This window comes from Dermochelys coriacea, chromosome 3 (genome assembly GCF_009764565.3).
Source record: "Dermochelys coriacea isolate rDerCor1 chromosome 3, rDerCor1.pri.v4, whole genome shotgun sequence".
Classification (NCBI taxonomy): domain Eukaryota; kingdom Metazoa; phylum Chordata; order Testudines; family Dermochelyidae; genus Dermochelys; species Dermochelys coriacea.
Genome location: NC_050070.1, coordinates 23,817,582 through 24,046,780, shown reverse-complemented (window position 1 = coordinate 24,046,780; position 229,199 = coordinate 23,817,582). Strand labels below are relative to the sequence as shown.

The window sequence follows — 229,199 nt, the reverse complement described above, 5'->3', positions numbered from 1 at the left end:
TGTGAACAAGAAGGATGGGTGGGAACACGTAGAGAAGACGGCCTCCCCATGGGAGGAGGAACACATCTGCAGTGGAGCCCAGGCTGAGATTCAGGAAGGAACAAAACTATTGGCACTTCCTGTCGCGTCTCATGTTGAACAGATCTATTTGGGGAAGTCCCAATGCTGGAAGATGGAGTTCATGACATCTGGGCATAGGGACCATTTGTGGCCATGAAAAAACCTGCTGAGATGATTTGCCAATTTGTTCTGAACTCCTGCGGTATGATGCTTGCAGGTGTACTGAATGAGCTACACAAAAGTGCCACAGCGTGAGGGCTTCCTAGCACAGGGGAGAGGAGCATGCAACCCCGTTTGTTGATATAGATCACCACCATTGTGTTGTCTGTCATGACTGATACACATCTCCCTGTCAAATGGGCTCGGAAAGTCTGGCATGCCAGATGCACCACTCTCAGCTCTCTGACACTGATGTGCGAGACCAGAGGCCTTGTTTCCTGAGGTCTCCCAATGTGCTCCCCAGCCCAAGACTGACGCGTCCGTCACTAGCAAGAGGGATGGCTGAGGACCAGTGAAGGGGACCCTTGCACACCCTACCTGAGGGAAGAAATTATGGAGGCCAAAGAGACCATGCGGAACATCAGTTTGCTCATGAACTTGTTGAGCTCTCACAGGTTGTCAGGATTCCCTTCCCACTCTGAACACTAGGGTACAGATACGTGGACCTGCATGAAAGACCCCCTAAGGTTATTGCTACCAACTTAGGTTAAAAAACTTCCCCAAGGCACAAATCCTTCCTTGTCCTTGGATGGGTACTGCTGCCACCACCAAGTGAGTTAGACAAAGATTCAGGAAAAGGACCATTTGGAGTTCCTGTTTCTCTAAAATATCCCCCCAAGCCCCATCACCCCCTTTCCTAAGGGAGGCGTGAGAATAATCTACCAACCAAATAGGTAAACCACATTCTTAAATAACAGAACTTTATTATAAAGAAAAAAAAGTAAAAGAAACACCTCTGTAAAATCAGGATGGAAGGTAACTTTACTGGGTAATCAGATTCAAAACACAGAGGATTCCCTTCTAGGCAAAACTTTAAAGTTACAAAAAAAAAAAAAAAAACAGGGATAAACCTCCCTCTTAGCACAGGGAAAATTCACAAGCTAAAAACAAAAGAATCTAACACGAGTTGCCTTATTTACTTACTCTTTTTGCAATATTGAGACTCATTTTAGGATGATTTTAGAAGGAGTTTTCTGACCTGATGCTTCTCTGCTTCCCCAGAGAAAACACAAACAAAGAGCACAAACAAAGTCTCCCCTCCTCCCCAGATTTGAAAGTATCTTCTTTCTCCATTGGTTCTTTTGGTCAGGTGCCAACCAGGTTATTTGAGCTTCTTCACCCTTACAGGTAAGGAGGAATTCAAGGCTACCCTTAGCTGTATGGTTATGACTCGGGTATAGGATGGGCCTGAGCCCGCCTTTGCCTTATGGTATTAGGAAATACCAGGAACAGAAACCCTTGCCTTTCAGCTCCCGAGGAACCTGTTCCACTGCTCTAAGTGATAGGAGCGAGTGTCCTGTATGAGGAGTTGCTCATGAAAAGGGTCCCTGAAGAGGGATGGGGAAAGGGGGTGGAAGGTCGGGAGTGCAGAGAACTGGACGGAGTATCCCCCCCTCTACCATACGGAGCACCCAGATGTCTGATTGATACAGGCCCACGCAGGGTAGAAAAGGGATAGTCAGGACAAAAAGGTAAGGCGAGTTGGATCCAGTCCAAGTTCTGTTGCACCATCCTTGTTCTCACCTTCAAAAGGCCTGCTTCTGGATTGGATGGGCTAGATTCCTGGCCTGAGGAGAGGTGCAACCTCTTCATGCTGCTCCTGTTTCTTCTCCATGAGCTGTCCTCCGTTGGTAACCGCAGAGGAGGTTGCAGCCTAAAATGCCTCCACTGAGTGTCATGGGCGTGGAGGCCCAGCGATTTGAAGGTGGCTTTCAAGTCTTTTAGGCTATGTAGCCTTTTATCCATATTTTTGGAAAATAGAGTCACACCCTCAAAGGGGAGATCCTGAATGGTCTGCTGGACCTCCTATGGCAGACCTGATACCTGGAGCCAGGAGTCCCTTCTCCTGGCAATCCTGGTAGACATAACCCAAGTGGCCATATCAGCCCCGTCCAGAACGGCCTGCAATGAAGCTTGGGAAATGAGCTTGCTCTTCTCCACCAGGGCTGAGAATTCAGCACAGGAGTCTTGCAGCAGCAGCTCTGTGTACTTTGCCATTGCCCCATATGTATTGTAGCAGTACCTGCTGACAATGGCCTGCTGATTAGAAATGCGGAGCTGCAAGCACCAGTGGAGTAGACCTTTCTACCAAAAAAGGTCGAGTCGTTTCACCTCCTGATTCTTTGGGGAGGGGCCTTGGTAGCCCTGGCGCTTGCGTTGGTTAGTAATGCCCACGACCAGGGAATCTGGTGGAGCCCTCTCCAGCCTCCTTTTCTTCTGCGGAACCAGTCGTTGAGACCGATGCCTGCCTGCGGCATGTGGAGCCATGACGGTGACAAGAATCCTTGTCTTTACTCGGCACTGATCCCCATGCTGACAGTGCCGGGCACTGTGTACCGAGGAGGAGATACTCAGCACCAGGTCTGCCGACTCAGGGTCAGACTAGGGCCGGAGTGCCGCTTCCATTAGTAGGATCTTCAGGCGCTGCTCTCTCTCTTTCAGTGTCCTGGGGCGAAACCCTCTGCAGTTCCTACAGTGATCCTTTTGATGCGTCTCCCCAAAACACTTCAAACATGAAGTGTGAGGATTGCTTCTGGGCATACACGTACTGCAGACCTCACAGGGCTTTGAAGCCAGGAGACCACAACATTTCTAGCGCTGGGATAGCACTGGAGGGGAAACCCCTCCAAAGGAAACTTAACTAAGTGAAGTACCTACTAACTACTAAACACTAACTACAGAACTAATGAGGATTATATACAGACTGCCAAATGCGCTTGTCACGACAAGAGCAAGGGGAAGTTCCAGCTGTCACTGGCAGTAAGAAGGAACTGAGGGGGTGGCCTGTCGGTAGGGCTCTATATTAAGCGCCATGATGGCACCATTCCAGGGAGTGCCCAAACCAACTCAACAGATACCGCTGGGGAAAATTTTTCCGGCTGCTGTGCACTCGTATGCGCACACCTGATTGGAACTGACAAGAACAAGCACTCAAAGAAGAACCTATTGTTTTGTTACACTTTCATTTATAAGTGGTTCTGTTCTTAAATATATCAAGGCAAAATACTGCAGATGATATTTCCACAGCTAAATATGTAAACACAGTTAATATACTCAAAACAAATCTCAGATACTGTCTGATAGCAAATGATCCTGTCCTGGATAGACTGAACAGCAAAATCCAGTCTTGAAAATTTAGTATATTTTACGTCACATTTTAAAACCTTCTTGAACAGTACTGAAAAATATAAACTTAGTAGAATTTAAGTGTACTTGGACACTTATTTTTAAAACGTTACTACTTATATCAGTTTTTAAAGTTTTTTTAAATGATTTTTCTCCAGCATAATTATACGAAATATATTTCAATTTTTCAGAAAAGCCAAGAGTATATTTTATGTTTTACTCTCCAGTAGTTGTCAGTTTAAAAAAAAGTTAATCGAAATGAACATTTTCATTTAATTTTTTCCAGTGAACCAAACTGAATTTTTTTTTTTAAACTAAATTCTAGTTTTACTAAAATTACACACTTCATTTACATTTTCATTATACAAACTATTTCTCTATAAAATATAAAGGAGTTGTCTCCTGTACTAGAAATATCCTTCAAATGAATTCTCTTAACCTGCAATAAGAAGCATATATGGGTTTGTCTACACAGGCTGTGGAGTGAAGTACATTAGGGAAATTTTAATGTGTACCAGCAGGTTATACACAGACCAATTAGAGTGCAACACGTTGGTATACTTTAGAAATCCTACCCCCATAGTGCACACTGCTGCACCATGTGTGTAAACATGCCCTTAGTAATCTTTCAGACATATAAATTATATACATTTATACTATAAAAACCTGAACATTAGGGATAGCATATTAATGTGTCAAAGGTATTTATTAATTTTAGTCTTCTTCCTCTTCTTGATGTCTACGTTGAAAATTCAGCGTTGTTTGTCCTCTTTCAGGGTCTTGCATTCGGAGGATCCGAATAAGGCCACTAGTAGGTAGGGAACTAGAAACAAAACAATTTAAATTATGACCCTTGCGAATGAGTTAATGTTTCTGCCAATCTGACTCTCCATTACCTGTTTGCCTTATATGACAGCAATTTTTCTTTGATCATATAAAACAGTAAAATGGAGTAAAATTCTGGCGCTACTGAAGCGAATAGCAAAGTTTCTACTGACTTCAATATGTTCAGGATGTTAACCTGGCCTTAATCTCGAGCTGTGAACTCTATATATTTTATGCAACAATACCATTTTTATTCCAACTGCAAAATTTTAAACTCTAGACTGTATAAATTATACAAATTGAGTTTTAAACTGAAAGCACCAACTCCAAGAGAAATAAATTAGTGCTCAAACACCCCTTAAAGTTTACATTTACCTTAGATCCTGATGCGACAAACATATACTCAACCCAAGTGTAGTTATGCACATATGTGTATGCAGGATCCAGGCTTTAAATTGTGGGCTAAAGGCTGTCCCAACAAAATAGCTTAATTGTACTTTCTTTGTACTTTTGTTTCCATTATATTAGTGTTCCTGCATATTAATAGTGCAACTAAATGCATATACTTTAACAAACTGTAAAATTAGACTTCATAATACTTCACTTAAATGTATGAAACCATATAGCTAGAATACAATCAAATTGTGAATTCCAACATTCCTAACTAAATATAGCTTCATAAATTATTCAGAAAGGTATTAGGTTTTTTAAAATATTATGATAGAATATAATTTTATTCTGCTCCTAAATTAGTAAAACATTTATAAAAAAATAAATTTCAACATAAAGGCTTTAATTCCATCCGTATCTTCTGGTGACTTCTTGATGGTTCACATTCCATAGTCAAAAAAAGTTATTAGCCTTAATGCCTTTATTAATACTAACTGACTTTTTATGATGTGATTTTACTTATTCTAAATATTGATTACCCATGGAAAAAGTCCCCTATATTTAAGGAAAAAACCCACAAAACCACAAACCTTCCCTGTTATGTCAACATTTTTCTTATAGCTACCTAGTTTGATTAGATTAAGTTTGTGATCTCCTTAGATATACACTACCATATTTCCTTTTCCTGGGTTATAATATTACCATGTTGACTTACACTAAATTATCTTGAGCTGGGTTTGTGGGGACTTTAATTGTGCTCTTAAGTCCTAAATGCCTTTAAAAAAAAACCCAAATGCTTGATAGAATAGCTATGATACATCTATAGCAAACTTGCTCTGTGTTCCACCTCAGGCACATTCTTGTGATAAAAACATTCCCTGTTTCTTTTAAGTTACGTAACAGTTAATTCTGCTCACATTATTCAGAGCGACAGACACTAAGACTAGCATCAATTGTATTTCATATCATATCCTACTCTCCATTTCCCAAAGTAGAAATTTTTTTTTAATAACCATGCCCAGTATATATTTAATCATTAGTTTTCCAGTAACTTAAGTATGCTACCCTCATCTTCAGTGACAGACTGAGCCTCACCTCTCATAGCTGCATAGATTAAGGGGAGATGGTGCAAGCAGTATTCCACACCTGTCTCTTGGGTCCTTGTAAAAGGGCCAGGCACAAAACCAGATCCTCATGGTTCATGAGCATAAGGAGCAGACATCTTTATTGGCACCAGTGTGGCTAGTAAATACCAAATGAGGAGGGGCTTGTAATCAATCTACCCTCCTGATTGATCTTATTGAAGCCAGGAGGGTACTCTAATAGAAAGCTCAAAAGGAACTTCTAGATGTTTAACGATCATCAAGCTCAAACCTAGAGACTCTCAGAGGTGGAGATACAACAGCCATTCTTTCCTAAACGATTTTACATAAGGATGCATGAAAACAGATCACTGAAAAGCAAACCTGTCGACTCACTTAGACATAACAGCATTTCTGAGACACCGTGGCACAAAAATAATCAGTAATTCCTGGCCATCAAACTATATAGTACTCTTGGGGGAATTCTGCACCAAAATATTTTAAAAGTCTGCATATTTTATTTGTCAAAACAACACTATATAATTACACCAGTTTCAATTATGTTGATAATTTATTCCAAAATACCTGGCAGCAAGTATGTCTGTAACAATACAGACACACAAAATTCCCCCAGGAGTAGAGAGTTAATGAAACCCCTATGATAACCCAGTTCCTGTTTCTCTAGTCCCTTCCCCCCCTCTCCCCCCCCCAGAGTTCAGCAGGGGAGCCAGACATCCTCAACCCTTCCCTGCCAGAACCCAGCCACGGGGGCCTCCCTAACTAATACATCCAAACCACCTGTTCCCCTCCACGCCTGAGCCTCTCCATGGCCCAGATACCCACACCCCCTTACCCTCCCAGAGCCAGCTGCAGACCCACACCCCGCCCCAGATATCCAAACCGCCTTCCCCGCCAAAGCCCAGCCACAGAGGCACCCCCCCCCCCGGCCCAGACACCCACACACCCTCCGCCCCAGAGCCGAGCTGCAGGGCCCCCTGTTGCCCACACACCCTCTCTCCCCCTGAGAGTCCAGCCCTGGGGACCCCCCTGCCCAGATGCCCCTCTCCCTCCCACACAGTCTAGGGATTCAGAGGGAGAAACAGCCTGATGCTCAGTGCCAGGCTTGCACAATTTCCTGTATGATGCCCTGTCCTTCCCTCAGGGCATGCTGGGAACTGCAGCTGCCAGGAACCCTCTAGCTCCCTCCCCCGAGCTGTGTCTTCTGCGAGCTGGGCTCTGCTGGGTCCAGCAGCCCCCTAGTGGCAGCTAGCAGCACTGCAGCCCATTTCTGTGGGGGAAAGGAAATTGTGCGTGCACAATATTAATTTCTTCAAAATTCTGCATTGCGCATTGGCGCAGAATTTCCCCAGGAGTAAATATAGGGAAGAAACCTGGTCACCAAGATGGAGGAATACTACAATTGCACTGGCTGTCAAATGAAAATTTCTAAGGACAGAATATGTGTAGCTACAAAATCTAGTCCATAATATTAACAATAGTAGGGGTGTATTAACAGCTTCTGAATGAGTGAACAAGTCAGAATGTTGCAGGAGATGAGAAAAGCAACAAAATCTACTAAAATAATGAGAGAGAACAATAGAGAACAATTACTCCAGATAAAATGGTTTACTGTAACAGTAAAACAGTTTGGAGAAAGTTTGATATCTTAAGCAAATTACTTCTTGGAATAGTTTGTTCTGGAGCATACTGAGGAGAGGTTACTTTGAATTAATTTTAATTAACACAGGAAATGGAGAGCTAGTGTAGTGAAGACACTAAGGTGACATCTACACTATAAGCTTGAGGCGTGATTACCAGCTTGTGTAGACATACTAGTGCTAGATCTCATCTGAGCTTGAATGCTAAAGTAGTAGTGTAGCTGCAGTAGCACAGGTTTCAGAGTAGCAGCCGTGTTAGTCTGTATTCGCAAAAAGAAAAGGAGTACCCGTGGCACCTTAGAGACTAACAAATTTATTAGAGCATAAGCTTTCGTGAGCTACAGCTCACTTCATCGGATGCAGTAGCACAGGCAGCACCAGCCCAGACTGGCAGCTCCAGCTATGTACCCGCAGGGTTTGCACTCGGGGCAGCTAGCACAGTGCCACTGCTGCCGCTACCCATGCTACCACAGCTACACGGCTATTTTTAGTGTACTGGCTCAGATGAGAGTTAATGTATGTCTATGTGACCTGGGAATCACACCCTATCTCATAGTGAAGACGTACCTTAAATACGAGTGACCATAGTATCTTGAAGTTTGAAAACACTGAAGGAGAATGGAGTAGGGAAGTGAACAAATACTACTTAAAATCCCCAAATCATCATGGTGGCCATTTCAGAATGCTTTTGATGCTGATATCCTAGGTGTATATACTGTGAAAAAAGTCTATTGCCTTCTTTCTTACGTATCTATTTAACATTTCTAGTGCACTTTTTGAGCTAGGAAGTTTAAGGAAAAATGATTACCTCATGCTCTGTGGGGTGAGCAAAATGAATTGTCGATGACGTTGAGAATCTGCCATCTTGAGCATCATGTCCATTGCAATTCTTCTATTAACCATGTCCTAAGAACAGAGGATTGACCAGTCACTGATATTTATAATATATTTTTATTGTCTTGCATTACTGTACAGACAAACTATTAATATAAACACCTACAAAAACTTAAGTTTGGAGATATTTTGCTAATACAATTATCTAATTAACTAAACACGTACATTGAAATTCCATCAAAAAAAATCTACATCAAGAGAACATGAAGGTTACAGTCAAGCACTGAAATTCAAGAAGTGAATAGAGGCTGTGCGCCTGTCATTACCACTGTCCCTTTGCATATGTGTATTATGATACAGCCTTCAATTACACACTCACATACTATATCTTAATACATCATACCTTTTCTACTACTTTGGATACATGCAGCACCTTATGCTACCATACACCACTCAGCATATGCTTAAGAGTGCTTGGTAGTCATTTATATACAACATGCACAATGAACAAAGCACGTACTCCTACAAAGACCTGCCTCCCCTTTGCTGTCAATTACACAAATGGACCATACAAAGTTGTAGAAAAATATGCATGTATATTGTATTTGAAAATCAGAATATGACCATGAAATTAAAGACTGTATTGTAATGCACACGCGCAGTAGTTTTGTTACCTATGCTGTCCTGATCACTTCACCGTGCAACCTTAAAAGTTCTCTCAACAAAGTTTCTCACTGGAATTTTCTAGATTTGTTTATTTTTAGGACAGCGTTCAAAGAACAACTGAACTATATCACAAAAACCCCAAATCGGGTAGGAAGTTGGCATTTATGTTTGAGGTACATACACTGCAGAGTGTTTGTATCCTCCCTGTCCAGATTCAGGATATTTTGTATAACCAACGCATACAATGCATCTATCATGCAAGGTCTTGAAGCCATAAATGCCCATCCTCAACATAATCCATGATCATGTTCTGGTCAAAGAGGTAATCAGCTATAACAGAGGAAAGATGAATGGCAACCACTTGGATCTCCACTGACAAGTTGAACACACACTACAAAGCGGACTGCCTGATCTCCACAGAGGCATCCTTTGATAGGAAGGTGTCCAGGGTTTTCCTATATACATTCTTTATAAATCAAGTTAGAAAATATGAGTGTGTATTGCTATTTTGATACTAATTCATCCGTGTTTCAATAGCTTTGGTAGAACTCTGGTGTACAAGCGTGGAGAGGGATGTAAACCTACCTCACGTTTCCAAGAAGCAACACTGAGCTAAACTGCTATACTTGTTCTACCAGTGAAGGCAAAACTGTACACTGATGAAGTGAGGGCATGAGCTAGGACCAGAGTTTTCTTAGCAGATCTCTGAGGAAACTCAGCGATGTTATGTGGACAGGAAAATGTTAAGATCCAGAAAAGCAAGTTATGTGGAAGTTATGTTTCTGAGTTATCTCATGAACTCTACTTGTATTTTAAAGTAGTAAGACTTATTTACACAGACAAGCACCTTATTTCTGGTTACCAACTTAGAAAACCAGAGAATAAAGTTAATGTATTCTCTAATTAGCATTATGGAGGGAAAATATTAGTAGGTTCACAACCAAAATTAACTACCATAGTCTTTCAACTTTCCAGTGATCTCCACTTAATTACTTTGGTAGTTTATCCAGCAAAACTGGAAGATGTAGTTTAAATTTATACTTACCATGAAGACATCAAATTCATCCAAGCATCTGAAAGGAGATTCAGCAATGGACCATAGAGAAAGAATGAAACAAACTGTTGAAAAAGAACGTTCACCTCCTGATAGAGATCTCATGTCATTTAGAGCAGCCTTGTTTATATCTCCAGGCTGAACCTTGAATTAAGTTAAGACATTCATTTAATTAGTAGATCATGATTGATACTTGCATAAGAAGCACAACTAATCTTTTCATACAAGATTTAAGTTTACAAATATTAAACATGAAAATCTATCTATAAAATGTAGCAACACAGTAAGTTTGTATATTTCAGTGTGTATGTATCTCAATGAAACTAAAATAGTTCAATCACACACAATTTTGTAAGGGGTAGTTGCAAGTCAACTGTCCCACTACTTTGCCCAAATAAAAATGGAACAGATTTAATTTAAACCAATAACTCAGCCTGTGACTTGTTTAATTCTCCATTTTTATAACTGTTAAACTCATCACCCAGTGTAGTTATGTTTCTGTCAAACACCAATGATATTAGAACTGCAGCTAATTATATCACTACTGGTGTTTTAACAAGGAATAGCCCCTTTGTATGAATACATGAACAGAGTAAACAGTTCTGTGTTCCTTGGATTACAGTGACACCTTGTGGTATCTATCGATTTTTTTTACTGGTATTCTGAAGTGCTTGAAAAAATAAAAAGTTGTTTTAATTAAAGATATTGTAACAAAATATACTGGTAAACATAAAATCTGTTTGCTGGTCAAAATTTTAAACAAAGCGTATTGTATAATTTGTTTCTTCCTTTTTTACCTTTCAGGACTAATTTAGGTGTTGAATCACTCTCCACAATATGTCAACAGGACAGAAATCAAACCAAGAGGGAGGGACCCAAAAGAGGGACTTGATGCATCTGAGCCGCAGAAATAATGAATTGCCTTGTTTGTTTGTTTTGTTTAAAGATAGTGTTTGTATGTTGCAAGAATTTAAAATGCTATGCAAGTTTTGTACCTTATCCCATATTTCTCCCATCTAGAGAAAAACATTTTGATCACAAGCAATTTATATGATTTTTTTTTAAAAAATTATAATTGGTCTTTAACTGTTCAAGAGTCTGAAAAATTGTCAGAGAAACTAACCACACTAAGGTGGGAGGACATCAAACGATTTACTAATTGTAAATATCAGGTGGAATTTACGGCACACTGCTGTAATATACCATGACTTCTATTGTTTTCATTTTCCTAATCATTATTTGGAAACTTAGAATGCAAGTCTGAAACAATGCTGACCAATTATACATTTACTACATCTTCACATTTAGGTATCTATTCCTGTAACAGCTCATCTGTTCATCTTGTTTTTTTCTGCATCTCCATCCTCTGACGGGATAATCAATTCACACCAACTGTAATGTCAGATGGAGAACAGAAAATAGTAAAGTAAGTTGACAGAAACCAGATATTTTATTTTCATGCAAAAAATCTGCATTAGCAAATGCCAAGTTACTGAAATACAAAAAGGACCGGAACAGATTTTTTTTTAAGGGTTAAAATTCTACCAAAGTTTAACATCAAACGTAACTTTTGGTAAGGTATTAAATAAAGAAAATACACAGTGACTTACTGTTATTGAAAGTGTTTCATTCTTGTGGTCAAAACTCATTTTTCCAGAGTAAGATCGCTGACATAATAAGAAGTCAAAATACAACTTGCATCGTAAAGTAAGGCACCTTTTTGGATAAATTAAGCAAATAAACATCAGATCAGTGATCTTTAAAAATAATATACATAAAAAGTTGAACAGATTTAGAGTCGAAGATCCCACATCAAAAATGAAAGAGTGGAATCTTAATCAACATTTAATTACTGCTTCATTTTAATAATAGAATATATACACACAACAATACCTTTGTTCTATGTGTTAAGGTTGCAGCTATAACATACCTAATAGAACCACAAAAGCAAGGAAATAAATCAAAATATCTAAAAGTACATACTCCTTCTACTCCTCTACCCAGACACACATACACCCCATTACTAAAACACTCGACAATTTAGTTTTACTTTAGTATGGATGGGAGCCATCTAGCACCAATTTCCCAGACTTACTCCCACTACTTTCCATTCTTCACAGTTCTGGGGGAAAAACACATTCACTCAATGTTTGGAGAAGGGTTTGCTGGAATGTTGGCATTTCTATTGGGGCAAAGTTGAAGTTGAGATGCTTTGTGTGGTACAGTGATTATTTTAGTTCTGAAGTATGGATACAGGAGTAGAAAGTACAAACTGCTAGAGGCCTTAACTTTTCATTGCTTGCTTTAGTGGTTTTGCATTGGATGTAAAATCTACAACTTTAACTCACACACACCATAGTGCTTTTGTGTATTAATTTCCCACTTTAACATTTTAGATTAAAAAAGGCTCTCCAATGAAGCAATGGCTACATTTATGAACAACAATATCTCCTCCTGATCCAGAAAGGATGAAGAGCCTAGTATTTGTCAAAGTTCCTGTTGCTTTGTTGTAGATCCTATTTGCTGTTGGTTCAGGAGAGGAACTCTTAAGCTAGCTGAACAGTTTGACAAAGAACAGGATCTTTGAGACCGACAGTGGTTGCTTTCATGAGTCCTGGAGCTCCTGTGCTGGCTGCATGATTTCACAAAGAACGAAATCCTTGACGCAGTATTAACTGCTTTATCAAAGAGGCTGCTGCAGTTTTATGGAGCTCCTAGTTTTCAATAAACCAGCAGCTATTGCACAGAGGATCCTGGTCATCGTGAAAGCTATTCAGCCATAAGAGTGTCATAAGAGGGCTTTTCTTTGAGAAACCAGCAGCTATATGACAATTATAAATCTTGATCTCCCCCTGGCTAACTGTTGCGCAAAAGACCACTCATCGGGGGATTGGGGGGTTTACAAAATATTTTAACTCCAGAGAACCCAACAAACCAGCACTATGTACATTTTTTTGGACTTTCTATAATTTGTCATTTTGAAGCCAAAATATGAGATTGAGAATGTGAATTTATTTGGGGGACAAAATTAACTGATTTTCTTGAAAAATCCTCAGAAAATGCAAGCTTTAATCAGAAATTATATACTAAAATTTGGGACAGATGCACTGTCTTTAAGGTTGAACTCCCATTTTAAGAGCACAACAGAATGCAGCCTTAGCTGTGGTGTCTCAATGGCTCCACCACAACATATATTAGAAAAAAGTTAAATCCACTTCTGGAGATCCCCACAAAACATACCGAGTAGGTATTTACTGCACAGCATCTTAAGCTAGTTTTTTAAAAGCAATAATTTAAACTTTAGTTATATACTGCAATTAACTTATTACTCTACAGCCAATACCCAAAAGCCACTGGAGAGGTAGAACAGGGAAGGATCTAAAGCTTTTTTGTTAAATATATTATCTCCCCATTCTACAAAAGCTCCACTTCACAATTCCTTCAAGAAAAAACAGTTATTTACCTTACAGTAAGTATGATTCTTTGAGATGTGTTGTTCACATGAATTCCACTCTTGGTGTGCATGAACCCCATGTGCAGAAGATCAGATTATTTTGCCCAGCAGTGTCTGCTGGGGCTGCACCTCCATACTAAATGCTCTCACCCCAGGGAATAAAAGACAGAGCAGACCCATCTGTCCCTCAGTTCCCTCAGAATACAGAATTCCAGAGAAGTAGGACTTCATAGAAGCAGGGAAGGAGGGCAGGTTGTAGAATCCATCTGGACAACACATCTTGAAGAAACACAGGAAGTGTACAGTAGTAAGTGTAAGTGATTTTCCACATGGATTCCACTCTCTTTGACTAACAAGAAGTTATCTATTTGCTTGTAGGTGGGTAGTTGAAACCTACTTAAACAATGAGTGCAGGGAAGCCCTACCAAAACTGGGCATCCGATCTGGAAGCCTTTACCAAAGAATAGGTTCCTGTGAACGTGAAGACTGAGCTTTACAGAGCTAGTCTATATATTTCCTGAATAGGGACATTCTTCACAGGCAGAAGAAGCTGCTGGAATGAGCTCTAATGTGACTAAGGTGGATTAACCTGGGTAACTCATAACATGTCCTTATGCAAACAGAGATCCACTTGAATTATCTTGGAGAGGATACTGCCTGACCCCTTAGCCCTCTTTGGAAAGGCCATAGTCAGTCTAGTGCATTCTTGAATGGTTTTGTCCTGGCAGTGTAAAAAGACAACAGATAACAAGAAGCGTATGAAGTTTAGTTTCCCCCAAGGTTGAAGGATTCTTGGGGAAGAAAACAGACAAATATGAATTGGTTGATGGGGATTTCTGAAACAACTTTGGGTATAAGGAGGGCTGAGAGTATCAAACACAGTGGAAACTGCCATGAGGGCCTGACTATCACCTACCCTTGGAGCTAAGGAAGCACAGAAAGCTTCATTGAGAGGTGGCAAAGGAAGGCCCCAATAATGCCATAAATACTACACTGAGGTCCCAAGAGGGAGGGGGCTCCCAGACTGGAGGAACAACCCAAATAAAATGTTTAGGGAATTTTACCACAGTGTCACAGACAGGTCATGGGCAGCCACACCTAGTAGTTCAAACCAAAGTCCAAAAAGTCATGAGACAGGAGTCAAGAGTTGGCTGGGTCAGAAGTAGAAGACAAACTAGAAATCAGAACCAAAAGTCTGGAACCAGAATCAGGTTGGGATACCGGTGGGTCAGAGGCAGGAGACAAACTGGAGGTCAAAACCCACATCTTAGATGCCAGGAAATCAAGACAGAGAAGCAGGAACAGGAATAAGTAGTGGGCAGCAGAAAGTACAAGGCACACAGTCCAGAACAGGATGGAACCCCATTGTTTGACAGTTTCCAGTTCCTGCTGCTGTGTCTTACGTAGTGCCAGCACGCCAATCAGACCTCAGGGACAGAGTCTCATACCAGTTTCAGAGCTACTAAATAGTCCAACATTACTGAAATGGGTATTGTCAAGGGAGACCGCTGTTGCTGAGAAGCTCAAATAGAAAACTTCTTCCACTTTGCTTTATAAATCAGTCTGGTTGAGGCTCTCTTACTTAGGAGCAGAATGTACTGAACATCAGCTGAAAGTCTTCTTTCAGTGGGCATCATCCAGCCAGTATTCAGGCTATCAGATGAAGCAATGCTGGGTTCAGGTGCAGGATTTGACCATTTTTCTGTCAGGCTCAGCAGGTAAAGTAATTGGTGGTTATTGAAACATTCCTTGGATCTGAATACCAGAACAGTCTGGGCCCATGCTGAGGCTATCATCACCACCATCACTGAACCTTGCTTCAGTTTTCTCAGAACCTCTGGATCATGGGGATCAGTGGAATGGCATCCATGAGTCCCGGGATGAGAAAGGCATCCATCAGGGAACCTGGGCTGGAACCCTTTGTGGAAAAAAAAGTTTGACACTTGTTTTGGTTTGTGGCAAACAGATCTTTAACTGGGAACTCCGCACCTGCAAAAGATGTTCTGCAAGACTGCATATTTTAACCAACCTCTTGTGATTATCTGAGAGCCGTCTGCTGAGTTGATCTGCCAAGATGTTCTGAAGGCTGGGAAGTTGCAGGGCTCCCGATGTAATTGTACTGAGTTGGTCATCTGTTACGGTGATCTCCCCAAATCAGCAAGTCGTTGAGTTATGGATAGACCTGATGTCTCTGCCACCTTAGATAAGCTGCCACATATAACAAATACTTTGTGAATATATGTGGTACTGTGGAAAGTCCAAAGAGCAGAATGCCTTATTGATAGTGAGAAGTTCCCACCAGGAATCGGAGTTATTGCCTGTGAGCTGGATAAATAGACATGTAGAAATATGCACCTTACAGGTTGAGAGCCATGAACCAGTCTTGAGACTCTAACAAAGGAATTACGAAGGTTAGAGTTGTCATTCTGAACTTGAAACAGCTGATGAATGTATTGATATAGGAAAGGTCCATGGTGGGTCACCAAACCCCTACTTTCTTTGGGGGATGAGAAAACAATGGGAATAAAATCCCTTGTCCCTGAACTCTAAGGGCACCTCCTCCACTGCTCCAAGTTGTAGAAATGAATCTTCTTGTTTTAGTAGTGTCTCACAAGAAGGGTCGAGAAAAAGAGAAAGAAAAAGAAAAAAGGATGGAATTGGATAGAATACCCCTTCTTTATAGTTTCCGGAACCCACTGGTCTCAGGTGATCCAAGTCCAGGCTTCCTGAAAATAAGAGGCAGGTGCCAAAGGGAGGGCAGAAAGAGAAAGGTTCTCATACAATTCTGTCATGCTCTCAATTGCATCAAACCTACTGTCCGGTGGAAGATTAATTAGGGATATCTTTGGTGCAACCTCTGACAGAATCCTCACTGAAGTTCATTCCTGACTCCCATTGTGCTACCCACCCAAGGAGGGGAAGGTGGGTTGGACGATGGCTCTCTGCTGTGTTTAGATGAGGATGAGGAAAAGGAGTAAATTCCTCCAAGAGAGGAGTCATTTAATTCAGAGTCTTCTATGGGGATATCAGAGATACACCAAATTAAGGGAGTACAAATAATTCAGTAATTAGTGGCTTAGATATTACTACTCAGCCTCTCTAGGAGAGGCGGCTCCAGTATTGGACCCACAGTAAAGTTTATACGCTTTTTGTACTGAGATAGCTGCTACCAAGGAACATAGTTCCAAGGTTACAAATACAGAGATGGTAGGTACTGGGTCTCTGGGTAATGAAACACTCAGTACAGAGATTGGTGCTGAAGGGACAGTACCAAAAGAGAGAAAGTCCACAGATTCAGTGAGTACCACAGGCACTTTCTAACTAATCAGTATCAGGGCTCCCCGAAGAGGTCTGGTCAGGCTTTTGTCCTAGATAAGTCGCAAGTCTGACGACTTGTGTCTTGGCTCGCTAGGCATTAGACAATGTGATCTGCATTTGCTCCACTTCTCCATATTGGAAGAGAAGGTTCAAGGTCTGGAGAAACAAGTATCAACCCTGCGTTGCATAAGAGAAACTGAAGATTTCCTGGCAGACATCAGGACATGCTTCTACGGACACAACATACTGAAGATTCAGAGCAGGCTGCGCAGTGGGGACAGAAGGACGGTGAAGAAATTTGGCAGCATGTGACCTCCAGAAGAAGAAAGGGGAGCATCCATGTACAGCAACGCAGATACAGGTAAGCAACCGTTTTCATGTTCTCTCCACAGGTACTAATGCAGAGAATGGACTAGATGATACATCTGAGGGAAAGGAACAGAAGGAGACTCCACCAATTGGAAGGCATAGGATGCACTGTCCTAGGGATGGGGGTTCCACAACCACCGCTCCCAAGAGAAGGAGGTGGGTGGTGGTGGTCGGGGACTCTCTCCTCAAGGGGACAGTCATCTATCTACTGTCCCAACCGGGAAAACCGAGAAGTCTGCTGCTTGCCAGGAGCTAGGATTCACAATGTGACGGAGAGACTGCCGAGACTCATCAAACCCTCAAATTGCTACCCGTTCCTGCTTCTCCATGTGGGCACCAATGATACTGCCAAGAACGACCTTGAGCAGATCACTACAGACTACGTGGCTCTGAGAAAAAGGATAAAGGAGCTTGAGGCGCAAGTGGAGTTCTCATCCATCCTCCCCGTCGAAGGAAAAGGCCTGGGTAGAGACCGTTGAATCGTGGAAGTCAACGAATGGCTATGCAGGTGGCATCAGAGAGAAGGCTTTGGATTCTTTGACCATGGGATGGTGTTTCAAGAAAGAGGCATGCTAGGCAGAGATGGGATCCACCTAACGAAGACTGGAAAGAGCATCTTCGCAAGCAAGCCGGCTAACCTAATGAGGAGGGCTTTAAACTAGGTTCACTGGGGGAAGGAGACCAAAGCCCTGAGGTAAGTGGGGACATGGGATACTGGGAGGAAGCACGAGCAGGAGAGGGGAGGGCTCCTGCCTCATACTGAGAAAGAGGGATGATCAGCAAGTTATCTCAAATGCCTATACACAAATGCAAGAAGCCTGGGAAACAAGTAGGGAGAACTGGAAGTCCTGGCACAGTCAATTATGATGTGATTGGAACAACAGAGACCTGGTGGGATAACTCACATGACTGGAGTACTGTCATAGATGGATATAAAACTGTTCATGAAGGACAGGCAGGGCAGAAAAGGTGGGGGAGTTCCATTTTATGTAAGAGAGCAATATGACTGCTCAGAGCTCCAGTATGAAACTGCAGAAAAACCTGAGAGTCTCTGGATTAAGTTTAGAAGTGTGAGCAACAAGGGTGATGTCGTGGTGGGAGTCTGCTATAGACAACCGGACCAGGGCGATGAGATGGATGAGGCTGTCTTTCGGCATCTAATGGAAGTTACTAGATCGCAGGTCCTGGTTCTCATGGGAGAGACTTCAATCACCCTGGTATCTGCTGGGAGAGCAATACAGCGGTGCACAGACAATCCAGGAAGTTTTTGGAAAGTGTAGGGGACAATTTCCTGGTGCAAGTACTGGAGGAACCAACTAGGGACAGAGCTCTTCTTGACCTGCTGCTCACAAACTGGGAAGAATTAGTAGGGGAAGCAAAAGTGGATGGGAACCTGGGAGGCAGGGACCATGAGATGGTCAAGTTAAGGATCCTGAAACAAGAAAGAAAGGAAAGCAGCAGAATATGGACCTCGGACTTCAGAAAAGCAGACTTTGACAACCTCAGGAAACTGATGGGCAGGATCCCCTGGGAGAACATCATAAGGGGGAAAAGGAGTCCAGGAGAGCTGGCTGTATTTTAAAGAACCTTTATTGAGGTTACAAGGACAAATCATCCCAATGTGTAGAAAGAATAGTAAATATGGCAGGCGACCAGCATGGCTTAACAGTGAAATCCTTGCTGATCTTAAAACACAAAAAAGAAGCTTACAAGAAGTGGAAGACCGGACAAATGACCAGGGAGGAGTATAAAAATATTGCTCAGGCATACAGGAGTGAAATCAGAAAGGCCAAATCAGTTGCAGCTATCAAAAGATGTTAAGAGTAACAAGAAGGGTTTCTTCAAGTATGTTAGCAACAAGAAGAAAGGCAAGGAAAATGTGAGCCCCTTACTGAATGAGGGAGGCAACCTAGCGACAGAGGATGTGGAAAAAGCTAATGTACTCAATGATTTTTTTTGCCTCTGTCTTCACAAACAAGGTCACATCCTAGACTACTGCACTGGGCAGCACAGCTTGGGGAGGAGGTGACCAGCCCTCAGTGGAGAAAGAAGTGGTTCGGGACTATTTAGAAAAGCTGGACGAGCACAAGTCCATGGGGCCGGGTGCGCTGCATCCGAGAGTGCTAAAGGAGTTGGTGGATGTGATTGCAGAGCCATTGGCCATTATCTTTCAAAACTCATGGTGATCGGGGGAGGTCCCGGATGACTGGAAAAAGGCTAATGTAGTGCCCATCTTTAAAAAAGGGAAGAAGGAGGATCCTGGGAACTACAGACCAGTCAGCCTCACCTCAGTTCCTGGAAAAATCATGGAGCAGGTCTTCAAGGAATCAATTCTGAAGCACTTGGAGGAGAGGAAAAGTGATCAGGCAAAGTCAGCATGGATTCACCAAGGGCAAGTCATGCCTGACTAACCTAATTGCCTTCTATGACGAGATAACTGGCTCTGTGGATGAGGGGAAAGCAGTGGACATGTTATTCCTTGACTTTAGCAAAGCTTTTGACACTGTCTCCCACAGTATTCTTGCCAGCAAGTTAAAGTAGTATGGGCTGGATGAATGGACTATAAGGCGGATAGAAAGTTGGCTAGATTGTCGGGCTCAACGGGTAGTGATCAATGGCTCCATGTCTAGTTGGCAGCTAGTATCAAGCGGAGTGCCCCAAGGTCGGTCTTGGGGCCGGTTTATTCAATATCTTCATTAATGATCTGAAGGATGGCGTGGATTGCATCCTCAGCAAGTTTGCAGATGACACTAAACTGGGAGAAGAGGTAGATTTGCTGGAGGGTAGGAAGAGGATACAGAGGGACCTAGACAAATTAGAGGATTGGGCTAAAAGAAATCTGATGAGGTTCAACAAGGACAAGTGCAGAGTCCTGCACTTAGGACGGAAGAATCCCATGCATGCTACAGACTAGGGACCGAGTGGCTAGGCAGCAGTTCTACAAAAAAGGACCTAGGGGTTACAGTGGACGAGAAGCTGGATATGAGTCAACAGTGTGCTGTTGTTGCCAAGAAGGCCAATGGCATTTTGGGATGTATAAGTAGGGGCACTGCCAGCAGATTGAGGGACGTGATCGTTCCCCTCTATTCGACATTGGTGAGGCCTCATCTGGAGTACTGTGTCCAGTTTTGGGCCCCACACTACAAGAAGGATGTGAAAAAATTGGAAAACATCCAGCGGAGGGCAACAAAAGTGATTAGGGGACTGGAACACATGATTTATGAGGAGAGGCTGAGGGAACTGGGATTGTTTAGTCTGTGAAAGAGAAGAATGAGGGAGGATTTGATAGCGCTTTCAACTACCTGAAAGGGGGTTCCAAAGAGGATGGATCTAGACTGTTCTCAGTGGTAGCAGATGACAGAACGAGGAGTAATGGTCTCAAGTTGCAGTGGAGAAGGTTTAGGTTGGATATTAGGAAAAACTTTTTCACTAGGAGGGTGGTGATGCATTGGAATGTGTTACCTAGGGAAGAGTGGAATCTCCTTCCTCTGAAGTTAAGGTCAGGCTTGACAAAGCCCTGGCTGGGATGATTTAGTTGGGGATTGGTCCTGCTTTGAGCAGGGGGCTGGACTAGATGTCCTCCTCAGGTCCCTTCCAACCCCGATATTCTATGATTCTCTCTGGAGCAATGTTCCTTTTGGCCCATCAGTGAACAGTGACCCTGGAATGGCTGTGTATGATTAGGGCCTCTTGGAATTGGTCCAGAATCTTGGGGTGAAATACTGGCTCATCAGGACACTAATGGAGAGAGACTGAATAGATGAGTGTAGTCCAGCAATGGTTTTCTTCTGTGTCTGTGGCGTGCATTGAGCTTTTTTGTAGAAACAACTTCAGGCACGCTTCTCTAGCTTTCTGAATTCATTTAAAGAAGGAGCGACATATGGAACTTCACTTGGTGATAACTCCCTCTCACCTATGTAGAGCAGGCATGGGGAGTGACAGTCATTAATTAGCAAAACTTCACATGAGGAGCACATCCTGGAGCTTTAGTTTCTCCCATGCTGTTACCATCTCTGTACAGGAGAGCAAGTTTAGTCTAGCTGAAAATTTATCTCAGAAAAATAATCTAAATACAGATGTGACTAATTAGAGACCTGGGAAGTACAAGGAGTTCAAATGATTATATTAAAATGTGCCATTCAGGCCTGGATTTTGAGACAATAAGAGTTAAGTGGGTTTCCTGAGGAATCCCTACAAAGTGATTAATGTAAATTGCATAATCATGGTTATGCAAAAAAAAATTTGAGGTACTTACTTGTAACTCTAAGTTCTTTGAGATGAGTGGTCCCTATCTGTATTCCACATGTGGGAACGCATACCATGAGCCTGAAACTGGAATATCTTGCAAGTAGAGTCCATTAGTTTGTACCTCTGCCCTGGAATTCCTAATGCTCAGCACTGAGGATATAATGTGGGGTGTGGACTGAATGCCTCTCCAGTTCCTACTCTACCATGAATCCAGTCATGATCTGAAACAGAGGGGAAGATGACTGCTCTAAGTAAAAATAATGAAGTAAGTACCAAGAAAGAAAAAAGATTAAGCTAGAGAGGTAGCAAGCTGCATAGATAGCCAATGACACACCAATGCTCCGTCTCAAGCTGCAGGTGTCTAAGAAGGAACTGGTATGTCCCCTCCCTATATACTCATACCAGAGCACAAGGGTGTCTATGGCGCAGGCATGGATCTGCAGACACTACTGACAAAAATCTCAGTTGAGCAGTGAGCACCCCCTAGCACATTGGAAAGTTAGAGCCTGTAGCTCCACCCTGGAGTCGGTGCCTATACAAGGAGCCACATAGTAACTTCTGAAGCCACAGATTGGCCACACCTGTACTAGCACATGTCACAGAAAAGAAGATGGACACTGCAGAGGTTCTATCTTGCTGCCATGGGTGGTAAGAAGGAACTGAGGGATGATTGGGCCCGTTCTGCCCTTTATGCCCTAAAGCATTTATGGCACAGGCACATCCCCAAACGACACTGCAGACCAAAAGAATCCAATCTCACGTGCATGGGGCATATGCACACAAAAAGTGGAATCCACGTGGACAATCACTAAGAAGAATGAGTCAATACCACAATATCCCACCCAGAAGAGAGGGCTGTTAGAAAACAGTAGCTTCTAATTTTAAAGCCATATTCTAACCCCTGGTGTGCATTCAATAGCACATTTTTATTTCTGAACTCTCAGCAATAAAGAACCCATTTGCAAGTTGAACAACATATAAGCAAAGCCTTCTGGTAACATCCAGTACATAGAACTCTCTCCTGGAATTAAGCGATGCAAAGATTAGATATTTTTAGCTGCAATTAGCTGCAACTCTTAAAATATTTTATGTTATACCTTTCCCAATTTCAATTTTGGTTGAGTATTTTTAAAAGAGGGGCAAGAAGAGGATAATGGTCAGTCAGAATTATTGAAAAAAGCCCATATGGTATGGAGACCTAACATAGGAATTTTAAATGTGTTGAATATAGAAATTTCTTCCGAGTGGCCCTGGGAAATACCTAAATTTCCCCAGTCAATAGAATTTTATGACAAATATTTTTAATCTGCACCATCACAGGTATTTGAACCACTAACACTACAATGAAGATCACACTCACCTTCTGAACTGTTGATACATTTTGTATCTCTGTGTCATTATTTGATCCAACAATTTAATAAACTTCTTCAAATTCTTCACTTTACCTTCTGCATCCTGATATTTGTCCTTTGCTTCAAGAAGCTGCCTGTTTTATCAGCAAAAAGATTCTCATAAATATCTAGTTAAACTCAAAAGATGCTGTTAGAACCCAAGCAAACTCTTGATGTTTAATTTAAAACCATGCTGACAACCAACATTCTCTTTTCAGAAAACAAAAACAAACATATGCTTACAATCTATTAAACCATCACTCTAAAACTAACATCATACGGGCACATAAACTGAATTTTCTCAGGGAAAGGAAAATCATTGTTAATAAAAAAGATTATTGTTGTTTGTTGGGGGAGAAAAGGAATGGTAAATTTCTTAGCTGATACAGTAAAAGCTTTTTTTTAACTGGCAAGCTGGGAGAATGGGGATGCTGGTAAATTAAAAATGCCGGTTAACTCAGAAGGAGGGATTTGGAGGGGAGCGGAGGCAGGGGCATGCTGCGAGGCACACTCTGGGAGGAAGTTTGGGTCCAGAAGGGGGCTTTGGGGTGCCATGGGGGGTGGCACGCACTCACCTCCAGCAGCTCTCCATCCCTGCTGCTCCAGGTGGAGATGTGGCCAGGTGCCCCTGCAAGCAGGCACGCTGCCTCCATCTGCAGGCGCTACCCCCCTTCTACCCCCCCGCAGCTCCCATTGGTCACAGTTCCTAGCCAATAGGCTGGGACGGGAGCCATGGAGCCAGTGCTCGGGGAGTGGGGGACAGAGGCAGCGTGCCTGGCTGTGCCTCTGCCAGCAACAGCAGGGGCGGGGAGATACCTGAGGTAAGCGCCCCCACCATCTGGCACCCCGAACCCCTCCCATTCCCCAGCCCCCTGCCAGCCTCTCAACAACCATACTATAAGCCAGACTTTCAGTGCAGATCAGAAATGTCGGTTTATAGAGCTTGTTGGCTGGTGAAGTGCCAAATAAAAGAGCTTTTTCTGTACTCTTTTCTGCTAGCAGTGTCTCACACAATTCTGATACGTATGGGCTATTTCCCTCTCTTCTACTTCCCTTCCATTCTGATATATATGGACTATTTCCCTCCTGTCTTCAGTTTCCAGTACAAAAACTGTAGCACATCTTATGATAGACAGGACCCCTTCTCTGGTTTGCTGCCAGATTCGACATTTCAAAGTAAAAACTCACAGAACATGATTAGTAATAGTAACTTCAGTGACAGCCAGTTAATTGCGTATGGCAGGCTATAGACTACAAAGGTAACTATCAAAATAAAATTTTGTCTCTTGGCTATTAAGACATCCAAGAAGGGTAGAATTGTGAGAGATACTGCTAGTAGAAAGAAATGATCAAGTAAGAAATTTATCATTCTGCAGCCCCGTGTCTCCCATAATTCTGATATACAGAGGAAGTAGCCAGCAGTGACCAGAAGTAGGGATGGATAGAGAAAAACAAAATTGGGCAGGGAACAGCGTTACTGATTGCTTAAAACGGCAATACTATTAGTGGAACACCGTCTGCAGCACCTTTTCACCACAGGAGGCCTCTGCGGAGGACAGAAAGTCCACTTTATAGTGCCTAAAAGGTGTTAGCCTGAGACCATGTTGCTGTCCTGCAGATCTCTATGGTGGAAGTAGAACTTTTGGCCCATAAGGTTGCCACAGATCTTGTAGAAAGTACCTTGATTCCATCTGGAATAGGAGCCCCTCTCATGCCATGTATACCTAAGACACAGAGCTTGATCCATCTAACCAGGGGTAGTTTGGAAACTGTGAGCCCTTGGCACTTCAGATGAATGGAGACAAATAAGGATCCCAAGCTTCTTGTTCATTCTGTGCACTTGACATAGATCTTTAGTGCTCTTCGACCATCTATGGCACACCACAGCTTTACACTCTCGTGCTGTGGCTTTGGACCGAATGAAGTAAGGATGATCTCTTGTGAGGCATGGAAAGATGAATTCACCTTAGGCAAGAACAATTCTGGAGTTCTTACCACCACCTGGTCATCTTGGAACCCACAGTGCGGTTCCTGCATGGATAGGCTGCCAGTTCAGAAACTTGTCTAGCAGACATCGTGGCCACCACAAAACAGGCTTTGATGGACAGATAAAAGGCAGATATTTATGTCAGTGGTTCAAAAGGGTGAATGGTACGGCTTTCAATACCAGGGGTAAATCCCTCCGAATACTGGTTTTGCTTGGAGGAATCTGGATACCTGAGGATTATCCACTAAGGAAACAGAGGATCCTACAAATAGTATGCTACTTATGGCTGACATCTGAAGTGCTATGGTGCTGGGCTGAAGTCCCTTCTCTTCAAGAAAGTCCTGAACAACAGGAGTACTAGGATCCTTCGCATTCTTGACACCATGAAACCTGCTCCAGATGGAGAAGTAAACCTTTAATGTGGAAGCTCTTCTGGAGGACAGCAGAGTTCTGATCACTTTGAGGATAGACCAACACTTCCTTCTCAATAGCCAGGCTATCAGTTGTATAGATGGTCTGGTTGGAGGAATGGGCTTTGGCGAAGGATGTCTGTGTTCTCATTAGTAGCTGCAATGGTGGTCCCAATTTCAATTGTACCAGATCAGAGAAATACAGTGTCCTTTGCTGTTGTGAAGTTGGCACTATCACCTTTGTGCCTTCTCACTTTATCTCCTGGATCACCTTTCCTAGATGTGTAATGGGCATGAATGAATATAGCAGGCCTTGTGGCCACATCTATGTAAAAGAGCATCTGCCCCCATGGACACTGGATCTGTTTCCCTGGTGAAGTATTTCTCCGGCGAAGAACCCTGCTTTGGGTTCTTGCAATTGGCAAACAGGTTGACTGAAGTGAGGCCAAATGTCTACAAGATCAGAGTGAAGACTCTGATTTAGGCACCATTCTAAGTTGATGACCGTCTGCTGAGCCAGTCTGTCTTTTGGTTCAGTTCTCCTTTTATGTGCATCTCTCTAACAGAAGGAAGGGTCCTCTCTGCCCATTCCAATACTGATATTTTTTCTGCATGTAAAGTTGAACTCCTTTCTCTTCCTGGTTGTTGAGACATGCCACAGAAGTTTATACTGTCCAATTGGATCAGAACATGGTCATCCTCTAAATAGCTCTGGAACCTTGGCAGAGTTAGTTTGACTCTCTGGTTCCTTTCCCAGGAGTCTGAGGCATCTCGTGTTGTTCTGTGGCTCAGATGCATGCTCCCCACCCCATCAGGCTGGCATTGGTTGAGAGCTCCTGTGGGTCTAGAGAGCATATGAGAAGACCCCGTGGATGTTCTCTGGGATTGTCCATCATCTTAGAGAATCCAGTACCTGGTTCAGGACTTGATCCTGCATATGTTCCAGAGAATGGTTCCATACTTTCAGTACAAAGGCCTAGAGACCCCTGATAAAGAGACCTTGTCCATGGTGTGATCTCTATACATGATATCAAGACCCTCAATATTTGGAGACAATGTGTTATGGTTGGCCTTATACACTTGACCAGCACAGATATCACATACTGGAACTCCTGGAATCTATCCAGTGATAGGTAGACCTTTGCTGCAGAAGTGTCCATTTCCACTTCGAGCTGAATTATTTTTGGGGGGGAGGGAGGGGAAAATCAACATTTTTCTTGGTGTTTATCACAAAGCCATGCATTTGGAGAAGTTTGCCCGCCCCTGTTCTAGGTCCACAAAAGTGAGAAAGTCCCACTGGGACAGGGATGCCACTGTTGAAGCCAGGGTGTCCATCTGGAAACTCATTTTCTTCATCTATTTGTTGAGCCATCTATTTATCCTCCCACAGTGCATTCTGGACAATGAAGAAAATAGAATAGAAACCTGAGAACCTTGCTCCTGAGGGAACTTCTACTACTTCTACATCCAGGAGATGCAAAATTTCATTCAACTCTAGTTCATATTAGATGGGGCTGCTGGGGATTGAGTGAAGGGATGGGGTGAGGCCTTTAGTACAAAGGACTTATCTGTAACTCACTACCCCTCTTACCACTTGCCTGTGGTTGATATGTACCATTCTTCTGAGAAATAGGATCTGGGCAGACACACATTTGTTCCTTGTCATAGTGGGTTCTTACAGGCAGTGGGACTTCCTCCGGATTTTCCACCCAAGCCCTGGTTCAAGGGTTTTCCCCTGATAGGTCTGTTGTCTTTCCTCTGGTACTTTTGTGAGGATGGATTAAAGGAGCATTTCTGTCTCTTGCTGGGTTTCTAGTCACTCTTTAGAGCATTGCATAAAGAAGGAAGGGAGTTTCCACTTGACATCACTTTCTGCCACTATCTTATCCAATTTTTCCCCAAATAGGAGAGACAGACTTAATTTAGATGAACATGAGATTTGGTTGTTTTGTTCCACAGAAGCAGCCATACACTGGATCTGACTGGGGGGGGGGATTCAGCTGTTGTGACCTGCACTGGATGTGCCATGTTTGTCTTTCTTCCACAGGACAGAAGCGACTTTGTCTGTACAAAGTGCAAGCTGGTCTCCATATTGGAAGAGAAGATTGAAGGTCTGGAGCAACAGGTAACGACCCTGCGTTGTATACGAGAGACTGAGGATTTTCTGGACCAAACTCAGGATAGCCTTCTAGGGGCACAAAACTCTAAAGATATAGAGCAGGTTGCACAGAGGAGCCAAGAGGCCAGTGAAGAAGCTTGGCAACATGTGACCTCCAGAAGAGGTAAGCGGAATGTCCGGGTTCCAGTAACACAGACACAGGTAACTAACCGCTTTCATGTTCTCTCCACAGGTACCAATGCGGAGAGTGGACCAGATGATATGTCTGGGGGGAGAAAGCGGAAGGAGACTCCGCTGGTTGGGAGGCATGAGATGCGATGTCCTGAGGTTGGGGGTTCCACGACCACCACTCCCAAGAGGAGAAGGCGGGTGGTGGTGGTCGGGGACTCTCTCCTCCGGGGGACTGAGTCATCTATCTGCCGCCCTGACCGGGAAAACCAAGAAGTCTGCTGCTTGCCAGGGGCTAAGATTCGTGATGTGACGGAGAGACTGCCGAGACTCATCAAGCCCTCGGATCGCTACCCCTTCCTGCTTCTCCACGTGGGCACCAATGATACTGCCAAGAATGACCTTGAGCGGATCACTGCGGACTACGTGGCTCTGGGAAGAAGGATAAAGGAGTTGGAGGCGCAAGTGGTGTTCTCGTCCATCCTCCCCGTGGAAGGAAAAGGCCTGGGTAGGGACCGTCGAATCGTGGAGGTCAACGAATGGCTACGCAGGTGGTGTCGGAGAGAAGGCTTTGGATTCTTTGACCATGGGATGGTGTTCCATGAAGGAGGAGTGCTGGGCAGAGACGGGCTCCATCTTACGAAGAGAGGGAAGAACATCTTTGCCAGCAGGCTGGCTAACCTAGTGAGGAGGGCTTTAAACTAGGTTCACCGGGGGAAGGAGACCAAAGCCCTGAGGTAAGTGGGAAAGCGGGATACCGGGAGGAAGCACAGGCAGGAAGGTCTGTGAGGGGAGGGCTCCTGCCTCATACTGGGAATGAGGGGCGATCAACAGGTTATCTCAAGTGCTTATATACAAATGCACAAAGCCTTGGAAACAAGCAGGGAGAACTGGAGGTCCTGGTGATGTCAAGGAATTATGACGTGATTGGAATAACAGAGACTTGGTGGGATAACTCACATGACTGGAGTACAGTCATGGATGGTTATAAACTGTTCAGGAAGGACAGGCAGGGCAGAAAAGGTGGGGGAGTAGCACTGTATGTAAGGGAGCAGTATGACTGCTCAGAGCTCCGGTACGAAACTGTGGAAAAACCTGAGTGTCTCTGGATTAAGTTTAGAAGTGTGTGCAACAAGAGTGATGTCATGGTGGGAGTCTGCTATAGACCACCGGACCAGGGGGATGAGGTGGATGAGGCTTTCTTCCGGCAACTCACGGAAGCTACTAGATCGCATGCCCTGATTCTCATGGGTGACTTTAATTTTCCTGATATCTGCTGGGAGAGCAATACAGCGGTGCATAGACAATCCAGGAAGTTTTTGGAAAGCGTAGGGGACAATTTCCTGGTGCAAGTGCTAGGGGAGCCAACTAGGGGGAGCGCTTTTCTGGACCTGCTGCTCACAAACCGGGTAGAATTAGTGGGGGAAGCAAAAGTGGATGGGAATCTGGGAGGCAGTGACCATGAGTTGGTTGAGTTCAGGATCCTGACGCAGGGAAGAAAGGTAAGCAGCAGGATACGGACCCTGGACTTCAGGAAAGCAGACTTTGACTCCCTCAGGGAACAGATGGCCAGGATCCCCTGGGGGACTAACATGAAAGGGAAGGGAGTCCAGGAGAGCTGGCTGTATTTCAAGGAATCCCTGTTGAGGTTACAGGGACAAACCATCCCGATGAGTCGAAAGAATAGTAAATATGGCAGGCGACCAGCTTGGCTTAATGGTGAAATCCTAGCGGATCTTAAACATAAAAAAGAAGCTTACAAGAAGTGGAAGGTTGGACATATGACCAGGGAAGAGTATAAAAATATTGCTCGGGCATGTAGGAAAGATATCAGGAGGGCCAAATCGCACCTGGAGCTGCAGCTAGCAAGAGATGTCAAGAGTAACAAGAAGGGTTTCTTCAGGTATGTTGGCAACAAGAAGAAAGCCAAGGAAAGTGTGGGCCCCTTACTGAATGAGGGAGGCAAGCTAGTGACAGAGGATGTGGAAAAAGCTAATGTACTCAATGCTTTTTTTGCCTCTGTTTTCACTAACAAGGTCAGCTCCCAGACTGCTGTGCTGGGCAACACAAAATGGGGAAGAGATGGCCAGCCCTCTGTAGAGATAGAGGTGGTTAGGGACTATTTAGAAAAGCTGGACGTGCACAAGTCCATGGGGCCGGACGAATTGCATCCGAGAGTGCTGAAGGAATTGGCGGCTGTGATTGCAGAGCCCTTGGCCATTATCTTTGAAAACTCGTGGCGAACGGGGGAAGTCCCGGATGACTGGAAAAAGGCTAATGTAGTGCCCATCTTTAAAAAAGGGAAGAAGGAGGATCCTGGGAACTACAGGCCGGTCAGCCTCACCTCAGTCCCTGGAAAAATCATGGAGCAGGTCCTCAAAGAATCAATCCTGAAGCACTTAGAGGAGAGGAAAGTGATCAGGAACAGTCAGCATGGATTCACCAAGGGAAGGTCATGCCTGACTAATCTAATCGCCTTTTATGATGAGATTACTGGTTCTGTGGATGAAGGGAAAGCAGTGGATGTATTGTTTCTTGACTTTAGCAAAGCTTTTGACACGATCTCCCACAGCATTCTTGTCAGCAAGTTAAGGAAGTATGGGCTGGATGAATGCACTATAAGGTGGGTAGAAAGCTGGCTAGATTGTCGGGCTCAACGGGGAGTGATCAATGGCTCCATGTCTAGTTGGCAGCCGGTGTCAAGTGGAGTGCCCCAGGGGTCGGTCCTGGGGCCCGTTTTGTTCAATATCTTCATAAATGATCTGGAGGATGGTGTGGATTGCACTCTCAGCAAATTTGCGGATGATACTAAACTGGGAGGAGTGGTAGATACGCTGGAGGGGAGGGATAGGATACAGAAGGACCTAGACAAATTGGAGGATTGGGCCAAAAGAAATCTAATGAGGTTCAATAAGGATAAGTGCAGGGTCCTGCACTTAGGATGGAAGAATCCAATGCACCGCTACAGACTAGGGACCGAATGGCTCGGCAGCAGTTCTGCGGAAAAGGACCTAGGGGTGACAGTGGACGAGAAGCTGGATATGAGTCAGCAGCGTGCCCTTGTTGCCAAGAAGGCCAATGGCATTTTGGGATGTATAAGTAGGGGCATAGCGAGCAGATCGAGGGACGTGATCGTTCCCCTCTATTCGACACTGGTGAGGCCTCATCTGGAGTACTGTGTCCAGTTTTGGGCCCCACACTACAGGAAGGATGTGGATAAATTGGAAAGAGTACAACGAAGGGCAACAAAAATGATTAGGGGTCTAGAGCACATGACTTATGAGGAGAGGCTGAGGGAGCTGGGATTGTTTAGTCTGCAGAAGAGAAGAATGAGGGGGGATTTGATAGCTGCTTTCAACTACCTGAAAGGGGGTTTCAAAGAGGATGGCTCTAGACTGTTCTCAATGGTAGCAGATGACAGAACGAGGAGTAATGGTCTCAAGTTGCAATGGGGGAGGTTTAGATTGGATATTAGGAAAAACTTTTTCACTAAGAGGGTGGTGAAACACTGGAATGCGTTACCTAGGGAGGTGGTAGAATCTCCTTCCTTAGAGGTTTTTAAGGTCAGGCTTGACAAAGCCCTGGCTGGGATGATTTAACTGGGACTTGGTCCTGCTTTGAGCAGGGGGTTGGACTAGATGACCTTCTGGGGTCCCTTCCAACCCTGATATTCTATGATTCTATGATACTGACCTGGATTCCATGGCCCTTGCTGAAAATCTCATTACCTGCATTGAGGCACCTGCCATGAAGGCTGTTGCTAGGAAAATTTTCTTAATAGCAGGCCAGAAGTCTGAGTGGTCTCCGTTCTTCAGGCAGGATACTGTAACTCTTGTAACTTCCAAGGATGCTCTAAAGGAAGACAAGGAAGCTTTGAAGTCCCTTCTAAGGCTGGCTTCCACCTTTCTGTTGGCTGGATCTTTGGGAAAGAAATCCCCTTCAGATGGTATCACCATATATTTTGCTAGTAATGTCACTGCAACATTGACCTTTGGAATATCAGAATGACACTTTTGGGGCCCTTGACATTTATAGTATTTTAGGTGCATGCCTGTTTGTATGTTCACCTTGTCTGAGGTTTCCCATCCTTCTCGGATCACATCCTCAAAGCACGGGTACAGGGGAATTGCTTCCTCAGGTGAGGGTTTGGAAGGCAAGTATTTGTTTTTAGGTTTGTCCTAGTGTTCCTCTTTAGGTTGGATCTGGATTGTGGATGCAATCTTTCTGCACATGGTTCTGAACATCTCATGGTGAAGTCATAGAATCATAGAATATCAGGGTTGGAAGGGACCTCAGGAGATCATCTAGTCCAACCCCCTGCTCAAAGCAGGACCAATCCCCAACTAAATCATCCCAGCCAGGGCTTTGTCAAGCCTGACCTTAAAAACTTCTAAGGAAGGAGATTCCACCACCACCCTAGGTAACGCATTCCGGTATTTCACCACCCTCCTTTAGACTAGAGGTTCTTCCAGATATGTGTTTTTTTAATGTTATGGTGGTGGTGGTGGATTTGATATGCTCTTTTATGCTTTTGTGATGCAGTGTCATCAGATAATAGACAGAATGTAACATTAAGTGGATTTTTTAGTCTCCTAGGATTCCAAGTGTTAAAAAATCACCTGAAAACTTTGCATCTAATCATTTAAGATATTGGTATAAAAATTCACCAGAACTCAGAAGACATTCCTATAGAAATCCACCTGCACCTGAGTACCAGAAATTCACCAGAAACCTTCAGTGGTCAGATGCACTTAAATAACATTTTTGTGAAAAGTGATGAGAAATGTATAATGAAACCACAGCAAAATGTTTTTAGTAACATGTTCCAGTAAGTGAACCATTGAAAGTTAAGTACTTAAATTAAATGAGCTGAACAACAAACTTTACAATGCCTGGGGCAAAAATAGCTTCCTTTTTCTTTCCAACCTCCCTCTCTGTAGCATGTCTATAAAAAGATAATGGTCCAAATTCATCCCTGGTGTAGCTCAGTTGACCACCACTTGTTGGTGTCCCCATGTAGCACATGCTGAAGTTCTTTGCTGAATCGAGGCTTGTGACTGTAACTGTCAGGTGCTTAACTGCCAGGTGATTTTTATGCTTAAACTTAATCTGTGAACGAAAAATGATGTTACAAAGGCAGACAGGCTGATCCCCTTCAGCAGGGACCGATTGACGGCAGAGCGCTCTCTGGTTGACCCTGGTACTCCAGCTCTCCGAGAAGAATAAGGGCTTGTCTACACTACCTGCTGGATCGGCAGGCAGCGATCGATCCAGCAGGGGTCAATTTATCATGTCTAGTATAGATGTGATAGTCCTTGGCTGCATGTCCTGCTCAGAAACAGAACCTCAGCAGAGGAGGAGTTGCCTGAGACAGAAGACTTTGTACCGTTCCTTACCCTCATTAGTGTTCTGGGATTTTTTTTGTCCTGCTTTGTAGATGTTGCTGCCCAACTGTGGCCATAGCATGGTCTCTTGCAGTTTGCTGAATGCAGAGTCTTGTGCCCTCTGGATATGCCTCCCTCATTGTCCTCCCACTTTAAGATCCCATTGCCTCTTCCCAGGAGATGGGGTCTCATTCCCTGGTTTGAACCAGGAAGAAAGGAAACTGGATAAAAGCCCCGCTTCTCTCCCCAGGGAATAGAGAACTCATTTTAGGACCTGGGCAGGGGGACCAGGAGGCCCCTAAAAGTTTTTTTTTTCCCCTCCTTCTTTCCAGTCCTGTGCTGCCCTGGGATTTACACCACGGGCTTGCTGACTGAAGTCCTCCTCATTCTTGGAATCTCTTTCTCCACTCTGTCTGGGTCTTCCGATTGGACTTTTCTGTGTTGGAGTTGCAGCTTTCTGGGGCAGTAAGAGACTCAGCATGCCTTTCTGATTAATAACCCTGTGCTCTAGCAGTACAAGAGTAGGCTATCTGAGAACAGGCAGGGCACAATTTGCCCTCCAGAGAGCCTGCAAAAGCTCTCAGATAGAACACTGCTTGAATTTGCTTGGTGATGATGCAGCTGCTCTGCCATACCTGGGGGTGGGGGGTGGGGGTGGGGGGGAAGGGTCAGGAGTCTTGCAGGGAGTGCTGCAGTGCTGGCTCCACGTGGCTGGGACCATCACACTGCTCAAGATCCAATCCAGGGGAGGAAGAGAATGACAACAAAGGACAGCTGCTTACTACTGCCCCTCACCTCCAACTAAAAAAAAAAAAAGCCTGGCAAAGAAGAGTCAGGAGCAAAGCAATTAGCCACGTGACTAATGCAATGAAAGGAAAAGATTTGGCGGCTAGCCAGAGAAGGGGACATGCTAGAACAGTGCTGTGCTACTACTTTGAACTGCTTCCGGAAACTGCAGACATGAGAGGAATAGCCCATACATACGTATTAGTATTGCGGGAGATGCTTGACGGTTGAACAACAAATTTCAGTTTTACCTTTACATTTGTTTCTCGTAACATGAAGTTATTTAGTCTAGAATGAACTATTGGATTGACTGTGTCCAACAATATACAGCGATACCTCACTGGTTGAGATTTGCTATCCAACATCTCCCCCAATAACGGTATTACAAGCTCCATTAGATATATTTCAAATGCTTCTAACTCTATAAAACTCAAATTTACAAGGAAGGGAAATAATCCACACTAACAGATTTTCTGTTATGAGCAGATAAATTACAGGTAAGAAAAAGTCTCACAATCTGTCAGTCTGGAACAGATTGTTTAGAATTAGCAAGCAGTCCAAACCCAGATTCTCCACTGCTCCAAGTCTTCAGAGTCAATACTCAGAAGAATCAAAAGAACATTTGGCAAGGAACAGGCAGACAAAAGGACATTGAGCTGCCTTCCCAGAGTCAGGACACAAGATGTCATTCTAAGACTGGATAGACTTCTGAAATCTATGGGCAAGGATCCACTGGTAATGGTTTATATTGGCACCACTGACACTGCGTTGTGAGATCTCTCACAGACAGCATACGACTTCAGGGAACTTGGAAGTGTGCTGAACAAAAATATCCAAGCAATCTTCTCTGAAATCCTTCCTGTCCCACAAAGAAAGACAGGAGGCAGAAGATTCTGGAAGTGAATCGCTGGCTAGGTAAGTGGCATTGGGGGTTGGTTTTGTGGAAGATTTGTCCTCCTTCTAAGCTATAGAAGAGGGGGCTATATAGTTTACATGGTCTTCACCTCAGTAGAGGGTAGACCAATCTCTGACTACTCTAGGCTGGCTAGAGTAGTCAAGAGGGGGTTAAACTGATAACAAAAGGGGAGGATAAAAAGAGGGAAGAGATAAGCAATCAGCACAAAAATCAGGATGTTGATCAATCAAGGAACATGGGCATGAAGACAAGAAATTACTGAACTGCCTACACACTAATACCAAGAGACATGGTAACAAAAAAGAAAAACTGGAATTGCTAATTTAGGAGCATAAATTCAATCTAGTTGGTATTACTGAAACCTGGTGGGTTTATTTGCACACCTGGAATGTTAAAATCAACGGTCATAACCTATTTAGGAAGGAGCAAATGGGCAAAAAGGGGAGGGTGAGTAGCACTCTACAACAAAAATGGCATTTTTTCCAAGTCATGGACAACTCAGAAGAAAATGGTCTTGAATACTTTTAGATCAATGTCCTAACAGATAAAGCACAAGATGGGGTAGTAGTTGGTGTGTGCTACAGAATACCAAATCATGACACAGAACAGGATGACTGCTTCCTTAGGTGCCTCTCTACAATGTGTAGGAAAAAACTCTGATCACGGGGGTCTTCAATATGAATGATGTATGCTGCCTGTACTAAAATATACTTGAAATTTCTAAACGTATAGATGACAATTTCCTAACTAAAAAAAAAGTGTTGTAGCCACCACGGTGGAATTCTATATTAGACTTTGTTCTACAGATAAAGTGGAAATGATGACAGAACTAAAAGTTAATGGTAACTTAGGTACAAGTATCATGACTTGAAGACATTTATACTGTGCAAACAGAAAGAAGTCTAGACCAGTAACATAAATTATTATTTGATAGACAGAGACAGCTTTAGTAGGGCCAATTTCAGAAAGATGAAAACAATTGTGAGCCAAACCAGCTGGGAGGAAGAATTTAATCAGAAAAGTGTGAATGAGAATTGGAAATCATTTAAGAACACCTTACTAAATGCCCCAAAAGCAACAATCCTGCAACTGAGGAAGAAGGCTGTGCTAGTTAAAAAACAACTTTGTTTAGAGGGTAAGTGAAGGCAGCTGTAAAAAATAAAAAACAATATATAACAAATGGAAAAAAGGGGAAGTTGATAGCAATGATTATAAATGAGAAGTTAGTAACTGTACGTAATTGATAAAGAAAGCCAAGGGAAAAAAGGAGAAATCTAGGGCCAATGAAGTTAAGGACAATAAGAAGTTGTTTCTTTCTTAACTATACTAGGAACAAAAAGAATCCTGAAAATGGTACTGGTCCACTGCTAGATGGAAATGGTAGAATTAGCTGTAATAATGCACAAAAGGCAAATGTGTTCGACAAATATATTTGTATTTGGGTAAAAGAAAAACAAAACAAAAAACAAAAAAAAAACCCACATAATGAAGACTCACCACATGGTGATAATATTCCATTCCACTAGTATCTCTGGAGAATGTTAAATAGAAGCTAGCAAACTTAGACATTTTTTAAATCAGCAGGTCAAGATAACCTGCATCCAAGAATTTTTTAAAAAAGCTGGCTGAGAAGCTCACTGTACCATCAATGTTGATTTCAAAAAAATCTTGGACCATGAAGGAGGTTCCAGAAGACTGGAAAGAAGTGAACATGCCAATTTTAAAAAAGGGTAAACTGGAAGGCCCAGGTAGTTATAAACCTGTCAGCCTGACATCAATCCCAGGTAAGATAATGGAACCAGCTGATATGGTACTTGATAATTAACTAATGGATGGTCATGTAAATAAACCCAAAATAAATAAGGGTTTACGGAAAATAGATCCTGTCAGACTAACCTGATATCTTTTTTTGACAAGATTACAAGTTTGGCTGATAAAAGGTAATAATGTTAACGGAATACACTTGGATTTCTGTAAGGCATTTGACTTGGTGTGACACAATATTTTGATTAAATAACTAGAATGATATAAAAATAACATGGCACACAAAAAATGGATTAAAAACTAGCTAACTAGTCTCAAAACGTAGCTGTAAATGGGGAATTGTCATCAAGGTGCGTTTCCAGTGCGGCCCCGCAGGTCTCAATTCTTGGATCTATGCTATTTAACATCGTTATCAATAACCTGAAAAAAAAAAAATCACAACTGATGCATTTTGCAGATGACACAAAAAGGAGGGGACAAGGCACTGATTCAGATCAAGGTGGATTGATTGTTAAACTTAGCATAAGCAATCAATATGAGTTTTCATGTTGTACCTAAGTTACCATTAACTTTTAGTTTGGTCATCAGTTCCACTTTATCTGTAAAACAAGGTCTAATATAGAATTCCACTGTGTTGGATTAAATGTAAATGTATACACCTGGGAACAAAAAAAATGTAGGCCATACTTATAGGATGGGGGACTCGATCCTGGGAAGCAATGACTCAAAAAAGATTTGGGGGTCATGGTGGATAATTGGCTGAAGATAAGCTCCAAATGTAATGCTTTGGCGAAAAGAACTAATGCAATCCTAGGATGCATGAATAGTGAAATCTTGAATAGGAGCAGAGAAGTTATTTTACCTCTGTATTTGGCACTTGTGTGACCATTGCCAGAATACTGTGTGCAGTTTTGGTGCCCACAATTCATGAAGAATATTGATAAATTGGAGAAGATTCAAAGAATGAGAATGATTAAAGACTGGAGTTCAATCTATTTAGCTTAACAAAGAGAAGATTAATGGATGACTTGATTATAGTCTAAAAGTACCTACATGAGGAACAAATATTTAATAATTGGCTCTTCAATCTAGGAGAGGAAGGTATAACATGCTCCAATGGCCAGAAGCTGAAGCTAGACAAATTTAGACTGGAAATAAGACAAATTTTTAACTGTGAGAGCAATTAATCTTCGAACAATTTATCAATGGCCAAGGTCGATTCTCCATCACTGACCATTTTTAAATCAAGTCTGGATGTTTTTCTAAAAAATATGCTCTAGGAATTATTTTGGGGAAGTCCTATGGCCTGTGTTATACAGGCAGTCAGACGAGATGATCACAATAACTTCTAGCTTTAGTATTTATGAAATCAAGACTAGATTTCTTTGTCTAAAAGGCAGCTCTAGTTCATACAAATTTTTGGACTTGATTTAAGAATTACAGAGCGAAGTTCAGTATCATGCAAGAGATCAGACTAGAACAGTAATTCTAAAACTTTGGGGCAGACCTCACAAGGGAGGCATGGGAATGCATCAAGGGAAGCGCGAGCTGTGTCCCTTTATTTAAAAAACTCTGTCTGTCAGTCCCAGGGGCTGGGGCACGTGCAGAAGGCCATGCAAACCCAGGAGACGGGGATACAGGGAAGAACCGGAGGCCTTCCAAACTGTTCACCTGGAGGCAGCAGGGGTCCAGCTATCAGCCCCGTGGTGGCAGCAGTAGTGTAGAAGTAAGGGTGGCAACGGAGTGCCAAGTCTGCTGTCGAAAGTGATATTGACAAATATCACTTTTCATATTGTTGCCCTTACTTCTGTGCTGCTGCTGGTGCAGTGCTGCCTTCAGAGTTGGGAGCCCAGACAACAGTTGCTGCTCTTCACTCTGCCTTCAGAGTTGGGTGGTGGTATATGTACTCAAGAGTGAGGAGGGGCAGTGGTGCGCAAACAACTACAGACACAAAGAAGGGGGGGGGCAATCAAATATGTTTGAGAACCACCAACCTAGACAATCATCCTGGTCCTTCTGGCTTTAAATCTATGAATTCCCTAACTCCAAAAATGCAAATGCCCACAACTTACTTTGATGAGTCTGATGGATCCTGCCTTGGAAACAGTGCCATGCTAAGTGAGGTGGCCAGCATCCTAATGCCAGAGCAACAGACATAGGTGGACAGAGGTCCTTACTCCACTTCCTATTTTTGTTACATTGTATATAAAAGTAGAAATTGTAAACTGTTTATGGTAGGGACCATGTCTTATTCAGTTTCTCTGGAGCACACAGCACCATTTGGGTGCTATAGAAATAATGCAATGCGCAGCCAAATATATTTAAGGTTATGACTACTCCTTATTTCAAGAAAAGTACCTGTCACCATTAATCAGACTTGTTTTTTAAAAAAAGTATAGAGATAATTAAAATAAAATTAATCTACTGTCCCAATGAAGCAACTATTCTGCCCCTCCACCCCAAAATATGTAACCACTGTTTACTTGATTATTTCTTCTCTGTTTCCATGATGATCTCTTTCTGAATTGATCTTGTCTCTTAAGCGATTCATTTCTGTGTCAAGACTCTTGACAGTTCTGTTGACTTCTATCTGTTGCGGGCAGATTTGTGTGGCCTGTGCAATCTTTTCCTAAAGAGAAGTTTGAAATGCTAAAAAATGCTACACAAATACATCAAAATGTATCTTCCTCTCAATAGTTAATATTTTGTATGGTGAAAAGCAGTAAAAGAAATTCTGAGTTCATTACTAATGGGCTCTCCACCTGTGGAATTCAGAGACAGTCCGGTGTTGTAGCTGGAGGCTCCAGGACTAAGACTAAGTCTTTCATCTCAGGCCACCCAAAAAAATTTCCACAGCTGTAGAAACACTCCAGCAACCAATTATTAGTATAAAGGCAACCTGATGCAAATTGTCTATGTCCAAGTCCCCCTTCAGAGAAAAATTTCAATTTATATTCTGATCATTACCAGACTACCAGGGTGGATGGAATACAGAGAGAAGCTGCTAAAAAGAAACAAAATGATCAGGTAAGAAATTGATCATTCAGTTGCAAAGCTTCTCTGCTCTTTAATTATTCATCGGAAGTAATAAGCAGTGTATCCCAGAAGTAGTGAGGGAAAGAATAAGTTTAATTATTATAGCAGAACAATTTAGATGGAAGTTCCCCACATTTTCTTCTCCTTGCAACAAATTTGAAACTGTGAGGCCTTGGCATTTTGGATAGAATGAAATGAAAAGGTACATATGTACTTCAGATGCTTGAGAGAGATCTTTCGCACTCAAGGAATGCCCATTTATGCCACATCTTCCACAGGTTAGAACAAAATGGTGGGAGAACTATTTCCCAGAAATTGTGGAAAAGGGAACTTATCTTGAACTGAAAGGTTTCTGGACCTATAAGCATAATCTTTCTCTCATGACAAATGTAGTGTGGTTCTTGTATAGACATGAGAACTAATTCCAAAACTTGCCTTTCATTAGGTAGTAGGACTAGCAAGGCCAACCACAAACTTGTCTAATTTGTCACTGTGAGTCACTGTGAACATGGTACCTGATACAATGTTATGGCTGGTACCCACATTTTTACCATGCTTGGTTGTAGGACTCCAACCAAGCCTCCTGAAGAAACTCTAATGTACCTGAAATCACATCAGAACTTTGGGATTATTATTGCATTTCTATGACATCATCTATGAGGTCAGGGACGCAGTGTGCTGGGGACTGCACAAAATGGTAGTCTTTGCCCCAAGGAGCTTTTTGTTTCCCCACACACCAGGAAAGTAAACTCGACTAAACCAATGATGATACCCCAACTGAGTTTTGTTGGGAAATCAACTTTATCGGAGGTTAATGCTAAACTACTCTTCTCTTCTGATGTCCAATTTGTTAACTGTAGATGTTCCCAGTCTGACTAATGAAGTCCCTGCTTCAAGAAATCTGGTGTTCTTTGTAGGTATAATGTGGGGTCTTTGGCTACCTACCAAGTCCAAAGTGCCTTCTGTAGGAGGACCACTACAACCCTCTCTCTCTTTTCTGTACCCTTGTATCTTGAAAAGTAGAAAATTCTTCTCTACTCAGGACATTATTTCCATTATCAAGGAGAAGCTTTTGACCTCTGTTTATTTCCTGATTTGGAAAAGGATATAAAAACACTCATGTCTCAATCGTAAGCCAGCCACCAATGGGAGGTAGGAGGAGACTTTCCCTGCAAGTATCATAACCTATGTTGTTTCTTACGCCTTGCACCAATGCAGGTGGTATTGATCCCTGTTACAGATAGCATAGCAAACTCAATGAACCACTGATTTTATCCCATAGGGCCATGTGGGTTTTGCTTTTCCTTTAAAAAGAAAAGAAAAAACCCACCACCCTGATAAAGGTGCTGAAATGAGCTGAAAGGATGTGGTTTGAAGAGCATTTTATCTAGGCTTCTTTGGAAGCTTCTGCTCCAGATTTTTCCATCTGCCAGAGTAAGAGTCCCTTCTTGGATACTCTTGGTGTTGATAGCAACCAATGGATTGTGATACTGGTTTCAACAGTGAGGGCTGAAGGCTCTTTGCAATCTCAATGTTTTCCCCAATAGCTCCTGACCTGTAAGTCTGGATGCACAACATACCGGTTTAGGATAAGCGATGCCTATTCATAGGTGTAATATCACTTCCTTGTAGCCATCTAGATGGAATCCATTGCTCATCATAGATCACATCAAGGTTTCTATGAGTACAGAACCCAATACATCTCACTCGGGACAAGGGTCAGAGAATAAGCCAATTTTTTTTTTGCGGGGAGGGGCGGGGGGACAAGGGGAGACACAATGTGGGTTTTCCTTACTAAACATGAAAAATCTTTGGTCTGAATAGCTATAGGTGAGGTTTTGAATCTGCTGTGCAGTGTGTCACAACTCTTATGGTGTATGGGGTTTTTTGGAAGGAAGTCCCCTTATGAAGGTTTGACTGTCTTTCACTGGTGGAACTATTACTGCATCAACTGCAGGCTCCCAAATAAGGCTGTCAAGAGATTAAAAAAATTAATTGTGAGATTAATCGCACTGCTGAACAATAATAGAATACCATTTATTTAAATATTTTTGAATTTTTTTTTACATTTTCAAATATATTGATTTCAATTACAACACAGAATACAAAGTGCACAATGTTCACTTTATATTTTTGATTACAAGTATTTGCACTGAAAAAAAACAAAATAAATAGTTTTTTTCAGTTCACCTAATACAAGTATTTAGTGCAATCTTTTTACCATCAAAGTTGAACTTACAAATGTAGAATTATGTACCAAAAAAACTGAGTTCAAAAATAAAACAATATAAAATTTTAGAGCCTGCAAGCACACTCGGTCCTACTCGGTCCCAATTGCTCAGACAAACAAGTTTGGTTACAATTTGCAGGAGATAATGCTGCCCACTTTTTGTTTACAATGTCACCTGAAAGTGAGAATAGGAGTTCATATGGCACTGTGGTAGCCAGCATTGCAAGATATTTACATGCCAGATGTGCTAATGATTCATATGTCCCTTCATGCTTCAACTACCATTCCAGAGGACATGCATCTGTGCTGATGACAGGTTCTGCTCAATAACGATCCAAAGCAGAGTGGAACGACGTAGGTTCATTTTCATCATCTGATTCCACCAGCAGAAGGTTGATTTTCTTTTTTGGCGGTTCAGGTTCTGTAGTTTCCAGTATCTGAATGTTGCTCTTAAGTTTCCTGAAAGCATGATCCACACCTCACCCTCTCAGATTTTGGACGGCATTTCAGATTCTTAAACTTTGGGTCGAGTGCTGTAGCTATTTTTAGAAATCTCACATTAGAACCTTCTTTCCATTCTGTCAAATCTGCTGTAAAAGTGTTCTTAAAATGAACATGTGCTGGGTCATCATCTGAGACTGCTATGACATGACATTTATGACAGAATGCAGGTAAAACTGAACAGGAGACATAATTCTCCCCCAACGAGATCAGTCACAAATGTAAATAATGCATCATCAACATGAAAGCATGTCCTCTGGAATGGTGGCCGAAGAATGAAGGGGCATATGAATGTTTAGCATATCTGACATGTAAATACCTTGCAACACCAGCTACAAAAGTGCCATGCGAACGCCTGTTCTCACTTTCAGTTGACATTATAAACAAGAAGCGGGCAGCGTTATCTCCTGCAAATTTTACCCAAACTTGTTTGGTCTGAGCAATTGGCTAAAGTAGGATTGAGTGGACTTGTGGGCTTTAAAATTCTACATTGTTTTATTTTTGAATGCAGGGGTTTTTTTGTTTCTAATTCTACATTTGTGAGTTCAACTTTCATGAAAAAGGAATTGCACAGTACTCGTATTAGATGAATTGAAAAATACTATTTTTTTTTACAGTGCAAATATTTGTCATCAAAAATAAATATAAAGTGAGCACTGTATACTTTGTATTCTGTGTTGGTAATTGAAATCAATATATTTGAAAATGTAGAAAACATCAAAAATATTAAATAAATTCAAATTGGTATTCTATTGTTTAACAGTGCAATTAATTTGTTTGAGTTAATCATGTGAGTTAACTGATTGACAACCCTATTCCCAAAATTTATTAATATTTTTCTTTTATAGAAACATTTTAATTTAACATTTTGCTTAATCAAATATGCTCATTTGAATTTTATGATGCTCTCATCAATAGAAAAACATGTATCTAATCATATTTGAAAGGGAAGATATTGTATAAATATCTATGAGTTCCTTGCAAGCCATTGATTGGGATCCACTCTTGGAAATGTCTTGCTGGTTGGTTGGCTTTTGTTTTGTGTGTGTGTGATGTATTTATGGTACCTCTTTCCCTGGCTGTTTACAGAAGGGAGGTAATACATCCTGGCATGGATACCATACAATTCATAGTGGGAGGAAAGGGAGCTGTGTAGAAGCCCTGGTTCTTTCTCCAGGGAACTGAGAACTCACTTTCGTATCTTCAGGGGGGAGGGGAGGGAAGGGAAGAGAGAGGGGATGGGGACACTGGATCCTTTCAGGCTTTTCCCCCTCCAACCCAGGTCTGTTGCAAGAATTTACCCATAGCTGACCAGATAGCTTCCTCCTCATCTTTAGACTCTCTCCTAAAAGCCCAGAATCACTTAATTGGACTTTTCTGTGTTCAGATTATAGCTCCTCAGGCAGGGTGGGGAACTGACATCCTAATCTGACTGAGCCCCGTGATCTGGCAGTGCAAGGGCCGGCTGGTTGGAAACAGGCAGGGCATAATTCACCTTCTGTAGAACCTGTATACACAGCTTCACATAACTGCTTAGATTTAAGTCAGGGGTTTATAAGATAGTTCTGCCATGCCTGAGCAGAGGCACAGGTGTCTGGTAGGAAGAAGCTGCAGTGGCAGATCCAGGCAGTTGAAACTAAACACTGGTATTTACCCAATCCAAGAGAAAAGAAGGATGAGAATATTGGAAGTTGCAACTGCATGAAAATGAATAAAAAAAATAAAAGATTTTAAAACAAAATGGTCATGAAAAACAGAACTGCCAACTTGTTCCAACACTGGACACAGAAAATCTGGTGGTCTGAGTTGACGGGAAGAGCTCAGTTTTGGAGTCTCCAGCAACAACACTAGACCGCCTCCAAATTCCACAGGAGCAATAGCCTATTAGTAATCTATGAGAGAAGCTCTGCAACAAGAAATGAAGTCTCTAATGCAAGCATCTCTCTTGTTTGCACATAGTACTCAGTACAATGGATCTCCTTTTGGGGCTCTTTGTCATTATTTTAATAGAAATGTGTAGTAATAATCTATTTATTACAATACAAAAGGGAATATATCCATCTAAAAGCACCTATATATTGATAGTAATTTATCTATATCTATAATAAACTGTATTTTAGATACATGATCTAAATCAGTAGGTTTCTAAAATCCTACCTTCTATTCATTTATTAACAAAACAAGGAAGCTACACTCCTTTAGCTATCTAGTGTTGTTTTAGTCATTTTTCCTTGATGCTTGTAACTTAAAATCAACTTCTAAAGACAACCTGGTAGCAGTGAAAAGGGGAAATGTGGGATGCAGCATGCACCCCAACTTGTTGATGCTTGACTTCAGCATAAACTTATTGCCCAAAGACTAACCAGACCAGATGAGGCATGCAATTCCAAAGCTTATGGCTCCTGGCAAGTTACTGTACAAGGAAGCCCCACACCTGCAGGCTACCAATAGGGCAGGACGCCTTTAGCAACTGTTTGCGGTTCTAAATTATAATAAAGTTGCAGCCACTGGTCAAAAGTCTAATGCTTTTGTCTGTCCCCTCTGGCTCCTGCCATTTGCTATATACTTTCCTATGAAGTTTAGAATCTAAATAGCCTCTTTTTTGTCCTCAGTCTTGAATCCTTTCATAGAGCTCTCTTGATGATTACATTTGTGTTTAAATGCCATATTGATGATTTTATAAAAACTGATTTTTCCTGTGGTGCATCATCACACTGAACAAACGCAACGCTCAGAAAAACTGCTATTTGTTTTCAGATCTGAGACAATAAGTATACATTTTACTGGATGAAGACATTTTCATCATATATTCCCCACTGGTACAAAAACAGCACTCTTGGCTTGATAAGCCTGAGTTATCTAATGGAAAAGTTCTTACAAATCATTTCCTTTCTGCTAGCAGTGTCTCCCACAATTCTATATGTCTGCACTGCTCTCTTCTCTCTGCAGCTCATGAAGGCAGATCAGTGTTTTGGTGACACACACTCTGGCCATAGCCCATCTGCTCCCGCTTGCTGCCAGATGAGTTATTCCCAAGCTTTAAAATTTGCATAATATCATTAACAGATATACCAGAGATAATGAAATAACTATATACATTAGATGAAGAAAGAAAGTCATACGGTAACGATTCCACTTAATAGCTGACTCTACTCATTAACCATCCTTGGTGGGTAAAACTGTGGGAGACACAAGCTGAAAGAAAAGCGGTAAGAAATTTTCTGCTCTGCAGCCCAATTCTCCCACAATTGTGGATGTCTGGGAAGTAGTCAGCAGTGAACAGATATAGGAAAGGTTGTGAAACAAGAAATTTGGTAGGAAAGAAGTATCCTCCCCATTCATGAGTTTGCTCAAAAGTCTATTATTTTTGGACCACAGCCTGCAGCACCTTCCTACCAAAGGAGGTGTCCGCAGAAGGTAGAAGGTCCACCTTGTAGTACTTAAGATGTTAGCTGTAGACCAAATAGTCACTTTGAAAATTTCCCAAACTGGATGCATTTGCTTTTTCCCCACTCATGAGAGTGTGAGCCTTGATCCCTTCTGAGAGAGGCATCTCTGATGATTTATAAGCTTCCACAATACATAGTCTATCCACCTAATGAGGAGGACTTGGAAGCTCTTAGTCCAAGGTATTTCGAGTGGAAGGAAATGAATTAGTAGCCCAATCTTCTTGTGGATTCTGTATGCTTTCAAAACTTATGATACCTAAGATGTGTCACTCCTTTGCAGTTGAACAGAACGAAGGAAACAAAGCCTCCTGAGAAGCAAGTAAGGAGGAATTTCTCTTGGGAAAAAAACATTTTGTCAACAAGGGAGATGCAATAGGGGAGGCTCAGGGAGGGTTAAACCCTGAAGGATTAACTGATCAGGGAAGAGGAGGAAAGCTAAGGAGGGTGCAGAAAAGTTAAAATAGAAGGAGGGAAGGCAGGAACAAAAGAAACCACCGTCTGCGGCTGTGGAGGTACAGAATCTGGCAGCACCCAAGAGCAGAGTAGGCGTGTCCAGACCATGTGGTGCCAAAATGCTGAACCAACCTCTATGAGTGGCAGAGAGAGGAGAACAGCCCAGATGTGCAGAATTGTGGGAGACGGTCGGCTGCAGAAAGATTTAAGTTAACTGGTAGGCTTAAAATCACAATATTTCATTAAGACATATATCAAAAGGAAACTACACTCCATACACTTCAAGTTCTTTTTAGCTGACCTAGCAATCAATACTTAAAGACAACTAAAATAGTGACTATAGTATGCAGGACAGATTTCTTGAGTACTTGGGGTTAGAGCAAGGGACTATGATACTAATTTTAAAATAACAGAAACTTCACTTAGCAGAGGGAACAGCTGACTATCCAAGAAATAAATGGACCTTGAATACCCAACTTCTGTCCCCTACAAATTGTCAAAAACCTTCATACCTTTAATTCTTTTTCTTTAGCAGCTAGTTCTCCTTTAAGTTTTTTTATGGATGCCAAATGCTCTTTCTGTTTCTCTTCGTAGTGCTGCCAGTGGTGTTTACTCTTTTCCATTTCTAAGTCAGCTTGATTTAATTCATCCTGTTTGGAGCAAATCAAAATGTCACATTTAATTTGGAGTGGCAGATTTGTGAACACCTCCCAATATTTACTAACTTAAAATGGAGGAGTGTTCAGTCATTACTGCTCCACTAACAATTTATAGACTTTTACATTTTATAATGTCATTCCCTCTTAACTCCAGTGGTGGTAACAGCAATTTATGTGAGTGCACATACTCAATTCTGGCAGAAAGAGTATAGTAAGAGAATGCCTCATGTTGCTCTTCTGCCATACTGGTAACTTTTAGGGGTGGTATGTGGTCTGTAAATGAGGAGTAGTATTCTTTACTCATTGGGAAGAAGAATTCAGAAACACTGGGCTGAAAAATGAGAAGAGAACAGAGAATCCCATTAAATGAACACTTCTCTTATAAAAAGATATAAATGTACTGTAAGCATTACAGGTACACTGTACACACACACAAACAACATCCGCTTTCAAAACTTTGGGAAAATATTCCATTTTGTAACTGGGAAAAGACTTCGAATTTTCAGTCAGAAAATGATTGCAAATTGTACCACATGCTGTTTTCAACTATAATACATACATAATATAGAAAATGCCATACCCGGATCAGACCAATGATCCAGCCTCCCATCTCTGACAGTGACCAGTACTACATATTTCAGAAGGATCAACTGTAGCAGACAATTATGGAATAACCTGCCAAAAAGGAAAATCCTCCCTAATTCCTATTAGGTTAGTGGTGGTCTTATGATCTGAACAATGAGGGTTTATATCTTTAGCCTATCTAATATAGCTTTGGATCTTCTCATTCCTATAAATGTTGAATTCTTTCTGGAATCCTACATAAGCTCTTGAGCTTTATTACGTAATTTGGCAAAGAGTTCCACAGGTTAATTTTACATTATATGAAAAAATGGTGTCTTTTTATGAATTTAAAAAATGTATTTTCAGTTCCATTGAACATTCCCTTGTTCTCATATTATGCAAAAAGGTAAATGGCAGTACACAGTTTACACTCTCTAACGCATTCAGTATTTTGTATACCTCCATCATGTTCCCTTTTAGGGTTCTCCTCCAAACAGTCCTAAATTTTCTTACATTTCCTCAGAGAATTATGTCTCTCTTTTACGGTATTATATATACTTTAGAACCCATGGCAGTGAATCTCAGAACCTGGGGGTCTACAGACTTGGGCTCGAGCTACAGCATTAAAAGCAGCTGTGTAGAAGTTTGGGCTCGGGCTCTGAAACCCACACCCCTCTCCAGGCTTCAGAGCCCCAGCTCCACCCCGATCCCAGAGCCTTATGTAGTTGGTTTTAGCACTGTAGTGAGAGCCTTAGACTATAGGCTTCGGCCTTGAGACTTGCTGCTGTGGGTTTTTAATCTCAGTGTAGACATACCTTGTCTTTCCTCACCTGGCTGAGACCCTTCCATTCTGTTGCACACCTTCTCTCCTAATTCATTACTCATGGGCTAGTGGTGCCCCCCACCTGTAGAATTAGGATGAGGTCCAATGTTGTTGCTGGAGGCTCCAGGACTAAGCTGCGCCTTTCAGCTCAGACTCAGGCCACCAAAATTTCCTGCCACTGGTTGAACAGGTTGGTGGTTCAGTTTTTCCTGACCATTATTAAAACCTCTGTTTTTTTCTTTTCTCTTTAGTTATGACATATAATCTTTCTCCTCCTCCTCCCCTGGACAGGATAAACAGTAGTGGGATTTCAACTCATCTGCCACCGCAGTACCTTCTTGCCAGACTACTCTGCTCCCATTCACGCACAGCAGAGCTGTCCTGTTAATACCTGGCTTAAATTTAAGTGGTGTCCCCAATGTGAGGCAACACTTACAGGCTCCACAGAGGATGAATTATGCCCTGCCTGTTACCAGTCAGCAGACTCTTGCACTGCTAAGACATAGGGCTTAGTCAGACCGGAATGTCAGGTGCCCACTATGCCCTGAGGAGCTGTAACTTTCAACACAGAACTTCTGAGCTTTTGGGGAGAGTCTAAGGACAAGGAATAAGCTATCCAGCCTACTCAGGGGCTAAGTTCCACAACAAAGCTGGAGAAAAAACCCTGCAAGGATCTAGAGTCCCCAGCCCCAGATACAGCAGTGGGTCTGCAGTTCCCTGGGAACCCACTGCTGTATCTGGGGCTGGGGACTCTGCCAGTGTCCTTCACAAGGCAGCGATTAGTATTGTTAATGAACAAATTGGGTGAGAATTGCTTCTCCTCCCACTGGGGAGGAGTGTTTGCAGGGGCATTTCTCCTACATAGTTTCTCTCACAGTACTCTGTATCATGCTCACCGTCCTACCCCAACCCTGCAGCATGTCTGGACCCGGCAAACAGCAAAGCCTGTTCCTCCTGTGCAGTCCAGCCAGTAAGTCAAAAATTCCAATTAACTAAGAGGGAGGGAGTTTGGGTGCAGGAGAGGGCTCAGAGCTGGTGTGCTGGAGGGTAGCACCCGGGAGTTACATTTCCAACAGCAGTCAGCATTTATGAGGCCCTTTACCATTAGCCAATGTGGGAACCAGTATATTTGAAAAAGTGGCTTTTGGTGAAGAAGCAGTAGTCTCAGATCTTTAGTTGCTTTTTTAACAGTAGATACAGTTGTATTCCATTGGGTTGGAGATAGTTGGCTATCCAAAGCAATTCTCAGATTAGAAATTTGGCAGAGTTTTTTTGCACCAGAAAACCATAGTAAGGATATTACTGTCGGAATAAATCTAGAACAGTAGTTCCCAAACTGGGGTTGACGAAATGTTACAGGGGGTTCTCGGGAAAAAATTCCCTAACAAAGATGTTCCTAGGGCACACAGAGTCCCAGGGATTTTCAAGAGCTATGCAGATCAAAGCAAACTCATCCATCACACTGAGGAGATTTAAACATTAAGACTCCTTATAAGAAATGGAAAAGAAGGTGGATTTTTTTTCTGTTTTTAGAATTAAATAGGCTGCTAGTGTTGGTTTTAAAATTATGAAGAACAAGTTTAAGCTTTGTTGTAATGTGCAGTTTGCCTGGACTGCTCAAAACCCAAATGCCTGGGCAGGAGGAACTCTTTATTTGAGTTGGTTATATCCTTTATGCTGTTTTATATCTGATACTCCTTGATGAAATGTAGGAGCCTTGTCTTATAACCGGCTTAATCAAAGCGATACAAGCTACAAAAGTGAGATCTTGGAAGAGTGCTGCCATTTTCATAATGTAATAAAATTAATACTGTAATTATGAATAATAATAAATAGTACGTAATAAGCATGTCATAAAAATAGATTTTATATTTCCAAGATCACTGCTTTTATAATTTATGCTCAGGTAAGGGAGACCATCCCTGGAAATATTCATTTTTAGGAGGGGGTTTGTGAAATTTGACATTTTAGCGACAGGGGTTCGTGGGATGTTTGGGAACCGCTGATCTAGAAGTTTCCTCCAAAGTATAAATTCTGAAGGTTCTGGAGTTCCCAATGCATCTGTTCCAAATACACTCGTAAGTAAATGCTTTAACTCAGTGATACTCAGACCTCAGTGGTTCAGGAGACAGGTTAGCAAGCAGCCACAAAAGATCCACAATAGTGTGAATTCATGGTTTCATTTAATATACATATATATATTCTCACAGCAAAACAACTGACTAAGTATTCTATAATTCGTTTAACAACATAGTAAAAGCATTCTGATTGGTTAATAATTTAGATTGATTAATCATTAAATTGCACAGCATTTTAAGATCATGTGCTGCAAAGAGCCACAGGAGAAACACTGAAGAGCCACTTGCGGTCCATAAGCTTCAGTATGAGTATCACTGCTTTAACTAGAGATATTTTCATGCTCTAGAGCAGGTGAAGCCAAATTGTTGTGAAAGATATTTTTAAATTTATCATTGTCAATTAGCTGCGACAGTCATAATTCCTCTGTCCACCCACTCTCTCAACATCAAAGTTTCGCCATTGATTTCAAGGAAAGGATTGCTCCATAGGCGACATGCTGCTGCTCCTAAGTGGAGGCACAGCCAGGCAGTTCTGCGCACTGCCTCTGCCTGCAGGTGCTGCCCCCTGCAGCTCCCACTGTCTGTGATGCCCAGCTCGGGGCAGGGCAGGGCAGGGACAGAGCATGGAGTCCCTGTGGCTGTTCCTTCACTTAGGAGCATTGACCATGGTGCCAATTGGAGCTGCAGGGGCAGCTCCTGCAGGCAGAGGCAGCGCACAGAGCCACCTGGCAGCACCTCTACCTTCAGCTGATAGGGAGGACAATTGATCACAATCTTCTTTATAACAGCCCTTTACATATTTTGAAAATTGTTACCAGCTCCCACTTAGTCTTCTTTTCTCAAAACTGAACATAAACAGTTTTTTGGCATTTTCCTCATAGGAAAGCATTTCTAAACCTTTGATCATTTTTGCTGCTTATCTCTGGACTATCTCCAGTTTGCCCTCACCTTTCTTAAAACGTGGTAGCTAAAACTGGACACACTACTCCAGCTGAAGCCTTACTGATGGCCAAGTAAAACAAAACGATAACCTCTACTTTCTTACATACAATGCTCCTGTTAATAAACCTCAGAATATTAGCCTTTTTGACATCATCATATTGTTGGCTCCTGTTCAATCTGACACACCAGAACCCCAGACCCTTTTTCAGCAGTATTACTGCCTAGCCTGCTATACTCCATTTTGAAGACATGCATTCAATATTTCTTTCCTAAGGGTATCACTTTGCACTTGTCTTTATTGAATTTCATCTGTTGATTTCAAATCAATTGGAGAATTTGTCAAGATCATTTTGAACTCTCATCCTGTCCTCCAAAGCACTTGCAAACCCTCCCAGCTTGGCATCATCTGCAAATTTTATGGGCATACTCTCTATTCCATTATCCAAGTCATTAATGAAAATACTGAATAGTACTGGATCCAGGACTGACCCCTGTTGGAGCCCACTAAATACATTCTCCCAGTTTGACAGCAAATCATTGACAATTATTGAGAGTATGATTTATCAACCAGTTGTGCATTGCCCTTATAGCAACTTCATCTAGAGTCACATTTCCCTAGTTTGCTTATGAGAATGACATGTAGGACTGTATCAAAAGGCCTTACTCTAATCAAGATACATCATGTCTACAGCTCCCCCCGCATCAACTAGGCCAGTAACCTGTCAAAGAAGGAAATTAAGGTGGTTTGGCATACTGGCTATTTCCTATCACCCTATTATTCTCTAGGTGCTTTCAAACTGATTGTTTAATAGTTTGTTCCAGTATCTTTCCAGATATCAAAGTCAGGCTGACTGGAATAATTCCCCAGATCCTCTGTTCCCCTCTTTAAAGATTAGTACTACGTTTGCCAACAAATGAAAATCAAATATGTTTTTAAAAGCTGCATATTTGTACAGTTTCTACCTTGACTGGACTGGCTATTTCTTCTACTTGGTGAAGTTTTTCTTTAATTTCTTCAAGTTTATGTTCAGCCACTCGTAGAATATTTTTCAATTCCTCCATTTTTCCCCTTTGCTGTTCCATATCCCGCTTAACGGATTCCATCTTATGCTTGTTTTCTTGAGCTTCATCTTCCTGTTAGCATATAAACATAGGTTTGAAAATTAAGAGAAAAAAAAACACCATCTTTGGTTGTTGTACAAGATATTCATTTCAGAGTCACTTTTATGGCTGTGAGATTACATGCAACAGAGTAGTCAATTCCCTAATAAGAATGCCTATGGATCAACGGGCTAACTAACAAGCCCAGGAGGGGGGATACTGAAGGGCGCTGTTACAGACCACCAAATGAACCCAGAGAACTCTATGAGTTACTCCTCAGGCACTTGTCTGTAAGGTGTAGAAAGAAAAATTGTGCTACAAGGGACTTTGATTTAGGAGACATATGCGGAGGTCTCATACAGCGAGTGGCAAAATATCAGAGTTTCAAAAGTCCTAGATTATATAGTTTTAAGACAAAGAATTACACCCAACATAAAATAACTATTTTGAACATCATTTTCTGCATACAGATGCATTAATCACTCGACATTGATTATCGCCTAGGAACTAGTGATCATTAAGGCTACAATTTAGTCACAGAGACTGCGGAAGTCACAGAATCTGCGACTTCCAGGGATCTCCGTGACTTCAGCAGTGGGTCCTCTGCCGCCCGTGGGGCTGGGAGCTGCAGGGTGTCCCCGGCCACCACAGGCAGCGGAGGAAAACCTGAGCTCCCAGCCGGCAGTGAGGGATCCCCTGAGCTCCTGGCTGTCGCAGATCCCCAGAGCTGTGGGTAGTAGGGGTACACCGCAGTTCCTGGCTGACACAGGAGCCGGGGCACCCCACAGCTCCCAGCCCGCACTGGCAGCGGGAAACCCCAGAGCTTCAGGCAGCAGGGGTACCTCACAGCCCCCACCAAGCTGCCCCCGTTAAGGTAGTGGGGGGATCCACAGATCCCCATTCTGTCCTGGACATATTTAATAAAAGTCACTAACAGGTCACAGCTTCCATGAATTTTTCTTTTTCACCCGTGACCTGCAGCAGACTTTTACTAAAAAAAATCTTAGCCTTAGTGATCATGAACTGATTACATTCAATATGAGCAAACAGAGGACAGTTCCCAACCAGTCATATCAACACACACAAACACACAGCTTCAAAAAGGGCTAGTTTCTCAAAGCTGAGAAAAATTGAGACACTGATTAGGAGAAAAAAAATTGTTAATGTGAACTGACAGTTCTTTAAGAAGAGTTGATTAGATGGCCAAAAAGCCATGATGGCAATCAACACAAATTAGAAAACTGATAAGGGAAGTTAAAAATATCAGGGAAAATATCAGGATTGGCAGCTGTTGAAACAATAAGGAGTTTAGGTGTATTAATAGAAAAAGAAATTACAGCAATACTATAGGTACAATACTAGATGGAGATGGTAAAACTGTCAACAACAATGCGGAAACTGGAAAGTGCTGTATTGGAAAGAAGCTAAATCATCCTCATGTGATACAAGTACATCATTCTGCTTCTTTCCAGTACATTAGCTAACAAGAATATCTACTAGGGATAAAAATAACTTAAAACAGGCTCAAAGAACTTGCATCCAACCGTGCTCAACACAGTTGGCTGAGGAGATTTCTGGCCCGTTGATGTTCACTTTTAATAATAAATTTTAATAAATATTCTAATAGAATACCAAGGAAATTCAAGAAGACTGGAAGAATGCCTATGTTTTGCCAATACTGAAAAAGGGCAAGTATGATGACTCAGTTAACTACAGGCAGATTAGACTGACCTCAGTCCCAGGTAAAACAATGGAAAAGCTTATACAGATTCAATTAATAAAGAATTAAAGGATAAGAATATCATTAATGCCAGACAACATGGTTTTATGGAAAACAGATTTGGTCAAACTAACCTTAATGAGATCAAAAGTTTAGTTGATAAAGATAACTGGGTAGATGTCATATACTTAGACTTATGCAAGGCATTTGACTTAATACCACGCAAAAGTTATGAACTACATGATAAATGGATTAAGGACTGACTGGCAGATCTCAAAAGTAATTGTCAATAGGGAGTCATCATTAAACAGGGGTGTTTCTAGTGGAGCTCTGCAGAGATTGGTACTAGCCCCGATGCCATCACAGTACAATTTAAAAGGATGCTGCCATTATGTAGATGACTTAAGGTGGAGTCAAACATCTTGGTCTGGACAAATAGCACTAAGATGGTTGCTTCATTTGCCCTATGCACAGGAGATTCTAAGTCTGTCTCCAACACTGTCAATGATTTCAAAGTATCAATTTTAAAAAGGATATTGAAAAATTGGAGAGCACACAAAAAAGAGCGACAAAGACGATTGGAGAATGAGAGAAAATGCCTTATAGTGTGAGGCTTAAAGAACTCAATCTTTTTAGTTTATCAAAAATATGATTGAGAGGTGCCTTGATTACAGTGCAAAGAAAATACTGGGTACTAAAAGGCTTTTCAATCTAGCACAGAAAGGAGTAACAAGAACCAATGGTTGGAAGCTGAACCAGACAAATTCAATCTGGAAGTAAGGCACAATTTTTTGTATTTATTATTTTTTAAGTGAGGGTGATAAACTATTGGAACAATAGTCTTGTTGTTGTCTTCAGATCAAGATTGGTTGCCTTCAGATCCAGGCATTCTTTAGCCAAACAAGTTCTCATTACTAGCATTTAAAAAAACAGAATAATACATAAAGGTGAGAAAGAATACAGTAATCATTCTTACTAATGTAGAGATGTCTACTGATTGGTGTTCTTCTACGTTCTCAAGATCTGCTATTTCTATGTTTATTCTTCTTATTTTCATCTGAAAAAAGAAACATTTTTTTCTTAGAAAGTTAAACTGGTAACACAAAATCATATCAGAACAAGGACATTTTGATCCAGAAGTGCAGGCACTCCAAAGAGAAGTGATTTTTAAAAAATTACATTTTCATTAATTACATTTTTCTCAAAATAATGGAGAGTAAAACTTTCCTATATTACATTAAAAAAATATCAAAAATATTTTTCTGCAGTAGTTACATTTTGGTCGATGTGCTGATACTGTACAACTGTTTATGGGCACTTCAGTGCTCATACTTCCATAATAGGACATTAAGCGATTGTTTACCTGATAATTTGAGCATCATTGGCCAATATAAGCGAACTGTAGAATCTAGCCTACTACTATAAAGAGGCATTCTGAGAACAAGAAAAATGACTGATTAGAAAGAGATTTATAAGGAAAGATAAAACTAACTAAATATGCAAAACTCGATTAAGCAATAACTAAGAGAATGTGGAGGGAAGGAAAGACCTCTGCGACCAAGGACCATTTGTGATGCCAATTGGCAGAGGGCACAGGAGGTCATAAGGGCTACAGAGATCCCCTGGATGAAGTTTTTACACTCTAGTTCACCAAAGTGTCTCTCTTAAGGTTTCTGCTGAAAGCCTTTATCACACTGGTCATCATAATCTCTGCCAAATGTACATGCAAATAATATCTATAAATATACAGATATAAAGAAATTATGTTCTTCAGGCCTTGTAGCAGTCACATGCCCCGAGACTGATTCCCAGATAGGAGGTGGAAGACCATTATCTCTCTAGCTTTCTGTTGTGTCTTTTACAACAGAAGTCTACTAGTATATAAATTAAAGGCCAATGCTGAGACCGTAGGGACTTCAGGAGGAAACTTAACAGGAACAGTGGGAGGTGGGCTGTCTGTTTTAAAGGTAAAGAACAAAGGACTGGGTCTTACAATATCTAGCGGTGCACAAAGATGCCCTGGCATCCTTCATCTGGGGGAAGACAGGCTGCCAGCAGGCTTGGTCTCATGAAAGGTGGATCTCAGTCATCCTGCTTGAAGAATGCTGTGAGACAGTCTTTGGGGCAAGCATTACTTTATAAGACAAGAGGGCATTTTATTAGCTGAGTTTAGGCACTAGTATGTGTGGTACAATTTTATTTTATTTGTAACCCTTTGTTTCCAATACAATATATTTACATTTATCCAAAACCCTATTATCTGAACCTCCACATTATGTGAATTCCTTCTTTGTCCCCCAGCACGAAATACATGCCCTCCACAGCATTTATCATTTATCCTGCTGGGGGACAAGGAAAGGATTCAGATAATGTGGAGGTTCAGATAATAAAGCAGAGCACTCTGGTCAGAAATGAGAGAAGGACAAGAAGTCCCCAGCGGCAGGGAAGGCCACCCTGCTGCTGAATGGGTCCAGCAAGGATACTGTCATGGGACTAAGCAAGCAACGGGACCATAATAATTGAGCTTCAAAGGGTTCCCTGTACTGCCACAGGGCTGGTGACTCCCCCCAGCATCTGGAGGTTGCAAGGTGCAAGATGGCTGTGGTCCTGGTGGGGCAGAGTCGAGTTCTGGCTAGGGGTCTCTGTTCCGCTTCACCAGGACTGCAGCCTCCCTTGGGTGTCACCAGCCCCACAGGGAGACCTTTGCAGCCCCACAGTCAGGGGACTGAGTAAGTGGCGCAGAGCAGGGTCTCTCCCAGCCAGGCCTGCAAGGAAGATGGCGGTGGGGAAGGCCACTCTACTGCTGAATGGATGAATAGCTCCTGCCCTCCTGATTATCCAAACTCCTGATCATCAGAATCTATGCTATTCGAATACTTGGGGGTATACTGTATTTCTGTTTGTTATCATTCGAATCTATAGTCTTCATTAACTAAATTTATATTTGATTTTCTCTATGAATGAATCTAAGTATTGTCCGTTACACAGCTCTGTGTTAAGCTGTGGTGTACTGTTCCTTTGGGAACAGTGAGTCTGGTAATTCTGTGAATGTCCAATAGATAAAGGGCTTAACATTCGCAGGGGACTGCTCGGAGGATTTGGGGTTTGGAGTATGCCTACAGCTAGTTGCATAAGAAACAGCAGAGCCTGCGTGCTTGTGTGGCCATGTCTTGGAGAGTCAAGGAGTTGACCTGAGGAAGGTACAGACAAGGCTTCCTCACATTAAAAATGGGTGTTACCAAGGTGCCTCACAACCTTGGATACCCCTAGGAAGTGTCACAAAATTAATACATAAGTAGCTGAAGGACACAAATGCTAAACAGGAAGAGAACTTAATTATGTTTGAATAAAGCATAAACAAGGATTAATAGGACCAAATTAAGAAAAAGAAATTAGACTGGAGATCAGGAATACACATCCTAGAAAGTAGTACACCTCTATCCCGATATAATGCGACCTGATATAACATGAATTTGGATATAACGTGGTAAAGCAGCGCTCCGGGGGAGGAGGGGGTGGAGCTGCGCGTTCTGGTGGATCAAAGCAAGTTCAATATAAGGCGGTTTCACCTATAAACACGGTAAGATTTTTTGGCTCCCGAGGACAGCATTATATGGGGGTAGAGGTGTATTTATTATATTGGTCTCCCAAGGAAAGCAAAAACCCTAATTTTTAATAACACATTTACATAGAAAGGGGAAAAAAAATCAATAAAAAATATGCTGTGGTGAGCATTCATAGAACAACAAGGGAAGCATGCTAGCATAAATCTAGCTGCATAATGCAAGGACACTTAACGACACTAGAGCCTGAGACTCTGCACATTTTTAAACAAAAGCAAAGCCACCAAAATAAATATATGCGAAAAATCATTTGTTTAAAAGTGTACTGTTTAAAAAAAGACTAATATACTAGGCTAAAACAGATGCATTTTTGACTTTAGCAGTCTATTACATATTTGTACCTGTAATTCTTTTTGTTGTCTACGACTATGATTAAGATAATCTTCATTCTTTCTCGTCTCATTTTCAATGGAACGTAAACGATGCTGAGATGTTGACAACTGTGACATTTTGTTTTCAACTTCTTTCTGCAAGTGACTTAACATATACAATTTATCATAAGATTATATGCTCTCCAACTACAAATTCTACCAAATGGACTAAACCATGGCTATAAGACAAGAATTCTGACTGATAGGGAGATTGAGCGCTTTACCATTAGCTCACTAGTTCATAATTGGTTATCATCCGATAGCTATTTAGTAGTCTCTGTTCAATCCCTAGTGGGTACTGCATTCATGTCAAATAAACCACCAACTCATTAAGAACCCTTATCGGCAACCTTAGCAGAAAGGCCAAGTACCTGAACTAAACTGGGTTATTAGTTCTAAAAATGCTAGTATACTTTAAGACCAGACAGAACTTTGGTTGGAGCAAAGTAACTAAGTCAGTATGGAGAAACTTGGCCTACCACCTCCCACGCTTGTTCTTTTTAAGAAGGATTTCAGTCCTCAGGACTGTTAATATGGCACAGTTAGTGAGCAGTAAATTAAAAAGCAAAACAGACACACTAGTTAACCTTCATATATAGTGGACAAAATACTCATATATAGCTTTCATAACTGGAAATGGCAGTGGCAGCATCTCAGCCGACCATAGTAAAAAACACTTTTTGCAGTAAAACATGCATATTTCAATATAGGCTTTAGTGTTTAAAAGGAACAACAGATTAAGCAGGATCCCAATATAAGGTTTAATAGTATAAGGCTTAATAAAAATACGTTTATAATATAAGAGACTAAACAAAAAACAAAAAACTCCCACTTCCCTCCCCTCACAAAATCTGCAACAGAAATATTGTAGCATTTTGGTAACAACTGAAAACTTGAAAAAAGTAAGTGGACTAGAAACTGACTATGAACATAAAAGAAGCTGACTGGTTTATTTCAATAATCTAAATGGAGAAAAATATAAATACTAAACCATACCCTAAATAGCAAAAAGTTGTTATTAGAACTCACAGAATTTAAAAAACAATATCTTAGGTGTTAAAAGTTAAGGAAAATTTCTTTTCAATACATTTTTAATTCAATGGTGCCCTATTTTCTCATTTCATCTGCATTATAGTTCAGTCCCCAAAATAAAGTATTTTAATGGTATTAATTGGAGTTGGTCAAAGAAGTTATCACCACCACCTCTGAAACCTCTCAAGAGTAAATACTGGTTTTCTTTTAAAGCTTGCTGTTTTGAAGAAGTAACCAGAATAATCAAGATGACTACATATAGCTGCACGTAGATATGCCAAATGCTTGGAACTGAGGCCTGGTCTACACTACAGAATTAGGTCAACATAAGGCAGCTTACACTGATTTAACAATATAAGTGTGTACACTAAAATTTTGCTCCCATCAAAGTAACTGCCCTGCTATGCCAACTTAACTCCACCTCCATGAGAGGCACAGAGTCAATGTCAAGGTAGTTAGGTTGACACAGTGCTGCACTGCTTACACAGACTATTATTGGCTTTCAAAAGCCATCCCACAATGCCCCAAACTGACAGTATAATTAATACAAGTGCTCCTGGTGAGGATGCACATCACTAACACTCGGAACAAAGTGCAAACATGCACAAGCAATGTAATTACTGCAGCTGTATGCCGACGTAAATTAGATTGACTTAATTTTGTAGCACAGACATGCCCTAACAAAATAGCTACAAATCTTTTAAAAAAGGGATTTGGGGTGAGGCTAATTTAGAATAGAAAAACTAAGTTATCTTACTCTCAACCAAAGCACTACTCCATTTTCAGAGTACTTTTAGAGACCTTTCATTTCAGGCTTGCTCTTTGACCAAGGCTACAAAAATGAAAGGAAGGTAACTGGATTTTTCAGAGTACGTTGCCTCTGCAAATTCCATGTCTCTGGGCCACATCCACATGCCACAAGCTCAAAACAATTAAGAAGGAACTCAAGAATGTGCATCTATTACAAAAGGTACTTCTGGAAAATATACTTGATTTTAATAAGTCCGGATGAGGAAAAAAAAAACTTCTCAAGAAAGAAGTGTGATGCAGGTACTGTCATGGAGTTAAGCCTACAGGAAAAGAAAGGTTAATTGAAGAGAGGGGTACCTTTTCTACAATTTTCAGAGTAGCAGCCGTGTTAGTCTGTATTCACAAAAAAGAAAAGGAGTACTTGTGGCACCTTAGAGACTAATAAATTTATTTGAGCATAAGCTTTCGTGAGCTACAGCTCACTTCATCGGATGCATTCGGTGGAAAATACAGTGGGGAGATTTATATATATATACACACACACACACACACACAAAACATGAAACAATGGGTTTCATCATACACACTGTAAGGAGAGTGATCACTTAAGATGAGCTACTACCAGCAGGAAGGAGAGGGGGGGAAAGGAGGAAAACCTTTTGTGGTGAGAAGAAAAGGAGTACTTGTGGCACCTTAGAGACTAAAATTTATTTGAGCATAAGCTTTCGTGAGCTACGGCTCACTTCATCGGATGCATTTTATCACCCTTTTGTGGTGATAATCAAGGTGAGCCATTTCCAGCACTTAACAAGAACGTCTGAGGAACAGTGGGGGGTAGGATGGGGGGAGAAATAACATGGAGAAATAGCTTTACTTTATGTAATGACCCATCCACTCCCAGTCTCTATTCAAGCCTAAATTAATTGTATCCAGTTTGCAAATTAATTCCAATTCAGCAGTCTCTCGTTGGAGTCTGGTTTTGAAGTTTTTTGTTGAAGGATGGCCACTCTCAGGTCTGTAATCATGCAATACAGAGGGGAGGGTTTTTTTTTAGATTTTGTGCTATAACACACTCCTGAACCCCTCAAACAGGAGTAGAGGGACAAAGAGCAAAAGATGTTACTTCTAACCCCCTTTAGAGAGAATACTTTACACTTCAGCAATACATGACACTGACCTTATTTCTGCTTCCACGTCTTTACTTAGGAATTTTGGCCTGGTATTATCAGACGAATAATAACGTCTCTCAAACACTTGATCACCCTCCGCAGTAAAAGCTTCTCTACAGTTTTTTGGAGGCCTTTTTCTCTGCATTACCTCACGAGCCTTTGGGTTACTCTGAAAAATAATGCATTTTCTCATAAAAAGAACTCACAATGGCTAGCAATTTGAAATGCTGTTTCTGATCCATGCTTAGCATCCCGTTTCTCTTAGGGCTACACTGGGGACTTATATCAACATAACTGTGTCTCTCAGGGATGTAAAAAAATCCACATCCCTGAGAAACATTGTTATGCCGATCTAACCCACACTGTAGACAGTGCTAGGGCGATGGAAGAATTCGCCTCTCGGGGAGATTGATTACCTACACCAATGGGAGAACCCCTCAGTGCAGGCAGTAACTTCATTGAAGCACTACACCATTTTAAATGTAGACAAAACCTTAAAGGACTTTGTCCTTTTACTTACCCAAGCAATACTTATCAGAAGAAATTAATCAAATACTTGTAATACTAGTTTCTTTCCTCATAAGCCATTATTTCCTGCCCTGTAAACCATTTTCTTTCTCCTCTCCACATTCCCTGCAATTTTCTGTATCTTTCAGATATTAAGATGCCCTGAACGAGGAGCAGTATGTTAAGTGCAGTCCAGACCGAGCTAATCCTATTAGTTCCCCCCCCCCCCGCCATATTACATTGTAAACTTGTATCTATTTTGCTGGGAACCAGAACTTCTTGGGGGACGGGAAAAGTTTTGTAAGAGTTTCAATAGTTCATGGATTAGGGACCCAATCTTATGGGGTTCCAAAGGCTTCTGTATAGATTATTTAGGTTAATCTTTCTAGCTACCCAATGGGACTCAGTGCTAAGTCTAGAAGATACCATCAGAGATGCTTAGTTTTGCAGTTCTCAAACTGTGGATTTGTGTCTCCAGAGAACATGCTTGCTAACAGCAAAAAAGGTTTTTAAATAAATAATTAAATAAATAAAATATAGAGGTGAAAAATAACAGACGTCAACCCTATTGTCCCTCTGCAAATTTGTGTACACAGAGTCAATCCCTTACCTCTCTCTAAAAGTGCAAAGTTTCAAAAAATTCAACGAACAGAAGACTGTTGGGAGCGGAATAGATCTGGACAAGGAGAAGAAGTCTGGAGATAAATGTGAGACGGGAGGGACAAGCAGTAGAAACAAAAGTGAAACTGTCTGAGCAGCATATTCCAGAAGTCTTGAGACCTCTCTCAGTGTAGCATTCATTGATTTGAGATCTACCATACCATTCTCTCACTAGAAGGGAAAGCCTATAATGGCAGCAGACCGTAAGAGAGACCCAGTTTGGGTCTCATATCTCTGAGTTGTGAAGAATATGCATTAAGGTTATAACAACCAACAAGAATGCACTTTTAAGTAGAAATCCATGATTAAATAAGAGTCTTCCTGACTAGTGATTTAAATCATGATTAAGTCAATTTGATTTAAATCAAATCCACCCTGCTTTGAACCAGTGACAAGAACTGTTTTAACTGCTAGCAAAACCAGAACAATATTATTTAACTCATTTAAAGAAAAGCTTTTTGAAACACAGCTTTCTGAGGGTGCTGAAAATAGCTTTGACCAACAGACAAAGGCAGTTAAAGAGTTTTCAGCTATGGTTCAGGCGGACTTGCTGTCATTAACTACTATCAGTAACAGGTTAAATTTCCAACTGTAGATGGTTCTCTGGTGTCCCCTTAATATTAGATATAGACTTTAAGGGCAGAAGGGACCATCCAAATTATATAGTCAGACTTCCTGCACCATTGCAGGCCAGAGAACCTCAACCCTCCACTTCTGTAATAGTCTCATAGCCTCTTGCTGAGTTACTGAAGTTTTGATTTAAGAACTTCACATTACAGAGAATAAACGATTTACTCTAGTTCAAACCAGCAAGCGACCCATATCCCACACAGCAGGAGAAGGCAAAAAACCTCTAGGGTGTCGCCAGTATGACCTGGGGAAAATACCTTCCCGACCCCAAAAATGGTAAAAATCAGTTAGACCTTGACCATGTGGGTGAGAACCACCTGAGAAAGAATTCTATGTAGTAACTCGTACCCCTCCCCACTAGTGTCCCATCTCCAGCCATTGGAGATATTTGTTAAATGCGGTCACAAATGGGCCATACATCACTGTAGGCAACCTCATCATATATCCCCTCCATAAAACTTATCATGCTCACTCTTGAAGCCAGTTAGGTTTTTTGCCTATACTATTCTCCTTAGAAGGCTGTTCTAGAACTGCAGTCCTCTAACGGTTAGAAACCTTTGTCTAATTTCAAGCCTAAAATTTGTTGATGGCCAGTTCATATCCATTTGTTCCTGTGCCAACATTGGCCCTTAACTTAACTCCTATCTCTCTGGGATGTTTATCCCTCTGATATATTTAGAGAGAGCAATCATATTTCCCTAAAGACTTCATTTTATTAGGCTAAACAAGCCTAGCTCCTTAAGTCTCCTCTCATAAGATAGGTTCTCCATTCCTCTAATCATCCTACTAGACCTTCTCTGCATTTGTTCCAGTTTGAATACATCTTTTTTGAACACAGTATTCCATATGTGATCTCACCAGCGTCTTCTACAACAGAAAACATCACTTCCCTATTTTTACTGGAAATACCTCGCCAGATGCACCCTAGGATTGTGCTAGCCTTTTTCACAGCTGCATCACATTGGCAGCTCAGTCATCCTGCGATCAACCAATGCACGCAGATCTTTCTCGTCCTCTCGCTTACAACTGCTAAGTCCCTATCTTATAGCAAAAATTCTTTTAAGTAAGCCATTAACCTTGCAAATTGCACTGTTATATTTCATCCCATTTCTATTACTCCAATTTCAAAGTTCATCCAAATTTTCTTGTGAGATATTCCAGCCCTCTTCTGTATTGGCAATACCACGCAAACTCTAGATCATCCGCAAATTTTATTAGCATACTCCCATTTTTTGTGCCAATGTCATGAACGAAACTTTTAAATAATACTGGTCCCAAGAACCATCCATGGGGAACTCCATTAGTAACCTTCCATCTGCCTGACAATACACCTTTCAGTATGACCCGCTGTTGTCCCCCATTTAACCAGTTCCTTACCCACCTTTCACCTATTACTTCTCATAGTAATCTACATCCTCTCCAATTTAACTAATCATTTACCATGTAGAATTGTAATGAATGCTTTCCTAAAATCCAAATAGATTAGATCTAGTGCATTTCCTTTGTCTAAAAAAATCAGTTCGCTTCTCAAAGAAAGATTAAATTGATCTAGCACAATGGTTCCCAAACTAGGGGTGCCGTTTGTTCAGGGAAAGCCCTGGACAGGCTGGGCCGGTTTGTTTACCTGCCGAGTCCACAGGTTCAGCCGATCGCAGCTCCCACTGGTCGCGGTTCGCCATTCTCGGCCAGTGGGGGCTGCGGGAAGCAGCACAAGCCGAGGGACGTGCTGGCCGCCCTTCCCGCAGCCCCCATTGGCCTGGAGCGACGAACCACGGCGAGTTGGAGCTGCAATCGGCCAAACCTGCAGACGCGGCAGGAAAACAAACTGGCCCGACCCACCAGGGGCTTTCCCTGAACAAGCGACACCCCTAATTTGGGAACCACTGAGCTAGCAGGATCTACCTTTGGTAAAATAATGTTGTATTCTATCCTAATTACCTTTTACCTCTAAGTCCTTAACTAATTACTCTTTCAAAATTTGTTCTAAGACCTTGCACACAATTTAGGTCAAATTAAGAGGTCTGTAGTTTCCTGGATTACTCTTTTTTCCCCTTTTCTTAAAGTAGGATATCCACATTTCTCCAGTCATAGGGCATGATCCCAAAGTTGACTGATTCATTAAAAATCTTTGCAATTGGGCTTGCAGTTTCATGTGCCAGTTCCGTTAATATTCTTGGATAGGGGTTATGAAGGACCCCCTTTGATCCTATTAAGTGAGGTGCTGTTTTAAGCACAAGTCTTGGACCACCTGAGTCTTATTTTTAAAGGAGTGGCAAATGAAGAACCTCTCTAATGTGCCCCTCTCCTCGGCACAACTAACAGCAAATATGGGGGTCATTATTGGGAATAGCCATCTCACATGAAGGACAGTTCTCAAACCCTGGCGAGGGCATAGCACTATATAACACTAACACAAATGAAAGCTAACTAACTACTAATTACAAGGTACTACTAATTATTTACAAAAATCAACGAGGAAACAAACAACATGGGAAGCTCTGACTCTAGAATGAAGGATGTAAGCACGATATATATATCGCTGCGCTGCCCTTATATAGCCATGGAAAGGTCTTAGGGCCAGAGTGCAGGAGCACCACCCCTATGGGTACTGCTAGGAAAAGTTCTCCGGCTTCAGTGCACTGGCTCTGTACACGTGTGTACTGAGTTGAATACACATCTGCAACCATTCAAAGAAGAATGCCTTATTACTATAGGTATCTTGGGGCAGCAAGAAGCAATCCGGTTACCTTTTTTTAATTACAAAAAGCCTCATTAGCATATAAATTCATTTTAAAACTTATAGCAAAAACAAATATGGCAGTTATGTCCTACCTTAATTAGTAGGATTGCTTCTATACCCCTCATGTCAATCAAACAATTAGCAACCACTGCATTATCTATTTCTAAAGCTGTAAGGACTGATGGGAATTCTGGATGCTGAACAGCCCTATGAGACAAGAAGAAAAGAAACAGAACTAAAATGTACATATATAAACAGTGCAAACCGCTTTAAAAATTCACCTGACCGTACATTAGAAAATGCATTATATATTGGAGTTACTATTAAGCCATTTGGATCAAGGTTCTGAAACAGCAATTTTATTCAAAACTTGGAACTCACCTGGGTCTGACATCATAAACTTCATTTCGAAACCTACTGACAATTATTTGAGGCCGATATCCAGATGGATAAAACTTTGACATCAGTGTCTGAAGTGTTCTCTCATCATGATGATTATCACAACAAAATGCCTGCAGTAGGCTTTTTAAACAAGTTTCAACGGCCAAAGTAAGTTCAGCATCTTTGAGACTAATGAAAGCACCTAAATATAGACAAAAGTCAAGACTTCAGAGGCACAGTATCAAATATATTTTAATATGCAAGTGCAATTAAAATGTAACTACATTATTCTTTGTTTTAATTTTTAAAAACCATTTGAAAACATATTTAATTTTTTTAAGCTCAGGTTAGGTTTTCTAAGCAATAATGTAAATACAAATAGATAATTTGTTCTCTTACATGCAAATTTCTCTTCTCACAAACTCTTTGAGAAGCACACCCTCACAATGGGTGGGTCCTTTCCTCTGAAATCTCTGGAAGTAGTTCATGGCTAAATCCATGAATCTCCATGGTAGCATTTTCTGAAATGCTTCCAGTTCCATGAGCAGGGCCAGACAGGCAGAACTAAAAGGTCTCAATGTGTAGAATGACAGGTTTCAGAGTAGCAGCCATGTTAGTCTGTATCCACAAAAAGAAAAGGAGTACTTTTGGCACCTTAGAGACTAACAAATTTATTTGAGCGTAAGCTTTCGTGAGCTACAGCTCACGAAAGCTTACGCTCAAATAAATTTGTTAGTCTCTAAGGTGCCAAAAGTACTCCTTTTCTCAACATGTAGAAAAGATTATGGCGTTCGGAGGAGGGATTTGGTTTATTAGGAACTGGGGAACTTTTTAGGAAAGGAGGAACCTATACAGGAAGGATGGGCTCCACCTGAACCAAAAAGGTGCTGGTCTGTAAAATTAAAAGGTTCTTAGAATATTTTTTAATTTAAGGCTGGAGAAGGCTGATAGGTGCAGAAGAGCACATGGTCTGGACATACACATCCCTTAGGGGAAGGTTTATTAAAAGGGATACTCTATCTAACCTCTAATTCTTTAATAGGATATGAAGTACAGGAAGAAACTGAAGAGAAACAGTCCCATTCAATTACATCACATGGAGGCAGATAACTAAATACTGACAAAAAATTTTCTACGTGCTTCTACAAACATGCTTGAAGTCTGAATATTAAGATGGGTGAACTATAGTGCCTATAAATTCAATGAGGATTTCAACTATCCATATTGACTGCGGTACATGTCACCTCAGGAAGGGATACAGAGATAAAATTTCTATACACCATTAATGACTGCTTCTTGGAGCAACTAGTCCTGAAACCCAGAAGGGCAGAGGCAACTCCTGATTTAGTCTTAATGTACGGGGAGATGTCAGAAAACCAGTAAAGTGCCTGAAATCACTATGGCTTATTGCTAAAAGCAGCCAAATCAGCAGGCTGTAAAGTGGCCATATAGCAAACTCAGCTTGACCAAGGAAGGAGGGAAGGGGGTTTTGGGTGCCACAAAAAGGGCAGCTTGACCCTGTGTCCTTCCTGATAAGAACGGTGTTGAAGTTGCCGATCCTGCTCTTCTAAAATGCATGTATGTGCCCCAGGAATGTCTATTGGGGCCTCAAGGCTGCCAATTCTGGAAAAACCCACACCTGGTTAATCAATCAGAAGGAGCTTCTTGCTTGACCATTGGAACTGCTTCCTTAACAAGTTTTCTTTAAGGGACATGTCATTCTATTACTAAATGTAACATATAAATAAGGGGAAAAAGTTTGAGGTAGTGGGACTCTTCAGGACTGGACTCCCTCTCTGGATGCATCTTGTGTTCCCCACCAGCAGACGGGCTGCCGTTGTGCCACTCGAGAGCCACGCTCAGTTTTGGTAATCATCAAGGGTTGGGGGGTGTTTTACTAACCTGTTGTGGACATGTGTATAAGTGCTTGAGAATAAGGAAAGTTTAGCTTTAAGTGAAAGCACTTTTGTGTTGTCCTGTTTGCGCCAGCCATCTATTGGTCGGATGGCCGTGTCTCCCGATTTATTTCCTGACACCACATCGCACAGCGTAAAAGTTACCAAGAGCTTTGGGTTGAAAGAACCCCTGGTAACAGTAAATGGTGCACAGGATGTGGTCCAAGAGGTGAATACAGCTGAATCGCTTGGCAATAGCAACCATTATGTAATGAAATTGAACATCCTTATAAAGGGGAAAATACTAAAGAAACTCACCACAGTGGCATTTAACTTCAGAAAGGGTAACTACAGAAAAACAAGGAAGCTAAACAGAAATGAAAACGGACACTCAAAAGAGTGAAATGCCTGCAAGCTGCATGAAGACTTTTTAAAAACACCTAATAGAGATTCAAACTATAGGTATACTTCAAATAAAAGAAAAAACAAGAGGACCAAAAAATAAACTATGGTTCAACGGAGTAAAAGAAGCAGTAAGAAACAAAAATTGGAAGTCAAATCCTACTGAGGAAAATAGAAAGGAACATTTACACTTGATTTGCTAGACTTCAAGTATAATTAGGCAGGCCAGAAAATAAATTTGAAGAGCAACAAGCAAAGACATGAAAACTAATAGCAATTAAAAAAAAAAAAAATCAGAAGCAGGAAGCCTGCTAAACCATCAGTGGGGCCGCTGGACAATCAAGGTGCTAAAGGAGCACTCAAGGAATGCAAAGCTATTGCAGAGAAGCTAAATGAATTCTTTGAAACAGTCTGCACTTGAGAGATTATGAGGGAGATTCCCACACTTGAGCCATTATTTTTAGGTGACAAATCTGAGAAACTGTCCCAAACTGAGGTGTCAATAGAGATGGCTCTGGAACAAACTGATAACTTTTACTGTAATAAAGTCACCATGTCGTTATGACCTTTAGATTACAGCAGCATGGACACTTGAGAGATAATGTGTCTTGCTGACACAGCGAAAACACTGTTGCATGTTGGTCAAAAACAAGGACTGACAATCGGCAAGATAGGCAGCACTTAAATCCCGGCCACCCGGGCATGCCTGAGAGGTTCTGTCCCAAATTAAGAAGGGGAGCAGTAACTCGGTAGAAGCTTAAACTTAAAGTCCTAATAAAAAGTCTTTCTTTATTCCCCTTTTTTAAAATAAAATAAGTAAACGGTAAGAATGACTGACTAATTACTAAGCTGACTATTAACTATAAAACTCTCTTAGCTAAAAGTAGGTAAGAGGTGCTGCTAATTGCTCTGATGGAAGCCAAAGGCAGTAGAGAAGAAAATGAGGTACAGTTGGTCGTGCAGTGCTATGTAACTGCCCGAGGCAGTGCGAGACGGGCACTGCTACTACAAATCTCTGATTACAAGTGCTGGGCGCATGAACACCTAAAGTGGAGCACCCACAGGGACACTCCTTGAAGATGAATGAGTGACTCCTTTTAGGCTGAAATTTTGCATCAGGCTTTGGCACTGAGAAAGGCTTAGTAGCCACACAATTAATGCTTGGGGAAAACTTCTCCCAAACTCCAGAACTACCACAGCCTCTTGTAGAAAGTTGTTCTATAACAGTTTTCTCATCCTTCTGGATCCTTTGCAGAAGGTTATACATCAGAACCTTTGACTAAGTGGCCTCCCCCACTTTTTATGCTACACAAAATGAGGAACAGAGGCAACTTCTCACTGGAGAAGTTCCACAAGGATCAATTCTCTCTCCAGTCCTTTTCAAACATCTACATGTGATCTCTAGGTCAGCTGGTCAGATGACATGAACTCAAGTGCCAGCAATATGCAGATAATATACTACTCTACATAGCCTTCACCACCACCATATTACTACCACCAAGATACTCAATGAGATCAGCTCTTGGATGGAGAACAGCTGGGTGAATCTCAATCTGAACAAGATAGAAATGGTTGTGGGGGTGGGGGGGCAAAGAGAAGTATTTTGAAGAGCCTGCAACTATGCTGCCGTCTATGTCAGATGTCAGTTAAATATACACGCCACAATTGGTCAATACCGTCTATAGTGTAGGAGTACTCTAATTCCTTGCCAACACAGAACTCTCACATAGCAGCATCTGTAAATACTACTTTCTACCATACCTTCTTGGCTAGGAAACTGTCCCATTCTGGAGGACAAACATTATTCATGCTTTCATCACCTTTCAGCTGGATTACAGCTATGCAATATACCTGGGCATGGAGCCTTCAGCACTTAAACTCCATCTAGTTAATAATGCAGCAACGCAAGCTACCACAAACATATCCTCTGCTTTCTACACTGGCTTACCATGAACTTGATTTGAAATTCTAAGGTCTCAGTCCTTCTATTCAAAGCACTCCATGACCTGGAGCCAGGATACCTAAGAGATCATCTAAAGCTCCAGGATGAAGACCATGGTCGACAAACTGCTTCTCTGGCACAATGTAACTCTTAACAATAAGAGAAGTTTGTGTGTGAAGGAGATAACTTTCTCCAGGTGCTGTCCGAGATGGTGGAATGAACGCCTCCAGGAACTAAGGGCCATCACAAACCTCACCACTTTCTGTTCCAATGGAAGCCACATTTCTTTGATCTTATCTTTTCTAACAAGACATAGTAACAGCTATATTTATGTTAAAATAAAAAACAAGACATTACAAAAACAAAAAACACTCCACTATATATGCTTCTCCCTCTGTCAAAGAAACACATGCTAGATGTAGTTATATGTTAAATGCATTACCGCAAGGTGTTCAGATTATATTACGGTGATGAGCGTGGTATAAAAACCTATACACAGAATAGAGGAGAACAAGATCATTTCCTAAATTCCATTTTCCTAAACATAACTGCTATCTTCAGCAAGGCCTGGGGTGACCCAAAGACAGCAAGAATTCAAATCAACAATGAAACTACATGAAAATTACAAAATTAGATTAAGACTGAGTCTACGCACAGAACTATTCAAACTATTTAAAAACGATTTGCATTCAACTAACCAGCTTGGTAGAAGCTGGTTCTGTGACTGCTCCAGTAGGTTGAAAAAGAGCGAAACTGAGGGACAGTTAGTGGGCTGGGATATTTATATATTTGGTCTAGGAAATGCAGACCTTAAGAGAATTGAACATCATGCCCCTTAGGTGACAAATACTTTTCAAAAAGGCTCTGTGTTCACATGACCAAGTGTACAGTGGGACTCTATAGAGGCAAACTTTTTACGTTCCTTTATGCAAGGGCTGTCTTACCTAGAGGTCCAATAGGTTTGTATTTAAAATGTCCTTTTCTACAGGCATCTTCAATTGCTTCAAGAAGGACTGGCACATGTTGTCCAAATCTTTTCAATCTATTTGTTTTACTGTCTGTCAGCTCCTTCAGCTGTCTTTGCTTGGAATCCAGTGCTTGTTTCACATCAAGTTCTTCTTGCCTGAGAAATGGAAAGGCTACTGAAACATTTTGTAACAAATTTATAAATAAAATTTTGTCAAACGTTGTTATATCAGTTGTCAAATTTAGCAGTCAGATTTTCTTGTTGCCGTAACAAAGCTTGTTACAATTGGAAAAAGGATTTAGGCTTCAAAATGAAGAATATGCTGAACTAAACTCATTGCTCTAGAGTACATGGATTTGAAAAACATTTTCATTTGTACCAAAAAGTGACATGCACAGAGCAACAATACAAACACAAGCAAGAGTCAATAATAAAAACAGAAAGAAAGATTTCCAAGATAACTTCAAAAGGTACATAGTACTAATATCAGAAGTGTGACTACAGAAAGGAATTTCACTAACTCGATGTTAGGTGTACACAGACTCAGAACAGAAATGTGAAGGTAGAGATGGTAACATATTGAGTTCAAGAAAGTGTAAGCTAGAATATGAACATGAGTTCCATTGTACATGTGAGCTTACCAGAAGAGGCTTGATAAATGCAATTATGGTTTTACCATTTATCTTATGGGTATCATCAACATTTCATAAATAGTCTGCACAAACAAATGATATACAAAACATACAGGAAATATCAGTAGAACTCAAGTGATAATCATGTTATGAATGTAATTAGAAGTCCAGCATCTTCCAGAAATGTTCTTCTAGGTAAAAACACACCAATAAGAAACAATTTTGATGTAGAAGTAAGATCGTGGGAATTAAGGAAGATTAACAGGACTAATATGAGAAGAGTAAGCATCAATAAATGTCAAGTCCCTTATTATATTACAGTCACAACCACCATTATCTGCCTGAGTTTTTAAATTTAAAAAAGTCTGACTTTTTTTTAAAAAACAAAAAACAACCGTTTTTCACCCACCCTGTCTTAGATTAAATCAGATTTTAATTTTAGCACTGCATTTCACCTTAAATGTCAGCACATTTTGTACTTTGTGCTGAGAACTTTCAAACTTAGCCTCACTGTAGATGATGGACCAAGTAGTACCAGATCATAAGGTGCTTTGGGAGAATTAGGACTAAAAAATAAATCAAGTCTAGTGCTGCATGGAGTACTTGAAATACAGGTAATGAAGCAGAACACCTATTACCATTTGTTATAAAGAAACTTGGATAATTAAAAACAAAGTTAAACTTACTTGAGTCTAGCATGTTCTTCCTTGAATTTGTAGACAGCCTGCTGAAATTGATCCATATCTTGAACCATCATGACCTCTTGATCATGGACGATCTTCAACTGCTCTTTCAACTGGACTATTTTTTTCTGTGTTTCCAACTTTTCAGACTCTGAAACTTGATCAGCACTGTAACAGTACACAGACCACGATTCAATATTTTAAAAATCACACACAATGGATGACCGTGAAAAGAAAAAAAATTGTACAATTGTTTAAAACATACATTTTAGCATTTAACAGGTTTTATTAAGCAAGCATATCCAACATTATTCAACAGCAGAAAAACCTGTCTGTTGTCTGGCCTGCATGTGACACACTCTAACTAAATGCAAGGTCTATTTGGGATCATGACCACATACAGTCTGGCTGTTAACAATGAATTTCCCTTACCAAAACCAGAATTAAACATTTCCAAAATAAACTAAAAAATCCAGGCAATTAGATAAGTGAATAAAATCAGATATGGAGGTGTGACAACTTAAGGCAGGATCTAAGTCTAAGAAACACAGAAGGGTAATTATGGTTACCTACCACAGGTGCACAATGCAGAACAAAGCATTTATCTATTTTTAATATTGTAGAAATTGATCAGGTTTTTTCATGTTTTAAAACGCACATCATGGCAACGTCTATCATGCTTTCTTTGAGCAATAGGTGCTCTATAACAATAAGCAGTTCCCATAGGAAAAAATGGAAATAAACCTTGTAACTAAAAATAAATACAAGATAAAATAAGGTTGTTTTTGTTTTACCCAACACTCCCCCCTTCAAACACCACAAGTACAGTATGTGTAGAACCTGTACCAGATGTATTACAAGTTATAGGACCCGAGTGTCATCCATTCTCCCCGACACTGCTCAAATAATCAGTCCCTTATCATACAAGCACAAATGTTATCAATTTTCTCATGTCGCATTCATTTTACAAAGCAAGTTTGTGTCCTACTGCAAGGTGTGGATGCACCAAACAAATACGTTTCCCCTTTGTCTCCCTAATGCCCTGCTGTACAGTACTTGCAGGAACTGATGCCACAGCTTGATCATGAAATCAACACTATGCCTATGATCCTAAAGAGCCCCTGGATGCCTAGTAAAGGGTTCCCTGTTCTCCAACAACAACTCCTATCAAACCTGACAAACTCACTACACCTAACGCATTGCTGTCACAGTATTTATCTATAAAGAATGTTGCGTAAAGTACCAAAAGCTTATATCATACTGATCATCATAAGCCTTTCGAGAGAGATATATGGGTGTTGCACAACAAGTTGTGTGACTTATACTAAAAATATGTTTAAGTAAGCAGGGATGATATACAAAGTTTTTACATTAATTTACTTGTCTCCCCCTAGATCTTCCATGCAGAATATGTCAAACACAAAGGAAGCCCTATTTATATATCAAGTCAATAGAAAAACATGCTGGCTGAGGGGAGAGGAGAGAGTTGTAATTAGCATGGGAGGCCAAGACCACGGGGGTTATCTGGTCTCTAAGGTCAAAACAATTGAGTTTTGGAGAAATATACCTGAAGCAAAAACTTGCGGCACCTTAGAAGCTAACAAATTTATTAGAGCATAAGCTTTTGTGAGCTACAGCTCACTTCATCAGATGCATACAGTGGAAAATACAGTGGGGAGATTTTATATACACAGAGAACATGAAACAATGGGTGTTACCATACAGACCATAACAAGAGTGATCAAGAAAGGCGAACTATTACCAGCCGAAGAGCGGGGGGGGGGGGAGGAGGCCTTTTGTACTGATAATCAAGGTGGGCCATTTCCAGCACTTTACAAGAACAGTAGGAGGGGAAAACAAACAAGGGGAAATAGTTTTACTTTGTGTAATGACCCATCAACTCCCAGTCTCTATTCAAGCCTAAGTTAATTGTATCCAGTTTGCAAATTAATTCCAATTCAGCAGTCTGTCATTGGAGTCCATTTTTGAAGTTTTTTTGTTGAAGGATAGCCACTCTCAGGTCTGTAATCGAGTGATCAGAGAGACTGAAGTGTTCTCCGACTGGTTTTTGAATGTTATCATTCTTGACGTCTGATTTGTGTCCATTTATTCTTTTACGTAGAGACTGTCCAGTTTGGCCAATGTACATGGCAGAGGGGCATTGCTGGCACATGATGGCATATATTACATTGGTAGATGTGCAGGTGAACGAGCCTCTGATAGTGTGGCTGATGTGATTAGGCCCTATGATGGTGTCTCCTGAAAAGATGTGTGGATACAGTTGGCAACGGCCTTTGTTGCAACGATAGGTTCCTGGGTTAGTGTTTTTGTTGTGTGGTGTGTGGTTGCTGGTGAGTATTTGCTTCAGGTTGGGAAGCTGTCTGTAAGCAAGGACTGGCCTGTCTCCCAAGATCTGTGAGAGTGATGGGTCCTTCAGGATAGGTTGTAGATCCTTGATGATGCGTTGGAGAGGTTTTAGTTGGGGGCTGAAGCTGATGGCTAGTGGCGTTCTGTTATTTTCTTTGTTGGGCCTGTCCTGTAGTAGGTGACTTCCGGGTACTCTTCTGGCTCTGTCAATCTGTTTCTTCACTTCAGCAGGTGGCTATTGTAATTGTAAGAACTCTTGATAGAGATCTTGTAGGTGTTTTTCTCTGTCTGAGGGATTGGAGCAAATGCGGTATAGCTTGGCTGTAGACAATGGATCGTTTGGTATGGTCTGGATGAAAGCTGGAGGCATGTAGGTAAGTACAGTGGTCAGTAGGTTTCCGGCATAGGGCGGTATTTATGTGACCATTGCTTATTAGCACCATAGTGTCCAGGAAGTGGATCTCTTGTGTGGACTGGTCCAGGCTGAGGTTGATAGTGGGATGGAAATTGTTGAAGTCAGGGTGGAACTCCTCAAGGGCTTCTTTTCCATGGGTCCAGACAAAGAAGAATTCATCAATGTAGCGCAAGTAGAGTAAGGGCATTAGAGGACGAGAGCTGAGGAAGCGTTGTTCTAACGACAGCCTGAGGAGAACCCAGGAGATCCTGATTTGACTGAAAATCAGCAAGCTCTACAGAAAAACTGAGTGTGAGAAAACTGCTTTAGCCAAAGGACTGGCTGGTAGCGAGTAGTCTGTTATGAAAGAAGTAGAGCCTTTGATCACAGCTGAGCCCTGACTAGGGCTCAGAATTTCCCTAATCAGCAGGCCTCTCAAAGCATCCAAGCTGTCAGCCAGCACACAGAGCTGAAAACAGGGTGAACATGATGTTCTGTGTTTTATTTATTTATTTAGGACAGCAGCTTAGGAGGGAAGGTTATTACAGCTACAGAAGCAGCAGTGGTAGTGGCTCAGGGAATGGAATGGTCAATAAAGTTGCCTGAATGTAGAAGCTGAAAGATGTACATTATTCTAGAGAGGGTACCTGAATGATGCTTCATTTGTATCAAGTGCTGCCTGACGGAACTGATGGAAGAGAAGATCCAAGGTTTAGAGATGATGCAGCTAGACACTATGGTTGAGTTTCGACAGGAATTTCAGGAGACGGAGGAGGCTGAAGGGGAAACTCAAGACTTGCAGATACTAGCTGGACCACATAACTGTGAAGGTAGATTGCTTTTGTGGGCCACCTTCCTCATCCAGCATGTGGCTACGAGAAAAGGGCAGGGGGGGGAAAAAAAAAAAAAAAAAAAAAAAGACAGGCTAGCAAAAGAGAGCAGAGGAATGTGTTTGCTGAGTTGCAAAATGAAGGAGCAAGGTAAGTAGTAACAGAAGAGCAGCTAAGTCCTACAGGAAGAGGGACAGTCAACTAAGATAACCAGAGCTCAGAGCCCCAGGAGGATAGAGAATGACTCACAGAAGATTTCAAATGAGAACAAAAGACAAGATGACTTGCAACCAGAAAGAACAGAAGGAAAAAGGCAGGTCAGAAAATTGCACCTACACCAAGAAAAGAGGGGGTCTATGTGACTGAAGACTCCCTACCAAGAACAGCAAACAGGCCTGTCACTAGAGTTGATCCAGAGAACAGAAGGATGGGCTGACTGCCAGGAGCTAAGATACGGGATGTGGACCTGAGGCTGAAGATCATAATGGGAGCAGGAAAGAATGCAAGTGTCCCTTCACATGGGAGCAAATAATACTATTAGGTTCTCATGGAACACACCAAGGAAGACTATGCCAGGCTGGTGAAGATGATTAAAGAAACAGACGCTCAGGTGATCTTCAGTGGGATTCTACCTGTCCCTAAAGGAGGAAAGCGAAGATGAGACAAGGTTATGATAATCAACAGATGGCTCAGGAAACGGTGCTATAAGGAGGTTGTTTGACCACCAGGAGGCATTCATGGACTGAAGACTGTTCTTATGGGATGGACTCCACCTGAATAGGGAGCATATAGACTTCTGGGATTGAGGCTGGCAAAACTGATTAAAATAACTTTTAACTTGTAATCTGGGGGAGATGGTTGGGAGATGCTCATGTAATCTCGACACCTGATTCTAATATTGAGTGGCAGGAAAATCAAGAGCAGATACAATGTTGGAGAAGGGAACAACAGAAGGTAAGAGACTGGGCAACAAGAAATATAGTGTAATTGGTATTGGCACTAACAGTCAGGTAGGCGATACTGGCAGTAAAATTACTGTACCTAATCGGATGAGGAATTTGGGTGAATCCAAGCAGAAACAATTAAGTTATCTGTACACCAATGCAAGGAACATAGGTAACTAAATGGAGGAAGAATTACTGTTAAGGGAAGTGAAACCAGATATTATAGGGATAACAAACTTGGTGGAATAGCAGCCATGACTGGAGTACAGGTATTAAAGTGTATGTGCCGTTCAGGAAAGACAGAATTAAAGGCAAAGGTGGTGGAGTAGCATTATGTACTAATTACAAAGTAGACTAAAGAAACTAGAAGTGATGAAACGGACAAAAAAAAAGAAAAAAAAAGAAGCATGTTTGGGTCAAAATCACTTTGGGAAAGATAGGTAATGGAGGCCAGCAAGTCCCTGACCCACTAGCAAGACACCTGGAAAAAAAATTCTCTGTTGTCAGAGTCCTTCCCATCTAGTGTTCCATCTCCAGACGTTAAAATATTTACTAATAGCACTCATGGATGGGACATATACCACTGTGGCAGTCTCATCAAACCATCCCATCCATAAATTTAACAAGCTCAGTCTTGAAGCCAGTTAGGATTTTTGCCCCCACTATACTCCTTAAAGGCTGTTCTAGAACTTCACTCCTTTGATGGTAGAAACCTTTGTCTAATTTCAAGCCTAAATTTGTTGATGGCCAGTTTATATCTTTGTTCTTGTGCTAACACTGGCCCTTAACTTAAATAACTCCTCTCTCTCCAGGGTGTTTATACCTCTGATGTATTTATAGAAAGCAATCATATCAGCCTTCATTTCATTAGGTTAAACAAGCCAAGCTCCTTAATTTCCTCTCATAAAGTAGCAAGTATTAGGGGTAGCCGTGTTAGTCTGTATCCACAAAAACAACAAGGAGTCTGGTGGCACCTTAAAGACTAACAGATTATCTAACCCTAATCTGTTAGTCTTTAAGGTGCCACCAGACTCCTTGTTGTTCTCATAAGGTAGGTTTTCCATTCCTCTAATCAGCTGAGTAGCCCTTTTCTGCACTTGTTCCAGTTTGAATTCATCTTTTTTGAACACAGGAGACCAGAATTGCACACACTATTCCAGAGGAGGTCTCACCAGTGCCTTCTACAATGGAAACATCACTTCACTGTCTTTACTGGAAATACTTCGCTGGATGTATCCTAGGATTGCATTAACCTTTTTCATGGCTGCATCACATTGATGGCTCTCAGTGATCAATTATACACCCAAGTCTTTCTCTTCCTCTGTCGCTTCCAACTGATATGTCCCCAGCTCATAGCAAAAATTCTTGTTAGTTCCTAAGTGTATGACCTTGAATTTGTCAGCGATCACATCCAGGAATATCTGGGCCCAGTTGGTATTAGTAACATTTGTGCTCATAGCTGGACCTGGTACATTAAAATCTCCCATAATCACACAATTCCCAGTAATATTTGTGGATAGGGATATCTTTAATTAAATATCCAGATGGGATCCTGGGAGTCTAGCAGACCCCAGGCACTGCCTACAGTGGTATATGTCCCATCCATGAGCGCTATTAGTAAATATTTTAACGTCTGAAGATGGAACACTAGATGGGAAGGACTGACAACGGAGAATTTTTTTCCAGGTGTCTTGCTAGTGGGTCTAGCCCATATGCTCAGGGTCCAACTGATCACCATATTTGGAGTCCGGAAGGAATTTTCCCCAGGTCAGATTGTCAGAGATCGTGGGGGTGGTTTTCGCCTTCCTCTGCAGTGTAGGGCACAGGTCACTTGCTGGTCTGAACTACAGTAAATGGTCGATTCTCTGGTAACTTGAAGTCTTGAAATCAAGACAAACAAAAAGGCAAACTATTTATTTTAATCCTCATTTTCTACTTTTAAAGAAAAGAGGTAAGAATTAAAAGATCAAATGAGGAACAAGAAACAGGCAATCATGGCAGTTAAAGTATGGTTAAATATTAACAAAAGTGGAAGTTTAGGGTTTTTTGAGCCCTTGCCTAAGTGTTTTACATTTCTCTTGCCCTCCAACTGTTAATCATTTGCCTTATATATAAAAAAAAAAACGTTCCTGCATCCATGTCAGACTTCTGAATGGGTATAGCTTCAAATTCTTCTGTCAAAGGATTTAGTCCCGTTAAGAGCAATAAATGGGCACACTGATTTAAAAAAAAAAAAACAAAAAACAAAAAAAAAAAAACACAATTCCCTACCACCAGTCAAAAAATTCACTCCTTCACCAGAAATGTGTGTGTCAAAAACTCACAGATGAATATAGTAGGTGCCAATCACATTAAAGACAACACACAAAACAGCAAGAATACAACCACTACTAAAGCAGTACACATTAAAAGACTTCTGCTCCTGGTAAAAGCTTTAAGTACATGTTTTAGTCCAAGGGTTCTCAACAAAATTTTGGTGGCCTCAGAGTGTGGCCAACTTTTGCTGTGGCCATTCTGACAACTTTTTCTAATACTTAATTAACTTTAGGAAAAACAAATATGTACATATACATGTCCAAATCATTGTAATTTATCTACATAAGGGTGTTTATTTTTATTATTGAGTCTGCAAAAAAACAATGTACAGTTGTCTCTATTCTTTACTGGACCTACACAAAACAGAAACACAAATAAGATGCTTTGAACATTGTCTTTTTTATTGTTGTTTCTTTTGCTTTTTGGTTTTGTTTTTTAAGACTTGCTAGCTATAAGTCTGTGGTGAAAAGTGATATTTGTATGTTTGTTCATAGCACTTTTCATAGCCGACTTGCTCAACCCCGGCAAGGCCGTGAACAAATTAAGCTCTGGATAGGGAGGTGGCTATAGACGCAGCTACGGGGCACTGGGGGAGACAGCAGGTGCCAGAGATGATGGGGTGGGTGAGCTCAGGGCCGGAGCCCACCACCGTACAGCTTGGAAATGGAACCCAAAGCCCTTCACCCTGGGTACAGAGCTGAAGTCACGTGACTGATGCCTGACGCCCACCACTGAAGCCCAACCTTACCACCTCCAGTAACATGGGGAACTCACTGACTGCCTGCTCCTCCAGCTTGCGTCTTCCCAGAGGTGGGCAGGGCTCAACCACTGCTGGTGGCCCCTGGGGAGGACGAACCGCTGCTTTTCCCCTTCCCCCGAAATTGGCTCCCAGAAGGCTCTGGACGCAAGAAAAGCCCCTGGTGGCCGTATGCACCCACAGTGGCTGCATTTGAAAAACGCTGCTTTAGTCAGTGTTCTCTAAAATTAAACTGTGTTTGAAGCCATGTTATCTGGTTCTAGATATTTAAATGAATACTCAAATTATGAGAGCCTTAATTATTATTATTTTTTTTTAAGAAAGATGCGCACACACACACACACACACACACACAAAGAGAAGTAAACTCAAAAATACAACATCTAGAGAGTAACAACTTGAACTCCGAGTTTCAGTTCACTAAAGGCTTTTGTAATGGAGACACTGAAATCTTGGATATTAGTTTATAGTAAAAATGCTAAATCAGCCTTGCATATAGCGAAACATACCTGGAAGGCTTGCTCTGTCAAAAAGCCAGATTTTTCTATTTTGTTTCCAACTTCACCTGTCAGAAGTTACATTGGACCAAAAGTGTACATCTAAAGATGACTCTTCTCAGAACTATACTACTTCTCTCAGAGACCATACTATTTTCAAGTGAATGTGGTTATTAATAGAGATTAGAAAAACAAGCCAGTCTGTGTGTGTGTAAGTCAGTCCCAGGACAGAATTTTCAACCTTTTTATATTTTGCGTTTTAAGCAAAATTATAGTCGTGAAAATCTTAAAGATATTGGATCATCCAATTCTGAAGAGCTCATTCTCTGCATACCACAAATGTGCATTACAAACACTGTGGGGCATTTACCTATTTTTCAGTTCTTCAATTCGTTTCCGTAGCTGTTCATCATCTTTTTCTAGTCGTTTTAATTCTGTTCTCGAACGATTATAATGTGCCTACCAAGAAAATTAGACACATAATATATATTGATTCTTATTTGATTTGGCTTACTTGGTCTTCACAAACAATAAATTAAACACATCTACTATTTTTCTGAAGACAAACACTAATGTCATTTACCATTTTGCAATACTGCAGCAGAAGATTAGAGCTTGAATTTCATGCTAATCATTTTATCAGTTTCTTTTCTAATTATGTTAATGTGCCCCCAATAGCCATCCAGTCTTTAGTACCATTATAAAGGATGTGCACACTATAGTCCTGATCATACAACTGGCTCCATTCAAGTGGAAGCCTCCATGTGGATGAGCTGTTTGACCCTGTGCACCCTCTTGTGGCGGGGATGCCTCTACTCTGCCCTTTATTCTGCCTCTTCTAGGCCTTTTTACAGAGACTCCACACATTTGCTTGTCCATTCACCACTCTGTGAATGGTTAGAAAATAACTCAAAAGTAAAACGGAGAGTCCCAAAAATCTGTCCCAAGGCATTGCTCTTGCCGCAGAGACTGGGAGAAAAAGGGTGCTTTCCTCTAGTCCCTTACAAAAAAAAAAAAAAAAAAAAAAAAAAAAGACTTCTTAGGAGTCACCAACCTGTGGTTTGGCTTGCAGCTGTCCTGCTCAGAGTGGACATCCTAGAATCACCTCCCTCAAACAACTGCTTCAGCTATCTTATTAGAAACCAGCTGTTTGCAGTTCCCTCTCCATGCAAGGTGCATCTGGTTAGCTCATTTAGCAAGCCTGCTCCGGGCTTCAAGTCTCCTGCAGGGAGCTCCCTCACTCTCTCTACTCTCTCACACTGCACTTGCCTTAAGTCACTATGATTTCAGTGGGCCTCCACATAAATGCAGGAGTCCACCTGGGCAGAGCTCAGCACATGACCGGGGCCTTTTTCATAAAAAACAGAAGGGATCAATGTGGTCATCAAGTCTAACCTCCTATATACACAGCCATAGAACTTCCACAAAGTAATTTGAACTACGGCATATGTTTCAGAATATCACCATTAGCATTATAGGATTAGAAAACGTGTTTTTCCACCAACCTCAGCCTCATTGTATGCTTTTCTTTTTGCTTGTACATCAGCTCTCAAACAAACACACTGAGGCTGCAATGCTTGTGCTTCTTCACTTATCTTCTCTAACTTATCTTGGATGGCCTTGTACTTTTCTTCTGCTTCATTTACTTTGACCTTACAACAAAAATATTAATACATGAATTCATGTCATGAAACAAAATATTTTATTTCCACAACTCTTTAAGCCAGGAAAATCTTTTGAGACAAACCTGAAGCCAGCTATTTGAAGTGATTTTTCCCCCAAAATATATTCCACAGGGACATTAGAAGATATGAGTAAGTCAGTCCATGGTTTAAGAAGCGTATAAAAAGTTACCCAATAGTTATCCTTTGAGTTGAAACATTTAATGCAAAGAGTTTGTTTTGTTGTCTGGCAAAATTTACTACATTTGAAGTTACCAAATGTGTGGCTTGTGGGAAAGTAAAAGGATATTTGGCTCTGCACATTTTAACAATATAAACCAGAAACTTTGAAAAAGAGTGTCAAGAGTAGTGTCACAGTCTGACTAACTCCTTTAAGGAGGAACAGGCTCCAGAGCACCTGTGGCTGACTGGCTGCCTCCCAGGATACTGAGTTTATAATTGATATATTTAAGGTTTTCCGTGTTTTACAATGTACCTTAAGACACTGTTTAAAATACTTCTATATTTAATGTGGTTTAAGTTACAAGCTAAGTTTAACAGGAAAGCTCAGTATTAAAATAATAGGTCTGTTGCTGTCATTGAGACTGCTCTCAGTCCTTAAAAAAATTGTATTCATGTCAAAAGAAAAAAAAATGCAGTTCAAAGAAGGCATCAGGGCCATATAAAGGAAAGATAGGAAAAAGCATGTGATAGCTGCCTGGAAAAATCAAGAAAGCATGCAGAGGATAGCTGCCTGAGAACACAAACTGAAAGAGCAAGGAGAGGTGCAGATGAGAGCTGCCTGAGGATCAGTCAGGAAAGGGATTAGCCTGCTGACCTTCCTGAGCTGGAGAGCCAGTGCCAAGAGATTGAAAAGGGCTGAGTTGTTGGACTGTGTTTTGGGCAGAAGAGTCATGAGACTGGTCACTCTCTCGGATAGCCTGGAGAGTGGGGCTCTGGAACAAGGGCAGAAAGGAACTGCTCGTATACTCACAGGTGGGTGGACCTTGAAGTGATATCTCTAGAGAATGGAAAAATCGATGCATCTTTCTGTTTTACTGTGGGAACTGGGAGAACAGTTTTACTATGAGGATTCTAAGAATGAATAAATGATGCCCAGAGATAGGAATCTGAACTAGACAGTGAGAGCTCTCTTTATATGGCTAGACAGAGGGGAAACTGAGATGGGTGCACTGATTGTGCCACAGTGGCCTACTGCAAGAGGGAGCTCCAGGTGGTGGTTGCCTTATTAAAAGTAGCTTCCAAGTCCATCTATCTCCGTTTCCTTTGTTCTTGTGATTTTACAATTTTTTTTAATTTTTATTGTAGGCACAGACGACCGCTACAGAGGACAGTCCATTAAACTGATCGCTGACAAAGGCACAAAGTAAACCATTTCAATTACTGTGATAACAGTATGTCAAAGAGATTAAGCTAATGGCCTATTTTTAAGACTACTGAAATACTCCAACTGAAAAAAGTAACTAAAATCAGCTTCATTTTAAACATGTATATTTGGCTCACATGTAATTTTCAATCAAGAAAAAGTGCTTTGCTAAGTTTGGGGAAAAAAAAAAACTGAAGGATTTTAATGGATTCAAAACCACACACACAGAACAGTAATGTTTTATAGATCCAGTGTGGAACAAGTTCTATGCATATCACCTGAATATCTGATTCACGAGGTCCCTCTCTTAACACATCTGAAAAGGGTGCCATGAAAGGTCCAGTGCCATGAAAGATCAATTTAGTCTCTATATGGCTCAGGGAATTATTTATTTGCAGAATACTTGTGCCTTTCACTAGTGGTCTCCAGCTCTCAAATGGCCAGTGCTGACTTGACATAACACATGACAAATGATAGTCATATTGCTTAATACACTATTGAAAGGCACTCAGATACTACTGTGATAAGCATCGTATAAGAACCTATATATAACAGAATTAAACGTAACCATCATTCAAATACTACTCACTAGTCTATGCAAAATTGGTCATCTCAGTTTGGTTCTCAGTGAGTGATTCCACATCACATAACAATCACACAGATAGTCGTTGAGTGAATCAACGAAACAAAACACCTAGGACTCAGCAAGCACAGAGAACAAACCATCTTCCCATCCTAGAGTTGGTCCCCACTGAACTGGAGGGGTGAACAAGCACTAATCTGACCATGAAGGTTCAGACTGCTAATCAACAGGGCATAAATAAAGACTGCTATTTAGATATGGCTCTTTAGGCTATAACTGGAAGAAACTGAGGAGATAGCTCTGATAATCTACTTAACAGTGGAGAATTATAAATTTAAGCAAACTAATTTCACTGCCTAACTAGAACAAAGAAGCCATATAGTCTGGGAGCAATTCCAAGGGCAAGTTAATGATAGCCAAGTAAGGAAGAAGTCTTTTGACTGGTAAAAATCTACAGAATCAGAATTTCAATGATGCCACCCTTTGTGACATGGCAGGGGAGACTCGCTGTCCACCCACCCACCTTCAAGTATCCTGTTGGTGGAAATTTTGATCAAATGTCATCAGAAATGGGTCGAGAGGAGTGGCATTCGAAAGCCCTTTCTCCCACAAACATAATAGTACCAAACACAACAAACCTAGAACAATTATATAGATATATATTCAAGAAAATGTTTAAAAATGAACTTTTTAAAATTATAATTTAACATATGCGTGTCAAATATGCTGTCCTCACAAAGTTAAATTGTGGCCCTTGACTGACAGTACTGTGTTATCAGTTAATGCTAAGAATATGAAACCTGATTAACTCTTTGAATGATATAAATGACTATAAACAGAAGGAGTTCTTCAAGTTGATTTGCCATCATCAGCAAAAAAGCAGCAGTTCAGTGGTATTGATTATCAGGTTTCAGAGTAGCAGCTGTGTTAGTCTGTATCCGCAAAAAGAAAAGGAGTACTTGTGGCACCTTAGAGACTAACAAATTTATTTGAGCATAAGCTTTCGTGAGCTATAGCTCACTTCATCGGATAATTATCAGCTTTGTTTACTATGAGATTTTACTACATTATGCTTCCAGACTAAATTCAGAATTAACATGTTGTTTAAGACCTACCTGCCATTCGTTTAACTTCTGATCATACTTTTCAGTACGTCCTTCCTCAATGTCAATACTATCTTTGATTGGTTTAATTTCTTTTTCAGTTTCATTCACCTGAAATGTTTAAAAGAAAGACTGAAGTATACATCAGACCAGTGAAGGTAATTTGAAGATAAATTAAATGAACTTCAGTTGAAGAAAAAGATATTCTAACAAGAAAGTTACCACTGCCCAGGCCATTTTATGTTTCAAAGCCTCCAGATTGGTTTGCATTTCACTCACGAACGCAATACTTTTGTACTGCTCCTCTTTCTCAAAATAGTGCTGCCTAAGGTCTTGAAGAAGCTAAAAAAAGTAAAAAGATGTAAATGTTAAATTAGCATAAAGGATTGTTTGTGTAATATGGAATTGTAGAAGGATAATTTTTTAAAAGTTTAAAATGACTCAGATAAATTAATTAAAGCAACCCAGCTAAACTATATTACAAGTTGATAGTTAATTTATGGTGCAACTGCATTTTTTAATGGATAATATCTGTATTTCTTATATTATTTCAGCGTCCGTGTGTAGTAATTAACCACAGTAACTTTTACATACCCCTACTCCTTGTTCTATCTGGTCATGAGTTCTTGACTTAGTTTCCATAATATATGAATAATCAGCTTTCATCTGCTCCAGCTGGGTTGCTTTCATAAAGAACTAAAACCAAAGACGAGAGAGATCGAAACTTCAGCTTTGGTAAAACTGTGTAAAGTGAATTAAGTGGATTTTAACAAACTGTTATAAAATGTGCACCCATCCAATACTCTGAGCACCCCAAACAGTCTTATAAAAGATAAAGCCAATGCATCAGACACTGCAGATCACATAAAATCAAATAACCCAGCAACAACATAACAAATAACAGAGCTACAATAAGTACTTAACCTCCTTATACAATTCCCCATAGTCCCACATCACCATTATCCAGACCTACCAATAGCCATTTCCTCACAGGCCAGGGAGTAAAAGTAAGCTTTGCAACGTGCTTTGAAGGCTGTCAAATTCAGACAATTAATTTTTTTTTCCCCCAAAATTATTTTTCAAATGCCATTGGTAAACTCTTTACACAAATTTGAAACAAATATATTCCCATTTACATCATATTTTTCTGAATATAACTCTGCTTTCATTGGATTGCATGCAACAACCTCACAGATGTTTTAAAAATTAAAAATGACTGAACAGGAACTGTATTTTATAATATTTTATTTAAATGCCATTGATCTTGATTAGCTTACCTTGTATTTGTCACCTTCATTTTTAGACTGTAAGAAGTGCTTGCTCATCTCTTGGGTTAAAACAGACACAGGATTATCTACCTGTAACACCACATTTACAAACAATAGAAGTATTTTAAACTGAGTTAATATTAATGAAACAGACCTCATTTCCCATTTCTGTCTCTATTTTTCCTACATTCCTCTATCAACTTGACTAAGTCATGACCTGGATGAGCCACATCTCAAGGAGAGACATTAGTCCAGTCTTCTTGTTCATTAAACTGACTGCTGAGTCTTCCAAGAAGGCACACACTAAGGCAAAAGAGAGGTACACCATGGGAGTAGTGTTTACGACGTGAACACTGGCTACTATAACATGAAATGAAAGTAAATATATATATGTGGGGAGGGGGATGGAGGAAGTATGGTTTGGTATGGTTAAATAGACCACTGAACAGCTAGAGAGTGTCATGATTCTCTCCACGATTGATCTGGAATCAATTCTATATGAGTGAAATAAAGATAACACTCCATCTTCAGTTCCATAAACCATTCAGCACATCCCAAAAAATTATACTTAGCATGGAAATTCCAATAGAATCAGTACAATATTTACATTAAGTTGTAACATACTAAAGATTTTCTCTGCATATGTGTTACTGTAACACATTTTATAGGGCTGTGCATAGTAGTACATATTGTTCTTCACTGAATCACTTAACAGGAAGAAAACTAACCAAATAGGTCTCTGCTAGAACAGGTTGATCTATAGACCCTCTACAGAAAGTGAGTAACATAAGATACTATAACGATCTCCAAGTACAGTAGAACCTCAGAGTTACCAACACCTCAGGAATGGAGGTTGTTCACAACTCTGAACAAAACGTTATGGTTGTTCTTTCAAAAGTTTACAACTGAATATTGACTTAATACAGCTTTGAAACTTTACCATGCAGAAGAAAAATGCTGCTTTCCTTTTATTTAACACATCACTGTACTGTATTTGCTTATTTTTTGGTCTCTGTTACTGCCTGATTGCGTACTTCAGGTTCTAAATGAGGTGTGTGGTTGACTGATCAGTTCACACCTCTGGTGTTCGTAATTCTGAGGTTCTACTGTATGGATGAAACAACAGGCATCAATACATAAACTGGGAATTCCCAGAACAGCATGACAATTCCAAACATTAGGTCACATCTGGTTTGCTTATTTGGTTTATCCAACCTCTATAGCAAATTCATATCCTGCAGAATATAAATTTTCTGTTTTTCCTTTTCAAACCTGAATTCCTAGCTACTGCCTGTAAAGATAACCTTTTGAATGCAACTGATGCAGCACTGTGTTAGTATGAAAGAACTAGTGCCCTTGTTCATCAAAATGCAGCATGCTTTATCAAAAATGTTCAGTTTGCCTCTACAAGTAACATAAAACTCTAATGAATATTTCAGCAATTACCTGTATATTAAAGTGATCCAGTATTGCAGTAAGTTCTTCTTTTTTAGAAGAAATTAACGTCCCTGAAGAAAAAGAAAAAACCTGTATCACAGTTTATATCCAAAATCATAGATAAGTACAAAAGATGTATAGCTTGATATACTGTGACTGAATGCACCACTGTATTCACACTTTACACACTATTCTAATAATCTTTGTACAAAATATACATTGTGAGGTAACACTTGAAAACTAGTAGCTCACTGGTCAACGATATGATAGTGAAATGTATGCAGCAACATTATTTAAAGTTATTAACATAACATTATGCGAAGTTATTAACAAACTGCAATTATGACTGAAATATGTTTACGAGACAAATCTGGGGAGTGGCTAAACCAGTTTCTCAAAGACAAAGGACAAGTTGATGCCTCTAGCCAGGTATCAAAGTTGATTGGCAATAACCTGTCAAGTGACCATTCTTTGGCAACACGGGGTGAACCAACCTGTCACTAGTCAGAATGTGACAAATACTACTTAGTATTTCTTAATTAATTGTAAGAATATGGCTAATAATTTTGCAGTACTGTTAAGTCAGAATACAAAAATGCAAATATGCTACTAGAAAGGTATTAAGCTTTACTTTTTAAAATAATGGAAGTTACATTTTTTGTTTATTCATTTTATTATTCAAGCATCTTTCTCTCTCTCAGAATCAGTATAGAAAAACTATCTAACTCTGTCATACCCTTTTGAATTTTCACTAGCTTACAAGAAATACCTAATCCTCCACAAACATATGAAAGACAGTAATGAAAATATTTTTTTCAAATGCTTTAAAACTGAAAATGAAGTATTGCCAAACCTGTTTTGCTTTTCAGTTTATAACTTCGACTTCCATCCATGCTTATGTGTTGAGTCACAATAATAGAACTACCATACACTTCTGGTTTAAATGCATCTTTACCTCGGTTTCTTAATGTTATTGAAACATCTGCGGAACTAAAATAAACATTAACTTAAAATATCTGAGTTTGAATCATTCAAAATAAAGAATTAGACTTTCCACCAATAGATTTTCAATTTCTTTTTAGGCCACAACCAAAAGTTAGTTGGGTATGTTTCATCCTAATTGTAGGTCAACAGAGAACTACCGTGGCACTGTGTTTGCATAGGAGAGTTTGAGCTCCAAAGCAGAAATTTCTATAGGCCAAACTGAGATGCATGCCCAGAGCTGTCTGAGCTATGTGTCTGGATCTAACCATGATACTAGACCTTTAACTTTTATGGGCACTCAGCTATAGTACCATGTAAAACATAACGTTAAAAAAGATGTTAAGTAGTATGTTAACAGAAAGTTTAAATCTATCTGAAAGGCTAGGATGTAGACTGGCTGTGCTGCAACAATTTTAGATGCTCTAATATTAGAGCAAAAGGCATTCCATTGTCTCTGGTCAACTCAGTGAAAAAGTAATAAATCAAATAGATAACTGAATTAGTACATAAGTCAACTTTCTACTTTGGGGCTGAGAGGAACATTAACAAACAGCTCTGGGTATCGGACAACCCATTCCAGACAAAAAGAAGGTTGCCACGGCAGAAGGGGATAAATAGGCTGCTCGAAGTAAAGGAAAGAGTTTAAAGAAAGTTCAGCACTTATGGGCATTCTTTAAAATATTTAAGTTATCTTAGAATTGACTACTGAGAGGAAAGGAAGTTTCTATTTATATAGCAGTTAAAGACTGACTAAATTTCAAATTAATTTAAAAAATTTAGTCATTTCAGATATCACACCGAAGTCCAACCTATTAATTTTTATTATTTTAAAACCACACATTTCTATATTGTTAAAAATGTTTCTCATCCTATAAAAGGCCCAATAAAGCAAAAAGGAAAACTAAGGATTTTGTAACTCAATGGACTAAACTAACTTTATCAAACTAACAGCCCACCTCAAACAAATAAATACACAGTTTCGCTTACGTCTCTCCATCTTTCACAAATACTTTCAAAGAGGATCCTCTGTTAGTTGTGGTAGCTTTTCCCCCAAGCCCAACAATAAGAGCAGTTAATACAGCACTCTTCCCACCTGAAAAAGCAAACAAGCAATCTTTTTATAAAACAGTACTATCTTCTATTTATACAATTCAATTACAGTGTATATAATTTTAGCCAAACCTGTACACATCTAAGTCAGACTAATAAACTGAAAATAGACTAAGAATATCTATTGTAAAATATATGATAGGCGCATACACCAACCATTCCAATGTTGGCAAAATATTACCACTTTTCCAGTTTTTATTCCACAAAAAACTTTCTTAGTTCAATGTATTCGAACTGAGTTGAAAAGAATATCCCTAATTTTGTCTCCTAATATGAACAAGTATAGGTCAAGTAGTTCATGTCCAAATTTGAGAAGTAATAATAGTGTTTGTGCATTTTGTTTTTTCAAGGACAGATTTTACAGAACAAAAAATTCAAAGATCACCATTTTAAGTATGAAAATAATAAGTTTCTCCAGTGTCCGCAATCCAAACATTGCAGTGCTACACTAGGACAGAACACACAAAGAACAAAAGTGATTAGAAATGCAAGCCAAGGTGACTAGTTATTTTTCTATGTATTGATTGTCCAAGCAGGTGAAATGCACAAGAAAAATTTAAATTTGTTTGTTTTACCTAACACACTTTAAATTGTGAATAAAGGACAGATAAACTTATTAAAAACCGGATTTGAAAAAACCCCAAACAAAACAAGAAGTCATGCATTTTAGCCCCTTGAAGGTAACAATGCGTTTAACAAGAGTTATTTTCCAGAACTTGAATGTGCAAGAGTTCAGTTCATACTGACTTTTTACCTCTATAATCACAAAATAATTTTCAGAGAACAAGAATTAAGACAAATCATGCACCAGATAAAGTTCTCAACTTTTGTACATTTTGGATCTATTCTGAAAGTAGTGGGTCTACCAGTTGCGTAGTATTTTTCTTTTGGACTTCTTGGTTTCTTGTCTTATCAGAATTCTGTTCTCCACTTGAAGAATATTTATTTTATACATATATAAACACTTGTTTTGGGGCATACTTTACAGATTTTTATAATGAACTTCCATAGACTCATAGAATCATAGGATTGGAAGGGACCTTGAGAGCTCATCTAGTCCAGCGCCCTGCACTCATGGCAGGACTAAGGATTATCTAGATCACCCTAACCGGTGTTTGTCTAATCCGCTCTTAAAAATATCCAATTATGGAGATTCCACAACTTCCCTAGGCAATTTAGTCCAGTGCTTAATTACCCTGACAGTTAGGAAGTTTTTTTTCCTAATTCCAACCTAAACCGCCCCAGCTGCAATTTAAGCCCATTGTTTCTAGTTACGTCCTCAGAGGTTAAGGAGAATAATTTTTCTCCCTCCTTCTTGTAACAACCTTTTATGTGCTTGAAAACTTATGTCCCTCTCAGTCTTCTCTTCTCAAAACTAAACAAACCCAGTTTTTTCAATCTTCCCTCATAGGTCATGCTTTCTAGATCTTTAATCATTTTTGTTGCTCTTCTCTGGACTTTCTCCAATTTGTCCATATCTTTCCTGAAATGTGGCGCCTAGAACTGGACACAGTACTCTAGTTGAGGCCTAATCAGCGTGGAGTAGAGCGGAAGAATTACTTCTCGTGCCTTGGTTACAACACTCCTGCTATTACATCCCAGAATTATGTTTGCTTTTTTTGCTACAGTGGTACATTCTTGATTCATATTTAGCTTGTGGTCCACTATGATCCCCAGATCCCTTTCTAAAGTACTCCTTCCTAGGCCATGATTCCCCATTTTGTACGTGTGCAACTGAGTGGTCCTTCCTAAGTGGAGTACTTCACATTTGTCCTTATTAAATTTCATCCTATTTACTTCAGATCATTTCTCCAGATCATTTTGAATTATAATCCTATCCTCCAAAGCACTTGCAACCTCTCCCAGTTTGGTACTGTCTGCAAACTTTATACGCGTACTCTCTCTGACATTATCTAAATCATTGATGAAGATATTGAACAGAACCAGACCCAAAACTGATCACTTCAGGACCCCACTCATTACGCCCTTCCAGAATGACTGTGAACCACTGGTAACTACTCTCTTTTCCAACCAGTTATGCACCCACCTTATAGTAGCTCCATCTAGGTTGCATTTCCTTTGTTTGTTTATGAGAAGGTCATGAGAGACGGTATCAAAAGCCTTACTAAAATCAAGATATACCACATCTACCGCTTCCCCCCATATTGTCCTTATTTTCCTTTTTATAGATGGCACTATATTTGCCCTTTTCCAGTCCTCTGCAATCTCTCTTGATTTCCATGACTTTTCGAAGATAATCGCTAATGGTTTAGATATCTCCTCAGTCAGCTCCTTGAGCTTTCTAGGATTATTTCATCAGTTGAGAACATTTTGAGTGGTAATTATGGCCTAAGTATGCTTGGAAGGATTAGATTTTTATAGGTAAATATTGATAAATGTCAAATTCATTGTATGCATACAAACAGACGAAAACATACTTCCATCAATAATAATCAAAATTTACAGGCAAAGAAAGAAAAATGCTACTTGAGAACTTAGTATATTTTGATATACGATGTTGACAATTTGTATTTTCATGGTTATAAAGCTTGAACTTTGAGTCTTAACCCCTGTTGGTTGTCTGATCTCCCCTCCATTGTCTTATCCCGCAGTATCCTACAACTGAAAATTTAAGTAAATAAAAATTGAAAAAATGATTAAAACTCAGTTTTGTGCAACTGTAACAATTTTAAATCGATAAAAATTAAAAATGCTGAAAAATATTATCCATCAAAATTATATATTGTTTAAAAAAAAATCATTCTGCCAAGCCTAGTGCTAAGTTAAAGAAATGGAAGCATGTCCTCTGGAATGATGGTCGAAGCATGAAGGGACAAAAACGTTTAGCATACGTAGCACATAAATACCTTGCAGCACTGACTACAACAGTGCCATGCTAATAATGCCCGTTCTCACTTTCAGGTGACTTTGTAAATAAGAGGCAGACAGCATTATCTCCTGTAAATGTAAACAAGCTTGTTTGTCTTCGTGATTGGCTGAACATGAAGTAGGACTGAATAGACTTGTAGGCTCTACAATTTTAGATTTTTTTTTGTTTTTGAGTGCAGTAACATAACAAACAAAAAAAAAAATCTAGCTTTTTAAGTTTCACTTTCAAGAGAAAGGCATTGCACTACAGCAGAGGTGGGCAAACTATGGCCCACGGGGCACATTTGGCCCGCAGAACCCTCCTGCCCGGCCCTCCAGCTCCCAGCCAGGAAGGCTAGCCCCTGGCCTCTCCCCACAGCCTCAGCGCGCCGTGCCACCAGCACTCTGGCCAGCCGCTCCTGTCAGGCAGCGAGGCTGGCTCTGGCCAGGTAGCAGGGCTGTGAGCTCCTACTGCTCTCAGCAGCATGGTAAGGGGGGTGGGAAGGGGGGTTGGATAAGAGGCAAGGAGTCCCAGAAGCAATCAGGGGATCGGGAGGTTGAATAGGGGGTAGGATCCCAGGGGCAGTTAGGGGTGGGGGTGTGGATGGGGTCAGGGCAGTCGGGGACGGGGAGCAGTTGGATGGAGTGGAGGTTCTGGGCAGGGGGGTGGTCATGGGATGGGGAACAGGGGCGGTTGGATAGGCATGGGAGTCCTGGGGAGCCGAATAGGGGTCAGGGCAGAGGACGGGGTGGTTGGATAGGGGGTGGGGTCCCAGGGGGCAGTTAGGGACAGGGGTCCTGGGAGGGGGCAGTAGGGGAACAGTCAGGGGGCGGAAAGTGGGAGGGGGCAGATAGGGGGAGGGGCCAGGCTGTTTGGGGAGGCACAGCCTTCCCTACCTGGCCCTCCATTCAGTTTCGCAATCCCAATTGGACCTCGGGCCAAAAAGTTTGCCCACCCCTGCACTACAGATTTCTATGAGGTGAACTGAAAAATACTATCTTTTGTTTATCTTTTTTACAGTACAAATATTTGTAATAAAAAATAATATAAAGTGAGCACTGTGCATTTGGTATTGTGTTGTAATTGAAATCAGTATATTTGAAAATGTAGAAAACACCCAAAAATATTTAAATAAATGGTATTCTATTATTACTAGTGCAATTAAAATTGCAATCATGATTTTTTTAATCAGATGACTAACACTATTAATTTTTTTAATCATTTGACAGCTCTAGTTATTAATATGATTATATATTTAATTACCCTAGCCACGTACAGGTTTATGATGTACCCTTCTTCTCAAATGCTGTTAGCTTTGTTTGTATCACTATGTACGCTACACAAGCAGAAGACAATACTAGCAATACTAACAGGGGAGAGCTCAGTTCCATCCCCACTCCTAATAAAAGTACAGAAAAGAGCACTGCACTTCAGGTTCTACCTGAAAGCAGCAAACAATCCCTTCAACATAAGACAATGAATCACTACTATTCGTACCTATATATTGTTCCCTACTGCAACACCACTAACCTCACAACCAAAGAAGCAAACATCCCCAAGAATCCTCAAGACACTAGATCAGCACCTAAACTCACACAACCACCCCAAATTAAAATAAAATGTCCTCCTGGGACACCATTATCACACTAACAGACTACCTCACCACAGTATAGAGTGCAAAGCTAGGACAGACTTTTAACCAATATAGAAGAATCAAACTATGCACTAGAAGTGGATAACTGGAAGACAAATGACAGTTCAAATCCAGAAAGGAGAAACAGTCATATGTTGGACATTTCAATAGAAGATAAGACATTTCCACAAATTACCAGAAAAGGTAAGGCTTTCTATGAAAAGGTGAGGAAAATAAGAAGCAGCTAACCCTGGGTAAAAGAAGTGCAACTATAGAGATAATCACAGTACATAGAACCTTGCAGCAGATCCAGAATGGATGACAAAACTCCAAACAGGTTATGAGGCTCAATCCTTGGCAGAATACAAACAACTTGACATCTTTACAAAGAAAAAGTAAAAGACAGTAACATTTTAAATTAGTATCTACTACTACTATATTCTAGTCACAATTCAGGTGAAAGTTAAGAAATACATATACAACAAAGAACGTTAATCAAAATTAAGTTTAAGTTGTTTTGATAACACTACATAACAGGTCACCATTAATCAATGTTGTACTGTACAAATTAAAATCACAACATACAGAAACCTCTATCTTGTTTAGCACTGAGACAAACGTTAATGAAAAATTTCAGAGTAGCAGCCGTGTTAGTCTGTATTCGCAAAAAGAAAAGGAGTACTTGTGGCACCTTAGAGACTAACAAATTTATTAGAGCATAAGCTTTCGTGAGCTACAGCTCACTTCATTGGATGCATCCAATGAAGTGAGCTGTAGCTCACGAAAGCTTATGCTCTAATAAATTTGTTAGTCTCTAAGGGGCCACAAGTACTCCTTTTCTTTTTGTTAATGAAAAAGCAGAAGTTTGTATAAATAATGATTTTCCTTTTCTGTAGTTAAAAAGACTTTTTAATGAACTTTGGCTCTAAATATTTAGGAACATATTCGGTTTAATTTTTGGATAAATTCCCTAAAAAATGCTCCTGACAGAGAAATGAGAAAATTAATACTTACTTCCATTGTTTCCAACCACAAAGTTTACATTGGATCCAAACTGAAAGGGCCCCAACATTGAATGGCACATGAAGTTCTTCAATTGGATGCTTTCAATTATCCCCACTTCCCCTGAAGTCTACAGAAATATCATGAAAATGACATAAATCAAACACAAAAGTGAGTCACGCAGAATGAGAAATTAAAATGAAAGCGTGGTGATAAAATGGCAGTGGTAACAAAAGTCATACTTTTGTAGCCAAAACAGGACAACAAACAGATGGAAGGGCTTTAGTGATGATGCATACAAATTACACAACAATATGAAAATGTATAGTTGGTGGTGTAATTCAGTCATAAGGTAGCATTAAATGCAAATAGTTATCAAAATCCTTCATTTATCAGAGATAGTTTTAGGGTACACCTACACTGCATACTCCTTTCCATGGCATGTAGAATATATACACCACAGACACCCCTCCAGCATGGGTATAAATAACAGTGCAGATGATGAGTCACTGCGTATATGAATAAAGACACTCCCTGAAGCCTGTGGGTACGTACCTGAGTATGTACCCTACAGGGCTCTCTACTTGCCCATACAGTCCCTACGTACACTGCCATATTTAGCAGTTTAGCGTCCTGCTGTTGGAGTCTTTCCCCACAGCAGGGAGGCAGTGGGGAAAGGCTCCAGCAGCTCCATGCTTCTGGGGACACATGAAGCTACACACAGCAGTCTGGATGCAGCCTGCTTTTCACTGTGAGGTGTAGGTACACAGGAGGTATGCAGTGTATATATAGCCTTAGTTTTTCCCCTTTAAGTTACCGAGTCATGAACATCTTACACAGCATGCTTTTATTATTTAGCTTCCATGTGGCAGAATATTCTTCATACACCATATAGATTTTTTTTTTAAAATAATCTTTACTCTTTTTAAACAACTTTCAAAGTTGGGAAGAAGGACCTGAATTTAGAAGCAGAAGGGATAATCCAGTGGCAAAATGCTGAAACATATTTTGTTAGAAAGTTTTTAGGGTAAAGCTAAAGCTTTTGGAATACATTTCTCTGCACTTTGTTTCCTAGAAACAAGTAAAGGTTTTAAGCATATATAAAGGCCACCTGCAACTTGAATTCTCACATCAGACAACACTGCATTTGAAAAGCATTTCTTCTTAAAGCATTTTTTCTTAAAATATTTATCTCACTATGACTCAACTAGAGAGCAATAACGATGGCATTCATCCTCATTTTATTTTAAATTACCACTTTACACACAAAAAAATTTCAAAAATATGATTCTATTTTGATGGTGTCACAAAGTATTTGGGATATGTTTAACAAGCTACAGTGGTTCCAACTGCTCCTTCCGGGTCACTCATTTATCTTTTAAATACTTCCCACCCGCCCCCTATTTTTGTGCAACATAAAATCACAACTTGTACAACAGGTTTTTGGATGACGAACCAAACATTTTATTTCCTTAACTTGGTTGCCTATGTTTTTTGCCCTCAGAAGTAGTCATTTAATATAATGCAACTGACTGTGGTTGCCAATGCAATTTATGATTTTAATTTTAAACCATGCTTAGTTGCCATGAGTATGTATTGCACAAATTATTAAAGTTGCATTTAAAAAAAGTAATCTTTACTGTCTATTCCAAAGGACAACTGGGGATTGTAACAGGCTGTAGAATTTATAAAAGGATCAAAACAGAATGCTTCAAGAAATTGTGTAACACGTGCGTATGAATCTGAGGAAGAGATCATTATGGTTGATAGCACCCTAAAATATTATTCCAGAAGAAAGAGGTTTCCTCAAATGTAGTAGAGGACAACTGAAGAAGACATGATAGAAACATCATTGGTAGCTTTATTTTCATATTGTTCCTTCTGCAGCCTACATGCAAGACCCTCCTGCTTTACAATCAGCCTGAGTCAAACAGCACTATATTTGTACCAGTTTGCTTATTTCCTCTTTTTTAAAACTACCATTTCTAACAAGACACACATCTTACCAACTGCGAACTGGAATTACTGTCAGACTGAAACTGTGAACGTTCTTCTTCATCAAGCTCATCATTAGATTCATCTGTGTATTCCTGTCTTGGCCTTTTGTGGAATCCAGGTTTTGAAAAGCTTTCCTCTTTTCTCTTACCCATAAGTACTGAAAAAAAAGTAGGGTAAATCGTAAGTTCCAGTTAGCTAAATGAAAAATATCTCAGATTGTAACACACAGGTCTATATCGACGTAAAAATATGAATGATCACAAAGAGCAAACTGACAGAATCTGCCCACTTTTGAAGCAATATTGACAAGTCCCAGTAAAACAAAGTGAAAATTAAGTCGGACAAAAAGAAAAAATTTTGAAAACCTAAAGCTGAGCAAACCCAGCAGAGAGGCATCAGTGCTGGTACAATTATGGTAATGATGACAATTGGACTATAAATGGATAGCTCCTATTCAACTTAGAGGTTTAATTATGACACTAACAAAGTACACATTGTACTGGAATTTATTTCTAGAGTACCAAAGTATGGTTAGCTCTACAGGAAGCATGGGAGAAAAAGCATGCTTCTGCATCAAAAAGTAACAATAAAGCTTCAATCATGCAAACACTCATGCACATTTTAATTTTATGCATCTATTTTATGGTTAAATTGGTGTTGTGGTAATACACTGCATAAATAATAAAGGCCAAGATTTTATCATGGATATTTTCAGGAAAAATCAGACAGGTCACGGGCAATAAAGAAAAATTAACGGAAAATACAAAAAATATACATGACAAAATGGGAAGCCGCTGGGCAGCTGCGGGGGTGGCTGAGAGCTCTGGGGACCCCTACCATTCATGGGGGCTCATAGCTCCAGGGTCCCCCTCCACCTACGGTTTGGAGCTCCAAGGGTCCCCTGCTCCCTGAGGGGGCCAGTGGCTGCGGGGATCCCCCTACCACTTGCAGGAAGCTACTGGGGTAATAATAATTCTAGCATGCTGTAATCAAGTAAAGATTAGGACTGAGATTTTCAAAGTTACCATTAATTTTTATGTGAACTGATCTGAAGAATTCCTTTAGGCACCTTTGAAAATCTCTCACTGTGTCTAAGAGACAAACAAGTGTCAAAATTTAATTATATGTTTTCCTATGGAAATTATAAGCAGTGAGTAAACTTTTAAGACTAACATTAATGAAAGGAAAAAAAAATAATAAAGCTAAACTGGTTAATTTTCATTACTAAGGCCTCATCTATTCTGGAGATTAGTTCTGATTGATTAATCAATGGACAGCAACCAGTGTCATGACCAAATTTTTCCTGCAGATATGGAAATATTAAAAAAGAAATTTATCTTTCCTTCAGATAGTAGAATACTTTAGTTCCCAAATGAAACGGTAACATGGACTGAACGATCATCACACTCTTCACTTCAGCCACTGTAATTGATGAACAGCAATTTAGAGTGGGTTTTCCTTGGGGAGGCAGAGGAAAGAGTGGAAATTCTCTCTCGTCACTCTTTTGTTACCAGAATTATTTGTTCATTGAACATTCAATAGCTGTCTTGCTACAGTATATTTCTTCCCCTCCCGCCCATATTTTTCTGTAGTGATCTTTCATCAAGTATAACAATAGACTATTCGCCTTCCTAGACAAATTGGAAGATTGGGCCAAAAGAAATCTAATGAGGTTCAATAAGGATAAGTGCAGGGTCCTGCACTTAGGATGGAAGAATCCAATGCACCGCTACAGACTAGGGACCGAATGGCTCGGCAGCAGTTCTGCGGAAAAGGACCTAGGGGTGACAGTGGACGAGAAGCTGGATATGAGTCAGCAGTGTGCCCTTGTTGCCAAGAAGGCCAATGGCATTTTGGGATGTATAAGTAGGGGCATAGCGAGCAGATCGAGGGACGTGATCGTTCCCCTCTATTCGACACTGGTGAGGCCTCATCTGGAGTACTGTGTCCAGTTTTGGGCCCCACACTACAAGAAGGATGTGGATAAATTGGAAAGAGTACAGCGAAGGGCAACAAAAATGATTAGGGGTCTAGAGCACATGACTTATGAGGAGAGGCTGAGGGAGCTGGGATTGTTTAGTCTGCAGAAGAGAAGAATGAGGGGGGATTTGATAGCTGCTTTCAACTACCTGAAAGGGGGTTTCAAAGAGGATGGCTCTAGACTGTTCTCAATGGTAGCAGATGACAGAACGAGGAGTAATGGTCTCAAGTTGCAATGGGGGAGGTTTAGATTGGATATTAGGAAAAACTTTTTCACTAAGAGGGTGGTGAAACACTGGAATGCGTTACCTAGGGAGGTGGTAGAATCTCCTTCCTTAGAGGTTTTTAAGGTCAGGCTTGACAAAGCCCTGGCTAGGATGATTTAACTGGGACTTGGTCCTGCTTTGAGCAGGGGGTTGGACTAGATGACCTTCTGGGGTCCCTTCCAACCCTGATATTCTATGATTCTATGATTCATTGGCAACTAAGATTTCAGTGGCTTCTCCCTTATTCCATCCTTTTCTAGTGATTTTACAAATAATTCACCCTAAAGGAAAGTTATAAATGGTGCACCAGAAATAGCCACTCTTTGTCCTAATGCTAAAAATAAACCCACATCACTTCTCAACCACACCTTGGCTCCAACTAGAAGAGTTTCCCATTCCTTCTAACCTTGTGTAATTGTCAATCCTAAAACTGTCACATATTGCCTATCTGGAAAGCACCTTAACACACTGTGAGTACTACAATAAACAAACATGGGAAACCTGGTTGCCTGGTCCCTGAAACTGTCCCACACAAAAATATACTACAGAGACCTGAAGACCAGGCTAACAGATCCCTCTGTTGCAAGGTACCAAGTTTTGTCCAATTACAGAATGGTTTCCAGATTTTGCAGACCACTTCCATTGGCCTGATCTAGTGTACAGAGACTATAGTTTACCATGCTGACCTGTACCGTCTCACTGTTTACACGTACTCTGTTGTCTTTAGCTTAAGGAAACAGAATTTAAGGGTTTCAGAGTAGCAGCCCTGTTAGTCTGTATTCGCAAAAAGAAAAGGAGTACTTGTGGCACCTTAGAGACTAACAAATTTATTAGAGCATAAGCTTTCGTGAGCTACATCCGATGCATCCGATGAAGTGAGCTGTAGCTCACGAAAGCTTATGCTCTAATAAATTTGTTAGAATTTAAGGGGTATCTATAAATATCTACATGGGGGAAAACATACAATAATGGGCTCTTCAGTCTAGCACCGAAAGATAGAACACAATCCAATGGTTGGAAATAGAAGCCAGATAAATTTAAGCTGGAAATAAAGCATAAATGTTTAAGGGCGAGCATAATTAACCACTGAGCAACTTACAAGGGTCATGGTGTAGTCTCTATCACTGACAGGTCTGAAATCAAGATTGGATTTTTTCTAAAGATAGGCTCTTACGGATACCGGTATTAGTACTAGGCCGTCCTGGGTTATGGTCACAGTGGTCACTTCTGGCCTTGGAAGCGACGCGTCTGTCTGTTTTGCCTAGTAAGCGCTTCTGGGCAGGGGCTGTCTTGTTCTGTGTCTGTCCAGCGCCGAGCACAATGGGCTCCCTGGCCCCCAGGGCTCACGAGAACCAGGATCTAGCTTAGTGGCACCTGGGGGTACCATGCAACGCAACAGTTTGTGATACACTGGGAAAAGTCACGTTAGCGTGACCACGGGTTTCCCACGGCCACCCAGGGACTGGGCAGCCTGGCCACCAAGGACGCCATCCTGACGCGCTGCCCAGCAGCTCCGCCGGGCGGCGAGCGGGGGGGGGGGGCGGCCTCAGGGGACCCCCCCTTCCATGGGGGGGGGGATTTGCCTGCGCCAGCTGCCGCGCCTGAGAGCCGCGCGCGCACCGCGAGGAGCAGCGGCTGCCCAGCCGCCCCGCTTACCTCGCGGGCAGGAGGGCGGGCTTGCGGAGAAGGAACAGCCGGTCTCGTTAGGATCCGCTTAGATTTTTAAACCCGCTCCCAGTCCCGGCGTTCGACTCCGCGCGGCGCTGCCCCAGCCCCAGCCCGGCTGCGGCCACAGGCACCGGCCGGAAAGGGAAAGCGGGCGTCCCCGGGCCTCCGTGCGCACGCGCGGCCCGAGTACTTCCGCGCCCCGCCTCCCTGCGGAAGTGGAGCCGCTTCCGGGAGAGAAGGTGGGAGGTTCCCGCGCCAAATACGAATCCGACGCCGGGACTGAGTGATCAGAGTCTGCAGAGTGGGACCCCCTGGAGAGTGGTTCGTTTCTCAGCCCCCACCCCGCCTGGGCTGTTCCCTCCTCCCCACCGCCCCCGCGATCGGTTCCCAGCCCCCCACCCCGCCTGGGCTGTTCCCTCCTCCCCACCGCCCCCGCGATCGGTTCCCAGCCCCCCACCCCGCCTGGGCTGTTCCCTCCTCCCCACCGCCCCCGCGATCGGTTCCCAGCCCCCCACCCCGCCTGGGCTGTTCCCTCCTCCCCACCGCCCCCGCGATCGGTTCCCAGCCCCCCACCCCGCCTGGGCTGTTCCCTCCTCCCCACCGCCCCCGCGATCGGTTCCCAGCCCCCCACCCCGCCTGGGCTGTTCCCTTCTCTCACCTCCCGCCCCCGCGATCGGTTCCCAGCCCCCCACCCCGCCTGGGCTGTTCCCTCCTCCCCCACCGCACCGGCGATCGGTTCCCAGCCCCCCACCCCGCCTGGGCTGTTCCCTTCTCTCACCTCCCTCCCACCCCGCCCCCGCGATCGGTTCCCAGCCCCTCACCCCGCCTGGGCTGTTCCCTTCTCTCACCTCCCTCCCACACCGCCCCCGCGATCGGTTCCCAGCCCCCCACCCCGCCTGGGCTGTTCTCTCCTGTCACAACCACCCCACACACACACACACACACACACATAAACGCAACCGTGTTCGGTTCCCAGTCCCCTCCCTGCCTGGGCTGTTCCTTCCTCTCTGCGTCCCATCCCCCACTAGTTCTCCTCTTCCCCCCCCCCCCCACCCCGGCTCGGATCCCTTCCCACACTCACTCTCCTGACACCAAGGTCACATCCTGGGCTTCCTAAAATATCCAACCCTGTGTTACATCCGAGTTGCTCCTGCTTAGCATCCTGGGGATGTGTGTTTATATTCGGAACCCAGCAAGACTGTTACCTGCTTCCCACTGTGGGGACCTAACCTCCAATCCTGGCCTTGCCTGGCTCTGTTTGTTTGTGTTTCCTCCACTGCCTGCCCCTGCCCCAAAGATCCACACTACAACTCTCCTCTTCCCCACCCTGCTGCCATTGCACCCCAGAACCCAGTACAGGAGCCCTGGATGCAATGTAGCCTATAGTCCCCCAAGAACCTAGTATGAGGAGTGAGCTGCAGCAGTTTAGTGGGGGCCCACCAGGGTTATGAGTTGACAGCTCCTCCATGGATCCAGAAGCACGGGTACCTGTATCTGATGCAGTTCACAGAATTCCCCAACACCTGTCCTTTTTGCAGCAAGAGGGAGACTGTTAGTGCACATTTGCATAGAGCAGAGGTCCCCAAACTGTGGGGTGCACCCCCTTAGGGGGTGCATCGGAACATTTGGTGGGTGCAGCAGGGCCGAGACCAGCTCCCGCCCGGGGGGGGGAGGGAGATTGTGCAGAAGCACCACCCAGCTCTGCTCCCAGCCCTGGCTATGGCTCTGCACCCGGCTGCAGCCCCCCACCATGGCCCAGCTGCAGCCCCAACCTTGGGCTCCTTACCTGGTCTGTGTCCCCCTGCCCCTGGAGCCACAGCCTCCTGGGGGGGACAGACAGCAGTAATGGGGGGCATGACCCTGAAAAGTTTGGGACACTCTATTCCAATGGTCTTGAGGGGCTGCAACCTGATGAACTTCCTACTGAGGTTCTGGCTGCACTTTTCCCCACACCTCATTTACGCACACCCCATCCATGTCCTCAGAAAGTCACAAGACCTTGCTGTCAGCCTCCTGGCACTGGTGTCTCTATGACTGTGAGGCTTATTTCTGGTCCTTTGTCTCATACCTCCAAGCAAAGTTCCTTGGGCAGTGTCCACTGGCTCCCTAGACACCTTTGAGGAGCAGTGTGCACTGTTGAGTGTTCTCTGCTCTATTTCCTGTTCCAGTTCCCTGCTTTTTAACTTTTGACCCTCCCTCCATTCTTGTTTGTTCATTTGTTGCCCCAAGACTTCAGTTGTGGCCTGGGTGAGTGGACAGACCTTTAGTTCTGGGTGGGCCATCCCAGTACCCACGATCATAGGTGCTGACTCCATGGGTGCTCTGGGGCTGGAGCACCCACAGAAAAAAAATAGTGGGTGCTCAGCACCCACCAGCCCCAGCTGTTTGGTGGCACTCTGAAACAGCTGATTGTAGGCTGGGGGAGGGCAGTGAGCAGGTGAGGGCCTTGGGGAGGGAGCAGAGCAGGGGCAGGAAGAAGCAGAGTGAAGGTGTGACCTGAGGGAACGGGGTGAAGTGGGGGTGGCCCTCAAGGCAGAGTGGGGGTGGAGCACCCTGGGGGAAAGAAAAACTCAGTGGCTATGCCCACAATGGGTTCAGGATTTTAGTGGTTCTCTTCCCTTCCCCCCTCCAAAATCCACTAATGCTGAGAATACACATGGATTGGTAAAAGTATTGGTATTTTAAGGGCAGATGTAGCATTGCATGCAGCCTAACCAGCTAGTAGCATGGAGACTTAATGGTTTTATTCTTGTGTTTTACTTACAGAAAGAAAGAATTGCAAGTATTTAATCTTGTGCAACGTGTCTTTATATTTGAAGAGTAAGACTAAATTATATAGAATGTGTTTTGTGTTTCATTTCATAAAACTTTTTCACTCTTTTGTCCCAGTGAAAACAAGGGGGTATCCCACAAATGGAATAGCAGTGGGTGAAGCACTTTGGGAGCTTAGGTGTGTTGGCAAAGTGGTGTGATGATATCTCAGGACTTGGAATACCGGTGAGGATTGTAGTTCAAAAGAAGGTTTCAGAGTAGCAGCCGTGTTAGTCTGTATTCACAAAAAAGAAAAGGAGTACTTGTGGCACCTTAGAGACTAACAAATTTATTTGAGCATAAGCTTTCGTGAGCTACAGCTCACTTCATGGGATGTTGCAGAACTCTCCCGTGTGGGGAGATCTCAGTATGGGAAGGGCAGGGAAACTGTATTGCAGAATTGAGGTGCATTGGCCAAGATTTCTTGGATAAATTTGCATAGTCAGATGACCTATCTAAAGCAAACCATTAATTGTCATCAGCTTTAAATTCGTTTACTCATTTTAAGTACTCTCTTTGTTTTTGTTGAGTTAATTGTAATAATGTAAAATGTTCATTGTTTGTAGACTTACTGTCTCTAAAGTTTTAAAGGCTGGTTTACAAGTATAGATCCTGGACCTGATGTCAGTGACTGTATTGCAATTCACTTTTGTGGAAGCCAGACCAATTCCCTAAATTTTGTTGTTCTTTTTGTTATAACATGAAGTGTTTTAGGGTGATTTACAGACTTACAGGAAAAATAAGGTCCTGCTGTGAAGATGTAACCTTCTCTAAGATATAGAAGGTGGGATGGGAGATTTGGTATAACTAAGGCCCCTGAAATAAAATCTGTTCAGATGCGTCTTTGCAAAGAGCCCCATTCAAGACAGTACAGCTTTCTGCAAGATGGATTAGCATCTAAATCATTTAAATGACAAAAATAAAATAACCTCAAAATTTATTATGGTACGTCTACGTACTTCAGCAACTAATATACTTTGAACTATGGAAAGGAAAAATCACTTCCCTAGTTATAAATTAATATTTTACTATGGTGTTGAGAAACATTGACTTATTTTATTTTTCATTTTTGAGTTGCCTTAGCCACATTTTTGTCTATATAGCTACTTCTGCATGTGTGTAGAATTAGAAATACTTTTTGATGCATTTATCCTCCCTTTGCATTAATACTGATGTGCTATGTCATCATAGTACTAATAAACCAATTAACACAAAGGTTATAGGAAGCTATATAAGAAACGTAGACTGATTTATAGGCAACAAATGGTAACATCAAAAGGGCTTTTTGCTAAGTGTTATCTCGTTCACCTCCCAAAAAGCTGAAAGTCCCAGTTAGGTGGTAAGAAGGTTAATTTTCCCCCTGCAGAGTGCTCTGTTCAAGGCTTTCTTCTATCTTTTAAAGGTAACTATTGGAAATAATAAAATATTATGGTGGCAAAAAAGAATACTTCCGTGTAGTTTTAAAGCATCTTTTATCTGAGTAAGTATATACTGTTGAGGCTACAACTTAGCAAATGAGTGTCTCTGAGGTCATGTCTACACAGCAACTACCCCGTACCAACTGCCCCGTACCAACCACTCGATCTTGGGCTGCAGGATTCTTTCATTGCTGCGTAGGCTTCTGGGCTTGGGCTGGAGTCTTGGTGCTAGGACCTTGCAAGGTGGGATGGTCCCAGAGCTTGGGTTCCAGCCCAAGCCCTGAAGTCTGCACAGTAGTGGAACAGCTCCGTAGCCCCAGTTGGCTGGCACAGGCCAGCCCCGGGTGTCAGCATAAATACAGCAACTAGAGTGGGAAAATATCTCGGCTTCCTGTTTCTATTCTCTTGCCTGTGCTGTTCACAACATCAGATTTCTTACAGTGCAAGAGGTAGCCCAACACACACCTTTTTTTTTAAACAGATTTGCACTCAGGGCCACTTAATTTCTTACAATGCCTGTTCTGGTATATAAAACTTCAGAAGCATAGATATGCCAATGTACTTGATTTGTATTACTAGATACTTTCCAAATGCCCATCGGACACAAAAATGGTTAATATAAGTCATCAGCTCTTTACTAGCCAATTAATTAACATCTGGGATTTCCCAGCATTTAGAAGCTGAAGTTCTTAAATCCTTAGAGAAAGGTAGCCTACATTGTTGCTAAGGGGATAGTTTTCTTGCCAGATGCAATACTACAACTTAGCAGGCATGCGCTTTTTCTCTTGTTAAATTTATCTGTTTGAAAAATTACATTGGGTCCCACTGCAAAGCAACTGGTCACCTTACCATTCTGTTTATGAAAAGAAACAGCAGCCTTTGGGCTTCAAAAGCCATCAGAGAAGCCCTTTGCTCAACAGCAAAAGTATCAATATCCAGTAATAAACTAAAGCAGAAATCTTTCAAAGGTCAAACAAGGTAACATTTCCAAGCTTGGATTCTTAAAGGTAGGAGCGTAATTAAGCGATCTGATTGGGGCCAGGGAACAAAGGTGCTTAATCACCCAGAGTGAGTGATTTCCCCAGAAACCTACTTCAAAGGAAACTGTATGTGCTCTGCACTTCTGAAAATCAGGCCACTTATTTGAGTGAATTAATACAGATTTAGGTCCTGCAAATTCCAGAGGCATGGACCATCTACTGGGAGAATGTAACCCCTGAAAACCAGTAGTGAGAAGTCCTTCAATTAGAACAACTTGTAATTCCTGCAATGAGAGCAAGAGAAATAATTGATCAATTTGCTGAATCCCAGGTACTTAGGGTGTTATACTTCTTTGTTAGTGTTGCATTAACACTGTTTCTCTGATACCCCTTTTCTGTGAAAGCCACATGCTCAAGAGGTTGCTAGATGGCAGCATTCCTCATCTGTATCCAAACTTCTCTGCAGTTGTCTTCCTATTTGATATGATTTTGACCTACAGTGTCACGATTTGCTCTCGAAAGTAGCGCAAAACTCTTTTAAGCACAATCTTTTTTCTTAATGTGACAATGTAAGCTGATTGCTGTATCATTTCTATGAGAGATTTTCTTATTTCCAAAGTAAAATAGACACATTCATAAACCATTAACAAAAGTGATTTAAAAAAAATCCAATTTCTATTTAAGTCTATTTCATATTGAAATGTAGAGAAATAAACATAAGGAAAATGTATTCCTTCTCCTTCCAAGAGGAATAGATTGGTGTTGCGGTGAAGCTCGCAAAGAAGCAGGGTAGAGATAAAAGGCTGATCTTTTAAGAGTGGCAGGGGATGAAAGTGAGAACAGCACTGGAAAGGAAGGTCAGTCAAGGCTGAAGGGGATGGGAAAGAGGAGGAGAAAACAGAAAGAAAAGGAAATCAGATTACAGGAAGGAATGGGGGAGGGATTCAGGGAAGGAAGAATTTAGAGTCATAAGCAGAGAGTCAAAAGAAATGTATCCCACTTAATATACTGGGGTAGATCCTCAGCTTGTATAAATGATCATAGCTCCAGTGTGGAGCTGTGATCACTTCCATCAGCTGAGGATCTGTTCCAGTGTCTTTCTGGTTGTGGACAAAAAGCATTATTTCCATAAAAGTAATTCCCAGATGTTAGACAGAAGTGAGAATGTCAAGAAGAAATAAAGGAGCATGAATTTCAAACTGTCTCACCCTCAGTTTTGGAATAGAAAGGAATAGAAATGGAATGTATCTGTGCTCTTTTCTTGTAGTTGAACAGAAATATGTTTATCCATAGAAATCTGAATTTTCTGTGAGAAATGATTGGGGCAGTAGATGCTCAGTTATCATGGAAAGTGAGAAAGAGGTACTTCAGATGTAGATGAAAATGATTTCTTAAACTGGACATCTTTACCATTCTGTTCAGACAGCACTGTAGCCTGTTTATAATAAAAAGTTGTCCTACAAGGAGCTCATCCATTAAACAAGGGGTTTATAAACTGAAATCTCTAAATATTTGGATGGCTTGATTGTTTCATTCACTTAGTCCAGTAGTTCCCAAACTTGTTCAGCTGCTTGTGAAGGGAAAGCCCCTGGCGGGCCGGGCCGGTTTGTTTACCTGCTGTGTCCGCAGGTTCGGCCAATCACGGCTCTCAGTGGCCGTGGTTCACTGCTCCAGGCCAATAGAAGCTGCTGGAAACGGCACAGGCTGAGGGACATACTGGCCGCCGCTTCCAGCAGCTCCCATTGGCCTGGAGCAGCGAACCGCAGCCACTGGGAGCCGCGATCGGCCGAACCTGCGGACGTGGCAGGTAAACAAACCGGCCGGCCCACCCAGGGCTTTTCCCGCACAAGTGGTGGAACAAGTTTGGGAACCACTGACTTAGTCATTAACATTTATTTTTAGAAGTACTTAGAGCACTTACTTCCTGCCCCCCCCCAAAAAAATTGCCACATTCCATATTATGAGCTGTAAACTTTTGTTTTGATCAGTCTTTACAGCTGATGCCCTCACTTTGGCAAGGAGGAATTAAGGACAATGGGAGTGACTAATCTATGGCAGATCCTGGAGCCTGTGAAAGAACATGTTCATCTGAGAAGTCTCAGGGGGAAAACCCTTGCTGTTGATTTAAGTCTGTGGGTGTGTGAGGCACAGACTGTTAAAAAGATGATTGGAGTAGTCACCAAGCCTCATCTTAGGTACAGTATCTTTTTTTCCTTTTCCCCTTTTTTTTGGGTGGGTAACTGTAACCGGTAAGTGTTTGAATCTGTATGATATAGTTTGCTCGTTTGGTGCTATGCTCCCAGAGTTATGCCAAGGTACTTCCAAAATCCATGGTAGTCCATATTACCATATAGTTACTTACCTGTACAAAGACTAGCAATACAAAATAGTATGAAATCTTTTCTAATGTTTTTGTGTATGTTTTCCAAATGACAGCTATAGAATCTTTTTGGGTGGATGGAGGAGCATTGGGGTAGGGCTGTAATCCAATTGTCCTTAAGGTGTTTATTTTACTGTTTTTTTTTCCCTTGGTTTGAAACTGTGTAGGTTTCATTATGAAGTTCTGACCAACATGAAATTTCCATTTAGTGTGCACACATCAGTTGTCATGTGGCTTAATTTATAACTAAATTTTTCAGTGAAATTATTTACTTTGTTAATACAGGAATCTATTTTTTCGAATCTCTTCTTTAACCTCAATGGAGATCAAATTGGTGTTTGTGATGGAGGGGGATGCCCCAAAGCTGAAAGCAGAAACAATCAGTAAGAGGAATGAGCTCCGCTATGGGTCTTCGAAAAAACCTAGGGCTGCAAAAACCGGGAGATCCTATTTTAAATCCATTTTAAAAGAGGTGAGTGGTAGAGGAATTTCATTATTTGTGGTATTAGAGAATGGAGAGGGAGGAAAAAACATTTTAAAAAAAGGGGGGGGGGGAATTTACAATAAATCTGACAGAGAAATGACTCCACACAGATTTTTTCAATGAGATTCTACCCCTGCCCCCCAAAAAATTTGAATCACTTTGAGATTGGATATAAATCCTGTAATTTGTTAAATTAAAAGTTTATGAACCCCCTTTTTTGTGACGTTCATATAAACTTCTTGGGGCAGTGTGTTCCCATATCTACGTACAGCATTGAACACAAAGATGTCACTCACTGCAGAATGATCATTTGAATTAGCACATGTAAAAATAATTATGCACACTCTGGAATCTACGCATTTAGTAGTCTCCCCAACTATGCAAATTTCAATACATTTTTATTAAATCCCAAGCTATGCATATTGACAGTAAATCCTAAGTAAATATAGTGCCTGTTAATAGTTCTAGGTTGACAATGCTGGAGACTCTTCTCTAGCTAAGCACACAATAGGCATTATGCAGGTAGTGTTGGTACAAGCTCTCTTCACCATTCTTTGGATGCACCTTAAACCTGACTTACTCTATTCCATTCCTTAATTTCTTTGCTGATCCTGGTAAGAAGGTTGACTATTGTGGTGATTTTGGCATCAGGACACCCATCCATTTGAAAGTAGATTGAAATTCTAGCACTTCTTCAACAGCCGTTGCATGACAAGTCGCTCCAGTCATTATTGATTTGTGCTGGATTCAGACCAGTGATTATGAGGTAAAAGGCTTTGTATCTCATTACCAATTTCTCAAGCCATCTAATTCCTCAAAGCCTTTTTACTTTTATATTTTTGATTACTTACCTAATAAATATATTTGTGTTGTATAGATCTGTGTATATGTCTCTAAAGCAGGGGTTTACCTTTTTCTTTCTGAGGATCCCCAAACATGCTGTAAAAATTCCACAGCCCGTCTGTGCTGCAGGAACTGTTTTTATGCATATAAAAGCCAGGGCCAGCATTAGGGGGTAGCAAGCAGAGCAACTGCTCAGGGTTCCTTGCCACAAGAGGCCTTGTGAAGCTAAGTTGCTCAGGCTTCAGCTTCAGCCCAGGTCTGAGGCTTTGGCTTTCTACCTTGGGACCCAGAAAGTCTAATGTTTGGCGGACCCCTGAAGCCTGCTCACGGCCCCCCAGTGGGCCTCGGACTCCTGGTTGAGAACCACTGCTCTAAAGCACCTAGCATGCTTTTGGTCATTACATAAATAACACAATAGACTTCTTTTCTAGCCTAGATCTGTGAACCAGGCAAATAGCCATGTGTCATAAACATACAGCTAAGGGTACCATAAAATCCCTCCTTTACCTGTAAAGGATTAAGAAGATCAGATAACATGGTTGGCACCTGAGCAAAAGGACCAATAAGGGGAGAAGATATTTTCAAATCTATGGGGGAAGGTTTTTGTTTTGTGTCTCTTTGTGTTCTGTCCTGGACAGTGAGGAGCCAGGGCAGGGAAAACACATCTCCTAAAGCCATACCTGACTAAGCATCTAAGATTACAAATTGTAAGTAATAGAAAGGAAATGCATTAGATTATCTTTTGTTTTAGCTTGTGAATTTTCCCTAGGCTAAGAGGTAGGTTTATTCCTGGGTGTTTTTTTTTTTGTAACTTTTAAGTTTTGCCTATAGGGGAATCCTCTGTGTTTTGAATCTGATTACCCTGTAAAATTACCTTCTATCCTGATTTTACAGAGGTGCTTTTTTTACTTTATTATAAAGTTCTGCTTTTAAGAACCTGATTGGTTTTTAGTGTCCTAAAAACCCAAGGGGGTGGTCTGTGCTCACCTTGTTTACTCTCAAGCTTCCCCAGGAAAGGGAGTGAAGGGTCTTGGGGGGGATATTTTGGGGGAATCAGGAACTCCAAGTGATCCTTTTCCTAAATCTTTGTCTAAATCACTTGGTGGTGGCAGCGATACCATTCCAAGGACAAGGAAGAATTTGTGCCTTGGGGAAGTTTTTAACCTAAGCTGGTAGAGATAAGCTTAGGGGGTCCTTCATGCAGGTCCCCACATCTGTACCCTAGAGTTAAACTTAGTTAGCTGTGAAAATGTTTGGTGAGAAATGTATTTAACTAGGTTGAAAGAACCAAGGTTGCAGCACAAATAGCTCTGTCAATCTATATGGAAGTTTTTGTTTGTTGATATCTTTCGTTACTAATTCCTCATTTCCTTAGTGTTTAGCTCTTTCTTTGCTCTCATATCAAAATAATGTACTACATGATTGCTTGTGGCATGAAACAATACATGACAATATCAATTTGCATGTTGAATTTGTGGGCCTTGGACCACAATGACTACTGTCCTTTTAAGTAACATTGTAGAGCTATTAGTAACTTGGGAGATACTAATTGGGAGATTCCCACTTGTTCGCCAGGTTTCTTTTGTAATTGAAGTAAACTGTACTTCTATAAAGTTTTTGATAGTGTTGGAAAAGTACTTTTCGAACAGGAATGAAATGAGAGAAGACATTTTATTTGCTTTGTTTGCTCGCTCTTCAAGGGCATGATCCAAAGCCCAGTGGATTTCAGTGGGTTTTGGATCTGGCATCAGATGAATAACCTGAATAAAATATATTAATATTGTCAAGCTGCTTGGAGTGAGCTATACTCCACTAAGACAGCAATTCTTACAATGCCATTTTTGTGTTTTTGATTTGTTAAAAATCCTGACTTGAAGAGAAGCCACCATAATAATTCAGTACAGTAACTTCAGGTAGTTTGCACACAACACTTCTACAAAGATAACCTTCCTTTTCTGCTGTTCTGACCATGATTTCCCTTGGACCCCTACCTCATTCATGCACATGCACAACTTTATTGCATCTATGGATTGGCTCCTCTGTTCCTCTGCACATTCCCATCTATTACTTTTCCACTTAAGCTATGGCTGTAATTACCCCAGAGATGTTATGTGATCATGAATGGGAGGGGATGTGGATCCCTGTGGCACTTCATGGATCACACCTTAATGATGAAAGTTTAAGAAGTCCTGTTTCATACTTTGTCTTGCCAATGCTCCACCCAAGCTTTGCTCACTGTCTATTTCTGTGCCCCTTTCTGCACAGAAGCCTCCTAAGCAAAGTATGCCAATCCTCCAGCCTCTCTCCTTCAAAAATCTGATGAGCCTATCTGATCTGCAAAGTGTTTTGGCAGGAATGAGCACTAATCACTCTGTGTGTTTAGTACTGGGAAACTGAACATAAACCATGTTCCTACTCACTATAAATTATAAGTTAGTTCAGTCAAGGATCTATTCTTCATTTGCAATGCCAGATGTATTGCAAAGTGACACGTACAATGACAGTACTACATTGATGATAATAATAATGATGGCCATTGCAGACATACACATGACCCTGGGGACCATTTAGAAAAAATGGTTAATCATAAAAAGGGATAATTGAAGATTCAATCTCTGTCTTCTCTTGAATATTTTTGTTTTTTTAGTGCCTTGAAATGTTGGAGTGTTTAGGATTACCTTGGGTTCAAGCAGCTGGTGAAGCGGAGGCGATGTGTGCTTACCTGAATGCAAATGGATATGTGGATGGCTGCATTACCAATGATGGAGATGTTTTCTTGTATGGAGCTCAAACAGTTTATAGGAATTTCACCATGAATGCAAAGGTACTGTGTTAGGTTTTTTGGAGTCTTTTTTCCTTCAGACTACTTCACTCGCATTATATTGCTCAAATAAATGTGAAGCACCATAAATATTTTGAACAATTAAGTGGGTATCTGTTAGGGCTTCTCCCTCACCCCTCCCTTGATTCTTGTCAAACAGACAGAAAGTGGAAGACCAGAATCCAAAGTGCAGGAAATGTAATGGTTATTGGGGTTAATCAAGCAAGTATATCCATAGCTCTGTACACTGCAGAGCTTTTCCCCATTCCTTTTTCCCACCTTCTCCTCCTTAATTATATCTGTAGTGCACACCGCTGGTCCCACCCCTTACAATTTATGGTCATGCTCCATTTTGGAGGGTCATGAGTCTTGAGGGCTTTGGTACCACCTCTTTTGTGCCTCATCGGAGGGGTAGGGAACGAGGTTGTGTTTCAGCCAGGGTCATGATTTCTTTCTCTTTTTAATGTTTCTTATGCCACCCCTCCTTGCCCCTCCCAACTGGTTGTTTGTCCTTGCCTTGCGATAGGAGTTGAGGCAGTTGTACATACTAAACTCCCACCAAACCCAGCAACACTTTAACTCACTTCCTTATCTTTTTACATTGTGCTATAAATCCCATCTGGTTGGTGGCAAATGCAACACAGTGTCTTTGTTCACACATGTTGGTAAAAATATCAAAAGTCAAACAGGCAAACAAAACCCAAAATTTTATTTCAGGCAAATATACAGGCCTAAATACTATATTAACATCACTAACAGTATTATACTTTTGTCTTCCTGTATTTGGTCTTGCTTAAAATCTCTGTTTTTATACAGCAGACTTGCTTTGCTTGATTCGTTAGTGTTCAAGCACTGAATGAATAAGAAAAACAGCTGAGTTAATTTCATATTTGTTATTCATCTGCTGTCTGTTTAGGTTTTCTATTACATGAATTCTTATGTGACTTAAAGCTGTAAATTTTCTACAGGACACAGCCCTGCAGTGACAGTTGTGTGCCTATAGGAGCAACAGGTCTATGGGGTTAAATAAATGCAAATTCACTCATTTGCATCTTACATACAAATTAAAATGTGTAACACTTTCACACTTGATAATGGCTACTGCTCCTCAAATCAAGCACTGATGATGCCATGTCTTGTATGTCTGAATAATAAGCTATGGTATGAGCAGTCCAAAAATGAACGTATCCGATAAAGCAGGCCACCTATTAAAATTATGGATACATTAGGAATGTAGTTTGATACCACCCTGGGAGAAGACAGAACAAATAACTTTGTTGTGCACTCTTCTATAGTATGCAGAGAGATGAATGCTAAGTCTAGGGCATCAAGCAAGTGCGGTAGCAAATGGAGTAAAGATGAGAGTTTTAAATGTATCCTGGTATGAGAAACTGTTGTTCAGCTAAAAAAAGTGCTTGAATATTAGTGAGAACTAATGGAACAAGGAGAGGCAGAGCTGGGAGCACATAATTTACAAAAATAAAATGGTGTAGGGTAATTTGCTTGTGTTCATTTGTCTATATATGTGTACAGAGTAAACTAGAGCCCAGTTTTCAAAGTGTGATGCTTTAAATTAGGTGTTCAAATCAGCATTAAAATGGGTATTACTGTAGTTGTCTAAATATCTGTCGAGGTGCCTAAAAAGTTTGAAAATTGGGTTATAATTTTTTTTTAGTTCAGATACTTTGATAGAAGTCAATCCTGACTTCCTCCTGTTCATCCATCCTTTGCAGCTTCAGAGTGTTCTTTTGTAATTCTATAAGCCTAGGATGTTGGTTAAATTTCTAATCCTTGATTAATTATTTTACTTAAAAACAGTTACATTTGTATGTAGATTTTGAAAGCTGCAATTCTTAAAATCATGTGGTCAGTCTTCAATATAGGATGATATTTATGTCAGTCATACTTTGTGTAAGCAATGACAAATGACTTGGTCTCTTCTATGCTAGCCGTTGAACAACAGTAGGCCAAATTGCTGTTAACCTGTGTCAGCAGCAAGCCAATTTGCTAGTCACCTGTGGTCCTGCCTACACTATTCCCAGCTGTAATATTTTTCTTGCAGGACCCACATGTTGACTGCTATACAATGTCCTCTATTAAGGAGAAACTGTGTTGTGACAGAGAGTCTCTGATAGGGCTAGCAATTCTTCTCGGTTGTGATTATCTTCCGAAGGTGAGTAAGCTGCAAACTAATTATTTACCATATTCCTGTGACTTCTATTGTCAGAACATACAGTACCAATTAAGGTTTGAGCATGTATAAAAACATATGAAATGCATGGTGGACTACAGACTTCTAGCTGAGGAAAGTACCTTAACTCATACTGTAAAGGTATTTTCATAATACTTTGTACTGAAGATTAATGTTGGCAACTCTGTGAGATAGGTAAGTGTTATCATTTACAGATAAGGAAGCTAAAACAGACGTTTAGATGGCATGTAACAAATATGTGGAAGAGCTGGCATAGGCAAGTAGGAGCCTATTAGAACTTTGAGCTCCCAGTCCCACAGTTAATCCATTAGATTATGCTGTCTGTCCACACTGTGGCTGTAACTATGCTAGTAATAAGTATATTTGAAAATGGGGTAGTCAAGAGTATGTTTATGGAAAGCACAGTTGCAAAGTGATTGCTGGTAGACTTTTCTAGACACTGTGGATGTGACCAAAATGCATGGCTACGTTTAGAAATTGGGGAGTTAACCACTTCTGCTGCAGGGTTTAAAGAAATGTCTACTGAATGCATTTGTCTGGTGTGACCAGACCAGCCTGACACTGCATGTCCTGACATTTGTTGGAAACTGCTGCTTGAATGCATGCAGAGAAAGTTGAGAGGAAATAAGTCTCGGTTTGTAAGTACTGTTGCTCTTGACTAGAAAAAAAATGAGCTGAAATGGAAGCTGCCAGTTAAGGTTGATGTGCACTACTCTTTGCAAACTATGGCAATGAGCACCTCATTATGAAGCTGTTATGATGTTTAGTCTACCCCTCTGCTTCTTCATTCCAAGTGAAGTGCAGTGATTCCAAATCCAGTTTACCAGACTAAAATCTCATTTGCGTCTGCTACTTCCACTCAACCAAGAATAGCTCTTGAGTTGTTCTAAACCCTAGTCTCTCAAATATGCAAGATTATCCTTTTGAGAGCTGAAGCTCTGTTGCAGATTAGAATGTATTGAGTTACATAGCAGAGGCATATCATTCAACAGGAAGGTGTAATATGTCCTACAATATCTGTTTAATTTAATTTGCACATATTCACTAATCCCACTCTAACAAAGTCATTGGGAATTTTGCCATTGACATCGAGGCTCAGGATTAATTCCAGAGCAAAAACTCAAATAGAGAGGTTCTCCCCCTCCTCTGTAATGTTCCTGCAATATATATATATATATATTTATATTTTTAAGGCAAGTGTTTCGTGTACTACTTTCTACTCTAGACCAAGCCTTAAGAATAACTTATAAAATTTCCAAAAGAAAATGACTTTTGTTCAAGTTGATGGTGTCTGTAAATCAGGTGTTTAAAACCTTTTTTGAATCACCCCACCTGAGCTCCTTTTTGAAAAGAAAGCTTGGAGCCCCTTCTCCCCAAAATAGCGAGAAGGTACTGCCACCTAGCACTCAATGTTTAGATGGCATTGTTTGTTCATATTAGGGGGGTCAAGCACCACAAGTTGCAACACCACTCACTCAAATTTGGTCCCGCCACCCCTCTGTCAAGACAGGCCATATTTGAGTGAGTGGCATTGTGACCTCTGGTGCTTGGGTGTCTCAAACACTTTTACTTTACTTACTGCATTATTAAAAGGCTTGTTTTGCCTTACCTAGAAACTTTGACATACCTCACACCCTGCCTGAGAACCTCTGCTTTGAATCATGGAGCATCAATCATCTGCAGGGCCTCTTTGGTAGACAACTTTGACTTTTTTTTTTTTTTTTTAAATTTAATTGTCTCAAGTGAATAACAAACAATTTTGCTATATGCACTGGTGTATAGTATGCAAAGACCAAGATTAAGTTATGGGAATCAAATGAAGAATTTGAGAATCAAGCAGTGGATATTTGTGTTGTTGGAAGGGACTGTCCAGGAGAGGATTTCCTTTTCTTAATGAAGTGCTTTGCAGGCAAAAAGAAAACGAAAGGAAAAACAGAACACTCTGATTTAATAAATAGTACGATGGACTGGGAGCTTCTGAAATACTGGGTTCTTATGTGGTTCTGAAGTGAGTTGGCTATGTAATAGTCAAAAAGGCTCTTGAATTATTGCCGCTCAGTAAAAGTGAATGAAGACAGGACCTCCCAGAAAGAGTTGTACTACTGACCCTTAGCTACGACTACTGAAATCTTAACTTAGAAACCTGAGGGAATAGGTTTTGGGTGAAATATCAAAGAAGAGCTAAGCAGAAAACTGCACCATTCCAGAAATGGTCTCACTTTTCTTTCTGCAGTGTCTCTCTGGCTGGCTTCTTATGACTGAACATCTTGATTTGTCAGCCAAAAGGCTTTGCAGAAAAGCAATCACAACTCCTCTTTTTTCCTACACACGTGTGCTTGCTCGCTCATACTCCTATTACTTTGGTTATCTCTGCAAGAGATATTTCTAGTATGCAAAGAAAAGAAATCTGAAAACAAATTATGTAACTGATCTGTGCTGTACACATCACATTTGTTAATAGAGATAGAATTCGTATCCTCTGAAAACACAGGTATCAGTCTTTTGAGGAACTTAGCCTATATTTTCAATGTATTGTAGGGTTCTTAACTTTCTTTTCAGTGTCAGGAAACATCAAAATATAAAATCATATTTGGGAAGAATTGCTCTGATTCTGGAGGTGAGAGTTAAATAGCAAAAGTATGAAGGCTAGGGCTCATCAGGGCAAGATTAGCATTTAATGTTTTTCATAACAGGATTAAGGAAGTACATCTTTTAGCCTTGAAAAGGTGTCAGAAAACCTAATGAAAGGCTTGTGAACCAACTCTACTTGGCACTGCTTGCATTCCACCAGTTATTTGCTCTGACCTGATATAGATGATGATAATTTCGATAGGATAAGGGAGGCACAGTCATCTACAATTTGAAAAAATCTCTGAGAAAAAGGAGGCAGCACCCCAGAATGAAACAGAAGTCAGAAAAGAAGTAAACCTCCAGAATGAAGACTAGAATGAAGGGTGTGAGGAAGGGAGTGAGTCCATATAGCAGCTTCTGTCTTTATTATTTTAAAATGTAAACCAAATAATTAGGTGAAGAAACATAATATGAAGGAGCCACATTCACAGTGGGGTCCAAATAGCTTTGTGTACTATTTATATGCAACATGCTCCTTGCAGGGTTCTGATGGTTTTGAAAACATAGAAAGCAGTAAGGGCTTTTAAAGGCCTCACAAACTATCTATCTAAAGCAGGGGTGGGCAAACATTTTGGCGCAAGGGCCACATTGGGGTTGCAAAACTATACGAAGGGCTGCGTATGGAAGGCTATGCCTCCCCAAACAGCCTGCCCCCCTCAGAACTCCCAACCCGCCCTACTTCTTGTCCCCTGACCACCCCCTCCTGGGACACCTGCCCCTGACTACCCCCCAGGACCCCACCCCCTATCCAACCCCCCCTGCTCCCTGTCCCCTGACTGCCCCAACACCTATCCATACTCTTGTCCCCTGACAGCCCTCCCCAGGACGCCCACTCCCTATCCAACCGCCCTCTGCTCTTTGTCCCCTGACCACCCCCTTATCCAACCTGCCCTACTCTCTGTCCCCTGACAGCCCTCCTCCCCAACCCCTATCCACACCCCCAGCCTGACAGGCCCCCCAGGGACCCTGAACCCTCCCTGTTTCCCATCCCCTGACCACTCCACCCCCCAGAAACTTCGCCTCATCCAACTGCTCCCTGACTGCCCCCGCCCCCTTACCATGCTGCTTGGAGCAGCAGGAGCTCGCAATTGGGCGGAGCCAGCTGTGCTCCCCACGTTGCCCAGTAGGAGCAGTGGGCCAGAGCACTGCCCATGTAGCATCATGGCTGCGGGGCAGGGGGAACAGCCAGGGAGGAGTCGGGAACTAGCCTCCACGGCCTGGAGCTCAGGGACCAGGCAGGACGGTCCCGCGGGCTGTAGTTTGCCCACCTCCGATCCAAAGGTACACCAACCAATTCTTATATACAACAGCTTTTTAGCTAAGTTGCTGTGATTAGAATTGATATTTACCAATCTTCTTAGGCAGCTGTTGTGGTGTTGGTATTTCTGAAGCATCATGAGAGTGTTTGGCACTTTATAGACAAAATGTACCTGAGAGACCGCAAATCATTAATATATGATAGATCAGGAAAGATGTATTGATTAACCTAACCTTATCTAAATGGATGCTGTCTTGAGCCAAAGATAATTTCAGAATATCCTCCTGGGAGGGAAGGGGCAGTCTGCCTGCTAACTCCTGAAGAGCCAGAGACTACATAGGCCAGAGATGCTGACTTGAGAAGCAATCTGTACTTTAAAGACCAGCTGCGCCAGTACTTTATGACCAGACATGGGAAGAAAGAGCCAGATAGGACAAGCCTGATCTGGTAACCTCAACAGAGACAAAACTATACCTCTGCTGGGAGCCAAGCACAACCAGATCCTTCAGGCCAAACCTGACATGTACTAATTAGATACCAGAGTCCTAATACAGATTAAAAATAAATTTAACCTATCTCATTCATGATGTCCTCAGCCATTGAAGAGTATTGTTTAGTTTCTCAGAGGAAGCTTCTAAACCTCGAGAAGTTGTAACTGGTTATCTTCTGGAGTGGCTTCCTGATAACTGTAGTATGAAAAGGAAATAAGAGGTGGTTCATTCTACTTTGACTATAACCATTTATTTCCATATTCCTAGTTAGTTACTCTGAAATGATACATTCCTTAGAAGTAGTTGGAGATTGCCAGCTGCTTAGGCATCTAATTACAGTATGTCAACAGTCCAGTGACAAACTTTTAATTGATTTTTAAATGTGTATTTAAGTTATACAGTTAGGTATCCAGTTTATTCAGCTGCAACTCTACAGCTCCCCAGTCCTCTTGAATTATCAATTTATTCATTATGCTAATGATATAACCTATGTTTGTGCTGCAAATTCAAGCCATGTGACTTAGCAGTACTCTGTAGACTGTAAGCTCCTCAGAGTAAGGACTTTGTAAAAAGTCATGCACGCCAGTGGTTCCACAGGAACAATGGATTATAAAAAATCAAAATTAAAGTAGCAATCATTGTTTCATTTACTTTGTCCGTAAATGCCTCCATAGTAAAGTTCTCAGGACTACTGTTTGCTCATAAATGGTATGAACAATTTGAGTTACCATTTTTGTAAATTGTCTTTATTTTGTTTAAAGCCTTAATTAACATGCATTAAGCTTATTTGAAGTTGCTCTTACCTATATAAAAATATTGGATAGGACACACTTCTGTCATACAAACATAAGGCCCTCAAGTTTATGTCAGTGTAGTACAACTAGCTACTTAATTTAATAAGATCTATACATTTTATTGCCACACATAATTTTTCAGTAACTACTTTTACCCAATACATGGGCAGTCATTATCAAATTGGGAGTTGGGGGGAAGGGATGGAGGGAGCAACAGTAGACTTAAACTATTAAATAAAACTGTCTGGTTAGTAGATCATCATCCCATGTGATAGAGATTGGATGTTTTGGTCTAAAGTCGTTGGGATTAATATAGCTGAAAATGTAATGGCTTGTGGTATACAGGAGGTCAGACTAGATAATCCCTTCTGGCTTTGAACTCTCTCAAACTCAAGTTCAGGAATTCAGTTCTCCATTAACACAAGCAGATTCTCATCCTGTTGCCTTGGATTTCCCAATATCCAAACATTTTGCACTCTTGCCTTACTCTTCAAAGGTTCCAAACATTTTTTACCAAACTTTTTTTTTTCTTATAGGCCCCTCGCTTTAATTTTTTGAGTTGTCATCTCATCTAAGACTCCAATACAACAGAGCACTTAAGCGTGTGCTTGGGTGAATCAGGACGTAAATTTCTGCTTCAGCATGATTTCAAAACAACTATTTTGGCCATTTGAATGTTTAAGGGCCACATCATGCCATTGGTATTTTCCACCAAATGCATCCGATGAAGTGAGCTGTAGCTCACGAAAGCTTATGCTCAAATAAATTTGTTAGTCTCTAAGGTGCCACAAGTACTCCTTTTCTTATCATGCCATTGGTTTCAGTGCTTAAAAAATAATGTGGAATTCTGCTTGTAAATCAATGGCATAATGTCTCTAAGCCCTAGTCTACACTACACAGTTAGGTCAACATAAGGCAGCTTATATCGACCTAACTATGTCATTGTACACATTACAGCCTTGCTCCCACTCATGTAAGTGCCCTACTACACCGACATAATAACTCCACCTCCCTGAGAGAAGTAGGGCTTATGTCAGTGTAGTTAGGGTGACAGTGTCCATGGGTTACTTACATTGGCTGTTGGTTGTCATTCTTGTCAATTTCATAGCTCTCTGCTGGAGCTGTGAAATTGACAAGAAAGTCTTCCCCACTCCCAGCTGGGCTGCTGCCCGCTGCCTGGGCTCCCCACTCAGAGCCCAGGTGGCTGCCCTGTTCCTGGCAGAGAAACAGGAGCCCTGGCAGGTAGCTGGGAGCCCATGGTGCAGCTGGGCTCCCGAGAGGGAGCAGAATTGAGAGCCCGGGCTGTTAGCTCCCTCCATTGCCTCTCTGCTAGCCTATCTTCCACCCCTTCCACAATATTGTGAATTCATTATGGTATGTACTGTCTCTCTGAAATCCAAACCCATGCTTTATCTCTTTTTATCAAGACAATGGAAGCTCTCTTTCTTTTTTAATGCATGGATTCTGTAAAGCATTTGGGATGCAGCTTTTAAGCATTTGGGATGCAGTTTGTGTGAAAGACTGTACAAAATAGTGTTATATTACACCTAACATATCAATGTTTTACATTAGTTTAAACTTTAATATGTACCATGTTTCTCTCTCTCTCTCTTTCTCTCTCTCTCAAAGGGAGTGCCAGGAGTTGGAAAAGAACAGGCTTTAAAGTTAATTGAGACTTTGCGAGGTCAAAGTTTACTCCAGAGGTAAAGTTAAAGTTTGTCTTGTCTCCTAAAATATTTCAGAGTTTTAAATTGCCTTATTGAAAGGCAGTATTATGATGCACTTTGAACCTGAGTCTACGCTACTCATGTTTTAATTTTTAAGGAAACAAAATATTAAATTTCTTACATGGTGATCAGCTGTGTATTCAAACAATACATTCTTCCAGGCAAACTATTTTTTTTAAAGTTAGTTATTGCTTAAAATTGCATTAACTCCTAGTCCCTATTCTTGCAAACAATAACACACATATACGACAGGATTCAGAGTAGCAGCCGTGTTAGTCTGTATTCGCAAAAAGAAAAGGAGTACTTGTGGCACCTCAGAGACTAACAAATTTATTAGAGCATAAGCTTTCGTGAGCTACAGCTCACTTCATCGGATGCATTTGGTGGAAAATGCTTGTAGCTCACGAAAGCTTATGCTCTAATAAATTTGTTAGTCTCTAAGGTGCCACAAGTACTCCTTTTCTTTTTACACATATACGAGTTTGCGGGATCAGAGCAGGTAGATCCTGATCCCAAGCCCACAAAATTTGGAAAGACTCTCGTTGACTTTAATGGGCTTTGGATCAGGTCTTTAGATCCTAATGTTGTCTGGTATAACTTGCCCTGTTGCCCCAATGATTCTTAAAGCTAGACATCCCAACAATCCATAGTACATACTCAAAAGTACATTTACAAATTGTGTAATGGAAAACTGAATAGTTTTAAGAGGATGAATTAGATGGTATGATTTTTTTTCCCTCATATTTAACTTAAGTGGTAGAATTTGTATGAATAAGCAATGGGATTGCATTACATTAACGTTAGTAATATAATTTTAGGTTTGATCAATGGAAAGGACAGCTTCAATGTGGTAATGTATCTGCTCTAACAGTTAACAAGATGACTCATTCTGTGTGCCATCCAGGTCAGTATGAAAAGGGGTAGATTTTTGTTTTATTTGAGAAGCATTTTATTTCCTCCCCCCACCAGCGTCCCTGAGTAATGATGCTGCCCTACATTCTGGAGTCTTATAAGTATAATGCCTTTTTTAAAAGGATAATGCCCTTTAAAATATTTTAAACGACTTGCATTAAAAATTGCTTTTTATGCAGGTCTCAACTTCTGGTTTGTCTTTCTTTTAAAAATATAAAAGGTATCTCTTGAGGATTGGTGATGGAGTAAGAACTCTTTTTCTTTTTTAAACCTGCAGGCCATGGGTACAAGCCTAGGCCCTGTTGTGTGCAGAAGTTGTTAATAGTGAATTGCTGTTAGGTGGTGTAAGTCTAGTTTGGGCAGGTGTATACACCACAAACTGCCATCATAGTTGGTACCTTTTTGGCAGTGTCAATAAAGAGGGCAAAGACTGAACTGACATTGAGACTGAACTACTCAGTCATTCATGCTGGCAGGCCATCCATTGACAGGATTGAGATATATGAGCAGAGAAGATTCGCATTGCTATTCTTCTCACTGTGTCTGGATTTTATTTTTAAAGTGGCATTCAGTCTCAAGGACCACCTGTCTGTTCAAACCCAATGCTGCTTACCACAAGAATATTTTTTTTTGGAGGGGATAGAGAGAGAGAGAGAGAGTCTTTCATTCCACAGTTTTGTCACTATGTCACGTGTGCATATTTGTGGGTCTTTAGAGAGAGAATTTTCCAGAATAACATTCTGCAACATTTGAACTAACAAGTAAAATCTGATTGTAACTATTACTCGGTATTGCTAGTGTGCTTAGCTCTGTATACAGCAGCTTTTGGTGATATACCCATGTATACTCAACTTTATGACAGGTTTCAGAGTAGCAGCCGTGTTTAGTCTTTATCCGCAAAAAGAAAAGGAGTACTTGTGGCACCTTAGAGACTAACATATTTATTTGAGCATAAGCTTTCGTGAGCTACAGCTCACTTCATCAGATGCATTCAGTGGAAAATACAGTGGGGAGATTTGTATACACAGAGAACATGAAACAATGGGTGTTACCATACACACTGTAACAAGAGTGATCAGGTAAGGTGAGCTATTACCAACAGAAGAGCAGGGGGGGGAAAAAACCTTTTGTAGTGATAATCAAGATGTGCCATTTCCAGCAATTGACAAGAACGTCTGAGGAACAGTGGGGGGAGGGGGAATAAACATGGGGAAATAGTTTTACTTTGTGTAATGACCCATCCATTCCCAGTCTCTATTCAAGCCTAAGTTAATTCCAGTTCAACAGTCTCTCCCTGGAGTCTGTTTTTGAAGCTTTTTTTGTTGAAGAATTGCAACTTTTAGGTCTGTAATTGAGTGACCAAAGAGACTGAAGTGTTCTCCAACTGGTTTTTGAATGTTCTAATTCTTGACGTCTGATTTGTGTCCATTTATTCTTTTACGTAGAGACTGTCCAGTCTGCACAATGTATATGACAGAGGGGCATTGCTGGCACATGATGGTATATATCACATTGGTAGATGTGCAGGTGAACGAGCCTCTGATAATGAGGCTGATGTGATAGGCTCTATGATGGTGAATAGATATGTGGACACAGTTGGCAACGGGCTTTGTTGCAAGGATAGGTTTCTGGATTAGTGGTTCTGTTGTGTGGTGTGAGGTTGCTGGTGAGTATTTGCTTCAGGTTGGGGGGCTGTCTGTAAGCAAGGACTGGACTGTCTCCCAAGATCTGTGAGAGTGATGCATCGTCCTTCAGGATAGGTTGTAGATTCTTGATGATACATTGGAGAGGTTTTAGTTGGGGGCTGAAGGTGATGGCTAGTGCTGTTCTATTATTTTCTTTGTTGGGCCTGTCCTACAGTAGGTGACTTCTGGGTACTCTTCTGGCTCTGTCAATCTGTTTCTTCACTTCAGCAGGTGGGTATTGTAGTTGTAAGAACACTTGATAGAGATTTTGTAGGTGTTTGTCTCTGTCTGAGGGGTTGGAGCAAATGCCGTTGTATCATAGAGCTTGGCTGTAGACAATGGATCGTGTGGTGTGATCTAGGTGAAAGCTGGAGGCATGTAGGTAGGAATAGCGGTCAGTAGGTTTCCGGTATATGGTGATGTTTATGTGACCATTACTTATTAGCATAGTAGTGTCCAGGAAATGGATCTCTTGTGTGGACTGGTCCAGGCTGAGGTTGATGATGGGATAGAAATTGTTGAAATCAGGGTGGAATTCCTCAAGGGCTTCTTTTCCATGGTTTCAGATGACGAAGATGTCATCAATGTAGCGCAAGTAGAGTAGGGGCATTAGGGGACGAGAGCTGAGGAAGCGTTATAACATTCAAAAACCAGTTGGAGAACACTTCAGTCTCTTTGGTCACTCGATTACAGACCTAAAAGTTGCAATTCTTCAACAAAAAAGCTTCAAAAACAGACTCCAGGGAGAGACTGCTGAATTGGAATTAATTTGCAAACTGGATACAATTAACTTAGTCTTGAATAAAGACTGGGAGTGGATGGGTCATTACACAAAGTAAAACTATTTCTCCATGTTTATAACCCCCCCCCCCCCCACTGTTCCTCAGGCGTTCTTGTCAACTGCTAGAAATGGCCCACCTTGATTATCACTACAAAAGGTGGTTTTTTTTCTCTCCTGCTGATAATAGCTCATCTTACTTGATCACTCTTGTTACAGTATGTATGGTAACACCCATTGTTTCATGTTCTCTGTGTATATAAATCTCTCCACTGTATTTTCCACTGAATGCATCCGATGAAGTGAGCTGTAGCTCACGAAAGCTTATGCTCAAATAAATTTGTTAGTCTCTAAGATGCCACAATTACTCCGTTTCTTTCAACTTTATGAAACACTCTTGTGTAGTTTGGGAAACATGGTTCATCTCATTCTCTTTCTTCCTTTTTCTGTAGGCTCTTGTAAGGACCATGAGCTCAGTGGATGTAAACTGTGTGGAAGTTTTAAGTACTGTTTACCCCATGACTACCAATACTGCTGCCCTTGTGAGTTGCATTGTTCAGAGCGAGCGAAACAGACAAATGCAGTGGAGGACAATATCAGAAAGTAGGAATGTCTTAAAAATGAACTGCTCCTCATTGCTTTCAGGTGCAGGTTGAGCATGCAAGTCCTGCATCGCACACATTTCTATCCTATTCCTAATGTGTATGTTTTACTTGCAGAAAAGCTAGAGGTTGTGAGGGCTTTCCATTTTCTGAGGTAACTAAAAAGCCTGCTAAAGGTTCATTTTGAATTAGTGAATTGAATTTTCAGCTAACTTTCTTCTAAATGTCCTCTTTTTGCTTTATTTCAAGGTTATTGAAGAATTTCTTGTAAACAAAAACAAGCTGGTCAGGATAACGGAGTGCCAGAGGCCAAATTTATTGTCCTTTCAGGTACAGAATGATACATAGAGAATCCAGCTCTTTGACATGTTGCATTTGTTAGTATGCAATGCACTTGAGAATATTAATGTTAATTAGTAACTTTTATCAGTGGGAAGAATGAAAGAACCTTGCAACAACCTTAATATACATGTTTGTTTGGAAATCTGAAATTAAGGCCTTAGAATAGCTGTAGAAGGGGACAATGTAGTGAGAGGAAAGAAAACGGGGTCACTCACAACTACTGCAGCTTTAGCTAGATATGAAGTTCCTTTTCGCATCCTGTCCTGAATAGTTGAGTTATGGCAGCTGGTCCTCACTTAGCAGTTCTGAATTACCACCTACCAAATTTGAAGGCTTTTCTGGGATGGTCCATCATCCCAAAAATTCAAAGATCTGCCCTGGCATGCTCCCCAGAGGTTATGTGAGTGGATGTAGATTTTTAACAGCCTACAGTGTGTGTGAGAGAGAGAGATCAACGTATCATTAACACTGTTTTCCAGTACAATGGGTGAGATCCTCATCTGGTATAAAACAACACAGCACAATTGACTTTAGTGTAACTAGTATGACTTACAGTAGTTACAGATCTGGACCATTAATAGATAGCTCCACAGGGGTGAGCAGGATGTAGCTTTCTGCCTAGTGGGAAAGGAGGAGGATGATCTATTAAACAAGAAAATAATGGGGGGCCAGGAAATAGCTGAAAATAACAACCCTACAGAGAGAAGGAAAGAATGCAAGGGAGAGAGAGGGCAGAGAACACGAGAGAGACTGGACAGAATAAAAGAGAATTTGGTGGCAACTGTCATGGGTTGGTAAAAAAGACACATTGTAATGTCCATTTGCTAATCTGTAGCAAAGAGAACTCCATCATATATATAGATTTTTTTTTTTAAAAAAGTGAACCGCTGGTCTCTTTCAAGAAATCTGTTTCGATATTGATGTTATATTGTTCTTCTGAGCATTAGTGCTATAAACAATGCCTTCATTGTGCTGTTGAACTAGGCTGACTACCAGTAGCCTACCAGTGAGAATTCTGCATTTATACATTTAATCAAACTCTAAGATGTGTTTTAGTTGTACTCTATCAATACAAAAGTGTGATAATTGAAATGTATACATGAAATTGTATTTAATCAACACAGTTGAAGAGGTCACCTTACAGTAGAACAGCTTTGTCTAAAAGTCTGTAGATAAAATTTTGAGACTGATATTTACAATGCAAAGATTGGTGATGCCATTTAGTGCTAATCACAGAAATAGGCCAGCCCTTTATGCCTTGAGTGAGTGATTATGTTCTTGTGCCCAGAAAAGAATTCTCCCAGGTTTATTGTGCTGGGTGATTTCAGTGTCCATTGGGACAATGACTTTTCTAGATTGATTTACAGACTACCGCGCAACATAACTGTGGAATCTTATCAAGTAGATTCTTGTGGCATAAAAGAGAACTATCCATCTGAATTTTGTTTTGGGGCTGAGGTACAGAAGTTGGGAACTATACCCTTCTTGGTTAGTCATTTCCAAGGCTAATGTTAAGGCTCACCTTTCCTGGCAGGGCAGAAGATCTGTTTTGATGTTCCACCTTCTCAGACTACTGGCACTGTTTACATGAATGGTGTATAGACAATGGACTGCTAATGAGTACTCTAGTGGAATGTGATAAAAATCTGTGGTGGTACATGCATGGGAGAGATACATTATCAGAATCTGATGAGAAAATTTTTAGCTTTCAATGTGGCCTTCCCATTCCTGCTGCTGCTACTATACAACTGCTCCCTTAACTCTCAGGTGAGCAGGCTGCTATATCTGTCCTCTTATAGATGTCCATTATTCTGCGATCTTGCACTGAGAAGTCATTAGTGTCTTACCATAAGGTGGGTATTGAACCAATGTATAAAACATAATAGATATTTAAAGTGTCCATTGAGATAACTGTTAAGGACACTATAACAACAAAATAAGAAGGTATTAAGGTTGCATTTCTTAACAGAGATTTGCTTTTGAGAAAATGGAATGGACCAAACACTATGCGTGCAAGAAACTGTTGTCACTGTTGACACGCTATGACATGATCAAAAGAAAGTCTGGTCAGACAGATACAGAGCAACTGCAGGCAATACGGTAAGGTAATTTGTGAAGTTTTTGAATTCACTCCATGTTTCTGTTCACTTTTGTCGCTGGAGAAAATCTTTATTACTTATGAAGTAAAATTTACTTCCCCCTGTTACCTCATCCTTGAGTTACGTGCTGCCTTTCGAAAAAGGTAAAAGCTTAAGCAGTGTCACATTTCTGTCATTGCTGCTACACAAAAGTAAAGTGTAAAGTAAAATGTGTACAAAAGTTTCTTTAATGCTAGTTTATAGATCATGATTCTTCACACCCTCACTTTTAGCCATAGTCTCCTCAACTTCAATAGGACTATATGTGAGATACCACACTATGGGCATGAGTCTTTGCTCATTAAAGTCCATGCACGATCAGGCCTGTGGTCTATAAATCTTAGTGGGTAACAGTTTGCAGCTGGGGAGCACAAGTTCTTGTCATACCTACTGGCTTTTCTCTTGTGATGGTCAATAGTGAATGGTCTTGCTGTTGAATTCTACTATACTTTCTTGTCAAGACGGAATATTAGTATTGTCTAACCCTGTTAAACTTTCAATTCAGTATTACCATCAAATTCTAGTACCAATTCAGCAAAAAAGGGGGTGCAGAGAGGCTGTGCACTGCTTAGATGATATACCCACACACATTGCCAGTCTGTACCTGTGACAATCTCATCACCAATCTGGCACCCTCATAACCAAAGACATCAATTTACCCTTCTCCTTTCTGCGTGGGTGCAAAGCCACCACTGAGCAGTGTTATGCCTAGTACATAGCATAGTAATTTCCCCTTCTGCTTCTGTGTAGCACATCCAGTTTTCATATATGCAGGATTAGTGCCTAAAACCTGGTTCAGCACACATTTATGCATTTTACTTTATTGTGAGTAGTTCCATTGATTTCAGTGGGAATGCTCACAGATGTGAAATAGACAAGCGGTAAGGTGAGTTTTTGCAGGATCAGTGGTTATTATTCAGAATTCTGTCCCAAAGAAATATTGGAAGCAGGGACTGAGTGGTTTGTAGGGTTGTTAATAGAATGTGGAACTTTTTAACCTCTAAGTTGCTGGTTCAAATCCACTGCCAATAGCAAAATTAAGTTATAATCTGATGGCTGCTCAGTTGCAACTGTCAGTGTAACAAAAAAACATCGGCAGCGTACACACACACACACACACACACACACACACAACACCTAACTAAACTGCACAATGCAGATAAAATGAATATTGCCCCCCAAGCAATATCTCTCTGGCTCAAAACTCTCCAGTCTGAGCAGAGACACAAGAAGTGAATGAACTGTCACAACTACTGTGTCAGGTCATCCCCATGCTAGGGTTGAGGGCGATAGGCAGGGCAGTAAGAGGAAGTTTTTCAGTATCACAGCCTTTGTATCTCTTGTGAGAAGGGGACTTCACTCTCCAGTGATGCTCATCTGGTACCTGTTTTATGACCTCTACGTTCACTAATGGTCTGTTTAAATGTTCAAAGTCAAGAACTGAAGTTTATTATTTAACTGCACCAAAGAAAAAATTACAATCTTAAAAGAAAATCTTTCTGATTTTTAGAATCTGTACTAAATCTACTGATAGAGGAATAGGATTTTTTTCCCTCTGATTAATTTGCATGGATTACAAAATTTAAAATTTTGCAATAGGTTTGTGATTTTTTCATATTTCTTGCATTAGCAAAATCACTTAGTGAAGTTGGTACCATGTCTGCTTTTGTTTCACAGGATAGTCAAGACACGTGTTAAAAATGGAATTCCTTGTTTTGAAATTGAATGGCAAAAACCAGGTTGGTGCTGTCTTGTACATGCATGGATTATTCTGTAATGTAACTAAAAACAGTGGACAAAAATCCCCTTTTAAAGGAAGTGGGCAGCCAGTAATATGCACAAGTGATCTGTAGTACAGATTGGACAACTGTTCTATGAACGTATGCAGAAAACGCACACTTTTAAAATCAAACTGATTGACAATGCAAACAATGAACCCTTGGTGGGGAAGGGGTTGTTTGTGGCAGTCTTTAGGCATGTCAGAGCAGCACTTGGTGCACAACTGGAGGAGAGCAAAGATGCCCCTTACACGACAGCACATTGGACTCCAGTTTTATTTCTTCTTGGCCCCAGCATATCCCCTGTATTATGGTGGCACTACTTCACATGAAAAAATCCCCCATGATAGGAGAATTTCAACTGCCTGCATCAGACTGGTGCAAAGGGGCCTTAGCATGACCAGGGTCTGGCCTCTAATCTTCTGCTTCTGACCTTTTATATTTGAAAATTGTAGGTAAGGACAAGGAAACTGCATTGTTCTTGCTTTGGTCCTTTCCCTTTCTCCATGCCCTCAGCCCTAATGTACCTTCGTTAATTTTCTAGAGCATTATGTTACAGCCGATGATCAGCCCACAGAGTCCTTTGTGGTTACAGTAGAGGAAGAACCTTTGTTTCAGTCTGCCTATCCTGACATTGTTGGCATCTATAAAGTGGAAAAGTTGGAAGTTTTGGAAGAAAAACAGAGAAGTAAGTTTGAAAGCTGACCAGTGCTTAGCACTGTGTGAGTACTGACATAACACAAATAAATAATAAAGATATTTTCAGGACTGCATCAGCTCTTCCATAGCTGTTTATACATCATATGCAGTGGAAGATTATGGCCCTAGCAAGATCCCATCTCTTTCTCTCACCCTGCTCTTTTTCATCTGCTAGCACTATAAATTCTGAACAGCTGAGGTTAATTTTTGTTTTTTTACTTTGACAGCAAAGAAACACCTATTGTTATATATGGTCTTTTTGTTTTTTCAGGTAAGAAAAATAAACCAAAAGAAAAAGAACACTCAAATATCGATGGTAAAGTTGCTGATCTTCTGTCTCTGATGAATTTGCAATCTACATGTGAAAGTTTCCCTGAGCAGAATTGCAAGTCAGATTTAAAAACTTTTCCTGATAATCAAAATCAGCAGAAAATTATCTCCAAATCTAATGATTCCCTTTTAGCTGCAGATTTCTCCACTGTAATTGTTCAGTTACAAAACCCACTATCTACCCTTCCTCTAACTGCTTCACCCAACACTCAATATCAGAGCGTTTTAGGTGACTCTCTTACTTCAGCTGCACAGTTTACTCAACTTCCTGAGGCATCATCTTCTTATGTTTCCTGTATGATAGCTGATCTACAATTGAGTGGCATTGATTGGGAAGGAACCTCTTTCAGCATTTCACCAGCACATGTTGATTCTGCCTGTTGTTCAGTGTCTGAGCTTGGTGCATCTAATAATTGTATAAGCCAACCATGTACACTTCAGCACAAAACAAGAGAAAACACAAAATATTCTGGTGCTACACAATCCGATGATCCTTGCAGCAGTGCAGAGTATTTGGTTCCTACCCCTACTGATCTGGTAGGAAAGCTTCAGAAGTTGCCTTTAAGAGAACGAATATTTCTGAAGACATCTGTGCAGAAAGATACTTCACTGTCTCTAAACAAAGTGCAACCAAAACCTTTACAATTGTTGAAACAAATGAAAGAAACATCAATTCCTGAGACTGTTTCCACTTATCCTTCAATTCAATTAAGTGACTCCACAAAGGAAATCAAAATGTTATCAGAAAAATATGTGAGGGTCTCTAGTATACAAAATTACCAGGAACAGTACAAAAAACCTGGCAACCTGGTACAAATGGAGCAAAAACACCCCAAACAAAACTGTTCAAAGTCTGTAGGTTTGAGCAGTCAAGCAGCGGAACCTTTGCGCTCCAAAGGTGAATCACTGAAGTTAGAAAAGGCCACAGATAACTGTCATATTAGAAAATTCTGTACTCAAGCTACTTGGAAAACTTCCATTAAAAAGAGTGTGTGCCATGAGAGACCTTCTTCTAGTGAGGACAGTGATGATGGGAATATGATGGATAAAATTCAGACTTGTAGAGTTAAACAGCAGAGACAACTGAATCCAGCTCAGATGAAGGAAAACACCACCAAGGAGAGGGGTAACGGAGGACCAAGTCTTTCAACTAAACGGAGAGAGAAAGAGGCAAATTTAAAAATAACTAGCAATAATTTGTCAATGGAAGTATCTCCAAAACCTGCCTTGGTAGTGGAAGCTAACAGTATTGGGCTTGGTAAACTATCATTTAAAAGATTAGATTCCTGTTCTTCTCTGCAACGTAGCAAAAATGACGACTGTGATGTATGGGTAGATAGTCCCCTGCCTCTCTCTGAAAGGCTCAAACTAAGACTCAAAAGCAATTAGTACTTCATTAAAAATACATTATGCTAAACTGTTAACTTGGTGTCTAAAACTCCTACATAGTTCCTCTCCTCATATTTATAGCATTGGTATATGCAAGCTTAAGAGACACTGTGTTGCTAAGTTGACATAGTCCTAATTAATAAAAAGCATTGTGAAGTCCTGCTGTCTTGGTACTGAAGTTTGAAATTTAAACATTGTCAAAATTATGCAGTCCCTGGAGTACAGCTGACATGCACTGGTATCCATTTATGACGGTATAGTGTTTTCTTACCATAAGCCCCATAGCCATGGACATAATATACAACACTGATATTTTATTCTAAAGGAGGTAAGGTTTATTTAATGAAGCATTAGCCTTTCGGCTTGTAAAGATAGACTCATAATATAGTTACAATGTGCTATGCTGCTACCAGGTGTTCTCAGCAAGACAAACTGATACAGCTTTTGTGTAATTGAAATTCCCCATTGTGCTCCATTCTCTTGATGGGGTGTTAACTTTAAAACAGGCTTACAAATACTTGGTTATCAGTGGCGATGAGCATTTTTTAAATAAATGACCAGATAAATTCAGCAGTTGACCTTGTCCAGAGTGGCTGAATTTATTTGTCTGACACGTCCTACAATAAACTGCTAGAACACATGCATGGTCCAGAAAAGGATTAATAACCACTTGAATCAGTGCCAGCTAAGTGGACTCAAAGTGAGTATTTTAGGTGCTTTCTATTTCTGTAATTGCTATCGCTAAACTTTTATTTAAATGTAATTGAATTAAATTAATGTTTGTAGCTGGTGGCATTTTTTTGTTACAGAACAAGAAGCATGAAATCTCTGCAAGATTTGACTTGCCTTTAGGTAATAGAAGAGAAGAGGTTAAATTATAGGAAACCTAAAATTAAATTTGTTATTGCAACTTCATTTACAAGCATGACATATTTTAAATCATTGTAAAAGGAGTCTTGAAATTAGACTTAAAACAAAAAAGCAACACAATAGTTCCCATCCATTAATAGAGATGCAGCTCAATGGGACTACATATCTCAAAACACATACTACTTCCCACAGATCACCAGTGACTTCCCCGTTGGCTGTAGGTCAGGGGTTCTCAAACTGGGGGTTATGACTCCTCAAACTGGAGGTTGTGACCCCTTAGGGGTCATGAGGTGGTTATGTGGGGGTCACGAGCTGTCTGCCCATGTAGGGGCCTGGCAATGGTCAGGACTGATGGGCCTGAGCCCCTGTTAAATTAATTAATAGTAAATTAACACACCTATTTTTAATTTCGGGGGGGGTCACATTCAGAGACTTGCTGTGTGAAGGGGGTCACAATACAAAAAGTTTGAGGACTGCTGCGGTAGGTAAAGTTATGCATGACTTCATCATAGCTAGCAGCCAATGACGAAGACTTTTTGATCAAGAAGCAATAATGTCAGGTTTACAAAATTTGTAGAAATTAGAGAGAAGGAGAACCTCTGATCTCAACTAATCAATCCTCTTCCCTCTTGCAGGACAGTTCCCTTCAGTATATTTCCCAGGAAAGGGGAGAAATGGCTCCTTTACAGTAATTTCCCATGAGTTCCTCTTCTCCAAAATGGGGGAAATAGTATTTCCTTACCTCACAGGGGTTTGTTAAGGTAAAAATATTTAAGTAGTGTGAGATGTTTAGATGTTTACTACAGTAATGGAGGTGATAAGTACATAAAATAGAAAGGAAAGGAGAAACATTTAAACAGAAAACTCAAGATCGGTACCTTTTTAGGAGGGTCAAGCCTTGGTCCAGCCTGGTGGCAAGAGAGAGTGATTAAAACTACTTCTGAAAATAATAGCATTTATTCTAGCTTCATATAGGAATGAAGCAAAATAATCATTAGTATATATATGAAAAGGTGATTGTGAAATGCTTCATGATTTTTATTATGTAGTTACTAAAAAATGTGTATAGGGATCAGTGGTTGACTAGGTCAAGACTACTACGTTTTGAGAGACCAATGCTATAAGTAACTTACAGAATTGTCTGTGTGGTTGTCTGTCATCTTTTTACTTGGTCATGATTTTATCTTTTGAAGGTATTAATTGTTTTTAAAACTGCCCATTGATTTTGGAGACTGAATGGATGTTGGAAGAAGAACTGTACTTTCTTTACCTAGAAAAACAAGAAAGATGCAGCTTCTACTCTTTTGCTTTGATGGAATAAGATTTGGAATTTTTAAGCATTTAAAATGAGCGTCCTCTCTATTTTGTGACCATTTTCCTATTTTTCCCTCTTGGAATATGGGGCCTGATGATTATTAGACATTAGAGGTGTTCTCAGAGGATGTTCCACTGCAGTCATGAATTTTGCTTGGCCTTTGTAACTGCATAGATGGATGATACCTTGTAAGTATTTTGTCAGGATTCTTATTTGAACCCACTCTTCCTTGGCTGATGGAGGTCAGATATGTAACGTATATCTATTAAAGATTCCAGCACTGCTGGGAATCAGTGTGTTCTTGGAATCGCTGTAAGAGCCACATTCAGTCCTACAGCTCAGGTCCAGGCATGTGAAACAGACAGGAAATATATAATTTCTAATGCCTGGTTCATCTCTACTTTTCACAAGCTTTGCACCTGTGTAACTCCATTATCAGGAGCAACTTTGGTGAAAACATACACCAATGTGAGAGGCAATAGTCCTATGACAGTTCAGTTAACTCTTGCAATGAGTTGGCACAGACCATCTAGCCTTAAACCTTTTGTCCTATACTGAATAATGGTTGTGGTAGTGATAGACTTCTAAATAGACATCTAGACATAGAATAATATGTAAGAACATTTTCTATCTAATTGTACCATTTGTACTGAAGACCAAGATACGTGTTTACCTTTATTATGCTTATTGTATCTGAATTTTTTTCAAAAAGTTCTTTATCTACAAAGTGTTGTGGATAAAAGTAATTAAGTGTTTGAAAAATGTAATTAATTATATATTGCAAAATATAATTTGTACCAAAACAATCTCACCGTGATTTTAACTTAATGCGGCTCTTTTTTCTATTAAAGTATTAGGTTTTTGATTAATTTCTGTGGAAAATGTAAGCGTTAAACTAGCAAAGAGAAATTTACACTCTTTACTGTACTTGCAAGAGGGGGAAAAAATCAGAGGATGATACAGTTTAAACAGCTGTATTTAATAGTTCATGCTACAAAATTGTTCTCATGTTTGCACTCTCTTTAGTTATTTATCCACAGTGGCACTGCTTCAATGGGAAAGACTGAGGGAGCCCCACATCAGAATACCTTTTAGCTAGATTTGGCAGAACCTGATTTTATTTTTTATTCATTTATGTATTTATTTTGTAAATTTGACAGATAATATTGATGTTTCTTTTTAACCTTTTTCTCTGATTTGTATCCATTTTAAATTTTCAGCTTGAGTGAGGCTGCAGGGGGCTCCCTCCATGGCTGCACAGTTGGGATATTGAATCCCTGCAGATGCAACGTGCGGGAAAGGCTACACTTGCCAGCTGCTATCAGTGGATGATTTTTTTCTTAGATTTCACCTGACACAAATAAATCAATGTCTACCAAGGAGTAATGACTTAAATCAAATCCTTCCAAGCCTATCCATAGCCCAGTGGTTAGAGCACTCACCTGCAGGATGGCAGATCCCTGTTCAAATCCCTTCTCTTCAGCTGGGGTCCCCCACAGCCCAGGTAAGTACCTTAACCACTGGGCTAAAAGTTATGAGGGAGGTCTTCCTCCCCTTCTCCCTCAGCCTTTTCTGTGTGAACTCACACAATATGTTAGGCTTGTTCTGGGCACACCTAACAGATCGGGTCCCGTGCATCAGGTCGGTGTGTGAACACCTATCTTTCCCAGTTTGTGAATCACTCTGAGGCTTAGGCAGGAATTGGGTGTCCAGATGCCTGGAGTGAGGCAGCAGTGTGCATGCCGAGAGGCAGAAAATAGGTAATGAGGGAACTTTTTACTGCAAAAACTTAGGTGCCAAGTGAGTTTAGGAGCCTACAGGTTTCAGCAGGAGTCTGTGAATCACAGTGATGCCTAAAATTGGGACTTAGGCACCTCAGTATTATGAATGTAGGCTTGTGTGTGCTTGTTCTAAAGAGAAAAGGAGTACTTGTGGCACCTTAGAGACTAACAAATTTATTAATTCCACTCCATACGGCTAAATTCAGTGCCTTGCATAATGACAGGTTTCAGAGTAGCAGCCGTGTTAGTCTGTATTCGCAAAAAGAAAAGGAGCCACAAGTACTCCTTTTCTTTTTTGCAAATACAGACTAACATGGCTGCTACTTTGAAACCTGTTCTAAAGAGCTCTGCCTAATTAGGGCCTAGTTCTTTGCTAAAAACACGAAGGGGAGACTTGGCCACTTTTTCTCGAGGGAAGGGAGAAAACCCAGCTGATGCTGCTTCTGCATTGAGTAGAGGAAAGCATTAATTGTGCTGTGTGCTACTCTTAGCCCCAGTGTGATGTCCAGATTCCACATCAAGTTTGGTCTTTTAGCAGGTATAATGCTAATACACTGTTTTTCTAAATTCGGTCAAGTCACAGCAGCAGCTCTGTCTAGGCTGCTAATGGAGGTATTTTTCTTATTTGTCTCATGTTTTAATTCAAGGCTGGGGCCAATACTCTTTCTTAGTGTTTTATTTTTACAGTTCCTAAGCTGTCTGCTTTGCTATCCAGAATAGAGGTAATAATGGACAAGCAACCCACATACAAGCTAAAGCAGAAGGGCTTCTGATTTTTTTCCCCCCTGTGTTTTCAACGCCTCGTCTCCATCTTGCAAAGAAATACAGGCTACACCACACAAAGTACTGCACTTCTAGTATTACTCCAACAGACTTCTTCTTTTCAACCACCCTGATATACCTTAAGGAAAATCCTAAAATAAACCCTCAAAACATAGTAATATGAAATATAGTAAATTTCCTCTGCAGGAAATAATTCTTAGAAGGGTTACATTTCTTTAGCAGCATGTATAAGTGAATGAAATGAATCAGCCAGATAACCAAAATGAAAAAGCATTCAAGTTGATCTGCTCATGGTAACTCAAACAGAACGTGTCAACCTGTTGTATATCATCAGTGTATTAACCATGCTATGTCCAACATGGAGATGGTGCAAGCAAATACATTGTGGCCTTCGTTGTGATCTCTTGCTGCCTCAACTCCAAGCAAACTGCTCCTTCCTGCTACAGAGACCATTGAATGACTAGAGAAGGCAGCAACAAATTAGTTTTGACATAATGACACCCACAATAATGACCATTATAAAGTGTGTTTGTGTGTGTGTGTGTGTGTGTGTGTGTGTGTGTGTGTGTGTGTGTGTGACATTAGAACTTTTATATTGTCCATTCAGTTCCCAGCTTGTGACTGTTGCATCTGGGTTCATGGCCCCGTAAACAATATTAAACCTTTTCCCTCACTTTGGATTGTCCCCAAACCCTAGGACTGGGTAGTCATTGTCGCTAGGACCTAGAATTTCTAAATTTGACCTTATTGCATTTAAAATACAAGGGTGTATAAATGGTGCTCTGTCACCCATAAATATCCTGACAAATGTATATCTATAAAAACTAAAATTGTTAAAAATGATGTTGCTCAAATAAATTTCTCTCTACTCATTGTGATTAAAATCAAAATAGATGACTGGCTAAAATCCATGAATCTGATCTAAATTATAGGTAACTTTTCACTGGGTAAAATTTTCAAAAGGACTCAAGTCCCCTTTTCAGATGTAATTTTTGGCATTTAGGAACCCAAGTCTCCCATCTCCAAGTTCTTAAAATCATATTTGATAAGGGGGCTTGTGCTCCTAAATAATTCAGGCTCTTTTGAAAATTTTACCCACAATCTTCATTTTTAATGGGTAAAATTAAAAGGTTAGCTATTGAGAAACTGAGTTTCTCATGTGCAGATTATCTGAACCTGGGAGCTGAGTGAACAGTAATACATGCTGGTTATATCACACATTTTAGCAGTTTTAAGAATGCAAATTTAGTTTGTTTCCTGAAGAGAGAGTGCTAAATCCACCACTGACTTTTACTGTTTTGTCAGTAGCACTTAGGCTGCAACAAGCTCCAGTAATATTACTAACAGTAGCTTCCTTTTATCTATTGATGTAATATAGCAGGGTTTAACACCTTCTTAAACATGAAAAGGTTTTATCTTGTCTCAAATAACAGCTCCCATTAATCTTTCTCACCATAGAAAATCTCACGTTTCATCCCAACAGCAATAGCCCGAAAACCAGCCTTCGCAAATTCTCAGGGCTCAATTCAACACTCCCCTTTTGAGATTAGGAACCTTTTACTGATAATTCTCTTAAAGTTGAATTTGTCATGAGTTCATCTTTTCTGTTAAAAGTAAATGCAGTGAAGATGAATGTCAATCACTCAAGATGCAAAAAGAAAAGGAGTACTTGTGGCACCTTAGAGACTAACAAATTTATTTGAGCATAAGCTTTTGTGAGCTACAGCTCACTTCATCAGATCCATGTAGCAGAAAATACAATGGAGAGATCTTATATACACAGAGAACATGAAACAATGTGTGTTACCCTATAGACTGTAACAAGAGTGATCAGGTAAGGTGAGCTATTACCAGCAGGAGAGCGGGGGGAGGGGGGACGACCTTTTGTAGTGATAATCAAGGTGGGCCATTTCCAGCAGTTGGCAAGAACGTGTGAGGAATTTTTCCACTACATGCATCCGATGAAGTGAGCTGTAGCTCACAAAAGCTTATGCTCAAATAAATTTGTTAGTCTCTAAGGTGCCACAAGTACTCCTTTTCTTTTTGCGGATACAGACTAACTCAGCTGCTACTCTGAAACCACTCACTCAAGATGTGCATGCACACCATCGCTAGGATCAGAATATGAATATAAATATATATATTTAACATTTTTCTATTATACAAAATGAAGAAAATCGGTCAATAGCTAAATTCTGGCAATTGAGTGGTTTGTTTTGTTTTTTGAGGTGGGGGAGGGACATTTTCCATAGTGTGATGATCCATTCCATATGCATATAGCCCCACATTTGCATTATTCAGATGAGGTTTCTGAAAGGCTCCCATGGATTTGAAGCTGAAAAGGAGCAAGAGTTGAGTTTACAAATGCTTTTACAGTTGCCACATAGCATACATTATGTGAACTGTTTCCTTTTGTTGATACTGTGCTACATGCTTAGCAATAGCTCAGACATTTAAAATTGTCTTGGTTTCTATTGGTGGTAACAGTGATTTTTATATTTTCAGCTGTAGAACCTAGTTTGGCCAATGACTTTGCAGGAATCCCTGAAGCCAATAAGAGTGCTGATTTTAGTGGAAAGAGAACGAGGCCCTATGGATGCAACACTAGCTCAGGCTTAAGCTCAAAACTGAAGAAGTGTTGTTAGGTCAGGCCTTGGGTGAAAAATCTTCAGGGAAAACACCATTGCTTCCAGAAGATTCAGTAGGTGATCCTTTTTCCTGTGAGTCATTACTGAGCGAATGCCTCAGCATGGCATAAGGCAGCACATACATGGAGGGTACTGTCTTTCAGATGAGCTGTAGGGTGAAGGAGTGACAACTTATGGTCATTAAAGACTCCATGGCACTCTTTGGGTGCTACCCCCACGTCCAGACTATATTTCAGTTTTATTACATTTTGCTTTACTTAAGTTTCTCTTGTAGTTGAGCTGGTGAGAGTACATTCTTCACTTTCTATCCTAAATTGTCATGTAGTATTTCTCTGTGCTGGATAGTTCTACTTCAGTTGTAGGTGAAGTGGTCTCTCTCATGCAGAGAGATCCAGATACAAGGTTCCTCTAACTACGCCTTTCTGCATATCTTTATATGTACCTTCATATTGCTCACCACTTGAAATCCATACAGAGAGTAGAGAATTTGGCTATACATGGGGAAATACAGATATTTCCCCATGACCATACTTCAATTTTATCAGTACATGTAGGGCAGATACCATGTCTGTGTGTGTGTGTATAGTACTTAGCATAATAGAATCCTTGCCTGATTGGTAGATTTGGTTCTACAATAATATAATTTAATAATCCTAATGTGCACATATCCCAGTATTTATTCCAGATCTTCTGCACAGATATTTGCTTGTAGAGTCAATAGATCTTAATTTTACTATCTTCTATCACTGAAAATATTTGCTTTGACAACAGCTTCTAGGTGAGGTTTTGTGTTTTGAGCCCCATGCATTTTAATACTACGTGTAAGAACAGCCAGGGGAAAACGCCTGGTATATCATCATCCCACAGATTCATGCACACAGCTTCCAGTGAAGTCACTGGGAGTTGTACCTGCATCTGCAGGCATGATCAAGACCCCTTTCTTTATATAACTGATGATCTCCTGTAATCTATATGATTTATGCGATGTGTACCGTTTCCTTTTGCAAACGGTGTTTTCCTTACGCAGAAGCCTGAGGATATACACAGATGGGCATATGGTGAGGGAAACCCTGGTTTTAGATACTGTGCATAAAGAGAGCAGGCTTCACAATTTAATTTGCCAAATTGCAGCTGAATATTTTATAACTACTTCTGTTGTCCAAAAGCCTGTATCTCTGCACACTCTACTTGTACATGCTGGCATTACGGCTCTCACAGGATTCATGCCAGAAGGCAGCCCAGAGTTCCAAACAATAGAAACTCCTGACTGATTTGCATGCAGCAGTTCAGCAGGTCTGCACAGTTGGTGCCACAGAGGGCAGCTCATTCCCTGTTCTGTCTAATCACATGCCTAGTCATATATTCAAAACTCTGTGGAGCCCTAGCAGAGGGGCACCACTAGAGTCCTAGGATTGGGAGGGTGGGGGAAGAAGAAGGTGGTAATGTTGGGGCCTACAAATTTACCCTAACTGTGGGCTCAACTCAAAAGTATGTACAAGTTCATAAGATGTCACAAAAAGAAAAGGAGTACTTGTGGCACCTTAGAGACTAACAAATTTATTAGAGCATAAGCTTTCGTGAGCTACAGCTCACTTCATCGGATGCATTCAGTGGAAAATACAGTGGGGAGATTTATATACACAGAGAACATGAAACAAAGGGTGTTACCATACACACTGTAACGAGAGTGATCAGGTAAGGTGAGCTATTACCAGCAGGAGAAGATGGCATATATGTGCCAGCAATGCCCCTCTGCCATGTACATTGGCCAAACTGGACAGTCTCTACGTAAAAGAATGAATGGACACAAATCAGACGTCAAGAATTATAACATTCAAAAACCAGTTGGAGAACACTTCAATCTCTCTGGTCACTCGATTACAGACCTTAGAGTGCCTATACTTCAACAAAAAAGCTTCAAAAACAGACTCCAACGAGAGACTGCTGAATTGGAATTAATTTGCAAACTGGATACAATTAACTTAGGCTTGAATAGAGACTGGGAATGGATGAGTCATTACACAAAGTAAAACTATTTCCCCATGGTATTTCTCCCCCCCACCCCACCCCCCACTGTTCCTCTGATATTCTTGTTAACTGCTGGAAATGGCCCACCTTGATTATCCCTACAAAAGGTTCCCCCTCCCCCCACCCCCTGTTCTCCTGCTGGTAATAACTCACCTTACCTGATCACTCTCCTTACAGTGTGTATGGTAACACCCTTTGTTTCATGTTCTCTGTGTATATAAATCTCCCCACTGTATTTTCCACTGAATGCATCCGATGAAGTGAGCTGTAGCTCATGAAAGCTTATGCTCTAATAAATTTGTTAGTCTCTAAGGTGCCACAAGTACTCCTTTTCTTTTTGCGAATACAGACTAACACGGCTGCTACTCTGAAACCTAAGATGTCACAGTAACCTATGATAAAAAATGATGGGAAAAGATAAGATAGATTGAATTAGTCCAAACTAAAAGGCTTACTGATAACACAAGGATTACTTTAAGATCATTCTTGATAAATAAGAAAAATGTGGAACCAGAAATCAGTGAACCAAAATTGGTGTGTCAGAAACTAGGCCTAACTGGCGAACAAAATAATGAGGGGATGGGCTATTCTGCCCACTGTCCCCTTTGTGGGTCCTTTAAGGAGAAATATTGGCTACTGGAGTGAGCTTCGCCATCATGACCGCCGCCCCCACCATCTCGTGGGACCTTCATCCTGATCCTGAGAGATGACCAGGCCAGTGAGGGACCTAGACAACATTGTCATCTCCACCAGCTCCAGCTAAATCCCAAGTACCACCTGGGATGAAATGGGATTGGATTTTAACAGCAGCAGCAATGACAGGTCCATCCTCTCTCTTTTCCCCAAAAGGACAATTATTGCTATCCTTGATACCATCTAACAGAGTGTCCAACAAGGGGTGTTTCCTTCTAAAAACTCTCTCCAGGTAAGGAAAAAGGGGAACAAGGAAAGCTAAAATGAAAGCCATATTTAATATTTTACATTTCAAATGCTCTTTTTTTTCTTTCTTCTCTGTACTTTTTAATAAAAAGCTAAAATGATTTAATGGTGTGTTTGCCATGGTGCTAAGCAGGCTATATACCACATCCTGAACCTTGTTTACAACTGTTTAATGTTGGACAGTGACAGGGTTATGTTAACATCTTTAGCCCATATAATTCATCTATAATAATACAACAGGGGCATTCCTCCTTTCCATGTGGACAGGCTGAAGGAGAAATCCATATCAAGTGGACATGCTAGTCTCGTGTTTCCAGTGCTTAGAGCTGATAACACAGCGGAACAAGGAACTTGCACCCATCATATACTTATTTTCCTTTTAAAAAAAAATTCCTTGCACTATTCTGTTTTATATAGAATATTTCTTATTTTTTAAAAAGTCATGAGGTCTGTCACATTAACTGTTATCTGTATACTTTGTGAATATTTATTGTTTTTCTTCCATTATATACAAAATATATTGCACTGTGGGTGCCTATCCCATGACTTAAAACACACAGTGTGAATAACTGCTATCACCATAAATCTCTACAACACCCATGCTCAAGACCTCAGCCTACCCTTTCCTCAAAAGCCTAAGGGAAAAATGGGATTTTCAGCCTCCCCAGAGGTTAACAAATCCAGGTTCCAACAAATGAAGGAGTGCTGGGGAATAATTTCCAGTGTTCCCATCCCTCATAAAGAACACCCTGCTAGCCAATCGCTCTTTTGATAAATGTTGGGCACAATATATCAGCTTCTTTGCTCTTGCTTTGTAGTGATTCAAATGTTTACACATGCACTTTTAAACTCAGGGTAAATTACATAGAAATTAATATAACTACCTATAAAAAAAGCAAAGATAGAGTACTGCTTTTTCAGGACTGTAATTAAGTGCTCAGAATGGATTAATAGACTTAGGCAAAGACATGTACTTAGTTTATATTAGGACTGTCAAGCGATTACAAAAATTAATTGTGATTAATCGTGCAATTAAAAAATTAATTGTGCTATTAATTGCACTGTTAATAGAATACCATTATTTAAATTTTTTTGATGTTTTCTACATTTTCAAATATATTGATTTCAATTACAACAAAGTGTACAGTGCTCACTTTATATTTATTTTTGATTATGAGTATTGCACTGTAAAAAACAAAAGAAATAGTATTTTTCAAGTCACCTAACACAAGTACTGTAGTGCAATCTCTTTATCATGAACGTTGAACTTACAAATGTAGAATTATGTACAAAAATAACTGCATTCAAAAATAAAACAATGTAAAATTTTAGAGCCTGAAAGTCCACTCAGTCTTACTTCTTGTTCAGCCAGTCGCTCAAACAAGTTTGTTTACATGTGCAGGAGATAATGCTGCCCACTTCTTGTTTACAATATCACCTGAAAGTAATCACAAGCATTCTTATGGCGTTGTAGCCCGCCTCGCAAGATATTTATGTACCAGATGCACTAAAGATCCATATGTCCCTTCATGCTTTAACCACTATTCCAGGGGACATGTGTCCATGCTGATGATGGGTTCTTCTCAAAGCCAATCCAAAGCAGTGTGGGCCAACATATGTTCATTTTCATTATCTGAGTCAGATGCCACCAGGAGAAGGTTGATTTTCTTTTTGGGTGGTTTAGGTTCTGTAATTTCCACATCAGAGTGTTGCTCTTTTAAAGAAATCTGACAGCATGCTCCACACCTTGTTCCTCTCAGATTTTGGAAGGCGCTTCAGATTCTTAAACCTTGGGTTGAGTGCGGTAGCTATCTTTAGAAATCTCATATAGGTACCTTCTTTTCATTTTGTCAAATCAACAGTGAAAGTGTTTTTAAAATGAACAACATGTGTTGGATCATCATCCGAGACTGCTATAACATGAAATATATGGTAGAATGAGGGTAAAACGGAGCAAGGGAGTTCAGTCACAAATTTAATTAACACATTTTTAATAAGTGTCATCAATATGGAAGCATGTCCTCTGGAATGGTGGCTGAAGCATGAAGGGACATATGAATCTTTAGCGCACCTGGCACAAAAATACCTTGCGATGCTGGCTATAAAAGTGCCATGCAAATGCCTGTTCTCACTTTCTGGTGACATTGTAAATAAGAAGAGGGCAGCATTATCTCCTGTAAATGTAAACAAACTTGTTTGTCTTAGGAATTGGCTGAACAAGAAGTAGGACTGAATGGACTTGTAGGCACTGAAGTTTTACATTGTTTTGTTTTTGAGTGCAGTTATGCAACAAAAAAACCTCTACATTTTTAAGTTGTACTTTCACAATAACGAGATTGCACTACAATACTTGTATGAGGTGAATTGAAAAATATTATTTCTTGTTTATCATTTTTACAGTGCAAATATTTGTAATAAAAAATAATATACACTTTGTTTTCATTTATAACACAATACAATATATATGAAAATTTAGAAAAATATCCAAAATATTTAATAAATTTCAATAGGTATTCTATTGTTTGAGTGTGATTAAAACTGCGATTAATCACAATTTTTTTGAGTTAATCATGTGAGTTAATTACGATTAATTGACAGCCCCATTTTATATGTAAAATGGACAGTACAGGAAGTAGCCATACTGCATTTCTCCACATTCTCCCATAAACGTGCCTCTTCCCCACCCGAAAAGGGCCAGCTCTAAGAGCAGAAGGATGATTCAGCTCCCATCCATGACCATGAATTCTCTGTTAAGCCTACCAGTGGCACCAGTTAGAGTACTGATTTTTGTGACAGGGATATCTATGCAATAAGAAGTCCATTGAGATCACTTCGTCATATCACTGCAAACCTTGGTTGGATTTGAATTGGTAACCTGGAGAGGAAAGGCTCCATAACTCATGCATTGCTGGCACAACAGCTTTTAATTTGCTGGCCTCAGAAAGGAGTGGCATTTTTATTAATGCAAATGACAGTAATGGTTGCTTCCATAAAATTCTGAAATATATGTAGATTTCCTTCTGTTGTAGTAATGTATTTACAGTGTTTCAGCATTTTAAACTTTAAAGTTTAAACATTTCAAACTGAGTAAGGAATAAAGAAACCCATCCCATGATATGTGCCGCATGAGCAGGGGTGCTGTGTGTAGCTCATTGCAGAACTGGGGCCTAAAATGTAAGTTGGAAAGACATGGAAGAGACATAGATGCTGGGGATGAGGGAGGATGGAATTTTGCAAAAGACCTTTCTTTCTAAATGAATATACCCCTAAATACTAAAGAAATGTTATTTGTCAAAGACAATATTAGAAGTTTGTAAGACTGACATCTAGAAAAATTCCTAGCCCTTATAGTTTGCTCATTATAACTTTTAAAGGATCATTGACATGTACAGTTAATATAAGAGGTCTCAGAGTAGCAGCCATGTTAGTCTGTATTCGCAAAAAGAAAAGGAGTACCCGTGGCACCTTAGAGACGAACAAATTTATTAGAGCATAAGCTTTCGTGAGCTACAGCTCACTTCATCGGATGCATTTGGTGGAAAAAGCAGAGGAGAGATTTATATACACACACACAGAGAACATGAAGCAATGGGTTTATCATACACACTGTAAGGAGAGTGATCACTTAAGATAAGCCATCACCAGCAGCAGGGGGGGGAAAAGAGGAAAACCTTTCATGGTGACGAGCAAGGTAGGCTAATTCCAGCAGTTAACAAGAATATCAGAGGAACAGTGGGGGGGGGGGGAGGGAGAAATACCATGGGGAAATAGAAAAGGAGTACTTGTGGCACCTTAGAGACTAACAAATTTATTAGAGCATAAGCTTTCGTGAGCTACAGCTCACTTCATCGGATGCATTTGGTGGAAAAAACATAGGAGAGATTTATATACACACACACAGAGAACATGAAACAATGGGTTTATCATACACACTGTAAGGAGAGTGATCACTTAAGATAAGCAGGGGGGGGAAAAGAGGAAAACCTTTCATGGTGACAAGCAGGTAGGCTAATTCCAGCAGTTAACAAGAATATCAGAGGAACAGTGGGGGGTGGGGTGGGAGGGAGAAATACCATGGAGAAATAGAGTAGCAGCCGTGTTAGTCTGTATTCGCAAAAAGAAAAGGAGTACTTGTGGCACCTTAGAGACTAACAAATTTTTTTACCTTCAGTCCTTTCGGTATGATGTCCATCTGTTTGCATTTGGAGAGGAAGATGATGTCTGTCTGTATCTGTGCGAGTTTTTTCATGAAGTTGACAGATTTCCACTCTATACGGCTAAATTCAGTGCCTTGCATAATGACAAAATTTGTTAGTCTCTAAGGTGCCACAAGTACTCCTTTTCTTCATGGGGAAATAGTTTTACTTTGTGTAATGACTCATCCATTCCCAGTCTCTATTCAAGCCTAAATTAATTGTATCCAGTTTGCAAATTAATTCCAATTCAGCAGTCTCTCATTGGAGTCTGTTTTTGAAGCTTTTTTGTTGAAGTATAGCCACTCTTAGGTCTGTGATCGAGTGACCAGAGAGACTGAAGTGTTCTCCAACTGGTTTTTGAATGTTATAATTCTTGACGTCTGATTTGTGTCCATTCATTCTTTTACGTAGAGACTGTCCAGTTTGGCCAATGTACATGGCAGAGGGGCATTGCTGGCACATGATGGCATATATCACATTGGTAGATGCGCAGGTGAACGAGCCTCTGATAGTGTGGCTGATGTGATTAGGCCCTATGATGGTATCCCCTGAATAGATATGTGGACAGAGTTGGCAACGGGCTTTGTTGCAAGGATAGGTTCCTGGGTTAGTGGTTCTGTTGTGTGGTGTGTGGTTGCTGGTGAGTATTTGCTTCAGATTGGGGGGCTGTCTGTAAGCAAGGACTGGTCTGTCTCCCAAGATCTGAGAGAGCGATGGCTCGTCCTTCAGGATAGGTTGTAGATCCTTGATGATGCGTTGGAGAGGTTTTAGTTGGGGGCTGAAGGTGATGGCTAGTGGCGTTCTGTTGTTTTCTTTGTTGGGCCTGTCCTGTATTAGGGTGACTTCTGGGTACTCTTCTGGCTCTGTCAATCTGTTTCTTCACTTCAGCAGGTGGGTATTGTAGTTGTAGGAATGCAAGATAGAGATCTTGTAGGTGTTTGTCTCTGTCTGAGGGGTTGGAGCAAATGCGGTTATATCGTAGTGCTTGGCTGTAGACAATGGATCGAGTGGTATGATCTGGATGAAAGCTAGAGGCATGTAGGTAGGAATAGCGGTCAGTAGGTTTCCGATATAGGGTGGTGTTTATGTGACCATCGCTTATTAGCACCGTAGTGTCCAGGAAGTGGATCTCTTGTGTGGACTGGTCCAGGCTGAGGTTGATGGTGGGATGGAAATTGTTGAAATCATGGTGGAATTCCTCAAGAGCTTCTTTTCCATGGGTCCAGATGATGAAGATGCCATCAATGTAGCGCAAGTAGAGTAGGGGCATTAGGGGACGAGAGCTGAGGAAGCGTTGTTCTAAGTCAGCCATAAAAATGTTGGCATACTGTGGGGCCATGCGGGTACCCATCGCAGTGCCGCTGATTTGAAGGTATACATTGTCACCAAATGTGAAATAGTTATGGGTCAGGACAAAGTCACAAAGTTCTGCCACCAGGTTAGCCGTGACAGTATCGGGGATACTGTTCCTGACGGCTTGTAGTCCATCTTTGTGTGGAATGTTGGTGTAGAGGGCTTCTACATCCATAGTGGCTAGGATGGTGTTTTTAGGAAGATCACCAATGGACTGTAGTTTCCTCAGGAAATCGGTGGTGTCTCGAAGATAGCTGGGAGTGCTGGTAACGAAGGGCCTGAGGAGGGAGTCTACATAGCCAGACAATCCTGCTGTCAGGGTGCCAATGCCTGAGATGATGGGGCGTCCAGGATTTCCAGGTTTATGGATCTTGGGTAGCAGATAGAATACCCCAGGTCGGGGCTCCAGGGGTGTGTCTGTGAAATAGTTTTACTTTGTGTAATGACTCATCCATTCCCAGTCTCTATTCAAGCCTAAGTTAATTGTATCCAGTTTGCAAATTAATTCCAATTCAGCAGTCTCTCGTTGGAGTCTGTTTTTGAAGCTTTTTTGTTGAAGTATAGCCACTCTTAGGCTCGTTCACCTGCGCATCTACCAATGTGATATATGCCATCATGTGCCAGCAATGCCCCTCTGCCATGTACATTGGCCAAACTGGACAGTCTCTACGTAAAAGAATGAATGGACCCAAATCAGACGTCAAGAATTATAACATTCAAAAACCAGTTGGAGAACACTTCAATCTCTCTGGTCACTCGATCACAGACCTAAGAGTGGCTATACTTCAACAAAAAAGCTTCAAAAACAGACTCCAACGAGAGACTGCTGAATTGGAATTAATTTGCAAACTGGATACAATTAATTTAGGCTTGAATAGAGACTGGGAATGGATGAGTCATTACACAAAGTAAAACTATTTCCCCATGGTATTTCTCCCCCCCCCCCACTGTTCCTCTGATATTCTTCTTAACTGCTGGAATTAGCCTACCTTGCTTGTCACCATGAAAGGTTTTCCTCTTTTCCCCCCCCTGCTTATCTTAAGTGATCACTCTCCTTACAGTGTGTATGATAAACCCATTGTTTCATGTTCTCTGTGTGTGTGTATATAAATCTCTCCTCTGCTTTTTCCACCAAATGCATCCGATGAAGTGAGCTGTAGCTCACGAAAGCTTATGCTCTAATAAATTTGTTAGTCTCTAAGGTGCCACGGGTACTCCTTTTCTTTTTATAAGAGGTCTGTATTTTCCAGTGTCATATATTGATTTAGAATGGTAGAGTTATTTTAGCCTACAGTGTAATAATTAAAAAGTGTCCTGCTTATAAGGATTCATTTGGCATTACAAATAAACCCTTTCTATAGTTATCAATACTTCAGCAACATTGCAGTTAACTGACAGTTATGGCAATGACACCATTATGTGATCACTGCTATTTATTTATAGATTGCCTGAAGAATTCATTGTGGAATAATTGAGTAATAGAGTATTGTGTAATTAGCCAAATAAATCTAAAAGGTAACAAAACCCACAAGAAGATAAATTTGTTGTCTTTTGCTTGTTCTTTTCAACTAATTCAGGCTAATTTGAACCTTTCACAGAAAGGTGATAATGAAAGATTTGTTCTCAGCAACATTATGGCAGGTGATTTGCATTTTAAAGTTTGACACATTTATAGACCTTTTGATCTTTTCTTTTTTTCCCTCCCCTCTCCCCCACTACATTGTACCAGGTGGAAAATCTTGAAGTGATAAACTAATTTCAAAAACATCCTGGAAAACATACATCAGCAAAAGTGAATATTTATATATTTATAGATTTGTAAGGTCAGGAAGCATAGTTAGATCATGTAGTCTGACCTTGTGTATAACATAGGCCAAAAATATTTTGAATATATGATGTTAGATTTTTATCTAGGAAAAAAAATCCTCCTGGAAGGGTTTAAGGGAAATACAGGGCTTGAGCCAATGTACCCTGAAGTCAAAATCAGACTCATTTATCTGTAATTTTAATTGTATTGTTTTTATATTTTACAATACAATCCATTTTGTGGAGTAGGTGTGTGTGGTCACTGTTTTAGTATTCTGGGCTGAAAGGCAAAGCCTTAAAAAGAGACAGAAATGAAAACAGGGAGCTTATTCTTTTCAGGACTGCAAACAGGTAAAATGAAGTTTGTCACCTAGAGCTTGTAAGTGATTTTTTAAAATTAAAATTCCTAACTTTTTTTGAACTATAACCGCAAAACATTGACTGGGAAATTGTGTAGATTCCAGCTAATTAGTTGACCACAAATATTTTCTCTCATTTAATACGACAGAAGATATCCTCACCTGTTTGTCAAAATGGCTGATCAGAGAACTGAGTACTAGGAACTCATCTAATCCTGGGCTTGACATCGATTCCCTTTGTAGCCTTGGTTAAGTCACTCAATGTCGCTGCCTCCATTTCACTTCTGTACAAAGGGGATAATTAATACTTTCTTTATGGTGCTTTTCATTTCAAAGGAAGATAAGCATCATTCTACGGATAGGGCAAAATACTTCACCTCTCTGTATCTCACTAACTGGCCAATGCCAGAGCTAGGAACAGACCACAGGTCTCCTAACTTCCAGTCACTTGCCCTATCAGTGGGCCCACACTGCTTCCCATAATATTTAGGAACTTTAAAGGGGTGTTAAGATTATTAGTTATTGTTTGACAGGTTATATAAACCTTTTCTATCTTAAAATAAGTGCTAAATTTTATTTTGATACTATATTTACATTTAACATATATTTAATATGTATTGTATAGGGCCCTCTTCTGTTTTCTCCATTAAATGATCCTGGCAGCTTTTAGGATAATTAAGTTCTAGAAGCACTTCCTAGAAAATTCAGTTACTGGTACATTTTGATCTCCAAAAGGCAGATATCTGTCTGTGTTATTTCAATTTCAGCCCTTCAGTGAGCATCAGATCTCAGACAAGAGTCTTAGATTGATTGGATGTGTATCAGAGCCTGACAGAGCAGGTCAATGTTAAGGAAATTAAATATTCCCTTTGATTCTGTTTGTTTCTGTCTCACTTGCCAATATGTACTTTTGTAAATTGTTTCTGTACGGGGCTTGTGTAGTTTTAAAAGAATGTTGTCATAGCATCCTAAAGGACAATACAAATTAAATTTAACTCCTTGCTGTTGGTGTCTACAGTCTATCAAATTATTATTTGTATTACAGTAGCACCTAGAGGCCCCAAATGTGATCAAGGACCCATTGTGCTGAGCTCCATAGAAATACCTAGTAAGAGATGGTCCCTGCCCTGAAGAGGTTACAATCCAAATAAACAATACAGATAAAAGGGAGGGAGGAGAAATGGAAGCACAAAGAAATAAAGTGACTTGCCCACCATCCTGCAGCAGGTCAGTGGCAGAGGTAGGAATAAAGCCCAGGTTTCCTGGTAGGGGTGTTGTGCCCATTACTGAGGGTGAAATTAGTGGCCCATACTATACTGGGCTCACAGAAAAGAAGAGCAGGAGTGAATTTGATTACAGGCCTTCATTGCAGGTCTTCATTTTATTGTCACTTCCTTTGAGGCGACAGATTGATGTACTTCACTCACTGTTCTCAGAATAGCAGCCGTGTTAGTCTGTATTTGCAAAAAGAAAAGGAGTACTTGTGGCACCTTAGAAACTAACGAATTTATTTGAGCATAAGCTTTGTGAGCTACAACTCACTTCATCAGATGCATTCCTGAAGCTGCAGCTCATGAAAGCTTATGCTCAAATAAATTTGTTAGTCTCTAAGGTGCCACAAGTACTCCTTTTCTTTTTGCATCTTGAGTGACTGACATTCATCTTCACTGCATTTACTTTTTACAGAAAAGATGAACTCATGACAAATTCAACCTTAAGAGAATTATCAGTAAAAGGTTCCTAATCTCAGAAGGGGAGTGTTTCCACAAGTACTCCTTTTATTTTTACTCACTGTTCTGCTCAGCATTTTTTCTGGTAGATTGGCCTTTCTATTCTCTCATTTGTTTTAAAAATGGAAGTGAAAAGAGTTTAACATATTAAAGCAGAGTCCTCTCCAAGCAACAGTAGCTTATGCAGGGTTAATAACGGAGTGGAGAACCTCAGCTGAACCCCAACCCTAAATCTATAGGCAGACTAATTCTTCAACCTATGCTTTGGGGATTTCCCACGTGTTGCAGCCAAGGGGAAAAAACAAAACAAATTCTGTCCCAGGTGGTGATCAAATGCTTCCTCTCCACAGTAAGTGACTCTATTTTTCTGGGGCGGTGGCAAAGAGCTATTCAGTCAGTGGTGCAGGTGAACTGGCAGGTGTTATGTATGTGTGATTTGTGGGGATGTTCTACTTAGAAAATCCAGAAGGATGAAGAAAAGAGAAGATGAATTTAATGGGGAAACCTACAGGAGATGAGAGGATGGGAAGGGGAGATGAGATAATGAGTACAAGAGGAGAGCGATAATCAGGGAAAGAGGAAGATAGTAATAGAGGGAGGAGACAGAGGAGACAAGATGAAGGTAAGAATAAGATAGTAAAGAGGGAGTTTTGTCATTGACTTGAATGGGACCAGGATTTCAGCCAGCGAAAATCCAGTCCCCCAGGAACTGTGCCTCCTATATCACTCAGCCACGGGGAGTTCTGACTTAACAAGAACCAATTCAGGCATCAGGAGATGGCAGGAAAAATACTGGAGTCCTGAATCACCAGAGCTATGGTGGGAAATCTGAAAAAAATATTGAAATTGTACAACAACTTATGGGTATGAGGCCCAAAGAAGGTTAAAAGCTTAAAAGAATAAAAAATTGGCTAGCATGTGCTTATTAAAAAGTCAATGCACATCTTTGCTAGGTTGTAGGAAAAAAATGACAAATTTTGCCATGCTGAACTTAACCTTCAAAAATACAAATTGTCAGAATGAAAAACATGATAAGTGACAACCCTAGGAGCAAGATGCTGAAAACAATTTGAGCACAAGTACCCAACTTGTATTGTGGCCTCATTAGGTAACACATTCCTTCCTGGTGATTACCTGGCACTATTCTTCACAACATAACATTTCCTGGACTTTGTATTGATTTTAACATGGATGAAAAATGGAAGAGCCTAATGATACCATGTGAAAAGGCAGCACTCTAGTTAGAACTTAGGACCAGAAATCAGGAGATGTGGGCTTTAGTTCCCAGTCTCGTATCGACTTACTGTGTAGCCTGAGTAAGTTACTTGACTTTGTCTCAATTTACCTATCTGTAGGAGGGGGATAATACTTTCACACCTGTCTATTTCACAATGGCGTTCCATGTTTAATTTGTTAGGCCTCACTTTAGTTAGGTACTTAAGGACATGTGCTTCACTTTAGGCATATGCTTAATTTCCATAGCAGATAAAAAGAGCTAAGAAACTTGAAACGGTTGCAGTTGAAGTCAATGTGACTTTAGCATGTGCTTAAGTGCTTTGCTTAAAAAATTGGATTTTAGTCTGTGCTTAAGTACTACATTGGATTTGGGCCCTGATATTTGCAAAGTTCTTTAAACATGCAAACTATATTAAGGCTAATTATTGTTAGTGTTTATGATCTCCGATTTATACGTTGTCCTTTTTCATAGGATATCAATAGTTTTATAACTATTAAATTGATATGCCAGCTATGTCCCCGGGGATCATTTCATCTAGCACTAAAATGGAGCCACCTCTGGGATGAAATAGGGCAACTATCTAGCAGCACACACCAATGCTACACAACAGTTTTAGGACAGGAATTAAAGATGATCTTTTCCAGTTGAAACTGAAGAGGGAATTTAGGCAGGCAAAATGGAACAGCATGTGCTGAAATTTGGCCTGAATAACTGGTTAGCACCCCCTGTTCATACCCACTCAGGTTACTACTAAGTAGCATTTAAAGAATATACAAATTGACTTGAAATAAGCATAGATCTTTGTTTTTAATTTGATTTTTCTTCAGCTGCTGGAGCTGGTTGTGAGCCCTGCAAAGAGGTTTTGAACATCCTGATGACAACTGTCGCTCTGGAAAACTGTCCATTCAGAATGCAAGGCAATGTGTGCTGTTTTAATGGAAAAAAAAATGCCTTATCACAACTGGGCCATGGTCCCTGTAGGCATCAGTAGACACTACCACAATTTAAATAAGTAATAAGTAGGGCTATGATTTTGTCACAGAGGTCACGGAAATCATGAATTTGAATAAAGTCCATGAAATCTTGGAAGTAGTTGTAAAAACACATTTGATTAGGCCCCCAAACTGAATGGTGTTGCAAGGTGGTACACAATGTTGCAGTGCCACTCAGGTTTGGCATGTCTTCCCCCCATCTCCATCTATAGGGGCTGGGGGAGAAGGGAATGGGGCAAACAATCCAAACCTGAGGTTACCTGAGGGGTGCTGTGATCTCATGCACCAGATCACAATTCCTGGAGTGGGGAGCTGGGTCTAGCTCTGCAGGACAGGAGCCATTTGCTGCAGCATAGGCTCACTCTCCAACCCCAACGTCCAGACCTCACCTTTCAGCATCCCCCACTATACTCCTGTATATATTAATGTAGAGAAAACTGCAATATTTTGTGACCTTCAAGTGGCTTATTGTTCTTTTTCCTGTACCTCTGCCATGAAATATACTAAAAATTTCCATGACAAAATCATAGCCTTAGTAATAGGTACTATCTGAACCCAATAACAAATGTTAACAAAAAAAAAATCAAGCTTTTCATGGAAAAAATATGAGAATCCCTTGGAAATAACTTGGCTAGGCTTTTAATGGAATATGGGTACTGTTGTTGGTCTTCAAACATTTTTAAAATATCAAAATTAACTTTGAAATATGCCAGATTGAATTAAGGAGGTGAGATATCACTGCAGGTGTCTGAAAAACAGCTGAAATAATGGAGCTGTAGAACTGGACACTGAAATTCTCCTGATTGAATAGGTCTCTATTATTTTGATCACATCTGTTGTCTTCCATTTTCTGAGCAAAATAAGCCAGTTTAGGCTATTTTTTCCCCTTTGCCCTTTCCCTCTGATTGGAATGGCCAGCAGACATTAAAGACCAACCACATAGACTATTCTCCTTTCAACTTCTGTTAACAGGGGTATTAAAAAGACATTCCCAAATATCAGTTGAAAAACACTAAGTAATAAAATCCGTACTTAAAAGATGGGTAGGTGTAAATTCCACACGTAAGTCTTTTCATCTAGGAAGCCAGTTGCTTAGAGATCAGTTGTTTTAATGAATTGGGGAGCTGCTGTCACTTTTCAGTCAGTTGGGATTGCCACTTTTTGGAGGATCAAATACTCACATCTGAGGTTTTAAAGTCAAGCTATAGGCCCTGATCCTGCAAAGAGAACTCTTGTAACCATACGGAGTCCAACAGAAGTCAATGGTATCTGTCTGCACGATTCTCTTGTAGGATCAGGGACCTTGTTAGGTTTTTTTTAAAATGTGTCTTAAGAACATTGAAGTGTCTGAAATTCAAGGATCACATTTTCAAAAGTGCTTAGAATAGTAAAACTCCAGTTGTCTTTAATTAAAGCAGAGTTAGACCAGCACTTAGAGTGCTTTTGAAAATCCCATCCCCAACTGTTCATAAATGTTCTGCTAATGTTGAAAGTAATAGTTATTATCCCAGTTCTAACCTCACATGTGCACACACAACTCTCATTGACTTCAGTAGGAGCTGAGGACTCTCGGCATTTCACAGAGTTAGGTCCACTGTTAGGTCCACCCACTTTTTTGTCGTCTTGTCTTAAAGACTTTTAGTTTTCTTTCTGAGTGAATTGTAATTTGCTATTCATCAAAGTTATTTAAAATATTGTCCTCTTAAGAAAATTCTTATTTATCTGAAATGAGATCATGGCCTACATCATGAGCACAAATACTGGAAAAGTCCTTGTGTTTGAAAAACCCAGTATCCAAATTACTGACAAGCATGGGAGGAAGCATAGTCTATTGGTTAAAGTGCAACTGAAAATTGGGAATCTGGGGTACTTTGAGTGTGACCTAGGGCAAGAACCCTATGGGCTAATTTTCAAAAGGGCTGAACTACTGAGGTCAATGGGGACTGTGAATGCTCACTCAGTATTTTTGAAATTCAGGTAATTAACTGGTCTGTGCCTATGTTTAATCTCTGTAAAACAGGAAATAAAAATCTCACAATTGCTGGAGAAGAGGTATTAATTAGTTAACATTTGTAAAGTGTCTGGGGAATTGTTATCTGAAAGGCAAAACAAAGTATGGTTGTTTAAGCAGTGTGCGGCAGGGACTGTTTCTTTGTTATATATTTATATAGTTCTCAGCTCCTGGAAGCCAAGGTCCCATTGTAAATGATGATAATGTATCCTCCATCTTTTTGAAATAAACAAAGGCGTTCTCACTGGAATTTTATCCTGCTTGTAAATAAAATTAGATTAAAATGTTGCTTTCTCTTTTTGCTACTGAAACACGTTTGCCCACGTTCATTCATTTAAAATCTGATGCTCCTATATTTTTCCCGAATTTCAACACTTTTTCTCTCCTTTTGTACTCCTTCTTACTATTATATGTTTGTTCTGCCTACACATTCCCCAAGCTCACCAAAAACACACTACTGGATATATTTATTTCTCATAGTAAATTTTCCCAAAGGATAAATTTGCATTAATAAAAATTTTCCATATTCATGGGTGAGAGGGCTTCTTTACACAATTTGGATGGATATTATAAGATAAATCTTATATTCTATTCTACTGCCTTTTCTGGTTATTTAAGAAAATGACTTTTGTCTGCAATGATTCAAACAGAAACAAGCTTAATAGTAATTTCCTACTTTTCTCCCCCCCCCTTCTCTTATAGGTCAGAAATCTGACCAAAAAACCTCTTGTTTTAAAGGAGATGAAGATTGAAACATTAGCTTTTATACTGCTGAATAAATTACTGAAACAAAAAACAAAACTATCAGTCAAGTAGAAAATGCCTTATCATTCAAATGTCAGTGAGTATTACTATGATATTAGACTCATAACTCAATAACCTTCAATATTATTACATTGTGGAAAGATTTTAAAAAGGGACATTTTGAGGTTTGTGTGAGATGGAGGGAAATTAAGATTCCCAATGTATGAATTTTGCATATCTTAAAGGAAAGTTGTGGGGATGTACTGCCCATAATAACTGCATCCGATGAAGTGAGCTGTAGCTCACGAAAGCTTATGCTCAAATAAATTTGTTAGTCTCTAAGGTGCCACAAGTACTCCTTTTCTTTTTGAGAATACAGACTAACATGGCTGCTACTCTGAAACCTGTCATAATAACTGAATTTTTCTGTTTTCTGATTTTCTACTGAGACTTGCAGGGGAAAGAATATCAAATATTCTATATTGTACAGAAAAATAAATCTGGTACCTAGTTGGAGAATGAAGGCTATTTGTAAAAGCTTTCCTCCCTGTAGCACATTTTAAATAATCTCATTTTTACTAGTGTCAAAACAACATCATGAAGTGTTCAGCAAGTATCAACAAATTATTCCTGTTATGATTGTAATACAAATTAGTTTGATAGAGACTATTTATTTGTGATTCCAGTGCTTGCACACTGAGGCTTAGGGCCTAACCTAAAATCCACGGTAGACCATGTAAATCTTTCCATTTACTTTAAGAGGTTTTGGATCAGGTCCTTGGGGCTCATCTTGACCTCCCATTTTGGGCCACAAAATTGTGAGCACAGTGAGAGGGCACATCTCAGAATCTGACCCGTTGCCTTCTTTCCCCCATTTTGTAGATTTGTATGAACATAGGAGTCACCATAATGGATTAGACCAGTGGTCCACTTAGTCCAGTATCCTGTCTGACCGTGGCCAACACCAGATGCTACAGAGGAATGTACAAGAAACCCCATAGCAAGCAGATATGGGATAATCTGCATTTTCCTATCATCCCCTCATAAATATCTTGTCCGAATCACTTTCAATTTTATGTACATAGTATACTAGACAAGCTGTTCATATGCAATCAAAATTTATAGCTATGGAACCTTCCTGTGTTTGTGTCTGTTGTTTTTACATGATATTGCTCAGTAAAAATGAACTGTGAACATACATACATACTTGCGCACACTGCTGATGCATTTGTTGTTGATGGATTCAATTACTTTAAAATAAGGAAACTGTAAGGATGGGCGAAATCATTGAGTCTAACTTTGATTTCACTTTCAGGATTCAAAAATTTGACCCCAGATCAAATATTAGTGGTAAGAGCAATTTAATTTTTTGGAAACTTCCTTGATCCAGCCCTCCCCACTCCCAATTTTTTCCCCTCAAAAACATTCCTCTGTTTTTGACCCACTTTAGTTCTTGTGTTAAGAGACACTATGGAAAAAGTACTTTGATAGAAAAATGATAAATAAAATGGAAGAAGGTAAAATTTGAAAGAGACGTTACAGGGAACATGAGAAGAGAGAAACTGCGGGGCGGGGGGAGAGGTGGGAGAGAGGTTTTGATGAGGACAAAAATAGTTACCATACATAGGTGCCCTAGAACTTTCTTTCTTGTTCTTTTTCATGTTATCAGTTACACACGTACCTCAGTTTGTATCATTTGGTTTTTAATGTCCACAGGCAGCTGCATTATCTGTTTCTCATGGTTAAGTCAACTGACTTTCCTAAATGAGGAAATAAACCAGCATACAGCATGGCAATGGGCTCACTCAGTGTAAAATCTGGAACAAATCCTGCTTGGGGCAGTAGTGAAATTCCTAACACATTACATACTCTGTTGCTCAATATTGTTAAACAAACCTCCACTCAAAGTGCCAGAACTGTTCACCTTTGCTTTGTAGTTCTCATTCATTTACCTCATGCACAAGAACACTCTAATATCATACCATGTCTCCCATGAACTGATTACATAAAGGCCTGTACACAACTTATTGATCCAAAGTCCATTGAAGTTAATGGGAGTCTGTTGATTTCAGTGAACATTGGCTCCGATGCTAACTGAACACAAATAAGTTTCCTTAATGAACCCAGTGCAAGCCCCATAACCACAGAGAAATGGAATGTTCCCATCAATTTTTGATATTCACTGACTGCATAACATTCTTGGGCATCTCCTCTCCATCTTTTTCAGAATGGATGTTGCTCCCCACCTGAATCCTGTAAATGAATCCTCATTTACAGGATTCAGGAAGAACTTGCAGAATTTCATGGAATTTAGTATTATTTTCCAGATTACAAATTAAGGTAAAGTTTTGCCTTCATATATAGATTTAGGATTTCCACTGATTTCAATAAGAATTGCATTTGGACCTGCAAGGGCACAGTTTGGCCTTAAAAGGGAGCCTCTTGCTTTTCCTCCCTCCTGACTCTAAATTTCCTCTCTTCTATGTTTCTCGCTCTTTCTGTGACATGTTCATTACTAACTAAGCTGTGACTGGAGCTTAACTTAACTAAGTTAAGCTGTGACTGGAGGCTGCATGCTTTAGTGGGCAGTGGAGTCAAAAGCTCTGGGGTCTATTCCAATCTCTGCCACTGACCTACTAGATGACCTTGGGCAAGGCATCTCATCCGTCTCCCCCCTCTGTAAAAGGGTAAATGATTATTACCCTCTTTAAAGTGCTTTGAGATTTACAGATGAAAAGTGCTATATGTGCATGGAGTATTATTAATTTAAGAACATAAAAACAGCCATCCTGGGTCAGACCAAAGATCCATCTAGCCCAGTATTCTCTCTTTTGACAGTGGCCAATGCCAGGTGCATCAGAGGGAGTGAATAGAATAGGTAATCATCAAGTGATCCATCCTCACCCATTTAAGGGATATGGATCTAATGCTGCACTACTGAATTCACTCGGTGTTTTATCAGTGATTTCAGTGGATGTAGGGAGAGGATTTCTGTGAATATATGAAAGTTGCCTCTCTTAATACAAGGGATGGATTTCTAGAAGTACAGCATCTTACATAAATAGCTTTTAGTTTTGTTTTGTGTATTTTTGCTTTACTTACGATTTTCAGTTAAAAACCTCTATGTAAATGTTTACTGTCTGGGCATAGAGCTTATACACTGTTTTAAAAAAAATACACCTGTATTTGTAATTTTTCACTTATAATATTTACTTCAACTTTGTTTACAGTTACCGATTCTTTTTGTTTTGAGTTGGGCAATTTATAATGGTAAATGAATGTGCAGACTGCAGGGAATAAGCCTTTATGCTTCTTGTTCTCCTAATAAAAACAAACAGCTTCAAAGAGAAGTTATAACCAACTGTCAAGGGAAATCTGTAAAGCTATAAGAATAAACAGAAACCCAAGCAACCCATCTTTCTGACTTATATCTACAACACAGATTATGAGTGAATATCGCTCCAGCAGTGAGTCTGGGCCAAATTCATCACAGATATAATACACTGACTTCAAATAACTACACAGAAAATAATGCTATGTGGTTTTAGATGATAATTTGTTCTAGCCAAGTGATCGCTTTCACAGTATATAATCTTTGTTTAGATTTAATGTTAATAAAATCAAATAAAGCTGTTGCTGTGTTTTGTTTTTTCCTTTGACTCTTTTAATAATTATTCCCCACTGCAATGTTAAATGTAGATGTGCGGTCTTAACTGGTTAGTTACAAGAAGATAATCTTTTTTCCTTCTCACTGTTGCCTGTTAGTTTAAAGGTATTTTAGCTGAAGGTTGATAATTATCGTTGAGAAGAAAATAACACTTCAGGAGTTCATTTTCCATCTTAGCACTTGGGACCTCCTTTGAACTCCCCTCACCAAACCCTCTTTCCCACTTTGTCACTTCTCCCCACCCCATCATAAAAGGGTCTCCCTGCATAGACTTCAGCCATTGCTCGTAAGCTAAGGGAATTGCTTCTCACAACTGCTCTTCCTGGATGGATAAATTGCATGAGACTTTGCCGAATATGGAAGATGGTTTGGGCGCTGATAATTCTGTCTTTCTGTCTTCCTGGGACTGGAAGAGCAATGCAGGAACCTATGAGCTGAACCAGATCTCATCCCCTCACAGCTTATCTCCATCTCCTTCCTTTGAATCGTACTCTTCTTCCCCTTGCCCAGCTGTGATTGAGATGCCCTACAACAGCAGTAGTGGTGGCAGCCTGATCGGATACAGCTTGATGGATTTTCCTTCCACATACTTACCAAATGCTGGACAGGCTAAGGCTCAGAAAGGCACCAAAGCCAGGATGTCAGCCCAGCGCAGAAGGAAAGCCAGTGAGAGAGAGAAGCTCAGAATGAGGACCCTGGCTGATGCTTTACACACCTTGCGCAATTACCTACCTCCTGTCTACAGCCAAAGAGGCCAGCCTCTCACCAAAATACAGACACTGAAATACACCATCAAGTACATCAGTGAACTCACAGACCTGCTGAACAATGTCAAACGGGCATAGACACCCTTCCCCCTACCACCTAACAAACCTGCCACTGGAACTTTGAGATCCCTCCTCCTAAAGAATCTTTAAAAATTATCAAATGGAACTTTGAGCTAGTTCTTCCTTTAAAAAATCCTGAGTGTCTTGAGCAAATGAAGACAGAACAAAAGGAATAGGGGTGGAGGGGTAGCTGCTGTACATATCTCAGAATGCTCTAAGTTGAAGGGAATGTGTAGACTTGTACATTACTTGAATTATGGGTTGTTCCGTTGGGTTGGTTTTTTTTTTAATGAGCTTCAAAAATATATTAAAATCAGTCTGATTCAACAGTGAGCAAGGCAAATAGATTCTGCTAGGATTCACTCACCACAGGTCTGACCAATCTTCTGTTTAATAAGGACTGATTATTTAACCAAATAATCAATCTACTCATTTTTTTTAAAGATCAATGGGTTTAAAGTGAATTCTTAAAAGATGTAAAAAAATAAAAACAAAAATACTAAGCATAATGGTCTGTAGGCACTTTAATATTACGGTTTGGAAAAGCATGGATATTTAGTTCAGGTATTGCTGATAAATCAGGCTATTTATCCACATTTCTAGAATTATGTATCTAAAATGAAGAAACGTAAGTAATATTAAGAACGTCTTGAAAACAAATAAAAATATCACTGCTTCATACTCCATATCTTGTATTGTATCTCTGACAGAAAAGCATATTCCAATAATGACTGATTCTTAGATCCATATAGAATCTAATAGAAAATAACCTTTCATAGAATTGTCAAACTTTGCCTACAAGTTTTCACAGCAGGGATATTAAATTCTAAAGAATGGTTTAAAATGCTATGAAGATATTCTCTCTTAAATTCTATTTGTTTTAATAATTTCTATAGAAACATATTTACTGTATATAGAACCTGATTGATTAAATTCGTATTAAATTCTGTGGGCCTTTTATCAGAGGGCTAGATTAGATCACAACCTCCTCTTTCTCTCCCTCCCTCTTCCCACAACTCAGCCGGCCAGAATCTAAATGTTTAATCTCAGTGAACCACTTGAAGTTACAGAATTTTGCAAGGTTCACACTCTAGGTGCTTTTGAAACCTAGGGTAACTGTAAGGTCTCCGTGTCAAAAGATCAGCAGTTTCCCACAGTCAAGAACAGTTTGTTCTCCTTTCTCTATAACCAGGAAACAGTTCAAATCTTAAATTACTTTGACTTTCCGTGATATATGCAACACAGGGTACATCACATTATACAGTGAAAAGAAAAGTTTGCATTATATATGTTCCTCCAAATTCATTCAGAAAGCCCTCGCTCTGCACTCTGAGGCCAGCAATATGCAGAGGACTGAAAGAGGAGAAGAACTGGCGCACTGCTGCAATGCAGGTCTGAGCTCTGTGGAGCAGAACAAAGTGGGTTAACCCTTTCCCAGCCCTGGGATATAAGACATAACCAGGGTGGCACCATTATTCTACACAGAATCTAGGGATGTACAGCATATTGTGTGCATGGGAAGGGTGAAGAGATGAGTGTCACTATGTTGGATTCCTGTTTTGTGTTCTTGGGGGACATAACATGTTAAATTTGAGCACTAAAGGGTTATTTCTTTACTGTATGTTTCCCAGCTCTTTCGTTTCTCTTTACATATTCTGAGACATTCAGTTGTTGGGGGGCAGTGGGATTGGGGGATAAATCTGTCCCTGGAATGTGTTTTTCCAAGGCTAGGCTTGATCTGACACAATGTTATTTTAGCATGGTACATGCATATCTATATGTTCAGCATGTCATTCATATAGTGGCTGAAATACATAGCTGAGTTCAATAGTGTGCAGTAAATAGACTATGACTATGACTTCAACAACAAGCCACATTTAAAAATATTCCATATGCTCCAAATCTGTTTTAACTCAGCCTAGGTTTCCAATCCAACTTGTGTGTTCAGTGAAACAAGCTGAGCGATCTCACCTGCAACCTGAGAGATGAGTAATCACAGCACAAATAAAGAAGACCTATTGGATTATCAAGGCAGAACATAGGCACATATCACACAGAAACCATATACTTCACTAACCATATAAAATTCCTGCATATAAATTTGTACAACTGCTGTACCGTGTCCAGGATGTAGCAGGTACAGAGACTGACAAACCCTAAAAGTCAGACTAGATACAGTCTTTACTATGATTTTTGATTCACACCTAGTTCTTTAATCCCCCACAAACTAAAATAATCAGTAAAACCAGTGTTACCGGAGACAAGGAGGGCCTTGTGATTAGAGCTGCAGAATAGCGAGCAAGAACCCTGGCTCTTATTGCTAGCTCTGCCAGACTCAGTGTTTGACCTTCGTCAGGTTGTGTAGCCTCTGGGCCTCAGTTGTCCCATTTGTTAAATGAAGATACTACTACTTAGATGTTTCACAGAGGACTTTTAAGGGATATTGTTACATAGCACCATATCAGCGGGGCTGTGTGGAAAAGCACTGCCACAGGAGGAATGCCTGCAGGTGTTGTGTATGTCTCAGGTTCAGTGCCTCCCACAGCTCCAGAGAATGCTGCAGCCTAATGTCCCTACACCCCATAGGGCCACCTCTGCTGGTATGAAATGGGAGCAGAACCATGGGCCCACTTGCTGCCTATCCTTCAAACCCAGTCTGGGGTGACTACTGCCAGCAGCAGAATTGGGCATTGCACAAGGACCAGCTTTTGACCAGACCCTACATAGGAGCCAAGGTGTCAGGATGGAAATGCTCCTTCTCAGTGAGAAAGGTCAGGTCTAAGGCCATGCACTGGAACTCAGGATATCTGGCTCCAGTTCCTGGCTCTGTCATAGACTTCCTGTGGGACCCGGTAAGTCACTTAGGCTATGTCTACACTTGGAGGTGGGGGTGCGCTTCCCAGATTGCACAGACATACTTGTGCTAACTTTCATTGAGCTAGCACATCAAAAATAGAAGTGTCACTGTGGTAGCTTGGGTAGCAGTACAGGCTAGCTGCCCTGAGTGCAAAACCATCTGGACTCCATGGCTAAATACTCAGGTGGCTAGTCCATGCTGCCACTCACTACTGCCTGAACTATTATTTTTAGCGAGGTAGTTTGTTGAGCGCTGGCCCCATATACCTTTACCAGCTGGGAATCACAGCTCTAAGCATAGACATAGCTGAAGGGTGGGAGCCATGAAGAGACTTAGGCACTGTAATGCTGAGCATCTTGGGGGCCTAACGTTTAGGCCCCTAAAAAATCTCAAGAACAGCCACGCAATCCATGAAATGGAGTGAGGCATCTAGGTTCCCGATGGAATGAACAGGGAGAGGTGGGCACCTTGGACTGTGAACCCCACAAAAGCCACCATACTAGGTGGGGAGCCAATGGAAGATGCATAGATGCTGACTTCCTCTGTAGCAAGGGTGCTTGACCCCCACTCCACCCAGGCCCCGCTCCCCACCCCATCCCATCCCGCTTCTTCCTGCCTTCACTCCATCCCACTCCACCCCTTCACCCAAGGCCCCACCCCACTCTACCATTTCCCATTCCCGCCCCGCCTCTTTCCGCCCCCTCCTCTGAGCACTCCCCATCCCCACTCGTCCCCCTCCTGCCAAGCCCCTCCTGCATGCCACAGAAAAGCTGATCTGCATTGGGCGGGAGGCAGAGAAGTTGATCAGTGGGGCTGCTAGTAAGCAGGAGGCGCCGTGGGGGAGGGGAGGAGGTTAGCTGCCAGTAGATGCTAAGCATCCGCCAAAAATTTTCTGTGGGTGCTCCACAGAGTCAGTGCCTATGGGGAGATGCTTAGCACACACCCCTCTCCTGGAGATAGGTACCTACAGGCAGGCTGCAGGGATATGCCTATGTCACTTTAACACGCCGCAAACAGAAACCTGACACCTGCAGTTAGGCAGCTAAGCCCCTTTGAGGAGGTGGGGGCAGAAGGAGGAGGAGCTGTATAACTTTATATTGTATGACTTTAAGCCCAGTGGTTAGAGCAAGGTTCAAGTCCCCCCTCTCTCTGTGAGAGGGGGAAGGCAAGGATTTGAACTGAGCTCTGGGATATTTTTATGTGGGGCTCCCTCAGTCTCTCTTCTTGAAGTACTTGGATGCTGGATAACTAATGAAAGAGTGATGAGAGCAGAAAGATTGAACCCATGGTCTCCCCACTGCCAGGTGGGTGCTCTAACCGTTGGACTACAGAATCATACTCGCTTGCCCAATAACTCTTCCTCCATGCATACATATTTAAACAATAATTAGGCCAAAAAAGAGAGGAAAGGCAAACTTGAACCTGGGCTTTCCACATCCCATGTGAGTGCTCTAAGCATCACACTGAAAATTATAAGGTGCCCAGTTCCACCTCTTACATGTGACCTGCTCTGGTAGGCAGTTTCTGAACACACCTGCTGGCTCAGGCCCCATGGCTGGTTCATGAGTCGCTCTGGGGCTTAGGCAGGACATTGGCATCTGGATGCCTAAAGTGAGGCCGCAGTCTGCATGCCCTGAGGATCCCATGGGGGTGGAGGGTCCAAGCCTGAGTCCAGGTGGGAGGGACCCAGGGTTCAAGCCCTATTGCTTTGCAGTAGAGATGCAGCCCCACTGGAAGTCCACCAAAAGTATCCCACAATCCCATGGGCCAACTTTTTGTCCCCTGGACAGTCAAGTTTTCCCACACTGCACCATGAATAAAGGCTAGAGTGGCCACATTTTGGATGGGCACCAGGAAGTCTGGGATATGGGTGGTTGGACTCAGGCTTGCATAATGCAGTGAAGACACTGGAGCCCCAAATTGGGACCATGGTTCAACAATTCCTAACCTCAGGTTACAAACGAGAGCAGACCCTCAAACCCTAGGTTAACAAACCCAGGGGCTGCTAGCTTGAGTTTTACTAAGCATGAGCTTACACTGAAGTGTAGACATACCCTACACTGCACACCAAGTCTGGGTTTGGGGACCTGTGCTTCTGGCCTCAGTATTTCCAAGTCTGTGATTGTGTCCACACTGCGCTACACAGACCTTCTGATGGGTCTGTGGCCTGATTGGCGTCCATGCTGCAAAATGACAGGGCTCGGACCCAAGTCACAGGGGCACTTGGGCTCTGACCCACCCCCTTAGCAGGGCTCTAGGACCTGGGTGCTGAGGGCTTATGGACCTGAGTCAGACTGATTTGTGTGTGGACAGAAGAGCTTGGGCTTAGTGTGCAAGGCAAAGCCAGAAATGATCAAACCCTTAATGTTTATATAGCACTTGGAACATAGCAAAACCATCTGTCTGGTCTGACTGCTGCCTCAGTTCCCCCTCTTGGGCTCTCCTATAAATTCAACATAGGTGTATCATATAGCAACTCTTCTTGGGGTCTGGGTTTAACAACAAAGTTCACAAGGAAACATAAGAACTCCCACCCAGACTTCCCAGCTGGTTCAAAATGCTTGGTGCAGGGTTCTTAGTGCTGTCCCAGTTGAAGCGTTCCTCTAGCAGACTTGTTCTCCATACTCCAGCCTTCCTAGCTGGCTCATTTTCCTTGCTGAGCTCTGCTAGGAGGCCCTCTGCCTGGGAACTAAGAAGCGTCTGTCAGTGTAAAACAGCTCTGTTGCTCCTGGGACTCTATTACTTATCACACAGCAAGGCCCAGGACAGGAAAGAAGAGAACATTAGATCTTTTGGGGACTTTAACGTTTCAAACCAATAACTGAGTAGAAATATTTTAAAATCACCAGGCAAAGGGGAAGCAGTAGCCATAACACAGTGGTTCCCCTTTTTCAATTTTCTGATCATCTTCCTTATACCCACAGACAGGATGAACGAAGTATCAGTTGCTGCAAACTTGGCTTAGATATTATTATTTTATAAGGCATGTTCTCTCTCTTTCAAAACTTATACAAAGTTGAAGAGGAAAAACCCTGGACTATGCCCACACACTAGCTGCAAAGAGATGAGGAAGTTCAATGAAAAAACAAACAGCAAATAAAATAATTTGCATGCCAATGATTAAGACAGTTTGCTGTTGGACTCTCCTTTCCAGAAAAAAAGGAAGGAAAGGAGTCAGTGTGCTACCTAACCGCTGATATCAAAAATGTAATTGATCTAGGTTTGTACTGATACTAATTCCCAGGGACTAAATCCTGGTCTCATTGAAGCCAACGGAAATTTTGCCACAAATTTCAGTGAGACCAATGTTTGGCACCAAAAGCTAAACCACTGGACTAGAGGTCACCAGATACTTCCCTAAATTGCTCTTAGCTTGCAGCTATTTTATATGACTGCTGTTTTCTGAGTTCTGGAATTATAGAATATCAGGGTTGGAAGGGACCGCAGGAGGTCATCTAATCCAACCCCCTGCTCAAAGCAGGACCAATCCCCAACTAAATCATCCCAGACAGGGCTTTGTCAAGCTGGGCCTTAAAAACCTCAAAGGATGGAGATTCCACCACCTCCCTAGGTAACGCATTCCAGTGTTTCACCACCCTCCTAGTGAAAAAGTTTTTCCTAATATCCATCTTAAACCTCCCCCACTGAAACTTGAGACCATTACTCCTTGTTCTGTCATCTGCTACCACTGAGAATAGTCTAGATCCATCTGCTTTGGCACCCCCTGTCAGGTATTTGTAAACAGCTATCAAATCCCCCCTCATTCTTCTCTTCTGCAGACTAAACAATCCCAGTTCCCTCAGCCTCTCCTCATAAATCATGTGTTCCAGTCCCCTAATCATTTTTGTTGCCCTCCATTGGACACTTTCTGGATGCCAGCTAGAGGAGCTACTGAAAAGGGTCAGGGCAGGTTTTTGGATTGACCAAGTTCTTTTCCCTGTGTCTGTGAACCAGAATCATGTGTGAGCTTTCCCTACTTTTTGCTAATTACTCTTTACTCTGTATAAATAGTTTATTAATAATGTTCTAATTAGACTGCACTGGGCAGGTTGGGCAGCACACTGCTCATACACATTTCAGAAACTGTACATTGCAGTCATCAGTAGAGAGTGATTTCTCAATTTATTACTACAGTGCAGGAGGAGGGAGCCTGCACCTATCCCCAGCCAGCAGGGAAAATATACTACCACTTTAACTGTGATCTTTTATTTATACGCATGAGGGACTGACCTTATGACAGAGTGGTTAGAGCAAAGTAGCTAGAGGCAGGACTCTACCTTCTATTGCCAGCTCTCCTGCTGACAATGTGTTTTGGCAACTCACTTAATTTCTTTACTTCAGTTTACCTACATATAAAATAGTTATAATACTATTACTCTCAGCTGTGTGGAGAAACTGATTTAGTTAGCATGTGTAATGTACTTTGTGATTCTAAGCTGAAAGGCTGTGTGTGAGCATCTAACAAATTGCTATGGTTAAACAACTGGGGTACATGTAACTGTGCTTTTAAAGAGGATAATCCCAAACCTAGAAAAGGCCATAGGGCTGCAACATGTTCCCTGGCTCTGTGTGTGTGCACGTGCACACACTATTTCACTAGAATAACAGACACACTACTCTGTGCACCTTGTGTAGGGGTCCCCACTCAGAGGACCCTTTCCTCCAATACTGTAGCCCCTTTGAAGTTGGTTTACAGGCCCCACTTATTTAAGGTATTTATATTGCCCCCATGCCCCTAGTATCTGAGCACCTCTGTATTTAACATCACCTTTGTGAGGTCAGTGATTCTAGTATCTTCATTAGAAGCAGACAGAGGCCAAGCACCTTATCCAAGGTCACACTGTAATTCTGTAGTGGAACAGGGAATTTATCTCAGATCTTCCAAGGCCTAGGCTAGTACCCTAACAACTGGACCCTACCTCCCAGTGTATAGAGTGAGGGGAAGTAAAGGAGAGAGGATATTTAACTGCTTCCACCCCCACCCCCTTTTTAATTTTGCAATATTTTTTCACAGTTCAGTGCCAAATACCGAAAGTCCCTAATACTGAAAACCTTTTTTAAAAAATGCCAAGATAAGGATCATTCTGAAAGGTTTACCCTAATCTAAATTCAGTGTTAATGGACATTAAACATGAGAAATATTGAGGTAATAGCTCCAGCCATGAGCTGAAATAACAAAACTTACCTGAGTTTATTTCAAGTGGTAATAACTGTGATACATTTCTGCTAATGCTTCTATTTTCTTATCAAAATAGTCACTAGATTTTTCTTTTCACTTGTTTTTTTATCATTCACCTGTTGAAATGTGCAGTAGACATTAAGCATAAACAATGAAGACTAATCTCCTTTCAAACTTGTGTTAAAACAGGGATATAAAAATAACATCCCAACAACCAGCGGGAAAATATGTGGTCATAAAATGGCCACTTAAAAAGGCAGGTAGGTGTTGATTCAACACTTGGAGATTTGTTATTTTTAAAATTTAACATGAGGCAGGCAGTTCCTGAATTTTAATTTAAAACAGGCACCTGGAGGTGGAGAGGTTGTTTAATACCATTTTCCTTATAAAAAGATGTACTCTTTAAAATAAACTTTTGTTCCATATGTACAAGGTTTTCCAGCTGTCTGAAACTAATAATGAATCTTAAGCCAGTTGATTTAATAGGAGTTTTATTACAAGACCACTAAATGAACAGGGTTGTAGATATGATGAAATAGGTTTTATCATAATTCACATAAAGACATTAAACTTGTCCAATTTTACCCCCAAACCTACATTTTTAACCCCTCTGCACTTAGTTGACTTTTAAAATGCATTAAAAATTACCTAATGTTTAATTTATTAATTAAAAAGGACAAAACCACAAACTACTGAATGAGCATATGCTATTTGACTTTGACCATAGTCTGGTGCCTTGCCCCTTTTCAGATCATGGTGCTAGCTCAGCAGTGGAAGTTACCTTCATGAAAGGGAACACTAGGCACCTCTGTTGATGAGGAGGATGTTTCTATTTCAAAGCAATACAGAGAATAATGAAGTTAAACTTCTCTACTGCTTTTAGTGATCTTAAAAGCCAGCAAGAGGATGAACTAGCTACGTTTAAGGATGGGGGAAGGGAATGGGTGTTTAGGTTTGCTATGATCTAAAAGAGATTTGCTTACATCATGGACTATTGGAGAGAGGGATGTGTTACATGTCGAGTAGAGTTCCAGAGCATGACTGCAGTACACAGTGGTAATTCAGATTAGAGAGACTCATTTTATTTGAACAAGAGCCCTAGAACTCTCAGTGAAGGGTAAGCTGCATCTGTTTGTACCTGCCAGGGATTACTTACCACATGGACAAATTTTGAAGAGGGAAAAGGGAAATCAGCAGCACAAACCTTATTGAATGATTCAGAGGGCAGTACTCCAAAAAGCCCTTGGATAGTTGAAGCTCTCCTATGAGCTCTGACTTCAGACATTTGTAGTAGCAACAGGAGGGTAGCAGCTCAGAGGTGTGAAAGTTGATGACAAAGTTTAGGTCATTGCTGTGAGAAGGGGCAGATATGCCATTTTACTAAATCTGATCAATAGGTCATAGCTCTGCGAAGTGGTTGTGACTCTAAGACAAGGAGGAGCACCTTAAAAATCACGAACACTAGAACGTGCACTTGGCTACATAGTTATGAGTTTTATTGAAAATGTTTATAAACCATGCAATACAGAAGAGAACAGAACAAATCCCATCCCTTAAAAGAGGGCCCATCCTTCTACACACACTTGTACTAAGAACCATACTGCTTTGACTAGAGCCACGCTGTTTCTGTTAAAAAGTGAATTAGCAGGAAATTGTAGAAACAGTTTTTACATTATCGTATAACTTTAAGATGAGTTTGAGATGTGAGGGTAGCCTGCTTTAAGGAAGTGATGCTTGTTTACAGAGCATAGGGTTGGTGATTACAAAAATGTTCTTTCCCATAAGGAAAAAAACAAATCCATCTATATCTCACACTTTGGCAACAGATATAGCTTTGCTTTATCGCTCGAGTTGATCCAAAAAAAAAAAAAAACCCACACCCCCACACACACACCCCAAAAAAAAAAAAAACCCTCCACTAAGTTTCTGCTTTAATGTTCAGTTCAAAAATCAATAGAATCATATTCTTATCATGCAGTCTGCACTGTTCAACTGCAAGTCAGATAGACGGTTGCTTGCTCAGGAATGGTTTTCCTGATGAAAGGGTATTAAAACTCTTTATTTCTCCATTAAGGTCTGGTATCAATGGAAAAAAAAAAAACCAGACTAAAAGTACATTCATTCATTCTGAAAGAGGCTGGTGTGAGAACAGAACAAAAAAAAAAAAAAAAAAAAATCAAGCAAAATTAGTGAGAGGTTAAACAGCCCTAGCAGCTCCACTTGTTATCAGAAGACAATAGGAGCCTTTAACTACTGGTAATGGAGTTCATGCAGATCAAAATTCATTGTTATATGGCAATAAACCATGAAAAAAGAAAAACATTGAAACATCAACAATATATGATGCTCCTAGGACCGGTACCCATGAGGTGCTGGTAAACAGTGGGACTGGACTGATGCAATGAAGAATTTGAAAGTGTATAAAATGAACAAAATATTCTGAGCTCTCAACCTTGGAAGAATATTCTTCCAAGCCTGAATGGCAGAGAAAGTTAACTCACCTACCCCTTCCCCTACACATACCCTCGAAAGAGGAGAAATACCTTTCAAAACTAATCTGTTACTGTGCAATAATGGATAGTGGAAGCAAGGCAACAGGGGAAGAAAATTATACTATATCTATTAAAGTCCATATAAAAATCCATGATATGCCTGCACTTTGAATACTATGTTTAAAAAAAGATATTAGAACTGGAAAATATTCAGAGAAGTAGAACATAATTAGGAGTGTGGAACAGCTTCTGTATGAGGAAGTATTAAAGGACTGTCACTACTCCACTTAGAAAGGGACAACTGAGGAGAGTGGTTTTTAAAAACAACCCCCCCCCCCCCCAAACATCTTCCAAGTGTTATTTACCTTTATACAATGCACAAGAACCAGGAGACATCTGCTGAAATAGGTAACAAGTTTAAAGACACACACAAAAACCACCTACTTCACATAATGCACAGCGAACCTGCGGAACTCATTGCCAGGCCATGTTGTAAAGGCCACAAGTGTAACAGTTCAAAAAAAGTTAGATATATTCTTGGAGGATAGGTTCATGGATGATTAGCCAAGCTGATCAGGGATGCAATCCTATGTTAAAGGTATCCTTAAGCCTCTGACAGAAGCCAGAAATGGCCACTGGATTGGTGACTTCACTAAGTTGCCCTGTTCATTCCCTCTGAATCTCCTCATAAAGGCCCGTGTTAGATGCGCCATTAGTCTGAGGGAGTATGGGTATTATCAAAAGGAATCCTAACACTGGGCTAGGACTTATGCCCATCTGGCAATGTGAAATTGTTTTCCCCTTTCTGTCGGTAACATAACATTTCTGTTCTGTATTTGGAAAGCAGCAAGATGACTCAGATGAAGAGCTTTCCAATCAGCTAGTAGTGGGAAAGGATGTTAGACATAAGCCATGGATAAGTTTGAGTCAGAAAGCCTAGAAAAACTTGCATGCTGGAATTTAAGTGTGACTAAGCAGATTTTGCTCTGGCCCAGAAATTTTTAGGTTAATTTGAATACTGGGGAAATTCTTTAAAAAAAAAAAAAAAGTGTTATGCTTATATTTAGAACAAAACCAAAAAACCACACAAGCAGGATAATCCAGGCAACTATAGACCTGTTATAGTAATGTCAATCCAAGGCAAAAATAAATGGATGAGATGATGTGATTCTATGATTGATATATAAATAGTGCCAGTAAACAGTTCCATGGAAAGTGTTTTTGTCCAACATGCAGTTTCAAAAGAAGGAAATATGTTCAATTACTCAAAAGGTAACAGTATAGACTTGAGTCAGTTTGACTTAGTATTATGCCATTGTTAAAAGTTTGTACTACACAAACCAACCCTGCACTACATAGACCAAGAACTGGCTAAATAGTTTGTGTGTATATGTTTCTAGTGGAGTTGTACAGAGCCCTGTACTAGGACCTGTGCTACTCAACATTTTAATCAATGATATAGAAGTAAATTGTACCAAGAATTTGCAAACAGATTGCTGTGAGACTACTCTGTCACTCTGGATCATTTGGTAATCTGGGCTCTTTCAAAACAATACACTTTATCAATGTAAAGTTGTACATTTACAACAAGGAAATAGTCCCCCATTCTCTAGGCATGGCCTATCTTGGCAAGCAGTGATTGAGAGGACTCCCCCCCCCACCCCACAATTGACTAATGTGATCCTTCAATTTATAGGACAGGAGTGCATCAGTAGGATGGCAATTTTTCCTCTATACATGGTATTAGCTAGACTAATACCACAACGTTAGGAATTTTAGTGTCCACATTTTAAAAAGGGATATTGAAAAACTGGAGGAGTACAGAGTGCCATAGAAATGGTTAAGGATTAGAATCCTACTGCGCAAGTCTTATGTACACCATAGAAGCATAGAATATCAGGGTTGGAAGGGACCCCAGAAGGTCATCTAGTCCAACCCCCTGCTCAAAGCAGGACCAAGTCCCAGTTAAATCATCCTAGCCAGGGCTTTGTCAAGCCTGACCTTAAAAACCTCTAAGGAAGGAGATTCTACCACCTCCCTAGGTAACGCATTCCAGTGTTTCACCACCCTCTTAGTGAAAAAGTTTTTCCTAATATCCAATCTAAACCTCCCCCATTGCAACTTGAGACCATTACTCCTTGTTCTGTCATCTGCTACCATTGAGAACAGTCTAGAGCCATCCTCTTTGAAACCCCCTTTCAGGTAGTTGAAAGCAGCTATCAAATCCCCCCTCATTCTTCTCTTCTGCAGACTAAACAATCCCAGCTCCCTCAGCCTCTCCTCATAAGTCATGTGCTCTAGACCCCTAATCATTTTCGTTGCCCTTCGCTGTACTCTTTCCAATTTATCCACATCCTTCTTGTAGTGTGGGGCCCAAAACTGGACACAGTACTCCAGATGAGGCCTCACCAGTGTCGAATAGAGGGGAACGATCACGTCCCTCGATCTGCTCGCTATGCCCCTACTTATACATCCCAAAATGCCATTGGCCTTCTTGGCAACAAGGGCACACTGCTGACTCATATCCAGCTTCTCGTCCACTGTCACCCCTAGGTCCTTTTCCGCAGAACTGCTGCCGAGCCATTCGGTCCCTAGTCTGTAGCGGTGCATTGGATTCTTCCATCCTAAGTGCAGGACCCTGCACTTATCCTTATTGAACCTCATTAGATTTCTTTTGGCCCAATCCTCCAATTTGTCTAGGTCCTTCTGTATCCTATCCCTCCCCTCCAGCGTATCTACCACTCCTCCCAGTTTAGTATCATCCGCAAATTTGCTGAGAGTGCAATCCACACCATCCTCCAGATCATTTATGAAGATATTGAACAAAACGGGCCCCAGGACCGACCCCTGGGGCACTCCACTTGACACCGGCTGCCAACTAGACATGGAGCCATTGATCACTACCCGTTGAGCCCGACAATCTAGCCAGCTTTCTACCCACCTTATAGTGCATTCATCCAGCCCATACTTCCTTAACTTGCTGACAAGAATGCTGTGGGAGACCGTGTCAAAAGCTTTGCTAAAGTCAAGAAACAATACATCCACTGCTTTCCCTTCATCCACAGAACCAGTAATCTCATCATAAAAGGCGATTAGATTAGTCAGGCATGACCTTCCCTTGGTGAATCCATGCTGACTGTTCCTGATCACTTTCCTCTCCTCTAAGTGCTTCAGGATTGATTCTGAGGACCTGCTCCATGATTTTTCCAGGGACTGAGGTGAGGCTGACCGGCCTGTAGTTCCCAGGATCCTCCTTCTTCCCTTTTTTAAAGATGGGCACTACATTAGCCTTTTTCCAGTCATCCGGGACTTCCCCCGTTCGCCACGAGTTTTCAAAGATAATGGCCAAGGGCTCTGCAATCACAGCCGCCAATTCCCTCAGCACTCTCGGATGCAATTCGTCCGGCCCCATGGACTTGTGCACGTCCAGCTTTTCTAAATAGTCCCTAACCACCTCTATCTCTACAGAGGGCTGGCCATCTCTTCCCCATTTTGTGATGCCCAGCACAGCAGTCTGGGAGCTGACCTTGTTAGTGAAAACAGAGGCAAAAAAAGCATTGAGTACATTAGCTTTTTCCACATCCTCTGTCACTAGCTTGCCTCCCTCATTCAGTAAGGGGCCCACACTTTCCTTGGCTTTCTTCTTGTTGCCAACATACCTGAAGAAACCCTTCTTGTTACTCTTGACATCTCTTGCTAGCTGCAGCTCCAGGTGCGATTTGGCCCTCCTGATATCTTTCCTACATGCCCGAGCAATATTTTTATACTCTTCCCTGGTCATATGTCCAACCTTCCACTTCTTGTAAGCTTCTTTTTTATGTTTAAGATCCGCTAGGATTTCACCATTAAGCCAAGCTGGTCGCCTGCCATATTTACTATTCTTTCGACTCATCGGGATGGTTTGTCCCTGTAACCTCAACAGGGATTCCTTGAAATACAGCCAGCTCTCCTGGACTCCCTTCCCTTTCATGTTAGTCCCCCAGGGGATCCTGGCCATCTGTTCCCTGAGGGAGTCAAAGTCTGCTTTCCTGAAGTCCAGGGTCCGTATCCTGCTGCTTACTTTTCTTCCCTGCGTCAGGATCCTGAACTCAACCAACTCATGGTCACTGCCTCCCAGATTCCCATCCACTTTTGCTTCCCCCACTAATTCTACCCGGTTTGTGAGCAGCAGGTCAAGAAAAGCGCTCCCCCTAGTTGGCTCCCCTAGCACTTGCACCAGGAAATTGTCCCCTACGCTTTCCAAAAACTTCCTGGATTGTCTATGCACCGCTGTATTGCTCTCCCAGCAGATATCAGGAAAATTAAAGTCACCCATGAGAATCAGGGCATGCGATCTAGTAGCTTCCGTGAGTTGCCGGAAGAAAGCCTCATCCACCTCATCCCCCTGGTCCGGTGGTCTATAGCAGACTCCCACCATGACATCACTCTTGTTGCACACACTTCTAAACTTAATCCAGAGACACTCAGGTTTTTCCACAGTTTCGTACCGGAGCTCTGAGCAGTCATACTGCTCCCTTACATATAGTGCTACTCCCCCACCTTTTCTGCCCTGCCTGTCCTTCCTGAACAGTTTATAACCATCCATGACTGTACTCCAGTCATGTGAGTTATCCCACCAAGTCTCTGTTATTCCAATCACGTCGTAATTCCTTGACATCACCAGGACCTCCAGTTCTCCCTGCTTGTTTCCAAGGCTTTGTGCATTTGTATATAAGCACTTGAGATAGCCTGTTGATTGCCCCTCATTCCCAGTATGAGGCAGGAGCCCTCCCCTCACAGACATTCCTGCCTGTGCTTCCTCCCGGTATCCTGCTTTCCCACTTACCTCAGGGCTTTGGTCTCCTTCCCCCGGTGAACCTAGTTTAAAGCCCTCCTCACTAGGTTAGCCAGCCTGCTGGCAAAGATGTTCTTCCCTCTCTTCGTAAGATGGAGCCCGTCTCTGCCCAGCACTCCTCCTTCATGGAACACCATCCCATGGTCAAAGAATCCAAAGCCTTCTCTCCGACACCACCTGCGTAGCCATTCGTTGACCTCCACGATTCGACGGTCCCTACCCAGGCCTTTTCCTTCCACGGGGAGGATGGACGAGAACACCACTTGCGCCTCCAACTCCTTTATCCTTCTTCCCAGAGCCACGTAGTCCGCAGTGATCCGCTCAAGGTCATTCTTGGCAGTATCATTGGTGCCCACGTGGAGCAGCAGGAAGGGGTAGCGATCCGAGGGCTTGATGAGTCTCGGCAGTCTCTCCGTCACATCACGAATCTTAGCCCCTGGCAAGCAGCAGACTTCTCGGTTTTCCCGGTCAGGGCGGCAGATAGATGACTCAGTCCCCCGGAGGAGAGAGTCCCCGACCACCACCACCCGCCTTCTCCTCTTGGGAGTGGTGGTCGTGGAACCCCCAACCTCAGGACATCGCATCTCATGCCTCCCAAGGGTGCTATTCCTGTTTGTGTACACAGGTGTGCTGGTCTTGAGCTCATTGAGAACTAATAAGTATGTGTAGCATGTTAGCAGTGATAGAGGCAGCAGAGAACAGCTGAGCCATGTTGATTATACACCTGCCTGAAACCTGTAGATAAATACTCAGTATGGCCTGGCTGCCTCCACAGCTACATTTATACTCATGCTAGCTCAGTGAGTGAATGGGAAGGGGCGGGGGGGGGGGGGGGGGAGAAGAGAAGTCACACATTGTCAGTCTTATTGTCTGGTAGTTTTTGGATCAAGTTCTTTAAAGCTGGGGGGGGGGGGGGGGGAAGGAAGGAGAAGTGCCCGATTACTGTGTCTAAGTACCTTCACAGGGAGAATACACCAGTTCCTGAAGGTCTTTCATTTAGTAGAGGAAGGCATAACAAGCAGCAATGGCTAGATGCCAAAGCTGGACAATTAGTCCTATACTTTTTTTTGGGGGGGGGGGCGGTGCAGGCAGAAGAGAGAAATAAAGTGATTAGCCATCAGAACAGATTAAGGGAGTAGTAGGTACAGTGACAAGACAGCAAGTGAAAAATTGGGATGGAGTAGGGGGTAACAGGTGCCTATATAAGACAAAGCCCCAAATATTGGCACTGTCCCTATAAAAATCAGGGCATCTGGTCACCTTAATAGTAGATTCTCCATCCATTGAGGCATCCAAGTATTTTGTTTGGAGACCTTAGTGGAAGTCACACTTTTGCGTAAAGTTAATGGGCTCATTATGGGGTAGCTGGGTGAAATTGACACCCAAGACCACTATGGACTAGAGGATTCTGTAGTCCCTTCAGGGCCTAGCACTATGAATATCTAGACAACCCTTCTTTAGAAAGGTCAACTCCCATAAAGCATCAGATCCTATCTGGCTACTGAAAGTAGTGACTTGAACAGGCATCAAACTTTTTACACAAGTTTATAGTTTAGTCTTTAAGGAAAATTTCAGGAGCGATTAACAATTGTGTGCACAATTAAGATCTTTGGGGACAGGGCAGAAAGGGAGAAGTGCCACACATGCTTCATATGGTTGCCTAGAAACAGGCAGAGTCAGGACTGCTTGGAAGGCAGAACAGCAACAGCAAGGTATCCTAGATCAGTGCTACTCAAAGTGGTGGTCCGTGGACTGGTGCTGGTCTGTGAGCCATTGGCTGCTGGTCTGCGTGCACATGGGGGAGGGGGGAAGAAAACTGGTCCCCCACATCAGAGCTTGATAAGCACTGTTTCGATTGAGTCATGAGCAGATTGCTGCATGTGTCTGGCATATTTACCTGTTTCACTAAGTATTCATATAGCTTGCTTTGAGCTAGTATTGGAGCAGAAGTGATACCCCAAGCTAAATGGTTATTTAAATGAGATGCAAGTCAAAGCTAATATTTAGAAGCAGGAGGTAGGACTATGCTCCATTTTACACTAGCTCTAACTAGTCACCAACTGTCTCCCCTGACAGACTTGTAGAATTGTCATCCTAACATGGTATAATAAATCACTTTCTACTATTTCTTGCAGCAAAGATCTGCTTGTACCCCAATCTTTCAAAGAGAAATTAGGAAAGTGTACTGTGGTGCTTGTTTTTCAATGGAAGATTATCCCTCTTATCAGAGGGAGAGGCTCCAAGAAAAGAGCATCAAGTTTTAAACTGGAGAATTTTCCAGTTTAATGGAGCAGTACAAATTTGTGAGTAATTATGAACTTGGTTTTATTGGCATTGTTGAAGGTAGACTGTTGCTCTGACTTTAGACTGGATTTTTAGAGTTTAGATTCAATATACCATTCAAAACAAACTTAGCCTTGTGGGTAGTTGGTGTTTAAAATTAGAGTAAAAGCTCTACCTCCCATATGCATGGCTGAAAGGCTCCCAGTTACATCCATATTCTTGGAGGGAAAGGGTTGGAGAACAGAAATAAGACACTCCACATCTATGACTTCAGTCATTCTGGCAGAGACAGAACTCTTAGACTGATGATGGGGGGTGGGGAAGACTTTTGAGGTGGGTGTGGAAGAGGATGAGGCACTGTTTCAAGAATCAGTTGGCCTGGCCTATGCAGCTGTTAGTTTACTATAAGGACAAGTGAGTACAAGTTTCCTTTGTGAGACATGTTTCAGTAAGGCTGGTGTTCAGGCTCCAACAGATGGTGCTGGAGCACAGCTCAAGGATTTTAGACAAGTCATTGCTGTCTACCAGCCAAGACTATGCTGACAGCCTTTGAAAGGAGCACAGAAGCTCAACCTACCAAGGACCTTAAGAAGTCTGCTCTTAGTGCAAGCTAGACTGTCAATGCCAGCATCACCTCATGCCATTTTGTATTAGGTATAGCTCTCCATGCTTGTGTTTAGTTCACCATTTTATTCAGGAGGACTCAGTTGATTTTAGGTTTTTCCTTTGACAAGGAAGTCACTCATTTTCTGAAAGATCCTCACCTATATGGTCTGCAGGATCTCCAGGGAGTCTAGTGTGGTAGCACACTCTGAAATGCTTCTTGCACTAAATGTAGAGCTGGCTGCTAGTGTCAGCAGAAGTGACTTTCAGGCCACTGGAGCAATGATTTGGCAGATGTTTGGCCAGAAAGCCTTGAGACAGTGCCAGAGTTGTTTAATACACATGACCTTTAGTGTGGCCTCTGCACCAAAAATTCCTTCATTCAAGCATTGTGATTTTATGCAGCAGCAATTAGATAGGAGCTAGCTACTAGAAGAGCTATTTCTAAACCAAGATAGAATCTTAATTACTATGCTATAATAAGTAGCATCTTTACATGCCAAGAGGCTAGCAAAGATTATCTAAATCAGACTACAATCTGTAGACGGTAACAGAAATTTGTCCTATCCACTGCACAGAGCCTCAGGTAACTGAGCAGCCCAGTAGAGCAGATAAAAAAAGAGGGAATTAAGAAATTGCACAAGGATAGTTCTTGATAGTCTAGAGAAGTTTAAAAACCTCTCCCTCCTTCCCCCAAACCCCATTGTGGCTTAATAGGGCAAGGAGTCCAACTGAGACATTTAGGTTTCCCTTCAGAAGGAACTTCTGTCCTCACCCTTGAGGACATGATTAGTTTAACAGAATTGAACTAGTTTGGACAATAGCTTGGAGGAAGATGGAGTACCTACTTGATTCTGACAAATCAAGTTGTACAAGATTGTGATCTTGGCTATGCAGTTGTTGAAAACTACACCTAGAAGGCAGTATTCAGAACCAGCATTCTATAGTTTAGAATAGAATTTCAGCTCAAGATGATTTATAGTAAGTACTGTGTTTTCCTACATTAGCCCTCCATACTTAAACAATGTAAGGGAACTTGCTAGCAGGAGGCCATAAGATTATTCTAAGTGCCTACTAGAGCAAGCACAATTTGCAAGTCAAGTGATAGATAAATCTCTATTGTAGGGGAGGAACCAAGTTCCTTGAACCACAATTTAAGAACTTGCATCCCACTAGATCTTAACAGTGCTCTTGAAAGGCAGCAATGCATGCCTGTGCAAGTAAAAATGAAGAGCCTTGATGTTAATATATGCAGTTGCACAATGGACAAAAAGGTGAAGGATTGCCCCAACTACTCAAGGTTTTTGATGTTTTTTTTAAGAAGAATGGTAGTTTAACCCAGTTACAGCTTTACACAACTTTTAGGGTCAGCCATGTAGATTAGAGTCTAAATTTCTTCCATAGCTCCTAAATAGAAGTGGTTTTAGATGGGACAGTTGACTAGAGGTGTTCGTCCCTACATGCCTAGCCTCATTTTAGGCATTTAGTCTTAATCACTAGAGCAATCCAATCTGGAGAGGAGCACTGTTTTGAAGGAGGGGTGCTTAAAGACACTGGGAACTGACATTGAAGGAGCAGGCTTGTCTGAGATTCTTTTGGGGAATTTAAGAGCACTTTATGCTACAGCTGTGTTAAAGACCTTGGGGAGGCTGTTAGCCAAAAGGAACCACCCAAGTCTGTTTCCAGTAGTAGCAGCATGAACAGGTATTTTGTTTCATTAATTTATGTGACCCACCATGAGCTCTGTGCATAGTTACATATCCAGTTTAGCTTTCAGATACTAAATAGTTTCCAACAGCAGTCAGTCAACTAGATTTCCTTCTTTGTACCTTGCTATGGAGTTAGGTAGAGGACCAAGCTTCTGCTAGTTAGACCTAGGTTTTTTTTTTTAAATTGAAGCATTAAGTAGTTGACACTGGGAGGGGAAAAAAAGTTCAGTAACTAGAGATTTGAGAGAAGGTTGTAGTTCAGCATTGAATCCAATTCTTACTGCCAGTTAAGAAGGGACAAGACTAGACCAAACATCTTTAATTCTCATTTAATAATTTTTGCATAGATAGATTAGGTTCAGAGTGTCAGTCTTCATTTTGCTGAAAATTAAAATAGGAGAGTGGTTTAGCAATGTAATGGAACAGATTTCTGTAGCAGCACCCTAGTATGTTAGGGTCCTTATGTAATTACCTTGTGGGATGATAGCATCCAGTTCATTTTTAACTTTCTATAAGGACTGCTCCAGAAGATACATGCCCATGCCTATGATAGGCCTCAACACTACGACCTGAAAAGAGAAAAATAAAGCCTCAGGAGTCTGGCCAGCCCACAGCAAAGCCATTTGTAATACTTCAGGTATGAGCATTATTCCTTGGAGGTCTAAGTTAAGCTACACAATACTTAGTTTGACATACAGAATGTAGGTAAAGCTTGTTGCACTCTAACGGACTTGAGAGAAGATCGTTTATCACACAGTCAGGACATTTAGTCAGTCTACTTACCAAGCCTCTGTTTTCTAGGAATACATCTCCTTGCACAGAGAAGATCTGAAGCTGGCTGCCTAGCGTCACATATCACCACACTGCAGTGGAAGTATATCTACAAGATATAGAAGTCATGTTGTCAGAAGAATTGCAGTTGCTATAATGTTCTACAGATTTGGAAAGTCATGCTCATTGTGACTCAGCTATTTGATTGAGTTCTCATCTTGCCTTCCCCCTACAGTCTCTGGTAACCTCCAGGAAGGATTGTTAGTGGTAGAGACAGGTTAAAAAAACTTTGTAATAGTACTTGTTTTAAACAGGCATTCCAGGCTCATTAGTACCCAGACTGGCACTTAGAAAAGTCTGCAGAAGTGTTACTCACCTGTTCCAGTAGTGCATTTCCATCTTGCATGAATGTGAACATTTTCACCTCAAATCTCTTCAGATGAGTGGGAAACTTCACTCTTGAGTCACTATCCACTTTGTGGAAGATTGTTTTATGGGAGTCTTCTGCATTTTCACAGCTTGGAGAAACCAGAGTAGAATTAGAAGCCTTAGATTAGCAAACTACACATGTCAACATTTAACATCTTCAAGCATATATTAGTTAAAAAAAGTGGTCTAGGGAAGAATTCCTATCATAGCTAGCAGATGTAGCTCAGTGGTAAAGGATCTGTGCCACAAACAAGAAAGTCCAGGTTTGTCTTTGCTCAGGTTGAGCACCTAGTCTTGAGGCTCATGGGGTTTGTATTATACATCCCTGCTGCAAGAGATGCCTTATGTAGGAACCCCATTGCCCCTTTTGATGACTTTTCAAGGGCATAGTAACTTAGTTTGGAGCTAAAGATAAATTCTCTTCTAGTTTAGGTTAATACTAGAGGGAATCAGGGAGTCATTTCAGATTTTGGTGGGGCAGGTTTAGCCCCTAGAATCACTGTTACAGTGTTCCTAAGTTATAGCACAAAACTAAGTTTTTAACTCCTTTATACAAAAAAGGATTCTAAATTCTACATGCAAGTTGAGAACATATTGGCTGTAATCTTTCCAATCCCTAGCCTTGGAGGTATCAGAAACAAGTTTGATACTTTGTACGTTACCTTTAGTGTAGACAAGTCAGCTTACTGCCTCACTTTGTCCAAATGAAGTTTAATGGACTAAAACAAAATCCAGTAAGTGCTTAATAGGAATCTTATTTTGGCATTTGTGTTTATCAGTTATGTACATGACTCACCAATATTTGAGTCCATCCTTACTGGCAGAATCAGACTTGGAACTGCATTTTTGCACAAGTTTGATTTACAGCTATAGCTAAATACAATTTGTAAAAAAGCAGCCTTTATCTGCAGTGCCCAAAGCAGAGGCTTTTGATATGGGCACTAAGGGGAGTAAAAGTTTGTTCTAGAATATATTGGATTGTACCACTTTAAATTATGACAATGCACATCAGGCATGATTACTCCAACCAGGACAGATTAGGTGTTTCAGAACTCACTACCTCAAAGAATTAAAAATGTTTAAGCCTGAGAGAAACAAAGTTGACATACAGACTAGTGTTAAAGAGTGCTGTAATTACAAAATGCATGTGCATTGCACTTTGCCAGGAAACAGTGAGTAGCACCACCACAAGTATACTGGGGCAGACTCAGTACTTGGTCTCTAAGCTGACCACTCAGGAGCTTGAATGCTTGTTTAGCACAGCAGCAGCTCCCACTCCTGAGAGAGAAGGTACCTGTCCCCTCACTCCAGCTCAGAACAGAAGGCAGGCTCATAGTCCTAAGCAGTGTACACAGGGGAGGCCAGAGCAGTGCAGCTGCAGACAGCATGGGGAGAAGTGTGGTATGAAACTGAGGAAGGCATTGTTACCTGTCTGTAATGACAGACCACTGTGGGCTGCTGTCTCTGTCCTGGGAAGTGGTAGCCCAACAGTCTTCTAGATACAGTTCTAGCTGTGGATCTTCAGAATGGAGCAGTTCCACTTCAAAATACAGTGCTTCTTTTAAGTATTTTACCACAGGATACTCTATCTCCTTGTAGGAGTCAGAATAAGACTTATCTAGAAGTGATAAATAAGAGTTTGAAGTCTTGATGTATTAAACTAGCCCTTCTCCCAGAGGGATAGTTTTTGCCAAGTCCTCACCCACCCAGTCTCATTTTGCTACAGCAGTGATTCAAGGATGAGTACATGGGTGTGAAGGGACTGTCTTTGGAGACTAGGAATGACAGTGGTTAGGGCCCAGGAAGGGGATTTGCAGATTAGACCCCTCCCCTGGATCGACACAAAAAGGCAAGTGTTGTATTTATACAGGAGGAGGGGGGGCAAATTGCTCATGTCATCTGACCAAGGACTACAAGCCCTCCTTGATAAGAATTATATTTCAAGCTTGTCTTTCCATCCTTACAAAGGCAGATTACATAAGTAAGATACCATCCCTTTAGTACAGAATTCCAGCAGCGTAGGATGTAGGGTGTTAAGATGCCAAGAGAATGGCTTCCAGAAGTGACTACATTCCTAAAGAGGAACCCTCCCTGTGTACATTCACTTATTAGAAATTGGGGGTGGGATGGGTGGATTATGCCACCACTACATTTCTACACTTACAAGTTGTCATTATTGTAGTGATGCAATAGGGTCAGTTGCTTCCTGCTACTCCCATCCCCACCCCCTAGAAAAGCAAGCTTAGGCTGCTCAGCATCATCCTTACCTTTGAACAGCCTCAAGGTTAGAGCAAGAGAGCCAAACCCTGGCTCAATACTGGGTGCTGGGTTGTTTTTGGAGCTGTACTGGACAACGATGGTCTCATTTATTATATATTGACATGCACACTTCAGTCTGGGAGTGAAGAAGCAGAGTTTAGAGATGGTTATAATCTTTAGGTTTAATGAAAACTCTTCACCTTCTATTGTACAGCAATACTTACTGGTATATTGGTGTAGTGCTGCCAGGTCTGAAGTAGGAGACATCATTTTCATAGGTCATAAATGTGTTCTCAAACTGAAAGAGCCAGACATTTAGCTGGAGACCATTAACACCAAAAAGCAAGTCAAGTTTTAAGTTGGTGGAGGTACTCAAGTGCTGCAACAGCTACTGTAGTACCATATTAGCTATGGAGGCAAAGGTAATCCCTAGCACTCAGCCAAGGCCTAGTATTAGAACAGGGTGTCAGTTTCTTCAACCCCTAGAGAGATCATTGAGCAGTGTGCACATTAGTGTTGCCACTATTCACTAACAACATAAAAGCCAGTAAGTCCAGGTTGCCATATGCTGGGCAGTGAAGGGTGTCATGTGCCCAGTGACATCAGCAACTGAACTCTGTGGTAGTTCATTGGGACAGTATTCTGTCTGAGATGGTGCATGGTGTGAGTTACTTGGTAATGTTAAGTTATTACCAAGTAATCCATCCCCAGGTCTTCCTCCTGTGTAATTTACAGATGAAGTGCAGGAAGCATCCTGCATCAAAGACCAAGGGGTACCCATGTGCTAATCCTGCTTCAGCCATTGGATCACTACAGTAGAAGCAGTAACAACTGCCTCTGCTTCAGAGGCAATTGGACTTAGAAAACCTTGTCTTTGTTCTCTATGAAAGAGTGACCCGTTTTGCCTGTCAGATGGTGTGGCCATCCTAAACTCATGCTATCAGCTTAAAGTAGGCAGAATGTAGCCTTCAGTTTAAGCTTGAAGATGGCCAGAATCCTGCCAAGTATTGAGGTGGCACTTTATTAAGTAGAGAATAAAGTAGGTGGGACAGAGGTCAAGATCATGGTTAGGACCAAAGAGGAAGGTGGTATTGATTTCTGGAAAGCCAGCTATCAACATCTCATGAGTATGTTCTGCAACTTGAGCTCTATGGCTGAGCCAGCCAGATACAGATGGAAGGTCAGTGTGGTCCCTTTACCTTTCTACTTGTTCCACAGGTGTTCACATTGAATATGAATGTTGCACTCTTCTCAGTCACCGTAACAGGCCTGCATTGTTTGTCTCTCAAGACAAATAAGCTGGTATCCAGGTCTGTGATTCCTGCTAGCTTAACTGCAGTGATAGCCATTGTTCCATTTGGCAGACAGTCTGAAAACAAGTAGACCTCCATTGTCTAATTACATTCATCATACTTTTCTCCCCCCCGAAAAAAGCTACATATACCCCTCCCCAGTAGAGAGGCAGCATTACCAGTCTAGATCATTTGGTCAAGCATTCCAAGTAGGGCAACAAGAGATTGTACCTATTAGTTCTTTAGGTGAAAATCTGCAAGAGATTGAGAAGTCTGTCATATCAGCAAGAGTGTTATCCTTCATTGTTAAATGGAGTGAAGCAGTTATTCCAGAGGGATGAATATCCTAGGAGAGATCACAAGTTGAAAGTGTCTAATTATTGATCATCTAAGTGAGTTTGCCACACCAGGTCAGTTTAAAAAGCTAAAAAGTTGAAAGCCTGGTCCAGTTGTCACTGATGTCTTCAGTAAGACCAGTGTTTTATCCTCTCTCACGTGATACTTCCCCAGATGCACTATTTGCCCCCACATTTGATGCCAGATTGACCTGACCAAACCTCTTCATTAAGAGTCAAGCCTAGTACTTGACTAGGTGAGTTAAGCTGGTCCATGGCCTCCAATGCCCTGCAGAGCTATGATCAGACAAAGCATCAAGGGAGAAGCTACCTAGTAATTCTGTGTAGTTTTGAAATCCATGATTGACTGGGGTCCCAGTCAGAGTTTAGTGTTCTCTGCTGCAGAAACAGCAACTTTATGGTGCCATGTTTGCGCTCTTTGTAAGGGCTCATGTTTCATCAAGTTTGGTGGAGTACTGTTGGGATTGTTTATATTGAGTCTGAAGTTGAGGGGAAAAACCAAAAGTCTGGCTTTAGGTTAGGAGTGCTTCCCAGATGTATTTATTCTGGGATGAAGTTCTACCACCAGTGGTAAGTTATCTACAGTAACTCAAGATTTGTTCCATTCTGATTTAGCTACCATATTAGGCTGCCATTTCACAATGGCAAGTTTAAAGCAAAACATATGGGAGAGCTAGATGCAGAGCATTAGCCACCTACCTTCAAAGCCTCCTGCTCAATTGGTGCCTAACCCTATAGGCATCTAAATTTCTGCCCATGTACTGGCAGCAAGCTGCTTAAATCCTAACAAAGCTACTTGGCACCTACTTCATGCTAAAGTTCCATCATAAACTGAACTATGTGTGCCCCTTTCCTATCTTACCTGCAGGGACCAATCCAGTAGGCCTACTTAGAAGTGGAGTAGCTGATTGACCCTGCAGGCAACAGCTGGAAGGAAGGTTTAGTGCTGTTTTGGTACCTTATGTTGCAAAAGCCCACTGGTAGAAGTGGAAAAAAAAAATCCAGGTTCAAATTCCTCTGGAGCAGAGATTTTTGCTCAGCATCTCCCACACCCTGGGCTTCTGACTGTTGATTCTACTCAGGACTATTTCCCAGACTGTGGCGCAACCTTTCCAGATTTCAAGAGTGTCTCATGCCCCCTCAAGTTTCACTTAAGCTGTACTCTTACAAAAGAGATGCAATACAAACAAAAAGGTCAGTGCATTTGAGTGACTGGTTTAGTTTACTCATTTTACCATATTCTAAAAAAGGAATGAATATTTACTTATATTTCAGGGTAAATTATAAACAAGTCATGGTCTACAAAATTGGTTTGTACTGACTTCTAGTCTTTTGCAAAAATAGGCATTAGAGGATTTGATGTACCTGTAGAAGACCTGTGTACCCCTTGCTCTGAGAGGCTGTAGGCTCAGCATTCCAATTTTGGGCTAAGTCCTTTGAGAGACCCAACCCTAAGTTGCTTGCTGAAAGGGTTTCCCCCTCCTTCCTACTCTGACAGGAGTCTGGAATCCTAGCCCCCCCCCCCCCACCAGTTATAGTGGGTTAGACACCATGCACATTTGGTGTCTCTTTACCTCATATAGTACATGAGGTGCATAAAGAGGAACACGTATTGTGAAGTGGGTGCCATTGTCATCTAGTCCATAGTTGTGCTTCTGAGCAGCATCTGGTGACAGGCTCAGGTTTGAAATGAAGGGCAGCCAGTTTTGATCCACATTGCCACGAACAACTGTTAGATAGAGGTTATCATCATCACAGAATCCTCTTGCACTAGGCAACACTGCAACAGATGGAGAAGTGATCATTTGTACATGGAATATTAGTATTTCACCTGAAAGTTTAGGGCCAATGGAACTCTATTGGCTTAATCCAAATTGGACCATAAATGGGCCACTATTTGTCTTGGTCCTGTTACCTGCATCCTTGACAGGAGAGATTGTTATGACTGGAACAGTGAAGGTCTCATGTGTTGGCTGTACTATGAATCCAAGTGTGACATTCAGTGTATAGAGTCTAGTGTCTTCTGTTAAGTACTAGAGAGAGACACACACAGACAGAATCAAGTCATTTAGAAACTCCAACCAGTGGAGTGTAGCAACACGTGCTTTAGGTACTAAAGAACAGATACCTCTTTCTTAATGCTAGGCACATTGAATGGTGTTTCAATTACATAGCCTTTGCTTCCATTGGGGTATCTAGTCTCATAGACTTTGTATCCATGCTGAAGGGCTTCAGGCACAGTTACAGTTGTATCATCTATGGTCAAGTTCACCAGTTCCACATCTGGGAGGAATGTTCCCACAGTCACATTGACCAGCCTAATGCTGGAGTTGGTATCTAGGAAGAAGTAGTGTGGTGTTAGCCTTCACTAAAAGTGAAGTGTGAACTTAAAGGTTCATTCAGTTACTTACTGTTTGTTATGGTGGGTGGTACAAGTTTAAATGGAGTTTCTATTTTCTTGATGATGGTATGCTTGGTCACTCCCCACCTGTTGTCTTCCCACTGATGTTCCAAAAACAAATTAATGTAGTATTTGGTCCCATGCTGTCCCTCACTCACATGGGTCTGAAAGGGCAAGTTGTATGTTGACACTTAGTTGAGTTGCATGCAATATGTAGTTTCAGGAGCATTAAGGTGATCTGACAAAAGCCATTTATAGTGTTAACACCAAAAGATTAAGTTGCAATATCCTGCTTTTCTGAGAAAAGTGAGGGGTAGGTGGTTCTCAACACCAAGTGAGTCAATCTATATCCCTGTCCCTCCCCACCCCCAGCTTTATGTTCTTCCAAGTTTAGTCCCCTCAGATTAAACCTTCCCCACAAAGGGGTGGAGTGGTGTCAAAATTAGGTGGCAAATGCCTTGTGGGTTCCAAGGGTGTTCAACTCTCATTGAGATCAGACAGCCATGGTCAATTGGAAGACCTAGTTTCTGGTCATCAGGTGCTGTATTGAGAGCTCCCCAGGTCAGTGTTCTTATGCCCCACTTCTCAATTCTCCACATAACACCCTTTTCCCCTCAGAGTCCAATGTGACTAGAAAGGGGGCTTTATGGGTAATCCTCCCACCCTACCAGCCATTAGCTTTCTGCTTGTAGCCAAGACAGATGGCCATCCACTAACCTTGTAATAGCCACCTTCTGCACCTATGGGCATCTGGATGGTAATTTCATCTGTATTGTTTGATAGTACATATTTCCTGGAAGCAATTTCTCTGGCAGGGAGTTTGTGAAGATCCACACCAATTTCAACAAGGAGATCATTGAAGCTAGTTGCTCCAGCAGAGAGCGTTTGGAGGTTTTTTGGAACGGTCCATGTAATTGTGTCATCTGTATAATCCACCCCATCTTAATTTAGAAAGATTGTCAGGCATTTCCATTAGTATCAAGAGCAGTACTTAGGGGAGTTAGAAGCTAGGCATGTCTTAGTGCATCTTCAGGATGTTTGAGTGTTTAGCATTAGAGCTAAGGGATACTAAGTCTCACCTATAGGGCAGGCCACGGCAGTATCCACCATCAAGATCATCCATCGTTGCTTGTAGAATGTACTTGCTCTCACTGCAGAGAAAGTCACTCCTCGAACCTGCAAGAGTAGATGCTGTTAGAGCTGTGTAGTGACAGTGCACACAGATAGTGAAGGAGTGCACCAACCTTGACTAGCTGTGCTTCTGCAGCATTGTATGGAGCTCTCAGCAAAATCCTAGTGTCTGTTGTATTGAGTCCATAGCCAGCATTCTGAGCTTCGCTTGCTAACAGAGCCTTCCTTCCACTGGGCAGATGAAATACTACTTGCCAGATTGACACTGCCCCAGCAGTTGCCTGAGGGAGACAAACAGCTCAAGAGTTTTGCCATGTGTCTTTACTAGATGTTTCCATTCTCATTTACACCTGACTTAGAGACAATTGAGACACCATCTGAGATCCTTCATATTCTCCTCCTCCCCTCAGCTTCAAAAAGCTCATCTTGCTGTCCTGGATAGAGACAGTACTCCCTATGCTAGGGTGCCTATAAACCTGATGTTGTAGTTGTGTCAGTTCTAGGATATTAGGAGACAAGGTGAGTGAGGTAGTCTTATTGGACCAGCTTCAGAAATTGGTCCAATAAAAGATTGCCTCACCTACCTAGTCTCTATAAAAATCCAACAATTAAGCAGCTAGTTCACTGACTGTTTCATACTCACCAGCTCATTGTTTCCTTGTACTCCCTATCCACCTGTTGCATAATCAATGCATGGATTATGAATTTTGGATTAGAGAGGTCTTTATCTAATAGCCACTATGATAGTGCACTGGCCTCAAGATGCTACAGAGGCTGTGATATCAGACCTCATTTGAGAGGCTATTCCTATTTGTCCTTCACTTATCCTGTTGCTCTATATCTGTTGCCAGGAAGCCAGAAGAGGTCTCCACCTGTATCCTTCAATCCAGGAGGATATTCCCTTCCTTTTTTTTTCCAGAGGCTGACTCTTCAATGCATGCTTTCAGTATATTGCTGGAGTAGTTGTACACAGGAGACATTGAGCCAGAAGTAACAATGCTAGCAACTAAGCTTACCTCTGGAAAGGCTAGAGCCCAATCCTCAGGTTCATCTTGGAGCAAGTCTGCTGTTATCTGTGGAACATTCCTCCTGACAGACACCTTGCAAAGGAATATTCATCATTAGTGGGATGAAGACAATGTTAGGAACATTTGAGTTAGTGATCACATTCCCTGGTTGGGAGTAACTTTTTAGAGTATGATCTTGGTTGCTTGAACTGCAAAACAGCCTTTTAGTGAAGGCTGATGGACAGAGGCTGTTTGGCTTTTCTGCCTTTCACCATTTGATTGTACCCTTTGTCTAGCCAGTGCATCTACTTCTCAGGTTTCATATTTCCAGTTAGGCAATTGTTCTGACTCCAAAGAATAGAACAGTAACCAACTATTTCCATGTTATGGATGAACTCCCATACTTGGAGTTTTCACTGGCATACTGTTTAACCTATTATTGGACATTCAATGGGTGAAAAGTTCAACATTTGAACACCTAGCTTCCTAGAAATGAGGATGTTTCAGGCAATATCCATTAATTTATTGGATTAAAAGAAGCCCAGTTTTCAGGTGGGCCCTGGAATATTTGAATTCTATTACTACATGCACTGTATTCTGCTTATAAATGCTTTAGTGGCCAAGCATTCAGGTTCCCATTCAAGGCCCTATCCAGGACACACTCCTTTACAAGTTCCCCCTTCCCCATGGAAGATCAGTGCTTGGGATCTTACCTCCATGTAGTTGGTTTCACATACTAACTCTCTTGGATGCCATGGACTGTAAGGGCAACTCACAGTCTTCGAGTGAGTTAGAGCATTTTTCATATCAGGATTAGTAGCTGTTTTGATTTGTACAGTTATTGTGTATACATCACTCTGCAGAGACACAGGAACAGCTCTTACTCAAGATACTATTAGTGTGCTGAAACAGGTCCCCTCCCACCACCTCCTATTTGCTCAGTCCTAACTAGCGATGCAAATGATGCCCCATAAAGTAGTGTTTAGGCATTACAACTAAGTCATCTGTTTCTAAATAGATGAGCTCAGCTCTTGAAGGGCATTTTGCCCATCTCCCCAATCCAGATATTTTGGAGAAAACTTGGATTCCTTGCCCTTTCCAATAATCATGATACAAGAGTGAGTGCCTGAAGTTGCAGTGGGGAGGTCTAAGTTAGATGACTTTCATAGCTAGTTATATCAGGCTGCAGAGAGGGCTAGTTACCTGCTGCTAGCAGGACAGATATCCATCTATTCATATATTGGAGGGAAAAGTGTTGTGGCAATTAAAGTCTTCATGCTTATGTTACACATTAGTTTGTATTTGTAGTGACCATTGGTGTTTTTACCACACTATACCCTGAGCCCTGGGAAAGAGCTCTGAGAGAAAGCTACCTAGAGGCACTAGTTAGTAGACATGCAACATATTGCTACGTTACAGTCTCTTTACAAGTCATTGGAAGTCAGGACTTCTGTTAAAGGACAGACTTTATAACTAAAATACAGAAGTAGGGCACTTTAGATACAGTAGGCTTACCTCAATATGAGTGTAGCAGCTTATAATGGAAGCACGGAATTCAATGTTACCCCAATAATTATACTCTATTGTATAGCCACACTGTGCTGCCAGGGTCCCATCAATTTCCTGGGCTGTGCCAAACTGGTCTGAAAAGGTATTCAAGTATAGCTGTCAGAGTCCAAGCTACACTTGTAGTCTAAGCTTTTTCTTAGCCATTGCATGCAGAGTTACCTAGTTTGTCCCAGAGAGTCATTCCAAGGTTATACTGTACAATAATCCCTGTTGTAGACTTTACAGGGACCATTGCTTTGGTATACTTGGAAGGCCATTAACTGTAGCTGATTGGATCCGATATGATGCTGGCACATCATCCTTTTTAAATTCAGTAGCACTAATTTTACAGCTGTGATTCAGTGCCTCCATTCCTTCTTGGCCCTCCTCATCAGCTGCTATACTGGCTGTGACCCAAGGTCAGCCGTCAGCAACTTGCTAGGCTATCACACAGGTGAGTTAGGTACTTCGTGGCTTCCATCTTGCTGTAGTCCAATGCATGCATTAAGAAAACCAAGGGTCTATTTGAGACCTTGACCACCAGGCTAACCAAGGTAGAGTTTAGTCCTTGGCATTTACCTGGGACATCAATAGCTTGTTTCATACTATAGTTTATCTAGAATAGTGATCTTAATAAACCCAGATTTGTAAATTTAGTGGGAAGAGTAGGTACAGTTACCATGACATCTGTGAATAAGGTACAAATGAGGATTTCACAAAACTCATTGGTCAGATTAGCTAGATTAAATGGTTTTTTTTGGCTTCTCATTAGAAGTTACTTTAAATATTGTTGGTCTTTACAATGGGGACCCAGTGTAGATACTCTTATACAAGATTCTGGTATTAGAGACTTGGCACCCCAATGCCTGGTAGCCATAGGTTACCTAAACTTTAGGTATTTATAATTAGGACATGCTGTTAGAGGCAGTAGGCATTTTCAAAGCTGCCCCTTATTCCTCCCACCCTTTAGCTTACCAACAGCGGCAAAGATCAGATACTTGTCCTCAAAGTACTCTGCATTCAGTGCAACCCGCAAGAGACTCCCCAGGCACTCCGAGCTCAGGGAGCCTGTAGAGATGTTAAAACAAGTAATTAGTAACCATCACCATAGGAGTCACTTGGATGCAAGATGCTAAGTTCTTATAAAGCAGACTCCACTACTGAAATGCAGCCATTTCTGGGTTAAACAGCAACTCTTTATCAGTACATGATTAAGACCATAGCCACCTGTAGTTTCACCAGGTCAGAACACTAGAACTCATGTGCATCAAGGGTCCAAGACCAACTGGCAGATGGCACAGGGATCCTGTGGGTTCACCAGAAAGGGTCATGTAAGATCTTTACTAAAAAAGAAAGTAGGTCACACTAGTTATAATCACTGCAAGATATGTTCGCTAAATCTGCAGTTAGAAGCAGGTCACTCAAAGGTAGCATGTCTTGAGTGAAAGATCTCTAGATAGTGATGGGCTATACAATGGTCAACCATGGATATATCCCTATTGTACGACATAACTATTTTGTTATTTGACTTAGAAGGCTAATGACTTCTAAAGGCTCTGCCAGAGTTTAACAGGAAGTAGTCAACAGCAAGGGGAAGAGAACCCTATTTTGAGGTGAACATTAGAGGTCTGTTCTAGTATATTTGAGGTTGCAGAAAGAAGCCCTAGCATCTTTCACCTAGAATGAAATGGACAGTGGATTTGTTTCATGAAAGGGATCTCAGCCAGGCTTGGTTAGCAACACTGGAATAACTGTGTGAGAATTTTTCAGTTAAGTTCAGGCACAAGAATGCATGGTTACACAAAAATAAAGTCATAACATTCAAATCTCTAATCTTAATTTATTTAGATAAAATAGAGCTCAAGTGCTGTGCATAGTACAGGAGCAGTGGTCTAGGGTACAACTGGTAAACTGCTTGTGTGAGCAGAGGATCTGGGAGGTATTCAGTCATGAGGGGCTGGATACCACAGGGGGACATTTTAAAGTGACTCGGGGCTAGACTCAGGTGACCAACCACCACTGTACAAGGTAGATTTGTTTTCTCAATCTAGGATTGTTATTAAAGCCTTCTGTTGACAAGCTGTTAAGTTGCTGCCTTGAGCTAACTATCCAATTTAGATTCACTGCTCTCCAGGAGTTTTAGAAGCAACCCCAGTTATAAGTTAGGGACTCAGTCCCACAGACCCTCCTTCATGGGAAGGATTTTATACACAATCAATCCCACAGAAGTCAGGGACTACTCATGCAGAGCTACAGGAATAAATGTTTGCAAGGCTGAGGCATTAGGAGGGTCTTTCTGTCCAAGTGGTCTTGCAACTTGACAAGACACAGGATTGTGATGCTAGAGAGACCGACTATAGCTTGGTATGAGGGCACTTAGGTTCCAAGTCTCCTACTTAATGACTTGGAGACTTCATCCAAAGTGAAACAGCTTCACTAGGAGAAATTGAATGAGCCCCACATGAGAATCTTAAGTACCCTAAGAAGAGGTGGAGACCCCTGTTCAAGTCCTCTCTCTCACCCACCCTCTCCCTGACCCCAGGGGAAAAAGGGAATTGAGCCTGGGTCTCCCATGTTTGAGACTTCAATTAGGGAGACACTATCTCTTCCTCCTCCAGAGGAATTTCTAGGCAGGGGGTGGGGTGGGGTGAAGAGGCTGATCGATTAGTAATGCTCAGAGCAGGACTACTGCATTGATCCCACAGTAAAGCCAGTGGGCAACAGGTGGGAAGGCTATTTTGACGATCATGCTAGAGGTGCAGGCCTCAGCTGGGGGGGGGGGGGGGGGAAGAAACACAGTCAGAGAGGCTAGATACTTACAGCCTCTAACTTCTCATTGTTTTTTGTGCTCTAGTTTGAACAGAGCTAGTGCAAGTAGGTCTTGAGCTGAGCCTCACATCTAGGGATATGGCTACCCCCAGAGAGCAGTTTTATTGGGCCAGTGCACTTCTTTCACATGACAGTATTAAGTACTCTAGGCATAAATTCATGGAGTAGAGCAAGTTGTCTACTGAGACAAGAGACTCAAGTAGAATCACCACACCTGGCCAGTGCTAGTAGAAGCCACATGCCTTCCCTAGCACCACACTAGAGCAAGGAAGCAGAACAACATTTATTGAAAAGCCCAGGGGCGGTGGGGGGGAAGGGGAAAGGTCTGAAACCTATTTGTCTGCATGTCAAGGCAGTTAACAAATCTAGTTACCTGGCCTGTCTTGGGTCCATATTTCAGAGGCCAATACACCTATTAGGAACAACCTGAAAGAAAGAAGTATGTACAGATACACAGTTGTCTTAGTAGCAATTTCTTTAGTTAGAAAAAACTTAAAGTATTGCTTAATTCTAATTTAAAGCTTCTATAGATATGAATGCATATTTAGACTAAGTTTAAGTCTCCTCCTTTGGGGCATACAGGCTTATTCTCCTTTACTTTTAAGGAGTTTAGGAGACAGTCATGAGACTACTACAGCCTACACCCCACAGAGAGAATCAAACAAACACTTACCTCAACACAAGGTTTGGCACCATTGTGCTTTAGAGCAGCTACCAGCTGTAGCCTCTTTTCTCTTACTATGACAAGCAGACCAAAAGTTTGAGAATCCTGAGCAAGCTTGCAGTGTTTAAACCCCCAGACTGCGTTCTCAAGGCTTTGGATTCACAATAGAAAGAAAAGCAAAGGCTCCATTTTTATACTCATGCAAATCATTTGCAGCTGCTTCCCCAATCAGACACCTATAATTCAATTCACCTAGTAATTCACTTTAATGGTTAATTATATTATTTTCTGTGTTTCTTCAGAGGTGATTTTTGCCAATTCCTGAGTGATACTGATGAGGCTGTTAGAGACAATGAGATAATTAGTAAACTCCAAATGGAGGTAGTTTGAAGATCACTAGCCTTCAGTTACTTTCCTCCAAGTGAATCTCTAGTTAGAGCTGGCAATTCCAAAAAATCAGGAAAAAAATTAGTTTGAGTCAAACAGAATCAGAAAATTTTGAAGAATTTTTGATAAATCAAAAATGCCTGTTTTGAGTCAGATGAAACCAAAATCTTATATCAGTGGTGTGTGCTTTAACTGCTGGTCTATTGGATATTCTGGTATAGAGGTGTGTAAGGGGCTCCCTGACTCTCTCCTGCTGAAGCTGTTCTACTTTGTATAAATACTGGACTAGTCTGTGGCCAGACAAGTGAGAATGACTGTATAGTGTAGTGGTTAGACCATTCACCTAGCAGGTGAGTGCCAATGTGTTCCTGGATCAATGAGTATTTCGTCAGTTATACAAAGTGAAACAGCTTCAATGGGAGAGAATGAAAAAGTCCTGTTGTGGAAGATCTCATTGCTTAGTGGTTTGGGGCACTATCTTATGAAGTTGGAGATCTATGTTCAAATCCTTTTCCCCAGAGGGGGGAATAAAATCTGTCTCTCCCAGATGTGTGCCCTAGCCTACAAATTATAAATAGTGTACCATCACGGCCTCCTGTTCTGTGAATGGCATCTAGGTCATATTCACAAATAGTTCTAGGTGGACTGAAATTTCATTTTTTAGGCAAATAAACTATTAATGCAAAAAAATGCACCCAGCTCTGCTCCTAGTATTTGCAAGATCTGCATTCCATTAACATCCTCCTTACACTGTCTGCTTTCCATGTTGTGAATTAGGTCTGTCTTACCTTTGAATGTACTAAGAACAACTTGACATTACAACTTTCAAAAAAAAAAGTATAGAAACTGAGAACAGCTCACAAAGGCTGCAGTTAACTTTGTTTATTTTAAATTGGGATTTTAAAAAGATTTCCCTTTCAAAAAAATGTGGAGTGGGGAGAGTGGAGAGAGGTACAGGTTTAGACATTTTTGCCCACCAATTTTAAGCCTACCTAATTGCTATAGAGACAATGGCCTATATTTTCAAAAGGGATTGTAAAAAAAGCAGGATCTGTCAGCTCATACAGTCTGAGATATTAGTGAGTTCATGATAACCCCTGACTACTTTTGTTATATAGTTACAGTGCTATCAGGATCAAACTCATTATTTTGCAAAGCACTCTGGAGTAGCTAAAGAGCAAAAGACACTGTAAATTCAAGTCAATAACAAGGTAAGTCCATTTTTAATATAATCATATTATAAAAGAGCTTATTGGGGGCCTTATCTTTCAAAATTTCCATTATAAAATCTCTATATTCAGGGATTATGGCTGCTATATAAACTGTGAAGGATAAAAATCCCACAACCTGCTTCTGTAACACTATGGCTATGTCTAAACTTGGCACAGGGTGTGTGATTCCCAGCCCGAGTAGACATACTCACTCTAGCTCTCATCAAGCTACCATGCTAAAAATAGTAATGTAGCTGAGTAGCGACATAGGCTAGCAACCCTGAGTACAATCCCAACTGGACCCCCGGGGTATGTACTTGGGGCAGCTAGCCTGTGCCTCCACTTGCTACTACCAGGTCTACAGTTTTTAGTGTTAGCTTGATGAGAGCTAGCACAAGTATGTTACCTGAGCTGGGAATCAAACTAGCAGCTGGGGTGACCAGATGTCCCCATTTTATAGGGACAGTCCTTATAGTCAGGGCTTTTTTTATATAGGTGTTTATTACCCCGAACCCCGTCCCAATTTTTCATACTTTCTATCTGGTCACCCTACCTGCAGCTCTAAGCGTAGACTTAGCCTTTGTCTTTATCTTATATACAAGTGTTACAAGAATAGAAGGCTACCAGCTCTGGCCAGGCAGATCACAGAATCAGGCCAATTTTATAGATGATCTCTCATTCCCTAACTAGATAAATGGGAATCTCAGCATTGCCAGTCCTGCAGGGCTATGGACATAGTGGGTATTAAGCAATTATTTTACCTAGTGCCAGCTTTCACAACCCGGCAAAGTTTCCTCTGAACAGATGAGCAAGTCCCATAGAGACTAGGAGTCTCTGAGCCAGGAATTCACTCCATAGGTAGAGTTCTGCATGGATACAAAATTTGTATCCATATCCGATCCGCAATCTGCAAACATGGTCTGCGGATATCCACATGTGGATGCAGATATCTGTGGATATAAAGCAGATATCCGCAGATTTGCAGGGCTCTAGATATAAAATTTGGATTCGCATCCATCAGCGACCTGCAAACATGGTCTGTGGATATCTGCATCTGTTCTCCGGATGTGGATAGACACAGATATATAGTGGATGGATAGCCGCAGATTTGCAGGGCTCTACCCATTGGCATAGGTCACAGAAGGCACAAATGTTGTGTAGCATTTAGGAGCACAATTCTAGTCTCGGCATGTGAAATCTTAATAATTGTGATGGGAGTTATGCTTGCACACTGAGATGAAAATGTTCTGGGAATCTTAGGATACAGAGCCCTTGAATAACATGCAATATTGCCTTAGGAAACTGCTTACTCTAATAAATTCAAAAGATAGAACAGCCCTTGGATGACATGCAGTTCCTGATTATGAAGATTAAATTATTGCTTATCCTTGTTTCTCTCTCTCTTAAGGTTTTATATTGATGCCCATCACCATAGTATCTGATTAGTTTTCATGTAAAATCAATAGGCAGAATGAACTCCCGGTGACAAATATGGCATTTTCCTGCAATATCTTTGGAGTCCATTGTATTAAATCAAAGTTTATGTATTATTGTGGGCCAGGATTGCATGCAACATCTGTGTAGGGAAGGAGGTGAACCCAGGATATGTTACAAACTTCAGATGACTTTGCTGAACAATGTGGCAGTCAGGAGTGGACTTTTGGTACAAACAATGTCATGTGGTCTGCCTGGGGAATCTCTTTGGGGAAGCAAATGCAAATTCCCACCTTTGGGTGTGCAAAAACCCAGCCTGTGAAGCTATGCCTTGAGGAGAGGACTATTATCTGCCGATTATCTGTTCCCAGGGTTTTAAAATCAAAGGCCTGAGCTGTGTAAAGAAAGAGTAACCTATTTACAAGTGTTCTGGTTCCGAATCTGAGACAGTTATTAATTTGTAACCATGAGGAAAATCCAATTATTGGGTTCTGAAGGGCTAACACCAAGTTTGGGGTTAGAGTGGCCTCTGGTAAGCTTTTTAGCATGCATGTAGGTTCTTTTATTATTTTTATATGTTTTCTCTGTAGTGTTTTCACCTTAAGAATAACTGCTTGCTTATAAATAGCTGTGTGGTAACTTGTAACTACTGGCAATTACAGCTGATCATAATCTCTAGATAAAGCAAAGTAGAGATGGGGCAGTCCTGTTTAGGCAGTCTGGCTTGCTGGGGATATCACAGTATTGGTAGGGAACTGTGCAGCCTAGAAAAACCCCAATCAGGAGGGGAGAGACATGGGTCTCTGTTTAAGAGAGGTGATGGCTGAGAAGCCAAAAGCATAGAGTAGGTGCCCTTGAGGAATCACAGAAAGGGAATACAGGTGCAGTTGTTCTGAACTGTGTCACTCCCTACTAGACTTCTTAGATTATCTGGCTCTTTTTCCTTTTAGGGATCAACATTCTGCTTGGGTTAAGTTATTTGTTCATTTATTATGATTATTAATTTCCTTCCTCTTTTTGTGTTTGGTGACAGGGTTTGGGATAGAAGACAGTCACACCATTGGCACTCTCATTCTTATGATGCAAAGGAAGAGGAAGGTTTGGCAGCATTTTCCTAAAGAGGGTCAGATTGGCCTGCTCTGCTCAGGAAGTTTGTTCCAAGGCTGGATCCCCTCGACCAGGGTGTTTTGTTCCCAGCTCTCATGTGCAGCTCCCAGGGCTTGTTTCCTCCTGTAAATGTGTGAAGAGCATTGCTGAAGTATAGTAGGTTGTCATTTTCAAAGATATCCTCATGAGGGAGCCTAAGACCATCTTATCTGGTATCTCTCCCTCCCAGCATCAGCATGAAGAAAGACACATCTTGTTTCAGAATTTGTTAGAGTTTACAGTAAACCAGTTTAGAATTTTCCTTAGGCCAAAACTGAAGCTGTTCGATCTCTTTGCAGCATCTCTTTATGCTGCATCCCTTCTTTCCTTCTTTGCCTGGGCGGTGTCCGTTCGGATTTTTACCTCTTCAAGTCAAGAAATTTGCCTGTAAAGCATCATGCACACCAATGGTGCTGTATAAATAACACTACAGTCAAGCAAGCAACGTTTAATCATTGAATAGTGCAGCATACCCTCTTGTTAAAATGCACAGCGTTCTATTCATGTTCGCAGCATACACTATGCTTAGCTTCTCTTCTCACCTACATTAAACTTGATATTCCGTGCAGCTGGACCATAAAGGAGAGGGAGTGGGGGTGGGGGAGGAAGGGACACAAGGGGAGGAATCAGATTTCAGAGTAGCAGCCGTGTTAGTCTGTATTCACAAAAAGAAAAGGACAAATTTATTTGAGCATAAGCTTTCGTGAGCTACAGCTCACTTCATCGGATGTTATTTTGAATCACTGCTAGCGTGACCAGATGGTAAGGATGAAAATCAGGTGGGAGGTAATAGGCACCTATATAAAACAAAGCCCCAAATATTGGGACTGTCCCCATAAAATTAGGACATCTGGTCACCCTAATCACTGCTTCCACACCTCCTTCTAAACAGGATGGCTTCTTGCTTAGCATAACTTTGTTGTGTTTGTGGAATAGTGGCTCTTTGGGCATTGTCATTGAGTGGGATATCCTTGAACAATTCCCAGTTTTCATTAAATACTCCTTCATTAAGTTTGAGTCCTCACTTTTTCTAATAATTGCTTCACATTTTGGCAGAGTGGCCCTTTAAAGTTTCAAACATGCAAATTGCTGGTTGATACCCCATTCTCGCTGCAGAAAGTAGATGTAACCAGACCATGATCACCAGATTCCATTTTTTAGGTCTGTTTGTCCTGGGCTCCAGTGAGATTTGGTGATCTGTAACAGATTTGCACCAGTACTTCACCTTTAGTTTAACTGGTTAGAAGTTTAATCCATAAACATTTGAGGTCCTGCATTGTATATGATTAGCATCTTTTATATAAATTGCCATCCCAGCCCCTTTTCTGCCCATTCCATCCTTACAGAACAAGTTTAAACATCTATTTTAATATTCCAATAAAAGGATCTATCCCACCAAATTTCAGTAACATGAACCCTCCTTTCTTTTCATGCATGAGGATCTCCAACTCTTGTTTAGTACCTAGGCTCCTAGCAGTAGTATACAGACAAAGAATATGTTCCTTACATGCACTTTAGTGCTTGGATTTGTCATGTGCGATACCTTGGTGCTGATTTACAGATCTGGATGTTTGTGCCATGATTCCCCATCATCTACCTCCCCTTTCAGTGACAGTGTAAAGCCCTCCTGCCTACCTTAGCTGGTCATCCTTGAAATTGGTGCCCCTACTGAGATGGAGGCAATCAGAACCCTATAGTCCCTTTTCTTGTAGTAGGCACCCCGTGTTCCCTAAAACCTCCCCCACCCATCCACACCACTTTTTTAGCCACTGTTCACCTCTAGTATCCTCTCTTTGTCTTCCTCAAGGAACAGGAAAGGCACATGATACTCCTCTCCTTTGGCTCCCTTCCCTGAAGTCTTCCAGGACATGAAATGGTATCTGATGCAGAGTTGTGACTGCCACTGTAGATCGCCAAAGGAGAGACAAGGTGGGTGAGATAATATCTTTTATTGGATCAACTTCTGTTGGTGAAAGAGACAAGCGTTCAAGCTACACAGCCAAACACAGTTACAACAACACTGTGATCACCTAAGGAGTCACTCCTGTCAAACTCAGAATCTTGTTTATACTTGCAGTGGTGGCCTTAGTCTTCACTCCTGGAAGGCAGCAAATGCTCCAGCTACCCATCTGTGCCTGACAGAACTCCCTGTCTACTCCTCTTAGCACTGGGAATCCCTGATCAAGACTGTCTGTCTTCTTTGGCTAGTTGTGGATGCCAGCTTGTTTAAGTAACTTCACCTAAAATCCTCACGTTTAATGGGGTAGTACACAGCTGTCATCTGAAAGCCTAACTATAAACTTAGGGCTGGTCTACACTAAAGCTGTAAGTCGATCTAAGTTACACTACTTCAGTTACATAAGTTACATAACTGAAGTCGATATAACTTAGGTTGACTTACAGCAGTGTCTACGCCGTGCTGCGTTGACGGGAGATGCTCTCCCACCGACTTACCTTCCGCCTCTTGGGGAAGTAGAGTACAGATGTCGACGGGAGAGTGCTCTGCCATTGACTTAGCTTGCCTTCACCAGACCTGCTAAATCAATTGTGCTGATTTAGCTGTATGTATAGACAAGCCCCAAATCCTGGAAAGCTAATTTTATTGAGTCATTTGGAGACGGCAACAGCATGGAAGAATATGAACCTGATGAGGGGAAGGCAGGATGTGTTGTGCTGTTGTTAAACTTCAGCTAAAATAGCACTGTCCAATGTAGCCTTGTGGTTGGTTGTGTTTAGAAATGAAGTAAATCCCCTTTCCCCCCACAAGTTTTAAAGGACCCCTTCCAGTCACATTAGACGTTTATATTCTTGGCAGGGAAGGAGAGGATAAACAGCACACCTACTACTCCTATCTTTCACTCTAACAGAGAGTAAGTTCTCAGCAGAATGACCAGGCATCTTTGGATATGTTTACTCTGCAATCAGATGATGTAATTCCAGTACAAGTAGGAGGTTCTTGAGCTAGTTTTGATCAAGCTAGTTGAATAGCAATACAGCCAGTGTCATGGGCAGCAGCATGGACTAGCTACTTGAATGCATATACAATGGCCCAAGCAGACTTCTACTACAGCTTATATTGCTGTGGCTTCACTACTGTTGTCATCTGAGCTAACTCAGGTATCTCTATATATGCTGCAGTGACACCTATTTGCAGTGTAGTAATGTTCTTTGACTGATGTTCAAATGTGTCTGTGGGGAGGGGGGTATTTGTACTGTTCTAGGAGTCAGAGCAGACCTAGCCTATCTCGGCTGAGAGTAAGATTTTCTTTGTGACAAGATACTTCAGTCAGGTTATTGTAGAGGCTGTAGATGTTGTTGCTGGAGGACAGCCTCAAGCTCTGCCAGCCAGTGATACTCCCTTTGTAAGAAGGCTGACAGCCTTTGTCAGGGGAAGAGAAGCTCTACCTTGAATAAACGCATTAAGAAAAGCTACTACTAGGCCTGCTAAGAGTCACTGTCGCAACACTAAAGTTGCCCTGTACCATTTTGTATTACATGCAGCTCTCCTGGCTTTAATAGGCCACTTCATTCCTGGAGTCACAGTGGGGTCGATAACTGAATTCACAATAGTGAAGTGTACTAAGCTCAGCTTGCAAGGAGTAACCACATTGAAAAAATCTAGGGAGGGGAATGTAGGGTGCTGGCAGACAGCTAGGATCAGAGCTCTGGCCCAAAGCTGCCCAGCCACAACACACTCTTCATTCTTGGAGGGAATGAGTTAACTTCAGTTTCTCTTTAAAATATGAAGGATAGGGAAGGAGATCTCTCCAGCAAGGAGATCAGTGGAATTTCCTACCTTCACCACCAAGTTAAGGTGCTACTGCACCCTTAATCAAATACTTCTTGCACAGCAAAAAAGGTGGGGTTGGTGGCTAGGATCACCGCTTCCATACTAGGATTCAGTTTTGGTTTCACTAGAGTACATCACATTCACTTCTTTCCACAAGATTACCTGTTCTATTCCTCCTATCTATCTGGTTGGATTGCAGTCTGTGGAGATGTCAGAAGTTTGTGTCTAAGATCTAAAGTAGGCCAGTATTTCTGATACTTAGGTTGACAAATCACCCAGTGAATAACTTTCTGTGCTTGAGAGGCTCTACATCGTACCAGAATGTTTTGTTTTATTAAAGAAAGGGTAGGGAGTTCATTAAAGAAGTTTAGCTTTCCATTACAGAACAAGTGTCTTCTCCCTCTCTTGGTTACTCATTTTATCATTTGACAAGACTAAACTTTCTTGAACAAAAGTGGCCAGTAGCGGATGTTAGCAAAGTACCTACTTGACTCCAAGTGGCATTAGTTGTACTCAAGCTCATTTATAATCTTGGCTATGCAGCATAGCCAGAGAATAGCGCAAACAGAAGACTATATTAAGAACCAGCATTTCCAGTGCAGTGTGCAATTTCAGCTCAAGACGGTTTATAACAAATGCTGCATTTTCATACATTAAGCAATGTAATGGTTGTTTAGACCTAACGAAATTTGCTAGCAGAAGGTACAAGATTAATTCAAAGTGAATCCTGGAGCAAGCACAGTCCACAGGTAAGGTGGAAGATTGTTAGTTCCACTTGCTTCCCCTAGAGATTAAGTTTCTTGAATTGTGTTTTAAGGACTTGCTTTGCAAGAGTGCTGTTAAGATTCAGTAGCTGCAACTACGTTACAAGTAAATGCAGAGCCTTAAAATTAACATGTATGCAATTTGCATAGTGGAAGAGATGTGAGTGGAAGTGTCAAGAGCTCAGATGGGAAGGAAGATGAATTTCCTCCTCTCCAATGTTTTTTGTAGAAAGTGGCATAGTAACATTTGCTATAAATTATAACGCTACAGTTTTTAGGACTAGTTACCTAAACAGTAATAGAGCTCTTCAAAAGAGGGATTTGTCAACATTTAAAGTTTTACTAGCTCTAAGTAGAAGGAGTTATGTCACAAATATTTTCTGATCATAGAATCATAGAATATCAGAGTTGGAAGGGACCTCAGGAGATCATCTAGTCCAACCACCTGCCGATGGGACAATTTAAATGAAGCTACTTTAGCACGAGTACCTCTAGAGATACAAGCCTAATCTCATTTAAGAGTTCCCTAATCACTTAGGATTACTCCAATGATTAAGACTATCTTAAAGGAAGGGAGCTAAGATTTGAAGCAGAAAACATGGTGGGAGAGATGATTAAAGATGCACCAGAAAGAGGGAGAGAAGGTGCAAGATCTTGAAGAGCTTTTTATCCTACAGATCTATTAAGCAAGGTTAATGCAATATCCAAATCTAACAAAGTCTCTCTAGTAATGGCCTGGAAGCATGTTTGGTTTGAGTAATTAAGACATAGCCCATAATCAGCTGTGGGCATAAGCATTAGATGTCCACATTCTGATCAGCTAGCAGCTGACAGTGACTTGCTTTCCATTAGTAAACAGGCTTTTCCTTGCATCTTTCTAGGGACTTCTTAAAGAAGAATCTTTTAGTGGATCAGCTAGAGGGTCTCAATATTGTGATGTGGTAGCTAAGCAGTTGAAATGGGAAAATGAACATTGTGTAGGTCTATGGTGAATGTTCTAATAGGTTGAGATTTTGGGGTAGATGCCATCTAGACAGGAGTTGGTTCAAGAGTTAGTCTTAGAATACTACCAACAATTAGTAAGAGAGAAAGACAACTTTAGTTCTCATTTAATGGTCTTGGTACATAGATAAGACTAGTTTCAAGATGTCAGTCTTTATTCAGCTATGAAGAAAAAAAGTAAGAGTTATAGCAGTGTAATCCAACATTCTGCTAGAGCAGCACATTAGTACATTAAAGTTGGGGTCCTCAAGCATTACCTTGTTGGATTCAACTTACATTTTTAGTTTCCATAATGAGTGCTCCAGAAGCCCATGCAAATTCCATGCCTCAACACTACGACCTGAAAAAAGAAAGAGAAAGATCAGTATTGGAATTCTGGCCCAATAGCAGAGCAGTTTATTAGAATGACTCTGACTTTAAATTTTGCTCAGAGGTCTTCATTATATTATTTTCTAGATGTAGTTTTGTCATGACTGAGTTGTTGGACATACAGAGCTTCAGTGGTAGATAAAGTTTGTTGCACTCAAATGTGTTTGCACAAAAATGTTTACATCAAGATTTCATTAGTTTCAAGAAACTTCTTGGTCTACTTACCAAGCCTCTGTTTTCTAGGAAAACATCTCATCACAAAAGACGATCTGAAGCTGGCCACCTAGCATCACATATCACTACACTGCAATGGAAGTATATCTACAAGATAGTGAAGTCATGTTATTGCCATTGGAAGAATCAGTTTCTATAGTAAGTTTCCTTTAACGGTTTGGAAAACTATGCTCATTGTGCAGTTGATTCAGTTCTCATCTTGCTTGTCTTTCCCTATAGTGTCACTATGGCAAACTCCAGCAAGGATTAGACTAAGTTAGAGAAAGCTTTAACTTTTGGAGCAGTGGTCACTGTATATAGTTATTCTGGAGCCATGACTCAAGAGTGCCAGCTCCCAGACCACTAGTAGTTTTAGAGCACTGCCTGGCACTTAGGAGACCTGGGTTCTATTCCCAGCTCTGCCTCTGGTCTACTGGGTGACCCTAGGTAAGTCCCTCTGCCTTAGTTTCCTTATCTGCAAGATATGGATATGATCCTGAGCTCCTTTGTAAAGCACTTTGAGATCTATTGATAAAAGCACTGCATAAGAACTGGGTATTATTTAATCAAGAGAAAGGCTGCAGAGGTGCTACTCACCTGTTCCAGTAGCACATTTCCATCTTGCTGGAAAGTGAACATTTTCACCTCAAATCTTTTCAGATGAATGGAAAACTTCACTCTTGAGACACCATCTACTTTGTGGAATATGATTTGATGGGAGTCCTCTGCATTTTCACATCTTGGAGAGGCAAAAGTGGAGTTAATGGAACAGCTGATATTAGATTCGATTAATAAGGTATTAAAGGTGGGTAATATAATTAATGCCAATAAACTTGGGTCTATAGAAAATAGATTCCGTCAAGCTAACTTGATATCTTGTTTTGATGAGATTAGAAGTTTGGTTGATAAAGATAATAGTGTTGATGTAATAGACTTCTGTAAGGCATTTGACTTGGCACTACATGACATTTGATTAAAAAACTAGAACAATTCAAAATTAACATGGCACACACTAAATGGATTAAAGATAGCTGATTGATAAGTCTCAAAATGTGACAGTAAATGGGTAATCATTGTCCAGCAAGTATGTTTCTAGTGGGGTTCCTCACGGATGGGTTCATGGCTCTGTGCTATTTAACACATTTATCAATGATCTGGAAGAAAATAAAATCAGCACTACTAACATTTGCAGATGATCAGAATATTGAGGGAGTGGTAAATAATGAAGAAGATAGGTCATTGGTACAGAGCAATCTGGATTTCTTGGTAATCTGGGCACCAGCAAACAATATGTGTAATATGGCCAAAACATAAAATCATATTTCTGGAACAAAAAAGACAGACCATACTTACAGGATGGGGGATGCTATCTTGGAAAGCAGTGACTCTGAAAAAGACTTGGGAGTCATGATGGATAATCAGCTGAACATGAGCTCCCAGTGTGATGCTGTGGGTCAAAGGACTAATGTGATCCTTGGATATATAAACAAGGGAATGTTGGGTAGGAGTAAGGAGGTTATATTACCTCTATATTTGGCACTGATGTGGGCACTACTGGAATACTGTGTCCAGTTTTAGGCTATGTCTACACTTGGAGGTTGGGGGTATGATTCCCAGCTCAAATAGACATACATGTGCTAGCTCTTATTGAGCTAAGGTGCTAAAAATAGTAGTGAGCTGCAGTAGCACAGGCACTGGCGACATGGGTTAGCCCCTGAGTACATACCTGTGGGGTCCAGGAGGATTTCTACTCAGGGCACCTAGTTCATGCCACTGCCTATGCTACTGTGGTTACACTACTATTTTTAGTGCACTAGCTCAATGAGAGCTAGTGTGATATGTCTACTTGAGCGGGAATCACACCCCTCGCTTCAAGTGTGGATATAGCCTTAGTGAACACAATTCAAGAAGGATCCTGGTAAACTGGAGAGGGTTCAGAGAAGAGCCATTGCAATGATTTAAGGATTAGAAAACTTGCCTTGTAGTGATAGACTCAAGGAACTCCGTCTAGCTTAACAGAGAGAAGATTAAGGGATGACTTGATCACAGTGTCTGAGTAGCTACATGGGGAGCAACTATTTGATATCGGGCTCTTCATTCTTTTAGACAAAAGTATAATAAGATCCAATGACTGGAAGTTGAAGCTAGACAAATTCAAACTGAAAATAAGGCACACATTTTTAAAAGTGAGGGTATTAAATAACCAGAACAATTTACAAAGCTTTTGATGGATTCTCCACCTCTAGCAATTTTTAAATCAAGGCAGAATGTTTATTTATGGAATATGCTGTAGTTCAAGCAGGAATTAATTCATGGGAGTCCAATGGCCTTTGTTTAACAGGAGGTCAAACTAGATAATCACGGTGGTCCCTTCTGGCCTTATAATCTAGGAATAATTTCTGGTTTATGTTAAAAACACCAGTGTTTCCAAGATGCAGAAGTATACAATTGCCAGAGAATAACCTGGTTACACATGAAGCTTCTAGACAATAAAAAGCAATATTAAATTTTAGTAAGATGCAAACGCCAATGTATTTTTATATACAAGTTTTACAAAAATAGGAGATACCACTTCTCTACATGCAGGGCACAGTATCAGACTAAGCTTATGAATGATCTCTCATTCACTGACTGGGCAGATAGGCGCTCAGTTTTTGCCAGTCTTGCAGGGATATGGATATAGTGGATGTTAAGCATTTTTTTTACCTAGTGCCAGCTTCCACAGCCTGGCAAAGTTTCTTCTGAACAGGTGAGCAAATCACAGAGACTGTAGGTAAAATCCTGACCTCACTGAAATCAATGGGAGAAATTCAACCCAGAGACATAAGGTAAAGAAGGTGTACAAACTGTGTAGCATTTAGAAGCAAAATTCTAGTCTTGCCAGGTGATTCCTAATAACTGTAATGAGAGTTATGCCTGTACAGTGAGATGAAAATGTACTGGGCATCTTAAGATGCAGAGCCCTTGAGTACTATATAATATTACCTTAAGAAACTGCTTTTGATGCATCCGATGAAGTGAGCTGTAGCTCACGAAAGCTTATGCTCAAATAAATTTGTTAGTCTCTAAGGTGCCACAAGTACTCCTTTTTTTTTGCTTTCTTTAATACATTCTACAGTAGTTTTCAAAAGATAGAACAGCTCTTGGATGACTGGCAGTTTCTGATAATGAAGTTTAGATTATATCTGTCGACATAACTAATCTAATCTAAAGGTTTCATTCTGCTGCCCATCACTGTTGTATCTGATGTTACTTCCATGTTAAAATAATTAGCAACAGTAAAGCCCCTACTGGATTTCATGCACCGTTTCCATTGCCCCTTTTCAGGGTTAAAACCCTGCTTGGCATAGTGTGGGTGTTTTTGTTTTAGCATGTTAGATTTTATTGATTTCCTCTTTTTGTTTGTTTATTTGTAGGAGGTTGAGATAAAGGGAGGCTCAATGAAGTCAGTAAAAAAGAAAAAAGAAAAGGAGTACTTGTGGCACCTTAGAGACTAACAAAGTCTGTGTCATTCTTATGCTTGGAAAGGCCTTTTCAAAGAGAAAGATATGGCAACATTTCCTGAAGATGATCAAATTGGCCTGCTCTCCTGTGGAAATTTGTTTCATAGCTGGATCCCCTCGACCAAGAATGCTTTGTTTCCAGTTTTCATATGCATTGCCCTGGGCTTTGTTTCCTCCTTTAAGTGTGTGAAGGCCAGAGAAGTAGTGGCTCCTAAGGAGGTTCTTCTAAATTGCTGGACCATATTAGGTTGTCATTTCAAAGGTGCCCTCATGAGGGAGCCTAAGACCCTCCTATCTGGTATCTCATGTCTTTCCCTCAGCTTACAGCACCAATAGGAGGAGAGAGATGTCTTGTTTCAGAATTTATTAGCGTTTGGAATAGAACAGTTTACAGTTTTCCTTAGCCAGGAAACAAGGTGTGTCACAAACCCAAGCTGCTCTATCTTTTTGCTTTCATGCTGCATCCGGTCATTCCTTCCTTGTCTGAGCTGCGTCTGTTCAGATAACAACGTGGGTGAGGTAATATCTTTTATTGGACCAATTTTCTGGCCAATAAAATGTATTACCTCACCCATCTTGTCTCTCTAATACCCTGGGATCAACACAGCTACCACTACACTGCATACAACTGTCTCTGTTCAGATTTTTAGCTATCTAGGGCAGGGACTTTGGCTGCAAACAACCATGCAGACCAATGGAACTGTGTAAATAATAAATGATAAAAATTAATAATAGTCTAATCAAGCAATCAGTTTTTAATTATTGAACAGTGCAACATATCCTATTATTGTTAATATGGATAGTGCTCCAGTTATTTAAATATGGATTTATTTATTTATGTTTGCAGTATACACTTCCAATATAACAAATAGACAATTTCCAGAGCCTGCTTTTGGGTATCACTAAAACAATAGCTGAAATTTCCTTGGGCAGCTACAGGGTCTCCAATTTCCAGGAGAAACAACTTTTTGAGAGTAGTTTTGTGCAGGTAGTGAGCCCTTTCCCATCAGTCCTGCATGAGCCATTTGTGTTTGAGATGCTTTGCTACAGGTGGTCAGGTACTTGTGGTTAGCAGTTACATCTCTACTCTGCCTTTATCATATATGGAATGAGTCTAAGGGACAGTGTCACAAGAGAATGAAGCTCACTCCAACAATACGGTGAGGTTTGGGAGGTGCTTCTTACTAGTGTAGAGTTCCTCTATTTAGTTCTTTCTCATTTCTATTAGAGCTACACGAGCTGCTCCTGCAATGTTCAGATCACAGCAGTTGGCAACAAACCAACCACCAGTAGTGTGAAAGGAAGTTTGTGATCATTCAAAACAAAGGATGCTGGGGAGTCCTATGTGACCAGAATGATCAGCTGATTCCAATCTAAACCCAGCAGGAGCCTGATTATCACAATCTCTGTCTCTAAAGAATTCTGAAATTCTATGGCCTACATTAACCAGATCAGCTTAGAGATGATCACAGTGGTCCCTTCTGGCCTTTAAAATCTATGACTATCATTATAATTATGGGACAAAGTGAAGGAAACGATATAGTATCACACACAAAACAGGTTTTGTGACTGTTTGGTAGCATGTGGCTATATTAGCAGTCAGTATTGTCATTTCTTAATTTTGTTTTATCTTTTGGGTAAAAGATGATTCTCTCGCTACTAAGAACCGTAGGATCAGTAGCAAAAACCCCACAACTGGCAAGTAGGATTAGGGCAAGGAAACCCAAGACCCTTGGACTAAGAAAGGAGACATAATGGCTACAATTTTCTAAAGTGACTACCAGTTAACTGGAACTTTAACGCTTTTTTAATTCCATATCCTCATGGCCAAAACAACATGATAATTCCCCTGTAGTTGGATAAAAAGTTACTTTATGGTAATGGAAACAATAAAACCAAGAGGAATTTTACAATCTCCCCCTTAGATAACAAGAGCAGACTAAAAACCCTGGTAACACATCTAAGGGGAAATTCAGTGTAATTTTCTTCAGTGAGGTTTACAATGTAGTGTTTTTTGGGGGTTTTTTGTTTGTTTTTTTCTTTGAGAGATTTAATGGTGAAACAAAAGCCAGCCACAGTTTACAGTCGATGACCCAGGTGACCACCCTTTCTGCGAGTGCTGTCAGAGGGGATGGGGGTGATATAATCAATGTGCCCAATCTTCATTCCAGAACGAGTGAGAGCTCTGAGGGCTGACTGTGCACAAGGTCCAGGAATCTTGGTCCTATTTCCACATGTAGCTCGCAGCTTGATGTGAAGGGCAGTGATGCCCAGCTCCTTGCACCACTGGGCGACATCCTGGGCTGCCAACATAGCAGCATAGGGCAAAGGCTCATCTCTGTTGGCCTTCACCTTCATACCACCAGTTACTCGGCAGATGGGTTCCTTGTCACAGAGATCAATTACATGGACAAAAGTGTCATTGAAGGAAGCGAAGATATGGCAGTCACCAAACACGTTTTCCCCTTCAGCAGCCTGCGGTCCCAAGCTGATGACCTGCTCTTCCTTCTTCTCCTTACCCTTACGTGGTGCCATTTTTGTGCGTCTTCTCATTTTAGGAGGTTCGACTAACTACCTCATGAGCCTCTCATTCTCTTTCCTACCAAGGAAGATGTTTCCAGGCAGCTTGCTCGTGTACTAAGCTTATTCAAACATTTCCCATGTAAAAAAAATGAAGCCAAAAAATATGCAATTCAGCTGTAAGTGCTGCCTACAAAAGCAGACACATTAGCTAGAAAGGTAATTAACTAGGACTCAGCCTTCTGGTCTGCACTGCCTCCGTAGCCAGATATGAGTCCTTAGGGGATACTAATGAGTTACTAAATCATTTAGGACTTGATAGTGGTATTCAGGCACAATCCTGCTTTGTGGGTGGGATGGAACCCACATTCCCCAGAAAAGACTCTGTCTCAGAGCTGCAGAATGACTTCTGGGGCTCCCCAGTGCACAGGGGAAGCATGTGGGATGGCTGCAATCTTGGCTGACACACCAGCGATTGAACTGGGAACCTCCAGAACTGAAAGTATGAGCTGAAGCTCCCTAGGCGGGGCTGTAAAAGACTTACCCACATATACTCATTCATTAGCCCATTCATTTATAAGCCGACCCCCCAAGATGGTTAGGTAAAAATAGCAAAAACTATACAACCCTTTCATAAGCCGACCCTATATTTCAGGGGTTGGCAAACTTTGGCTCCTGGCCCTTTAAGGTAAGCTGCTAGCAGGCCTGGACGTTAAAACAAGTAACTTAGAACAAAACAAAACTTTAAAAAGTCTTAAAATCCTTCAAAGTCTGAATCAGTCTCTGATTCACCAAACAGTTCATTAAACTCGGCTTCAGTCACAGCTGCACCTGCATTGTCATTGTAGATGTCGGTAGTGTCGTCTTCAGACTCAGATTCCTTCTCATCATCGCCTCTGTTGTGTCATCATCAAATATGGCATCATCTTCTGACCCGTCGAGTGCATTGCTGATACAACATTTCCTAAATGATTTTTTTATCATTTCTGAGGGAATGGACACCCATGCGTCCTTGATCCACTGGGCGACCAGATTGATTTCAGGCTTCATAAGATTCCTGACTTTTGTCAACTTCGCCATGCCTGAGCACATCCATTCAGACCACATTTTGTGTAGCCTGTCTTTAAAGGGTTTATTCAGGCAGACATCAAGCACTTGTAGAACTGAAGGTAAGCCTCCAGGTATTACAGCCAAAGTAGTTTTCATATTTTTGGCAACATTTTTCACCTCATCTGTCTTGTGTGCCCTGAACATGTCCCAAATGAGCATAGCAGGTTTCTTGAAAAGTGCTCCTGGTCTCTTATTCCACATTTTTTCCAGCCATTCAATAGTCCCACTTTCATCCATCCATCCCTTTTCATGTGCACGTATGATGACACCAGCAGGAAATTTCATGTTTTTAGGCAAGGTTTTTCTTTTAAAAATAACAACAGGAGGGAGCTTTGATCCATTTGCCAAACACAATACAGTCACCATAAAATGGATTTTTTCATGGTCAGTGGTTTTAATTAAAACTGTTTTTTCACCAACACCGGTTATCGTTCTGTTGCTCGGGAGATCGAATGCCATCGGAGTTTCATCTATATTTCCTATTTGTGACAGTTCAAATGCATATTCCTTTTGATATTTTATAATAAACCTTTGGAAAGATTCGATTTTTTCTTCCACATCTCTCGGCAGCTTTTGCGCTATCTTTGTTCGCTGACAAAGACAGAGACCATGATGGTTCATGAAGCGTGTTCACCAACCCGCTGATGCAACAAACATTGACGGCTTTACTGACTTGTATTTGGCGTCTTTCGACATTTGCAGAGCATGCAGACGAATTCCAGTTCTAGTGGCAATTTACCCATTTTGTGGACATTCAACAGCCCAATTATTGAGATCTTTCTCCAGCTCAGGAAATGAAGTGCACCTTGTTGGACATTTTTCTTGCTTCTTGGCATGTCTTTTAGTGTTGTTTTATTTTTTCGCCTTTCTCTGACTTGCTTCTCATTGATACAGAATTCACAAGCAGAAGTGCAATTATTATTTGCTTCTGCATATTCAACAACTTCAAGTTTGAACGCTGCGTGATAAGCAGACCTTTTTCTTTTGATTTCATCGTTGTTCATTTTAAATGCTAGTATGAAAATAGATTATTATTATTATTGTAGTTACAGATTTTGTAGGACTTTGTATAGGAATGTCACCTGCTTTATCACTGTCAAATTATTATTGTTCTTTGTTTATTTCAAAGCAGCCCTGTAGATTGGCATGTCTGTGGGGATAACAGGCTATTTTAATTTTATTAGAGATTCCATTGATTCTGCACATTATATTTTCATATTGGCTTGAGACTTATGAGGTCCATTGGTAGAAATGCATGAAGAGATCAAATTACATAGTAGCGGACAGACACCAGTGCTATAGTACCATCGTTCATTGTATTTTTCTGATTGGCTTGTAAGGCATAGCATTTTGTGAAATGCATGGGTCAAATGTCTTGCAGATCTGTAGCACTGCTCTTTTAGTATTCCTTTCAAGCCAATCTAATCCACTAAAAAAAGCCTTTGCAACTTTAAAAGGCTGCAGTATTGATATCAATAAATGGGTCGGCAAACTTTGGCTCCCGGCCCATCAGGGTAAGCTGCTGGCGGGTCGGGACATTTTGTTTACTTGGAGCATCTGCAGGCATGGAGCCCCGTGGCCACAGGAAGCTGAGGGGCTCCATGCCTGCAGATGCTCCAGGTAAACAAAATGACAATGTATTAGATATTCAATTCAATGATTCCATAGTTTAAAATAATCAAATTTTGCTGTAGACCCGTTTATAAACCGACCCCCGCTCTTTGATGCGTCATTTTTTTTACCAAAAATATTCAGCTTATGAACGAGTATAAACAATATATTTTCTGTGGATCACGCAGAGCAGGGGAACCTGCAACAAACAGGTTACACTACCCCATGGTTACACACACTTAAGGTTATACCACTGCATGAAGTGCAGTTTACTGTATAGCCAGCACATAAGGGGCACAAATCCATGACTTCACCTCCTTTTTATCGTTCCTGACTCCCTTTGAGGTGTGGGCACCCTTGGCATCCTAGAGTGACTAGTGAAGGAGTCTGCAGTCCACTGAGGAGGGACTGCAATTCTGGTCAGCCCTTATGTGGGCCTCACAAGGTAGGGGAATGTCATCAACCAATCCCAGTTTGGTAACTTCAGCAGTTTTAGGACATATGCAGCTTGTCTTTTTTATCCACTGACGCTGGCTGCTGAACGATGGAGACAGCTCCCTCAGGAGGCCATTGGATCAATGTATAGATGTTCTGTCCCTAGAACAAATTGAACCTGATGGAATTACATCAGGGATTAATTTGGCCTCAAGTTTAGTTTGCAGCAGAGAATTTTGCTGGGTGGGACAGTGTTTTGCACAGTTTGGAACCAAATGAGAAGAAAGATAGAGTGTTATGATTACATAGAAGAGTTATGTGTTGACAAAATATAAGGACTGCCTACTGTCCAGGGATGATTGTGTGTAATGCATGATATTTATGTGCTATCTTCTTATTTACCATTCAGTTATGTCATTCAATTATTGCCGTCTATATACAGCCAATTTCTCACTGCCTAATGTAGTTATAGATGGCTATCTGACAATCAGAATAAACAGAAGTGAAGACTTGCCTGCTCTTAAAATGTATGGTAAGGTATGGTAATCTGTGTAATTTGGTTTTATACCTCGAATCTAAATACCATTCTTCTCTCTCGCTTTTTTTAGGGGGAGTGTGAGGGAGCAGAAACTGCTGTCCAGTACAGCGGGAGTTAAAGAAAATCTTTGGGTACAGCTAGTCTCGCCCTGCTATATCTTCAGCCAATGCCACGCTTGGGGGTAGGGGTGGGGGATAAAAGAAGGGAGCCTAGCTCAGTTTGGGGCTGACTGGTGAGGAGGCAGGGGCTCTCTGTCTGCCTGCCTGAAATGGATGCATCAGTGACCTGCCAGCCAGCACAGCCACTTAAGGCAAGTAAAGCTTCTCCCAACAAGAGCAGCCTGCAAATAAACCCCAACTGCAGTGCAACAGGACTAGCAGGGCCATGGCCCATATTAAAAAAACTTATAGGAATTAGTCTTGACTGGGAAACTGGTCTTGACTGCTATCCTGCCCCCCCTTCCTCCACTGTGAGGGAGACTCATACCCCCTGTTTAGGAGTTAAACTACACAAGGTCCTGGGCTGGGACCCAATAGAGAGGTACGGCTCAAGTCCCTCTATCATCCCCTCTGGCCTTACAGACTGCAAGACCAGCAATCTAGCCACTAGGCCACTCAGCCACAGAAGACCTAGCACAGGGAGCAATGACACATTATTTCCCCTAGCTGAATATAAATTCCAGACTAATATGCACATTCATTGTTCTGACCCTCAGATCGCATACACAGAATCCTCTTGTTTTGTTTTGTTTTTAGTGGAAGTTGAGCTTCTTTTCTTCTTCCTCTCCAGAGTCACAAGCTAAAACATTATGGAAGTCCCTCTTTTCATTCATGAAAATTTGTCTTCTATGATCACTGCCAGAGACCAGCTAAGAATGTGTCACCCCATCTCCCCTTCCCCACCTCAGCCTGCCTGTTTGTGCCAGCCATGTTTAGTCTTGTCTTGTCTTTCAGGTTGCAAAGTATTTGAAGCAGGGACTATTATTTATCATTTGCTTGTACAGAGGCTAGCACAATGAGGCCCAACCTTTTGGTGACCTTCAGATGCTACCACAATATAAATATTTAATAATAACAACAACAATAATAATAAATTAATAATTAATAAATTAATAATTAATAAAGAATCTGTGGACTTGGGCCAAAATTTTAAACACTGGGTGCCTAAATTAAGTCTTCTGTATCCATATTTAGGCACCTTGATCCAGACCCTCAAAGGTATTTAGGTCCTTATCTCCAATTGATTTAAATGGGAATTAGGTGCTTAAATACCACTGAGGATGTAGGCCTAAGTTAATAGCCCGATTTTCAAACATGCCGATAAACCACTGAAATCAATGGGAACTGCTGGGTGCTTAGCACTTTTGAAAATCAGGCACTTATTTAAATATCTAAATATGAGTTTAGAAGCCTTAATTTAACCACACAGTTTTAAGAATCTTGTCCTTAGTCTCTAGACTCATTACATGCACTCTCTTGTACCTGGATTTACAAGTTTCTAGAAAATATAGATATGATTAAATATATTTTATGTATTTAATCTACTTATTCCTGCTTAGGATATGAAGAGAGATGTATTATGTTCATGCTTATGTATTTTTAAAAGTCTTTTTATTTTGCATATCAAATTTATTACAAAGAATAAATTTCTCTTCTCTGGTGCTGTATATTAATGTTCTATTTCAGTTTTTCTGGGATATTAATCTTTCAAATCCTCACATCTGATGATTTGTAGCATCATATCTGATGTATGTAGTTTGCCACAGAAATGGTCTTCTATAGTTTAACATTGGGAGCTTTCTTTGGTGCGAAGGTCAACAATCCCTCAACTGACAGCAGATTTAAAATGGCAGGAATAGAGATGGAAAGTGAAAATAATGTGTCATTCCCAACAAGTAAACAGAATTACAATATTTGTTAATAAAATAGAAGATAATGTTTTATCAATATCCAGACTGAAGCTATATAGTTCTCAGTTCATTTTAATGAATCTCAACTTCCAAGCCTAATTTTAACATTTAAAATTCCCTTTTATGCTAGTTCATGGTATCAAAATCCACAGAATCACCAAGAGCCTGATGCTGTATTCTTGAATTGCCCATGCCCTGATCTTCTTTCATGTCAGTTGGCCTTGGATTAGGCCTCAAAGAATTGCAGGATCAGTCCCTTGGTGTTGCCAATCTACAATGCAATGGAAACTTCAAAAATGTTTTCCACTGATTCATTTATTTAAAAATTCTGAAATGTTCTTGACTTAATCAGGATTTGTCAGCATAGCTCTCTTGATAGGACTCTAAGTTGCCAATGAGGAAAAACATAAATTCAAGTTCAGATGACTTGTTAAATTGAGGTCTCCTCTCCCCACAGCTGCCAGCCATGTAGAAGGAAGGTAAATGTCTCATAGCACTTTTCATAATGATTAGGGAATCACTCTGGCATTTTGCTCAAGACCCTTTACTTCTTGACACAAGTTCTCATCTTGAAGGGCCAGATTGTGGCTGGCTTTTATTCAGGGGCATGGGGGTGAAGTGACACCCACAGGAAGCCTTCCTGCCTTGCATGATGACTAGTGTAAGGACACATCAGTCCCTGAATACAGGGACTGCTCCCTCAGTGCGCCCTAATGTGCATAAGAGGGACAGAGGCATGGCTCCACTCCAACCCATCCCCATATCAGCCTGTGGAGAAAGTCATTCAAAAGAATGGTGTAGGTTGCACACCACACACGTGAGGACAGCTCAGGGAAGGGAAAGGAAGGATATTCCAGTGGTTACAGGGCTATCTTGGCTATCCCTGTCCTGCCTCAGAATTTCTCTGTGATCTTGGGAAAGTCACTTAGTATCTGCTCACGAAAGCTTATGCTCTAATAAATTTGTTAGTCTCTAAGATGCCACAAGTACTCCTTTTCTTTTTGCGAATTCAGACTAACACGGCTGCTACTCTGATATCTGCCCCTCAGTTCCCCATCAGTATGTTGGGGATAATATTAACACCCTGCCTTACAGGGATGTTATGAAGGTAGATACATTAAGAGATTGTGACACTCAGATACTATACTAGTGGAGGCCATATAAATTCATAAGATAGAATGTGCTTTAGTGTAAGTGTGCTAATTTGAATAGAGTCACTCTAGATTTACTCTGCTCTAGTGTAATGGAGAGAAGAATTTGGCCCACAAAGTTAAATATATTACAGAAGAAAAATTCTTTTCTCATTTTGCTATTTGTTGTATATATTTCTCTTGACCTCGGATATGGCTAAATGTTCAAGAGAGGTAGTCAAAAATTTGTCTCAGGGAAATTCCAATATTTCAACATTTATTTTAATCCTGAATAGAAATGAAAAGTGTAAACATCAAAATATCTTGAGGAACAGAAGGTTCTGAAAAATTTGAATTTGGAAATGTTTTGGTTTGTCAAACTAAATTGAAACGTGTTGTTTTGGCTCATGTTGACATTGAACTGTGTCCTTCTGAGCTGCGGTGGTGAATTATGGGAGTTATAGTTTGAATGCCTCATGCCCCCTTTGGTCTTTATGGGCCAGGCTCCCTGGCCAGACTACATCACCCATGATGCACTGTGATCTTGGGACTCCCATGATACACCAGAGTGGTTTAACCAGAGGAGAGACTGCATATATCATGGAAGAAGTAGTCTACCTGGGGAGTCCAGCCCACAGAAGAGAATGGGGACATAACAATACCAAACTACATCACTGACTAGTCACTGCAGGAGCTCAGGCAGTCACAGATTAATGTCAAACTGACCAAAAATGAAATGTTCCCCTTCAGTTTAAGAAACCAAAATACTTTGATTTGGGATGACCTGACCTGAAATAAAATATTTCATTTAGATTTTCCAAATGGAAAACTGAAACATTTCAGCAAAATTGAAATTTTCCATGGGAAACTGCATTTTCCATCAAAAAAACATTTCCACTGAAAATTCCTAATGACCTAACATTCACTTGCTATCAGAGTGAATAGACTGATACATAGCTATCTCTTTAATTGCACAACTTCTGCCTCACAATGAAATCCAGTATTAACAACACCAGTAGAATAGAGAAATATCCTCACTGAAGTTACAAAGATTTAGGACATAACCTTTTGCACAGGTGGTGGGTGTGAACACCTGTTGATGGTAGAAAGATCATGTGCCATACAGATTTCTATTGTCACTGATATTAAGCTACTTCTAGCAACACTGACGAAGTTAAATCAACACATAGTTGAAGCTGGCAGTCGGTTGTGGTAAGATTAAATATAAATTGTGCCATCACCCACCTGAAAGGAATTACTCTAATATTATAACTGAAAATTCTACAAAGGACTCCCAGACTATAATACAGACTTGGGAATAACATGTAACCAACCCCTATGAGAACAACTTGGCCTGATTCTGATCTTATTGTTGATTTGCTGTGATGAAAATAACTTTGAAGTCAGTGGAGTTACATTAGCAGACGACTGCTGTACATGAGCCAAGAATCGGGCACTCAAGTGCTAAATAACTCTTGACTCTAATTACATTAGTGAAGCTGTAAGAAGGATACAAAACTAGACTTTCTCAGAGAAGTCAGTTGTAGAGTTGGGAGTTGTAGGACTGGGTGCCACATGCCCCTATTCTCCATGGGACTACTAACCGTAGTAAAATTAAACATGAACATATGTGTTTGCAGGATTGGACCCTAAGGTGTTATGCAACAGGGATTGGGGGATCAGAATATGGCTTTTAGCAATCTATTGAGCTCTAAGGTGGATCTAAAATCAACTACTTTCCTGTATGAACTAAGGAAAAATCTCCAGTGTCTAGCAGCAATAAAGTAACACTGTACAGTCCCTAGAGCACAAGTAATACACAAAACCAATATATAGTTCTAGGCCTCTAGACAGTAGAGGAAAGCTAATCAGAGCTTGCTGCTAAACAAATTAAACATGAGCAGAATAATTTCATTCCACTAGAAGTTAGAGGGATTCCTTTTCAGTGTGACTTTAGATTAAATAGCAGCAGTCCAATGGGGCTGATGATACAGCACTTAAAACTCTTTGCTAGCCTCATCATATTACAGATATATTCATAGCAGTCCAACGGAAGTCCCAAGACTTTTTTTAGAGCTCTTGTGCAACGCTAGTGAATCCTATATTGCTGCAAAGGAGTCTGTTTTCAACTCCATAGCAGTCTCTTTATAGCATGGAACTATATTACAGTGCGGACACTTTCTGAGAAAGAAGCAGTACAGATGCTAGTCAGGTTGATTTTCTTCTAGGACACACTGATTTGAATGTATTATATTCTTCAAGGCAGCGAGTTAGTTATTTTTGTCTTATACAGCACTGAACATACTTTTTGTGCACAATAAATTAATAATAAAGTAATGGACCCTTTTACAAAGATTTACACCAGTATCCAGGAAAACCCAGGTGCTTCTAGAATCATCCAGAAATCTTCCATGCATCTCTTGGGGCCAAGGAACACAGCTGGAGAAGATCTGTATCAGAATCCTTAATGCTCATTCAGATAATTTTCAGAGTAGCAGCCGTGTTAGTCTGTATTCGCAAAAAGAAAAGGAGTACTTGTGGCACCTTAGAGACTAACAAATTTATTTGAGCATAAGCTTTCGTGAGCTACAGCTCACTTCATCGGATGCATTTGGTGGAAAATACAGAGGGACACTTGGACCTGATTCTCCATTGTCCTGCATTGTAGGTGGTTGTTTACACTGGTACATGCTTCAGAACTTAAACCAGTCTCTAACTATTAAAGAGCTGGATGATACCTAATGTACAGAGGCAGATTATCCCATAGTTGCCTTCTGTAGGGTTCTCATATCTTCCTCTGAAGCCACAGTTGGAGAAAGGATACTGAACTTTGGGTCTGATCCATTATGGCAATTCCTAGGTTTCTTTGTTCAAAGTGAGTGCAAAGTGGATGTCAGATGCTACCATTCTGATCTGGTAATTTCTTACAGCCATTCTGGGGCTGTGTAAATGGTTGCAGAAGTTGCACAGCACTGGAGAACACTTTCAGGAACAGGATTCAATCGAGTTGGAAAGATAATCAACTCCCAAGTGTCAGTTATTATTATTATTGCAGTAGCACCTAGGAGCCTCAATCATGGACCAGGACCCCATTGTGCTGGGTGCTGTACAAATACATAATAGAAAGCTAGTTCTTACCCCAAAGAGCTTACAACCTAAGGGCTTGCCTTCATGTACAATGCTACAGTGGCACAGCTGCACCGGTACAGCTGCATTGCTGTAGCACTTTAGTGAAGACACTACTACACCAACATGAGAGCTTCTCTCATCAGCATAGGAAATCTAGCTCCTCAAGAGGTGGCAATCATGTCGGCGGGTGAAGCGATCCCATCGACATAGTGCTGTCTACACAGAGGGTTAGGTCAGTATAACTACATCGCTCAGGGGTGTGGATTTTTCACACCCCTGAGTGACGTAGTTATACCAATATATGTTTGTAGTGTAGACCTGGCCTAAATATGTGACAAGACACACTAGGTGGATACAGAAAAACACAAGGAAACAATGAGGCAAATTGTGGTAACATAACACTTTTCAGGGACTGAGGACTCACTGTGTTAGATACACTACACACATAACAAAAGTCTCTGTCCAAAAGGGCTTACAGCTGAGCAACAACAGATGGATACAACTAAAAGGGGTGGGTGTAAGGCAGGCAAGCTAAGATCGAAATGATCACATGTAATGTTAGCCACAGTCACATCATACCAACCACCTAAACATTGCTGGGTGTTTTGAGGCATCACAACAGAAGTGAGTTCTAAGGAGGGATTTGAAGGAGGGTAATACGTTGGCTTCATGGCATTTCTTATGGAACTACTCTCATGCACAGTGGATATCCTGGAAGAGAACACTTAGGTGCATATGGGAAAATTGGACTAATGGCCAATAAAGGCTTTGGCAAAGTGGGTTTTTTGCTGGCTTGATAGTGTATTAGAGTTGATAGGTAAGGCAGGGCCCACAGCTACCACCCTTACATAAGATGTTTTGTTTACCCCTAGTGGCAGCCACTGAAAAGAGAAACACTTTTCAACATGGGATACATCTCAATGGACATTATTGCGCATCTCAGTCACTTGCAATCCATCCTCTCTAAACTTGAATTTTAGTTATGTTTTAACATAATTATAAATTTTAGTGTAGCCACCACACAAAAGGTTGTTCCTAATTGTGTTTAGCTACTTGCACTAGGATTTGCATCCTGTTAGTTAACACGTGTTAATTCATATGTGCTAAATCAGAACTCAAAATTCAAGTATAGATACTTGTGTGTGTGTGTGTGTGTGTGAGAGAGAGAGAGAGAGAGAGAGAGAGAGATGCCCTGCAGTGCTGATCCACAGAGAAAGGTTATAGCAGCTATTCTTACTGTCAGTTAAAGGAACTGTGGTTTTAGAACTGAGTGACTCAGGTTCTAGTCCCAGCTCCTTTGAGGTATGTGAGGTTTATCTAGCAATCAAATAAATTATCTAGCAATTTATCCAGTCCCAGACCACTTCATAATCCTCAAAAAAATCTATGAAACATCGAGATTTAGATTTATTTTTTCCAGGTATATACAGTGAATACAAGACAGTAATGATGAAGATGTAACGGTCCCTTTCTGCACTTATTTGGACTCACCCAGGCTCACAAGAATGATCTTCCTCCTTCCATTATTCATGATAGCTGAGCAGGATGGGAAGGAAATGTGGTTGAATGCCCTAAATAGATGTACATATGCTTACATCTCAATAATCAGTGCTGTGTGCCTATACAGCAGTATTGATCCACTGCCTCCTTTCCTCTTAAGATCTGAAAGAAATCTTTAAAATTCTGTCTGCCTCCCGCACAGCTGATGGCTGACTCCAGCCACTGCAAGGTGCTCAGAGGAGGAGACACATCAAGGGCTAAGAACTGAGCAGACAAACAAAGAAAAAAGAGGGTGAGAATACAATTTTAAAAAATATTGTTTGTATGAAAATAATAGAAATGGAAAGAGGGGGAATAATGAAAAAGAAAGAAAAGGCAGGAAAAGAGGAGAATAAACAAATGGGGAGAGTGCAGGGGCTACTGCTTTTGTGCCGCTCTCTGTTCATTTTATTGCTACCTCAGCATTCAATCCCTGTTTTTCTCTCTCTTCCACCAGCTGCACCCTGCCTCATATCTACGTTGTGAGATCTCAGGGGAATGGACTGTCTTCTTTAGTACTCGGCTGTATAGAGCCTAGCACAGTAAAACTCTGATCCGTGACAGTAATTCTTAGGGGCTACCTCAATGGAAATAGTGATAATCGAGAAATAGAGATGAAAACATGGAAAGAAAGATGATAGAGAAATGAAGAAGAAAATCAAGGAAAAAAGAGAGGGAAAATACAGAAAAGAAAGCATAGACTTATAGACGGAAAGAGCAAGGAAATATTATACAGGATTTTCTAGGTCCCATAGCCACCACCCTTACATAAGATGTTTTGTTCCCCCCCCCCAGTAGCAGCTACTGAAAGGAGAAACACTTTTCAACATGGGATACCTCTCAGTGGACAATATTGCGTATCTCTGACACTTGTAATCCATCCTCCTTTATTATATAAACGACTGCAATTGGAGGTTATTATCAGATCAATAGAAAATATATCCCACCCCTAAAGAACATAAAATACCCTCAATGTCTGTACATTTGTCTTCTCCTCCTGTGATACTGCATTATCTTTAGAGGCAGTACAGTGCTGGCTGTGCTGGCCCATAGGGCTGACGGGAGGATATTCTCAGGTACAAGTACTGTAAGGGTTCTCTTCTAATATTCATAATTTAAGTACCACCTTTGAAAGGAGGAAGGGTGATTTTTGTGGTTAAGGTATTAGGCCAGGACTCAGCAGCCTTAGGTTCTATTCTTGGTTCTGTCACAAATTTCTTATTTGCCCTTGATCCTAGGGGTATGTCTACATTGCAATAAAATACCCATGGCATCAAGCCTCAGAACTCAGGTTAGCTGACTCATGCTCGGTGGGCTGCAGGGCTAAAAATGGCTGTGTAGATGTTTGGACTTGGACTGGAGCCCAAGCTCTGGGACCCTCCTACCGTGCAGGGTCTCAGACCCCAGGCTCCAGCCTGAACTTTAATATCTACACTGTAATTTTATAGCCCTGCAGCTCAAACTGTGCAAGACAGAGTCAGCTGACTCAGTGAGCCATGGTGGTGTAGCTCTTTTACTTCATGGTAGAGATACCCTAAATCACTTAATCTTAGATGGGTTAAGCTAATGCTTTATCATAGGAAGAGAAGACAAATGTAATAAATACTTCCCTATTTCCCTGCCATATTGTGAGGTTGAATTCATTAGTGAATGGAAGGTGCTTAGGTCAAGTTGTTTTTTACCATTGTAATGAAAGTAGAAATAGAACCCTTTTATTATTCCAAAATAAGTGTCCAAGTGCACTGAAATAACCCACTGGGAATTAGAACCAATTTAGTTATTTCAGTTGAAGTTGTCGATGGGAGATCTCTCTCCAGCATAGAGTGGCTACATGAGCAATCTTACAGCGTCACAGCTGCATCAGTACAGCTATGCCGCTGTAAGTTCTCTAGTGTAAACATGGCCTTCCCATTAAGGCTGTGCAGACACTTAATTCAAGGTTAAACTCCTAGTGTAGACAAGCCCCAAATGGGTTAATGGTACAAAAAAGGCTCACTCTCCATAGCCTTATATAGTCATTTACACCAGTGCAAAGTGGTGCAAAATGCTACGATTCTGATTTGGTACCATTTTAGATCCATTTTGCACTATTGTTAATGACTGCACAAGATACATGGCAATGAAAAGTCCACAGTCTGAACCAAATTTTCCCTTGGTTAACTTTTTCCATTGTTGTATGCAGTGCTGTAGCCAAGTCGGTTCCAGGATATTAGGCAGAAAGGTGGGTGAGGTAATATCTTTTATTGGACCAACTTCTGTGGTTGAGACAAGCTTTCGAGCTACACAGAGCTCTTTCTTCAGGTCTGGGAAACATGTTGCTCATGGAGGTGGTTTTGTCAGCATAGCAGGGGAGTTAAAGCGGCAGGAGGAGCTTTTCAGTGTGTACACCTCCATTGTTTTGTCGACGAAAGCTGATTTTGTTGGCAAAACTGTGTAGTATAGACAAGGCCTAACTCAGAGCATCACAGCTAAATATAAGGTGGACTAGATAGTTTAGTATAAGCAATTCACACATATCAAGGTGAAGTGGCCCATTAACACTCCTCCAGTGATAGGGAGGAAAGGAAGGAAGGAGGGAGAAAAGCAGCTGTGTGTGTTTGTGTATGTGTGTGTGTGGGGGTGTTAGTGGGTTATAGATTGTTGTAATAAGCCATACATCCAGTGTCTCTGTGCAGTCCATGATTTTTAGCATCTAGCGAAGTTATGGATTTAAGTTCTCAGGCTTGTCTTTTGAAAATGTTGTGCAGGTTTTCTTTCTTTGAGGATGAGGACTGATCAGTCAGCTACAGAATGATCACTTTGTGAAAAGTGTTCACCCACAGGTGATGTGGGGGTTAGATGGGAGACAGGCATCCACATGCTTAGAGTGAGGCAACAGTGTGCATGCCCAAAAGCAGAAACATAGGCAGATAGGGAATTTTTACCTTGAAAACTTAGGCATTGAGTGTGTTTAGACACCTACCAGCATGGGCGGTGGGTGAACCCCCTCTTTGGGGAGGCTAGCCCACCAGCCCCACCCCTTCTGCCCAAGGTCCCGCCCCTCACATGCCAGAGCCCCGAAACCTGCCCCACCCATAACAGGAGGAGCCCCGGACAGCCCCAGTGCCGAGCTGAGTGCCAGGCCAGGCCGCTCCCCTCCTGCCCCCGCCAAGCGCTGGGCCAGGCTGAGTTGAGCCCCTCTCCCCAGAATGAGCCCCTCCCCCAGAATGCCACGCCGGGCCAGCCCCCGTCCAAATGCCAGGCAGAGCTAGTGGCAGTCCCCTGCTGAGCTGGCAGCCCCGGTGCCTGGCCAAAGCGCCTCACTCCCCTGCTAGACCCCCGTGCCCGCCATTTGCTCTCAGCGTCCCTCCTCACTCCCCTGCTCCTGAGGAGAAGTGACGTGGTGAGTAGTGGGGACCTGGTGGGGGGGCAAGTGAAGTGGAGTGCAGGTAGGCCGGTGGCAGCAGCAGCAGGTGGTGGGCGCCTCAGGGAAGGGGCGGGACCACCGCAACCCAGGTGTCTGTCGGAGGCAGCTGCACCAGGGAAGGCTTAGCCTTTCCTGGCCTATTATACCCGCCGACCATGCCTACCAGGTTCAGCAGAAGTTTTGTGGATCACAATGCTTTCAAAACTGGGATTTAGGCACCTAATCCTGATATTTCAGTATCTAAGTCTGTGATTTAAGTGCCTAAATTCCATTGAGGATCTGGGCTCAGGTGCCTAAAAGTTAAGCGTTGCAGCGCTGAGCTCAGGAATGTCTAAGGCCTTGTCTACTGTAGAAAGTTGTACCAAACTATAGTCTGGTTCCAATTATATCAATACAAAGAGGCTTATACTGGTATGAAGATTATCCTAAGAATAAGAAGAATTTCTGGAATGGGGGAAAATCTCACACATTCCAAATGCTCAGCACTGTGGGTAGGGTATACATTTTCTACAGCTTATAAGAAGGAGGAAAACATTTGTATTTCCTAAAAAGAATTTTTGCATGTGTAATCTGGATACTGTGTGTGAGAGTGTAGAGTTTGTATGTATGAGAAAGAATGTGTGTATGTAGTGTGTGTGCATAGTGTCAGTGTGCAGTGGATGTGTTCTGAGGGATGGCATTTGTTATAAATATTGGCAATCACAATCAACTGTAATCATATTCTAAATGATATTCAGATCACATTTATGTTAATGTATGTTTTATATACTGTATGCCCTATAAGTATCATTACTTTGCACTCCACACCCTCTCCTCTGCAAATGAAATGATTTGTTTTCCACATTAGTAAATCAGCAGGTTGAAAACTATTGTAAATCAGTGTTTTCATGATACATGTGATGCTCGATACTATTGTTGAATAAGAGGAAAAAGGTAAAAGCTGGATCCTGGGTGGTTTTGGTCCCCAGCCCTCAAATTCCATTGTGCATATACACAACAAATCCAGCCACTCCAACTGCACCAAACTAACAAACCTGAATGCATCCCAATACAACAGCATCTCAAACTCTGATCTGGCACCTTGATCCAGTATGATCCAGTGAGTTTTTATGTTGGGATCCAAATTATTCTGATGAACCAGAAGAAGGTGCATATGTGCTGAGTTTAGACAGTAGAACAAGGTATGTACCCAAAAAATTAGCAGGATCCCGGTGCCAGTTTTATTTGCGGCTTTCTTGTACCAGGATGTGTTGGGATCAGGTTTGGCGGAATAGCAGAAGCAAGACTCGCTCTCTATTTCGAGGCACAGTTTATTCTGGGGCCTGTGTTTTAATGGCGCTGTTGAGCTGGGATGCATCAGGATCCGGCGTTTGAGGGGGTTGGGGGTGTAACAGGAGC

The 229,199-nt window shown here is 41.1% G+C and overlaps 5 protein-coding genes across 13 annotated transcripts; 2 read left to right on the top strand and 3 right to left on the bottom strand.

The window, feature by feature from the left end:
- Positions 1-3,228: 3,228 nt before the first annotated feature.
- SMC6 (structural maintenance of chromosomes 6) lies at positions 3,229-101,486 on the bottom strand. Of its 8 annotated transcripts, none has more exons than XM_038394147.2 (27): positions 101,211-101,486; positions 97,317-97,465; positions 95,323-95,440; positions 89,684-89,789; positions 88,566-88,702; positions 87,722-87,783; positions 86,285-86,365; positions 85,602-85,703; positions 85,230-85,349; positions 85,020-85,118; positions 81,779-81,925; positions 80,644-80,732; positions 72,172-72,336; positions 70,831-71,009; positions 65,648-65,849; positions 65,359-65,473; positions 60,738-60,898; positions 57,749-57,884; positions 54,761-54,841; positions 51,927-52,097; positions 46,410-46,547; positions 38,712-38,857; positions 22,664-22,789; positions 11,525-11,630; positions 9,906-10,058; positions 8,169-8,266; positions 3,229-4,228 (listed from the first exon to the last, which is right to left on the bottom strand). In XM_038394147.2, exons 2-27 carry the CDS (start codon positions 97,458-97,460, stop codon positions 4,120-4,122), a joined length of 3,291 nt encoding a protein of 1,096 aa, XP_038250075.1. In that variant the 5' UTR covers positions 97,461-97,465; positions 101,211-101,486; the 3' UTR covers positions 3,229-4,119. The 8 variants fall into 8 exon arrangements, 5 of the variants coding, with proteins under 5 accessions (XP_038250075.1, XP_043366155.1, XP_043366156.1 ...); XM_043510220.1 differs by having other exon boundaries at positions 97,317-97,475; positions 101,211-101,400; XR_005291761.2 differs by having other exon boundaries at positions 4,185-4,228; positions 9,906-9,933.
- On the top strand, positions 101,440-135,928 carry GEN1 (GEN1 Holliday junction 5' flap endonuclease). 2 transcript variants are annotated; one of them, XM_038394152.2, is made up of 15 exons: positions 101,440-101,543; positions 104,112-104,219; positions 108,420-108,626; positions 109,097-109,283; positions 112,786-112,962; positions 115,022-115,132; positions 121,975-122,048; positions 122,891-122,976; positions 125,900-126,050; positions 126,167-126,203; positions 126,299-126,379; positions 128,361-128,491; positions 130,207-130,268; positions 130,852-130,995; positions 131,278-135,928. In XM_038394152.2, the coding sequence occupies exons 3-15, from the start codon at positions 108,466-108,468 to the stop codon at positions 132,723-132,725; spliced, it is 2,850 nt and encodes a 949-aa protein (XP_038250080.1). In that variant the 5' UTR covers positions 101,440-101,543; positions 104,112-104,219; positions 108,420-108,465; the 3' UTR covers positions 132,726-135,928. The 2 variants fall into 2 exon arrangements, with proteins under 2 accessions (XP_038250080.1, XP_038250079.1); XM_038394151.2 differs by lacking the exon at positions 104,112-104,219 and having other exon boundaries at positions 101,445-101,543.
- A 25,575-nt stretch (positions 135,929-161,503) lies between these two features.
- On the top strand, positions 161,504-162,029 carry MSGN1 (mesogenin 1). Its single transcript, XM_038397307.2, has one exon. It carries the CDS (start codon positions 161,511-161,513, stop codon positions 162,027-162,029), a length of 519 nt encoding a protein of 172 aa, XP_038253235.1. The 5' UTR covers positions 161,504-161,510.
- A 20,254-nt stretch (positions 162,030-182,283) lies between these two features.
- Positions 182,284-196,908, bottom strand: LOC119853920 (zona pellucida sperm-binding protein 2-like). The gene is made up of 22 exons (XM_038397577.2): positions 196,665-196,908; positions 196,365-196,417; positions 194,138-194,230; positions 193,130-193,257; positions 192,328-192,471; positions 191,624-191,707; positions 190,721-190,888; positions 190,556-190,652; positions 190,194-190,417; positions 189,487-189,640; positions 189,204-189,412; positions 188,991-189,108; positions 188,650-188,855; positions 186,951-187,065; positions 186,627-186,796; positions 185,652-185,725; positions 185,436-185,563; positions 184,597-184,786; positions 183,116-183,257; positions 182,752-182,848; positions 182,441-182,537; positions 182,284-182,349 (listed from the first exon to the last, which is right to left on the bottom strand). Exons 1-21 carry the CDS (start codon positions 196,685-196,687, stop codon positions 182,470-182,472), a joined length of 2,685 nt encoding a protein of 894 aa, XP_038253505.1. The 5' UTR covers positions 196,688-196,908; the 3' UTR covers positions 182,284-182,349; positions 182,441-182,469.
- A 15,630-nt stretch (positions 196,909-212,538) lies between these two features.
- On the bottom strand, positions 212,539-213,029 carry LOC119853459 (40S ribosomal protein S14-like). The gene has a single exon (XM_038396554.2). The coding sequence runs from the start codon at positions 213,025-213,027 to the stop codon at positions 212,554-212,556; it is 474 nt and encodes a 157-aa protein (XP_038252482.2). The 5' UTR covers positions 213,028-213,029; the 3' UTR covers positions 212,539-212,553.
- Positions 213,030-229,199: the final 16,170 nt, after the last annotated feature.

Bases quoted from the DNA above. Each gene is read 5' to 3' on its own strand.
- SMC6 (XM_038394147.2), bottom strand. From the start codon at position 97,460: ATGGGTAAGAGAAAAGAGGAAAGCTTTTCAAAACCTGGATTCCACAAA. The intron at 85,119-85,229 runs GTAACTTTCTTG...TAAACATTTCAG, and splicing joins ATAAAATGGCCTGGGCAGTG to GTGAATGAAACTGAAAAAGA. The intron at 57,885-60,737 runs GTCAGTGTCATG...GTATATGTTAAG, and splicing joins GACGTGGAAGCAGAAATAAG to TCACTTGCAGAAAGAAGTTG.
- GEN1 (XM_038394152.2), top strand. From the start codon at position 108,466: ATGGGAGTGACTAATCTATGGCAGATCCTGGAGCCTGTGAAAGAACAT. The intron at 112,963-115,021 runs GTACTGTGTTAG...TTTTTCTTGCAG, and splicing joins ATTTCACCATGAATGCAAAG to GACCCACATGTTGACTGCTA. The intron at 122,977-125,899 runs GTCAGTATGAAA...CTTTTTCTGTAG, and splicing joins TCATTCTGTGTGCCATCCAG to GCTCTTGTAAGGACCATGAG.
- MSGN1 (XM_038397307.2), top strand. From the start codon at position 161,511: ATGGATAAATTGCATGAGACTTTGCCGAATATGGAAGATGGTTTGGGC.
- LOC119853920 (XM_038397577.2), bottom strand. From the start codon at position 196,687: ATGGTGCCAAACCTTGTGTTGAG. The intron at 189,109-189,203 runs GTATCTGTTCTT...GTCTCTCTCTAG, and splicing joins TGCCTAGCATTAAGAAAGAG to TACTTAACAGAAGACACTAG. The intron at 185,726-186,626 runs GTAAAGGGACCA...TGGCTCTTTCAG, and splicing joins CCTGTGGAACAAGTAGAAAG to TTTGAGAACACATTTATGAC.
- LOC119853459 (XM_038396554.2), bottom strand. From the start codon at position 213,027: ATGAGAAGACGCACAAAAATGGCACCACGTAAGGGTAAGGAGAAGAAG.